Source organism: Manis javanica, chromosome 10, assembly GCF_040802235.1.
Source record: "Manis javanica isolate MJ-LG chromosome 10, MJ_LKY, whole genome shotgun sequence".
In the NCBI taxonomy this organism is placed as follows: domain Eukaryota; kingdom Metazoa; phylum Chordata; class Mammalia; order Pholidota; family Manidae; genus Manis; species Manis javanica.
In genome coordinates, this window is record NC_133165.1 from 22,696,580 (window position 1) to 22,978,316 (window position 281,737).

The 281,737-nt window shown below is 39.2% G+C and overlaps 4 protein-coding genes, 1 long non-coding RNA gene and 1 other non-coding gene across 37 annotated transcripts; 3 read left to right on the forward strand and 3 right to left on the reverse strand.

The window, feature by feature from the left end:
- Positions 1-49,912: 49,912 nt before the first annotated feature.
- Positions 49,913-198,567, reverse strand: LOC118973223 (uncharacterized). Of its 29 annotated transcripts, none has more exons than XR_012122039.1 (7): positions 197,806-198,215; positions 186,869-186,907; positions 186,708-186,749; positions 185,782-186,005; positions 184,748-184,781; positions 166,245-166,321; positions 157,397-162,786 (listed from the first exon to the last, which is right to left on the reverse strand). XR_012122039.1 is itself a non-coding variant. In XM_073214856.1 (5 exons), exons 1-4 carry the CDS (start codon positions 198,127-198,129, stop codon positions 184,749-184,751), a joined length of 438 nt encoding a protein of 145 aa, XP_073070957.1. In that variant the 5' UTR covers positions 198,130-198,215; the 3' UTR covers positions 49,913-50,090; position 184,748. The 29 variants fall into 29 exon arrangements, 10 of the variants coding, with proteins under 10 accessions (XP_073070957.1, XP_073070956.1, XP_073070959.1 ...); XR_012122041.1 differs by lacking the exon at positions 157,397-162,786 and adding an exon at positions 162,794-164,814; XR_012122040.1 differs by lacking the exon at positions 157,397-162,786 and adding an exon at positions 165,009-165,741.
- On the forward strand, positions 59,417-59,550 carry LOC118967092 (U11 spliceosomal RNA). The gene has a single exon (XR_005053897.2). It is a non-coding gene; the product is annotated as a U11 spliceosomal RNA (small nuclear RNA).
- Positions 198,568-206,351: 7,784 nt separating the features above from the next.
- Positions 206,352-220,161, forward strand: LOC140843842 (nuclear envelope pore membrane protein POM 121-like). Its single transcript, XM_073214254.1, is given in 14 exon segments — positions 206,352-207,749; positions 209,143-209,352; positions 209,674-209,814; positions 211,454-211,534; positions 213,098-213,269; positions 216,254-216,339; positions 216,940-217,010; positions 217,495-217,610; positions 217,738-217,840; positions 218,959-219,050; positions 219,052-219,411; positions 219,414-219,723; positions 219,726-219,764; positions 219,767-220,161. Coding segments are annotated over 14 exon segments (2,373 nt in total). The 5' UTR covers positions 206,352-207,552.
- A 24,281-nt stretch (positions 220,162-244,442) lies between these two features.
- LOC140844002 (nuclear envelope pore membrane protein POM 121-like) lies at positions 244,443-252,839 on the forward strand. Of its 2 annotated transcripts, XM_073214862.1 has the most exons (5): positions 244,443-244,579; positions 246,912-247,238; positions 248,989-249,315; positions 251,067-251,393; positions 252,544-252,839. In XM_073214862.1, the coding sequence occupies exons 4-5, from the start codon at positions 251,201-251,203 to the stop codon at positions 252,780-252,782; spliced, it is 432 nt and encodes a 143-aa protein (XP_073070963.1). In that variant the 5' UTR covers positions 244,443-244,579; positions 246,912-247,238; positions 248,989-249,315; positions 251,067-251,200; the 3' UTR covers positions 252,783-252,839. The 2 variants fall into 2 exon arrangements, with proteins under 2 accessions (XP_073070963.1, XP_073070962.1); XM_073214861.1 differs by lacking the exon at positions 244,443-244,579 and having other exon boundaries at positions 246,706-247,238.
- A 142-nt stretch (positions 252,840-252,981) lies between these two features.
- LOC140843066 (eukaryotic peptide chain release factor GTP-binding subunit ERF3A-like) lies at positions 252,982-268,058 on the reverse strand. Of its 3 annotated transcripts, XM_073214863.1 has the most exons (3): positions 264,133-266,180; positions 261,343-261,570; positions 252,982-260,803 (listed from the first exon to the last, which is right to left on the reverse strand). In XM_073214863.1, the coding sequence occupies exons 1-3, from the start codon at positions 264,134-264,136 to the stop codon at positions 260,730-260,732; spliced, it is 306 nt and encodes a 101-aa protein (XP_073070964.1). In that variant the 5' UTR covers positions 264,137-266,180; the 3' UTR covers positions 252,982-260,729. The 3 variants fall into 3 exon arrangements, 1 of the variants encoding a protein (XP_073070964.1); XR_012122059.1 differs by lacking the exon at positions 264,133-266,180 and adding an exon at positions 267,888-268,058 and having other exon boundaries at positions 252,982-261,567; XR_012122058.1 differs by lacking the exon at positions 264,133-266,180 and adding an exon at positions 267,888-268,058 and having other exon boundaries at positions 252,982-261,570.
- Positions 268,059-275,543: 7,485 nt separating this feature from the next.
- On the reverse strand, positions 275,544-278,763 carry LOC140843718 (uncharacterized). The gene is made up of 3 exons (XR_012121716.1): positions 278,429-278,763; positions 278,014-278,078; positions 275,544-277,052 (listed from the first exon to the last, which is right to left on the reverse strand). It is a non-coding gene; the product is annotated as an uncharacterized lncRNA (long non-coding RNA).
- Positions 278,764-281,737: the final 2,974 nt, after the last annotated feature.

Below are 281,737 nucleotides of genomic sequence, written 5' to 3' on the forward strand. Positions count from 1 at the left end.
TAATCATGGATTGTTTCTAGTTTTTAAACTCAGTCTGTTTATCAGAAGATGCTTTTTTACATACAATTTTAAGCCACAAGGACTGATTTTTTTTCCAGATTCCTTGATATATAATTGACTTATAATATTGAGTAAGTTTAAGGTGTACAATGTGTACACCTTGATACACAAAAAGTGTTGTGAAGTGATTAACTCAAAAAGTAATGGCCTCACATAGTTATTATTATTTTTTCCTGTGATGAGAACATTAAAGTTCTATTCTCACGGCAACTTCAAGTAGAAAATACGGTATTGTTAATTAGATCCCACTTACTCATCTTGTAAATGAAAATTTGAACCTTTGACCAACATCTTCCCATTTCTCTCACCCCTCAACCCCCACCCCAGCTCCCTGCAACCACTAATCTACTCTCTATTTCTATGAGTTCAACTTTTCTGAATATGATTTTTTAATCTGGCAAAAGATTATTTAGAGATTAGAGATAGATTTGTTTGAAAATTTCTTAGACTTTTTGATGTTTTAATATGTTTAAATACTTCTGATTTACTTTATTTTAGATATAAACATTAATTTGGAAAATCAATTATATGGAAGAAATATCAGACTTACTAAAAGTTATTCTTAATACAGGATAGGTACATAAGTTTCCATAATAATATTCAATGTAAAATTGCTAGGTTAGAGATTTTTTAATCTATATAACATTATTTTATTATAAATAATGCCTTATCTTAGCAAAATATATTTAAAAATATATTAAATTTCCTCCAGATATCTTCTTTGCTTTATTAGTATTCATAACATATTCTTTTTTCCCCATTTATTTCAGGTCTCATTATATTTAAATCATCATAAATCCTCAATTAGTGAAAAATTTCATTCCAAAGGTTTTACTGAATTTTTTAAAAGTATTGGTCTATTTTACTTTAGAAATTAAACTGTAAACTGTTTTACTACACGATAAAGAGAGCTAACAAAGTTAGAACAGTCTACTCAGTAATTTTAAAATAAATTTATATTCATGTCCTCATTCCCACTCTGGAATGTAGTTACATCTCCCTGTTTCTCAGGCGCAGCCCCACTCTGCCCACTGAGGAAATGTAGAAATAGACGCTCAACTAGGTGAAGGAACTTCATGCCAAAAATCACACATGCTCAAAATCACACAGCTATTCTGTCTTCAAAATCTGCTTTATGGTGAAACAAATTGGATTTCTTCTTGATTTGGGAAATTTAGTGAGAAAATAGATAATTCATTTCATTGTAGATGTAGGATAGAGACCCTTGGAGCCTAGAGGCCATTCATTTTTCTCTGCCACATGGTCCTCTGCACAGCGTGGGAATTTGATTTCTTCAACCTAAGAGCATCTGTTGCTGCTACTTATCTTTTACCTCTATGTCATCATTTAAATGCCCCCCCTCCCCTGATTAGGTCCGACCCACCCAAGATAAACTTTCTGTTTAAACACAAATTCAACTGAATAGAACCCTTATTTATATCTGAAAATTCCCTTTATCTTTTTCACAGAAAGTAACCTAATTACTAGAGTGATCTTGGAGTATTTGTAGGTCTCACCCATGATTTAAGGGAAGGGTTATAAAATGGAGTCCTGCTACAATTTCATCACAGTTAATATTGTGGGTTGTCTTCTCCTTACCTATCTCAGCTGTTTCCCTGATGTAGCAGTCATACAGTTTAGGGACACTACTTGTCTCCTAGTGTAAGCCCTGATTAGAATAAGCAAATGCCTTTTAAACATTTTTAATGTTATAATAAATGCATAAACATGTTGCACTGCAATCTATTGCAGGTAGAGACACACATATTAAATGTCTAAACCAAAACATTATTATTTTTGTATTATTTTGTATTATTATCACTGTAGTATTTTCTATTCTGTACTAGTTTAGTCTAATTTATTCCACTCCACAGTTAAATGTTAGTTGTACTTCAACAAATTGATATCAGAAACTAATTCATGTGTTACCATGTGAAGTGGAAGAACCCTGGAATAAGCCAATCATGTGACTCTATTCCCTTTCTAGAGACTGTTGTAACAAAGCTAAACATTTTACCCCTCGAAACAAAAGCAGACTAAAAGTTCAGAGGGAATGAGTCCTCCACTAGGATAATTAGTGCGGAAATTGGGGCATATAAAAGCAAAGAAATCAGCCAGAATCTGAAATAAATGAGAAGGTGTGTAAAAACATTTGCAAATATAATGGAACACACGTTACAAATTATTTTGTTATCTCACTATAGATGCCCTGATGGTGTCCCTATTCATTCTATACATTGCTCTCGACTGAGTAAAAGGAATATTGTGCCTAAAGCCTCATGTCATTTCATTTGTTTTATACCACCATGGTTAGGAATATAATGGGAGACTTGGAGGCTGGTGTCATAGTTCTATGTGCACAATGGCAGTACCAGTTGTCTGAATTCAGATTTAGAGTATCAAATTTGTGTGCCATGTGAAGACTAATTGTACAAATGTCAATCTTTTTTTGGTTCATTAAATTATGATACTTAATTAACATCAATGTCAGTGAAAAAAAAAATCTAAAGCTTTCCTAAAAGCTGTTCATATTCAAATATATGTTGATTGATAGAAGCCTATTGTTTCCTAGTGCCTAGTAATGCTTTTCACTGCATATATTACCTGGAGGCTTCACCAAACACGGAGAGAGTTGGAACTCTAATGAAAAAATCAGTCCCCATTTTTAGATGGAAAGCCCAATTTTATGAGCAGAACTAGTGACTCTCCCTATCCATCTATTGAGCATGAATCTACAACTTGATTGATTTTGACACATTCTTTACCAGCCAGTTATTGGTCACAGAATCCCATGAATAAAAATAAGAATCCATTTGTTGGTTGGCATATCAGAACATGTTAGGAAAGCATGTTTTCAATTTATGAAGTATCATATTGACTTCATTGCTAGGTAAAAAGGAATAATAATAAAAACACAACTATATGATTTATTAGTTTAAATAGACTTAGCCGGTATAACTTAAATTAACTCTATAAAATACTTAGCAATTGATGACTAAATAATTAAAACAATTAGGCCAGGAATAGGGCTAGACTTTAAAGAAATCTTACTGTTATCAAGTAAGAGTGTTAATGGAAGGATGAATCTAGTCACATCTTTCTTGAGCCTTATTATTGGTTACATAAAATGCATTATTTCTATGACATTTGTAAGTAAAAGTATGATTCTATGTTCTTTTGCAGAATAGGAAGAAACATGACATGATGAAATATACTGAACAATGCAGATGGTGGATATCTGTGACAAATATTTCAATGCATATATGCAGTATTTGAGTTGGACAGGTTAGAGTAACGACAGCGATCTTATAGCAGGGTAGAGTATAAAGGACAGAGAGACAAATTAAATAAAAATCAAATGCACTCATTAGGAATCACAAAATATATGGCATGTTTTTATTTAGCTTATAAATACATTGTTTATCAATGCCTTCAGCATGTGGCAAACATGAATTATTTCTATCCCTTTACCCCTGAATGCCTTTAAAGTCATCAAAAAGAATAATGCAGCACTGGAGAATAGGCCTAGAAATAGAAAAAGAAATAGAATCACAAACAACAGAATCTATGAGCAAGCAATCCAAGTCCTAATGAGAGAGGAAAACTATAAGAATGGATTCAAATAAAAGCTACAGTTGTAATATAATATTAACCTCCAAACAAAATGTAATTAAGTATACAGGCAAGATGCAGTTCCACAAATAGCTGCTCATAATCACATACAATTGGTGTGCCATTATTTTCTATTAAAAAAAGAGTAAATGAGAATAAAATGCAATATTAAATGTCTGATAGAATTGTTCTCCTAATTAAATCTTCAACTGAATTAGGTAAGCATCTCCCTTTCACATTTTCTTTATGTGTCATGTATAGGCTGTTAAAAATGCTTGGCATCATTACAGTCAAAATAGATGTATTTTTGCCTGTTCTGAACATGAAGTTTGGCAGGAAATGAAGAACTCAAACCACAGCCAAAGTATTGAATCCTTGAACTGCTCATGCTAGCAAGAAAAACCTATGGCCACTTAAGCAAGAAAAATAATTATACTTTTGTAACCTCTTCCCTGTCCAGCACATAATTTATAACAACAGCATCCTGCCACATCAAAAATAATCCTTTACTGGCACTCGACCATAAGCAGTAGTTTAACCTACTGAATATGTATTGCAGGATCCTCACAGACATCCCTTATATTAGTAAATTTTAAAGACATGGTTAAACCCTTCAGCCTTTGTAAAGGGTGGCTCTTTCCTCCAAATTGGTTACATTTCACTGACTGTTACACTTGGGCCTTTTTAAATAAGCTTGAAATCTCTATATTTCCAATCCTAGAAAGTCTCAGTTTTGTGGCTGAGGAAACATATAAAGGAATATGCAGCAGAGCACCTCTGAGTTTTACATTTAAATCCAGGGTCCATTGTCAGTAGCCAAGTATTATTCCATCTCATGACTATTCTAGAACTGCTACAAAAGATTTAGTGGCCTCTATTTAATTTCTAGTGAACATGGTGTTTTTTATTACTTCAAAGTAAAACTATGTCTGGTTGAAAGGTTAGCTGGGTCTACAAATAAATGGTGAAGAAATGAGGCACACCGAGTCTCAGGTGTATGTGGAAGTCCTGGATCATTTGGGAAGCTATTCCTCTCTTGCATAGTTTCCAAGGATTCTAGAAAGAAACAAATAACATAACTCAAGATTTTCCACTAGTATATTAGAATTATAAAAAAGTTAAAAATTTATTAAGCTATGAAACTTTAAAGAGAACTATGTTTTACTCTTATTAAAAAAAATACTTGGGTCTCCTGGTTCTGGCCATAATGGAGTAGCTGGTACTATCCTTATTACAGGAGCCTCATTTCATTGTCATAAACAACTATAAATACTGGAGATATATATAAAGCAATATATATATTCATTTATTTAAAACAATATATATATATATTTACGCATTAGTCAGCAAATGACAGAAGGCTACAATTCTTTAGGAAAAGAAAACAGCACAAAAGTAAGCCACACAATTACCTTGACTTCCTCTAAGAAACCATTTCCCAAGTGGGATAGGGAGTTTAAATTGAGAGCAACTGTCTTACTAGATGGGAAAGCAGAGATTACTATTCAGGTTTTCTAAAGGCAGCTAAATTGGGGAGCAGGGGATAGAAAGAAGGGAGCTACAAAGACTGTCTCAAAATTCTGTGTAAGAACTTCCAACAGATCCTTGGCTAACTGATAAGTTGTACGTATACAAGGCAAGTCTCCGGGAGGCGCAGCAGAACTGAACAGAGCTTTCCAAAGTCGTGAACTGCTATGGAGATAGAGTTCCAGCCCAACCGGAGTGGAATGACCTGGATGAAGGGGTCAAGCTCTTGGAACCAGGGCTACGCCTAAAAGGTAAGGACAGAATTAAAGTATACCTACTCCAGAAGAAGCTTAACACCAAGCCTTGAGGAAATTTAACTGCCTGTTGGAAAACAAAATAATCTTCTTTAGAGGAATATAACATGACCAAGAGCCTTAACAATGGCCATCGTGCAGTACAACACTACTTACAACACTACAACACTACGCATATGAATGAAAAAGAAACCAGTGATAGATATTCAAGTGAGAAGGCTGTCTGTAGTCTCAGATTCAGAAAGGAACTTGACGTCAATGATAACAGAATCAACTTCTGTTTTATATAGGTTTAAGTGTAAGTTACATCTTAAGTAGTTTTTAGTATCTATGAATAATAAAATGTAAATTTTATATTAAATAAAACAGAGAAAAAAGATGAACACAATAGACGAGTAGATGGAGTAATTAAAGAGAATTAAATGCATTAAAAAACAACTGAAGGACACTTTAGAACTGGAAGCACAGTATCTGCAATGAAGAACTCATTTGATAGGTCTCAGTTTTCATCAGAGGTGTCACTACAGTTCAGTGGGGGAAGGAAAGTATTTTAAATAAATGGCACTATAGCAAGTAAATATTTATATGGTAAAAACATGAACCTTGACTCTTATTTCACTCCATAAACAAAAGCCAATTTGAAATGGATCAAAAACCTAAATGCCAAAGTTAGACCAATAAACTCTTGTAAGCAAACATATGAAAATACCTTTGTAGTTTAGAGAATGTAAATATTTTTGAATAATATATAAACAATAGAAAGAGAAAGTATAAATTTGACTATCAAAATAAGAAATTCTGCTCATCCAAAATACCAGTAACATAATAAATTCAAGGGAAATACTGTTAAAAATATTTGCAGAACACGTATCTAACAAAAACTTTTATCCAAAGTAGATAAACAACACATACCAAATGGTTTGAAAAGACAACTATTTTTTTTTTAATTTGCATTTCCCTTATGGGTAACATTGAACATATTTTTTTTTTTTTGAGAGAGCATCTCTCATAATTATTGATAAAATGGTTGTTAAAAACAATAAAAATTCTGTATAGGGAGTCAATGCTCAATGCACAATCATTAATCCACCCCAAGCCTAATTCTCATCAGTCTCCAATCTTCTGAAGCATAACGAACAAGTTCTTACATGGTGAACAAATTCTTACATAGTGAATAAGTTCTTACATGGTGAACAGTACAAGGGCAGTCATCACAGAAACTTTCAGTTTTGATCACTCATTATGAACTATAAACAATCAGGTCAAATATGAATATTGTTTGATTTTTATACTTGATTTATATGTGGATCCCACATTTCTCCCTTTATTATTATTATTATTTTTTTTAATAAATTGCTGAAGTGGTAGGTGGATGCAAGATAAAGGTAGAAAACATAGTTTAGTGTTGTAAGAGAGCAAATGTAGATGATCAGGTGTGTGCCTGTAGACTATGTGTTAATCCAAGCTAGACAAGGGCAATAAAACATCCACGGATGCAGAACATTTCTCTCAAAACAGGGAGTGTGAGGTTCTAAGCCTCACCACTGTTGATCCCCAATTTCTCACCTGATGGCCCCCCTGCGACTGTGCCCGTCTTAGGTTGTTCCTCCCTTGAGGAATCTTACCCGTCTCTGGCTAACCAGTCATCTTCCGGGGCCATACAGGGAAATGTAAAGTTGGTGAGTGAGAGAGAAGCCATATTGTTTGAAAAGGTTAGCTTTTTACTTCTTTGCAGATTTATGCCCTGTGGCTTCTATGCCCAGCATTTGTCTTTAGGAATCTTTATCACTTGGAGGAATCATGATACTCGGTAAATTCGATTATGAGGCACGAATTCTATTTAAGGGTTGTAATTAGGAAGGAAGAAGAAAAGGTATAGAGGTAGCATATGGAAGAAAACATGGGACGATTCATGATTTCTTTGACATATCTTCTTGTAGAGTAACTTAAGCATGTATAGGCTTTAAACTACTAATTAAATTGTGCACACACACTAAGACAACTTTTTTTAATGCACAGAAGATTTTGAATAGACAGAAAAATAAATAAAAAATAAAAATGAATATCTGAATTGCCAATCAGATTATTTCTCATCATCATTCATCATCAGGGAAATGTAAATTAAATTTATAAATTAGAATTAAAATACAATTTAAAACATATTTTCAGACTGGGTCAACTAAACAACTGAAAAATGTCAAAGGTTGGCAATGACGTAGAACCGCATAAACTTTCATACATCACTGGTGGAAACTTCAAAAGTATAAGTAATTTGTAAAATATTTGGAAGCTTTTAATAAACTGATACAGCAATTCCATTATTAGTTACGTACCTAATAAAAATAAGTACATTTTTCCAATTCTTGGTCAGTTTATTCACAATAGAGCACTTACTCAAAACAACCAGGTCAAAACTCGAAAACACTAGATTGGATAAATAAGTTGTATATTTATTCGGTGCAATACTCTTCAAAAATAAAAAGGGTTGGAATATTGGTACACATAATAGCTGGGATAATGAAAGCACTATATTTATTGAAATTTGCCAGGTGGTAGGAATACTTTGTGACTCAACTTATTTTAAAGTAAAAGGCAGGGTAGGGAGGCACCAAACTGAATTAAGGAGACAGAAGTCATAAAAATGAGTATCTTTCACGGGTTAAGAGGAGGAAGGCTGTCTACAATGAGGGGATATTCCAGGGTAATGGAAACATTCCATATTTTGATGTGAAGTATGGTTACATGAATATACACAAAATTCATTAACCTGTATACTTAATATTTATATATTTCAGTGTATGTCAATTATATTTCCATTTTTTAAATCCACTGGATGGCTTCAACTGTTGCCTAGAACCTGAAAGTAATCTGATTTGTGAATTCATGCAGGTGATGAAAAATATCTAATTGAAGCACAGAGGAAGAAAAAGAACAAGAAGAAGAGAAAAATAGAGGGATTTGTAGGACACTGTCAGGTGATGTCATGTATGTTGACCAAGAGAAAAATGGCTGACTTTTCAATGACACTTGACATCTCTAACATGGTAAAGGAAAAAAAAATGCTACCCTATTCTTCTACATATATTTTAAAAATGAAAACGATATATGATGTTTTTAAAAAAGCTAAGTATGTGTCACCAAGAGATCTGCACTACAAAAAACATTCAAGAAAGTTCTCTAGCCTAAAATAACTCTCTAATATAGAAGCATGGATGTGTAAAATGAATTAGCAGCATGGAATGAATGTATGTGAAAATATGAGAGAAAACTAAAACATGAATTTCAATACTTTATGAGGTTTAAAACACATGAAGAAATAAAATATATGACAATAATAGAATAACAAATGAAATTAAACTCTCCTAAGAGTTTTTGCCTTGTTTGGGACACAGCAAAAGTAGAATATATAATACAATTTAAAATACAAATTAAAATATCTGTATAGTAACCCTAAGTTACTATACAATAGTAAGTTACAAATGTTTGTTGTAATTTCAATGTAATTAAAAAGAGAATAAAACTCAAGTGCCTAACAAAAAAACTTCTAATAGAAAACAAAAAATTAATTAATGTGAAATTCTTGATTAACACAAAAGAAAGCAGTAATGAAGGAATAAAGGAACAAAAATACCATTGACACACAAAAAAGTAAAATAGTGACACTAAACTCATCAGTAAGTTTATTAAGTAAGGAAAATTTGAACTAAGCAGTGCTTATGAACATATGACAGAGGTGCAAAACATACTTACAAAGTGTAGCCTTGTGGTAAGTATTCAAAAGTCCAGCTGCTACAGTTTTTAAAAATTAAAGAAGAAACAAGGATTTCTAGTTTCCCTTCCTGTGTTTATTTGCAATGTCTAAAATTTATTGTGTAAGCATGCTACATATATTATCATGAATAACATGTTAATTTGGAAATAGTAGATGGTATTATGAAATACCATTACTCATAGAGGATTAACATATAAATTACTATCCTTATATTAAGAATACTCTGTATTCATCACCTTTTTCCTTCAACATTTTATCACAGTTTAATAATTTCATTAAGTAAGCATTTGTGTACCAGTAACTATTGTATGTCAGCATATTGCTACTGATTAAGCAACATAAACCACCCTGACTCTGGTGTCCCCTAAAGATGGTGTCTTAGTGGGATACTGATATATATCAGAGTCCATGAATACAAACAATACTGTGTGAAATCAATCAATATGGATTTCCAGTTAATGGCCCTGTTAGATTAAACCTATGAAACATACTTGAAAACCCTCCCGTAGTCCTTCAGCAAAATGATGGTTCAGGTCTCCATCTGCTGACTTGACACCCCTCTAGGGCTCTGTGTATTTTTCTTCCTGATTCTTTCATATTCGAGGGTAGAAATTTTTTTTCAAATCATCCCAGAAGGGCAAATTCACAAATTTTGATAATGGCACTTATAAACTTTTGCTGTGTAACGGACAATACTTAATTATTAAATTGTAAAGACAATGATCTTTTTTTGGTCAAAGGAGAGATATTAAGACAATTAAAAGATGATGCAAGCAAAAATTTTTTTTTATTAAGAGAAAGGAATATTATCAGAAAAGAATACCTCCATAGCTGATCATCTGACACCCTTTAAGTGATCAACATTAAGGATATTTAAAGCATGCATTGATCTTTGATTTACCAATAGTTTTATCCCATCAAGGAGTAATCCCCCTTTTCTTTCTTTCTTTCTTTCTTTTCTTTTTTTTTTTTTTAAATTTTTAATTTACACTTACATGAAGAATACTATGTATACTACGCTCTCCCCTTTATCAGGTCCCCCCTAACAACCACATTATGGTTACTGTCCATCAACTTAGCAAAATGTTGTAGAGTCACTACTTGTCCTCTCTGTGTTGTGCAGCCCACACTCCCCTTTCTCCCTCCCCTCCATGCATGCTAATCTTAATACCCTCCTTCTTCTTCCCCCCCCTTATCCCTCCCTGCCCACCCATCCTCCCCAGTTCCTTTCCCTTTGGTACCTGTTAGTCCATTTTTGGGTTCTGTAATTCCGCTGCTGTTTTGTTCCTTCAGTTTTTCCTTTGTTCCTATACTCCTCAGATGAGTGAAATCATTTGGTATTTCTCTTTCTCCACTTGGCTTATTTCACTGAGCATAATACTCTCCAGCTCCATCCATGTTGCTGCAAATGGTTGGATTTTTCCACTTCTTATGGCTGAGTAGTATTCCATTGTGTATATGTACCACATCTTCTTTATCCATTCATCTACCGATGGACATTTAGGTTGCTTTCAATTCTTGGCTATTGTAAATAGTGCTGCGATAAACATAGGGGTGCATCTGTCTTTCTCAAACTTGATGGCTGCGTTCTTAGGGTAAATTCCTAGGAGTGGAATTCCTGGGTCAAATGGTAGGTCTGTTTTGAGCATTTTGATGAATCTCCATACTGCTTTCCACAATGGTTGAACTAATTTACATTCCCACCAGCAGTGTAGGAGGGTTCCCCTTTCTCCACAGCCTCGCCAACATTTGTTGTTGTTTGTCTTTTGGATGGCAGCTATCCTTACTGGTGTGAGGTGATACCTCATTGTAGTTTTAATTTGCATTTCTCTGATAATTAGTGATGTGGAGCATCTTTTCATGTGTCTCTTGGCCATCTGTATTTCTTTTTTAGAGAACTGTCTGTTCAGTTCCTCTGCCCATTTTTTAATTGGGTTATTTGTTTTTTGTTTGTTGAGGCATGTGAGCTCTTTATATATTCTGGATGTCAAGCCTTTATCAGATGTGTCATTTTCAAATATATTCTCCCATACTGTAGGGTTCCTTTTTGTTCTATTGATGGTGTCTTTCACTGTACAGAAGCTTTTCAGCTTAATGTAGTCCCACTTGCTCATTTTTGCTGTTGTTTTCCTTGCCCGGGGAGATATGTTCAAGAAGAGGTCACTCATGTTTATGTCTAAGAGGTTTTTGCCTATGTTTTTTTCCAAGAGTTTAATGGTTTCATGACTTACATTTAGGTCTTTGATCCATTTTGAGTTTACCTTTGTATATGGGGTTAGACAATCATCCAGTTTCATTCTCCTACATATAGCTGTCCAGTTTTGCCAGCACCATCTGTTGAAGAGACTGTCATTTTGCCATTGTAAGTCCATGACTCCTTTATCAAATATTAATTGACCATATATTTTTGGGTTAATGTCTGGAGTCTCTAATCTGTTCCACTGGTCTGTGGCTCTGTTCTTGTGCCAGTACCAAATTGTCTTGATTACTATGGCTTTGTAGTAGAGCTTGAAGTTGGGGAGTGAGATCCCCCCTACTTTATTCTTCTTTTTCAGGATTGCTTTGGCTATTCGGGGTCTTTGGTGTTTCCATATGAATTTTTGAATTATTTGTTCCAATTCATTGAAGAATGTTGCTGGTAATTTGAGAGGGATTGCATCAAATCTGTATATTGCTTTGGGCAGGATGGCCATTTTGACGATATTAATTCTTCCTAGCCATGAGCATGGGATGAGTTTCCATTTATTAGTGTCCCCTTTAATTTCTCTTAAGAGTGACTTGTAGTTTTCAGAGTATAAGTCTTTCACTTCTTTGGTTAGGTTTATTCCTAGGTATTTTATTCTTTTTGATGCAATGGTGAATGGAATTGTTTTCCTCATTTCTCTTTCTATTGATTCATTGTTAGTGTATAGGAAAGCTACAGATTTCTGTGTGTTAATTTTGTATCCTGCAACTTTGCTGTATTCTGATATCAGTTCTAGTAGTTTTGGAGTGGAGTCTTTAGGGTTTTTTATGTACAGTATCATATCATCTGCAAATAGTGACAGTTTAACTTCTTTACCAATCTGGATTCCTTGTATTTCTTTGTTTTGTCTGATTGCCTTGGCTAGGACCTCCAGTACTATGTTAAATAACAGTGGGGAGAGTGGGCATCCCTCTCTGGTTCCCGATCTCAGAGGAAATGCTTTCCGCTTCTTGCTGTTCAGTATAATGCTGGCTGTGGGTTTATCATATATGACCTTTATTATGTTGAGGTACTTGCCCTCTATTCCCATTTTGCTAAGAGTTTTTATCATGAATGGATGTTGAATTTTGTCAAATGCTTTTTCAGCATCTATGGAGATGATAATGTGGTTTTTGTCGTTCTTTTTGTTGATGTGGTGGATGATGTTGATGGATTTTCGAATGTTGTACCATCCTTGCATCCCTGGGATGAATCCCACTTGGTCACGGTGTATGATCCTTTTGATATACTGTTGAATTCTGTTTGCTAATATTTTACTGAGTATTTTTGCATCTACATTCATCAGGGATATTGGTCTGTAATTTTCTTTTTTGGTGGGGTCTTTGCCTGGTTTTGGTATTAGGGTGATGTTGGCTTCATAGAATGAGTTTGGGAGTATTCCCTCTTCTTCTATTTTGTGGAACACTTTAAGGAGAATGGGTATTATGTCTTTTCTGTGTGTCTGATAAAATTCCAAGGTAAATCTGTCCGGCCCCGGGGTTTTGTTCTTGGGTAGTTTTTTGATTACCGTTTCAATTTCTTTGCTCGTAATTGGTTTGTTTAACTTTTGTGTTTCTTCCTTGGTCAGTCTTGGGAGTTTGTATTTTTCTAGGAAGTTGTCCATTTCTTCTAGGTTTTCCAGCTTGTTGGCATATAGGTTTTCATAGTAGTCTTTAATAATTCTTTGTTTTTCTGTGGAGTCTGTGGTGATTTTTCCATTCTCATTTCTGATTATGTTGATTTATGTTGATTCTCTTTTTCTCTTAATAAGTTGGGCTAGAGGCTTATCTATTTTGTTTATTTTCTCAAAGAACCAGCTCTTGGTTTCGTTGATTTTTGCTATTGTTTTATTCTTCTTAATTTTGTTTATTTCCTCCCTGATCTTTATTATGTCCCTCCTTCTGCTGACTTTAGGCCTCATTTGTTCTTCTTTTTCCAGTTTTGATAATTGTGATGTTAGACTATTCATTTGGGATTGTTCTTCCTTCTTCAAGTGTGCCTGGATTGCTATATACTTTCCTCTTAAGACTGCTTTCGCTGCGTCCCACAGAAGTTGGGGCTTAGTGTTGTTGTTGTCATTTGTTTCTATATATTCTTTGATCTCTATTTTGATTTGTTCATTGATCCATTGATTATTTAGTAGCATGTTGTTAAGCCTCCATGTGTTTGTGAGCCTTTTTGTTTTCTTTGTAGAATAGAATTTATTTCTACTTTCATACCTTCGTGGTCTGAAAAATTGGTTGGTAGAATTTCAATATTTTGGAGTTCACTGAGGCTCTTTTTGTGAGCTAGTATGTGGTCTATTCTGGAGAATGTTCCATGTGCACTTGAGAAGAATGTATATCCTGTTGCTTTTGGATGTAGAGTTCTATAGATGTCTATTAGGTCCATCTGTTCTAGGGTGTTGTTCAGTGCCTCTGTGTCCTTACTTATTTTCTGCCCGGTGGATCTATCCTTCGGTGTGAGTGGTGTGTTGACGTCTCCTAAAATGAATGCATTGCAGTCTATTTCCCTCTTTAGTTCTGTTAGTATTTGCTTCACATATGCTGGTGCTCCTGTATTGGGTGCATATATATTTAGAATGGTTATATCCTCTTGTTGGACTGAGCCCTTTATCATTATGTAGTGGCCTTCTTTATCTCTTGTTACTTTCTTTGTTTTGAAGTCTATTTTGTCTGATATTAGTACTGCAACCCCTGCTTTCTTCTCACTGTTGTTTGCCTGAAATATGTTTTTCCATCCCTTGACTTTTAGTCTATGCTTATCTTTGGGTTTAAGGTGAATTTCTTGTAAGCAGCATATAGATGGGTCTTGCTTTTTTATCCATTCTATTACACTGTGTCTTTTGATTGGTGCACTAAGTCCATTTACATTTAGGGTGACTATTGAGAGATATGTACTTATTGCCATTGCAGGCTTTAGATTCGTGGTTACCAAAGGTTCAAGGTTAGCTTCTTTAGTATCTTACTGCCTAACTTAGCTCGCTTATTAAGCTGTTATAAACACTGTCTGGAGATTCTTTTCTTTTCTCCCTTCTTATTCCTCCTCCTCCATTCTTCATATGTTGTGTGTTTTGTTCTGCGCTCTTTTTAGGGGTGCTCCCATTTAGAGCAGTCCCTGTAGGATGCCCTGTAGAGGTGGTTTGTGGGAAGCAAATTCCCTCAGCTTTTGCTTGTCTGGGAATTGTTTAATCCCGCCATCATATTTAAATGATAGTCGTGCTGGATACAGTATCCTTGGTTCAAGGCCCTTCTGTTTCATTGCATTAAGTATATCATGCCATTCTCTTCTGGCCTGTAGGGTTTCTGTCGAGAAGTCTGATGTTAGCCTGATGGGTTTTCCTTTATAGGTGACCTTTTTCTCTCTAGCTGCCTTTAAAACTCTTTCCTTGTCCTTGATCCTTGCCATTTTAATTACTATGTGTCTTGGTGTTGTTCTCCTTGGATCCTTTCTGTTGGGGGTTCTGTGTAATTCCATGGTCTGTTCGATTATTTCCTCCCCCAGTTTGGGGAAGTTTTCAGCAATTATTTCTTCAAAGAGACTTTCTATCCCTTTTCCTCTTTCTTCTTCTTCTGGTACCCCTATAATACGAATATTATTCCTTTTGGTTTGGTCACATAGTTCTCCTAGTGTTGTTTCATTCCTGGAGATCCTTTTATCTCTCTCTATGTCAGCTTCTATACGTTCCTGTTCTCTGGCTTCTATTCCTTCAATGGCCTCTTGCATCTTATGCATTCTGCTTATAAATCCTTCCAGGGATTGTTTCACTTCTGTGGTCTCCTTCCTGACATCTGTGATCTCCCTCCGGACTTCATCCCACTGCTCTTGCTTTTTTCTCTGCATCTCATCCCATTGCTCTTGCATTTTTCTCTGCATCTCTGTCAGCATGTTCATGATTTTTATTTTGAATTCTTTTTCAGGAGGACTGGTTAGGTCTGTCTCCTTCTCAGGTGTTGTCTCTGTGATCTTTGTCTGCCTGTAGTTTTGTCTTTTCATGGTGATAGAGATAGTGTGCAGAGCTGGTACGAGTGACCGCTGGAAGAGCTTCCCTTCTTGTTGGTTTGTGGCCTTCCTCTCCCCCTTCGCAAGGCGCTGGGTTCTTGCTGGTGTGGATGTGTTCTGGATGTTGTCCTGTGTCCTGTGGTGTCTATTTTAGGAATATTTTTCTTTGCTATATTTTCATAACTCTATGTGTTTTTGGGAGGAGATTTCCACTGCTCTACTCACGCCGCCATCTTGGCTCTGCCCCGCTAGTGGCTTTTGTAAGACTGTTTCAAAGCAATGCTTGCTGGAGACCCGAGCTCTAGTCTCTGTAACTCTGGCTTCCAACACGGAGAGCTGTCGCTGTCGGCTTCACCCTTCAAGTAGGACCCGCTCTGGACCCTCCACCGTAGATCTGCGGCAGCGGGAGTCGCTTCTCGTCCAAGATCTCTTAAGTCAAGCTGGGGCAGCGGCTCCAAGTCCGGAGATCTATCCCCGCCCTCCACCAGCACGGAAGAGATTAGAAGGTGCGAGTGGGATGCTAGGAGCCCAGCGGCCGCAAGGAGGTGATCAGGCTAGGGGCGAGGTCAGTGCCGCCAGCACATGCGCGACGGGAGGAAGGCGCAGTGAAGCACAGCATGGGCCCAGAACTTCCTGGGTCCATCAACACCTGGTCTCTGCTGGCCCGCTCGCGGACGGGACGGCGGACCAAAGCACGGAGAGTGCTGCGGAGGTTGGCTCTCCCCACGGCACTTTAGGTGCTACTCTGCAAGCAAAATTTTAAAAAGTAAATTAAGGGAAGCAGGACTTTGCAATGTTTAGAGACAAATCCTTTCTCAGCTTCTAAAATATGAAGAGTTTAGTAAAACATGAACAGCTTCTATTCTGATAGTATGTTACTTCTCATTGCCTCAGAAAAACTATTTTGAATCTACAAAGCTTTTGCCACCATCCTATTCATGGGAAATCTATCACAGTTCTGCAAATCACTCAAATTTTGTAGGAAATTATAATGCTGAAAATGATCACACAAGGCTCCATTTTAGCTTCAGCCTAGTTCTGTTCTTGGTTATCAGAATATGTTGCAGGTGTTTAATCCTGGAATAAATCCACAAAATTTGGTTCTTATTGCCGATGAAGTAGTCATTCCCTTTCAAAAGTCATCAATCTCATATCAATCATATGATTGTATTTTATATACTCTTTATGGTTACTATATATTAAAAATTCTTATTTCCAATTATTTTAAAAGTCAGTATTTTTAATTTTTTTTGCTGAAATTTTAATAATAAAATATGAGTACATTCTAATTCTTAATCAATCTGCCTTGAGCCTGAACCTCATGATTTATTAGGGGATAAAGTAAAGTAGGCAGTTTGAGAGTAAAGAAAAAAATATACTGAATGAAGTTAGAAATTGCTGCAGAAAAAGGTGAATGATGGACTTTGGAAATAAGGCACACATATTTTGTGTAAGTAACAGCTACTCTTGTTGGCCATTGCTTTACATACATTTTCTTTCCTAGAAAGAAATGTATGCTTTTAAATGTTTTTTTTTTTTTGCTGGTAACTACTTCTATCTAAGTTAAAACTTTTTTAAAGAATCATTTGTGGACAAGTATTTTCAAATTGCTTTTTAGCTAAGGCAAATGCAATTTTTAAAATATTAGAAAAATACTTCTCTAAATACTGCAGCATTATAATAACTTATAAAATTGCATAAAAATGAGTTAATTGACCTAATGGGGCACTGGTAAAATTAACCCTTAGAAGTTAGTATTTGAGATGCTAGAAGATATTGAACATAGATTTATTTCAGAGGGAATGTTTGACTACTATTCATGTCATGGTCACTACACAAGTTTTGGACTAACTGTATGCATTAGAATTAGATTGAAATTAGGAACATTTCAGTTTGTTATAATTTATGTGTTCTTACATAGACTCTCAGTTATGCACCATAACCAGATTTCTCATTTTACAATCCAGAGACAAAAATTTGCTAAAATTCCCATATGAGATTGGGGTAAAATCAAGCAAATATAGGAGAGTTTTGTTTCTTCTTCTTTCTCACTCTCTCTAAATACAAAATCTAGCCATTTTCTGATAACTCCTGTGGTTGGTCTTATCAGGAACAGACCTATTTTGAAGTTTCCAACATACTCACTTCTGCTCATAAGACATGTTTTCCTAACTAGTCAAGTAATGTTTTGCAAGAAGAAAATCCTGGTACTGACCTTAGCTCAAAACCACAGAGTCAAGACGATCAAACCTTAGAAGTGAATTCTTGAGATCATGCAGTCAAATAAGAAATATCAGATGTTTTAAAGGATTATATCAGTATAGTACAGTTCTTAACGGGGAGGACTTCATAGACAAACCTCCATTTAGTTCATACTTTTCTATTTGTGACACTTGTACTAGTTTCACACAGCCTTAATACTTAGATTTTTCAACACTAAAATGAGTTTATTACTTTATGAAGGAATTGAGTGCTTTCAAGGAAAATAAAAACATGCAATGGACAAAAATGAAGTAGGGTGGTGTTGGAATATTAAAATGTATATTTCATAATACCCAAGGATAAGTCAAGCAATAGGCCTCAGGGCTACTGAAAAACAAGGACTTGGAAAGACATTGATGATGAACCAAGGATATGCTCTGTGATAGCTCTAAATCTGCCTCATTATTTATTCTCCTTGCAGATAGTTTTTTCTGCCTCACTTACATAAGGTGGATTCACATCATGCTCTAATTTGACACTTAATAGCTTACTGCTAATAGCCATATTGATCATGTAATTTTGAAACTACTTTTTAAATATATATATATATATATGGGGGGTGGCTGTATAAGCAGAAAGATATAGATTAGATAGGTAGATGGATAGATTTATTATGAGGAATTAGCTTAAGTGATTATAGAAGCTGAGAATCCCATTGATCTGCCATCTGCAAACTGAACGCAGGAAAGCTGGTGGCTCAAGTCCAGCCAGAATCTGAAAGCCTGAGAACCAGAGGGGCTGATGGTGTAATCCTAGTTGAGGAACCCGTGAAGACTGATGTCCCAACAAAAGCAGACAGGCAGCAAGTAGAAGCATGAATTCCTCCTTCCACACCGTTTTGTTTTATTCAAGACCCTTGGAACCCCTAAGAGAGAGTCAAGTTGTCACTTAAAATTAACCGTCAGTGCAATTGTTCTGCCACATGTAGCTTCATAAGGCAAATTAAGTTATACTCAGTTGGTAAATTAGGAAGTAATGTCAATAGAATATAGAAGGTGTGAGGTACATATATGGTTTTTCTTGGCCAAGAAAAACCAGAATAGCAGGACTGGAATTATCACCTTGCACAACATTGCTAGAGAGAACCGTGACTCAGGGAAGACAGGATACACAGTGCTTAAGGCAGAAAGTCCTGAGTGTGTATAGAACCAGTCAAAAATAGGTATAGGGACATTCAGAGGTGGGCTGAGGACTGTGCATGGGACACTATCATAATCTGCTGCAGTCATAAATATATTCTTTCTTGGTTCCTTCTAAAACCTTTATATTATTTTTCACATTTAGTACTGCAGTCCATCTTGAATGAAATTTGCATATGGTCTGATATAAATGTCAAAGTTTGTTATTTTCATATACATGTACAGTTTAGGTAGCATAACTTATTGAAAAGATTGAGTTTTCTCCACGGATCTCAGTATCTCCTTTGTCATAAATTTTCTTTATTTCTATAGGCTTATTTCTAAACCCTCTATTCTATTCCATTGTCTATATGTCAATCCTTGTTCCAATTGTACACTGTTTATTTAGTGAGTTGTTATGTTTTCATTTAAAACATAGTTAAAAATTTCCAATTAGCATTCATTCGGAGGTCCCTTGACTATATTTTCCCCTTTGCATTTCCACATAGCTTCTAGAATTATCTTGTCATTTTCCACCCTCTTTGAAAGACCCAACAAGGATTTTTATTACATCAAATATAAAATCTGAGAATTTCCTAACATCTCTACATAAAGTTTTCTACACAAAGTTTCCCCTAACCTACATTAGACTGACAATATTGTAAATGGTATTATTTTTAAAACTAATTCTTAATTGTCTATACTGGTATATGTGACTCCAATTTTTTTATTAACCTCATGTTCAGTCCAGGGAAGTAACTCAGTCCATTAATTCTAACAGCGTGGAAGTGGATTCTTTTGAATTTTCTATAAGAAAAATCATGTTGTCTACACATAAGGAGATTTTTATTTCTGACATCATCAGTAGCATTATTATCACTTAGATTATTGCCCTGGCTCGGACTTCCCAGAAGATGTATTCCCAGGTCCCAGGACGCATCCTTGTTTCTCTCTGGAACCCAGAATCTTTCTTTTCACCACTAAATTTGTTGCTTTTTTAAGAAATAGAAGCCCTGTACCAAAATAAGAAAGTTTTATTTTATTTCTAGTTTTCTGTTTGTTTTTTTAATTATGAATGGGTGTGGGGATGATTATTATAATTCATTTCATTGTTTTGTGTTAACTTAGAAAACTACATCGATTTATTTTAAAAATTTAATCTACCCTGAAGTCCTGGAATAAATATAATATGATTGTTTTTGACATAATGTCTATTTTATTAATTGTTGAATTCTTTTTGATAATATTTTTTTCAACATTTTTGTATCTATTCATGAGAGATGTTGATCTTTTAGGGTTTTGGTATCAAATTATGTTGGACTCATAAAAAGAGCCGGAACATTCCCACTCAAGTTTATGGAAAAAGTGATTTATGATTGGCATATTTTAATTATTTATTTAAATTATTTCAGCTGGAGTTATACCTGGAGGGTTATTTTAATTTGATTCAATTACAATAGGACTAAATAGATTTTTTATTCTATGAATTTTGAACAACTGTATTTTTCTAGGAATTTTGCTTAAATTTTCACATTTTTTTGCATAAAATCCAAATTTTTTTTGTTAATATATCCCCACAATAGCTCTGTGAAACAAATTACCTTAAGGCTTATTGGCCTAAGAACAAAAACACTGTGTTTTGTGCAGTGACTTTGTGTTCAGTGAATACATCAATTCATTAATTTTAATAGTTAAATGTAGATTTGTTTGTATTTTCTGTGTAAAAATGTGTCATCTGCAAATGAGAATTTTGTTTCTGCCTTTCCACTTACCTATTTAATTAATTAATTCACTTATTATATTGACTTTTCTTTTTCTGCATGTCAACCTGGCATATTTTTTATAGTTTAAACTACTTTGGGGGGTCACTCATGCTTCGTGGGCCCAGCTGTATTAGTCTGGGCAGCTTTGCTGATCTTAACTGGACCCTCGCATATATCTGGGGCCTGGGCTGTGTCTTTAAGCCTTCGGCAGCTTTGGTTCACACTGTCTTTCATCTGTTCAGACCAGCTGGGCTAGTTCATCAGGAAAAAGGTGGTGTCCCACAGAGAGAGTGGAATCAGGGAAGACCTCTTGAGACTGAGGCTTAGAACTCAGATGCTATCATTTTCCACCACATTATGTTAGCTAAGAAAAATACAAGACCAGACCCAATTTAAAGGATGTTCAAATAGACAGTCTTTCTATAGGGAGAGATGCAATGTTGCATCAAATAAAACAAAGACAGAGGGAAAAATGGAGATAGAAGGCATTTTGCAATCAATCTGCCACACTCTTACCTTCTTTGTTTTGCCTTTACCAAAACTGTAGTGTTCTCAGTTTTTTTCATAGACATTATTTGTGCCCTTTTTTCTGTTTCTTGGTCAATTTTTGTGTGGGTTTATCAGTCATAAATTTCCTAAAACAAATAGCAAGAATTTGGCTTTGCTGAATTTTTTCTATTTTTATTTTCCTCTTCATTAATTTCTGCCCTTAGCTTTATTGTTTACTTCTTTTGACTTTTTGGAGATTTTAATTATGTGTTCCAACTTTTTACAGAAACTCTTAAATAATTGACTTTTAAATGCTCTTTATTTCTCCAATACATATGCATTTCAAAATATTTTCTGCTTTGCAAAGTTATCTCTTATTTGTCAGATAATGTACTAATGCGAGTCTCTTTGGTTCCAAATGTTTAGAACGGTTATCAATGAATTTTTATTGTTTCTACAAATTTCCATTCTATCAGCAAGAGACTGTACATGTTTTCAGTTCTTTGAAATTTGTTGGGATTTTATTTTAATTTTTATTTTTTTGTGTAACGGATGATCAATTCTTTTCTGTTTTCATGAGTGCTTGAAAAATAGGTAAATTTAATCATTATTGACTGTAGTTTTCTTTGTAGATCATTAAGTCAATTTTGTTGATTATTTTATTCACATACTTTAAACTCATACTGATTTTTGCTGTTTATTTGTCCCCTAAAAAGTATTTTCAAATTTCTATCATGATGGTGGTTTTGCTTATTTCTATTTTACAATCCTATCCATTTTATTTTAAATGATTAGGCATAAACAATTTTGAATAAGAATTGGATATTAGATGATTTTAGGAAATCGTTACTAATTTTCTTAGGTATGATAATAGGATGTTTATGTAGGCGAATATTCTTACTCTTAGAAGGTGCATGATGAGTGATGTAGGGAAAAAGATATCTGACATCTGAAACCTATTATCAAATGTTTTAGGAAATAAGTTTTGCTTTTTATACACATGTAATTTTGCAGTGAAAAATTAGCTATTACTGAATCTAGATGTTAGGTTTATGGGTGTTACAATATAATTCTTTTAATATTTCTGTATGTTTAAGATTCTCATAAATATTTAAGAATGTTGCCAGACTTTAATTATAATACTTGAAAAACAATGAGCATATGATTTAATAAAACCATTTACTATACTATTCCCAAATGGGAAAACCATAGCTATTGATCAGAGAGGATCATTTAGAAGAAACTGTGGCCTGAAAATAGTGATCAAGATACGTTTCGTCAACACAAGCATTGTAAAAGACATTACCAAACTAAGCCCGTTTTTAACAATGGTTCTAACTTAGAAAGGTGTTATGTATGATATAAATTATGTGAAAGAGTAGTTCTGAGCAAGGATTATTAAGGAATTTTTCCAGGCATGGCATGTACTTAACTTGACAAGTGGGTAAGTTTTGGATAAATAGAGAGGAAAAGGGAGGCACAGCAGAATGAAGGAATATTATAAGTAAGTGTGATGAATTAAAGATTAGGGTATGAAGACCATGAGCTGAAACTGCTTACAATTTTTTATTTATTTATTTATTTATCTATCTATCTATTTATTTATTTTTATTTTTTATTTTTTTAATTTTAATTTTAATTTTAATTTTTTATTTTTATTTATTTATTTTTTGAGAGGGCATCTCTCATATTTATTGATCTAATGGTTGTTAACGACAATAAAATTCAGTATAGGGGGGTCAATGCTCAATGTACAAACATTAATCCATCTCAAGCCTAATTCTCGTCAGTCTCCAATCTTCTGAAGCATAACGAACAAGTTCTTACATGGTGAACGAATTCTTACATAGTGAATAAATTCTTAAATGGTGAACAGTACAAGGGCATTCATCACAGAAACTTTCGGTTTTGATCACGCATTATGAACTATAAACAATCAGGTCAAATATGAATATTTGTTTGATTTTTATACTTGATTTATTTGTTGATCCCACATTTCTCCCTTTATTATTATTATTATTTTCATTTTTAATAAAACGCTGAAGTGGTAGGTAGATGCAAGATAAAGGTAGAAAACATAGTTTAGTGCTGTAAGAGGGCAAATGTAGATGATCAGGTGTGTGCCTATGGACTAAGTATTAATCCAAGCTAGACAAGGGCAACAAAACATCCACGGATGCAGAAGATTTCTCTCAAAACGGGGGGTGAGGTTCTGAGCCTCACCTCTGTTGATCCCCAATTTCTCACCTGATGGCCACCCTGCTACTGTGCCTGTCTTAGGTTGTTCCTCCCTTGAGGAATCTTACCCGTCTCTGGCTAACCAGTCATCTTCCGGGGCCATACAGGGAAATGTAAAGTTGGTAAGTGAGAGAGAAGCCATATTGTTTGAAAAGGTTAGCTTTTTACTTCTTTGCAGATTTATGCCCTGTGGCTTCTATGCCCAGCACTTGTCTCGAGGTATCTTTACCACCTGGAGGAATTATGATACTCGGTAAATTCGATATGAGGCACAAATTCTATTTAAGGGTTGTAATTAGGAAGGAAGAAGAAAAGCTATAGAGGTAGCATATGGAAGAAAACATGGGAGGATTGATTATTTCTTTGACATATCTTCTTGTAGAGTACCTTAAGTATGTATAGGTTTTAAACTACTAACTAATTTCCACACACATATTAACATAATAGGAATACGGTGACATAAACAAAGCAAATCTATAATTACCATCCATCTCCAGTGAAGCCAAGAAAACCATTTAGGCACCCTAGGCATTTGTGAAAATTTGTCTATGATATAATGGATATTGTCCAACTGTACTTGAACAGTCTGAGAGAAATCAGACAAATTAAAGCAGCCCATTTCTGGGATCTGTTCACATCCCATATGTTCTTTTAACCGTAGATAGTCTATAGTCATAAGATTTTGGAGTGCTACAACTTGCACCCCTACTTATAATTTTATAAGAAATCTTTGGAGAAAGGTGAGGAGAACACATCCCCTACGCCATGGCTTTATGGGGGGTGTTATTGTACTTCACGGAATCTGGGCTGGAAAATTACGCCAAATAAGCCTGACAAACTTGAAAAAGATGTTTCATTTCTTTGTTAATCTAACTGAATATTTAATGACTCAGGCAAGATGAATGTGTCATTTTCATGATTCAATATTATCTCTTTCCACAAATACCATCCAAATACTGAAACAAACACAGACAAAACATGGATTGTTTGCTGCTTCTTGGTAATAGTACAGTAAGTGGTTTTATTAAATTATATGTTCATTGTTTTTCAAGTTTTATAATTAAAGTCTGGCAAAAATCCTATTAAGTAATGCTTTTTCATTAAAAATATACATTTTACAGGGGTCTTTTAATTTAAAGTACCAAGGACACATTCAACCATTTTTGCTAGGAATCTCTCAAAACCCTGAAAATTCTTTCCATGTGAGATTAAAAGTGCTTATTAAGTAGTAAAATGTATAATTTATAATTACAGTTTATGCATTGAAAACTAATTCTTGCCTCTTTTCCCCACTAGCTCTTTAGAACTTACACAGTTTAAAAAATGATCCTTCACATTTTATCTAGCAAATGTAGTTAGTGATATCTTTTTTGTAGGCTGTAGTAAGACTTAAATGAGATATTTGAATAGAATTAAATGTGTGAACCAGAATAGGCAGTTAATACATAGGAGGTGCTATAATAATCTAAATAATTAACAACAAAGTATACACAAAGAGATGAATTTTAACACTGTTAATGCTGTGCCAAAGATAGCATCATACAGTGTCACTGAATTAAAATCATGCCACCCTCTTATTCCTCTCTTTAGGCATTCTTTCATCTTTATCTTATCAATATTCTTAAGATATCTCTTTTCTCTTCAAATTATTATTCATCAACAAAATTCATTTAGTATTTAGAATGTGAACATTAAAATGCTAAGTTTTATGTGATCCAAAGTGTACTTAAATTCTCTGTTATAACTTGAAGATGTGAATTGGCCTCTAAGAATTCTGAAAGAATTGAAAAATAAATACAGGTTCAGAAATGGCCCAAAATATTAGTTTCTATGGTGATTTGGAGAAGGAGGTAAGTCACTACTCCTACCTTGGGGAGGGGTTAAAGCCTGTAAAAGCTGGGGAAAGGAGGCAATTTTTTATCCAAGGTACCATGGAACAGCAGAGGTTACTGGGAAAGATTCATTTTTCATGGACCAAGGAAAGGATGCAGAAAATAGAAAAGACATGTCCTTCTACATTGTGCTACCTGTTCAAAGTTGAGAGATAAGATATATATGCAGTTTCTTAGTAATTATGAGAATATTTATATCAAAGGGGATGTTAACAGATAATCCTCTGAAGATTGAAAATACATGATTCTTTATACACATGCCTGTGATTCTACTCTGACTTTCTGTCTCATCCCAACATAAATGTTTCAGTAAAATGTCAGTCTCCAAACTATCTTAATAGATTTCTGTTCTTAAAACTCTAAGGGACCACTTTTTTAGAGGAATCTATAAATTTCTTCTTTTATTCTAAGAACTGACATTCTTGTCTTTGAGAATAGGCTAAAGATCCCCATTACCACAAAAACTGTTTTGAATGTCCTTAGACCTGACGAATAGTGCTTATATTAGAAGACCTTCACACTAGGTAAAACAAAAGTGTTCTGTTTATTAATTTGGGGGTCCTTTACCAGAGATTTAGCATAGAGATATTATTAAGGAATAGACCCTTATTATTTGGAATCTTTGTGAATACATTAACAAGGCTAATATTTCATAAAATAAATTCCCTCTGTATTCTACCCCCTACTTGACTTTCTAGTAAATGCAATTTAACTTTTTTCCTATTTTTGATATATTTTTACTAGTTTAGGTATCAATACAATGGGTGATGATCCATTTAGGTTTTATTCTTTATACCCTGAAGATAAAGCTATTAGCAACTTAATTGTTGGTGATTGTAACTGATAAAATGGCTTCAGCTGCATATCATGGAAAATCTGACTCATTTGTCAGCTCATAAATGGTTGTCGAAAGAGGAAAAATGGCAGGGTTAGTACATTTCAGTTTCCCGTTTCTGTCTGTGTGTTTGTGTATCTTAATTTTGCATGTTAGCTTAAACCTCAGGCAGCATTCCTCACGGCAGGTAGCTCCAATTTTCACATTGACTTACTTCAGCATGCAAAGAAAGAGATGAATACTTTTGTCTTAGCATTGCCAGGAAAACTCTAAGATTCACTAACTGGAGTGTTTGGGTCATATATGTACCCTAATGGTAGTCATGCAAAGAGAACACACTGATTAATTTAAGCCAAATATTTCCCATTTTAGGAACTGTGTGTATGATTGAGTATAACCGTGGTTTAGCTGTGTGCTAAAACTTGAATATCTTAATCCAATTAAGATTTTTATTAGTAAAGGGGAAGAGGCGGCATGGATGGTCAAACTGTCTGACCCAATGATCCACTTTTGAAAAAATCTTTTGTCCAGTGTTCTTTCTCAGTGATCAATAGCAGTTTTATTCCATGTTGTGTAAAGGACGTGAGCTGCTGTGTGTTACTGTGGAGAATTATTCCCCTTTACAAATTTTACATGCATATATCTAGTTAAATATCATGATCCTTAGCATCATACTAAAACTCTTGGACTAATTATCTCAAGGGTGATCCATTAGATGATTAAGAACAACAATTAGTTTATTAAGATCTATTGATTATTTGTCTAATTTCTTCACAGTGGTGGTGTTTCTAGTAATTTCATTCATAATGTGGAATCTTACTCATACTTGCTAAAACTGTTTTAAAAGTAATATTTTCTGATCACTCTTCAAATATTCTGAGGTTTGTTTTCCCAGAAAAGTCAGTTAAGTTGAAATGATGAATATGAGATCTGATGTTTCCGCAAAAACAATTTTATGACAAGAAGTTGTGTTGCAAACCAAGGGCTGATGCATTTTTAGTTTCATTTTATTTTAGAAATGGCTACAAATAAACTATGTTAATAACTCTTAAATCAAGTATAAAAAATATATACTTATAAAACAAATATGTTTATTTAATTGGACAACATAGTACCCAAGCACAGAAAATTTTATGAATTCTGTTATAGAATTATAGAACTTTCTTTTAATTTTACTTTAAGCAATGAGAGGTTTAAAGAAAGTATTAATTAAGAACATAGAGTTTAAATCAATCTTTTGAAGCAATTTTGCAGAAGTTTTAAGCTATTTTTAGAAATTTCAAGGATGACTGATGGATTTTGTTTGAACATATATTAGTTGTTTATTTGCTTATTTATTTGGAAGCTGGTTTATGTATGCCTATTTAGATAGCTTCTAATGATCATTGCAATATTGTGTATAGCAAAAATATGCTGAGATTCCTCTATATTTGACATTGTATCTATTTCTTCAGTCATGACTGGGTAACAACTATATTAAACCTCACCTGTTTCAGAAAATTTATATGCACTTAAAGTACAGTGGTAGAACTGTCATTACCAATATTTGATGACCTATTTTAATATTTATGCTTTTATTTTTAGTTTATTTGGAAGCCAGAAATTGCAGAATTTGGAAGGACCACCGCGATATTCTCATCCAGTTGTATATTCACTGGAAATTCCATTCCTTATACCACAGTATGGACAACTCTGTCCATGACAGGTATTGGACAGAAACCCAATTCAGCTAACTGAAGCCAGAAAAGGGATTTTGATCCTCTCACAGAGCTAAGAAAGTCAGGAATGGAGCTGGGCAGAGGCAAGAGTGGACATCAGGAGATCTCTCCATTCAGATTCTCTAAGCATGTGTTCCATTCTTTTCTCCTCTAAATATGCTTCCTCCCTATGATGGTGAAATCTCGTTACTGCCAGCGTCAAGGCTTAGGGTTAGTTCCAGATTCCAGGAAAAGAGGGCCTTTCTCTCTGTCTCCATATGTAAAACATCAGACAGTGAAGCCCAAGTAGACAGGGTCATGAGTGCAGAACTTGGACTCATGAAACGTGACCTATCATAAAAATGTGGCATAAACCAAAGTCATGGTATAATCCTGTGCCCAAGAAGCATAGAGCTGTGTTTGGACTCCATTCATAAAATTTATATTGAGTAGGAGAGAGGAAGTGTAATATGGAATGGGAATGACCGTGACAAGGATGACGAGATGATGGGCAAGTAGAAACAGTAGGTACCCAAATGTCTTTTCATACCTGTGGTGGGCTGCATAATGGCCCTTGACAGGTATCCACACCCTAATCCTTGGAACTGATGAGTGTTACTGATGTCACCACAAAGGACTGCAGATGATGAAGCTGGTAATTTTGACATGGAGAGATCATCCCAGAGGGCCCTAAATGCAACCATAAGAATCTTTATACGAGAGTGGCAGAGAGCAATCTGACACAGAACAGAAGAGGAAAAGGCGCTGCATCAGGGAGACAGAGATGGGGCGATACAACCACAAGCCAAGGAATAACAGCGGCTGTCGGAACCTTACAGTGGCAATGAACGGGTTCTCCTATAGCTTCAAGATGGAGCACCTGCTTGCCCACACCTTGGTTACGGGCCTGGGATTCTGATTCCAGTCTTCAGGGCTCCAAAACGGTGACAGAATAGGTGTGGCAATTGTCACAGCAGCCACAGGAAACTAACTAGTATTCATTGTAACTATTACTCACTGGTGAATCCTATCTAGATGTCTCATAGACAGTAGTTGAATTTGTGTTTCTTTATTCTTGGTTACTGTAGAAGGTTTTCAAAATAATGTTTGTGAATTTTCTTGCTAAGGTTGTATATTCACTGGAAATTGCATTCCTTATACTACAGTATGGACACCTCTGTCCATGTATAGTTTTGTATAATTGTAATCCCTCAGCTTCTTTCCATTATACTGTATTACCTCAAATCCTTTAAGGGAAGAAATATGGATGAAAGGAAAGGCCATGGGTATTTTAATGAAGATAATTAGGTTAAATGCTAGCTTCAGTGTTTTTCATTGTTTGATTTGGTATATAGTAATTGACTTCTTTGATTTCTACATATGTGCACATTAATGGCACAGTTATATAGGAAATCTGTTATACTGTAGGTACTGAAATACTCTTAATTACATTTCTCAACTCACCATCACATTCCCTTCCATACACATGTAGATACACTCCATTTTGTCTACGGTTAATATCTCTTAAATTATTGCACCAAAATAAGTGAATAATATCTAGGCACAATAAACCATATGTGAACTAATTAGCAATTCACTAATTCATTTTTTGCATTATCACACACATACTTTTTTTATTCCAAATTATTTCAAATGACCATGAAACATTATTTTAATTGTGATACTGTAATTTATAAAATATATGTATGTATTTGGCCACTCAGATGATCAAAATATATTTTCCATATATTGGAAATCATTCATGGCTACTGGCTCATAGTTCCCAAAACCCTTGGAATTTCCTAAGTGCTGAGAGTGATAAAGATGACTTACAGAAAGCACCTGAGGATGGGGGCTAGTGGTCAGTGGAGCCAGCCTTGTGATTAGGAGGTTGAAACTTCCAGTCCCATCCTGGAAACTTGGGGAAGGGGAGAGGGGGCTGGAGATTGAGTTCAGCCTCCAGTAGTCGATGATTTAATCAATCATACCTGTGTAGTGAAGCCTCTATAAAAATCCGAAAGGATGGAGTTCAGAGAGCTTCCGAGTTGGTGAACACGTAGAGGTGTTAGGTGACTGGGGTGCCTGGAGAGGGTATGGTAACTCTTTCCCTTTCCCCATCCCCTGCCCTATTCACGTCTTCCATCTGGCTGTTCCTGAGCTATATACTCTTATAACAAACTGGTAATCTAGCAAGTAAAATGTTTCCCTGAGTTCTGTGAGGTGTTCTAGCAAATTAATCAAACACATGGAGGAGGTCCTGGGAACCTCTGATTTATAGCCATTTGGTCCTAAGTATAGATAACATTCTGGACTTTCGACTGGCATATAAAGTTCAAGGAGGAAGTTATGGAAGCCTCTGATCTATAGCCGATTGATCAGAAGTGCAGGTAACAACCTGTGACAGGCATCCAGATGGCCAAGGGAGAGAGTGGGAGTGTCATAGAGGATGAAACCCTTACTGATGCTATCAATGGGTAGATAGTGTCTTAACTGAGTTAAATTCTCACACACCCTGAGAATTACTTGTTGATGTGGGGAAGGCTCCAACACATAAACACATTGGAAATGGGTGCAGGTACCTCTTACCGATATACCCCAAAGCACAATAAAGTAGATGTTAACATTTGTCATTACTGTTTCATGCAAAGACATAAAATTTGGCAGGTACAGTAAATTCCATCCCTACCCACTTCCTCAGTCCCTACAGAGAAATACTCACCTGAAATCAGTATATTTCAATCTGGTATATGTTTTGGTCACTTGGAAGATATATGCACACATTTATACCAATTGTGTTATTGTTTTTGTGGTTTAAAATGTTAAAAGATGGTATAATGTAAATACTACCTTGCAATTTCTTTTTAGAATTCAAAAATATATTTTTAAGATTTGTCTATACAGAATGCGGAATTAGCTCATTTATTTTAATTATTCTTTATTACTCAGCACTTTGTTAAAAGCATATGTTTAAATTGTTCTTTTACATATTCCTCTACAGAGGAATAATTATGTGGCTTCCATTTTGCCCCTATTATAAACAGTCACGCAATTAGCGTGCTTAAATACATTTCCTTGAACAATGATCCCTATGAACCCAGGAATGTAAATTACTAAATAATAAGGGATATGCAATTTTATAACCTTATTACATATTGTCAGATTACTTTCCAAGTGAATTGCACCCCATTGCTCTATTCCAGCAATGCAGGAGAGATTCTTTTCCCTGCAGTTTCATCAACACTTAGTGTTTTCAAATTTCCGAACTATTCCTGATCATACAGTTTTCACGGTATCTCGTAATTTTAATTTGCATTTCCTGGCTATTAGTGAAGTTGGTGAAGTTGACACTATGTTCACATTGACATAGTGTCAATTCGATTATCTTAGTCTATAAATTACCTTTCCATATTTTTTGCTCATTTTGTTTCTGACAAGGGTTATTTTTCCTTTTTCACTTAATACATTTGTAGGAGATTTATATTCCCTAAACATTGAACTTTTATCAAGTATACGTGTTACAAGTATTTTTTCCCCAGGCTTTCCTTTGTTTTTCATTTGGTTGATGGTTGTTTTTGTTTGGATGATTGTTTAACAATATAAAATTTAAAATTCAATGTTATCAAATTTAATTGCTTTATCTGATGTCATAAAGATGTCTTCTATATTATATTGCAGTAATATTAACATTTACATCTTTAATCCACTTGGAATTTAATATATTGGTATGAGTTAGAATCTAATTAAAATTTTTCCCGTATAGATTGCAATTGTATTATATTTAATTTCTTATTTAATTTGGGCAAGATGCCATCTTTACAATTTTGAGTATTCTGATCCATGTTATAATCTCTCCATTTATTTGCCTTTTTTTAATTCCTTCCAATAATATTTTATACTTATTCCCATAGAGAATTTGCATTTCTTTGTTTTCATTAATTCCCAGAAATCTTACACTTTGGGATGATTTTAATGTTATTTTGATTAAGTGGTACTTCCTCATTATTTTATTGTGGTAAAATAATGCTATTGATTTCAGAAATTTTTCTCAGTTCCATCAAACTTGATTAACTATATTGTCCATAAATTATGAATGATTATGGGTGGGTTCCACTTCCATTTCAGTTTTCTATTACTATCTTGTACTAAATGGGATTTTCAGTACAAATGTATAGAGACATCCTGCTTCTAATTTTAAAGGTAATGCCTCCAGAAATCCAACTATAAGTATATTTTCTATGTATATTAGAATCACTGATCTTTATTTTACCAAAAAATGAAAAAAGAAAAGTCAATGCTTAGAAGAATGTATACATAGAATTATTCCACTCTAATGAACTTTGAGAATCTTATGGAAAAATCCATATGGTGTGTGTAAGTGCAAATAGAAAAGAAAACTCAGATAAGAAATGTATTTCTTTTCATGTTTTATTGTGCCACGAGATAATGCAGTCCTGACTCTGGAATCTGATCTGTCACACTGAACTCTATAAAGTGATCGGACACCATTATGACCTGTCGATGAGACCCAGTGGACACAGGGCCATGATTTACCTTCAGTGCGTAGCCATAGATAATTAGGAAAACCCTGGAAAAGAGCAGTTTTGGAAGGATTTGATGAAGAAATGTTATGTTAGATAAATAAAAGGTAAGAATGAACACACCTTTTTAAATAAAATAATATATTTGATGGTTCTCCTATGACCCCAAATTTTATAATCATCTGTTTGGCATTTAACCTTTATATGTACGATTAAGTAAGCAGACCTCATACCTCAGTATTCCCTTGTAAGAGGAGAATATAGTGATATGAGGTAATTGAATTTTGTTCTGACCCTCTTTGGCCTCCGTGCAGAAGCAATTTGTGAATTATTTAGGAAAAAAGGAAAAGGATATTTGCCTCCAGAGAAAAATGCTGGGTGCAAAGAATTCAGTTCAGTGGCGCTGTGTCTTAGAATACATCTGCTTTCCCAGCTTGAAATGAAAATTGAAATGGAAATTTCTATTCATCCTTATGCATTAACAAGATCCCTTCCTTTCACTACCATGCTTCATATGTCCCAAACTAGATCAACAGCAGATCTAAAACTTTACAAATCATGCTGAACCAATAAAAGAAAGTAATTCCATTGTAAATAAATTTGACATGAACATTTGGGATTCTCAAACCAAAACCAAAGCAAATTAAGAGCCGTGTAGATGTTAATCTTAACATTTTTGTTGAGTTATACCTCTTTATATTTATACGACTTTTAAAAAGATCTATAGCTTATAGGCATAAGAATAGAGATGAAATGAGTTTTTAAAAATTGCTTTTTTTCTGGTCTCTTTTCTTTGGTTTTTAAGTACTTTTTTATGGTGTGATTACATAACTTACCATCTGAAAGAGTAAGAAAAAAATGCCGATATTATCATTGAGATTTAAAATAAATCTCAAATATGTCTAAAAACCACTGTTCTCCAAAGATTACAGATACACGGCTTTTTATAGCCATCAACAGTATTGGCATGTATGTGACAGCCGAAGGATCAGAATGAAAATGATTTAATAAAGAAACTCCAAACTAATGTAAAAAATGAAATTGCAGCCAGGCTGTCACCGCCTTAGAGAGTTGAGGGGCCAGCACGAAGCATTTTATTTCTAAAGCTTTGATTGGCCTGCCAACATGCATTTGTTCTGTCACCCTCAGGACCCTTCTGTTAGCACTGAAGTGGCAGGTAGCTCTTGATTGATGAGTGTTTGTGTCCATTTTATTATTTGTTGCATATTTCTTCCCTGACATATTTAACTAAAAAAAAAATTCATTTAACAGCTCTCACAATTAGGTGCGTCAACCCGTATGAGAATTGCATTTTGGTGTGTTTAGGACACTGCAGCAAAAACAAACATACCCACACACACCACGCAGCTCCCTTGGAGGTAAGAAACATAACGCCAACTCCATAACATGATTAATATATTCCTTTTGAAGAAAGGGGGAACAAAGAATTTAATAATAAAAATAACAAATTGTAAAGAAATCAGACTCCACAAAAACATTCTGAAATTGTTTCCATTTCTTTGGTAGTGTGCTATCTTGCTATTTCCTCGTCATAATTTATATTTGCAAAAGGCAAAGGAACCTCAAGACTTTCAATGGCAGCATTTGATTCTCTAAATGTTAGTGAGCGGTGTTTAGACACCACAGTGACTTCATAACCAGCGATAGGTATTCTTATTTCACGAGCTATTATAAGTTTGTACCTTGTTAATGCCATAAGCCAGACATTGCCAGCTCAGGGTACAGGTTGCAGCATATATATTGGCTTCAACCTGGTCTTTATCGTGTTGCTTGGCTGAATAAAATGCATGAGAAATATACTCTTCCTCAATTTCACTGCCCTGTAGTGATGGAACAGTATTTGTGTTAGGATTCTTTATGTTTCAGTTAAAAGGAAAGCAACTTAAACTGGCTTAAATGATACACTTAAAGGGGTGGGTTTTGCTTGTTCTTGGCTTTAATAACCAGAAGATCTGGGGGTTGGGTAGAAATCAGGATTGTCTTGCTTTAGCTGCTCAGGGTGTTGTCGCTCCGTGTGCCTCATTCAGGTTCAGCCACATCTTCAAACAGGCTTCTCTCCTGGTTGCAAAATGACTGCAGGGATTTAAACTTCACATTCTCCCACCCCATTGTCAAGAATTAGACACAAGGCTACCTTCTTTCTCAGAATCCACCAGAAAACTTCATTGTCCTAATTGAGTTAGATGTTCTTTCTTGAGCCAGTATAAAAGAGCATGGTTAACAGTCACCGAATGCGAACAAAACGAATTCAAGTGGATGGTAAGGCTTGTGAGTTAAGAATTAGTGTGTTGATGAGCATAATGAAGGAATTTTTGTGGGAATTGAATTAATTAGTATTTAAAGCCTCCCTGCAGGAAATCATATTTTAAAGAGACACTAGGAATACAGGAAATAAGCAGGATGAACTAAGGAGGGGGAAATTGGGGGTGTGTGTATATGTACTCACTTTTGCTTCCATATCTTTGTGCATACAGCTATAATGTGCTTAAAAATAACTTCCTCAAGTGTTTATTCTAAGCCTTATGCCAGCCTCTTTATAAGTATTACTTCATATCCTACAACAAGCCTGTCTGAAATTAGATATCATCTTTATTTTGTAGATGTGGAAACTGGGTTTCAGAGAGATGCAGTTTCTTTTCTAAATATCATTGGTAGAAAGTGGTGGAGGATCATTTGAATTCATCTCTTCTAATTTCAAGTCCATGGTTGTAACGGCTACATTATTATTGTACTCATGTTTTTTAGTTTATAAGTCAGTCTCTTATTCCTGTGAACTCCCTAAGGGCAGGGGTGCTCTCTGCTTTATTCACTACCATATTCTTAGTGCCTAAAATAAAGCTTGGCTTATAGTAGATGCTGAATTAACATTTAAACATTGTCGAATAAAGGACTAGAAGGTTTTGGCCAGCTTCAGGATTTGATTCTGGACTTGAAATATGGCACCAACTTTCATTTGCTATATGATTTACTATGATGTTCTGTGCCCCCTGTCTTCTCATTTTAAAAATTAGGGCAATTTATAGTACAGATATCATTGTCTTATTTTGGGCTCCTGAGATGACTAAATAAGACCTGTAAATTGGTCAATATGCCATTTGCTGAGAAAACCACTTACTGAATATTAACTATTGTTCTTTGTCGTCACCCTTATCAGAATCTTTTTCATCATCATGATCAGGACAAAGGGGCTTATTTGTGTGTCTTCTGAGGGATGCCATTTTCATGACAAATTTTTGAAGTGTAAGATCATCCTTGATAGCATCAATAGTCTGTATCAATTGGATAAGTACGCCTAAGGAGAATATTTCTCTTACTCCTTAAGAACTTTCCTCATCAGAAGCCATTTAAAATTCTGTCTAATGAGGGCTTTTCCAGTAGCAACACAAAGAACTTAAGGATGCCTTTGATATCCAAATATAATATTTTAAATGCTGACTAGTAGGCCCAGGTAGCTGAGATAAATCGAATTAAATGTGATCTTAACCCAAAGTTTTTTTTCAGGCATTAAAATTTTTCCCTCTTCCCTGGGAAATTCAATTCTATTCACAACTATTTGTTGGATACATTTATATTGTGGACTATCTACACGTATATATATTTAGAACATGTTTGATTTGTTACCTTTGACACTCTGCAATATGGACAAATAAAGCCAAAGATTGGTGCTGAACACTTGAAAATCTATTTTTGCTGAGAGAGTTATGACATATATTTTTGTCATTTAACTTTCATAAAATTCCCAGTGGTACTACATTGGCAGGAAATAAGACTTTAAAAAACGGTGTTTCTATATCAAACAAAAATTTGTTGAGCTATGCTTTAAAGACCAGAACTGAGCTTCAAAGGAAAAACTTTTATTATTGGAAATAAAAATGGTAATCTATAGACAATCTTACACTGGCTGCAAAGAATGCTGTGACATTTCAGACATATGTACAACTTCCAACTCCATAATGAGTATATATATTTTGAGTCTATTTATATACAGTTCATTTGAAGGGCAAAAATGAGAAATTATGAACAAATGGTGGGGGTCCAAAACTGATGTCAGTTCAGTAATAATTTTATGCATTACTTAATACAATAATTGTAATACAGCCCCCCACTGGGATGTCTGAACCTCTTTCTAGAATGTTACATAAAAACTCAGTGCTAAAAGACAATGGGAAAACTAATATAAAATGGAAAGAAGACATTTATTCCCCCCAAAAATCAGACTAGGAAATACTTCAAAGGCTGAAGGGCAGTGTTCACTGACCTGAATTTGCTGATCTGTGGAAGAGCTAAATCTGAGACAACATAGAAAATAGTCTGGACTGAGCATCGTCTACAAAGCTGGCTGGTTAAATGGCTTTGCTGTTATGTCACAAGGCAGAATGTCAAGGGTGACCCTCTGTTCTCAAAAGTGTTCTTTACCTCAAAGGCCCCTCAGAAAATGCCTGTGTGCTTTCTGGCATGAGTGGCCTGGAAAGGACCAAGGTCTCCCAGAGGCCTAAGACCAATCTGGTATCTTGACATCCCTCAAAATGAAGATGACCTTAAGCAATGTGTTGCATTGCCCTTAACACAATCCCAGCTACTGTGGATTTGGAGGGTTCATTTGAGCCTATTTCATGTCGTACTCATAATCCTGAAATTTAGCCGAATTCTATTTATTCTATAAATATTTACTGTCTATCTCCCATGACTGAGATTTTTGCCAGAGTTGGGTGTGCATGACAACAAACACAAACATGGTCTCTACCTTCATGAAACTCACAGTCAAATGGAAAAAGCAGGCATTGCATAAACAACCAAATAGATTAAAATTATAATTATGTTTCATAAGTGCTTTTATGAAAGAAATATGATAAATGAGGAAGATGCCTCTATCTCCTCCCCTCACATGAAGGACCTCTCATGCTGAGATTCTTTGGCAATCTGAAAGATCCCATTTTGAACTGCATATAGAAGATCTTTACTTCTGTATATTTAGTCTGCCTTTTACTGTCCACGTAAACAGTTTTGACTCTCCAAAGTTTACCTCTGAGGATGTGTGATTTGCTTTTTGTTAAAACCTGCTGCTAGTCCTGGCAAATGTCTGCTTTTCCAGAAGAAATAGAATTCAGCGACATCACCAGATAATTCTCTCCTATCTGCATTTATATTTATTCCGAAGTGCTGAAGATGTGGATTATATGTCATATATCTTTACATCCTTCCCAGCACAGAGCTGAATGCTTGTCAATAGGTGGTACTGATAGGTGCTGGCAGGATGTGGAGGAGACATTAAATATTCTATTTTATATGAAATGATGGCTTAAGAAAAGAAACATTAACAAGTATTTAGAGGAAGGGATTTGACTTCATATTCTTGGCATAACTCAGGAAAATCGCATTTGTATAAATGTTAAAATACTTAGAACATTTAAAAGGTGTCTATTAATGCAGTTTCAAGTGCCTGTTGATGACATTTGAATTCACGTGGACTATCACTGCAGAAGAGTTTAAGGAGTTACTGTTGAGATATGCTAATTGGAAAATGACTAGACAAAGAAAACCTTTCCTGTTCTTGTATCATGTAGAACTTGGACTTTTACCATTTTTCAAGCATAGCTTTCATTTCTTGAAATGGAAAATAATGTGCTTAATAATATAAATCTCCTTATACTGAGGCCACCTGGAGAAGTCTTGCTGGTCTGTCTGGATTCCTGATTCTCACTGCTTCAGCTGGAATGCTCTCCAGCTTTCATCTTGTCCGACCCACTCATAAATCTTGAATTTTATCCATGGGCAAATCACAGGCCCCGTGCAATGTTCCAGGCAGTCACCCAAGATCCCCTCATGCTCTGCTGAGCTCTGACTCCCCTCCATTTCCCGCTTACCCTCAGTTTAAGGTACTGCCATCTCAACAGGCTAGTCCTGGCAAATGACTGCTTTTCCAGAAGAAATGGAATCAGCAACGTCACCAGATAATCCTCTCCTATCTGCATTTATATTCATTCCAAAGTGCTGAAGATGTGGATTATATGTCATATATCTTTACGTCCTTCCCAGCACAGAGCTGAATGCTTGTCAATAGGCGGTACTGATAGGTGCTGCTGGGATGTGGAGGGGACATTAAATACTCTATTTTATATGAAATGATGGCTTAAGAAAAGAAAAATTAACAAGTATTTAGAGGAAGGGATTTGACTTCATATTGACCCCACCTGAAGTCACTAGCACCTCTCACATACGGATTGTGTTTCTTTTCTCAAGTCCAACTTGACACACCCACTTAGAGAGCACAATCTAGTTACTATGCGAGGCAAATAAATGCCAGCAGTGACCTCAGCCACGAGAATATGATCTGTGCTTCTCAGCTGTCTGCTGGCCTAACCTCACACCCAGCTCCTGCCAGAAAAAGATTAGCCTATCAATCCTAAATCCTTACCTCACCCCATGGCTTACTGAAATGAATATCCCCTGATTCCTGCTGGCCTTTTGCTGCTTTTGTCTCTTGCCAGCCTGGACATTCCTCAACTGGCTCAGTGAGCAGTCTGCCCTCTGTCCTGCTGCTTGGGGCTCTGACGTGCTGTATCTGCTCCTAGGTCTGTGTTTGCCTTGACGTTGGTATCTCTGAGGTACCTGACTCTTTGCTATGATCTGATTCTCATATTTCTCTCCTGTGGTCCCTCCCTTGACTTTTCCAGGTTTGATGACCAGCTTGTCCATGTTCTCAGCTGATACTTACAGGGCTGGCAGGGCAAAATAATTAGCATTGTTAAATAAGGGTGGGTACTGGGACTTCTGGTGCCTAAAAATTATGATTGGATTTATTAAATTATTATCGTATTTCCTAAGAAACTAAGTGTGCTCTTTAAACCATATGCGTTTAAAGGTATAAAAACTCCTCCTGGTTTAGAGCCAAACTCCATTAGTGGTGATTAATCATGATAAGAGCCCAGATGAAATGAAAACACTGTTTAGACTTCAAGGTGGGGAAACAAATCTCCCCGGATCACCCAGCAGAACTCCTCTGCAGGTATTTTTTTTTTTTTTTTTTTTGAGAGGGCATCTCTCATATTTATTGATCAAATGGTTGTTAACAACAATAAAATTCAGTATAGGGGGGTCAATGCTCAATGTACAATCATTAATCCATCTCAAGCCTAATTCTCGTCAGTCTCCAATCTTCTGAAGCATAACGAACAAGTTCTTACATGGTGAATGAATTCTTACAGAGTGAATAAATTCTTACATGGTGAACAGTACAAGGGCATTCATCACAGAAACTTTCGGTTTTGATCATGCAATATGACCTATAAACCATCAGGTCAAATATGAATATTCATTTGATTTTTGTACTTGATTTATATGTTGATCCCACATTTCTCCTATTATTATTATTATTTTTATTTTTAATAAAATGCTGAAGTGGTAGGTAGATGCAAGATAAAGGTAGAAAACATAGTTTAGTGCTGTAAGAAGGCAAATATAGATGATCAGATGATCAGGTGTGTGCCTACGGACTAAGTATTAATCCAGGCTAGACAAGGGCAGCAAGACATCCACGGATGCAGAAGATTTCTCTCAAAGCAGGGGGGGTGAGGTTCTGAGCCTCACCTCTGTTGATCCCCAAATTCTCACCTGATGGCCCCCCTGCGACTGTGCCTGTCTTAGGTTGTTCCTCCCTTGAGGAATCTTACCCGTCTCTGGCTAACCAGTCATCTTCCGGGGCCATACAGGGAAATGTAAAGTTGGTAAGTGAGAGAGAAGCCATATTGTTTGCAAAGGTTAGCTTTTTACTTCTTTGCAGATTTATGCCCTGTGGCTTCTATGCCCAGCACTTGTCTCGAGGTATCTTTACCACCTGGAGGAATTATGATACTCGGTAAATTCGATATGAGGCACGAATTCTATTTAAGGTTTGTAATTAGGAAGGAAGAAGAAAAGCTATAGATGTAGCATATGAAGGAAACTTGGGAGGATTGATTATTTCTTTGACATATCTTCTTGTATAGTACCTTAAGTATGTATAGGTTTTAAACTACTAACTAATTTGCACACACATATTAACATAATAGGAATACGGTGACATAAACAAAGCAAATCTATAATTACCAGCCATCTCCAGTGAAGCCAAGAAAACCATTTAGGCACCCTAGGCATTTGTGAAAATTTATCTATGATATGATGGATATTGTCCAACTGTACTTGAACCATCAGACAAATTAAAGCAGCCCATTTCTGGGATCTGTTCACATCCCATATGTTCTTTTAACCATAGATAGTCTATAGTCATGAGATTTTGGGGTGCTACAACTTGCACCCCTCCCAACTCCTGGTTGAGTTCCAACAGTACAGATCCAGTCAAATTCGTTGTCTCACTGTATGCACATGCCAGCCTAGACATCTCCCTCCTCCTTCTTATGGCAAGTCCAGGAGACAGTGGGCTGGATGCAGCCACAACCGCAGCATCGTCCGGATCCCTGTGGAGGCTTTTTGATGATCATCCCCCGGCACGAGTCCTCCAGAGAGTGCTGATGCCGGAAGCTCCTCCTCATATCGTATCTTAGTTCATTTTCTGGGTATCCAAGCTAGGCCTTGATCTTCTGCGTAGAAACAAACAGACCCTTTGCCCACACTTTGACATGCCCTCTATACCACTGTGCAGAACTCATTGGAGGTCAGCACACAGTAACTCCTTTTTTTTTTTTTTTTTTTAATTAAGAGAAAGGAATATTATCAGAAAAGAGTACCTCCATAGCTGATCATCTGACACCCTTTAAGTGATCAACATTAAGGATATTTAAAGCATGCGTTGATCTTTGATTTACCAATAGTTTTATCCTGTTAAGGAGTAATCCCCCTTTTCTTTCTTTCTTTCTTTTTTTTTTTTTTAAATTTTTAATCTACACTTACCTGAAGAATACTATGTTTACTATGCTCTCCCCTATATCAGGTCCCCCCTAACAACCACATTACGGTTACTGTCCATCAGCTTAGCAAAATGTGGTAGAGTCACTACTTGTCCTCTCTGTGTTGTGCAGCCCACCCTCCCCTTTCTCCCTCCCCCCCATGCATGCTAATCTTAATACCCCCCTTCTTCTTCCCCCCCCTAATCCCTCCCTGCCCACCCATCCTCCCCAGTTCCTTTCCCTTTGGTACCTGTTAGTCCATTTTTGGGTTCTGTAATTCTGCTGCTATTTTGTTCCTTCAGTTTTTCCTTTGTTCCTATACTCCTCAGATGAGTGAAATCATTTGGTATTTCTCTTTCTCCGCTTGGCTTATTTCACTGAGCATAATACTCTCCAGCTCCATCCATGTTGCTGCAAATGGTTGGATTTTTCCACTTCTTATGGCTGAGTAGTATTCCATTGTGTATATGTACCACATCTTCTTTATCCATTCATCTACAGATGGACATTTAGGTTGCTTCCAATTCTTGGCTATTGTAAATAATGCTGCGATAAACATAGGAGTGCATCTGTCTTTCTCAAACTTGATTGCTGCGTTCTTAGGGTAAATTCCTAGGAGTGGAATTCCTGGGTCAAATGGTAGGTCTGTTTTGAGCATTTTGATGCACCTCCATACTGCTTTCCACAATGGTTGAACTAATTTACATTCCCACCAGCAGTGTAGGAGGGTTCCCCTTTCTCCACAGCCTCGCCAACATTTGTTGTTGTTTGTCTTTTGGATGGCAGCTATCCTTACTGGTGTGAGGTGATACCTCATTGTAGTTTTAATTTGCATTTCTCTGATAATTAGCGATGTGGAGCATCTTTTCATGTGTCTCTTGGCCATCTGTATTTCTTTTTTGGAGAACTGTCTGTTCAGTTCCTCTGCCCATTTTTTAATTGGGTTATTTGTTTTTTGTTTGTTGAGGCGTGTGAGCTCTTTATATATTCTGGACGTCAAGCCTTTATCAGATCTGTCATTTTCAAATATATTCTCCCATACTGTAGGGTTCCTTTTTGTTCTATTGATGGTGTCTTTCGCTGTACAGAAGCTTTTCAGCTTAATGTAGTCCCACTTGCTCATTTTTGCTGTTGTTTTCCTTGCCCGGGGAGATATGTTCAAGAAGAGATCACTCATGTTTATATCTAAGAGGTTTTTGCCTATGTTTTTTTCCAAGAGTTTAATGGTTTCGTGACTTACATTCAGGTCTTTGATCCATTTTGAGTTTACCTTTGTATATGGGGTTAGACAATGGTCCAGTTTCATTCTCCTACATGTAGCTGTCCAGTTTTGCCAGCACCATCTGTTGAAGAGACTGTCATTTTGCCATTGTATGTCCATGGCTCCTTTATCAAATATTAATTGACCATATATGTTTGGGTTAATTTCTGGGGTCTCTAATCTGTTCCACTGGTCTGTGGCTCTGTTCTTGTGCCAGTACCAAATTGTCTTGATTACTATGGCTTTGTAGTAGAGCTTGAAGTTGGGGAGTGAGATCCCCCCTACTTTATTCTTCTTTTTCAGGATTGCTTTGGCTATTCGGGGTCTTTGGTGTTTCCATATGAATTTTTGAATTATTTGTTCCAATTCATTGAAGAATGTTGCTGGTAATTTGAGAGGGATTGCATCAAATTTGTATATTGCTTTCGGCAGGATGGCCATTTTGACGATATTAATTCTTCCTAGCCATGAGCATGGGATGAGTTTCCATTTATTAGTGTCCCCTTTAATTTCTCTTAAGAGTGACTTGTAGTTTTCAGAGTATAAGTCTTTCACTTCCTTGGTTAGGTTTATTCCTAGGTATTTTATTCTTTTTGATGCAATGGTGAATGGAATTGTTTTCCTGATTTCTCTTTCTATTGATTCGTTGTTAGTGTATAGGAAAGCTACAGATTTCTGTGTGTTGATTTTGTATCCTGCAACTTTGCTGTATTCCGATATCAGTTCTAGTAGTTTTGGAGTGGAGTCTTTAGGGTTTTTTATGTACAGTATCATATCATCTGCAAATAGTGACAGTTTAACTTCTTCTTTACCAATCTGGATTCCTTGTATTTCTTTGTTTTGTCTGATTGCCGTGGCTAGGACCTCCAGTACTATGTTAAATAACAGTGGGGAGAGTGGGCATCCCTGTCTGGTTCCCGATCTCAGTGGAAATGCTTTCAGCTTCTCGCTGTTCAGTATAATGCTGGTTGTGGGTTTATCATATATGGCCTTTATTATGTTGAGGTACTTGCCCTCTATTCCCATTTTGCTGAGAGTTTTTATCATGAATGGATGTTGAATTTTGTCAAATGCTTTTTCAGCATCTATGGAGATGATCATGTGGTTTTTGTCTTTCTTTTTGTTGATGTGGTGGATGATGTTGATGGATTTTCGAATGTTGTACCATCCTTGCATCCCTGGGATGAACCCCACTTGGTCATGGTGTATGATCCTTTTGATATACTGTTGAATTCTGTTTGCTAATATTTTATTGAGTATTTTTGTCCTCTGCAGGTATTTTAAGCTAAACAAGAGCACAGGGGTAATGTTTTGAAAATTATTGATGTACTTTTTTATTTTGCCTTTCAGGGTACAAAACCATTGTCTTAGTTTGCCTGTGGCAACAATATGCCTGGGAGAGATTAGGATTTGTTACAAGTCCTAATGCAAAGTGAAAGTGCCCAAAAAATAAAGATGAGAAAAGAATAAAAAAGTATGTTATTTTAAAAAAAGGCTCTTAGGGGTTGAGGTTAGTATTGGCAGTTTCCTCCTCTAAGATCAATTAAACTTTAGCAATTTTAGGAAGAAAGTTGCATTAGATTTATATTCCCCATATTAGCAAATAAAGAACTCATCCCGGAGTAGCCAGTTTCAGGGCTCTCCTGTAACTTGACCTACAGAACATAAACTTGCCCTCTACAAAGTCTCGGCCCATAACTTAACCTACAGAACATAAACTTGCCCTCTATGAAGTCTCAGCCTAGTGGATTTTGGAAAGAAGAGAGAAAGAGAGAGAGAAAGGAAAGTAAGCAACTAGTTGTGGATTCACATTTTCCTTTCTCTGGGATTTGGCCCAGAAGTACATACGTAAATAAACCTAAGTTGTCAACTTTTGCAGATCTTACATTTTTTACATTTCTTTGGCTTTTCCCGTTTCTCTGTTTCAGTAGCTTTCTAACGGGTGTCTTTTCTTCATGACTGTCTGTTCTAATCCTTTCCGTGCATGACTTCTAGATTGAACTTCTTAAATGAGGGGCCTGATCCTATCTATTACCCACTTCTCAAAACCATTCAGTAGTTTATCATTAGCTACTAAATTATATGAAAACCTCCCAGTCCTACATACAGGCTCGCAAAAATATGACTATTTACCTTTACTGTTTTATCGTCCCTTCATCTCTGCAAATGCCCCGTGGAATGGCCGGGAGTACTTTTTCAGTAAGGTGGTGCTGGCTTCTAAGTCCTGGTGCCATTTCTTTTGCCTGGAATGTCATCATTTCTGCTTTACTCTTTCCTCCTCCTCAAGTTCCTTATGTGTAAATTCAGTCTAAACACCACAGTACCTGATCTTTTGTAATGTATACGATAGATGCTTGTAAATATCTGTGAAATTAAATATCCAGTGTGGAAGTGGTATAGGGCTCATATCTGATGAAATCTAAGAGGGAAACGAGTGATTATCCTCTGGGTATAAAGGAGAAAGGCTCACAGGAAAAGTAGAAGTATGTTTTTCTAGAATGGAAAAACAGTAAAAACAAGTTCTGAAGATCCCTCTTGTGACTCTGGGGAGGGCACTGGCAGTGATGCTAGAGAAAAATGTAACAATGTGGATGCCCTGATACTTGCCATGAGCCTCTAAGGTCTGCAATGGTGATGGACCAACAGCGTATACGTACTAGCACCAGGAAGGCAGGGCACAGAGGAGATTTTAATGTAGACATTAAGAAGGCGGTTTCCTTAATTGCTACAACTTTTCTTATCTTCGCAAATTTCAAAAGAACAATTGTTTGCACAATCATCTGCTGTCAGAGAAGTGGAAAAAGACAATTTTCTGTCATTTTCTGTTAGTTACTGATATGATAAATGTGTTTTTGTGGGTGAAGCTTATCAATATATTTCTGTTCTATCAAAATACTGTAAGTGATACAAAGAGGATACAGACTTTATTAGGCTGATGTGCATTGCAAGTATCTAAGGACCAAGTAACTTCCTGAGCTGAAATGAATTTGGAGTTTATTGGCAGGGAGGGAGAGAGAGGAATATGTCTTTAGGTTTGACTGAAGTTAACACTTTTCATGTTTAAATGCTGCAAAATTTACAGTCAAAAGTTGTAAAAAGAATAGTTTTTGCATGGCTTATGGCTGGTCAGTTATTCAGGATTCACAAGGTAGGGAAATAGGTAAGAATCAAAGGCCAGGAAGACACTGAGGACCCTCTGTCAGGCGTGTTTTAATTCTGTTAAGGGGCTAGCAAGGCTTTCAGTCGTGTATCTGAAGGAAAGCCTCCCACCTCTTGATTAGAACAGCAATAAACAGCATTAGATCATTCACCGTTTAGTCATATGGAAAGTCTGTTAGCCAGTGGAATTCTTCTAAGGGTGGTTATCAGCATTTCTTGAGAAAAAAATAATTTGATTAGCCTGTGGAAGTAAAGTGTTGAGACCATAAGTACATACTGATGAAAAAAAATACAATTGCTAAATTATTGCGAAAAGGACACAGAAGTGAGCTTGCAGACACTGTAGAAGAGGAAGGAATGGAGGAAAATAGAATGAGGAGAACATCGAGACTGGTGTCTGAGTGAGGGAAAGGCCAACAGGATTCATAATGGCAGTATGTCCAGGAAGATAATTTCACATATAGAAGTACTGACATTAATTTTCAGGTTGCTGTGGAGTAGAGGGTATAAATGCCTTCCATTGAGTCTTTTATGGAGCCATCAGTTAACTGATCACTTATTTATTTATGTGAGTATTGTCTTTTAGGGTAACTCGGCGAGGCACTGAATTTTAAACCAAAGTTAACACAAAGGTAGCACAGACTGCTCCAAGAATGAGAAGATGAGAAATCAGCTGACATCTGGGATACAGGATTTTTAAAAGTCTGCGTCTTTTGGACCAGTGAGAGAACACACAGAGTTGACAAACACGGAAGTCCTTCTTGCAATTCAAACACGATACCCTCTTCTTTTTGTTGTACAATTTAACACTGCAGACATATTCTTAATTCCATCTCTTTGTCCCTTTCTGTTCTTATTTTGGTGCAAACTAGACCGGACTGAGTAGACCATCAATATGAATCATTTATTCAGTCAAAAATAGTAGGTATTCAGTAAACAATCTCTCATCCACACCCCTGACTCCCTTCAGTAAAAGTTCTTAGACCCCTCTGCTCCTATGATACTCGACATACCTTTGATTATAATATTTATCTTAGTGTTTTACAATAATTTGTTTTCAGTTCTACCTCATACTAGATTATGGGCCTCTCCGACATTATTTACATTTTTATTTACAGCAACTGCATTGCAGAACTAAACTGTTGGTCACTAAACTTTCTTGTGGCCATGAGTAGAAGCCTAATACCCAGAAAACACCAAACATAGCTACATATAATCAGGACTTTTCAGAAAACATGTTGAATGGATGGATGAGTAAATATTTTCTATTCCTAGCCATTCTCTGAACAATAATCTTAGTGCCTGTAATTTACTAGTCTGCCTATGGACTTGATGCATCATTTTGTTTTCTTTTCTTTTGACATCTGCTTTATATAACTTACTTGTGCATTTGTGTGTGAGGCTATGTTTGCATCTCTTCTTTCTCTATTCCTCCCCGAATCCCGCACCCCACCCCACCCCATATTGTAAATTCTTTCATGAGAGGAACTATGTCTTAGTCATTTATTTTCAACTCACCAGAATATCACATTATAACATTAATAATTTTAATTGGATTCTTATCAGAAGCATTCATTTTTCAATAACAAATGTCTCTTTAATTGGTGGAAGGAGAGATTGATTTTGGGTTTTGAACCAGGGAGAAATACCCTTGATTGTACATACAATGTTTTATCCTTTTCTGTTTTCAAGACTTCGTACCATCTTGGGCATATAATGGCACACTCAGAAATACTTTCCAAACCATTAAATTTGATTTCCCAGATGAATAAATTATTTTTGAGTAGTGCTTGAAAACTGAAGGTTTTGACTTATTTGGCATCTGGATTTGTCTGACAGATAATTTAAAGAGTCTCATAATTATAAAATATGATCGTTTATTGAGACAGATGTACACATGGTGCACCTTTTGAAATTAAATAAAAAGTGCCTGAGTCTAACGTCTGTGTTGAAGGCATTCATCACAGCAAGTCTCCCAGAAACTATTTGACACTTTCCTTAACTTCTACTTGAAATAATCTTTCACCATGCTTGCTCTATAAAGGTTAACTATTTGCTTTCAGAGATATATCTTAGATATTTGGTTTTATTTCACAATCCTGAATGTCCTTTACAGCCACGGTTTATTAGGGTAGATTATATATTGTATTAGTATTCATACTAAACTGATATTCAGGTAGTATTCAGACTAAGAGACTGCAATATACAAGAGCTTAAATTCTGAGTTTATTTTCCTTTGTATGTCCAGAATAAGCAGCTGAAGCTGGTTGGGGTGGCTATACTTTTCTATGTCATTCAGGGACCTAGTTTCACTCTTCTTATTTCTCCGTCATCCCCTAGAAAGTTGTTCATGTCCACTTTGTCAAGGCTGGATCATGGTCCACAATGGAACCGAAATAATTGAAAAAAGGAAGTCCAGAGCAAACATCTTTGTTTTTAAGGAGATTACCAGAAGTTACATAAGTTTCTCTCCCATCCTATTAACCAAACTTAGACACAGCACTATGCTTAGCTGCAAGAAAAACTGGGTATAAATATGTAAGCTGGGTGAACAAGTGACTAAGTAAAACCATGAAGATTCTATCATAAAAAGGAAAATGTAGGGGGGACAGATATTGGTGAAGAGTCTGAAGTTCCTCTGGTTACCTTCCATAAGTACCTTCTTCCTCCATGTAGACAATATTCTTTTCTTTCCTAAATGGGTAGCCAAGTGCCTTTAAGTTATTCTATCCATGTAAACATTGAGGCTAAACTGCATGTTGCATTTTCCTCTTTGTCAAGTTTGAACTTGGCCCTTTGCAACCTAGTAACTTATAAACTGATCCAAAAGGGATGTGTCCCTGACAACCAGTACACAGTGGTAGGCTGAGACAGAAGAACCACCATGGTAAGCAAAATAGGAAGAATGGGGACAGTTACTGCTCCATAGACATGACAACAGTTTGGTACGCCATAATTCTAAGGTAGTCATCTGGCACGGGGGTAAATTGCTCCACTGGTCTCTTTTCCTGATCTCTGAGTAGAACTCTCTGATCCACTTCGGAGTCCCCTGCTGCTTCTCTCTCAAGTCGAACTGGGTCCTTTTCTATCCATTACCTTCCTCTGCCACAGCTGAAGTCAGCACTGGCAGTGTGTCCTCCATGAGCACGTGCTTCAGAGACGGTCACTTTGGCGCGCATGTGGCTTCTTTGGCAATACCGTTCCCTCAAAAACTTAATAAGCTTCCAGCCTACTTGCTTGCAATACAACTCATGTACAAGTCACCATATTCAGAATTATTCTATCCATAGTTCTGAAGCCTCCGAGATCTTATTTACTGCATCCCTGCTTGAATCCACCCTCTCACTCTCATTTAAATACTGGTTCATTTAAGATTATCCAAAAATACAATCTTCAAGGAGGGAGTTAATCTGAACTTTGGGGGTATTCCCAGTGTTTGACTAGAAAGTCTTACTGGGAGAATTTAAAGAAAGGCTTTGAAGGACAGACTTAACTTCTGCTGTCTGGAGCACAAAAGCAGTTGACTTCTTGCCCTGTGAGGACATGTACTTTTCAGCAAAGTACATGGAATGCCACAGGCAGAAAGTGTCTCTATTACAAGCTCTCTCTCCTTTATTATCTACTTGTAAACTGGCCTCTTCACTCATAAGCTCCTTTCTTCCAGGGCTTTTCTAAAAGAAGCTAGGAGCCACCATCACTTACCAATATTCTGAATTTTCTAGAGAAAAATCTCAGCAAGTATGCTGTCCACCTTCCAGGTTCTCACAGCTTGTGTCTTAGTTTGGGCAGTTATAGCCAGAAATCATGGACTGGGCTGCTTAAATAACAAACATTTATTTCTAACAGTTCCGGAGGCTGGAAATCCATGATCCAGGGTTCCAAATGGTCTGACTCTGGTGAGAGCTCTCTTTCCAAATTGTAGACAGGTGTCTTCTTGTATCCTCACATGGCAGGGAGGGGTCATCTTTCTCATGCTTCCTCTTGTAAGGGCACTAATTCAATTCATACGGACTCCATCCTCATGAAATCAGTACCTCCCAAGGCCTTACCTCAAATACCACCACACTGGGAAATGATGGCTTCAATATAGGGGGACATGAATATTTAGTCCATAGTAAGTTGCATTTTTTCCTGTTGGTTTTCTTGGAATAAAATAGGTCACTAGCTTCCCAAGATTCAATATCTGTTTCCTCATCCATCTAATTGCTAAATTAATAAATACTTTTAGTATTTATTGTTGTAGCTTCTCTCATCCCTTACCAAATTTTTATGTGAGATAAGGTACAAGATACATCTCTATAATAAGTGAAGCAAAACTACAGTTATTTTAATTAAGACTGAAAGTTGTTTTCCCATATGCTATCCGACCAGAGAGTTCGTGGCTGGTAGAGTTAGTCTGCGACGGAAAATCACTCATGGATGTGAGTTTGCTCACAGGATGATATGCTGGGATGTCCCACCGTCGCCTCGGACATTGTTCTCTTCTGCAGAGAGTGGAGTCAGAGAGAAGAGGAAGTTGAGAGTCAGTGACTTCATCTCCAAGGCGATGACCCTGAAGTTGCTAGTATCACTTGTGCTCACACCCTAATTGACCCCAGACTTAATCGCATGGCCACACACAGCTGCTCTGAAGGATGGGAAATGAGGTCTGCAGCTGGGTGTGCCGGCCTCGTTCAGGCTAAAGATAACAGGGTTTTATTACTTAAAAAAAGAAAGAAAAGAAAAATGAATTCTTGAGGGCAGTTAGCATACGATACTAATTTATAAAGAAAGCTTCATTGGACTCAATTCCAAAGCTTATTATCTATTACTAAAGATTGATTTTGTACTTCTGTGTTTCAGAATTGAAGCATTAGTAACAAATACCTCTTGGTGGTTACTAAGTGGGACATAGGAAAATTTTCCATCTTCTTGGAATGACGTCAAAAGCAATCAAGTAAAGAATTCTTAAAATTTACAGGAAATAGTTCTATCATAGCAATAACAAACACATTTTATCTACTAATTCTTAAAAGCATCCAATTTTTCTAGGAATACAATATCTGCTAGCTGATTTTGACTTTTTTTTTCCTAAGCCATTTATTTTGATCACTGCACATTTTATACTATTTTTTAATATATTCTCTACAAAATTCTCAATTGACTGCAAAAATGATTAACAGTAGGCTCCCCTGCTGTTCAACTCAGTCATTCATGACTTCACCAGATGGTTTTGCTTTTTGGGCCAATGATTTTTTTTTTCATATTTTTCCTCATCCCCTGGATACAGCCAAGATCCAAAATATGACACTCATTTTTAATTTCATAACTAAAATATAAAATATTATGCAGATACACCTTTCATTTTCTGCATATATAAACCTAATGATCAGAATGTTTGCTGTTAGTTGTGGGCAAGGTAATTTTAAAGTGTGCCTATTTTCTTCAATTACTCCACACACTCCTGTTTATTCTTGTTATCTAAAATTTCAACTGCTATTAGTTTTTACATTTTATAATCTTCCCTTTGGTTATCCTATTACTTTTATGGATTTGCTTTATTTAAAGAAGTTTATTTAATGTGTTAGTCAAAGTCTGCTGAGAAAGCACGTCAGCTGTTATTCCTCTAATTATTTCTGATCTGTTTAAATAGTACATAGTCTGAGATACAGTTAAACTAAGACAGAGAAAGTAAACTGCCTGCAAATTTCTTCCATATTGTGATCTAGTTATGTCAGACTATTTCACAGAAAAAACATGAACCTTTTAACTGTTTCATTGGTCAAAAACATTTTAAGAAGTTGTTATCATCTTAGCATATATGGTCTTAGCAAAGATCGTATACTTTAATATTTTACTTTATTAATTGTTAATTTCTTATAATAGCAAAACATTCAAAGATTTTACACTATATTAGGTAAGCCTTTAACCTGAAGTCTTTTGCTCACTAGTGACCTCGAAAAGGTAAGTTTCAGTTATGAATCTGAAAGATTTTTCTGATACAGAAAACAATTTTGAAACTTGGTAAAAGCAAGTTTTCAATTATTTGTATTTTCATCAAAATAGAGAAATTTAGCTTCAGTACAAATGGAAATCACTTAGGTCAACTTTGACAATTTACAGATATAGAATCTGTGACTCCAATAGTTTAGATACCTTGTTTAGAGTCCCACCCTCAGCTGGGGTAAGGGAAGTCCGTACAGATTCATGGTCCTTGTGCATCCAATATCCATGCAGTGGTTTTTTTTTTTTCCTTTGCCACATCTTTAGTTTCAAAATGTGAATTTTAGTTGCCTACATTGAATAATTGTCAGTAATCCCTATTATCTAGAGGTTAAATATATGAAATATGTATCATTCTCAAGCAACAGAAAATATTTGCTTTCATTAATCACTAATTTGCAAGAAAAGTTACTCTAAATGTGAGTTTGAAATGATTGCCTTGATTTTATCATCCAAAAAATAAGATTGATTTAAATGGCTATTTGGAAAAAGCAACTTTTACATGCTATTTTTTTAAAGTAAGTTTTCTTTGCTTTTTTAGTCACTGGTCTTATGCCTCCATATGCCTTTTCAATAAAGGGAGCAGACCAGAACTTACTACATACATTCCAGAATATATTTTCTTTAAAGGCAAGGATCTTGTGCATCTTGTACTATCATATATTTAGTGCATAACTAGGGATCTGACACAAAGTAGATAATGAATAATTGTGAATAATGAATACACACATACATATGTACACGTATTTATGAATGTGTTTATATATATGCATAGGTGCACATATAATAGTACACACACATACGTTATTTTTATAATGACCTATAAAATCTGTTGGTCTATTTAAAAAGTCATTAATTGCCTTCTGTTAAAATCATTGGTGACATTTATACAGTCTTAAAGTGGGAAGGGTTACTTGGAAAAGTGTGAAGGGAAGGAGAATAAGGTGTTGTGGTGAGAAGGAAAACGGCATAGACTGATCATGTGACTGCCAATAATTTGCTGTTGCTACATCATAAAATGCCAGCAATAAGAGGTAAGAGAAAAGGCTGGAGATCTTATAGGAAGCAGTTTACAAGCATTCTACCATCCAACGTAGCAGAGTTTTAGATGAAAGTTTTCCTTGATTCAGTCTCTCAATGTGTGTGTGTTTGTGTGTGCGTGTGTGTGCATTATAATATAAACATACACACACACACACACACACACACACACATATACATAAAGATACTGAGGTCTTACTCTATGCTGGGCACTGCTTGTGGTGTTTTGGCCAACAGAGCCAACATGATCCTTGCATAGAACTCATTATTATCTAATGTTTGGTTTGCTTTAGCAAAATGTTTTATATACACAAATTAGTTCTGTGATCCAGTTATTGTTTTTAATTCTTTTGAGTTCTTATAAGTATTTCCTGCAAGAACTGGGGGAAAATTCAGAATTTTGTGAAAATTAAGGATTGGTTCAGAGAAGGCTCCCTGTTTCCTTTGTGTGCCTTGCTCTCTCCAATGCCGGTAGGAAGGCTGGAAAGCTTTCACACTGACTGTCAGATAGTCTATCACTGGAGGTCTTCTGGACCAAAGACAGGCTGAGGCTGCTGTTACGGACTGAACTGTGTGCCACTCAGATTTTACATGTCGACATCCTAATCTCCAGTACCTCAGAATGGGACTATATTTAGGCATACAGTCTGTAAATAGCCAATTAAATTTAAAGATGGTCGTTGACATGGCCCTAACCCAGTATGACTGGTGCCCAAGAGAAGAAGAGATTAGAGCAGACACAGGCTCAGCAGGGATCATATGAGGGCGTAATGAGAAGACAGCCAGCCTCATGCTGAGGGATTGGCCTTGGAAGAAATACCTCCACAGACACTTTGATCTTGCACTTTTAGCCTCCAGAACTGTGAGAAAGTAAATTTCTCTCGTTTAAACTACCCAGCCTATGGCACTTTGTTATGGAAGCCTTAGCAAACCAATACAGCTTCCAAGGACACTGACATGGCATCTCTGTGCTGAATCCCAGTATGATCTCAGAGAACTGGGTTCTAAGAAGGCCAACGTCTCCCAATTTTTTTTCTTTTAATCTACAGCAGCCACAAAATGTTTCTCATAATGTGATGTCAATAGAGAGCAACTTCATAATGGGGCTTTAATTACTGTGGGTTAATTTAAAGCTCACTCATTAGCTTCAGCATCAGAAAGTTTTATGACATTAGGGTTTATCAGATTCGTCATGCTGTTTGGGTCTGGCCAGTTCTTTCTTGGGGGCATGTTCTGTGTATTGTAAGATGCTTAGCAGCATCCCTGGCCTTTACCCTCTAGATATCAGTGGCACTCCTCCAGTTTGGGAACAAAAAATGTTTCCAGAAATTGCTAAATGTCACCTTCTAGGCAGGATCACCCTTGCATGAGAGTCAGTGCTTCGGCCCGACTATCTAGACAGCGCTCTTTACCCATGTTCATTGGATGAGATTATTGGAAGAAGGTCACCGAAGTGCAACTGCATGAAAGAATCACTTCCCCTGTCTGCATGTAAACTAGTTTTGCCGATACCAAGGGTTCACTTTCTTTTTTTCTGACACTTTATTATTTGTTGAAAAATAGTCTAATTACAGTTCTTCTCCTCTCAGAGTCATAGTTCTAATTATTAGTCACATTGACCTTTTCTGTTAAATAAAAAGAAACAAATGTTACATCATAAACCATAAAAGCACTGGCATTAAATGCTAGTTGCAAAGAAGTCCATTCATTATATGCTCCCAAATTAGAATGGAACATCTTTGCAAGGACTTCATTTGAATATGTTAGAGATTCTCCCTATAAGATTTCTTTATTTTTAATGGAGGAGACAGCAGGATTTCATGACCAAAAGACTCTTTATGAAAAACTTAAATCAAACTTTATTTATTGCTTAATAAGTAGACTCCTGTGGAATTGGCATGCATACTCAAATCCTTTCTGACTTAAAATCTGTAAAAGTCAAATCATTCAAGTCATTTTGTGGAGTGGAGTGCACAGTGTAGACAGTTTTCTGACCACACTCATCAAGGCTGTGTCTGTGTTGTATTAGAGAGCTTGTGAACTGAAGGGGCTGAATGTCAGCCTGTTTCCTTAGTTTGATATTTGAATATTTTTGATGTGTCATATCTGGCTGCGGTGTTTCCTTGATGAAGGAGCTCAAATGTAAACTCTATTTCTTTGCTGGCCAAATAGGTTTGTGTAGTAAAACAACTATTACTTTATTTTAATTACTTTTCAAGAAACTCCTCTAGAATCCTTGTAGAGATTGTCTCCGATTGAAGATGAGTGATGCTCACATTGACTCTTCTGTGCATCTTCACATTGAATGATTTTCATTATTAAAATATATACATTTTCATTTAGGTGTTTTCAATATAGGCTTTCAAGATCTGGGTTCAAAATAATTGATGATGGAAAAACCGTACTCTTTTTATGGAATAAAAGCGAATTCAGAAATCCAGAGGGAAATTTGAATGATTATCAGAATATAACAAGTTTGAGTTTAAAGTCTGCAAAGTTTGTGAAGAGTGTGTTAGTGAATCAACTCTCATTCGGTGAGCAAATATTATGTCTGTGATCAGTAATTCCAGTGTCGAGTTAGTTTGAAACGACATAGAACACATGGTCCATAACAGAATCATTCTTTCTTGCAGATGAAATCAATCCAGCTGATTGGTTCCCAGTGTTTTCAAGAATAGTATACCCTTTAAAAAAAATGACAAATTCAATTTCCCATTATATTTATTCATGCATTTAGCAACGCATATTCCTTAAGTTATTACAGTGAACTAGGTAGTCTTGTAGGTTTGGGATATAGTAGTGGACAAAAAAGTTCCTGCCCTCATGGAGTTTGCATGCTGCTGGAAGAAAAAGTGAATAAACAAAAAGAAAAAAAAATTTATTCAGTATTGTTATAGGTCCTCTATAAAATATTAAAGCAATGTAAGAGTGGTAGTGAGTACCTGGGTGTATGGTGGTCAGGGAAGATGTTTGTCTTAGTTTGGTTTGGTTCCGTCTGTCAAGAACAGCCTGGAATGGGCATCCTTGTTTAAAAGATTTATTGGAGGGAACGGGAGGCGTTCTCAGGAGAAGGGAGTGAGGCAAGCAGGGCAGAGCTGGGTGAAAAGCTCAGGAAGACCGTGATCTTGAGGGGAGGGTGCAGGCAGGCCTCAGGAAGCTCTGGAGCACATTGTCCCACAGATCTGGTTGTCCCCTGATGTAGGGTGTGGGCTCTGTAGCCTGTGTCAGCTGATGGCTGACCGACGTGGGAGGGCATGGCCTAGGGGAAAGGGTCTGTTCCATTCCATTTGGCTGGGGTCTGTTATCTGGTTAAAGAAGGGGTAACTGGGGGCTCTCATGCAGCCAACACTAGCAGCAGCTGGGGATGGATGCACCAGCCTGATAAAGGGATCTGAGTGCCACATATCTAAGAAGAAAAAAGATCACATGGGAGAAAGATAACTAAATCAGTCCCTGGAGAGAGAACAATGACTGCAGAGACCCTAGGGTGGAATTTTGCCAAAGACCCTGAAACTAGACCTTGTTGGCATGAGGAATAACACCATGTCCAGTACAACTAGAATCACATGACCGAGGAAGGCTGGGAAGTTATGAGGAATTTAGAGGTGAGAACAGATCATGTGGGAACTTGTAGACCATTGAGTCAGATGGGAAGTCTGGAGTTTTCTGAACAAAATGCATGATCTGGATTTAGTGTTTAAATGGTCACTTTAGTTGCTTTAGGGAAGACTAGACTCTAGAGAATGAGGATGGAAACTGCAGCATCAATACCTGCCCTTTAGCATCCCTTTATTGAGCAACCACATGCTATAAAGAAGCTATTGTGAATTTATTAATGATTTTACATGTGATAATTATAATTGCATTCTTACAGATTTGTAGGTAATATGTATAAGCAGAGGTGGTATTCAAAATACTTAGGAAGCAGAATTACAGAGGTTCCAACCACAGTAGAAAAGTTGCATTTTAGTCCAATGTGTAGACAAGACACAGTATTTCTTTGTTCATTTATAGCCATTGCTTGGTAAACAGATTGTAGATTCCTTGGTAATATAATCTCTTGCCTTCTCAAATGCTCAAAGTTTTAATACAAAATGGTAATTTTTGGTCTCTTCTGAGAAAAGGGAACTCACCTTGGGTCAAGTGGGGTTCCCATATTCTATGATGAGAAATAGAGCTTGTTGAAAATGCCAGATATAGAATACATAGGAAGGCCTTAAATTAGAATGTAAAGGTTTTTATAATCCAGCAGGTAGGGATCTACAAATTGAAATCTGAGAGCTGAGCCTAAGGACCCATTTCCCTCTTAGGTCCTTTCTTTGTGGAAGCTGTGCTCCTGTAGACCTGCATGTAATATGTTAACTACTTGTTTCTTCTGTCTATTATGTAAGATTTCGTTCTTTCCAAGAATGGGGATCACATCTGTTTTTTTTATTGTTGTTGCATATTCAGAGTAGAGCACAGTGCCTAGCATTCCATACACACAGTCTGGATACCTGAGGATTGCACTAATAGGATACCAAATTAGATGACGGGATTGACGATGTAAAATGTGGATTTGGTTTGAAGACAAATGTTCTATGGGTCAAATCGGGAAAAGAGCCTACTCCTCTAAACAACAATAGCTCATTGAAATAAACCAGGGGGAGAAAGACAAATACCATATGATTTCACTTATTTGTGGAATATAAATACAAAGCAAACCAGAAGGAACAAAACAGCAGTAGACTGATAGACACTGAGAAGGGACTGGTGCTTTCCATGGGGAGGGGTTACAGAAGGTGGGTGGGTGTGGAGGGTGAGGGGTGTAAAGGGGCACAAAATTCTCAATTGTAATGTAGGCTGGTCACGGGGATAGTACCGCATGGAGAATATAGCCGATGATTCTGTAACATCTTCCTATGTTGACAGGTAGTAGCTGTAGTACTGGATTTAATAATATGGGTAACTGTTGAATCACTGTGTTGTATACTTGAAACTAATTTAAAGTTGTATAACAATAAAAAAAAAGGCAAATCTTTTCCCATTCCAGTAAATAACACTACTGTTTACTAGACTGCCCATGGAAGGAAAGGTGGTATTTTTTATTTACCTGACCTATCCACTTCCAATTCATCAGCAAGTCATGTTGAATCAGCCTTCAAAATACACAAGCCTGACCTTTCTTGCTAATTCTGCCTCTAAATCCTAATCCAAGTCATCCTTATGTTATGCCCCAAATTTCATCTAACTAGTCTTCCTTGACCCAGTCTTTTTGCCCTAGAATCTGTGCTCTACAAAGTAACTACGGTAACCTTTCAAAATGAAAACTTAGTTTGACTCAGTTATCCTGTAAAAGCTCTCCAAAAGCTTCTCTCATCATACTTAGAACAAAAATATCTAATATCCTAATGATTGATGGCTTTGTAATCTTTATACTTATAACCTCACCAAGTTCGCCTTCAACTCTTCTCCCTTTTATGAATTCTGTTCTGTGCACACTGCCCTGCTCACTGTTTCCTGAGAAGCCCAGTCTTGTTTCTGCCTCGGAGTTTGCATTCCTTGCTGCTTAGGGTGTTTTTCCTCCGTGAAGTTGCATTGCTCATGTTAATAAGATTTCTACTTTGAGTGCCTTTCATCACAGAAGCCTTTCCTGTCCACTCTCCCTGCAATAGCAACCAAACATTGCTTCCTATACCCTTTCCTTGCTTTATTTCTTCTTCATATTCCCAACAGATTTTGTATCATGTATTTTTTTGTCTAATGGGGGAGTAATGTCACTTACTTCCCATTAGAATGAAAGTCCACTAAGAGGAAAAATTTTGATTCTTTTATTTAGAGTTTAATCGTCAGAGTCTAGAATAGTGCTTGTTAACTGTCATACTCCAAAATATTTGCTTTCACTGTTAGCCTATTAGGGCTTAAAACTTCACAGATTCTTTCAATGCTCCATCCTGAGGAACAGTAATCTGGTTTTCTCTGAGGGCTATTTCTGTCCTTTAAGACCCTAACTTCTATGTAACTGTTTTCTGTGTGTGTTTCTGTGTGGCTAGGGTGAGCATGTGTGTGTGTGTTGTTTAAAGCTGTTTATTTCCCCACAGGTGCATCTACAGTCAGTTTAGAAATATATATCCTGAGTAGTCTCTAAAGAATGCAAGTTACTTTCAATCCTCCAACCATTGAATAATGCACACCATTGGTAAAAGAAGAGTCATACACCACTGTGCATGTTAGTACAGAGTAGCTGTGTCAACTGCTACATGACAGTCAGTTGAAGGACAGACTAAGGGAAGCTGAGTTACACATTTCAGGGATAGAGTTTGCTGGGTACCACATTAAATATTTTATGTTACAGAAACTGCTTTGTCTAGTTTTCCTAATTCTATAATTTACTTATAGTAACTGAGCGTGAACAGGAAAGGGGATAGACTGCAATGGGTTAAAGACAACACATATTGCTTCCAAATGATTAGAGTGTCTCAAACAGAATTTTATATTAGTTTCAGTCTCTTTATTATATCCATAGGCACCTACATTCTTTTCATTAAAGAGCCTAGAGAGTCTAAATATAAATGTTCATTTCAGAATTTACAAAAAATATACATGATAGCTTCATCAAACATTTTTCTTTATTTCCATTTTTTTATTGTTAGAGGGATATCATGATTAGTAATGCATTTTATTATATTTCTTGGAACAAAGTTTAGGAGTTATTAGTAATAATATCCTATTTGAAATTTGTGGAATGTTTCCTTTTCGACCAACTTAAAGAGATTAAGGTATTGTTCTTTTAAAAAATCATTGACTGAAAAAGGGCTTCTGTCGTGAGTGGCACACGTGGGGCAGCTCATATGCTCTTCGTGCGGAATCGACATCAAGAGATTTCGGAAGCATAATTTTTTGGTACTTGGGCAGCTAGTGATCGTTGGTCCTGGCGCCCCTGCTTAAAAAAAAAATCATTGACTGTACAAAAGATGTCAAATATTTCATAACAAAATAATTATAATTTACTTGCACAGAAGTAAAAAAATTATGAAAAATAATGCTCTGCTTTTTGTAGACTGTATTAGACAATGGATGAAGAAAGCTTAATAATGACCTCTTTTGTTTGTGATGGAATCTCTTTATTTATTATAAACAGTTTTATTGAGGGAGAGTTCACATACCATGCAATTTACCCATTTAAAATATATAATTTAATGATTTTTAGTATATTCACAGAGTTGTACAACCAGGAATCATCAATTCTAGAATATTTTCTTCCTTCCCCCAAATACTCTATTGTACAAATCATTCAGCATCCACCGGCTGCCTGCTGTTTTGCTCAACCACCCCCAACCTTCCTTAGCAACCACTAATCTGCTCTTTGCCTGTTCTACATGGTTCATGTAAATGGAGTCATGAATCTGTGGTCTTTGTGACTCAATTCTTTCAGTTAATATAATGTTTTCATGGTTCATTCATAATCATATCGTGAATCGGTACTTTGTTCCTTTTCATTGACAAATAATACTCTATTGTATGGATGTACGGCACTTGATTTATTTAACTACTGATGGGCATTTGTGTTACCCCTAGTTTTCATGAATATGCTGCTGTGAACATTCATGTACAAGTTTTTGGGTGAACATGTTTACATGTTTCTGGAGTATATAGCAAAGGGATTAGTGGGTCCTGTGGTCATTCTGTCTGAAGCTAATGATGTTTTCATATGCTTTTTGCCCTATTTTTATTTCAGTGCTAGCTTTTCTGCCTTGCAATATGCTTTCACCTATTGCTATTGTATTATTTCTATCCTTCAGTAATCTTGGAAACCACATATTTAAATTTGTTATAAGTATGTATAAACTAAAATGATTGTGAGCCTATATGGACTTGTTGCATAGACTTTCCCAGATATTTATAGCCTGCCCAGAGACCAGTTTTGCTTATATTTCACTTAACTCTTTCCAGACAGATTTCTAAATATTGAGACTTCATGTCATTATTTGTATGATTTAATTACAGATTTGAAAAATTTATTGGTAATCTCTTTATATAAATTTAAGCAGTTTATCCTGGATTTTCTCCACTTATATGTGCAGTTCTCTAATAACAAAACAATAAGTCTAAGAGGGAAGCTATTTCATACTGATAAAGATGATTGCACACATTAGAGGAATAGAGTTACACTTACTTTAAAAGAGTTGGCTGAATCAAGTTAATAACACCTTTGAGTTACTTAGACTTGATTTTAACAATGAAGTTATAAAATGAAAATATGATTCAAGCTACTGGGTTCATGAGGGCAGGAGTTGCTGATTTTCTCGATGACATTTAATTATAACTAATATCTGGAGCTTGGAGGAGGTACATTTATCTTTAATTAGAGATGCTTCTAATGACTCTGCTGTCATTTTCTGAAAGGAATATATGGGGTAGTTCAGGCTCTTAGCAACAAATATGTGCTTCTAATCTGTATATATATGAGATTTGACTTTTGCCATTTGAAAAGATATTTTAGATGTGGTACACATACACAATGGAATATTATTCAGCTATAAAAAAGAAGAAACCCTGCCCTTTGCAACAACATGGATGGACCTAGAGGGTACATGCTAAGCAAAATAAGCCAGGTGAAGAAGGACAAATACCATATGATTCCACTTATTTGTAGAATATAAACACAAAACAAAAATGATCAAAATAGCAGTAGACTCATAGACACTGAGAAGTGACTGGTGATTACCATGGGGAGGGGTTGCCTTGGGTATGTGGGGAGGGTGAGTGGGTTTTAAAAGGGTACAAAAGTTCTCAATCATGTAAATACAAGTTGCTCATAGGGATGGTAGTATAGCATGGAGAAAATAGCCAAAGATTCTGTAACATTTTCCTATGTTGCTAGGTAGTAACCACACTAGTGGGGGGTGAGGATTTAATAGTATGGGTAACTGTTGAACAAGTGTGTTGTATATTTGAAACCAGTATAAGACTGTATATCAACAATAGTTCAATAATAAAAAATAAATTTTAATATAATCATAATCATGGGTAAAAATTCCTTTCTTACCATATTTGATTCATATAATTCAAGTATTTTAAAACGTTTCCTCTTGTGTACAGTACAAGGACTATGTTGTATGTTAGCTTTTTGTTAATTTTATTTAGTTATTCTCAGCAATAAGGGCCAATTCTTATGTCTTCCATTGGTGCTATGGAGCGTTATGACCCAGGTTTCAAAACTTCATCAATCTTCTCACTCATTCATGAGGACAAATGTATACAAAGAAAATTTTACTACAGAGACTAAAATTATAAAACATTTTTTCCCCAGAGTAACAGGCAAAATTTGTGCCAACAATTTTTTTCGTAATAAAAATTTTTACTTGATTTCTTTCCCTCCTGTCCTTAAAGGCTACCACCACTGAAGACATCCTCACAGACTTGGCTGATTGGCTTAGATGCATTCTTATGACACAGCTCCCCAAACCCAGTAATTAAACACAATTTAGCCTTGCAATATAGGTTATCCCTAATGTTTTCTTTGATTTTTATATGCTGTGGTGACTGTTCATGGTGGGAAGCTAAAAACATGCATCTGGTTAGATTGCGGGCTTTTATAAATTCAACCTGACTTGGCCCGTTGTGGCAAGCTAAGATGAATTTTTGTACAGTATCTGTTGGTATAACTCTGATTTCACCCATTGTTATTCTTTTTCTATAGATTTTTCATTCAGAGAATGGTGGAAGTATAGTTGTGGGAATGAACATACCAGATTTTGCAAGGTTGGGTGTTGCTGAGCAACAACAACAACTAGCTCTTTAGAGTTTCTTCATGTCTTGTGAAGAGGCATTGGTGACATTTGTTCTAGATATTTTTTTCCAAGGAAATTTATGTAGCAACCAGCCTTGGAAGACAAAGATTGTATTTCCTTCTGGAGGAGAGGACTGCCTTTTTTTTCTTTCCTATACAAGATTATATAATGTCTTTCTCTGGGCAAAGATTGGGCAGATTTGCTAGGGTCCCCTTTCAAAGATTATGGTTTCTGAAGCCCTGAGTTTCTGAGCTGCTACACATGAGTAACGTCTACCTGCATTGCTGCTCCTCATCCCTGTGGGACATGGGGGCAAAGGAACACAATGCAAACATGAAGCTGATGCTGCCTGCTGTTTGCTGTGGGTAATAAAGTCCTCTCTTTCTGACCCAGGAATCTTATATCTTCTGCCAGCATCTGTGTAACTGTGGCAGGCTGTGTAAATCTCACACCCTTCACAGTTCTTGGAAACCATGTGAGTTTTGAGGCTTTGTGCAGTCCTTCTCCAACAGGGTTCTGTGGGAGAATTAAACCCTTGTGCCCAATATATTTATTGTATGCAATGAACTATCTTTTCTCGTATGCATGTGGAATGGTATTATGTAAAATCGGAAAATTGAGAAAACAGTCAATCAAGTTACCTTCTACAGGGCTTAATTTTCTCATGGAATCCAGTTGAGGACAGTCATATATCCCAAAGGTAAATGTTTGACTTCACATCTTCTCTATTTGGCACTGTGAACATCTTTGGGCAGCACAAGATTGGAGATGGTTATTCAGATGGTAATAAGAAATATGATATTTTTCTTGTTGAGTCTGGCTAAAGGTTTATCAGTTTGTTTTTATCCTTTTCAAGAACCAGCTCTTATATTTCCTTCCTTGTCCTGACTTCGAGATTTCTTTGTTCTTTTTCTAGTTTGTTTATGTGTAGGGTTAGATAGTTTATTTGACATTTCTTTTGTTTCTTGAGGTAAGCTTGTATCATTATAAACTTCCCTTTTAGGAGTACTTTTGCTGCATCCCAAAGATTTTGAACTATTGTTTTTCTATTTTCATTATCCTCCAAGTATTTTTTTATTTCTTCTTTGATTTCATTGCTGATCCATTAATTATTTAGTAGCATGGTGTTCAGTCTCCTCATGTCTGTGTTTTTGCTTTGTTTTTCTAGTTTATTTCTTGTGATTCGTTTCCAGTTTCAGACTGTTGTGGTCAGAAAAGATGCTTGGTATGATTTCAATCTTAAATTTATTGAAACTTGTTTTGTAGCCTAACACGTGATCTATCCTGGAGAATGTTCTGTGTGCACTTGGAAAGACTGTGTATTCTGCTGTTTTGGGGTGTAATGTTCTGCACATACCTGTTAAGTCCATTTGGTCTAATGTGTCATTCAAAGCTACTGTTTTGTTATTGGTTTTCTGTCTGGATGATCTCCCCATTGATTTAAGGGGGGTGCTAAACCCCCAGTTTTTGTATTACTGTCAATTTCTTTCTTTTTCATCTATTAATATTTGTCTTATAAAGGTGCTCCTCTGTTAGGTGTATAGATATTTATAATTATTATATCTTCATGCTGGATTGAGCCCTTAATTATTGTTTAAGATAAATGTTTTGACCCTTCATTATTTCAGGAAAATTCATGCCCTGGTAGAATCACACTTTAAAATTCAAACAAGAGCACATTGCAGTCTTTCGTTTTCATGAAACATTTTGGAATTATCTATTTCAAAAGGGTTTTCTCTTTGAAAATATAAAAGGCTGATTATTCCTTTTATTAATGAACCTAGATACATTAGGATTCTGACACCAAGGATAGACTGAAATTTTATTGGTTTAGATTTTGAATTTACATACAATGCCCTCAAGTAAGGGGAGGAAATATATTGAGCCACTGAACTACCCCTAAGAATGAGGACAAAGTTATGATGATGTTCTTTAAACAGTGGGATCAAATTCAGGGAAGGAAACTTGTTTTCTGTTCATTCTGAATATTCATAAAGTACCAAATACAACCTTAACTTTCTTCTTTCTATTTGTTAGTAGTCAAGAGATAATTTTTCTACTTCTCCCTTTTTGGAAGCTTCATTTTTTCTTCCCATATCACTTTTTGGTTAATTTATAATAAGCTTAGCTGAACTAAGTAAACATTTCAATAACTTTCAGCTAAACCTTGATGCCATAGTCAATTAACTGCGTGACTTATACAAGACCATAAACTGAAAACCAACTTGGACATATATCATCATTCTAACATCCTCTTTGTTTATTTTAATAATTGCTACCTTGCAGAGAATTTGGTTGTTAAAGGGGAAGGAGGAAGAAAAGTTTATAGATAACATACTTATAAACTCTACATAAATGACATAAGCAGTAAAAAAGGAAAAGACAATTACACTTGGATACAGAAAACATAAATATTAAAACCAACTCCATGACCGGGAGGCTGTGTGAACCTGAGCAACTCACTTAAACTTACTGGCCCCCAAAGTCTTCATCTGTGAAGTAATTTACTCTTGGGGTTATTCTTAGTATTAAATAAGAAGGTACATGTAAACAAACACCCTTTTAGAAAAGTATGGCTTTCACTCTAAAGAGGATATTAGTTTGAATTAATGCAGTTTTATCTTACCATTTTCTTATCTTTTTCATCAAAAAAGATCTCACAAATACTGCAGTAGGTTGATTAAAATCTCTAATTTGGACAAGGAAGGTTTCTAGGAAAATATGGACAATAGTCATGCTGATCTTATGGAGAAATATTCTTAAGATATTTTGTTTTCCTCCATAAGTGTATTTTGTTAGTCTCTTATTAGGCTGAAACTTCCTTGAGAATAGAGATATATCTTTAGTAATCTGACTTTATATGGCATGCTGAGAAATTTGTATAGAATTATGGAAACAGATCACTAACAACAAGGCATTATAGTGCCATTGAGAAATAATACCAGGGAAATTCATTATGGAAAATTATGTTAGATAAACATATTTTAATTAGGCATTAACTTTTAGACTGATAATAGCAGAAACACACTTAGATTAAATGAAATACAAGAGTATCTCATAATATCTTAAAGAACTATCACAGACTGAAAAGCAAGATGTTTTGTTGGCCTGATGATCAGGGTGAGTAACTGGAAGTCCAAGAGTAACCAAGGCGAGTATTCTTTCCATGTCCCTCTGTCTCCTATTTTTAACTTTTTGTGTATAGGTCTATTTCCTCTTTTTGTACAAAGGGGATATGTGACCTCACAACAGGTGTTATTTGTAATTCAGGTTGACAGCAGTGGAATATAAACATGAGCAACTTTTTCCTGAATGCATCACCTCAGACAAGGGAAACAATAAAAAATGAACAAATGGAGCTACATCATGTTAAAAACTTCTGTACAGCAAAGAACACCATCAGCATATCAAAAAGGCATCCTACAGTATGGAAGAATATATTTGTAAATGGCATGTCCAACAAGGAGTTAAAATCTAACATATATAAAGAACTCACATGCCTCAACACCCCAAAACCAAATAACCATATTAAAAATGGGTGGAAGATATGAACAGACACTTCTCCATAAGAAGAAATTCAGATGGCCAACAGGCCCATGAAAAGACGTTCCACATCACTAATTATCAGGGAAATGCAAATTAAAACCACAATGAGATATTAACTCACACCAGTTAGGATGGCCAACATAGAAAAGACTAGGAACAACAAATGCTGGTGAGGATGCAGAGAAACTGAAATCCTCCTACGCTGCTGGTGGGAATGTAAACCATGTGGAAAGCACTATGGAGGTTCCTCAAAAAACTAAAAATAGAAATACCATTTAACCCAGCAACTCCATTCCTAGGGATTTACCCAAAGAAAACAACTCAGATTCAAAAAGACATATGTACCCCTGTGTTTATCACAGTCCTATTTACAGTAGCCAAGATATGGAAGCAACCTAAGTGTCCATCAGTAAATGAATGGATAAAGAGGCATACATCACACAATGGAACACTATTAAGCCATAAGAAAGTCACAAATCCTACCATTTGCAACAACATAGATGGAGCTAGAGGGTATTATGCTCAGTGAAATAAGTCAGGGAGAGAAAGACAAATGCCAAATGATATTCCTCATTTGTAGAGTATAACAACGAAGCAAAACTGAAGGAACAAAATAGCAGCAGACTCACTCCAAGAAGGGACTTGTGGTTGGTTACCAAAGGGTAGGGGTGGGGAGGGCGGGTGGGGAGGGAGGGATAAGGGGATTTTGGGGTATCATGATTGGCACACATAGTGTGCGTGGGGTAACAGGGAAGACAGTGTAGCCCAGAGAAGACAATTAGGGACTCTATCGCATCTTACTACACCGATGGACAGTGACTCCAATGAGGTATTGGGGGGGGGGGGACTTGATAATAAAGGTGAATGTGATAACCACATTGTTTTTCTTGTGAAACCTTCATGAGAGTGTATATCAATGATACCTTAATAAAAAAATAAAAACAACAACAACCTCTGTTGGCGAATGCCTCTTACCTCTCTCTTCCGCATTTTGCAGCCATAGCTCTGACATCATAAGGAAAGGGAAGGACAGTCCCCTCATCCAGAAAATGTACACCAAAGTCAATTTTTGATTTCTGATAGAATAAATCTATTTATTTCAGGGAAATAATTTTTCCATGGCTTCTGTTAGGCAAGAGTAAATATTGTTGTTTGTTGTTGGCCTTCAGAGGTACAAAACATAATGGTATTTGCGCTTTGTAAATGTTTAATCCTTACCACTTCCATGAATTTTATTTCCTTCTTGCAAAAGCAAATAATACTTAGTTCTGTGATTGCTTGAATAATATTCTCCTCATCTTAATTAATCTACGTAACCCTGCACATTGCAAATTTAGATTTTTGGGTTCTTAAGTGGAATATATAAATTTAAAAAATCAGGAAAAAACAAACAAAAGTGAGTGCTCCACACTGATTTATGTCACTGGTTTATCAATTTTATTTTTTCTTCTGCTTCTATATCCAACTCTTTATCTTGCTAACTCTTTATCTTGCTTATATCTAACAACATTCCTTTATGTTTATCAAAATAAAATATGCACATATTAAAAATAAATCAAATATTTCAAAGGGCTTACATGTCAGTTGGTGATAAATGCTGTGGGGGAAAAAAATGAAGAATAATGGGGTTGGTTTGTAGTGCCAGAAGTTGGGGTGGGTTTGATCAGTTTAATCTAAATATTAAAAATCAATTAATATAAACTTTGCTTAATATAGCAGATTGAACAGAAACTTAATCTTCCCTCTCTTTGTTCTGAATGCATGGAAGGGTGAACATGCCCCTGCTCATGTGTACAAGGGGTCATCAGTTAAACATGTGCTCAAAAACAAGAGAAGTATGTCCATAGGACAAAGAAGAAAGGAACTCAGTAGTTTAAAGTACAAGGGGTCTGTATGGTCAATAGGAAGTAAAAATATGACTCAGGAATTGAAAGAACCTCAAAGCCTGGTCAGAAATAAGAGTAAGAATAAAAAATAAGAGCAGAGGTAGAGGTTTGTATTGTGCACACCTGGGATTTGGGGAGGAATCAGAGGCAGCAGTCCAGGACGGGGAGCTTAGCCTGTGTCTGCACGGAACTACCACCCACTGTGTCGTTACCAGTTCCACTGAAGCGAGGGACCCAGGCACATGGGAACCACAGAACAGAAAAGACTTGCATGAAGAAGTCCCACATGATGAGCATTTTGACAAAATGCGAAGCACACCAAAAAGCTAACCATTATGTGAAGGTCTTCAGAGACACTAAATAGGATCATCAAAGCTTGCAAAAATAAACAGTGAAACTATATAAAAGGCATTAAAGGAAATATGTATACAGTTCTTAAAGAAATAAAATGTCCCTGCAGTACTAACAAGGAGTTACAAAACAAGGACAGGCAGATGCATGAAATAATGAATTATATAAATTTTGAAAAGGAAAAATATTCTCTTTTGGGGAGAAGATCACTCGGGGAGATGAAGAGTAAGCCCGTCAATTGAAGAGAAATGGTGTATTTAAAGATACAGCAAAGCCAACCACAGGAACAGCATAAAGAGATGCAGAAACGAGAAGTTAAGAAACGGAAGATAGACTGATAAGCTCTAATATACACTTCATAGGCATTTTAAACAGGTAACTTTTAGGGGGAAAAAAAGAGAAAATAGTTGAAGAAATCATTGTTTCCAGAAACAAAAAAACATACAACTCTTCAGATTGAAAATATTCACTGAGCTGAGCAGGATAAATTTAAAAATGCGCACACTGAGAGAAAACAAGGATAACTGTATACCATCAATGATAATGAGAAAATCTTAAACAAGGGAATATTTAGCTTACTTATAAAGGAAGATTAAGTTGACAGAAGCCTTATCCACAAAAATACCTGCATGAAAACAAAGAGCTGGAGGAAAATGACTGTCAACCTGGAATTCAGTTCCCAATTAAGCCATCACCCAGTAGTGACAGTCAATAAAGATACACAAAGACTAAAAGCATTTATTTCCTGCAGACCATAACTGAAGAACTGCCAGAAGGGTTACTACAGTATGAGGGAAATGCATGTAGCAACAGTATAAAAATACATTAATAAAAAAGTCAAGCCTAAATATTTCCTGTAGGAGGAAAGGCAGTAATATATGAACAGTTTGAGATAGAAATTGCAGACTCTAGTTAACAATCGAATGTTCAGACAAAGGTTAAATTGTGTTAAGGTCCGTGCCTTTTTTGGGTAGGGAGGCAGGAGATAATCACTAATTTTAGGTATTGTTTACAAACTCTGTGAAGAGAAGTATGTTGTAATGTTAAGAACTAATTAAAAGAATAGAAATTACATTTTTTAAAACTGTTAAAAATGATAACAACTCAAGAAAAGAAGGATAAGTGTGATAGATTATTAGAAATAGCTTGAAATATAATCGCAGTAAGTGTAAAACTCACGTCTTCAAAACTCACGTCTTACAAGACTCTCAGAGCAACTCACATGATTGCATACTATTCAGCAGTTGAATGAATTTGATGTGTATCCCTCTGGATGAATCTCAAGAACACTGGTGAGAGAGAAAAAGGAAGTGTCCTTATTTTCCAACGTGATGCCATTATGCAAAGAACTCACACACACAAGAATGCTTTATGCAGTCTGTGTGGCTACAACTCCTGTTTCTTGTCATGCCCATTAGCACATGGACGACTGGTGAATAAGAAAATAATGCGGATGTTGCATTAATGAATAAGTGGTTTTTCCTTTAACAAATTAATATTTTGTCCTACCTTCTGACAGTGGCTGAGTCCAAGTATAGTCAAAGCCCTCTAGCTGGACAGGAATTTAGTGCAGTATTTTACCTGATACCATTTTACTCCACGTTCTTCTCTCGGCCTGATTTTCTCAGTCACATCTTCCTCATTTCTTTGCCCAGTTCCTATTTCTTTTTAAAGCACCATCTCCAGGTAGCCCCCTAAAGCACATGCAGTGCACATTTTCTGAATTCTCAATATCAAAATACATCTATATTCTATTTTGAATAAATTTTCTGCTACCACACAGAAGAATGTAGCAGGAAGACATGCGAACTCTCCTGGAAAGACTATATTCTTGGATTCCATTCATCCTCTATGGAAATTTTCCGTTCTATTACTACAGTGCAGCATATGGCATCTAGAATTTACAAAAAGGCCCACACTCTCTTTTGTTGTACTGCAGGGCAGGTCAGGATATGAACTGTATATGTTCAGTTGATGACAGATGAAGTCTCATGGAGTAAAATTGCCTAAGTATAATTTTCCCAGTAATTGTTATTCATCCTAGACATTATGTTCTGTTTGCCTTCAAGTTGTAGCCACTCCTTTAAGACAGATCACCATTTCCCAGAAGACCTACCGAAAGACCTTATCTTCATCTAGGCACTTGCAAACTCCAGGGCTATCATAGAAAGTAAGGGCCCTTTCTTTTGGAGCCTAAGCTTACTCTTTGGCTTCAAGCAAACATTTTTCCTTGAAGTTACTTGGGTTAACCTCAGCCACTATTCTCTGTACTTGCCTCATGATAACTTATTATTCTGCTTCTGATATTAGCACTCATGTGTTCTAAGTTCCTATCAAGTTCATTCCATTTACTCCTCAGTAAGTTGTTTAGACAATTACTTATTCTTAGCCTGATATTAGGATAGCTATTGAATTAATGAGGCTTCAGATATGTTGCAGAAATGAATATCCCAGAAAAGGCAGTGGCTTATGACAAAAAAGGTTTATTTCTCCTTCCTGCTCCACGTCCTTTCTGGGTTAGTGGCAGTTCTACTCCAAGGCTGTGCTGCACACATTGTCTTTACCCTGGACCCAAAATAAAAGAGGAGCCTTGATCTGAGACATTGTGACTTCATGTTTGAGGAAAAATTGAATATAATAGAACCTTGCAATTGCTGTTAAAATTTCTTCTTGAGATGGACCATATCACTTGTGATTTCATTCTCATTTCACTGGCCAAGCCAAGTCACAATACTTGGTGTCCAAAGTTGGTAATGGATGATTCACACAGAGGGAGCAAGCCACAAATATTTTGAATGATTCAGTTCTTTTCAGCTATTGACAATTCTATGGCTGCATTTCTGTTCAATTTCTCTTATTCAACCAATATTTCAGTAACATGTGAGTCACCTATGCCTTTCCTGTCTTCTCACCTGTCTTCTCATTTCAGTAACCCAAAAAGTCCTTCTAACTGACCTTCTGAGTTATTTTCGTATATGCTTCCTCTTCTTGAACTTTAGCACCCCGACCTGGTCAGGCCCATGTCATCTCTGTCTTAGACAATCACTCTCATCTCTCAGCTGGCCCTCCTTCCATCAGTCCTGTGCCCCTTCACGTCCATGTTCCCTGCGCCCGCACACCGATCGTGACATCTCCTGCTGAATGAGCCCTTGGGGTTTATGGGGACGTTCACGACGGGAGCCCTATTTCCTGGGTAGTCTTCTTGCTTCTCACTCTATGAACAGCCTCCTGCGCTGCCTCCCCACCATTTATTCATCTGTATAACTCCTACTCATTTTTGGAGACATTTCCAGCATCCATTGGAGAACCCTTTTTAAGCTCCCATGCTCTCAGGGGTCCTGTAATGTACTGTGCTGCATGTATATTTGTGATTTTTTTTATATCCCCGTCTTCCTCACTGAATTATAAACTCTGTATAGTCAAGATCTAATTTTTACTCAGCTTAATGGACAGCAATTGCATCTTAATAATCTTTGTGCTCTTGCACTTAAAGTACCTGCACATAGTAGATGCCTAAAAATTTTGCTTCATAAATAAATGATCATAAGCCAAAAAAAGATATTCCCTTTTTCAAATACGAAAAAGCTATAATTTTAGAGGAAGGACTTATTTTTTACCTGGATTGAACCAGGTATAATAAACATAGTGACTTCTTTCTCTAGGTTTTGGAAATGGAGAAGTGAGATATATAACAGCATTAGTAGTTTCTTTGGTATTTTCCCTAGTAAACAAAGGTATAACCCACAGATTTAAATATATTCCATACAGATTTGTCTATATGTGGAAATTCTGCATAAAATTTGTTTACTAATGTCCTAAGCATCTCTCTTGGTGCTCAAGAATCAAATACGTAATATGTCATGGTTAAAATACTCTTAACACAGACATAATCACAGGAGCCAGTGGTGAGAAAATAGTTGTAAAGTTACAGATAATGTAGAATCTGTCTCTGGTGTACAAACTGCATCTTATGTCTGTTCTTCTATTCAAAAGTATACAGAAAACGGCAAGGACAGGTCTTCCAAAAATGTTGTACTGTTCCAATTCTGAACAGTAAGCATTCTTACATAGATGGCTTTCCTGTTTTCTCTGGAGAAAGCATTTTCCTAGCAGTTATGTTGCACAATTATTTCGTTATCTGGCATGTATCAAAACTTAAGAACAAAGACAAAAGTTTAAAAGTATTACAAAAATGTCCAATTGGAAGTACATAAACCTTTTATATAAATTTACATTTTGAAAGTATTAGTAATATACCAAAGATGAAAAGAATCCTTAAATTACAGTATATGTATTATTGTGGCTAAAATATTAGTTTGGGTCAGATTTAATAGAAATAAATAAAAGATATGACTTCATGGGCAAAAATATTCTTATTTTTGTCAGTTATTTGTCTCTTTATCTGTACTAGTATATCTTTAACGATGCTCAGTTCCTCTGTACAACAGCAAGTAGACTGGGATACACGACTAACAGTCCAGAGACATTATTTCATTTACTTAATAAAAATTTGTTCAGCTTCTACTATATGGTAGGCTTTGTTATAAATGATGGTGATACAGCAGTGAGTGAGTAAAGTCTCTGTCCTATGGCTTATATTCTAGCGGAGGGAATCATACAATAACAACATAACATTTGTCAGACTGTGATAGGTGGTGTAAAGAAAAATAAAAGGGTAAGAAGATAGTGGTGGGCAGACTTCTCTGAAAGGCAGACATTTACACATACATGTGAATGAAGTGAGGAATGAGTCATAGTGGTACTGGGGAGCGGAGCTTTCAAGGTTGAAGGCACAGGGTACAGGATGGTCCTGCAATAGGAGCCTGCTTTGTGGTTCTTGTGTGGCTTGCAAATGCAAAGAAGGTAGAAGGAGTCAGGTCTTGAGGGTTTTGTAGACCGTGACAAGGACTTTAGATTTTATTCTGAGCGGCATAGGTAAGCGATGGAAAGATTTGAGAAAAAAAATCTTTGCAAAGGCATGCCATGGGCACTTGTGTAGAAAATACACTATCACGAGACGTTTGTATTGGTCCACACAGGCTAAGAAATAGAACTTTATCAGCATTCCAGAAATCTTTCACATGGCCCCTTTCTGCACTCAAAAAGTGGTCAAACTTTTAAATTCCTTTAATAAATTAAAGTTAACTTTTATTGATTCAATACCTGAGTATTTTTAAGGAATTAGGTAAAAGAGCAGCATATGAAACTGGCCTAGATAACATTTAAAAATTGTAACTAAAACAAATAAAAATTAATTTTATTGACACAATACCTGAGTATTTTTAAGGAATTAGGTAAAAGAGTGGCATATGAGACTGGCCTGAATAACACTTAAACGTTTCTATTATAGTTGGTGGTGTTGACTAAAACTAGAAGTTATATCAAAACATCTAAATGTTAAAGAGTATTTTCACATGGGAGATTTTTACATATGTAGTACACATTATGGAGTATATTATTCCTAATAATCGTATGGTAGTTTCTCCACTGCATAATATCTTTCAGACCCTCATTCTGGTTTAAGTATCTAATTGGATTTCTCCTCATGAAGCTTATAAAGTACAAATAAAGGTGTGTATTTGTTCTGAGTGAGTAATGGGCAATTTGATTTTCGTATGCAGTGTATTGTGTTCCTTATAATGTCAGTCATTATTCTATTTGATGTGTATAGCATTCTCAGATTGATATGTTTAAAATTAATGAGGCATTTGTCCTCCCTGTGAAGAAACTAATAAGGAAATTTTATCCCAATGAATTATGTAGACAGAATTAGAACAAATCAATTTTATTTTAGAGTAGATATTTTCTCAATTTAAAGGCATCCTAACTATTACTATGAATTGATGTGATGTTTTGGAAAAAAAAAAACGGTGGGTAATTTCAGATCACAACCAAATAAATATGCTGAGAATGTTAGCAGCAAGATTTCATTCCTGTATCTTAAATTTAACAACAGTTTTCCTCCCAGTTTTTTCCTCCAAATGGATAATTCACTGAACGTTTTTACACTTACTGAGTGTCTTCTATGTGCCAGACTAGGTGAATATTCATTCAAAGGTCAGTAAGTATCTAGTTTGTTCTCAAGTCATAATTTATCCAAGAAAAATGTTGTATATACAGCTAAGAGGTGTTATAGCTAGTAAGGTTTGCCGCTAGCCAGTATAGCAACTTTGTGTGAGTTAGAAGGAACCCCACTTCTTCTGTGTTGGGTAAACTAGAACAGGCTCTTTCTTTTGGCAAAGATAGTCCTATCACTAGGTGTGTCAGAAAACTGATGGCATCTTTCAGCATAAAAAATGGTGCCCTCTGCTTCTCCCTCCGCTTTCCCCCCCCACCCTGGATGACGCAGCCCTGTGCCAGAACACAGGCTTGGCAAGCAGACTACTGGTTGGATCTATGCTGTCATTCTCTGCCCTGGGTACAACTGTAGATGACAGCCCTGTCATCAGTGGTTCTCACAGTGGAAACCCTAAACAGGCAATTATGCTAGGTAGTATTTTGGGAAGATTCTCCACATGTTAGGATATTTGAGTAATAAACATGAGAACTAGGAGGTAATTTCTGAACACCGTTGAAGAGAGAGGAAATTTCAGTAAGAAGGTAAAAGATGGAAACATGCCATTTTCACATTTTGAATAGTGGTAAGAAATTTGATAGGGCTGGAGTAAAAGATTCATAGTTGGGAGTGATAGGAATTATGCCTGGAAATAGTCTTCTGCTGATTATGAAGAGCTTAGAATGTACTGATAAACTTGGACTAAACAAAGGAGTTTTGGATTGTTTTTGGAGAAAAATTAGGTATTGATAGAAAGAATTGATAATTGAGTTATCAAAACATTCCATTTAGCACCACATATAAATAAAATAGAATTAAGACAGTGTAGCTGATAACTGATAACTGCTTTGACTTGCAATATGGCATACAGGGCCACTGTCTTTTTTATGGTGAAGATTGGAACATGTCATGAAGTTTAAATAACACCATTTAAAGTGTGAATCCATTGACTAATTTCAAGTTTTCATAAGGATATTTCTCTAAAAAGGTCTACTTTATTATCATTGTCAAAGTAAGATGTATAATAAAAAAATAAGCAGGTTATATGAATGAAAAATATGTGAATATAAAACCAATACATTATAAAATCCTATAAAACCTTGAGAAAATGTCACCATTAGATGGGCTAGTACATACTTAACTGAAGTTGCTGCACATATATGTTGGCTACATAATAGTTCTCATGCCAGTTTAGTCTACATAGATACTTCTTAAAGAAAGATTATTTACTTATACTAGAAAAGGGTTGACTTTTGATAGTTACGGTAACTTTATAATCACAGAACAATTTGATTTTTCTTAAATTCTTCTGTTAGTACCATGCTATTTTACTTTTGATTGTTCTAGTACATCTTCCACATTTTCAACTCAAATTCTTAAAGTTTATTTTAAAATATGTGTTAAAGGTGAAAACATTGTGGGCTCAGATCGAAGTAGAACTAACTCATCGAGTATGTGATCCCACTCAAAATTTTCATCCGAAAAAACGTCCTCAAAAATAATAATGATAAATGATCTTAAGATATTTGTATTCCCCAGTATTCCAATATGAGTACTCATTCATTCTTTGTTGTCTTCTTTTCCTCTGTTTTCTGACTTTCAAAATAAATTCACTGTAAGGGAAGACCTTGGGATGATATTTTTCCCAATTACTTATTGTGCATCAAGCAGAATACTGAACATGTAGATCATTAAAGAAAGGTTTTAATTAATTTTGTCATAAAAATAAATATTTTAAAAAATGCAATTGAATAATATGGGAAAATTGGAGGCTTTCCTAAATCTTTCTCACCTCTGGGTATGTTCACTATTAGCTTTGGGGTGTATTCCTTCATGTAATTTGCTATATATGCTATATGTATATACATATACAAATAAAAGAGGAAGATTTGATTAGCTTTAAGATTGTTACTGCTCAAGTATTCATTAATACTGATGTCTATAATAGACCCTGAAGCTCGACAGGGTTTTGTCTTGATTTGCAGGTTCAGAAACCATAGATATTTCCTAAATTAAGTCACATTGTATTCTGGATATGTTTCAGGCAAATTTTTGAGGTTCATTTAATCTGAGGTTCCTTGTGCTTAAAATTCTGAGATTATCAGCATATGTTTTGTTCTGTGAGTGATGAAACATTTGATTTAAATAAATTAATCTGTTGAAAAATTAGAAGGTAAATTGGAGAAGTATGAAATGGAGCCAAGGTGGTAGATTAAGAGATGTGTCTAAGGACAGGAAAAGTTCTCTAACAACACAGCCAAATTGTGTATATCATTCATTTCTGCTCAGACTGTACACAGATAGTTTTTGCTGAGAGTAAGTCTGGAGATCTAATAACAGTCTACTACAGATATCCCCCACTTCTCAAAAAGTTTGCATTAGACTACTTCACTTTGTCACTTTTACAAAAGACCTACATTAACGACCTGTTTTTACTAACTGAAATCTGAGGAGCATTTTCACTCTTACTAAAACAAATGTGACTGTACTAATGTAGGTTTTGCTAAAAGCAAAGTGATATATATGCAATTGGGAAAGAAGTCGAACACTCTTTGCTTTACATCATTTCCTCTTAAGAAAATTTTCACAGGAATGTTCTACTTTTGGATAGCAGGGGAAACCTGTAGCCCACAGTGGTCATGATCCAGGCCCTCTTTTCATCTCAAATGCATATTTTAAAAGATAATGAATTTGGCTAGATTCTTAGTTATTATCCAGTATAGAGTGCTTCCGTTAGAGCCCTTTTGCCACTCAGCCTCCTAGATCTCTGCACTTCCTCTGAATGCTGTTTTTGGGATGGGATCCATCATTGATCCAATCAACCATGTCCCTAGTCAAGGACCATTGTAGCACATTGTATAGTGAATGTGGCATAATGAAATTCTCAAAATACATCTGGGATATGGGAGCATTTTAGGGACTTTTGGATAGGGGCAGCATAATTAATAGGCTCTATTTGTGGCCTTGCATTAGAAGATATTAACATGAGAGTGCAGATAATGCGGCCTCTTGATAAATTGAGTCACTGGCCCAACATCTTGCCCCCTCCAATATCCACGCTTTTTGCTATTTTATTTTTTAGGTAAAAGTCAATGTTTTAATAGATAACATTAGCATAATCATCTTTATATCAATGCAGTAATAAAATATAATGTTTATATAGAGGAAGGGACCTACAATGGGAAAAAATGCCAAAGGCTCATGAAAGTCAACATTTGGCCCTGTCATAAGCAGACGTCTGGGCTCAGGTAACCACGCTTTTATGCAGGCATATGGGGCACAAGTGGGTGCTCAAACTTCCTTCAGCCCCAGATCTCTCCCGATCATCTTCAGGACCCATTTCAACTGCTTTATTGCCCTTGCACAGTCACTCAGAATTTGATGCCAAAGGCAGTGTGCTTCTCTGGGGAAGCAAGCCCAAAGCCTTTTATCAGATTCTTAGAGGAACCCTAACCGAGATAGCATACCTGCTCAGCATCGCCATGTTGAAGTGAGAGACTCCATCATGACATAGGTGGTGCAGGAGATGATGTGGCATGACTCAGGGAGGCTCTGTGATGATGCCAGAGACACTTAGTGGCATAGAGTTGTGCCCTGATGATACAGAGAGGCTCTGTATGATGCTAGAAGTCTCATGGTAATGCAAAGAGATGCAGTGATGACATAAAAGGACTGTGGTCACCCAAAAGGTGCATAATGACTTGGAGAACTTTGCCACACGGGGCTTGCTTTCCACTTTCCTGCTGGGTCTCCAGACGGTGGGATTTGGATATTTGGATTATTTGGATACAGCCCCAACCTCTCAAGACTTGGCTCAAGGCTCTCTATGATCTAATCCACTGATGCCTTCTCTTTTGTGCTTAGGTACTCCTCCCCACAGAGGAGTTTTGAAAAACTAATGTACCTTTGAAAAGCTATGTACCTGCTCACACACTTAAGTTGACATCTAAAACATGTTTTCTCATAAGTATAAATAGTTGCAAAGGAGGAAATTTCCTGCTGTTGTCAAAGCTATTTTTGCCTGTGCAGTATAAATAAAATTGACCATTTTGAGATGTAAGGTTCAGTGACATTAAGTGCATTCACAGTGTTGTGCAACCATAACCACCTTTCATCTTCCGTACTGCCCTTTGTTATCTGACCTCACAGATCCTTCCTGTAAAGTGCACCTCACCTCCTGACTTTGGGCCTGTACCATGATTTCCTTTGGCTAACAGCAAGCAGGCAGAAGTGGTAATGTGCTGGTTCCCAGACTAGGACTTGAAGGCATCGCATGTTTGTTTGCCCTCTTGCACCTGTGCTGTGGATGTGAAGAGAACAGTATCAAGGACAATGAGAGATGTGAAGTGGATCTGAATCTGACCTTCAGTTTACAGCCGCCCAACTAAGCCCAGGCTAAGTTAGCTGAGCACCAACTGATGTACTGGTGAATGGACAAAGAAATATTTTCTTTTATATAACACAGAAACTTTTGGGGTTGTTATACAGCAATCTACCGCTTATACAGGCCTAAGCTTGGTGTGTGCAGTGCAGAGGGAGAGAACAGTGAACACCATGCTGGTTCTTGAGGCACTTTCAATCCCTGGGTTCCCAGACATCGTATCTCTGGTACATTGTTCTGTTTCTCTGGCTGTTAACCTCAGTTTTCATTCTTGGCATTGAAATGCCACAGTGATTAATTTTTGTAGGTTTTTCAGACTAACCTATTCATGCAAGAGACTCCACTTGGTCATATTTCATTATCTTTTTTTGAAAAAAATTGAGTTCATAAATATATTCTCCTTAGGATTTTTGCATCTATGTTCCTCAGATATGCTGGTCTGTAATTTTCCATTCTCATGCTAGTAAGATTTGAAATTAGTATTATAGCTAATCTTATAAAATGAATGGAAAATTATCTCTGTTTTCTGAAGAAGTTTGTGTAAAAAGAGTTACATTTCTTCCTGAAAGATTTGAAAGAATTCACCAGTAAAGCTAAGTGGTCCCAGAGTTTCATTTTTGAGCAAGGTTTTATTCATGTATTCATTTTTTTTAACAGGCCTAAAACTAATCAGAATGTCTATTCTTATGCCAGGCATAATACTTTACAATTCTCCTTTTTTTCAAAAGCATCAAACTTATTGTTATACATTTGCTCAAAATATTTTATCTTTTAAACGATTAAGGGTCTATGGTGGTTACATTTTTTTATTCCTGAAATTGGTAATTTGTATTTTCTTTCTTTTTGCTTTGATCAGCTTTTGCTAGGGATCATCAATTTCCTTATTCATTTCAAAGAAATTATTTTTGGATCTGTTGTGTCTATTATATATCTGCATTCTATTTTATTGACTTCTGTTCTTATATGATTATTTTCTTTGAGCTCCTTTGTCTTTAATTTGCTAATCTCTCCTAACTTCTTGAAATGAAAGTCATAAGTAATTTATTTTCAGATTGTCCTATGATGTCCTGAAAGTGATGTTTTTTGGGTTTGTCTGTGTTTGTGTTCTGGCCATTGCAGAATGAGCCTTCCCCCGCCGGGATCTACCGTCTTCCCTCCCAGCGCTCGTCCTTTCTACACAATGTGCCCGTCTCAGTGACTGACAACACCAGTCACCTTCCTGTAAAAATCCAGAAACCTGTAAGCATCCTTGAATCATTCTGTTTTTTCTTCAGTTGCCACAACACATTAATTATGCAAACTAGTCTCTTCTAACTCCTAAATGTATCATTAATCCATTCACTTCTGTTTCTCCTCCTAAATATCCCTCATATCCATTCACTTTTCTTTAATTCTGTTTTACCAAAATTATTGAAATAGATTTGAATCTGTTTTCTCCACTTCCAGTTTTTCCTCCCTTTTATCTCTTTTAGGTATGATATGCTAGAGTGATTGTTTCTAATTTAAAAAAAATGGTCCTTCAATGGATTTTACTTTCTTTTAGTATATTAAAATAGAAATGAAGTCAAAATCTCTTCTATACGCTCTGAAGTTCTTGCATGACTTTGTTTCTTCCTGCTTTACCAGTCTCCTCGCTTGCCATGCTTTCATTTATTGTCTGTTCTTCAGGTAGAATACCCTTCACTCTTCAAATATGCTACCACTCTGCTTCATGAATCTTGTCACTCACACAGCCACGGTCTATATTAACGTGTTTTTCTTACATTTGTGAAGGGCAAAACCGAAAATCACTTTTTAAAAAAGCCCTTCTTTGATTCTCCAAACCTAGAACAGGTACTGCAGAATATGTTCTCAAATAATTTAATGTTTCTTCTGCCTAACACTTTTCCAAATTATCAATAAGGATTTGATGTAAAATTTTTCTACCTTTTCTAAAATGTGCATTTGATGAAAGAAGCAATCACATTTGAATTGTTACTCATTACGTTCCTAGTTTGCAGGCACAGCTTTGAACATAATATTATCCAATAGGTATCAAAGTTTTGATATTACTGGACCTATCAGAATCTTGCCTGTTCTGATGGACAAAAGATTTTGGAAAAGGAATGAAAATGTAAGTGAAATGATTCTGAAAGATTTATCAGGGGACATTCTTTGTATTATATTATATATAATATAAATACTATAGTGTTTATTATAATCACTGCATTATAATAAATATAATATTTGTATACAATATAAATAACATTGTCACCATAGTCACTTAAACTTGAGTTTAAGCAAAGGACTTCCCTAATTTCCTCTTCTCAGTATCTTAGTTGTCATTTACAGTTTCTGTATGCTCATTATTCGCAAACCCTCCTTCTAGACCAGCTTCCTGATTTTCCCCTACATTCCACCGCTCTCATTTTGAGGCTTGGGGGTATAAACTGATCTCAATATACAGAAATTTATTGTATACTTTATACACAATAAATATTATTATACAAATATAATTTGTGTCATAAATTGCAATACACATCTACTATAATCATCACATTGTTATAATTTATATTATACTTACAATATAAATTGTTATATAATCATTGTATTATAAATACTAATTGAATAAGCATTGATAATAGATAAGTATAGTGAAAAGTAATGCCCAAATACTGACATTGAGTATTCATGATATACTTGGCACTCTTTTAAGTATATTACATATGTCACCTCATTTACCTACAGTAACCCCACAAGATAGTGACCAATTTTATAAATGAGAACACTGAGGCTCAGAACTGTATCAAGGCTACAATTACCAGTAATCATCAGAGGTGGTGTTTGAATTCCATATACCTTGCTCCACAGCCTCACTATTAATCACTAGGCTATATGCCCTTGAAGCACATGTTCCCCCTTAGGATCACAAATAGAAATACAAATCAATTGGTGGTTCACTGTTTTTTCTTTTCATTTTTCACGTTTATCAAATCTAGTAAAATGGCACCCTCTCTCCATGATTATGGTTTAGTTCCTGACGTTTAAAAATACTTAATTCTGTTGAAAGTATAGAGTTAAAAGTCAAAAATACATCTTGATTTAACCCAAAGATACTCTGAAAGAGCCAGCACTCTTATTGCAAGTGTGTTAAACAACACAGGGAGAATTTTAAGTTTACATTTGGAGAGATATCTAGGCTTCAGACATGCCTGACTAGAAGCACTCAGGTGATGTCATTAGGACTCAATCGCTCTTTCTCTTTTGTGTTTTTATGGAAGCTCCTCCATATGGTGGCAAGATGGTTTCCAAAATGGTTTGCCTACAGCCCACTACCTTAGCAATCAGAAGGAAGGAACAACCACATCTTTTCCAATGATTCAAGCAAAAGGTTCTTACTGCTCTTACTTGGGTCACCTGTCCATCTGTAAACCAATCACTGTAGTTATGGTAATGAAGTAGTTTGATTGCATACATATGAATCATATGTACATCATCGGAATCATAGGTGAGATCAGTTTATACCCCCAAACCCCAAAATGAGAGCGGTGGAATGTAGGGGAAAATCAGGAAGCTGTTCTAGAATGAGGATTTGTGAATAATGGGCATACAGAAACTGTAAATGACAACTAAAGATACTGAGAAGAGGAAATTAGGGAAGTCCTTTGCTTAAACTCAAGTTTAAGTGACTGTGGCGACAATGCTATTTATAAGCTTAGAAATGGTAGTCCTAAAGAGAGCGAAGGTGACTGTCTCACACTGCAGTTTAACTCATGGCATTGATTACCTCTTGGAACCTAAAACTCTTTTTCAATAAATATAGTTATCTCCACTGAATACCAGTAATCCCTTCCTGAAAATCAGATTTTCTACATGCAAACACTAAGCAAGAGCCTCTTTCTCATTATTGTTAGGTGGAAAAAACAATGCATTTCATAAAAACTCCCACTGACAAATTTTCTAAAATGTAACTAAAAAATAGAGAAATGCCCATAAGTAAAAGATTATCACCTACAATGTAAGAAACTTAAAATATGATGTTCTAACTACCAGATAGAAGTTTAAAAGTACTTTATACATGACATACATGATGCTATCCCCTCCATTGGCACTTTTCCAAAATTTCACTTGATTCTGACCATCTAATACTTCTATTTTGAATGTAACTGAAGATTTTTCCTCAGTTTTTGTTAAGAATATTGTATTGAGTTTTGGGGACGAGAATTCACAATTTTTTTTTCCCATCATATAAACGTTGGCTGAAGATGTTGCTTTCAGAGATGATTACCTTCTATGAAATTTGGTTTGCAGGGTTGTGTGTGTGTGTGTTCTGTATATTATAATATTTGACATTTAAAAAAATCCTTCCTGGCTGAGGAGATATTGGCCCTCCTGGGGCTAGCTAATAACCAATGAATAAATGAAACAGCCCTGTGTTTGTACCCTGAATTACTTCTTTACTTCTCACACACCAAGCCAATACCTCCCCTGTCATAAATCATCCCAGGGCCAGGTACCAGGAAACTAACCACCACTCCTTTAGCCCACATCCTGCCAGGATCACTCAAACTAGCTAATCCTAAACTTCTGCCCTGTCTTTCCCATGGAAACCCCAATAAAGACTGTACTACACTTCCCCTCATTCCTGTCTCCTGCTTCCTGACCACCCTAGTGATTTCCCCGCTGACCCTGTGGCATGTGGTGACTCTCTAGTCTGGGACCTATGAGTATAGTAACTTCCCACCAAGCCTTGTTCTCGTCTCCTGCTGTGGTGGTACTGACTTTATCATACCATATGCAGCATGGACATTTTTCAAACATAGGTATAGAGACACGAAGAAGCACTTTGCTAAGCACATGTTACCTGGAGAGATTTCTGCAGGGTTCTTATAAGTGTGCTTGTTTTGGAAACTTGAGAGGAGCCATTGTAGGAAAAAGACATGGCAACATAGAATAATGTATAGATACTGGCTGTATACTACTTGAGGCTTGAGATAATGCTTGGCAAAAACAGTGACAAAATATATATAACTCAAATACTAAAGTTTCAGAGTAAAAAAATGGACAGTATCTACTTTTTTCACAACTCTCCTAAACAATGTATAATACTTTGAAAATGAGCAGCCCTTGTTTAAGCCAAAATGTTAGAATAAGCAATTTAAGTATGGAGGGAAAGCAACTCGATATGTAAAAGTTTATCATATTAGGGTAAAAGTAAGAAAGTGTTACCAAAAACTACTAAAAAAAAAACTTTTTGTATTTATGAGCAATTGCACTTCTGCAATCCTTACGTGAGGAAAAGTGGTCATAGCCTGGCAAACTTGTCAGAAGGTAGCTGTGAAAAACAGTAGTGAAATGTTCAGATGGGAGCAGGTAGCTGAGTGAAGAAAGCAAAAAACCACACTTTAAACCACTTTAATAATAAAATAAGCAATTTTTTTTTACTGATACGTCTTTTTTTCACCTCAAGTGTCTCACTAAGGAAAGAGAGACACTTATAAGGTCTAACAGAAAGCATGAGAGGAGAATAATTACTTTTTTAGTATGCTGTGAGGAAAGAAGATGAGGTTTATTGTCACACAAGCCTGCACTTTTTTAATTTCCAGAGACCCAGGAAAGAAATTTTTAGGGAGATGATGATGGCAATGTCATAAGTTCTATGAGACTTGGTCTCTTCATTGGTAAAATTATGTAATATCCCAGACATCATAGGGCTGCTGTGAATTTTAAATTAGATTTAAATTGGACAGCCTATGACTTTTATTAACATCAGCTCTACCATATCTTACTTATTTTAAAAATTAACTGTAAGCAGTCTTTACTTAACAACCAAAGAGATAAGGAGCTAAATTACTGTTCACACCCGTAGTTTGAAGGCTCTTCTCTTGCCGTTTTAGGTTTGTTTGTGTTTTCTATATCCATAGAAGGTAGGGGGAAAAATTACAAACCTTTTTTCTAGACTTTCCTGAGAAATGAGTCCGTGCTTGGAGGATGTCACTGTTCACCCAGAGACATCCTCTGAAGTTGTTCTGGGATCGTAGGCAATTTCTCGATTGACAGGCTAATAAATTCAGCTTTAGATAGAGATTATTTTAGTGATCTCAGTTCATTCGTCAACCATAGCACTTTAGTATACATTTAGGACAACTCCATAATTGATAATCACATGAATATCTGAATATACTTCAGTTTTAGGCTCTGTGGGTAAAATTGCAATATTTCCAGAATCTCTCACCTGGCCTTAGTGCATCTCCATATCAGTAGGTTTTTCCAAGGGGTGGGTAGAAATAGTCCATCTCCGTATCAGTATGTAATTACATTGGTGAGAGAGGGCACGTCTGGACCAGAGAGGCTGAGAGGGTCTCTTCTCTTGCAATCGGGTGGAGAGAGATATGGGACCATTGCCCCAGGGTTCTCCCCCTGGAGTTACAGGCTCTCTGAATGGTAACGTTCTAATTCTGTAAGGGGACTGTTAGAATCCAACAAGTGAATTTCATATATTCCGCCCACCCTCTAAATTCAGTGAGAATTGCTTTATTGCTTTATTCTCTACCTTAGGACAGATAGACAAGAGCATTTTATTTTATACGTGTCTGACTTCATTTGGCATTAGTGTAATCTCCAAGTTTCCACTTTATTTGGTCATCCATAAAATTGTTTATTCTGTGCTTTTTAACTAGAAACTTTGGAATTTTGGAGATTCTGAAGTTGTCTTTGCCCCCTGTTTTCTAGGATTTAGCAGCTTCCATATACCCAGTTCCTCTGTGATACATGGTTCCTGGCTCACAGTTCCTAAAACCCTTGGAATTTCCTGTGATAGGAACTGTAAAGGGCCTTTTTATTATGTTAATAATGTGACCTTCGGAAAGCCCTTTGGTAACTTAAAGACAGAGGGGATGGTTTCCAAGGGGACCAGCCTTGTGATTAGTGTTGAACTTCAGGGAGAGGAGAGGGGCTGGAGATGGATGGCCAATAATTTAATCAATCTTGCCTACGTAGTGAACCCTCCATAAACACCGACAAGGACAGGCAGAGTTCAAATGCTCCTGGGTTGATGACACGTGGTGACTTGGGGAGAGTCTCAGGCTTAGAGAGAACTTGGAAGCCCTGTGCCCCTTCCCCATATCTTGCCCTTTGTATCTCTTCCACCACACTGTGCCTGACTTACATCCTTTTATATAGTAAACTGGTAATCTTATCTGGAGATGGGCTGTTGGCCTAGTTTTGAGAAAGAATTAAAAAACAGATGCAGAAAAGCCACTGGACATTAAGAGTTTATTTGGAGATTTAGAGTTGAAAGAAGGTACATGCCCAGGGATTTGGGGCACAGGCAGACCCAGAGGGGGTCATGCAGGGAACAATAAGGAGCCTTTTTTATATGAAGGGAGATGCATATTCATTAAACAGGCATGACTTCAAAAGGAACAGGTGGATATTCCTGTAGTCTGGGCTTGCTCCACCTTCACATGGAGGAGGGGGAAATATTTTTACCATATTTGGTTCTCCTTGGAGCTGTCATGGTGTAGGGAGGAATGAATTTTACGATGTTAGTGAATGTTTATGTATTTGGAGGTGAAGTCAGGGCTATCTTCTTCTCCATGTTGGAACCAGCCAGGTTTGGTGGTCTGTTCCCACACTGGAGCAGCTTCTATAGAAGGTGTCGAATGTAAGCAAGTATCTGACTAAATTCCCCCTCCCCTCTCCCTGCTTTTGTCTGGCTATCTACCTACTCTAACAATCTAGTGAGGAAACAGAGTCTCTGAGTTCTGTGAGCCAGTCTAGCAAATTAACTGAACCCAAGGAGGGGGTCTTGGGAATGTCTGATTTATAGCCATTTGGTTAGAAGTATAGGTTAACTGCCCAGGCTTGCAACTGGCTTCTGAAGTGGGGGAGAAGGGGTACTGACCCCTTAACCTATAGAACCTAATGCCATCTTTGGGTGGATAGTGTTAGAATTGAATTGTATTTTCAGACACTGTGTATCATCTAAGAATTGTTCATTGGTATGAGAATCCCTCTGTAACTCCAGGGGGAAAATCCCAGGGCAAAATACCTTTGAAACTGAAATCAGTCAAAGGGAGAAATAAAGTTAAGAAACCCGTTTATTTCTTACAAGCAGTTGTCCCATATCTCTCTTGACCAGGCTGTAGCGGAAGAGAGCTCCACACAACCTCTCTGGTCCAGATAAGCCCTTGCATGCCCTTGTAATTACCTATTGATACGTGGGTGGACCACTCCTCTGCACCCCTTGAAATGCCTATTGATATGCAGATGCACTAAAGCCAGGCAAGAGATTCTGGAAATATTACAATCTTACCCACACCCCCTTACACCCACCACACCCATAAGCCCGTACACTCATACTGTAAACCAGGAACTGAAAAGAGCCTCCTCATTATTTGGTTTCCGTTTGTACCTTCTGAACTGCCAGGATTCCTCATGGTGTTGCTATATCCAAGGCTAAACTCTGAAACAGAGACCCCTAATGCAAATGCTTTACCTCTTAGTGGAGAACACACTTCAGTGATCACAGGAAAGTACGGCAAAGGGAGCACTCAGTACATAAAGAAAAGCTGATAGTGAGGTCACATAGCCGTATCTTAACAGCAGCCTTTTGTAGAAACTGCTTCCAGGAACCAAGAGCAGAGTGGAATTCAGACTGAGAGAGAACTCCAGGCTGGTTGCCCCTAAATCATCTGCCCATTGACTTATTCTGTCAATAACTTATAATTTACCCCAATAAAGATTTTTTCCTCAGATAAAGTTAAGTAAATGTCATAATGTTCTTCCTCTCTTTTGTTTTTTTCTTCTCTCTCTCTCTCTCTCTCTCTCTCTCTCTCTCTCTCTGCTTCTTGGTTCAATTTTTTTTTATACAAGCAGGCCAACTCCTTAACAACTAACAGTAGGTTTCTAATACGAGATTTGGAAAGGGACGTGAACCAATGGTAAAGAGAGTGAAAGGGGAGAAAGAAAACAGAAATTCAGTAGCTCCCCTCACTAACTGACCTTCTCTTTTGGCAGTAACTCACAGCAATGCTCAGAAAATGTATATGGGTAGGAAGTTTAATTTTCTTTAGAATAAATACAAAATTACATCTCACACAGATCTGGTAATTTTTTTTTCTACTTGTGGCCTGCAGATAAAATAACACATTGTAGTTGTAGAGATGTTTCATTTGAAGAAGATGAACAAGGATCTGTACCTAGAAGTCTTTTCCGTAATCCATAATGAAAGTATTCAGTTTCCTAAGGTTGTTTTTATTCTTTCATCTCACCAAAAGACAACATCCTTATTTAGTTTTTTCAGGTTTCCTGGTAGGAGATTTAAAGCTTTATGTGAGCAAGTCAATACTTTCCTTTGAACGTCTTACTGGTAAGCCTTCCTTTATGAGACACATGATTAGGCCTGAATTTCAACAAAAAAAGATTCATCAAACCCATCTTTGGGTTTCTTTCATTTGAAACACTGAGATTTTATATAACATTGGTGTAGTAAAGGTTTTTCTTCTTCATAAAAGTCACCTGGATGTAATGTAACTTCTCTGGATTCTTTCAGTTTACTTTTGTAAAAAAAGGTACTTGCCTAATGAAAAGAAAAAAATACCCTGAATTCTGTTCTAATGATTTAACTTTTATCAACTCTCTTGGTCTTTTACAAATATTCTAAGATAAATTAATTGTTGAGTCATTAATATAAAAAAATGCTTAACCTCTGGTAGGCTAAATGAATATTTAAATTAAACATTTTAATACAAAAAAATAAAATTATCTATCTTGGCTAATTCGTTTAAATTCAACTTAACTTTTGGTTAGGTTCATTACTTGTGAGATGCAGATAATAGTCTCACAGTCTGTGGACTGTCATTACATTGGTGTAACTCCGGGGGAGTCGGGTGGCTCTCCACCCCTGTTAACACCTATTGATACAGAGGTGGATTAAGTCCAGGTGAGAGATTCTGGAAATAATGCAATTTTATTCACAATTGGTTTCAACTATTTCTTTTCAAGATTATGGCATAGGTTTTCTTTATTTTTCATGAACAAAAACTATGCACTACATACACACTATGCATGTATTTAGTATATCATTTGTTTCTGCAGAAAATATTTAATACTTCTTTGAGGTTTCATCATTTCCCTTTTTTTGACTGCTCCTGGTTCAGCAAATTTTAGTAAATCTTGGGGGTCAATATGTTACTTGGTCATGTTTCACTGTACAACAGGACCATGAGCTTTCTCCTCACCAAGCTTGCTTTTCTTTGTATGTACCTCTGTAAGTTTGGGTATTTGCGTATACTAATGTGACAGTGTTTGTCCGAGAGGTCATGGAGGGGATGTGAGGACAGGTTGACCGGTGAGCTGGACACAGGCAATCAGACGCTTCCTTGGCACCTCCCCTGTTCTTGGAATGTGTGTTCTGCCCAGCATCCCCATGGCCAGAGCTATTACAGTGAAAAAAACACGAGATAGTAATGATGCCGGGGTTCTTGTTCATGTAGCCGAAGAATGAGCTTCACAAACACTCAAGGTAGGAGAGCAAGGTACAGGCTTTTATTTAGAGATAAAGGAAAGGACAGAGCTCCTAGCTCATGCCAGGAGGGGACAAGAGAGTCCCTAGTGGTGCATTGTCTAGGGGGTTTTATAGGCAGTTGAGGATTTTTTGAGAACATGAAAAAACTTAGGGGTGGGGACTTGTTAAGTGGTCCCTGAATATTAAAATTTAACTTAACTGTAAGGAATTTCCTACCTTGATATCTCTCTGGGACACCAGCGCCTTGGTCTGGGTACACATCAAAAGGCTGCCTGCCCAGCCCCCAAGGTGGGCTGAGGTATTGTCTACTTGCTAAAGAATCTTGCCTCTTGAACTTCCTGGGTGTTAAAACACAATCTTTTCTTTAATATGGAATTCTTCCTGCCTTTAACCATGCCGTCTACAGCTGGGTCTGCAGGCTAAGTTAGTTGCTCAGTTTGCAGAATCACCTCCTTAGATATGAAGGAGGAAAGACAGCACATAGGCCTGGGCCTTTTAGTATGCTGAAGTGAATCTTACACTGGGTTAGAAATGATTAGCATAATAAAACATGTGCTACTCTTCTTTATCTGGGGAACATTAACTGATTTCACTTAAGAATGATTCTAGAGCTTAATGTTTACAATAGAGTTTTAGCAGGGGGGTTTCTTTGCATGTAGTTTCTCTGACTGCAAATATCCCGCCCTGCGCCCTCCGGAGGCCCTCACCCTACTCTGACTACATCCATGGTCCCTGTCTCAGTAACATGCTGTTTAAACCATCTGTACTGTACATGTGACTTACTGCTATTAGAGCCTCTGTATAAACTTTGAAGATTCTGGTGGGCAGATTTGGAGATCTACTTGTTTGTCTTGCAGCCACTGAAGACAAGCCTCATGTGCAAGTTCCTGTAAGTCTGGGGAGAGGAAATCCTGGGGCAAAATACCTCTAAAACCGAAATCAGTCAAAGGGAGAAATAAAGTTCAAAATCTGTTTATTGCTTACAAACTGCAGTCCTGGCCTTTCTCTCTTTCCTGCTCCAGCAGAAGCAAAACTGGCCCTCCCCTCACCTCTCTGGTACAGATAAGCCCCCCTTGCCCAGGTAATTACCCATTCATATGGAGATGGACTTCTCTCCACTCCTAAGGAATGATGCAAATGCACTAAAGCCATACTTCTTTCCACCTCTGACCGCCTATTGATATGCAGATGTATTAAAGCCAGGCAAGATCTTCTGGAAATGTTACAATTTTACCCACAGTTCCCTTGCTTATTAAAACTGACACCTACCAATCTGGAGTGATCTGCCTCTCTCTTTGATCTCTCCTTGCCCTCTGTGTACAGAGGCCAATTTCAGATTTCACCCGGCAAACTCAGTTTTTTTTCTCAGTATTTCTCAGTATTTGCTCACTTACATAGATAGTAAGCAAATCTGAACCTAATCAATACTGGAGAATGAGATAAATCTTTTTTGATGACTGGCTAAAGTTAATGATAACAACTCATTAATTAAAATGTTATATAAAGGGTACTCAATAAGTGAAGGGCCCCCACCAGTAAGATGGCAAACTTCCGGCTTCTCTTCGGGGTCCTCGGTTCCCGCCAGCGCCACCTGAAGCCCAATCACCTCTCGCCCCCCTCCCAATCCCAGCACCTAGCCAACAGCCACCAGCCCCGTAGAAGTAACACCACAATCACCCTATGCCCCTTCCTATATAACCCAGCACCTTTCCCTAATAAAGCGGAACTCTCCGGTGAATTGCTGCTGTGTGTCGCTCCTTTCCTTTCAATAAGGATGATCATAAATAATATGACAGGAGAAAAATACAAAAGTTTAATATGGAGATACTAAGAAGTTAAGACTCAAATGTGGTTTATTTATGTTTCATTAACATCCAATAAGGCAGTCTCTGTTGAAAGGGGTTTTCTTTTTTTATGTCATTAAAATTAATTTTATTGTCAAGAAGTCTTTGATATGACCACTGAGAGAATTCCTTCTTCTGTGACCTATTCATGAAAGCTACTGACAATTTTCTTTTGTATTGTTCCATCCCAGTTTCTCATAGAGAATTTCAGTGTACTGCTTATTTAAAAAATAATTTATTTTTTAATGAACTCTTTAAAGAATTACTTACTTATAGAAAAATTGTGGAGATAATAAAGAGAGTTACATTACAACACACCCCAGTTTTCCTAATTGTTAGCATCTTGCTTCCATATGGTACATGTTACAGTTAATGCACAGATATTAATACAGTATTATTAAGGTCGTACCTTATTCAGATTGCCTTACTTTTTACCTAACATCCTCTTGATGTTCCAATATCCTATCCAAGATGCCATATTGCATTTGGTTGTCATGTCTCCTTAATCTCTTCTTGACAGTTACAGGCTCTTAAGACATTTTTCAATTCTTTCTTTTTAAAAAAATGTTTTAATGACCTTGATAGTTTAATGACTAGTGGTTGGATATTCTGTAGAATGTCCTTAATTTGAGTTTGTGATATTTTTCTCATAATTTCTCTAGGGTTTATGTCTTCTTGAGAGGAAGACCATAGAGCTAAAACTGCATTGTCATCCCATTATATCCAGGATACATATTATCTGTGTGACTTACCACTGTTGGTATCACCCTTGGTCAGTTGGCTAAGGCAGTGTTTGCCAAGGTTCTCTCTAAGGTTGCTCCTTCTCCCCAGCCCCTTTTCAATGTCTCCTCTTTGGGTAGAAGTCGCTGTGTGCAGCACATGCTTAGAATGGGGATTTATGCTCCACCTCCTGGAGGGTGCAATGTGCACATAAATTATTTGGAATTCTTCTGCACTAAGATTTATCTCTCCTCCCTTGTTTGTCTTGATTATATCAGTTGTTTCTATCAGTCTGAAATCATGTGTATCATTTTATACTTCAGTTATTGAATACTACTTAATTTAATCTGTTAGCAGATTGTTTTCAGCTTTGGCCATTGGGAGCTCTTTCCGTGGGCTCCTGTGTCTCTCTGACATACCCCCGTCATTGTGTGTGTGTGGTTTTTTTTTTTTTTTTGACACTCCCTTTCTGGCCCTATCAGTTGTTGCGGGCCCACCTGGTGTATCTGTTGCTCTAGTCCTGACTTCCGCTGCTGTCCAGGGAGCCCTGGTGCCTTGTTCTGAAGAATGATATTAGAAACCATGCTCTACCTGCTACTCAGAGTATGATCATTGCTAGTGGTTGTAGTTGTTTCTAGGCCTTTCAGCTGAAATAGCACAGAAATATATGTGTGTGTACTAATGCTTTATATATGTATATCTACAAATATTTAAGTGTAACTATATGTCTCATACTCGTGGTATCTCCAACACCAATCCATTACCACATACATCCTTTTAGCCTCTTCCCCTTTATCTGTAAGATAGTCATCAAGCAGTGAGAAACCTGGCTCTAACACCTGCCATCTATTTGCTTAACCACTCAATACCAGGAAACAGGTATGGCAGTAACAGAATGGTTAATGTCTGCTACACTGGGAAATGACTTTATTGAGTATAGCTTAGTACTTATGTACTGTTTCCTTTGCCATTAGTTGTACAGACTCCACTTTTCAGCACCTTGAACTCCACTCCCTAGTTGGAGATTTTTTTCATACATTGGTAATACAAGTAAATTGTTTTGGCACATTCTGCATTCCATCCTTGGATCCTCCAACCTCCTAAATTATGTTTCTAAAAATTTCCATGTATTTTTTGTTTTGATAAAAACATAATGTTATGTGACAAAAAATAAAGATTGTGATTTAGAACAGCATGGCAAAAACCTCTTCCCCAAATCACATAAAACATGAAAGTACAGCAAATACAACTAAACCTGAAAATGACCTGCTGAGCTGAGTACCTACATCTGGAGAAGAAGAGAAGACCCTACAGAAAAGGGTGAAGTGGCACAGCTGTGATCCGGCAGGACCCAAATCCTCTCCCCACCCCAGCCCATGGGCGCAAGGGAGAGGCAGGAGCAGGGAGGGATCTGAAGCCCAGGACTACTGAACACCTGGCCCTGGAGATCTGCTCCAGGAACACGAACCCACATTACACAGTCCCTGGTGATTGGTGGGGCACCACAGAGAAAGGTGTGAAGAGCAGGCATGCTCTACCAAAAAAAGCAAAGTGGGCAGTTTGAAAGACTTCCCAGCAGCAAGAGGGCCAAGGATCACACAGTGCACTCTGCCTGGAGAAAGGTCGGCTGGACAGTACTTCCCCAGCCCGCCCTCACTCCAAAATGTTGGGAGCCCTCAGGAGGTTTAGATGCTCCACCCCCCTCACTGGCAGCACAGCCCCGAGGCTCCCGACTGCAGCATACATCCTGCTGACCTGCAGTGGAACCATCCGTTACTCCTGGGGAGGCAGAGGGGGGACCCCAGCTATCTTAACCCTATTTTGGGCCCGCCACCAGGGAACAAGCCCTGGGAGCTCTTTCTTCCTGGCATGCATTTGTCCTGCTAGCCAGCAGTCCCTGCCATAGCAGCAGGCCAGATGGAGGGTGGCTCTGCCCACAGCAATTCCAGCAATGCCGCGTGAAGTCTCCTCCCTGCACAAGTGGCTCACTTGACCAGAATGTGGAGGCAGATGTTGCAGCCAAGGAAACACAGGGAGACCCTTTGAGCTTTCTTGGCCCTGTTTTGGCCACAGAATTACTGTGGGAGCCAGTCCTGGGAACTCCATCCTAATGGCAGGCACCTGTTCCACTCACCTGCAGCCCCTGCCATTGCTGCAGGCCAGGTGTGGGCAGCTCTGCCCACAGCAACTTCACTGGTGCAGCTCTGAGTATTCTTCCTGCATGGGAGATCAGCAGAAGGCCCACACAGCCCGCATGAAACCAGATCACTACAAGCCAGACAGAAAGGTGCCCTGCCCACTGCATGTGACAGCTGGGGATCCTACCCAGGAAATTGAGCTTGTGGGCACTAGAGGGTGCCTTCTTCATAAAGCTCTTACTCCATAGGAAACACTGAATAAATGAAGAGTCAGAGGAATTTGGTCCAAACAAAACTACGAGAGCAGAAAGAGGGCTGAGTGAAACTGAAGTCACCAATCTTCTTGATGAAGGCTTCAAAGTAAAAGTCATGCACCTGCTCACAGACCTACAGAAAAATATTCAAGATCTCAGGGAGAACCTCCATGAAAAAGATACAAGACTTCCAAAAATTCAGTCAGAACTGAAGAATACTGTATCTGAAATGAAAAATGCAATGGAGGAAATTAATAGCAGGCTTACAAAGGTTGAAGAAGTTGTAAGTGATTTGGAAATTCGAGAGCAAGAAGACAATGAAGCCAGAAAACAGAGAGAGAAAAGGATGTGTAGGAATGAAAGAATAATAAGAGCTGTAATATAGAAACCCCACCAGGCTATCAGCAGAATTTTCAGCAGAAGCTTTACAAACCAGAAGGGAATGGCATGATAGGTTTAATGTATTGGAACAGAAGGGCCTCCAACCAAGAATACTCTACCTGGCAAGTTTATCACTTAAATTTGAAGCAATGATTAAACAATTTTCAGATAAAGAAAGGTTGAAGAAATTCACTACCACTAAGGATATATTCACTAAGAGACTGACTGCTCTGGGTGGAAATGTCCCTAAGGCTAAATAGCTGTTGCCAGAGAAAATAAACTCACAGTAAAGGTAGTAGACCAATTGATTACGAAGCAAGTACAAAATTAAATCAAACACTCACAAAGTCAGTCAAGGGATACACAGGAAGTGCATAATATGGCACTAATACATAAAGTGTGCATGAGAAAGAGGAAGAAGAGGGGGGGAAGTACTTTTAGATTGTGTTTGAAATAGAGTAATCAGTGATCTAAGATAGATAGTTAGATAGAAAGGTAGCTGCCCTTGAACCTTTGTAACCACAAATATAAAGCCTACAATGCCAATGAATACATATCTATTGATAATCACCTTAAATGTAAATGACTGAGTGTACCAGTCAAAGGCACGAGTGGTGGAATGGATACAAACAACAAGACCCATCTATATGCTGCCTACAAAAGACTCATTTCAGACCCAAAGACATATACAGACTAAAAGTGAAGGGACAGAAACAGATGTTCCATGTGAATAATAGGGAGAAAAAGCAGGAGCAGCATTACTTATATCAGACAAAATAGATTTCAAAACAAAGAAAGTAACAAGAGACAAAGAAGGGCATTGCATAATAATAAAGGGGTCAGTCCAACAAGAAGATATAACCATTATAAATGTATGTGCAGCGAAGTAGAAGCACCTAAATATGTAAAACAAATACTAACAGACTTAAAGGGGGAAACAGACTGCACAAATTCATTTTAGGAGACTTTAAGACACCACTCACACCAACAGACAGATAAAACAGACAGAAAATGAGTAAGGAAACTAAGGCACTGAGCAATACATTAGAAAAGATGGAACTAAGAGTTATATACAGAATATTCCACCCAGAAGCAGCAGGATACACATTCGTCTCAAGTGTACATGGAACATTGTCCAGAATAAATCATATACTCGGCCACAAAAAAGAGCCTCAGGAAATTGAAAAAGACTGAAATTGTATCAAGCAGCTTCTCATACCACAATGGTACAAAACTAGAACTAAATTACAAAAAGAAAACAAAAAAGCCTACAAACTCATGGAGGCATAAAAACATGCTCATAAATAATCAGTGGATCAGTGACCAAACTAAAACAGAGATGAAGCAATATATGGAGACAAATGAAACAATTTAACAGCCCAAAACCTGTGGGGTGCAGTGAATGCGGTTCTAAGAGGAAAGTACATAGCAATACAGGCCTACCTTAAGAAACAAGAATAATCCCAAATAAATAGTTTAAACTCACAATTAAAGAAACAAGAAAAAGAACAAATGATGCCAAAAGTCAGTAGAAGGAGGGACATAATAAAGATTAGAGCAGAAATAAATAAAATTGAGAAGAATAAAACAATAGAAACAATCAATGAAACCAGGATCTGGTTCTTTGAGAAGATAAACAAAATACATAAACCCCTAGCCAGACTTATCAGAACGAAAGAGAGAGTACATACATAAATAGAATCAGAAATGTAAAAGGAACAACAACAATTGTCATAACAGAAATACAAAGAATTATTAGAGAATACTATTAAATATTATATTCAATAAATTGGACAACCTAGAAGAAATGGACAAATTTCTAGAAAAATACAACCTTCCAAGACTAACCCATGAAGAAACAAAAAATCTGAACAGATCAATTTCCAGCAATGAAATTAAATTGGTAATCAAAAAACTACCCAAGAACAAAACCTCTGTACCAGATGGCTTCATTGCTGAATTTCATCAAAAATTTAAAGCAGAGCTAATTCCCATACTTCTCAAAAAATTCCAGAAAATGGAAGAGGAGGGAATACTTCCAAATTTATCCTATAAGGCCAGCATCACTCTAATACCAAAATCAGCAGAGGCAAAAATCCTCAACAAAATATTAGTAAACCAAATTTGAAATTACATCAAAAAGGTCATCCATCATGATTAAGTGGGATTCATTCCAGGGATGCAAGGATGGTACAATATTCATAAGTTATTCTGTATGACATACACACCAACAAAAAGCAGGACAAATTCACATGATCATCTCAATAGATGCTGAAAAAGCAATTGATACATTTCAACATCCATTCATGATAAGAACTCTTAACAAGATTGGTATAGAGGGCAAGTACCTCAACATAATAAAGGCCATATATGATAAATCCACAACCAACATCATACTTAACAGCAAAAAGCTGAGAGCTTTTCCTCTAAGATAGGGAACAAGGCAAGGATGCCAACTCTCCCCACTTTTCTTCAACATAGTACTGGAAGTCCTAGCCATGGCAATCAGACAACACAAAGAAATAAAAGTCATCCAAACTGGTAAAGAAGATGTTAAAATGTCCCTGTTTGCAGATGACATAATATTATACATAGAAAATCCTAAAGCTCCACCAAAAAACTGTTAGAACTAATAACTGAATTCAGCAAGTTAGCAGAATACAATATTAATACACAGAAATATGTTGTATTCCTATATACTAACAACAAATTAGCAGGAAGAGAAACCAGGTAAACAACTCCATTTATGAGTATATCAAAAAGAATAAAATACCAGGAATAAACCTAACTAATGAGGTGAAAGACCTTTACTCTGAGAACTACAAGACACTCATGAGAGAAATTAAAGAAGACACCAATAAATGGAAATCTATCCCATGCTCAGGGATAGGAAGAATTCATATTGTCAAAATGGCCATCCTGCCTAAAGCAATCTATAGATTCAAAGCAATCCCCATCAAAATACCAACAGCATTCTTCAAATAACTAGAACAAATAGTTCTAAAATTCATATGGAACCGCAAAACGTCCCAAGGAGCCAAAGCAATCATGAGAAGAAAGAACAAATCTAGGGTGAATATGCTCCCTGACTTCAAGCTGTATTACAGTGCCACAGTAATCAAAACAATTTGGTACTGGCACAAGAACAGACCCATAGATCTATGGAACAGAATAGAGAGCCCAGATAAAAACCCACATATATATGGCCAATTAATATACAATTGGCCTATGAGTACACAATGGGGAAAAGGCAGCCTCTTCAACAAATGGTGTTGGTGAAACTGGACAGCTACATGTAAGAGAGTGAAACAATTATTGTCTAACTCCATACACAAAGGTAAACTTTAAATGGATCAAAGACTAGAATGTAAGTCATGAGACTATAAAACTCATAGAAGAAAACATAGGCACAATTCTCTTGAATGTAAACATGAGCAACTTTTTTCTGAACATATCTCCTCCAACAAGGGAAACAAAAGCAAAAATGAACAAATAGGACTACATCAAACTAAAAAGCTTCTGTACAGCAAAGGACACTATCAGAAGAACAAAAAGGCATACAGTATGGGAGAATATATTCATAAAGTACTTATCTGATAAGGGGTTAATATCCAAAATATATAAAGAAGTCATATGTCTCAATACCCCAAAAACAGATAACCCAATTAAGAAATGGGTAGAGGGCTTGAACAGATACTTCTCCAAAGAAGAATTACAGATGGCCAATAGGCACATGAAAATATGCTCCACATCACTAATCATCAGGGAAATGCAAATCAAAACCACAAGGAGATATCATCTGACACCAATTAGGATGGCCCCTTTCCAAAAGATAAGAAACAACAAATGGCAAAAATGTGGAGAAAAGGTAACCCTCCTACGCTGTTGGTGGGAATGTAAATTGGTTCAGCCACTGTGGATAGCAATATGGAGTTTCCTCAAAAAACTAAAAATAGAAATACCATTTGACCCAGGAATTCTACTCCTAGGAATTTACCCAAAGAAAACAAGATCCCTGATTCAAAAAGACAGATGCACCCCTAGGTCTATCACTGCACTATTTACAATAGCCAAGATGTGGAAGCAGCCAAAGTGTCCATCAGTAGATGAATGGATAAAGAAGATGTGGTACATGTACACAATGGAATATTAGCCATAAAAAGAAAAATCCTACCATTTACAACAACATGGATGGATCTAGAGGGTAGGTATTATGCTCAGTGAAATAAGTCAGGCAAAGAAAGACAAATACCAAATGATATCAGTCATTTGTGAAGTATAAAAACAAAGCAAAACAGAAGAAACAAAAAAAGCAGTAGACTCATAGATGCTGAGAAGGGACTCGTGGTTACCAACAGAAAAGGGTTGGTGAGGGTGGGTGGAAGGGAGAAGGGAATTAAGTGGGACTGTAATTTGCAATTGCAACATAGGTAGGTCACTGGGATGGCAGCACAGCACAGAGAATACAGTTAATGACTCTCTAACATCTTAGTTTGTTGATAGTGACCACAATGGAGGGGGTGAGGTCTTTATGATATGGGTGAATGTTGAATCACTGTTTTGTTATGTGAAACCATTATAAGATTGTATGTCAATTATACTTTAATAAAAAAAACCATGTCATGTATCCCTAACTACAGCATTGTACAGAATACTTTCACGCTGCTAAAAATCTTGTGCCTCACTGTTTCAGCTCAACTCCCTTCCCTGTGCATCCCTGGAAAACTGCTAATTCTTTTTACTGTTCTATAGTTTAATTTTACCTTTTACAGAATATCATTTAATTAGAATCATCGAGTAGTGTCATCGAAGAGACTCTGAATTTGTAAACTAGAGCAGATCTTCAGGTTGGATGACAGTCTGTGACTGCTGTGACACGCTAGGGCACTGTTCTGAATCAAACTAGTAAAAGACAAAGAATTGTGAAGCACCGGACAGAGACTGCATCTTTTAAAATCATTTAAGTCCCTAAACCCAGAAATGTCCTTAATAATTTGGGTAATAAAAGTCAATAAATTACATTTCACTTTTTATGTTATTTTCATTTATGTTGCTATGTCTTGCATCTGAAAGGATCATTACACTGGCTTGAAGTTGAAATTCACAAGTACAGATGTTCCAAATCAGATGCATTAATTTGTCCTTTAGTAGCTTTTCATACGGTCAGCTAAGTAGCATCTTCCTAGAGGATGTATAGCAGCTGGGATTTATGTACTCTAGGATTAATGCTTCTTCTAAATCACACTGGGCAGATTGATTGTACATGAGACAGATGGTACGGGAGTGTTTGTGACTCCTTTGCCTTCAAATATTTCCTCTTTCTCCACCCCTTTACGTAAACTAATAAAGGCCAGTTTAGAGATACTACTGAAACTTTTGTTGACTGTTTCACTGAAAATACCTCAGTGGTGGAACAGCTAGAACAGACCTGAAGGGAAAAAGTGTTTCATCAGCTAAGTTCTCAGTAAGGCAGAAATCATACTATTTTTACCAATTTCCTTTGTCCTCAGAAAGGGTAAACCTGCTGAGAAGCATCTATGAAGACAATGTACCTAAATCTTCTCCTTGTTACTTCCTGTGATATCTGGAAATCTTTAGAAAATGCTTCCACAAAAAGTCCTTCCTTGCACAGATACAATAGGAAAGAATTGAGAGAATCTGATTATTTCCTTTTGTCATAGCTGCTCATGTGACCTGTAGAGGAATAAATATCTTGGAATAACAAACCTGGATATAAGATTTCATTGAGAAAAGTTTCATACACAGTTAAAATATAATTCCCATACTCTTCTTTTATGGTCAAATTCTTCTATGAATGACAACTCTGCTCGAGCATATTATTGATAAGAGCCTGAGTCGTTAAAGCTCATGCCGTCCTATTATGGATGTGTGGACAAAATTCTTAATTGCATTTGTAATCCTCATAAGAATAATTTTACCATGTTTTTTCATGAGTTGGGATAAAATGTATTATTTTAATTTACTCTCTAAACTACAAAATGAAATGACTAAACCATCTATTGTTTAAAGCTATGGTTTCACGTTTATATTTAAGATAACCTTTAAGGAAACTGTCATATACTTCTCTTTTAGTAAAAAAAAAAAAAAGGTAAAAAGTCATTTACTTTTTGAAAAACAATTTAGGATTCATCCTTTAACTTATCACCTTAAAACAAAAGCCTTGTTCTTCATTGGAAAGCCTTTCTTCCTTGATAGAAATGTAATTTTAGTTTATCTACACTGACATTTGAATTTGTATGCATTCATTAAACATTCATATTGTATAAATAATGCGATCTGTATTTTAACAAAGGCAGCTTTCATGGATGAATAACTTCACTTGGCATTATGACAGCTATTGAGAACTGGAAATTTCTGCATTAAAAATATACTGTCTGAAAATATCTTTATCAAAAGAAAGAATCAAATAGAATAACTTTTTAAAAGAGTAGTTTTTAAATGTTTTTGGAAATTCAACAATTTCAAGTTTCTAAATATACCATATTTTATAACTCCTCTGGGAGAGTAGGTTAATTAGAAAGATGTCATATCCTTGACCAGAATATTCTGTTTTCTATACATTTATAATATCTGTACTCTCCTTTTCTCCTAGACCAACTTCCTTTATGTTCTGAAAAGACCTTTGTCCTTCTGTACAGCAAAGGACATTATCAGAAGAACAAAAAGGCATAACCCTGACCTTCTGTTTTTACAACAATTCATGGTACAATTCTCCTGACCTTTCCTTCTGTAGTTCATTGTTCAGCATGCTTAATTTACTTGTTTTCTTGACCAGTGACCATCACACACATTTCACCCTGGACCTGGGCATATTGTGTGAAAACCTTTATTCACTTGTCACATGAGTGCTCAAATGCACTCTTTGAACCACATCAGCATGTGAGAGAATACATACCAGAGTACCTGTTAGTTTAGACTGTTGTATTGTTCTCTGAAAGTCTACAACCTAGCACAATAACTGGCACATAGTAGGCACACAAAAACATTTGCTGAATGATAATGTGTTCTTTGTGTGTGTAAAGAGAAAACTCAGGAGAGGTAACCATAGGTGGTACAGCAGGACTGTATATAAAAAAGAACATGGGTGAAAAGAGAAGTTAAAAGGAGAAAGAACAGTAGGACCATAGAAAATAGCAAAGTGGATCCTACTATATGCTTTTCCCACAAGGAAGGCAAGTATAAGCAAGGAAATGTACAGTGATTAAGGGAAGATTTATTGAATAGCTGCTGTGCCAGGCATTTTTAGAATGTCCACCTATTCATCATTAACTTGACAGGTACTTATTGAGTACCTACTGTATGCCAGACAGTGCTTTGGGTTCTTGAAATCCGTCACTAAACAGAAGAGAGAAAGACTCCTGCCTCCATTTTAGGATATATTAAATGTTATTTTAATAATCATAATAAATAAAGAAATGATATACAATTAGAAAGGTGAAAAGAGCTATGGGGAAAAAAATTAAATCTGTAAGCAGGATAAGAAAAATCAACTGTACTGAGGGTGAGGTCTGGGTAGAGGGATGGGTGGGAGCTAGTGAAGCGTATGTCTGCAGGAAGATCAGCCTGTGTAATGGGAGCACGTAAAGCAAAGAGCCTTAGGAAAGAGCTCTCCTGGGTCGGGGGGGGGGGGCACAGCAAGGGGGCCAGAGGGGCTGGAGCAGAGGAGCAAGATGAGCAGCCAGAGATGCCGTCGGACTTAGGGGTGACGCACAGCGTGGAGAACAGATGATGAGCCTTGTGAGGTAGGTGGCTTTTCCTCTGAAGGGTTAGAGCAGAGGGCTAGTTTGTCTTTCATCTTAAAAAATTATCTTATTCAGTCCTTATAAAAACCCCGTGAAGCAACGTTTCAATAAGAATTATTTTAGATGCAGGTAAACCAACCGGAATTGGATTTCATATTAGGCGTTTATTTTTCCTCCTGAAACAGTGGGTCTGGAGGGAGGTGTTTCTGAGGATGGCTTAGTGAATTAATGATGCTTAACTCTGTGGGCATCACTATGAGCTTGTCATTTTCCTGGTCTTCCTGTCATACATGCTTTTAAGGTGGTTGCTCTAATTCTAGTAATCCCATCTTCACACAACTGTCCTTCAAGACAGGACGAGAGAAAGCTTGTCACTCTTGATCTTGCTCTCCTTTTCATTTTTATCAGGGAGTGAAGTCTTTTCCAGAAATCTCAAGTATCTATCCAGTGAGGCTCCTTTGGACAAAACTGGGTCATACCACTTATCAAAAAGTAAACCAATTACTAACTGGCAAATGGGAAAAGGATTACTGTCAATCAAGGTATGTTCTCTGGAATAAAACTGCTACTTGGTATCTGCATAAAATTAAAGTTGTGTTAATCAAGAATAAGGAGAAATGGCTGTTGAGTAGGCAAGTGATTGTGTCTTCCAGAGGCAGTAGATTTTATCATCTGTATTTATGGGTAAAGATAAAGATTCAGCTACAAAGGGCAGAGCAAGGATTGAACCCCAGGTCTGACTAGTTACAAATGTATGATTTTTCTTTTTTGCTGGTCCATCCATAATATGCCACAGTGCCATGTGGGATTGTTGTGGAGGGAAATGCTATTAACTCACTGCTGTCACATGAACATTTTAATGCTTGCTGACAAGAGAGGCATATCTTCTTTTTCAAACAGACCCATTTGTAAAGCCAAATATTAAGGGGTTGTGGGTAAGAAGAATCTGTCACAGTGGTCTAGCTGCAAACCACAGAACCCTCTTTAGCTAGTTTAAGCAGAAATAGAATTAAAAAAATTATGACTGATTACAGAATCCATGGAGGCTACACCATCTGAAATATTATTCAAGTCATTTTAATAGCCTTTTGGCAGGTACACTGTCTTTGTATCCCAGTCCAAAAAATTGGGTGATTGTTGGACATCTCCACAAGGATACCTACCACTTCTATGAAATCTTTCACTGGACACATGGCTTTTCAAGTTTATTTTGTCCAGGGATAGTCTCCTAAGGGGTGTCTTGTTTGCAGAGAGAAGGACACATGCCTGTGTGCTATCTGCTAAGGGAGGTGGGAAACAAAATCTTGTGGTAGAAATTGTGAAAATTGGTGTTTTTTTTCTTCCTTTAATGTTTGGTAGAATATATCAGTGAAACCAGCTGGTACTGGTTACTTTTTTTTTGAAGTTTTGAACTATGAAATAAATATCTTTAATACATATGGACTGTTCAGATTACCTATTCTGCCTTGTGTGAGTTACGATAATTTCTGCCTTTCAAGGAACTGGTCCAATTCATCTAAGCTGTCAAATTTGTGGATTAAAACTGTTGTAGTGTTCGTTTGTTACTCTTTTAATATCCATATTATCAATAATGATGACCTGTCTTTCATTTCTAACACTGGTAATTTGTAACTTCTTTTTTTTCTTGGTTTGCCTAGCTAGATGTTTAAAAGGACCAATTTTTAATATCATGTTTCTCTATCATATTCTTGTCTTCAATTTCATTCATTTCTCCCCCAAATTTATTATTTATTTTCTTCTACTTGGTTTGGGCTTTAAATTACTCTTCTTTCTCGAGTCTCCCATCGTAGGAGCTTAGGTGGTTATTGATTTTAGCTCTTTGTTCTTTTGCAATGATAGAAATTTCCCTCTATGCACTGTTTGCACTGCATCCCACAAATTGTGATGTTATATTTTCAGTTTTCTTTAGTTCAAAATATTTTTGTTTCCTTTGAGACTTATTTTTGACCGTGTGTTAATTTGTTTAATTCCCAAATAATTTCAGATTTTTCCACTATCTTTATGTTACTGATTTGTAGTTTAATTAATTAAACATGATTTACATGGTTTCTATGCTTTTGGAATTGTTGAAGCATGCTTTAGGTTCCAGAATGTGATGTATCCTGGAGAATATTCCATGCAAGTTTGTTAAGAATGTGTACTTTGTTATAACTGGGTGGAGCTGTCTATAAATATCAATGATAAATTTGATAATGGTGTTGTTCATATCAACTATGTTCTTAACGAATTTTAGCCTGATTCACATATCAGTTACTGAAAAGAGGGGTTTTCAAGTCTCCAAATGTACTAGTAGACTTGTCTACTTTTTCTTTGAGTTTTATATGATTTTTAACTCATATATTTTGATACTTTGTTAGGTGCATGAATGTCAGTCATTTTGTAATGTGCCACTTTCTCCCTGATAACTTTCCTTTGTTTTGAGTTTTCTGAAATTAATATAGATACTCTAACTTTCATTTGTTAATATTAGCTTGGTATCTCTTTATCTTTTAATTAGTATAGTCAGACCACATTTAAAGTAATTATTGACATAGTTGAATTAATATCTGCATTTTTGTAACTTTATATTCATCACGTTTTTTATCTTTTTTTTCTTTTATCCTTTCCCCTTCTTCAGCTTTCTCTCTTCTTGAGTACTTTGTTTCCATTTTCTCTCCTTTTATACCATATCAATTATACTTCATTAACAATTTATTTTTGCCGTTTGTCTTAGAGATTGTCATATACTTTTGTAACTGTTTCACGTCTACCTTCAGATAACACTATATGCTTCACATACGCTGCAGGTTCCTGTAACAGAGTATTCCCAATTCACTGCTATCATTCATTTCATTTATCCATGTTAAAATACTTTGTCATTATCACTTAGACTGTTATTTTTTTAGATTAATTAAGAATGAGAAAACTATATAGAGTTTATGTAGTTATAAAACTAGTTACCAGCATACCTTCTTTTATTGCACTTCACTTTATTATGCTTTGCAGATAGTGTATATTTTACAAACTGAAGGTCTGTGCAACCCTGTGTTGGGCAAGCCTGTCAGTGCCATTGTTCCAACAGCATTTGCTCACTTCATGTCTGTGTCCATTTTGTTAATTCTCACAATATTTAAAAATTTTTCATTGCTATTATGTTTGTTATAGTGATGTGTGATCAGTGATTGTAACTCAGTGAAAGCTCAGATAATGGTTAGCATCTATTAGCTGTAAAGTATTTTAAAATTAAGGTATTGCATTGTTACTTTAAATATCAGCTATTGCACATTTAAGAGACTACAGTGTAGTGTAAACATAACTTTTACATGTACTGGGAAACCAAAAAATTCTTTTGACTTTGACTCTCTTTATTGAGATATTTGCTTCATTGTGGTGGTCTGTAATATGTCTCAATATGTTGGAGTTACTCCTGTATCATACCAGAGTTCTCTTAGTGTGTTGATAAGATACGGAGAAGGGGGAGCATTCTATAATTTTATACCAATCTTAGCTTTTTAATTGTCCTGTTTTCCCTACAATGTGACTTCACAAGTGTTTTTAGTTTTTTTTTCTCTTTAGGTAAGTGTGGCAGGAGTGGAGAGATGCCTTTCTCTGAGCTCTGAAGAGTCTGGGGATGTCTTTGCCCCTGATAGTAGGCCTTGATTATGGAGAAAACTATGGGCCTATCTCACAGTGTTAGATCTGCAATGGATCTGTCTTGGTTCTTTACACTGAGATGGACTTTCTGGAGGTGAATCCCATGTATGTGAGACCTCTCCCAGGTCTAGTCCCCAGGAGATTTTCATTTTTCACTCTGGTCTACATTACTTCTCCCAGTGCAGCAAAATCACTGTCAAGTTTTCCTACCAGTTTAGGGTCCAGTGGCTTCTGTTCCAGGTGAACTGATCTTGACTGTCTCTTACTGAATTTGCCTATGTCTTCAGATTTTGCCATGGTGGTTTAATCTGTAACACATAGTCTCTAATAGTTTAAGAGTCAAACAGATTTTCAGTTTGTTCGGCTTTGTCTTGTAAGGCATGAAGTGATGACTTACCGGCTGGCTACTGGGATCAGATCGTTTAAAGTCTGTTGTCTAATGTCCTCTCGATGGCATTTAAAAGAGCAAAGACAAGGTTTTTACACTGACTTTTTTTTTTCTAGACTTCCAGTATTCACCAGATGCCTACCACCCTGTTCCTTTCATTGATATGTCCTTTCCTTAGTTAAATTTGGCTATAGTCAGTTTGGTGGTAGACAAATCCTGGCAGCTGTTTTTCCAAGGAGAACATTTCTTTCTAATCAGGGTTATTATGTGAGTTATTGTTTTAATGGTAATACATAATCTTATCACTTTATTACTAAATTTAGATTATTTCCCAGAGGATACTGTATTTTGATTCTACCTCACATGCCATTTTCCATATTGGGCCCTCTATCTTCAGAATCTTCTGGGAGAAAAAGTAGAGAAACTCAAAGTCAATTGATTTGACTTTGGTTAGGGAAGTACTCTGATTAGGGAAGTATGCTGCAGCTCTTCATTTAATGAGGTTTGAAGGTTGTCTTAAATTCCACTTATTCATTCTCCCTTTTCTACTCTAGTATATAGGGGAATGTGACCCAAGAGTGGACAGTTAGGTGCCACAAAATAAGTTGCCTAGTAAGAGGCAACAGGGTCAGAGCTTTTCACCCTAAAGGAAATACTTTTTGACAGTTTTGTTTATAAAAGAAGTCAATAATTCTAACAGGATTTATAGTAATATTGTTGGCATTTTCATAGTATGGATAGTATTACTGAAATATGTAAATATAAGAAGTCTATTTTAATAAGCTCTTTTTAAAGGTATGAATGTGCCCTTTTGATGGGAAGAATAAAAATAAAAGATAATTAGGCTGACTGCTGTGAAAGAACTCACATTTCTACCCTGGGCTAGAGGGAAACATTCTGCCTGAGTTACACAGCTTGATTTATCCAAGAAAATTGCATTTATAGTAGTCCTAGCACAAGGAAGCATAGGAAATAATGTCATGACCTTAAATAAGAATCTAAATCTAATAGGAGCCTATTATAATGTAGAATATGATTTAGAAGATGCATTTTAATAGCACTTATTAAATTTAGCATATAAGAAAATCTGTACTTGGAGTATGTTGTTGGAGCTCTTGAAAACAGGTAGAGGACTTTGACTTCTAAATCATAGTATTAACATTAGAAGATATATTAGTTTTTTGATTTCCCTGGATTCTTGCCTCACTGCACAATCTCTGTCCATGGGTTAAGCTTCAAGTAAGACATGAAACCAGTCAAAACTATGGATGATTAAGCATCACATTGAATTTGTGGGTGGCTCTACTCTGGCCATGATAACTGAACTGCCTGTAGCCAGAATCCTGTTCTGTTTACCAGTCTCTTCTGATTAAGGACTTGCCTTGTCCTCTGGAGTCACAGCTCCATTTATATTTTCTAGTATCTGACTTGCTGTCATGACACATCAAATTTCCAAGGGATTGGATTCCTGCTCACACATTTTGTCCCATCTTCTGTTGATGCTTCTGAACTTCCACTGTTCTCTTGTCATCTTTGCTTAGATGGAAAGCCTGGTTCTAGGGTTCATTTTTGTTTGCTTTCAACACTCAGTTGGGAGTTATGATTACACCTGGACCCTAATTTTTGAGAAGTCTTCATCATAAGAAATTAAAAACTGACTTTTAAATTGGAAGGTGAATTCTGGAATTTGAAGTTTGAATTGATCTTTAGTGTGACTGTTTTGGGAAACAAACAAATGACACTTCCTGCAATAAAGCAAATAAAGAAAAGACACATGTTTGTGGTTCTCTAAGTTTTATAAATAAAAGTTAAATATCCTCTATTGAAACAGGTGTTTGAGGCTGGAAGTGCCCAGTGGTTTAATCTATACTATGTATGTTTTATAGAGAAATTATTAACTGTTGCAGTTTTAGTAGTTTCTCCTTTAAAGAGTGTTTCTTCTGGAAATTAGTGTGGGTTTATAGTGCCTTATGACTTTATTACTTATTTTTGCTCTTGAGAAGATAAGTTGCCTGCATTTTTACCATATTGCTCACTGTGATTTGGAAACAGAAATGGCCAAGACTAAGGGAAATCTAGTTCTGTCCCTCTCTTTAACTTTGAATGAAAGGAGAAACTGAAGAGGAACTGGTTGTCACTTAGTCATCTTAACATAAATTATCTTATCAATTCCCTAGATGTAGACTAACTATCAAAAATGCCTTGGTATCTGGCTGTTAAACAATGTATGATTTGGTTGTCCCAGTGGAACCATAGGAAAGATAGTCCCTTTGCACAGAGGATCTGCTTTACCCTTAAGAAAGTGGCTACTTCTGATGTCAGTCCTCCTGGGAAAAGATTGCTTCCAGGATTATGTTGCAGAATAGGGAGGGGTTAGTGAAGGAGAGAAGCTAACGTGGTCAGGAGGTAATCACAGCTACTGTCACCATTGTGGGAGGTTTGCACCCAGGAGCAGTGGGTGGTTATAAAAGCAATATTATTTTTTGTATATATTACAGAGAGAGTAGGAGAGATTTTCAGGGTATTTAATTATGGGGAAATGGTGGTGGTAGAGGTGGTAGTGGTGGTTCTGGACATTCTGGAAATCAAGACTGTGGGGTCTGACTCAATATAATTTGAATACTTCATGAAAATAAGACATTCCTTTGTAATCAGAGCAAATGATGCCTGGAAATTTGAACTTTACACAATCCTTTTCGGCATTAACGGTCTTGTTTTAGTCTGAGTTCTAGGCTATGCCTCAATGTCAGAATCCATCTTACGCCTGCTTATAAGCTATAACTTCTAATTTATCAAATGAAGTTTGATATTTTTACTTTAGGTATCAAATAAAGTTTCTGGATTTTTTAAAAATTCTAATTATCTAATGAAGTTTAAGGACTTTCTTTACATTGCTCCTTGAGTTCATTCACAAATTTGAGAATCCAGTGTAACTTTGGTTCACATAACAATGTGCTGAAAGACTTTCTCCTCTGTGAAATCTTTTATGGCCCCACTTAGGGAAAAATTATTTTATCTTTTGATGGTCCATGCTATTTTTCCTGACTCCGTTATAAGAGAGCCCATATTACTGTTTCTTTTTTGCATATTCTATGGATCCTGTAGTGACACCTTTTTCTGAAAACTATAATTTCCTGTTTGTTTACTCAGCAAATATTAATTACTTTCTGCGCCCTTTTTCTCCTTCCCCTAGCACTCAGCGCAACACAGAACACACACACAGTCAGTGCTCAGGAAGTGGGGGCAAAAAGCTGGCAAAAGCGAATATTTTCATTTTCTCAAGCTCCTTGGCATGGCTTCCTTCAGTATGTCCTTAATGGTCAGAATGGAAAACTGACATAACGGTTTCTTTTTTTCATAATTAAAAAAAAAAGTCCACACCTTGAAACCATCATTTGGATATTGTCATTTCTAAGTAAATAATGAGATATTTTTTAATATGGGATAAAACTCTTCACTGATTAGAGAAAGCTAGTCTGCTAATAGTTATGAGTCAGAAGCAGAACATATTTATCTACTCCTTTCACAGAGATCCCAAATAACAAAAGTTGCTGGTGATGCTTAGGAATATTAAAAAAAGGAATTAAAATGCATCTAACGAGCTATCCCTTCAGTGGCTGACGGCTGGTTTGGGTGAGACACTGATGAACTACTCAGGGCTCACAAATACTGTTGACATTGCAGGAACATTCCATTTTTTACAGAAGAAATATAGGTACAATAAAAATAACCACCAATATTGCAGAGGAGATGGAAGAAAATGTAATATGAAAACAAAATAGGAGTTTTCAAAACTGTGTGAATTTGTCACAAATTTTGAGTTTCTCATGTTTAACTGAAGTTGCATCTAGGCTTTCCACAATTTTACCTTCTTCTGCAAAGTACTAATTGAACAATTTATGGATCGAAATAGAAACCTTGTACAATTATGTGTTTAACAAGTAATTAATTTGATATTTCCTGTTGACCTCTTTACTCCAAGCTTTGTTATCTATATAAACTTGAAGTATTTTATTGCTTATTTTATTTTTAACAATGTCTCCTCTAGAATAAATTAAGGATAAACAACATGGAATGTTTTTAAACTTAAAATTGTTCTCAAGCTTTATGTACTATGAGATTATGGTTATATGAGCTTTTAAGCATTATTTCTCTTTAGAACAACTATTATCTGTGTGCTGGTTGTGATAGAAGGTATTTACAGAAAACCTTCAGTCATTGGAAGCCCCAATATGTGGGGAAATCGTGGATGAATGTTTGAAACAATTATAAAGAATGAAGGTATTATATTTCCTCTGAAAACCATCTACGATGATATCAATGAATGGAGTCAGCATAATTATTTAGATGAGATATTTATAGTGGGGACAGATACAGTGTGGGGTTAATTTCTAGAGCCTCCCATCTGGCCTTAGCGTGTCATATATACCACTGCTTCCTGCAGCCTCCAGGGCAAGGGGTGGAGAGAGGCTGTTCTCTCCTTCCATCCACTGCACAGCTGGTCTGGTGTCTGCCCTTAGAGTTCCTCCCAGAAGGGTGGAGAGGTGAGTGGGCGCTGTGGCCGCCAGGGCTGCAGGAGAGACTGGAGCGCACCGAGCCGGCTTTAGCTAGATGGATGGGGGAGGAAGGAGAGAGCGAACGAACGTAGCTGGGCCCCCTTGTAAACAGTAAAAGGGTTTCTCCCAGCCTTGCCTTTCACTTGAATGATTTCAGTCGCACAGGTTTATTCACCCCAGTCCAGGAACACGCTCCCCCGTGGAGCTACATATAGCATACAGAAAATAATTTGCAGTAGAAGAAAATAGCATTGTAAAAGCAGAGAGCCTACAAGACAGAGAAGGCAAGTAGATTCTTCCTATTTGTAGAGGGCAACATAAAAACTCCTAATAGGCAGGATCCATAATAGAGCTGCCATCTCTTCCACTGGGTTAATTGCATTTTGTTGAATAGATGAACTCCAGAATCACCAAAATGGGTAGCTTCATGTACCCAAGGATCTCTGAATCTGTTCAAAGCAGGCTGGGGGGCTGGGGGGACAGGGAGGAACAATATTAACATATTAAAGAGTCACAATTCTTTTTTTTTTTCTTCTGAGTTTATTAACTGGAAAACACAAAAGTAAGGTGCTGGGACTTGCTCCTGTGGGCCTGTGAGAGCCGTTTGCACAGGTCTTCACAGCTGTACATTTAATGATGCGATGCTGTAATTAGCCATGGTGGGGATATTTACATGACAAAAAATGACAAATGCTACCCATCAGAGTTTTTGTTTCTTGTTTTTTAAGAGTTGGTTTACCAGAACACCACTGCAAAAGATAGAGAAACAATTAGAACCTTGAAATTAAAGTCAATAATTTATTATATCTCTTATCCATTTTCTGAACTCATTCTCTCCTCTCCACCAGGTTTCCTTCTGCCTGTTTGGATAAAATGCACCCACCTCCGTCTGACATATATACAAATCATGCATCCAGCCCTGTGTTATTTCCCCCAGTGCTTTAAACACTTGGAAACAGTCCATGTTTTCCTGCCTCCTTGAACTTTAGCATATGATGATCTCTCTGTCTAGGAGAGCTTCCTCCCATGTTTGCTTCTCACGAAATCCTACTCATTCTTGAAACTCAGCTATGGGATCTGTCACTCCATTGGGAAACCTCTTCTTGACCTCCCCCATCACTACCATGAACTGAATGAAGGATTCTGCTTTATAATCCATTGTAGTGTCTGATTACCGTTATTATAGCAGAGTTATGTCACAGAGTCTGTATTAGTATTCTGTTGCTATTATAACAAATTACCAAAATTTAGTGGCTTGAAATGACATGAATTTCTTCTTACAGATCTGGATGTCAGATATTTGAAGTGAGTCATAGCGGGCTAAAATCAGGGTGTCGGGAGGGCTCTGTTCCTTTCTTGAGGATCTAGGGGAGCCTCACGTTCTCATTTGTAGAAGCTGCCCATATCTTTCATTCTTGGGCATCTTTTCATCTTCAAAGCCAACAATGGCTCTTAGGTCTTTCTTGCATCCCATCACTTCTGCCTCTCTCTTGTAAGGACATTTGTGGTTACATTTGGCCCATCTGGATAATCCAGGAAAATCTTCCTATTTTAGACTAAAATGATTAGCAACTTTAATTACATCTGTCACTGTAACTTACCTTTGTAATATAACATAATATCATAAATTCTGGGGATTGGAACATGGACCTTTTCGGAAGGCCATTTTTCTGCCCAACACAGTCATAAATTTTATTGAACTTGCATGTATACAGCCACAGCTTCCAGCCCTGCATAAATGTTCAATGCAAAATTTTTCATTAAATTAGTATTCACAAAGTCATCAAGGTTTTCATAGAATCGTGCAAGTTTAAAATTAGAAACAACCGTAAAGATCAGTTATTTTCTTGAGCCATAGTAGAGGTTCTAAAGGTTTATTGATTATGTATCCTTTCGTAAGTTTTTGTTCTTACCCTTATAAAACTCCCATTCTTCCTCTGCTGTATAAAAAGTTATTGAATACATAGCAAATGATGACAACATATTTAGAAGTCCTCAACCTTAATAAAAACCCACTGGACAAATCTTCTTAAACCCCTGTTTACACGTTTCCATGAACTGCAAGTAAATTTCAAGAATCTGTTAACCATTCTGTATAGTTTTCCAGCATTCATCAAAAGTGTAGCATTCTCTAAACAGAAATCTGACCTAGAGCATAGCCTAAACAGTTATTTACAATTAATTTTAGTGTCTTGCTAACACATAAGTAAATATGCCATGTTTGAGTTCACAGAAAAAAATCTGTCTTTAAGTCCCTACTTTTTAAGTAAAAAATCAAAAGACTTTTTTTTTACAACGAGACATGGATTAGCAATTTAATTCAAGCTGATATCCCAAAGCTAGTCAGAAGGCTACCATAAAATAAAGAAACTTTAAAGAAATATTTTGCCCAGTGGTCCAGAGATATATAATATAATATATAATATACAATATATGATATATATCTGTATATGTCTAAATGTATCTAATGTTCTCATAATATATACTATATCTGTATATGTCTAAATGTATCTAACATTCTCATCATTGAATACATTTTTACTTGACAAAAAATTACCACTTAACTCCACAGCCCTCCATAGCTTCTTTGATTTTGTGGAATTGGAGAAGCTGATTGCAGGTTGAATGCATGGATTAATGTAATTGAACATCAGTCTTACTATTCAAAAGACTTCTTACACAATGTTTTAACACTGTGTTACCTAATACAAGTCTACTGGTTTCAGTAATGACCACAGTATGGTTCTGGAAAGGCAAATTAAAAGAGGACATAAAAATTCAAAGGAAGTCAGTCAACACTGTTTACAAAGACATGGGATTCTTATATTGGCAAAATCAGTTTATTCTTAACAAAGCTAGATGAATAGTCAGCCACTGGATAATTTCTGGACTTTTTTATATCTTGTCAAGTTTAAAGTAACTTGAGATCATGTTGGATTTCTTTGAATATATGTAGTAGACCCCACCCCCACCCCAACCGTCCTAAGTATTAGGATTGAGAAAAGCTCTCTCTGTATGATAGGACTTGTCTCTCTCTTTTTTTGCAAATAATCTTTTGTTTGTTTCTCCAGGTTATTGTCTTCAAATTGTTCGTATTAACCACAAAATGGTCAAGCACTCACTCTTGTTTCTATAATCTTCCCAGTTCTGGTACATAGTTCCTAACTGTATAGGTTTGTCCTTTACTTCTTTGGTTTTCATGCCTGTAGAATTGCTGGGTAACTATAAGCAAAACTGTAAACTTCTTGATCACAGCATAATGAACCAGGGAATCATGAATGTTAAAGTCAGGGAAAGTTATTGAACTGTGAGCTTCAATTTCATAAAAAAGAATGTAAAATAATAATCACAGTTCTAGCACCCACTAGTGATCAAAAAATATCTATTATAATTTCCTTTCTAGAATGATTGAAAAGTACAATAGTGACACTTTTCAAACACAGGAACAAGGATGGGTCCATGAGGAAAAGTCAAGTGTTAACTGTAAAAGGCAAGGGTGCATATGAATATTCATGAGTGCTTTCACTGACTACTTACAGTTAGGAAGAGAATACCCTGAAGACAAAGGATAATGGTAATGGCATAAACAGAAGTCCCCAACTGTTTCATCCCATAATGATTTACACAAAGGAAATTTGGGATAATTAGTGATTAACCTACCATCAGCCATCACAGAAGATGATAATTTTTTATTCTGGTTATAACTATTAAGTATGATTACAGAAGATGATTTTATAAAAAATTCATTTTTCTTATGGAATTAGTTCCTTTATTTCCTGAACCGAAACCTGTAAAATGAATAGCAGTTTATTTCTGTGATTACTTTCTCTGTAACAGAAAGGGGGCATATGGTCAATTTTAGATTGATTACATAGAATTGTTTTTATAGTTCAATTACATTTTTGGGTGAATACCAAGTCATGCATAGCTTAAAGTTAAAGATAAAATTCATGTTCCCCATGTTTTAAGGCACAGATTTTTTTCTCAGTCTGATTAAAATATCCTATTTATTGAGCACCTACTGTGAGTAAGAAACTGCCCTAGATGGTTTATATTCATAATTTCATTTACTGTTCATGGCAGGGCTCCTAAATGTATGATGCTATGCATTGACCTTTTCCAAGTCACACACCCAGAAGATGGAGTTGATGTCCCAGTGCTATGCCTTCTGACTCCTAGTAGAGGCTCCTGCAGGGCCTCACTGACTATTTTAGCCCGAGGCCCTCCATTATTTGGAAAGAAGCTATCAAAATCTCCTTAAGGTGGAATTATGCTGTTAAGTGGTTAAGCTGGAACATTTCCCAGAATTTCCTTCTCTACACAGTTTGGGTCAGGGTTAACCACAAGAGGAAATGCGCAAAATTTGGAAGGCAGAAGCAAAGCAGTATCCACTGTGCTCTGAAGATGCTGAGCGCCAAGCATGGCCAAAGCCCACCAAGCTGTGCTGACAGGCTAGTTTGCCTTGTGGGACAGCCGTCAGGCCCTCAGCTTTTGTGAGTCCTGGGCCAGGGAAGGGAGCAGATCTGTGGTGTAGGCACCAACTTTTCTGCTTATCACCCAGATCCAGAAAGCAGGAGTGTGGGGAAAGACAGATGTAGTCTCTGTTTGCTCATGTGGGTCGCAGTGTTTCTTGAGCATGCCAAATTTTTCTGGCTTTCCCCTGGTTTGTGTCAACTTTTCTCCACGTCATGCTAACCTACGGTGGTCTTAGGGCCACTTCCTGGCTTGAAAGAAACAACCTTCTGTAGAGTTCTCCACCGGCCCCCATATACTGGGCAAAGTTTAATGTTGATAAGAAATCACTTACTCTGCATCATACCTAGTGGTTCAGCCTCCCTGATGCAACCATGACTATCATGCCTGTAAAATGTCTGGCAATGATCATGTAGACAGATTATTTCTGAAATAATCAACTGAATCTCTCTGAAACAAAGTATATCTCCATTACATTACAAGTTACACAGTAATTGTTTCCCTTCCTTAAAAGTGATTTATTTCAAAAGCTAAAGCAATCTAATGCTCATTCTATCAAACAACTGCATTGAACATATTAGAGTCACAGTATAATTTACATACTTGTATTTACATTCATGAAGCCAAAATACCAGTTTGTATTATTCATTAGCTCTTGACTATGAATCTTCTATAAGTCTTCTAAATTAATTTGCATAGGATCAATTCTAAACTTTGCTATTGACTGTGTTGTGCTTTGTTATTAATTACGGTGATTGGCTTCTAATTGCTCCATCTACTTATGCCCCTACTCAGCTTCTGCATTACTGACAATTACCCTGCCTTTAACACTACAAGAAATGTACTAAGTCTACATTTAAACTTACTTTAAACTCTAAAGTCAGGTTAAAGTAAATATTTAAATTCTATGTGCTGGGTCATGTCTTATTTTTTGCCCTCCAGATTAACCAGAAATAGCTGAATTTAGTATTTCATTTGAAATTTTTGGATTCTCCATGAACATGGATCTATGTAATGTCAGATAAGAATAAGAATCTCCTAGTATCTGAAAAGAATTAAGAAATAGTGCTAGGTACTAAAATGCAACTAATATGCACTTCTCTTTTCCTTATTTTTACCCTTTGTTTACATTTCTTGAGTCTCCATATTTGTGAAGAAGCTAAGACATGTAACTTTGACAACAGAGCCCCATTAACCTGGTGTTAATAAGAACTGGTAAAGGAATCAGAAACTGAACAGCTTCATTATGTGTCCTCAGTGTTTAAAAGCCTTCTCCATGCATTAATTTAATACTCATAAGAAATGTGTGGGTTAAGCAGTATTAGCCTTATTTCAAAAATGAGGAAATTGAAACTTAGTGATTTTAATGACAAAATCACAGAGCAAAGAAATGATTGAGTTAAGATTTGAATTTTGTCTCATCCATTTTTGAATATATTTTTTGTTTTTTTTATTAAGGTATCATTGATATATAATCTTATGCTCAAGTTTGCATGAGCAATATTGTGGTTACTACACTCCCCCCTATTATCAAGTCCCCACCACATATCCCATTACAGTCACTTTCCATCAGCATAGTAAGATGCTATAGAGTCACTACTTCAATTTTTGACTATGTTTTTTTATTCAATTTTTTTAATGGAAAGCCAATGATATACTGGTTCTCAAATTTTAGAATATATTGGAATCACCTGGGGAGCTTGTTGAAACACAAATTGTTTCCAATTTCAGAGTTTCTGATTCAGTAGATCTATAATAGGATACAAGAAATTGCCTTTCTAATATGTTTTCAGTTGATAATTTTACTGCTGACTTAAGAACCACACTCAGAATCTTTGCTATTGGTGAACAGACTGTTGGTTACTATAAGGGAGAGGGGTTAAGGGAATGGGTGACATAGGTGAGGGGGATAAAGAGAGGTACAAACTTGAAATCATAAATTAGTCACAGGAATGGAAGTGTAGCATAAAGAATATAACCAAATTGTAATATGAGCATTTAGTAATGTTTGCTATTATCTAATGACCTTGTTCTACATCTGAAACCAAGATTATATTGTATATTAACTACATTGCAATTAAAAAAGATACAAAAAATAGACTATAATGGAGAACTTTACTTTAAAAAAATTTCAAAACACATGCAAATAAACAGTTGATATAATATATATTTTAATATACTTTGTTTTTTAGAACCATTTTAGATTTACAGAAATATTGAGAATACAGTACAGAGTACCATATACCACACACCAACTTCAATTATTGAAAGTTTATATTAGCATGATGCATTGTTATAATTAATAAACCAATAGTATGCATTATTTTTAACTATGGTTCACAGTTTATATTTAGATATTTTTAGTTCTTAGCTACTATCTTTCTTGGTCCTAGAAAGCACATTTGTTTTTGAATACTTCCTTACTTTATGTTTTTGTTTTTTGAACATTTCCTTGCTTTCTGGCACTACAAGTTGCTCCAGATTCATCTTGTATTCTTTCTTTCTTCAGTCCTAGAATCAGACATTCCTCCATGGATCCCTGGTTGCTTTTTCTAGAGAATGGTATTAGAGACCAAGAACTGGGGGTAGAACAATTCTGCTGCCTTGTTTCTCTTAGATTAGATCATCTGACAAAAAAAAGAATACTATGCCAATAACTGTGTTTATGTATATGTTAGCTTAGACTGCCATAACAAAATACTACAGCTTGGGCAGCTGGAAAACTGAAACTCATTTCTCACAGTTCTGGAGGATAGAATTTGAGAACAATGCTCTGACTTGGTCAGGTTTTGGTGAAGGCTGTCTTCCTAGTTTGCCAATGGCCACCTTCTCACTATAGCCTCACATGGCCTTTATTAAGTGGGTTCACACAGACATTTCTCTTTGTCTTTTCAGAAGGCCACAAATCCCATCACTAGGGAGCTTCTCTCATGATCTAATCTACCCTAGCTACTTGCCAAAGGCCCCGTTTTCAAATATTGCCAAACTGGGGTTAGCACTTAAGGATAATAATTTGGGGGGTGCCATCCATGGCAGCTGCAAAGCATAGAGGCTTACATCTGTGTGCTCGGCCACTGGGTTCTGGCAGTGGAGACAGGCCCAGCAGCCAGGAAGCAGGAAACAGCACTTTCCTACTCCCAGGGGCTGAGCAGCTACAAAGAGTGGAGCTTCTGGGCACTAGAGGGCGCCACCTACAAATATAAAATGTCAAGGGAACCTGGTTCAAACCAGACTCCCACAAACACCAGAAAAAGGGTCAAGTGAAACAGAACTCATCGATCTTCCTGAAAGAGATTTCAAAATAAAAATCATAAACATGCTCATGGAGGTAAGAAAAATATTCAAGAACTTAGAGAAGAATTCTGCTCAGAGATCCATTCATTATGGAATACAGTATCAGAAATTAAACATACAATGGAGGGATTTAAAAACAGATTAGATATAGTGGAGGAGATGGTAAATGGAATAGAAATTCGAGAGGAGGAGTACAAATAAGCTGAGGAACACAGAGAGAAAAAAAGGATCTCGAGGAATGAAAGAATATTGAGAGAACCATGCGACCAATCCAAACAGAGAAATATTTGCATTTTAGGAGTACCAGAAGAAGAAGAGAGAAAAAGGGATAGAAAGTGTCTTTGAGGAGGTAATTGCTGAAAACTTCCCCAATCGGGGGAAGGAGATGGTGTCTCAGGCCATGGAGGTGCACAGATCTCCAAATACTAGGGACAAAAGGAAGACAACATCAAGACATATAATAATTAAAATGGCAAAGATCAAGGATCAGGACAGACTATAAAAAGCATCCAGAGACAGAAAAAAGATCACATACAAAGGAAAACTCATCAGGCTATCATCAGACTTCTCAACAGAAATCTTACAGGCTGGAAGGGAGTGGCATGATATATTTAATGCAATGAAGCAGAAGGGCCTGGAACCAAGAATACCGTACCTGGCAAGATTATCATTTAAATTTGAAGGACGAATTAAACAATTTCTAGGTAAGCAAAAGTTGAGAGAATTTACCTCCCACAAACCATTTCCACAGTGTATTTTGGAGGGACTGCTATAGATGGAACTGTTCCTAAGGCTAAATAGCTGTCACCAGAGGAAATAAAACCACAGTTAAGAAAGTAGAACAATTAATTGCTAAGCAGATGCAAAATTAAATAAACTACCCCCAAAGTCAGTCAAGGGATAGACGAAGAGTACAGAATATGACACCTAATATATAAATAATGGAGGAGGAAGAAAAAGGTGGGGGGGGAAACCCTTTAGATGGTGTTTGTAATAGCGATGTAATAGTGAGTTAAATTGGACTGTTAGATAGTAAGTAAGTTACCCCTAAACCTTTGGTAACCATGAATCTAAAGCCTGCAATGGCAATAAGTACATACATATCGATAACCACCTGAAATGTAAAAGGTCTGAATACACCAATCAAAAGACAGACAGTCACTGAATGGATAAAAACACAAGACCTGTCTATATGCTGCCTACAAGAGACTCACTTCAAACCCAAAGACATACACAGACTGAGAGTAAAGAGATGGAAAAAGATATTTCATGCAGCTAATAGGGAGAAAAAAACAGGTCCTTCAGTACTTGTAGCAGACTAAATAGAGTTCAAAACAAAGAAAGTAACGAGACAAAGAAGGTCATTACATAATGATAAAGGGGTCAGTCCAAGAGGAGGATATACCCATTATAAGTACATATGCACCCAACACAGGATCACCTACATGTGTGAAACAAATACTAACAGAATTAAAGGGGGAAATAGAATGCAATGCATTCATTTTAGGAGATTTCAACATGGTACTCACTCCAAAGGACAGATCAACCAGACAGAAAATAAGTAAAGAGACAGAGGCACTGAACAACACATTAGAAAAGATGGACCTAACAGACATTTACAGAACACTCCACCCAAAAGCAGCAGGGTACACATTCTTCTCAAGTGCACATGGAACATTTTCACAAATAGGTCCATAAACTATGGAAAATTTTCACAAATAGGTCATAAACAAAAAGAACCTCAATAAATTCAAAAAGATTGAAATTGTACCAACCAGCTTCTCATACCACAAAGGTATGAAACTAAAAATAAATTATATGAAGTAAATGAAAAATACAACAAACACGTGGAGGCTTAATTATATGCTTTCTAAATAACAAATGGATCAATGACCAAATAACTACAGAGATCAAGCAATATATGGAGACAAATGACAACAATAATGCAACACTGCAAAATCTGTGGGACCCAGCAAAGGCCGTGCTAAGAGGGAAGTATTTTGCAATACAGGCATACCTCAGGAAAGAAGAACAATCTCATATGAAGAGTCTAAACTCATAACTAGCAAAACTAGAAAAAGAAGGACAAATGAGCCCAAAGTCAGTAGAAGGAGGGACATAATAAGGACTAGAGCAGAAATAAATAAAATCATGAAGAATAAAACAATAGAAAGAATCAATGGAAGCAAGAGCTGGTTCTCTGAGAAAATTAACATAATAGATAAACCCTAGCCAGACTTATCAAGAAAAAAAAGAGAGTCTACTCACATAAACAGAATCAGAAATGAGAAAAGAGAAATCATGATGAACACCACAGAAATACAAAGAATTATTAGAGAATACTATGAAAATTTTTATTCTTATAAACTGGATAACCTAGAAGAAATGGACATTTTCTAGAAAAATACACCTTCCAAGGCTGACACAGGAAGAAACAAAATCTGAATAGACCAATTACCATCAACAAAACTGAATTGATAATCAAAAACTACCCAAGAACAAAATACCTGGACCAGATAGCTTCACTGCTGAATTTTATCGTTTAGTGATGACCTAATACCCATCCTCCTTGAAGTTTTCAAAAAAGTAGAAGAGGAGGGAATACTACCAAACTCATTCCACGAGGCCAGCATCACCCTAATACCAAAATCAGGAAAACACCCCACAAAAAAAGAAATTAAGAGACCAATATGACTGATGAACATAGATGCAAAAATCCTGAGCACAATATTAGCAAATTGAATGCAAAAAAACGTTTGAAAGATCATACACCATGATGAAGGAGGATTTACTCCAGGGGTGCAAGGATGGTACAACATTAGAAAATCCATCAACATCATCCACCACATCAACAACAAAAAAAATCCCACATGATCATTTCTATAGATGCTGAAAGAGCATTTGACAAAATTCAACATCCATTCATAATAAAAACTCTCAACAAAATGGTTATAAAGGGCAAGTACCTCAACATAATAAAGGCCACATATGACAAACCCACATCCAACATCATACCTAACAGCAGTTGAGTATGAGGAGGAAGCTGAAAGCTTATCCTTTAAGATCAGGAACAAGATAAGGATGCCCATTCTCCCCACTTTTATTCAACATAGTACTGGAGGTCCTAGCCACGGCACTCAGACAACACATAGAAATAAAAGGCATCCAGATTGTCAAGGAAGAAGTTAAACTGTCCCTGTTTGTAGATGACATGATAGTGTACATAAAAAACCCTACAGATTCCACTCCAAAACTATTAGATCTAATAAGTGAATTCAGAAAAGTTGCAGGATACAACATTAATACACAGAAATCTGTTGCATTCCTATACACTAGTGATGAAATAGCAGAAAGAGGAATCAGGGAAACAATTCCATTCACAATTGTATCAAAAAGAATAAAATACCTAGGAATAAACTGAACCAAGGAAGTGAAAGACCTATACCCTGAAAACTAAAAGACAATCATGAGAGAAATTCAAGAAGATACCAGTAAATGGAAACAACATCCTGTGCTCTTGGATAGAAAGAATTAATATTGTCAAAATGGTCATAGTGCCTAAAGCAATCTACAGAGTCTATGCAATCCCTCTCAAAATACCAATAGAATTCTTCAATGAACTAGAGCAAATAGTTCTAAACTACATATGGAATCACAAGAGACCCCGAATAGCCAAAGCAATCCTGAGAAGGAAGAATGAAGCGGTGGGGGGTGGGGGACAGGGATTACGCTCCCTGACTTCAAGCTCTACTCCAAAGCCACAGTAATCAAGACAATTTGGTGCTGGCACAAGAACAGACCCATAGACCATTGGAACAGACTAGAGAGTCCCAATATAAATGGAAGCATATATGGTCAATTAATATATGATAAAGGAGCCATGGACATACAGTGGGGAAATGACAGTCTCTTCAACAGCTGGTGTTGACAAAACTGGACAGCTACATGCAAGAGAATGAAACTGGATTATTGTCTAACCCCATACACAAAAGTAAACTCAAAATGGATCAAAGATCTGAATGTATGTTTTGAAACCATAAAACTCTTAGAAGACAACATAGGCAAAACTCTCTTGAATGTTAACATGAGCAACTTTTCCTGAACGCCTCTCTTCAGGCAGGGGAACACAAACAGCAATGAACAAATGGGACTATATCAAGCTAAAAAACTTTTGTACAGCAAAAGGACACTGTCAGCAGAACAAAAAGGCATCCTATAGTATGGGAGAATGTATTTGTAAATGACATATCCAACAAGGGGTTAACATCCAAAATATATAAAGAACTCATACACCTCAACAATGGAAAAGCAAATAAACCTACTAAAAAATGGGCAGAGGATATGAATGGACACTTCTCCTAAGAAGAAATTCACATGGCCAACAGGCACAGGAAAAGATGCTTCACATTGCTAATTATCAGGGAAATGGAAATTAAAATCACAATGAGATATCACCTCACATCAGTTAGGATGGCCAGCATTGTAAAGATGAGCAACAACAAATGCTGGCGAGGATGTGCAGAAAGGGGAACCCTCATACACTGCTGGTTGAATGTAAACTAGTTTATCAATTGTGGAAAGTAATGTAGAAGTTCCTCAAAATCTGAAAGTAAAAATACCATTTGACCCAGGAATTCCACTCCTAGGAATTTACCCAAAGAAAACAATTTCTCAGATTCAAAAAGACATGTGTGCCCCTATGTTTATCATGGCATATACTTATATTTACAGTAGTATATGCTGTATATTGTAAATATATGTCCCTGTATTTACAATAGCCAAGATATGGAAGCAACCTAACTGTCCATCAGTAGATAAATGGATAAAGAAGATGTGATACATATACACAATGGAATACTTTACATCCATAAGAAAGAAGCAAATCCTACCATTTGCCACAGCATGGCTGGAGCCGGAGCATATGATGCTCAATGAAATAAGCCAGGCAGAGAATGACAAGTACCAAATGTATTCCTTTTTTTGTGGAGCATAACAATAAAACAAAACTGAAGGGACAAAACAGCAGCAGACTCACAAATTCCAAGAGGGACTAGTGGTTACCAAAGGGGAGGGGTGGGAGAGGGAGTGGTAGGAGATTGAGGGGTATTATGATTAGTACACATGGTATGGGGTGGGGGCAAGGGGAAGACAGTGTAGCACAGAGAAGACATGTAGTGACTCTGTAGCATCTTACTACACTGATGGACAGTGGCTGCAATGGGGTAGGGGAGGCAACTCGATAATAAGGGTGAATGTAGTAACCACATTGTTTTTCATGTGAAACTTTCGTAAGAGTGTATATCAATAATACCTTAAAAAAAACTCGAGGTTGGATACAAACAGTCCACATAATTCCCCATGTGTGGGAATGGATACCAAAGATATGGGATAATGGTGGAAGGACCATGAAGTTGATCAGACTGAATTTATTGATATGGGCACATGAAGCAAAGATTCTGTATTTATTGTTAAAGTTCAGGGAGTCAGAGGAGCTCTGACAGTTTATTTGGTTGGTTAGTTGGACTTGGACTAAAAGATGTCTCACCTTGGGTCAATTAGAAACTCCATACCCACCTTGGTTTAATGTAGGTGAAGGGATTCAGAAGGTTAGGGAGATTGGAATGTTAGAATAGATTTGTCATTTTAAGAACCATTCATCCACACTGGGAGTGTCAAGAATATACTTTTATACATACTTTCCACCAATACTATGAGAAATAAATTTGTTGGGGTTGGAGGCGGGGCTCTGGCATCTGTGAAGAACTCTGTGATTGCTCTTCTTTACAGGGCAGACCTTAGAGTGGGAAATGCAGTCACTGAATTGGGAAGCCTAAAGGCAGTGGGGGTAAGCGGATCCCAGGCTGGCAGGCACCAAGTGGCCACCCGCAACCACCAGCAGCAGGATGGCCGTGGTTCCTGTAGGGGGCAGCAGCGTCCAAGCAGCAATCAGAATAGTCTGAACTGTGCAGACTTAAACGGCATTGACTAGTTGAACATGGTGTTCCTAGAATTAAAATAGATAGGAAGACTACTAAACTTTTACTTAGTCTGTATAAGCAGAAAAATCCTAGGCCAAATGAACAAAAGTCTAACATGAAACATAAAAACAGAGTCACGGCCCCTCAATCGATTCCCAAACTTGATCCAATTTACAGACCCAGAACCCTCTGAATGAAAGGAAAGCTGGGTCCCCTTGAGGAAGGGGAACACTACAAAAATTTTATTGCGAATCCTGCTCTCAGTCTTCACCAAAGGGATTATGACCTGTGGAATAGATACTTAGTAAAATACATTAGCCAAATGTGTAATAGCAAGATATTTATCAATTGATGATTTGATGGACTTAGTAAGTTCATTCAAGTTGTAGTAAGCCACTGTGAGGCTCCATTCATTCTTTTCAGGTTGAACAACAGGCAAAATTGAGCTGCCAAATGGGAAAGCAGTATGAGAACGAGTCATTAAATAGGCCATATCTGTAATAAGTTTGAATCCTTGAAGGTCAAGTTTTAATTTATATTGGGACACATTAACTATTTACTGGGTATCTTGAGCTTCCAACACCCATAAAAATGTCTTCAATATTCAGGCTATAAAGGGTAGATAATTAATTCAAGCTCTCATCTCTGACATCCTACAAGAAACTAAAATTAGTGCCCCAGGACCATTCCCAAAGACAGTGTAGACTGCAAAGAGAGCTAGAAAACTCTACTTAGTAAATTAAAATCATATTTGGAGTTAATAATGGAATCAGTACCCTATCTCATTGATTAAATCAGACAACTTTGAAAATAAACATTAGGCAACAAAAGACTGCCACAACATTATGTTGGCAGATTGGTCTTGTTACTCCTGGTTTGGGTGATTTCACTGGTTTGCTCTCTGGAGGCCCAAGTCCTTCAAATAAACCTTGTTTCAACCAAGCATAGCAAATGTGGCGGTCATGCAGATGAGTATGGCTAATGCAAGCCCTTCAGCCCGAAGACCTTGCTGGCTTTTCCGTCACCAGCGGAACTGACAACAGAGACAAACAACCCATAATGATTATCTAAATTGGGGGTCTGACTGCAAGCTGATGGTAGAGGTTCAGTCACAGCCACAGGTATTTTACTTAGCAAACAGTCTGTACCTATTAACAGCATATGCCCAAATCAGTCCATATAACTCAAAACCTGTTTTCAACACAACCCCTGTCATCTGTTATCTAGGCAAAGCCTTGGAATGTTGAGAGATTTTAGCTTCCACCAACCTTAAGTGGATTTTCAGTTGTGTTGGTAGGGTTCCAATGCTTTAGTCTAATTATTAGAGTGTCACAGATTGAAGTGTCACAGATTACAGCAGTGACACATCACTTTTGTTAGCAGTACAACCATAAAACCCCTTGAATTAAAAGCTATTTGTGAATCAAGCCCCCAGGCCTAATGTTGCCTTCAAATTCCAAATGTATCTCAGCCTTGTTAGACCATTAAGTCACAAAATTGGGATCCACATCAGCCTTAGTGCATATCTACTTGGGAAGAGTACCCCAGTCCCATATCCCCAAAGACCCTACCCTGGCCCTGGAACTCACCACTAGGGATGACTTTACCCCAGCCCCAGTCATCACTACTGGAGATGACCTGGCCCCCTGACCTGGAGATAACTTTACCCAGAACACGTGGACCACTGACCCACCAACATCCATGGACTTCCTCTTCTAAGGTCTGGCCAATTGAACAAAGGGTATTTATTACGTTTCTTCCTTCAGTATAGGGTTTCTATTACATTTCGTGAACTCACTCTTTGCTTATCCCATGATCTGCTATACTCCTTATTCTCTGCCAAAACGTACACCTTTACACTTCTGTGCCTAAAGGAAGATTAGAGTGGGCACCACTATCTGTGCTACTGTATATATATATAAAACTACTGCTTTCCCCAGGAGCAACTACCTCATTTAAAGGTCTACACCTCAACCCTCTGCAAGAGGATCTCTCATTCTCCAGCACCCGCTCATGTTCCACCCCTCCAGCTCTCCACCGTGACCTCCCACCATGTCTCTGACCCTGACCATCACAACTCTCCCTTCCCTTTGGCTACAAAAAATGCCATTAACCTTTACATATACCTTACTGAACTGTCAGGTGATGCAGCCCAACAATAACTGCTGGACCTGCCACTTTGACATGAGATATTATTGATGAAAAACGTACCTGATACCTTTATGAACTTTACAACTACATCAAGATATTGTTAGAGACCCTAGAAATTGCAGACCTGTTTTCTTGGCTATTGCAATATAAATGAATAACTTGTTTTTGGGCTAGTGTATAAAGGACTCCTTATGCTTCCACTTGCTTTTTTCCTTTTTTCTCTCATAATAAAATGCTTCTTATTCTGTTTAGGGCATCTTGCACCTACTTTCTGGAAGCCTAGTCTGTTACTCAGGTCACTCAAATACTTGAAATAATTGAGCTCAAAAGTTATGTCAAGATTCAAGGGGTGAATTTGAATACAGATTTTTTTAAAAATGCTATCTTGACCCACTCTTGAGTTCCTGGCTAGAGGCCAGTTTTCCTTCTTGAGCAGGTGATCAAATCCATAACCCAGCCACTTCATGGGGCTCACATATTCTGGGGCCACTAGTCACCTTCAGTAATTGCTCAGAGGACCAGGTACCAGACAACTAGGAGTAGCAGGAATGCCCTCGGCCTAAAATTATTCGAATTGGCCACTCCACAGAGATCTTGGGAAACCTAGCCAACCCCATCCTGGTTGCCATATATAAACTGCCACCTGTACAGCTACAGCTCGCTGTCACCCTGTCCCTGGGTACAAACCCCAGTTTGACCCTAGCTGGCAGCCTTCTCTTGTTTGGAACTCTAAGTAATAAGAGTTTGGCCTTTCATCTATGTGAGTGTCATTGTGTTGTGCCCTGCCATCAAAAGAATCTTTACATCTTTTTTTAAATTTTTTATTAAGGTATGATTGATATACACTCTTATGAAGGTTTTACATGAAAAAACAATGTGGTTACTACATTTACCCATATTATCAAGTCCCCACCCATAACCCAATGCAGTCACTGTCCATCAGTGCAGCAAGATGCCACAGATCCACTGTGTGCCTTCTCTGTGCTACACTGTTCTCCCCGTGATACCCCACACCATGTGTACTAAACATAATACCTCTCAATCCCCTTCTCCCTCCCTCCCCACCCGACCTCCCACACCCCTCCCTTTGGTAACCACTAGTTCCTTCTTGGAGTTTCTGAGTCTGCTGCTATTTTGTTCCTTCAGTTTTGCTTCATTGTTATACTCCACAGAAGAGGGAAATCATTTGGCATTTGTCTTTCTCTGCCTGGCTTATTTCACAGAGCATAATGTCCTCCAGCTCCATCCATGTTGTTGCAAATGGTAGGATTTGTTTCTTTCTTATGGCCCAATAGTATTCCATTGTGTATATGTACCACATCTTCTTTACCCATTCATCTACTGATGGACACTTAGGTTGTTTCCATATATTGGCTATTGTAAATAGTGCTGCGATAAACATAGGGGTGCATATGTCTTTTAGAATCTGAGAAGTTGTATTCTTTGGGTAAATTCCAAGGAGTGGGATTCCAGGGTCAAATGGTATTTCTATTTTTAGTTTTTTGAGGAACCTCCATATTGCTTTCCACAATGGTTCAACTAGCTTACATTCCACCAGCAGTGTAGGAGGGTTCGCCTTTCTCCACATCCTCGCTAGCATTTTTTGTTCTTAGTCTTTTTGATGCTGGCCATCCTTACTGGTGTAAGGTAATATCACATTGTGGTTTTAATTTGCATTTCCCTAATGGTTAGTGATGTGGAGCATCTTTTCATGTATCTGTTTGCCATCTGAATTTTTTCTTTGGAGAACTGTCTCTTCATTCCTCTGCCCATTTGTTAATTGGGTTATTTGCTTTTTGGGTGTTGAGGCATGTAAGTTCCTTATATATTTTGGATGTTAACCCCTTGTGGGATATGTCATTTACAAATATATTCTCCCATACTGTAGGATGCCTTTTTGTTCTGTTGATGGTGTCGTTTGCCATACAGAAACTTTTTAGTTTGATGTAGTCCCATGAATTCATTTTTGCTTTTGTTTCACTTGCTCTAGGAGATGCGTTCAGGAAGAAGTTGCTCATGCTTATATTCAGGAGACGTTTCCCTATGTTGCCTTCTAAGTGTTTTATGGTTTCATGACTTACATTCAAGTCTTTAATCCATTTTGAGTTTACTTTTGGGTATGGGGTTAAACAATACTCCAGTTTCATTCTTCTGCATGCAGCTGTCCAGATTTGCCAACACCAGCTGTTGAAGAGACTGTCACTTCCCCATTGTGTATCCATGGCTCCTTTATCGTATATTAATTGATCATATATGCTTGGGTTTATATCAGGGCTCTCTAGTCTGTTCCATTGGTCTATGAGTCTGTTTTGTGCCAGTACCAAATTATCTTGATTACTGTAGCTTTAGAGTAGAGCTTGAAGTCAGGGAGCATAATGCCCCCAGCTTCATTCTTCCTTCTCAGAATTGCTTTGGCTATTCGAGGTCTTTTGTGGTTCCTTATTAATTTCAGAACAATTTTCTCTTGTTCCTTGAAGAATGCTGTTGGTATTTTGATAGAAATTGCATTGAATCTATAGATTGCTTTAGGCAGGATGGCCATTTTGACAATATTAATTCTTCCTATCCATGAGCATGGAATGAGTCTCCATTTATTGGTATATTCTTTAATTTCTCTTAAGAGTGTCTTGTAGTTTTCAGGGTATAGGTCTTTCACTTCCTTGGTTAGGTTTATTCCTAGGTATTTTATTCTTTTTGATGCAACTGTGAATGGAATTGTTTTCCTGATTTCTCTCTCTGCTAGTTCATTGTTCGTGTATAGGAATGCCAAAGATTTCTGTGTATTAATTTTGTATCCTGCAAGTTTGCTGAATTCAGATATTAGATCTAGTAGTTTTGGTATGGATTCTTTGGGGTTTTCTACGTACAATATCATCTCATCTGCAAACAGGGACAGTTTAAGTTCTTCCTTGACAATCTGGATACCTTTAATTTCTTTGTTTTGTCTAATTGCTGTGGCTAGGACCTCCAGTACTGTGTTGAATAGAAGTGGGGAAAGTGGGCATCCTTGTCCTGTTCCCTATCTTAAAGGAAAAGCTTTCAGCGTCTCACTGTTAATTATGACTTTGGCTGTGGGTTTGTCAAATATGGCCTTTATTATGTTGAGGTCCTTGCCCTCATACCCATTTTGCTGAGTTTTTATCATGAATGGATGTTGAATTTTGTCACATGATTTTTCAGCATCTATGGATATGATCATGTGTTTTTTGCCTTCTTTTTGTTAATGTGGTGGATCATGATGGATTTTCTAATGTTGTACCATCCTTGCATCCCTGGGATGAATCCCACTTATCATGATGGATGATCTTTTTGATGTATTTTTGAACTTGGTTTGCTAATATTTTGTTGAGAATTTTTGCGTCTATGTTCATTAGGGATATTGGTCTCTAATTTTCTTTTTTTTGTGGTGTCTTTGCCTGGTTTTGGTATTAGAGTGATGCTGGTCTCATAGAATGAGTTTGGAAGTATGCTCTCTTCTTCTATTCTTTGGAAAACTTTAAGGAGGATGGGTGTTAGGTCTTAACTAAATGTTTGATAAAATTCAGTGGTGAAGCCATCTGGTCCAGGTGTTTTGTTCTTAGGTAGTTTCTGGATTAGCAGTTTAACTTTGCTGCCAGTAATTGATGTGTTCAGATTTTCTGTTTCTTCCTTGGTCAGCCTTGGAAGGTTGTATTTTTCTATAAAGTTGACCATTTCTTCTAGGTTATCCAGTTTGTTAGCATAAAATTTTTCATAGTATTCTCCAATTTTCTTTGTAATTCTGTGGTGTCCATAGTGATTTTCTTTTCTCATTTCTGATTCTGTTTATAAGTGTATAGACACTCTTTTTTTCTTGATGAGTCTGGCTAGGGGTTTATCTATTTTGTTTATTTTCACAAAGAACCAGCTCTTGCTTTAATTGATTCTTTCTATAGTTTTATTCTTCTTGATTTTATTTATTTCTGCTCTAATCCTTATTATGTCCCTCCTTCTACTGACTTTAGCCTCATTTGTTCTTCTTTTTCTAGTTTCATTAATTCTGAATTTAGACTGCTTTTATGGGATTGTTCTTCTTTCCTGAGGTAGGCCTGTATTGCAATATACTTTCCTCTTAGCACAGCCTTGGCTGCATCCCACAGATTTTGCGGTGTTGAATTATTGTTGTCATTTGTCTTCATATATTGATTGATGTGTGTTTTTATTTGGTCATTGATCCATGGGTTATTTAGGAGCATGTTGTGAAGCCTCCAGGTGTTTGTGGGATTTTCCATTTTCTTTGTGTAATTTATTTCTAGTTTCATACCTCTGTGGTATGAGAAACTGGTTGGTACAATTTCAATATTTTTGAATTTACTGAGGCACTTTTTGTGGCCTAGCATATGATCTATTCTTGAGAATGTGCCATGTGTACGTGAGAAGAATGTGTATTCTGCTGCTTTTGGGTGCAGAGTTCTGTAGATGTCTCTTAGGTCCATCTGTTCTAATGTGTTGTTCAGGGCCTCTGTATCGTTACTTATTTTCTGTGTGGTTGATCTGTCCTTCAGAGTGAGTGGCATGTTGAAGTCTCCTAGAAACAATGCACTGCATTCTATTTCCCCTTTTAATTCAGTTAGTATTTGTTTCACATACATAGGTACTCCTGTGTTGGGAGCATAAATATTTATAATGGTTATATCTTCTTGTTGGATTGACCCCTTTATCATTATGTAATGTCCTTCTTTGTCTCTTGCGACTTTCTCTGTTTTAAAGTCTATTTTGTCTGATACAAGTACTGCAGTTCCTGCTTTTTTCTCTCTATTAGTTGCTTGAAATATCTTTTTCCATCCCTTCACTTTTAGTCTGTGTATGTGTTTGTGTTTAAAGTGAGTCTCTTGTAGGCAGCATATAGATTGCTCTTGTTTTTTTATCCATTCAGTGACTCTATGTCTTTTGATGGGTGCATTCAGTCCATTTACATTTAGGGTGATTATCGAAAGGTGTGTACTTATTGCCATTGCGGACTTTAGATTCGTGGTTACCAAACCTTCATGGTTAACTTCCTTATTATCTAAGAGTCTAACTTAACTCACTTAATATGCTATTACAAACACAATCTAACGGTTCTTTTCTTTTTCTCCTCCTATTTCTTCCTCCTCCATTCTTTATATATTAGGTATCATATTCTGTACTCTTTGTGTATCCCTTGATTGAGTTTGGGGATAGTTAATTTAATTTTGCATTTGCTTAGTAATTAGTTGTTCTACTTTCTTTACTGTGGTTTTATTACCTCTGGTGACAGCTATTCAACCTTACGAACACTTCCATCTATAGCAGTCCCTCCAAAATAGACTGTAGAGATGTTTTGTGGGGGTAAATTCCCTCAGCTTTTGCTTATCTGGAAATTGTTTAATCCCTCCTTCTAATTTAAATGATAATCTTACCAGATAAAGTAATCTTGGTTCCAGGCCCTTCTGCTTCATGGCATTAAATACATCATGCCACTCCATTCTGGCCTGTAAGGTTTCTGCTGAGAAGTCTGATGTTAACCAGATGAGCTTTCCTTTGTATATGATCTTATTTCTCTCTGGCTGCTTTAGTAGTCTGTCTTTATCCTTGATCTTTGTCATTTTAAATACTATATGTGTTGGTAATGTCTTCCTTGGGTCCCTTGTGTTGGGAGATCTGTGGATCTCCATGGCCTGAGAGACTATCTCCTTCCCCAGATTGGGGATGTCTTCAGCAATTACCTCCTCAAAGACACTTTCTATCCCTTTTTCTCTCTCTTCTTCTTCTGGTACCCCTATAATACAAGTATCATTCCATTTGGATTGGTCACACAGTTCTCTCAATATTCTTTCATTCTTAGAAATCCTTTGTTCTCTCTGTGCCTCATCTTTGTAGTCTTCTTCTCTAGTTTCCATTTCATTTATTGACTCCTCCACCTCATCCAATCTGTTTTTAATACCCTCTATTCTGCTTTTCAACAATCGGATCTCCCACTGAAATTCATTCCTGAGTTCTTGGATGTCTTTCTGTACCTCCATGAGCATGTTAATGATTTTTATTTTAACTCCCTTTCAGGAAGAGTCATGTGGTCCATGTCATCTCTCTCAGGGGTTATATTAATTTTGCTCTGTACCAGATTCGTTTGTCATTTCATAGTTGTATATGGTGCCATCTAGTGTCCAGAAGCTCTACTCTTGGGAGCTACTCAGCCCCTGAAGCAATGTCGCAGGTCACAGGGGAGTGGTGTTGGTGCCTGGCGGGAGCGGGGGGAAGATCTGTTTCCTGCTTCCCAGCTGCTGTGCCTGTCTCCACTGCCTGAACCAGTGGGCCGAGCACACTGATATAAACTTTTGTTGCAGAGCAACTGCATATGGATCCCTGCTTTCCACAAGCAGCTGGAATCTCAGTCTCTTCAGGAATTCTGCCCGTCTTAGCTTTCCAACCCTGTAATCGTGAGACTATCATGAAAGTACCATGAAAGGTAGGTTTGTGCTCCCAGAGCAGCTCTCCGGAGTTAGATAGTCAGCAGTTCCAGGCCTCCACTCCCTCCCCGCTCTGTTTCTCTTCCTCCTGCTGGTGAGCTGGGGTAGGGGAATGGCTTGGGTCCTGCTGGGCCACAGCTTTGGTACATTACCCTGTTCCACGATGTCTGCTCTTTTCTCCAGGTGTATGCAGTCTGGTGCAGTCCTGTTTCCTGTTGCTCTCCCAGGGTCAGTTGTATTAATTATAATTTTGTATTACATGAAGTTTTAGGAGGAAGTCTCTCTCTCACCTCTCACACTGCCATCTTTAATCCCACAAATCGAATCTTAACATTTTATTAAAAAAAAAAAACTTGTAGGGTTCCAGACCAGCTCCACAATATGACACTTTAAACCTGCATGCCTATAATAACTACACCAGAGTTGCTAGTTTTTTTAGTGACCTCCATGTCCACTTTTCTGCTGGTGCCAACAGAGAAGCAAAGGGAGTTTCAGGAAACTTATCACCAGTGTGAATTATAAGCCTCCAATAAAACTAGAGACAACAGTAGTGATTGAAAGATCCATTCAGGAAGTGTATAAATACAAAAGTTCTGATCTCCCACAAAATTTTAGGCAATGGTTATCAACTCTGGCAGCCAACTGAATCACCAGGGGAGATTTTACTAAATACCGTGCTGAGGCCCCAACCTGGAGACTCTGATTAGATCCAGGTATTCACATTCGTGAGGGTTTCTCAAGTGATTCAAACATGATGAAGTAAAGGAATCATTAATGAGATAGAAGAAGCTAACCCTGGGCAACAGAGATGCAAATTTAAATGGGTGCTATATTAAAGAAGATCAGAGAACAACAAGCAATAAAAAGTAGCTGATAATCATTAAAGGTTAATGTGTGATTATCTCTGTATCATAATTGATTGTTCAATTGGTTGTTCAATGATAATGGACATCCTTCTGTCATATAGTGTCACTGCTTGGTATTGTCTACCTAGAACATTCTTTTATTCCCCAATATTCCTTGTATTTAGGGCCTGTGTCTTGATCTTACTAAGGGAATGTCACCAAAAATGATGTGCACCACTCTTAGGCCAAGGTAATTAAGGAGAAGTTTGTATTGTCTCCAACCACTTTCTCTGGCTAGTTGTCAGCATGCAGAGTAACCTTCATTCATGTTAAATGTGACATTGTGTTATCCTATGTCCATGTCAGGACACTAGCCCCCACCTCCAACTTAGAATACCTGAACTAGATTGTTATATTCACAAGAAATGTAGTTCCACTGTATCAAGCCACTGATATTTCATATGTGTTTATTACCACAAATAACACTTTAATCTACAAAATTTTAATGATGGGGTGCTGCAGTCTAAAGTGTGTGGTCATGGCTGAGTGGTTGGGTGGTTTTCAATAAAGAAAAATATATAAAGCTGAGTAGAAGTTAGGACGTTAGGACTGCCTAATGATGCTGTGGGAAAGCCGTTTCCTTTACTAACTTCGAAGGCAGCCACATGCCTAATGAACCTAAAGACTGTGGAGAAATTGTTATGAAGAACCAGCATGTCATAGCCTGTGTTGGCTATTACTCGGTTGTCTTTAGCAAGATATTACAAGAAAGATACGAGCTTAGGCAAGAATTGGTTCATTTTCAAACAAAAACAAATTATGTGGTTGTAGATGAAACATTAATATTTTTACATCATTAATTTACAAGCTTAATATTGCAGATTTTTTAAAATAATCATTTCATCTATGGTAGAACAAAATAAAAGATATGGGACTCAAATAATAAAATAATACTTTCATAATGCTTTCTCTTAGTTTCTTTCATATTTTAACTCATCAATATACATGGTTTAAAAGGATTATGGTGAGAGTAATCTATACCTATAATGGGAAAACTATGCAAATGAAAGTTATGGCAAAACATACTGCCCTTAGCACTCTTTTTTTATAATTCAAAAGGGAAATAACTGTCATGGAGTGTGGAAAAGAGTATTTGTTGGTTTTTGTGAACCATCTCTTTTTGCACAGAGCTTTGCAATTTATAAAGTAATTTTATTATCTCATTTTGTATTTTAATCCAGTGCATGAAAGAGAGAGGACAGGAGTAACACTAATAGGAAGAAGAGTTTTATGCTAGGATTGAACATGAGCTTTGATATCGCACTGTCTGCTTCCTAATCCTCAATCTTCTACCTCTGTGACTTCAAATAAATTACTTAACCTCTCTTGAGTATTCTCAACTGTAAAATGTGGATACTTAATATGACCTCAGAGGTGGTTGTAAGGATTAAATGACCTATATACACAAACATTTAGAAGAAAGCCTGACCCAGGGAAAAGACTCAAAATGTATTAATTATTATCAGCTATTATTTTCAGCATAGTAGAATTATGACCTGAATAAATTAATTTACTAAAGATCACATAAATGAATAAATGTATGCATATAGAGTAGTCTCAGAATATCTAGACTTCTCATTTAGGATTTTCTTTCTTCTGTATAATCACCTGCATTTTGGATGAATTAATATAAAACTTACTAATTTTATAACTACAAGTTGTTTAAACTAAGAGATTTACATATCATATGGAGAAATATTACTTTTGCTTACCGGTGTATCTGCTTCTCCTAATTTCCTGGGCATATGGAAACTTACTTCCTAGCATTTTTTTATAACTGGCCATGTGAGAGGTTTTAGATAATGGGCCAACAGCAGAAGGGATGTGTGAATTTAAGAGTTGGCCTGTGATTTTCTGGGTTTTATTTCCCTACCACAGAAATAGAGGATATATATATTGGGATGGAGTGCTTAGTATAGAAACAGCCCAGATTGCTTAGCTACTTTATGGAGACCAGTTACCCTGAAGTGTCACCCACTCAGCCAACTTAATGTGCATGAAATAAATTTTATTTAGGTTGATATTTAAATTTGGAGGTTGTTTATAATATAATCAAATTGATCTTACCTAATGCATTATATTTTCGTTAAGCTCTTTTAATATTGACTAACTTAGATCTTTGTTCAGCTCAGAAATATTTTCCTGTATTTTCTTTCTTTGATAATTATTTTCACTTTGCTTTTTCTCCAGTGTAGGTAGAGAATAAAATTATGCTTAGATTCCTTGTTCTGGATTCCTGCCATCTTTTAGCTCATTTATTTATTAAATTTTCACTTAACACTATTTTAACATTTGTTTGATTTCTGAAGTTTGTATTGTTAATTTCTTGTCTGCTGCATTATATTACATAGTATATATCTTTCATATATCCATTCCCCTAAGGTTGGACACTAACTACTCACTGCCTTGCTAAGGCCTCCTCCTATGTGTCTCCTATGGACTAGTGGAAGAATTCTCAGTTGTGTTTATATAGAAATGTGTTTCTTGGTTTATATGCATGTTAAATTTCACTGAGGTATGGCCAGAATTCTCATGAAAATACTTTTCCCCGTTGATAGAGTTGCCAGTAATTCATGAAGGCTCCATTTGCTCATATTTGCTAAACTCACCTCTACTTTTGAAATATTCCCCACTGTAATGTATGTAAAGCAAGTTATCATATGTTTTATTTTTCATTTCTATGCAGGAGTTGGTCAGATCTCTATATACTTGTTAGACATCTGCTTGCTGTTCTGTAAATTGACATTTCATACCTTTTGTCCTTCTCTTTTTCTTGTTGATTTGAAAGCACACATTGTGTATTGGGTTTACACATTGCAGCTGTCTTCTCCCAGTTGACGTGTGTTCATTCATTTAAAAGAGTTTTTAATTTTAATTTAATTTCTAGGAGCACTTCTTGATTTATTTTCTCTTCTAATTTTACTGGTACGATTTTCAAAGTATTTTCTCAGATACTTTGATCATGGTTTATAATTTGGCAATTATTTTCTTAAACTTGAACAATCATTTTGGGGATTTTTATTATATCTTCTCCATATTTTTAGATATAGTATCTTCTTTAACTCAGCTGAAAATACTAATTGGAAATCTTCTAAAAATTTATTGTTTCCAGAAATTTTTTATAAATAAGGCATTTTATTTTATTTTAAAGGATAAACCACCAGTTTGGTTATTAGTCTCATTACATACTTCTGATTAATTTTATTTTTAAAATGCTATACATAAATAATGAAACTGTGTTTTAAAACTTTAAGGTAAAATATCCCACTTTGTAGGCTCTGTTCTTCCTATCTTTTCCTGTTCCTTTATATGTAAATCCCACTTGCTCCTTAGTCATTTTCTTCCATCAGGGGGCTTCTTTAATTCTCCTAATGTGCCTTCGGTGCCTGTCTCTTCTTGTTACATAGCTTCCTGAATCTACTCTTGCTATAACGTCTTTTTCATTCTGACTAGCCATTTACTTACCTACTTCTACTGTTAGACATATAAGCTCTTTGAAGAAAAAAACTGACTTTATCTTCCCCTCAAAACTTATCTTATTGCTGGACATACACTTGGTTCCCAGCAAAAATTTGTTGAATAAAAAATAATTCAACAATTTTTTATTGGATGGCTATAGACATACAAGCTTCAAAATGGCTTTTGATTTGTACTGATTCAAGTCTGTTTTCTTTCTTATTTGGTCAGCTAAGACAGAATCAAGTTGTTCATTGTGAATTTCTTTCTAGACATATAGAAATCAGATTTAGGAACAAAATATTCCAAATAGAGTAACATAAGTGCTCTTAATGAAACTCTTTTCAGAAACATACACATTGTTGTACACACACACACCAGGTAGCAGCCTTTTGTGACAATCTTTCTATATGTCTTAATTATTGATTTATTTATTGTTGAAATCTCTTTGATGTAATAGTTTTTTTTTTACTTCCCTTAGAGAAAGGCATAAAATCTATGAGGCTATACAATGGTGTGTAGAAGAGGATTCCCTCAATAGAAATGCTTCCTAATATTTTAAGTACACATATAAGTCTTACTAAAATATTTAAGGAAATTTAAAAAACGAAAACAAAAGTAAATAAGCAAAGTGGGACCCTAGAATTTGTGTTGCAAAGGTTTCCATCTCTTTAAAAACTATTCTTTTGAAGCTAAGTCTACAAATGGTTATGTTTCTTTAATCTTTTGAGGTTAAAATAATGACTTGGATATTTTAGAAGAAGTTCCTTTAAAGTCAGTTAAATATATCTGATTTGAAAATATGCAGCATATAATGCTGTGGGCATAAACCCATGACAGGAATACTCATAGTTCAAAGGGGTCCCTTAGGGAAAGATTGTAGTATTGGTAAAGACACTTGGGAGAGATACATCTCTGATATCAAAGAACAATTTTCTAGTATGAAAAGGAAGGAACTAATTGAAAAAATATGTACTTAGGACTGAAGGACAATCTTTGTTAGCATAACCATATTTAGAGTAACAGATAACTGGAAAATGATTTTCAAGTAGGTTTGTACTACAACTTAGACTAGAAGTATGTTCATTGGTGAGCTGAGTTTGACTATTTCTCACAAAGAGATGATGCTACCCTCCATACACTTTAAGTGAGCAATTGCCCAATTTCCCCATTTTCAGGAAATCTAGTTTTACCGTATAATCATATATGTGAATGCTGTTTTTTGCTTAGTCTTAATGTGATTTCGGGCCAATGAAATATTCCATTTGAACCTCCTGACATGAGGTAGCCTGAGACAATGGAAACAACCCTAGAATTGAAGTCAGAATATTTGTCTAATTCTTCATTAGATCCTTATTGGACCCTCCAATTATCAGACCCATAGTTAATCACTTATCTCTATTAACCCCAGCTTTTTCATGTGAAATGATATCAGAATCACTGCCTGGCCTTATCAAAGGATGTAACATTGTTGGAAGTTTTAAACTGTAAAAATATTTTTAAAATATTATTATCAATAAGAAATTGTCAAATATTAATTTGACTAAGTTTTTCTTTTATTTTAGTTAACTACATTGACTATTTCTCTGGTACTATATATATATAGAGAGAGAGAGAGAGAGTGGGAGAGAGAAAGAGAGCTTACTTAATTGTGGGAATGGAGTGTGGAAATCAGTAAGTAATAAAGCATGCTAATTCTGCTGAGAAGTTGTAAATATATCTGCTATTATCAACATGGGGTACATTGTCAATCTGAAAGTAGTGTTTGATTCCACTAGATTTACTAATTTACTGAACCCTTGAGGAAAGTCAGCTTAATGACATGTACATTTAGCTATACTAATGGGTTCTTGTTTTGGTTTTTGTTATCGTGGAGGGTGTTTTGGGTCAAAAAGAAACATTAAAAAGGCAACTATTGCCCCTTTATCACCAGTATTTCATAAAATCAAAATAATCTGAGCATCTTCCTCTTCTCTCAAACAGGAATATCAACCTCAAGTGAACAGGGAGCGTCTGGATGAGAAGGCACAGTGTACTTGAGAGGATGAGGGAAGGAAGACCATATGACTCGGAGAGAATAGTTAATTTTAAGGGACATTTGTGGCACAGGAAGATTGAGTTTTGTAGCATGAAGAGAGCAGGTATCAAAAAAGAGAAAAGTTCCCTACTATTACAGTGATGAGGGATTCTTTTTAAGATAGGGAGCAAAGTGGGTGAGACGTAAATTGATTTCAGCAGTTTATAATCCGGTTTCTAACTGTGACTGGCAGGACAATTTAGATTCTACACAGATAGGATTCCAGAAATCCAGCATAGATGCAGGAGTTTGATTACGCTGGTCTTTTGGTTAAACTGGGGGGACTTTCTTCACCTCATTTCCTCTAAAAAAATCTTTTCCAAATAAGATTACATTGAATAGCTGTTTCTCTTGCAATATACTAAACTTCATTTTTTATTTAATGCATAACTAATATATAATTATAACCTGCCAGAGATAGTTAGATATTTTATCATTAGTTGGAGCAGTTACCTCGTCTGTTAAAAAGAGTACTGAAATGGAAATCAGGAAATTTGTTTTCCACTCTTAATTGCTAATTGGTTGGCTTTATGTAAGTTATTTGATCTTTCCAGAATAGAATTTTCATAATATATGCACACCATGCTTCACAGTAGAGGTTTTTCATAATTTATTGTTGAAATGAACCGAGTCAGATCAAGAAGCTCTGAAAGTTGGACTTGATTTTTGAAGTTCCCGCTGTCTCTAAAGTTCTATGATGATTCATTTAATCTGGACCTGTGGTTTGCTTTCCCTCCACTATATACCAAGTTCTACTTGCATCTTTCATTTGTGTATTAACAACAGGCTGGCCAGTTAGTTTTTCTTATCACTTGGAGTGATAGTTGTGTCAGAACATTTGTCATAAATTTTTACTGCTTTTATGACTTTGTCTTTCCTACTGCTTATAGACACACACGAATTTGGGGCTTTCCAAGATAGTTCAGAAATATGAACCACCTAGTGTGTGTGTCTTGGGGGCACTGACACATTTTCTGACTCAGCTCCATTTAGAACTTGTTCTTTTACATTTCCTAAAAATACATATATGTAGAAGTACACACATACATGAGTACACACATACATATTTATATGTATCTCTCTGTGTGTATAATATATGTTAATAGAATGTGTTTTCATCTCTATGAATATTTACATATAAATAAATATATTTCCTTTCCTAAAATGCAACTTCTCCAATATCCTCATTTTACATATGAATATCCTTAGGCAAATGAAAATTAAAGGATCTTTCTAAAGTCATATAGCTTATTACTAGGAGAGTATAACTTATTTACAGAAACCAACCTGCATGCTTTTATGAAGTACCATTTTATTTTTAAAGAAAGTCTGTTTATGTTGCAAATTTAAATAGTTATAGAAAAAAGGGCTAGCCAGAACATTAATTTTGTTTAATCATAGCAGCATACATTTTATTTTGGGTTATATGAATAGATCAGAGATGAAACATCATATCAATTAGCTATTGCTACCTAATGAACCACCTCAAACCTCGGTGGCTTAAAACAACACACACTTATTTAATCATGATTCTGTGGTTTGGCAGTTTTGTCTGGGCTGAGCTAAGTAGTCCTTTTGGTTTTGACTGAGCTCATTCATGCATCTGTGGTCAGCTGACAATTGACTGGAGGCTGGCTGATTTGAAATGACCTCCAGGTAGGATGATTTGAATGTGCTTCATGTATTTGCATATCCTCCTAGACTTGTTCACAGGGTAGGCAAAGGAACCTAAGAGTAAGAGGGGAAGCACACAAAATCTTTAATGGGCCAGGTTCAAAACTGTCCTGTTACTTCTGCTAAGTTTTATTGATCAAAGTGGGTCATAAGGCCAGCCCAGATTTAAGGGGTGGAGAAACATGGCAAAGGAGTTTTGCAATTAAGAGTTTGCAACTCAAAGGGATAAGGAATCATGGTCATTTTTGCAATTTGGTATGAACAGCCTTTTTGTAAAAACCAATGTATATAATAACACAACTAATTAATAGCCTTTGTCTGGAGGAAGGATTGGGCAAATTATGACTGTGGGCCAAATTTGCCCCACTGTTTTTGTAAATAAAGTTTTATTGGAACACAAACATGCACATTCATTCTCATATTGTCTATGAATGCTTTTGTACTACAATGACAGATTTGTATAGTTGTGACACAGACCACATAGCCCACCAAGCTTAAAATATTTATTATGCTACCTTTTCTATGAAATATTTATTGATCTTTGGTAAGTTCATTTGTTCAAGTTTCTTCAATAAATAAATTCAATTAAAAACGTTAATAATTTATTATGCAATATAAAAAACAAATTCTGAGATTCTATTAACTAAATTTGCTTTATAAACAATAAGATGGAAACTTAATAAATGGTACATTCTAAATAAAAATCCTGGCTAGTTCTACAGCATGGTACAATTAGTCCATTGACATAAAAAGTCTATGGTGGCATCAGAAGAAAAAATAAATTGGTTTTAGAAAAACATGGGATTGATGAATCAAAAAAGAAAATAAGATGTTGAGGTAGGCTTATCAAATAAACCAATACACAGGTTTCTGCAGTTCTAGCTGAATATTTTTTTATGCTTACGATTAGTATGAGTCCAGCTTAAATTAGTTATAAAGATATGTTATGATGGAATAATAGAAGACTAAAATTATTAGGCTAGAGGTCATTGGCCAATAGTATCCCATCAAGTAGATTTTTTTTTTTTGCCTTTTGCAATGGGACAAATTTTCCTTCATATGATAACAGATAGATTTGATTAATTCTTATCATGATATAGCAATGTGTGAACATTCCATTTTCAGAAAATAATTTGTACAATTTACATCAAAGGGATTCAGTGAAAGCATTTTTTTTCAGTTTTTGCATTTGACTATGTCATGAAACTTTTGCTTTACATAAGTGCTTATTACTTTGAATTACTGCTGTCAGAGACTGAGAGAGCCCGTCTTCCAGGAATCTCATTAAGAAAGGAAAAATAATTGGGGAATCCTCATAGTTCATCATTTTGAGTTAAAAGGAAAGATAAATAAGTTCTGGGGATGTAATATACAGCATGGTGATTATAGTTAACAATACTGTATTGTATATTTTAAAAGTTGCTAAGAGAGTACATGTTGAAAGTTCTTATATGAAAAAACTAGCTACGTGAAGTGATGGATGTTGAGTAAACTTACTGGGATAATTATTTCACAATATATACATACAGCAGTTCCTCAACTTATGATGGGGTTACATCCCAATAAACCCACTGCAAATTGAATGTATCTTAAGTAGAAAATACTTTAATACACCTGACCTGCTGAGCATCATAGCCTGGCTTTCCTTAAATGTTCTCAAAACACTTACATTAGACTACAACTGGCAAAATCATCTAACACAAAGCCTATTTTGTAATAAAGTATTGCATATCTCATGTAATTTATTATACTGGAAGTGAAGAACAAAATGGTTGTATGAGTACAGATGGTTGCATGTATCGGTTGCTTATCATTGCAATTACTTGGCTGACTGGGAGCTCTGGTCCACTGATGCGCCCAGCTTCATGACAGGGTATTGTGCACTATATCAATAGCTGGGGGAAATATCAAACTTCAAAATCCGAAGTACAGTCTCAACTGAATATCTGTTGCTTTTGCACCACTGTAAAGCTGAGAAATCCTAAGTCAAATGATAATAAGTTGGGGACCATCTGTATATCAAGTCATTATGTGTACACTTTAATACAAAATTGTATACCAGATATATCCCAATAAAACTGGGGGAAAAAAGATTTATTCCTCTCCAAGAAAAGGAGGTGGGAGATTACCTTATGGGAGAAACCAGGCCATGTTCTTGAAATTTGATCATGGATCCGTTTTCTGTTTCCTCCTCTAATACATGGAGACTCCCTGCTACTTAGAAGCAAGAATTAGTTCAAGAACAAGTGTCTCACTTGCAGAACGCTGAAGAAACAGTGTCAAATTTCACAAATTATATATTAAGTAGAAAGTAGAAGAATTTTATCACATACTTTCTCTTTATCCATTGAGATGAAAAAAAGTATTATTCTATATAAATCTATTAATATGGTGGATGACACGTGAGAATATTCTAGTATTATTAATCCACCATTGAGTATTGAGGTAAACCTGATGTGGTCATAGTGTATTATTTTGTTTATCAGCTCTAGTGCCCTAGGATTTTGTTTAGGATTTTTGCATGTATACACACAGGTAAGGTGAATCTATTCACCTTAAAAATCTCTTTCTCTTTTATAATGTCTGTGCCAAATTTATGTCATTATTCTAGTCTGCATGGAATGAATTGGGCATATTATCTTTTTTCTCTCTTCTCTGGAAGAGATTTCAAAAGTTTGTTTCTTGAGTTTCTTAAAGTTTAGTAAAATTTGCCTTTAAAACCATATAAGCTTGCCATTTTCTTTATACAACGATTTCCCACTGTGACTAAAATTCTTAATAGAAAACCATTAATGATGTGTAATTTTTTTAGTTATATTTTAGTAGATTGTAGGAATTTCCAGTTACTCCAAGCTTCCAAGATTTTACCATAAAGTCCTTGTTGCATTGTTTTTAAATAGAGTGCTGAGATATGCCACCTAGATTTCCCTTCAGGACTAAAGAATTTGTCTAAGGTGCTTCTCTACTTGTTTAAGGTGTGGCTTTGTGACAACCATTAGCAATCAGCCCATTTCAGAATTGACTCAGCAGAGAAGAGATGCTTCAACCAAAGTAACATGCCCTTTATGGGGCAGCCTGAATCCCCTGACTGATTAGCTTGTGGATGTAAAGGCCTCTTATCTGAGCTGGTGACCTAGAGGACAATCCCAGCTTCAAGTCTCACTATAGGTACCTGAGGCCTTATTGAAGCTGCATAGAAGCCCAGCTTCTCATTTAGCCCAATTCTGCTTCATTATCTTCCCTTCCACATGATAATCCTAAGAACACTCCCTAATATATCCCCCAGAGACTAAGCACCATCTCCAAGTTTACTCCCCACTGTGCCCAACCTAGAAATTTGGTACCAGAAATGATCCAAGAAACAAGATGCTAAAATGACATTTTTAAGCCAGATGACCTGCTTGTTATCTATCTGGCATTAAGCACCTTGTCACTGGAGGCTAGTTACCTAGTAGTTTGAGGAATGATGGGATATTCCTGCCTCTTATACTTCTTACCAGTAAAAATGAAACACAGTGACTGGCAACCCTCTTAGTCATCTGGAGGCAGTATGTTCCACATGTGGAAATAATGTGCCAGCCTTATATTGGGGCACAAGAAAGGCTTACAACTCTGGGAGAGATCAGACAGAAAGAGCTTGGCAGCAGTCCAGACCACAGTACACCCTGTGGCATTAGAGGTATAATGGTGGGAAAAGGCCTTCTAAGGAGTTTTTGGAAAGCCATATGGAACAGTCATAAACAACAAAAAAAATGGTTCTAGTGTAATCCACAGCAGAAAATTATATGCCTTTTAAGTAATAAGCTCCTAGTGTGTTACCAGGCCTTGGGAGAAATGGGGTGTCTGCCCATGGGGCACACAATAACCATGAAGCCTTAAGACATCAAAAGCAAGACTTGGAAATTTTAAAAGAAAACAAAGGTGAGTATCTGATTTGGAGTCAGGAAGAATTCCTAAGATGCAAATAGGAAAAATATCTGTAAGATTGACATATTTAACTATTTTAATGTAAGGTGTTTTGTTCCTAAAGAGACATTTTGAAGAAAGTGAAAAGTTACAAATTGTGAGAACATGTTTGCAACATAAAACCAATGGTAGATTATTATTGAGATTATATAAAAATCCATAAGGAAAGGCAACAATCCAAAAGAAAAATGAGCAAAACATGAAAAATTCATTTTACAGATGAGAAAACCTATTTGGCCCCAAATCAAAATAGAGTCAAACCTCATTAGTGAACACGGAAATGGAAAACAGTTGAAAGATGACATGTGATTGCAAACAACAAGTCTGACAATACTAAATTTTGGAGAAAATGGGGAGTAAGCATTTCTTTATCCACCGCTGATGGGAAAGTAAATTTATACAGCCGTCTTTGAAAACAGTTTGGTATTGTCTTATAAACTGACCATTCATATTCCCTACAACCTAGCAAATCTTTTCCTAGGTATATGCAAGATGGACTTTTGTACATGCTCATGGAGAGATGTACAAACATGTAGTTTTTAGTAGAAAAAATTGGGAAAAACTCAAATATTCATCATCAAAAATATGGATACATATATTATAATATAGTCATGAAATGGAATAAGTTATGATTATATAAATGAAGTCAAAGGAAAGAATTTTAGCATCACAGTTTTCAGCAGAAAATAGGAAGTCTCAGATTTCAACCGTAATGATACATATTCCATAATTTAAAATAAATCCGGACTTAACAATTTATTCTGAGAAGTGTTTTATTTAGAGTTACATGTATATCTGATAAAATGAGAAAAATAATAAGCAAGGAATAAGAAGAAATCTGGAATATTGGAGAGGAGGTAGGGTGTAATGGAGGAAAGGAACTCGTGGGTAGTGTTACTTCTTTTTAGATGTTCGTTTCTTTGCTTGGGTGGTGGGTTCACAGATACTCATTATATTCACATATATTGAAAATAAATCAGTCAATTATTTTAGTTTTTTTCTTGCTGTGTAATAAATTGCTACAAACCTAGCGGCTTATATAATCCACCATTTGTTAGCTTACAGTTATTTCAATTAGAAGTTTGACCTAGTGTGGCTACTCTCTCCTCAGAGTATCTATCGCAAGGCTAAAATCATGCATCATCTAGGCTGAATTCATGTGTCTAGGCTGTAGGGAAAAATGTCCTTCCAAGATCTTTTGTGCTGTTGGCAGCATTCAGTTCTGTGTGGCTGTAGGACTGGCTTCTTCATTTCCCTGCTAGCTGTCAGTTGAGGGCCTTCTCAGTTCCTAGAGACTGCCTGCTGTCCTCAGCTCTTCAGGCTGTCAAAGAAACGCTGAATACCTCTCAGGCTTTGAATCTTTTCCTTTTCTGCAACTGAATGGAAAAATGCTCTGATTTTTAAAGGGTTCATATACTTTCTTCAGGCCCACGTGGATAATCACCCTATGTCAAGGTCAACTGTGCCGTCACACAACCTAATCACAGGAGTAAAAATCCACGACATTCACAGTCTGACAGATTATGCAGGGCATGTACTTCAGATGGGGGGAGTCTCAGGGGCCATTTCAGAATTCTGCCTTCCACATCAATAATCCCATAAAGTAGACTGATGAGAAAGCAATAATTACTATTATGGACAACACAGGTCCATTCTAAGAGAAAGTGAACAAACAAACAAATAAATAAGGCTTGTATCTATAATCTGATTGATGTCTGAACCTTTCTGTTAGTACTTTACTAAGTTTTGAAGTTTAAGATTCTCTTAAGGATGAAAAAGTCTCCTCCGAACTTTGGCCAACACTTCCTAAATAAAAATGAGCTTTGATCTAAACCATTAACTTCGCTAGGCAGGTGGACTAAGTCTGTGAAATCTGCGACTGTAGCAGATGTAACCCGTGTAGCAGAATGTGGCTTCCTCTAAACTATTATGACTGTAGTACTGTAGAGATCATTTTCTCAGTGCTTTTTACCTTTTAAAGTATGTTTTAATTTATCAAGGGCATGGGATGTGGAAATAAAATAATTCTAATTCATCATTACATCATGGTGCTGAGGAGCTTGACTTCCTAAATTCAAATCCTGATTCTGTCACTTATTTGGGTGACCTTGGACAAGTCATTTAACCTCTTTATGTCTAAGATTCTTTATCTACAAAACGGCAACAATGTCTTAGTTTCTAGAGTATAACCTAGATATTCACAGAAAGAATGTGACACATCATATAGACTTTATAAATATGACTTATAATTATGCTCATAATCATTTCACTATGTAGGTTTATTTAAAAGTATCCTATACACATGACACCAGTGCTTTAGTTATTGATTCCATCAGGCCTTCAAAAAATACCAAACAAAACATAGCTTCCTCAGTGTGTTATAATGTTAACCATATTAGGTGTTCCATTAACATATTGTAGTATTCTCATGCTGTTGTATATGCCATTTTTAATTTTGATTCTCTGTGGCCAAAAATTCCTTCCTTTTTCCATTTCTTCAAATGGCTTAAATGTCCTCAGTTGCTATCTGATATTCTTTAAGTAAATTCACTGAGGTTTTGCCAAGCCCCTTCTGAGTTTTATATATGTTTCCTGGGGATTTTTCATTAATGTCATATACTGTGAACTGACCGGCTATTTGTTGTGATCTGGCTCACTTTCCTATCGATGGCTTATTCTATATTAAAAGGGATGAGCAAATTGAGCCTGTGAAACATTTTTGTTTTGCTTGCTTTTTATACCTCCTTTCTATGAAGGAAAATTTTAGTATACTTCTCATTTTAGTTTTATAAGATATTTTGATAAAATGCTGCAGTACTTTATAATCAAACACGAGAGAGGTAGAACACGTCACCACTGAAGAAGTCAGCATTTCCTACAAATCTCTGCGCCTTGGTTTTTAAAGGTTTCATGAACCCGGAGTGGCAGCGTTCCCTTTGCTTAGTTATAACACAATGATGTGTTTCTTTTTCTGTCAGGAACTGGCGGTATGACAAACTCAAGGGAGTAAATGGTGAAACGAGAATTAGAGAAGCCAAGCCAATTTCCTGTATGAAATTACATGCCCTATGCTCAATATCTAGGTCAAAAAACATGATTTAAGAAAATCATGAAAAGAAAAAATGTATCTCAAATTTATGCATCTCAAAATTATGAATTCTCATAAAATTAACTGAGAAAATAGAAAATAGAAAACACGAATTTCTGGAGTTCTTTCTTTTTTGAGATGAATATTGAAGTTTCAATTCTAGGACTTAAGAAGTAGAAAGCAAGCAAGTTACCGTTTATTTATAGACATTTGCTTAGAATTTAGTGCTGGAGGTGGAGTTTACTGTTGTATGGGGTACCCAGCCTCTGGCATGTGGATGTACATGCTGACAGACACACAAGATGAGGGTCAGTTGGGCTCAAGGGAGACCTCAGTGCTGGAAAAAAGTAGAACTCTGCCATTTGTATTAAGGGCTTAGTGTGGAGAGGATGTTGTTAACATGGGTTGTGAGATACGTAAGTGATGGGAGACAGAAAGGAAGGATAGAGCCTCTTGGAGGCTTTACAGGGTGGAATTTACTTTGTCACTATGTTAAGCAGCACTAAGTGGAGTACGCATTGGTGGACACACTAGTCTTTGCAAAGAGGGAACTTCCATTACATAAGCTGGTAGAGTTAACAAGTAATGACTAACCCCAACCATTTCGGAGTAGATAAACTGGTTATCCCATTCCTTTTGATGCTTTCCCACTTTTTGATGCCAAATGATGCAAGCTGAAAAAATGAGGGGAATGAATCTGTGACTAGGTTTTCTTTCATTGCATCTTTAAATTAATCCCAGCCCAGAAAACTAGAATAGAAAAAAAAAGTCATTCCTTGGTTGTTAGATTAAAATGTGTGTTTTGTTGTGAACTTGGTAAAACACTGAAAAGTTGTCATGCCTTAAAAATTTTGGGGACAAACCTCTAGGGCTATGCTCTCCAATAGAAGTGTAATGAGAGTAGCAAAGTGATCCACATGTTTATTTGAAATTTTCTAGGAGTCCCATTAAAAAAGTAAGAACAGACAAAAATAATGTTTATATTTTATTTATCTCAGTGTATACAAAATATCATTTGAGAAGATAACATAAATTATTACTGAGACATTTTACTTTCATATTTTATACTAAGTTCTGGAATCTTGTGTGCATTTTACCCTTGCCACACATCTCAGTTTGGACAAGCTCATTCCAAGTGGTCAAGACCACATGTGGTAAGTGACCACTGTACTGACAGTTTATCTCTGGGGGATAACCAGCCCATTTTCTATGTAACATCCATGACTAAGAGAAAAAGAGATTTTGCCACTGTTACTGCTAATCAGTTAACTGGCTTAGGCAAAGCTAAGTGTCTTTTTTCCTGTACTGCATGGCTAATACAACCCACTAGATGAACTGAAAAGATACTGTACTTTCCTCAACATATATTTCAACTGATAGAGTAAAAATATATTTTTGAAGATGTGAATTATTTAACTCAGGATGTGCAGAAAATATGGCAACTGCTTTTGGAAGACACAAAGATATTTTATTTATAGGCAACTAAACACAAAATACCATATCATGAAGAGTTTTTTAGTGATAGATTTTAAATATAATATTAAAGGATGTTTTAATGAAATCTGAAAATAATAATTCTGTCTGCTTCATTCCCTCACTTTTACCGAGATGCTACATGACAGATTTAATTGTGTGTTATTGAAAAGTGTTGTCTTTGTCTAGGGGATTTACCAGGCAAGACTCTGAGTGGTAAGGTACAGAAATTATTTCCTTTGAACTTACTAAATAAAGAAGGTGGGGCATTATTCACCACGTGATCCAGGTGTTCTGGAATGCGTGGGATGCTAGTGTTAGTATTGGCACTTCATACCTCCTATGATGGCTGGGGAAATTTGTCTGCCTGTTTAAAGAGATAGATACTCAACTAGAAGCTCTTTTTAGCCCCGCCTGCTTATTTAATGTGTCGTGTGAAGTCACTATGCAAAGAGCCAGGCATTTTACTTTATCTAGACTGTCAGATTCTTCATGACAATAATCCTTTATTTCAGGAGTCTGCAGCTGTGGAAAGGCACATTTAAACAAACTACAAAACCTTTACAATGTAGATATAAAACAGTGCTGTCCTATAGTAGATGAGGGTGGGTCAGATTTATATACATTGGATAAAAGCAACACTGGAAACTAAACACTTATAAACTGCATAAAGTAAATAACTGTCTGTAATTAGCTGTGCTAATTTTTAGCTCAGAATTAGGATGATAGTATTCTGTATTTCATATTCTTTACCCAGCTTTACAAAAATATTTTAAAGGGATTTTGCATAAGCTTCCATGAGTTGTCCTTGTTTGTTTTTCTTGTATAAAGGAAGTATATTTTGGATTATGTTTTGTATTATTTGGCATATATTTCTATCTGGATTGTTTTTTTCATGTTTGGAGAGTTAGGGAAAGCTAAAACATTTTGAAGGGCAGATGGCAGCTGGTTACTAAATTTTGCTTGCTGTATACTAAGTCCAAAGAAACACTGCAAGTGGATCAGATTGTAAGAAGTGGATTGGCCCTCATGTAGAATATTTGAAAAATTAGTTATTGCTTCTATTCTTTAATTTTCTATCCATTCCCAAACACCTTTCTGTTTAATAACCTAAAACTACTGTCATATGAATATACTGGAAAATAGTACTTAGAGTTCAATGTCAGGCTCCAGCTCCATTTTATTTTTTACAACACTCTTCACCACAAAGCTAGACCCTTGGCACCTAAACACCCAGCTTTGACCCTATTAAAAGGGCTAAAACTCATTTAAATCAGTAGATCCTTGTAGCTCTACCTTTAATTCCCTGTTTCAGGAATTTTGTTTGGTTCTGTAGATCTGCACCGACCTCTGCATTGTGCTAATGACCTGAATTATACTAGCAAAGATAAACAACCTCAATCCCCAGTGATATAGCAGCTTTTGTTAAAATTTATTGACAAGATGTTTTGGTGAATTTAAGGTGGAACATCAATTTTCTTCTATTTCATAATTACCCAGTGGGAGAAGTTCTATAAAAGAGAAATCTCATTTTCTCCAATTTTTATAATGTTCTACTATTTTCCTAACTTTAATGAAGGTGTTAGAATATATAAAACAAGATTCCTAAACATTCCTCAAATCCTCATCCTGTGGTCTACAGCCTTAGAGTTCTGCTTTCCTGTCCCCTGTACATATTTTCCCTGTCACAGAATGTAACTATCAGAGATTGAGGAGGGAGTACTGATTGTGTGTGCCTCATTTTTCTTCTGTATAATAGTGTCTGATATACTGTAAGGAAGGTAGTGTTGTCTCAAGTTTACATGCAGAGAATGTTACATCTTCAGAGGTTAGTAACTTGCCACAGGTATCACAAATAGTAAATGTGTGAATCTGACCACTTCTCACCATCTCTGTCACTCTCACCTCATTTGTCATCTCTATCTTGGATTGTTGCAGCAGGCTTCTTAACAGAAGCCAGGATAATGCTTTAAAATGTAAGCTAGATAAAATAATTTTTTCTGCTTAAATCCCTTCATTGACCTATCATCTCATTAATAGCCAAAAGCCAAAATCTTAAAACAGTCTTCATGAACCTTGTCCCTCACGCCTCTCTAATTTCATAGCCTACCACTCTCAAATTGCTAGCAACTATCCTGAGGCTACTTAAGGCCTGAGAGTGGAGCCAGTATGAATACACAGAGTCAAGAAATTACAAAGACTTAAACTTGGTGGCAGAGTTTGCTAGTTGTCAATTGTTATATAATATATCATCTAAAGACTAAATGGCTTAAAGCAACAATAACTGTTCATTACTTCTCACAGTTTAGTGGGTAAGGAGTCAATGAGCAGCTTGGCTGGGATGTTTTGATGAGGGGGTCTCATGCACTTGCAGTTTCAGTCATATATTGACTGGTGTTGCAGGCATCTGAAGGCTTGACTGAGGCTGTAGTGGATTTACTTGGAAGTTTGATTACTTACATGGGGGGTCAGTTGGTGCTTCTTGCTGTCCAGAGGTCACCATTTACTACTAGATGGTCTTCTCCACAAGACTGCTTGAGCTTTCTTACAACATGGTGGTGGCAAGCTTCCCTGAGAGTGAATGGTCCAGAAGGCCAGTGTGGAAGGCTCTGTGTCCTTTACACACTGCCTTGGAACTTCCACCTAGCTATTTCTGTATAGTTCTACTGATCACATACGTAAGCCCTCATTCATTGTGGGAGGTCATGAATAATAGGCTAAAATCACTGATAACCATCTTTGCAGCTGGCTACCACACATAAGTTGAGTCTTGGATAAAACTGTGTATGAAACTTTACAGAACTATTCCTCTTCACCTAGGTTGGGTTGATTCTTACGTCAGTTTTGACACATGGCATCCATCTGGTACTTGGAATCCCAACTGATTCTATTAAAAGTTTAAGAGCTTTTAATCACAAGAATAACTTAATCAAATTATACGTCTTCAACTATAAAATAGGACACAACTAATAATCATTAGATGACCTTGTGGATGGTCATATTTATTTTGCCTAAACTATGAAAATGGATATAGCATGACTTATAATAATTAAAATGTTATTAGGCTTTTAGTTTATCTGAGCTTTTGAAAGGATATTTGGAGTTATAGTCCCTTAGGTCACATGATGGCAAATGTTGGAATGCAACTTTATGGCCAACTTATATTAGTTTTTTATTAGGGTGTGAAGCTTTTGAAGTAGTTCTTAAGAATGCTTATTCTTATGCAAATATTTCTTGTCAGCTTGGAATGTAGGCTTGATATTTTTTCATTTCTTTGCTGCTTTATGTTAGGTGTTATGTTATAAACTAATTATTCTACTGTCATGAACATGTGGGACTTGTCTCTACTATGTTCAACATTGTTCTATTGTTTTAAGACAAAGAAGATGATTTTTAGGGACTTTTTAGCAAAATATACACTATTTCTGTAAAGCTGTGTCTATTCTTTAATTAATGCCCTTTTTTTACACATCAAAGAGAATATTATAAACCTCATGAAGCAGATGTAAAATGCAAAAGGAAAAAAAAGATTACTTAATATTTTAAGTTTTTAATTTTTTAATATATTAATATTATTATTTTTAAGGAACTTTTTTTCATCCTGTCCACAACTAAATAAACTACACTGTTAATTCCTCTTGCATGAACACTCAGGTACTGAAATTTAAATCAACTAAATAGAAGACTATTTTATAAGTATTAATTTTAAGAATGTGATACAATTTTAAGATTCTTTTGCAGATCATTGAAGTCTCTCACCCATATTATAATAAAGTAATAACTGAAACTTTTAAGAAAATGGAATGAACCTTTAAATGATCCTCTATTCCATTTTATTTTATTTTTAATTGTCCTCAAACCTTTATTGTTGGTATACTCCTTTACGCATTTGATTTGCTTGCTTTTGTCAATGCAATTAAAATTTTGGCAAATTTGTAAAAGAGGCTAAGAAATTGCTGTGAACAGGAAGGCAGACATAAACCAGAAATAGCCATTTTGGTAAATTTGATAGCAGAAGAGCCATAATCTTCCAAGCTTTTGTTGGAAAAAAAATGGGTTTGAGAATGTAAGGGTGTGTCTAGCCAGCTCTAAACGAAGATTACATGAGACAAAGAAGCTGGAAGCCATCATTACCACTCTTTCCACTTAGCAGCAAATACTTTGGGAGTAAATAAACAGGGACATATGTCTGTGAAAGGTAGGGTATAAATGAGCACTTCCTAGAATTTCATGTAGGAAGAAACAGCAGGGCGGGGAAAGTGTTGTCTAGCACAATTTAGAGATATCCTGTGTAAAACAATAATTTTGTTATGACAGCCCTTAGCCAGATTCTGACCTGGTGAGTTTTCTGCCTGTATTCATAGTCCTTTCTTGTGGTACAAGCTTCTCTACATCCTACTGCTAGTCCCAGGTCAATGGTACTTCTTGTGACGTGATTCCCCATTTGGAGTTGAAATGAAATGATACCACTTTGACCCAGAGCAAGATGAGGGAGTGAGTCAGCCAATCAGACAGTTCTCATGAGTCCCCATCCACAAAGGACCGTGTAAAATTAATAGGGTGCTGAGACACGGCTGGTAATGTAATGGGACGAATAAAATTGTATTTACGAAACCTCCTCTAAGGGACGATGACCTTGCATCTTCTGTGAACTGCCTTCTGGGAAGGATGATTCCAGTATCCACTGGGCTTTCGTTTGGACGAGAGGGATCTGAAAGCTTTGAGCTGTTACCAAACGTCTTAGAGTAAAAATGTGAAGCAAACTCTTGCATTTCTCCCTTCTCCCACACATACTCAAAACCTCCCATTAAAAAATATTAAAAATAAATTTGAGACTTTCAGTTTAAAGTTTTTCCAAATTTCAGCCTGCTTCCAGGGCTCTCCTTTGTAGTCCAATCTTGTCTGATTTCATGGTTCAGTGCTGACTTGATTCTCCATCTCTGGCACTTAATGTCTTCTTTGTTTCCTTGTTTCATGCTGTCTTCTCAGCCCTCACCAGTAATGTACCGTGCATTCTCACTAAATTTCAACTTAGATGACATTTTCTACAGAATGTTTTTCTTGAACCTCCTTGACTTGGTTAGTTGCCTCTGCTATCTGATCCCCCACTTAACCCTTGGCACATTGTACTTCTTATCAAAATCCTTTTTATCTTGTGGGAGTAAATTCTAGTTTCATTGTCTGACTTGCGTCCTGAGTCATATATCCTGTGAGGGTCTGTTTATCATGTCTACTTTGTTCACTATTTTATTTCCAATTATTAGCATGGCAACTCTAATACATTTTTGTCAGATGAATGAATAACTGATTCCAAAGAATAGGACCTCTTAAGTCTTCCTGGAATGAACCTTTAGATTTGATATTTTGGAAATTCACAGACTGTTCCATTGCTTATTGCTTCTCACATGTGGCTGCTATGGAAACATGGACCCGGACTGCCAATTTTAAGAGTGTTAACTCTGCCCTGAGGAGTCTCGCCTGTACTTCCTTTAAGATTGACAGCTATAGGTCTTCCCTTTTTCTGTACCATGTGAACGATGACATTTAAATGGCCATGATCAGGTGAGGGCCTGAACTTTATGGAAAACCCCTTAAATTATATACGAAAGAATGCTATTTCCTGATTATGGTGAATTTCTGCCACTACCCTAACCAGAAGAAGTCCCTCAGCTTCATGTGAGGTACTGCAGTTCACCAGGACACTACCCTAAGGTTTGGGGCTCTTGTGTGGTGTAACCCTTTTGTGTATGTTCCTCAAGAACCTATCGCAATGGTAGGCATCTGGGCAAGGACTAGAGATCTTGGATTGTCGCTGTATCTTTCAATTTCTCTCTTGCCATAATGATAGGACTAATAATAACCAGACCACAAGGAATAATACAGATTAAAACAAAAACCAAAAAGCCAGGGGTGACAAATTTAAGCTAGGGCAAACATGAAAATGTGAATGTCCAAGATTATGGCTATCATGGTTTGAACTAGGGAAAGGCCAGGGACAGGCAGGGATACTCATGGAAAGACCTGATGGTTATACAGATCTCATTCCACAGGGTGACAGGAGTTGGAAGGTGCTTCGCTGAAAGATGAATATTTATCTCTTACCCATCTTTCAGATAGGACACTATCTAAGAACTATGGGGGCTTTTAGAGAAAAGTCTTTGTTTTTTTTCATTTAAAGAGGTAAGGCAAAATTTTGGTAAATGTGTTATTGTGCTGGGTCTTAGAGAACGATGGTGATGGTGGTGGTGATGATGACTGCTAACAATTAATAAGTATTTATTAGGTGCCAGGGATTTTATGGAGTGGTTTATATGATTTGTCTAATTTAATTATAAGACCGACTCTCTGATGAAGGATTGTTACTGTGCTCATTTACAAGTAAGTAAACTGAGTAACAGTGCTTAAGTTAGTAATCTAAAACAAGTGACAGGACCAGGACCAGGACTTTAAACTAGAATGTCAGATTCCAGAGAACCCTCTCAGGTTACACATGTCATGTAAAGGGCATCCTGAAGAAAGAACATCACGACGAGAGACAAGAGAGTTATCCACTCAGGCTGTGAACAGAGATCGTGTGAGTTTGACAGAATCGTAAGGAAGAGAGACCAGTGGCAGATGAGATTGGAAATGTAAGTAGGGCCAGTTGCAGAGGACTTGATCATACTAAACAATTTGTACTTTTTGTTTTGGGTGTAGAAATGAAAGAAATGCTCCAAAGGGAAAACACGAATTGAGGTATTAACAGTGCCACTTGTATTACCCTGCCTCCTGGTCCTCTGACAGGCATCTATCCATTATAAACAAAGAGAAACCTTTCATTTTCAGAAGTCATTATGAGAATCAGCATTGCTTTTCTTAATGTTTCAAAAATAGGGTGAACTTCAGAATAAAAAACAGGAGGTACAAAGTTCAAAGATGGTTAGGGCTATCATAGCAGTTACTCCCCAGGAACTGATAAGGTGAAATTTCTCTAAACACTTAGAAAAAAAACTGTGGCCAACTTTGAAATGGGCAAAAAGATCCTTTAGTATCTTTTCAAAAAAATGTTAGCCATTGTCTGGTGGGTCCTTCTGGAGTTATCAGATAGTATATGGACCTGTGCCTTTAATTGTCTTTGAGATGTTTTACACCTTTATAAATTGTAGAAATTAATAGTAATGCAAATGATTCCTGTCTGTAGAAATGCAGTTCAATTTTTTTCTGATGGAGATGCAACTTTTTATTGCCTTATATGTATATTGAACATTGTTCCATTTGATGAACCCATTTCACTTTCTTTATTGCATATGTGTCTGTTCTTTAATTTCTCCTGTGAATCATTTGCTTTTTGTTTTTACTTCTTACTGCTTCCCTTGTTATAACATGATACATTTTATTTGTGTACATTTTATATTTGCATGTCATAATTTTTCCCTTAAAAATTCTTTAACATTTGTAATTATTACATTTGTAGATCAATGTTGAAAATTTGATTACTCTTTATACTACAAATCTTGCAATTGCTGTTATTACTGGCCTATTTATCCATGATGAATATCAGTAAAACATTAAAATTAAATTGAAAATAATGACAATATTAGTAATAATTAATGTTCATTATTTTATTTCCAGGGGCATTTTCATTCATTATCACATTTAATTTTTACAAAATATAATGGAGTAAAAATTGTTATTAACACCATTTTACACACAAAAATAATAATGCTTAGAGTTTAATAAATTTCATAATACCATGTAACAAGTAAAAGTTTTATGCTTTAACAACTAGACCACATCTTTGAAACTATTAAGACCTTAATCCACAAGACCCACTCTCGTAGCAGTGCCACTGTTAATGAAACATAGTCCAACAATGAAATACAAATCTAAAACAGCTCATTATATCTTCTTGATTTACTCAATGTATTGTGGGTAAAATGGCAATATTTTCCCCCTGGAGTTACAATACACACAAACTTACCACAATAAGCCAAGGTATCTTTTTTATTCTACTATTCATCAGAATTATTTCAACTATAAGAGATAGCCAAACGAACTTCAATTAAAAAACAAAGTGAAAGGAAGTTTTATTCATTACAATGAAAAGTCAGTGAGGTGAACTAGCCCACATATGGTATGGCTGATTGAAAGAGCTAATACAATGTTTTTTGGGTTTTCTCTCCATCTCTTACCTTAGTTTTTCTGCTTGGCTTCATCTTCTTCTTTAAAGGATTAAATCTACACCCTCAGGAGAGAGGGCTGTCTGCAGCTCAAGCTTTAAAATTTATAATTCCAGAAAAGGAAAAGGCATGTTTGTTGCCAGCTCTAGCAGAACAGTGCAAAGGAGGCTTTTGGAAGTGTGTTCCGCTGTACTAGATTACCAGATCCACACCTGTTACGTTTCTAGTTTATCCAACTTCCTGGAGTCACGTCCTTCCCTAAGCATTAGCCTACAGGGGTGGGTGCAGGGAGTCTCTTGTTCTTCTATCCTGCCATTCTCTCCGACTTTCTTTTAATTCTGCTTGACGACATTTCAAATAACCAGTCTAATGGCAGTAGAAAATTCAATGAAGAGTAAGACGAAAGAAAAACATGATGGCAAAACCCATGCAAATGAACATATGAGGACCCATCCTACTTTCTTGTCTATGTAGGGGAATACTTTGAGATTCTATGTTTCCTTTATAATTTACATCTAGGAGAAGAAGTTTCAAAGGAACCATAGTACTGGCTGAAAAGAATGAGAGGAGACATGTAGGAGATGGTTTGGATTTGAGAGGTAGCAGCAGTAAGAGCTATGTTGACAAATCAAGGTCCTGCTTTTTGATTTGATATTAATCTCCTTGAATCAATTCATCTTATTTTTTAAACACTTTTTTAAATGATTTTACCTTTACCTATATTCCCAACATCAGAAGCATATCCAAAGTGCTTTGATGTAGGTTGAGTTAATTAGCTTTAGTTCAGTGATGTCATAGTATGTTAATTAACACCTCCCTATCCATCTAGCTCACACCCTTAAGTATTAATAAATATTTTATCATTTGTGGTTTCCTGACATAAATTGTCTGAGTTGAATGATGTGAATCTTAGTATTTGTAATTCTCTGGGCTTAAAATATGGTGAATGTAAGCTATTTCCCCTACAGGGGACCATTAAAGGCTTTGAGTCAAGTAATTGATGTGATCAGTGAGATATTTAAGCAGAGTAATCTTGTGTTTGTGAGAAGAATGGTCTGGAGAAGAGGAAGCTGGATGATAGGAAAACTGGTTAGGAGACCATGTCAGTAACAGGTAAGAGGTCATGTTATTTGCACTCATTTTTGCAGGGACACTGAAAAAGAAGGTATCAATATCAGAGATGTATTCGAGGTAAACTTGACAGGGCTGGACAAATAGTGAACTGGGGTTTAGGCAGCAAGTAAGACAGAGATAACTTTCAAATACTGATGTTTGATGACCAAGATTGACGGTGGCTTCTTTCCTCTTGACATGAAACACAACTCCCTCTCTCAGTCTTTATAAAATATGAAATACAGGTATTAAGCAACATTCTCTAGAAGAGTTAAAATTGGGCACTTCTTTGTGTAAAATTTTCATGATTTTCTATTACTTAGGAAAAAGATTGTGTCTTACTTTCTGATGGTAAATCTGTGGCCAGGAGTCAAAAACACATACAAAGCATTCATGCAAATAGAAACAGCATGAATTAACAGCAGGAGAACTTTATGAACTAATCCTAGGGCTTGGCATAATAAATTTTTTTTTAATAATGTCAAAAACTTATGTCAAAAAAAAAATCCAAATTTACTATTTGGATTTGAGTGCACAAACTTTGGAGGTCTTATGATTAACTATGATGGATTATCTGCAAAGATGGCTGCAAACAATTCCTTTTATTGCCACGTAATATTCTTCCCATCTAGCAAGGGAGTCCATTCCTGTCCTCTTGAGTCCAGGCTGGCCATGACTTCCCTTGACAAAAAGAATATAGTAGACATGACATAGTATGACTTTTGGCACTCACGTTAAGAGACATTACAGTTTCCATATTTATTTTTTGGAAACCAGCCTTTGTGTGAAGAACCCCAAGGTATCCTGTGTGGAGCCTGTGTGGAGAGAGATAAGCCCTAGGGAATGAGAGCTCACAAGGAAGGCCCCTGAAGAATGACAAGGCTGCTTCAATCAAAAGCTAGTACGGAGCCCCCCAAGGTGAGTAGGTGAGACCATATTGAATGGACCAGCAAGAGCAGAACTATCTAAGCTAGCAATACATGGAGCAGAGATGACCCTTGCAGCCTCTTGCATGTTCTTTGTCAGAGGAGCAGATAACTTGTATTTTTAGTTGGCCGTTTTGAACCTTGAGTTGTAAGCCTTGTCTTAAGGATGTGTTTTTCTAGCAAAAAGCTAGGACTAGCTTGTTTTCCTAAAGTCATGGGGCATTATTTTAGCCTTAAGCTGCAATTAAAGAGAAATCAAGCTGTATTTGTTTAGGCCACTGTCAGTTTGGAGTTTCTACATCATAGTGCTGACAAAGACTCTCCTGACAAGACTTTAGTTAGACTCCTCTGAGCTCTCTTCTCAGCTTTGGCCTCTGGGTCTGTCCCATCCTTGCCACACCTGCATTGCCTACTCTTTGCAAGAATTCTGCTAAATCAGTTAGCAAGAATCCCCCCACTGCTGATAGGAGATGAACCCTGGTATCTGATCAAGTTCCTCATGCCCATCTTTGATGTGTAAATCCTTGACCTACCTTCAGCAAGAACCCTGTTTTCACCTAGCAGACTCCCCTTACCACTGATGTTCCCACTTAATAATTTCTATCTACTGACTCCCTCACTCTTTTCCTTGGTCATGAATCCTCTATCTTTGTTGTATTTAGAACTGAGCAGATCACTCTCTTCTATTACAATAGTCTTGGCTGCAGTTGCAATAGTCCTGAATAAAGTCTTCTTTATCATTTTAACATGTGTAAGAATAATTTTTTTCTTTAATACTACTAAACCTAATATTCTCTGATTTGGGGCCTTCCTTAGAAAATAATGTCAAGCCCTCAGTGATGATCGGGCATCTTGACTAAGTTTAGAAGAGATTTTTTTCTTTTCTATTGTCCGTTTTTATTATCTGCATTAATGGAACCCATAAGCCTTTGGAACCCCATCAATAGGAAATATCTGATTCTTTTTACTGAAGAGGTAGGGAACATGATGCAGGATACACTTTTCTAGTAAATGAGTTTCTATTTTAAGAACTAGCTGTTCAAGAGAGTGTGTTTTGATTGGCCTGGCACCTATTGTGGAGCTTACTTGAAGCTGAAAAATGTACAGTGAAAATAAATTTGTATCTCAGACAAATTTGGGATATCTATTTACTTTTATTAATTTCTGTACTGAGTCAACCCATTAGTTTAGTTCCAGAAATTTCCCCTCCAACATAATCATCAGATAAAAACCAAATTGTTTGGTTTTGGCTCTAAGCCATGTTTTTATAGAATTCACTGAACATTTCGAGATTTCCTTTGTGTTATCTCTCTTCTCTCTTTGGTTTTCCTAGCTTTTGATAGATACAGTCTTTTATTTGATCTGAGAAAAATAAAGAGCATGGACTCTGGTCACAATAAACCTTGCAGGGTACGTATTTAGGAGAATTACAGGGAAATAGTGCTTCTGGGTCAATGGAAGGAAAATACAAAATCAATTTTAAATAGGAAGGTTCTATGTCAGTTAATATAAATATCCTTGAAATGTCAGAGGTTCTATTGGGAAATTTTACACTTTTTAGAAGAAATTGTGATTTTTAGTGCCAGAAATATTCTATCAATATCCTAATTTTTCAATAAAGCATAGACTCATACATAACATGTACACATGAATATATACTATAATAGATTAAGTGAAAGATTTAGGTCACCCTTTGGACAAGATAAATATTATTGTGGATATCACTAATTATAGCATGAGATAAAAGAATTCAGGGGGAAAAAAGTCCAGTTGTAGATACACATTGGAATCAAACCCCATGGAGGTGGTGATTATTAAAAAAATGAAATTATTGTTTTCCAACTTTAGAGGCAAAAATTAAAACTGATAAGTGCAGACAAAATTTATCATGAATGGACTTGCTTTTTTCTATGATTGCTATTTGCTTTAGGCAATCTTTCTAGAAGAACACAGAATATTTGCAAGATAGGGAAAAAAATCTATTTCAAAGTGACTTACAGAGTAGAAAACTAGGTGAAAAGATCATGGGGTAGCAACTGGAGACTGCATGGTGGCCTTGTAGTGAGGAACTGGGTCATTGCTGATGTTGCCCTTATCATTAATTTCATACTGGTTTGCAATGAAATTTTTTTTAAAAATCTGGTTTCCAGTCATGTTAAAGAACTGGAGCAATCATCCAGCTAAAACTGTTTCTACAAATGTATTACTAGCTTGAGCTTTCTGGATAGTTCAAATCTTATTCTCTTTGCATATGTAGATCATTATTTTCCTGTTATTGAGGTGAGACATGGGAAAGCTATTTTTTAGCTTTGTTTTAAGTATGTCTGATGTATGGCAAGTGGCTCTTTATAGAATAATTATTCTTTACAACTGGTTCTTAGGCAAAATGCTAAGTCCCTGCTCCATTTGCTGTTGTGTGGGACCTGCCCATTCCGTGTTATCCTGGAGGCTTTGTTCACTTCTGGGAGCTTGTTGGTCCCCGGTCCCTGAACATATGCTGTCATAAGAATGCGCGCTCTGTGTTTAATTGCACTTACCTTTGTGTAATTCGCCACACACACAAGGCAATTCTTTCCCAAATACAAATTATGAAATGAATGTCTTATGGATATATATGATGAAAACAAATCCTTGGGATGTGCACTTTTATTTTGAATTAATTAATTAAGAGCAAAATCCTGAAGAAAGCAGCAAATAGAGAACTGGCAACTTTGTGGGCTGTGCTATCATCACTAGTTGGTTCCTCCGGGAATTAACAGCTAGCAGCAAAAATCCACTCTGTGAATATATTATGAATCATTATTTATTCCATTTAAACAGAATCAAAGTAAAGAAAATATATCAAATGCATATCTAATTATGATTGTTTATCATCTTCTGTCTTGACCTACGTCTTCATGTTAACCCATTCACCCTAGCAGAGAGGAAACAGGAGACAGACTTGTTTCATCCAGGTCTCCTTCGACATCATTTATCTCAGTTTCATTACTGACAGGGAATCTGTGTTCTCTTTCCTTTTCCTTAATTCTTGAATTCACCTTCAGAAATTATACCGGGAAGTGGTTGGGGAATTTCTTAGCCTCCTTTTTTATTCTCTGCCAATGTATGTGGGGAGAAGAAGTCTTCCCACTGTTACCAAACTTTATAAATTTCTTGAAATCAGGCAAAGTGTTCCACTACATGATGACTCTATTATGATTACTAATTGTTTTTAAAGGACCCACACACATTGCATTAATTGCCTTTTCCATGATATATTAAAGGTCACTCAGAAGAATATCTAAAACGATATTTCCATTTCAGTTTTTAAATATTTCAAAGTTAAAGTCACTTCAGAACGTAAAACAGTTTAAGGATTCCTACCAGAAGCCAACAGTGTGTTTTAAGTTGTAGGGATGTGATTGCAAAATCTAGCAGGTGGTGATATTTCATTCTTTGGATCTTTGAGGGTCATGTGTTTAGTTAGAATCTCCCTTCTTCATGTGGTACTCCTGAAAACTTTAAAATTATTTCCTTTTCCCCCCTAACATTGCAAAAGTAGTGCTGAGTATAAGAAAAAACACCTTTACCATCACATTTACCCATTTAATGTATTTGTATTTCACCTCCTTCTTTCCTATTAAATTATTAAAGTGCTGCTTAAATCATTGCCCCCACCTTTTCTTTGGATCCCATTCCTTGCCCCTTATTTTTCCAGGACACTGTTTCTGCTATATCTCTGTTTTCCAGCTCCCACTCTAGTTCCATGCTGCTCTTTATAGCAGAACTCCTCAGAACTTTATAGCAGAACTCCTCATTACCTGCCTCTGCATCTTTTGTTTACGTTTCCTCCTGAATCTGTTTCAGGTGGACTTTCCTCAACCAACTCCACTGAAACAGATCTTTTCATTGCCATCTGTAAGTCTGAATTGCCAAATCCAGTGGCCATATCACCTCACAGCAGTCAAGCAATGGTATTCAGCCCATTTGATCCATTTTTCTTTTTAAAACACTTTCCTCAGATGTCTTGCAGGACATTATTCTTTCATTTTTCTTCTTATATAACTGGATACTCCTTCTTAGTCTCCTTTGCTCTTACCTCTCTACTCCCTAAATATTTATGTGGTCAGCCCTTAGACCACTTTTTGGTCTATTTATATAAGCTTTGTCAGGTGACCTCATCCTATTTCATGTCCTTAAATACTATGTGTACATTGACAGATCTCAATTTGTATTTCCAGCGCTGATCTTTTTCCTGAAGTTTACATTGACGTGCCTGATTTGTTATATTTATATTTAGGTGTTTGAAGTAGTACCCTTAAGTTTTCCAGTGTCAAACTCATGGTTTCTATGTTCCAAATTTGCTCCTTCCATGATGCTACCCTTCAGTACATGACAACAGAATTCTACCAACTTGGAGTTATCTGTATCTTCTCTCCTATTATAATCCAACCTAATCTAATTCTGAAATACCTTTAAAATAATACTCCAAAGCCAACCACTTTTCATCTCCTCCACTGTCACCATACTATAAGCTGCTACAGTTTATCACCTGTATTACTGCCATAACCTAATTCATACCCCTGTATCTATTTGTGGTGTTATAAAAAAATTTAGAAAAAAGGACAAAGAAAGTAAGGTATATATTCTGTGGGTATCAATTAGATTTAAATAAATCTAAGGTATTTTTTCTTTTCAGCAGATTGGAGTTTGGTTTTCAGTTTTTGTTGAAACTATACAGAAAAGGAACTCCAGAAATCTACACAGGGAACTCCTTGAGTCTTTGAGTACTGAACTGTGCAAGTCAAGAGTAAGATTCCACAGGACCTTGAAAAGAATGAAAAATAGGGAAGAACCACCATGAGAGATCTTGAAACTGAATACTTACCAGGGCTGGAACAAGGCTAAGAGACCAGTGAGTCTGGTCAATCAGAATGAAGAGATCATGTTAGGAACTCAGGAAATTCCATAGAGAACTCAGGTATGACAAAGAAGTAGAGCTAAACATACAGTGGTAAACATGTTGGTAAATATAAAAGAATTTATTATATTTTCATTTAAAATAATTTCCTTAAAAATTTTAAATGTATTTTCCTTTAAAGCAAAATCAGAGCAATGTGTATGGGGTTTGTAATATAGGGAGGAGTAAAATTCATGACCGTAATAGCAAAAATAATGAGATTAGAGACTGTGATAAATTAAAGATACATATTTGCTAATAGAATACCTATTTAGAGATAATTAAGTGAAAGCTGAAGAAAGATATAATTTAATACCCCAAATTTTCAATCCAAATGATTGAAGGAAACAAAAAGAAAACAAAATAAAGAACCTATGAGATAAATAGAAAACTGACTGTAAAGGTACATAGACTTAATGCCACCTATATCAATAATTATATTAAATGTAAATACACCAAAAAATGACAATTGTAAGGCAGTGACCCCCAGAAAGGATAAAACAAGGCAATTCTCAACTGTATACTTTCTGTAAGAAACACACTTTAATTATACACAGATAATTTAAAAGTAAAGGGATAAGAAAGTATATACCATGTAAACTCTAGGAATAAGAAAGCCAAAGTTCCTATATTAATATCAAACAAAGTTGACATTAATATAAGAAATATTACCAAAGATAAAGGTGGTATTTCTCAATGACAAAATAATAAACTAATCAAAAAACATAATAAGCCTAAAAGTGTAGGCCCAAAATGTGAAAGATTTAAAACAGATGAAGCAAACACTTGCAAACCTGAAAGGAGAAATAGATAAAGCCACAAGTAAAGCTGGTAATTTCATATGTCTGTGTTAGTAATAGAAAAAGTAGAGAGAAAATCAGGAAGTAAGTACAATACTTAAATGACACTATTACCCAATTTAACATAATTAACATTTATAGAATTGTGCATCCAGCCACTGCAGAATACAATTACTTTCAATTATACATGGAATGTTAACCAAGACAGACCATATGCTTGTCCATAAAAGTCTCAATAAATCTAAAAGAATGGAAATCACTCAGTATATTCTCTAACAACACAAAATAAAATAGGAATAAAAAAAATATATCTGGAAAACCCCAAATATTTAGAAAGTTTACAGAATACTTCTAAACAACTCATGAGTCAAAGAGGAAATTACAAGGGAAATTAGAAGCTATTTGAAACTGAATGAAAAAGAAAATACAACCTATTAAAATTTGGGGGTTGCAGCAAAAGCAATATTTTGAGGAAAATTTGTGCTTTGGATACTTACTTTAGGAGAGAAGTTTGAAATCAGTGTCTAAGCTTCTGAGTTTGTACCTTAAGAAGCTCAAAAAATAGTAAATTTACCTAAGGAAGTAGAAGGAAGGAAACAATAAAAATAAGAATAGAAATAAAAAGAATAGAAAACTATGGAAGATGGAGATAACCAATACAGTAATCAGCAATCAACTTGAATGACAACACTCAAGTCTCCTCAAATTAATAGTCACAAACATCCAGCATATTAATTATATGCATGTATCACTAAGCTTTCTCTGATTTCGTTTATATGTCATTTGGTTTGAAAGGTCATTACTTTGACAGAAAGTGTTCCAGGAAAGGAGATGTTATTTTTATAATTCCCAGATTAGATCTACTGTCTAAAGACCTTATTAGGCTGAGACAGTTGGTTAGAATTGTGAACCTGTAAAATAAATAGTTTTTGGCTTTGATACCTATAAAGGAAAATAGTTTTGCTAGAAATGTGTAGGCTGAATCTATCTGGGTTTTTAGAAATAGGATAGAACTTAACATAAGTATTCATTTACTCTACATGGAGGTGAGTACTGCCAAATGATGGCAAGAGCCGAGCCAGTCAGGGTCTCTGGCAGTTTAGCACACTGTGGAGCTTTATGGAAACACAGATGCTTGTCTAAACCCAACCTGGCCCCCAAGGGTGTTGCTTTACCAAGCCCTCCAGGCGATTCCTAGGAAGCTAAACTATAAGAAGCACCAACTTAGAACATCTCAATTATGGTAGTTATTATTGTCTGCTAGACTTTTAACCAAGTAGTCTAGTATGCATAAACCTCAGGAATCTATTAGATTTCTAACAGAAAGTCAACGGAAGTTTCAACAACCCTTCTCTGTCTTCGGACTTTGAGACAGGACAAGTGAATATTAAGATAGATTTGATTGGGAAGAATTTATGTTCTGTGGTTCAAATGAGATGTCCTAAGAGCAGGTTTCTTTATTCTCTTAGAAACATGTTAAACAATGCACTAATGCAATCCCTCCCCCCACCCCCCTTTTTTCTTTCCTGTTTCTTTCTGCTTTCTCTTCCGTATCTCCTGTTTATGGAGGACCACCACCACCTGATGACAAAATGCTACTTGCTTTTTAATCCAAATATAATGGATAATCTAGGAATCAAAAAAATCCTTTCCCATAGCATTATAGTATCAGTCAATATTATAAGTTTTAAACCGAAAGGCATATAAACAAAATCAGGGAAAGCTCGGAGATGCATAAATTTCACATACTGTGTATTAATATGCTGGACATTTGTGACTATTGCTTTGGGGGTCTTGAGTGTTGCTATTCAAGTTGATTCCTACTTTCATTAAGATGCCATTACATTTTTTAAACAGTTTGGGCATTTGGGAACCATGTGGAAATCACATATTCTGCACAAAAAGCTCCCTTTACAGCTCATTTATTTTTATATCTGAAGTCCCTTGCTTTTGATGCGTGTTTTATTTACGCTGATGAGATTTGTTTAGTGTGCAGTAAGTGACAGAGGGGAGAGGAAGAGTCCTAGGTCGCCCTTTCTAACCTTTCACATTCTTGTCAGACTTAATGTTAAAAGCTGTATTTCTTACCCTTGCAGAGGAAAATCAAAAATGTCGTGTGTCTGCCAGCCACACTGAAAGTAAACTAGTTATGCAGCAAAACTCTTTTCAAAATATAATTTCACTGTATAATATCATTTGAATTTGCATCCTGCAAAAGAGTGATTATCAGTTGTATGGAATTTAGTAGTGTTAGCTTTAAACTGGGAAAATGCAGCAAAACTATAATTCTATGATCACTCAGAACAGTATATACTGATAGAACTTCCCTGCACTCCTGCTCAACTGTCATTCACTCACCCTTTGCATAGAAAATGGGAATGACTGATTCCTCTGGGAAACAAAACTTACATGTTTTGTACTACAAGGAAAATAATAATAACAATGTTTCTCTCTTTATAAGGCCCTCTTCTTCTGAATGAGGTGAAGTGGTTTATGCATAGGATCTGCAGAATCCTCCCAGGATCTCAGAGAGGAAAGGAGCAAGTTCTGTGTACTTCTGTCTTAAATATCTAGAACACAGATACAAAACAGCAAGCAGAGCTACCAAGAAAATAGTTGATTTTTTAAAATCCAAGTCTAGTATACTGTTTGTGTTATTTCTAATTGAATGTGAGGAAATGTGCATTAAGCTGGAAGGTTATAAAACTAAATTATATATGTTACATGGATAGAACTGAGAGTGTTTCTGTATTAGGAAAACTAGAAAACTGACCCCGGTTCTTGGCACAGAGAAGGTGTTCAGATTTATAGAACAATGTGCAGGAATACTAAACATATGGTCAGGGCCCCACAATCAGTTGTTACAGACCCAGAGCGCCTATTTAGTTTCCTCCTTTAAGAAACCACCTTGTTCAGAAATTAACTCCATGAAGTGAATCTTTAAAGAAGGTACATAATTGCAAATGCCAAACCATTTTTATAATTATTTTTATTCAAAGGAGTAAAGGGAAATGTGCATCAGGCAGGTAGATGAGCTCTTTTGAAATTACAGTGAAACATAGCAGGCAACACGGTAACTACCTCTGACAACTGCATAGGCAGGTATACTTTACATTATATGCTTTGAGATCTTGAAAACTGATGTTTTTTCCCAATTTAATGATATTTTCTAGTGATTTCAATTCATTTCAAATGTCTTATATTTGTGGGAATTGAAGGTCTAGTCTTATAAATTAGTTTGACATTTTTTGCTGTGAACATTTTTCACTAGTTATTGATTTAGAAATAAATATCTGTTTTGCTGAAGTGACTCTGTGCTTCTCCTGTTATTTATATTTTAATAATATTTACTAGCTTTGAAATATAGTAAAATATGGGCTAAAAGCAAAAACAGCCTATTATATCCCATACAAAGAACATCATTTTAACATGACAGTAAATGTGTGTGATTAAAAATTCAAAAAGTATGGAAAGCTTTAATATGAAAGGTGCTATCTTCCCTTGAAAACAGTTTGGTGGTTCCTCAAAAATTAGAAATTGAACTACTGTAAGATCCAGCAATGCCACTTCTGGGGATATATCCAAAGGAAATGAAATCACTTTCTCATAGATCTGTACCCCCATGTACATTGCAGCATTATTTGTAATAGCCCAGTACCAGAAACAACCTGAGACCATCAATGGGGGAATGGATACATATACTTACTCTTTAACTGATTTGTGTGTTCATTTTAAAAATATTTCTTCCATTTATTAGATTATCATTTTCTTTGAGTTTCATAAGGTGAAAGTTCAGTTCATTGAATTTGAACCTTTCTTCTTAGTTGATTTATGAAACTAAATTTTCTTAACACTGTTTTTGCTGAATTCCACACATTTTATTTTTTTGGCCTTTTCATTTAGATTCAGCAAAAATGTTTTCTGATTTCCTTGGTGAATTCAGCTTTGATACATGACACAGCTTGAACTATATTGTTTAATATACTATTTTAGGGACTTTCTAATTAGTTTGTATTTATTGATTTTTAATTTAATTATGTTGTAGTCTGAGAATATATTCTTGTAAAAGTTCTATCCTTAAAAATTTCCTAGGGACTGTTGTGTCTATGCAAAAAAAAAATGTTTACTTGGCAGGTTTTTGGTGTATATTCTATATCAATCAGATCATGTTTACTGTTACTATTGTTCAAGTATTTTATGTCCTTATTTATTATCTATTTTATCAGTTTTGCAAGAAGACTTTTAGAGTAATTGATTGTAATTGTGGATATATGTATTTCTCTTTTCAGTTCTATTTTTATTTTTAAGCTCTGTTATTTGATTAAGTATTTAGGATTGATATGTTTTCTTGATGAATTAACACCATTATGAGTTGTCCCTTTTTATCTCTGCTAATACTCTTTTTCTTGAAGCATGTTTACCTTAGATTAATACAGCCTCTCTAGCTTTCTTGTTCTTGGAAAGTGCATGATGGACATTTTCCTTCTTCTCACTTTCAACTTATATCTGATTTTTTATATATGGGCAATTTATAGTCTGGTCTTATTTTATAGCCAGTGTGACAATATCTGCCTTCTAATTAGTGTGTTTAGACTTTTTACATGGAATTTGATAATTACTAGGTGAGATTTCATTGTGTCATTTTGTTTTCTGTTTATCCCATCTATTCTTAATTACATTTTTTCCTTTTTTACTGCCATTATAGTTGGTTTTATGTTTCAGCTTGGCTAGGCCATAGTCCTCAGTTACTCTACCCTTCACACCACTGACCAATGTGCTGCTGTCTGGGTATTTGTAGATGTGGTTAACATTTACAGCTAGTTGACTGTAGGTAAAGGGGATTATCCATAATAACTGAATAGCCTTCATAATCAGTTGAATAAGAATGAAAACAAGAAAAGAAAAAAAAAAGGTTTCCCTGAAGAATAAACACCCCCCTGTGGACTGGAGCATCTCTTCCTGCCTGAGAATTTCCTGCATGTCATCCTGTCCTACAAAATTAAAACTTACCTACTTAGCCTCCACAATGGCATAAACCAATTTCATGACATAAATTCCTATCCCTGTCTGTATGTGTATCTGCTTATGTATACACACACATACATATACACACACCACATACACATACATATATATATATGTATAAATTGTTTCTTTCATAGAAACCTGGCACACATTTTCCTTCTAAGAGCATCTCTAAAGGAACAGAATCTTAAGGATGTTTTCTGAATTGGTTCTGGGTTTATTTTTTTATTTTACTTCTATTTTTTATTTTCATATTGTTAATGTACAATTACTTGAACAACATTATGGTCACTATACTCCCCCCATTATCAAGTACCCACCACATACCTAATTACAGTGACTGTCCATCAGCGTAGTAAGATGCAATAGAATCATTATTTGTCTTCTCTGTGTATACTGCCTTTCCCGTTTCCCCCCACCTCTGCATTATGTGTGCTAATCATAATGCCCCGTTTTCTCCCTTATCCCTCCCTTCCCACCCATCCTCCCCAGTCCCTTTCCCTTTGGTAACTTTTAGTCCATTCTTTGGTTCTGTAAGTCTGCTGCTGTTCTGTTCCTTCAGTTTTTTCTTTGTTATTATATGCCACAGATGAGTGAAATCATTTGATACTTGTCTTTCTCCGCCTGGCTTATTTCACTGAGCATAATACCCTCTAGTTCCGTCCATGTTGTTGCAAATGGTAGGATCTGTTATCTTCTTATGGCTGAATAATATTACATTGTGCATATTTAGCACATCTTCTTTATCCTTCTTTAAGTGATGGACACTTAGGTTGCTTCCATTTCTTGGCTCTTGTTAAGTAGGGCTGTGATAAACATAGGGGTGCATATGTCTTTTTCAAACTGGGCTGCTGCATTCTTAGGGTAAATTCCTAGGAGGGGAATTCCTGGGTCAAATGGTATTTCCATTTTGAGTTTTTTGAGGAACTTCCATTCTGCTTTCCACATGGTTGAACTAGTTTACATTCCCACCAGCAGTGTAGGAGAGGGTTCCCCTTTTTCCACATCCTTGCCAACATTTGTTGTTTGTCTTTTGGATGGTGGCCATCCTAACTGGTGTGAAGTGATATCTCATTGTGCTTTTAATTTGCATTTCTCTGATGATTAGTGATGTGGATCATCTTTTCATATGTCTGTTGGCCATCTGAATTTCTTCTTTGGAGAAATGTCTGTCTGTTCAGCTCCCCTGCCCAGGTTGGCTTATTTGCTTTTTATTTGTGGAGGTGCATGAACTCTTTATATAATTTGGATGTTAACCCCTTTTCAGATATGTCATTTATGAATATATTCTCCCATACTGTAGGGTGTTTTTGTTCTACTGATGGTATCCTTTGCTGTACAGAAGCTTTTTATTTTGATATAGTCCCACTTGTTCATTTTTCTTTTGTTTCTCTTGCCTGGGGAGATATATTCATGAAGAAGTTGCTCAAGTTTATGTCCAAGAGATTTTTGCCTATGTTTTTTTCTAAGAGTTTTATGTTTCATGACTTACACTCAGGTCTTTGATCCATTTTGAGTTTACTTTTGTGTATGGGGTTAGACAATGATCCAGTTTCATTCTCTTACATGTAGCTGTCCAGTTTTGCCACCAGTTGTTGAAGAGGCTGGCATTTCCCCATTGTGTATCCATGGCTTCTTTATTGTATATTAATGACCATATATGGTTGGGTTTATATCTGGTCTCACTAGTCGGTTCCATTGGTCTGTGGGTCTGTTCTTGTGCCAGTACCAAACTGTCTTGGTTACTGTGGCTTTGTAGTAGAGCGTGAAGTCAGGGAGCATAATTCCCCCTGCTTTATTGTTCCTTCTCAGGATTGCTTTGGCTATTTGGGGTCTTTTGTTGTTCCATATGAATTTTAGAACTATTTGCTCTCATTCATTAAAGAATGCTGTAGGTATTTTGATAGGGATTGCATTGAATCTGTATATTGCTTTGGGCAGGATGGACATTTTGACAATATTAATTCTTCCTAGCCAAGAGCATGGGATGAATTTCCATTTATTAGTGTCCTCTTTAGTTTTTCTTAAGAGTGTCCCATAGTTTTCAGAGTATCACTCTTTCACTTCCTTAGTTAGGTTTATTCCTAGGTATTTTACTCTTTTTGATGCAATTGTCAATGGAATTGTTTTCCTGATTTCTATTTCTGCTAGCTCATCGTTAGTATGTAGGAATGCTACAGATTTCTGTGTATTAATTTTGTATCCCACAAATTTGCTGAATTCAGATATTAGATCTAGTAGATTTGGAGTGGATTCTTTAGGGATTTTTATGTACAATATCATGTCATCTGCAAACAGGGACAGTTTGACTGCTTTCTTGCCAATCTGGGTACCTTTTATTTTTTTGTGTTGTCTGTTTGCCATGGCTTGGACCTCCAGAACTATGTTGAATAAAAGTGGGGAGAGTGGGCATCCTTGTCTTGTTCCTGATCTTAAAGGAAAATCTTTCAGTTTCCTGCTGTTAAGTATAATGTTAGCTGTGGGTATGTCATATATGGCCTTTATTATGTTGAGGTACTTGCCCTCTATACCCATTTGTTGAGTTTTTATCATGAATGAATGTTGAATTTTGTCGAATGCGTTTTCAGCACCTATGTATATGATCATGTAGTTTTTGTCCCTCTTTTTGCCGATGTAGTGGTTGATGGTAATGGATTTTCGAATGTTGTGCCATCCTTGCATCAGTGGGATGAATCCCAATTGATCATGATGGATGATCTTTTTGATGTATTTTTGAATTTGGTTTGCTAATATTTTGTTGAGTATTTTTGTATCTATGTTCATCAGGGATACTGATCTGTAATTTTCTTTTTTTGTGGTATCTTTGCCTGGTTTTGGTATTAGGGTGATGTTGGCCTCATAGAATGAGTTTGGGAGTATTCCCTTCTCTTCTACTTCTTGGAAAACTTTAAGGAGGATGGGTATTAGGTCTTCACTAATTATTTGTTAAAAGCAGCAGTAAAATCATCTGGTCCAGGCGTTTTGTTCTTAGGGAGTTTTTTGATTGCCAAATCAATTTCTTTGCTGGTAATTGGTCTATTCAGATTTTCTTTTTCTTTCTGGGTCACCCTTGGGAGGTTGTATTTTTCTGGAAAGTTGTCCATTTCCTCTAGGTTATCCAAGTTACTACGATATAATTTTTCATAGTATTCTCTCATAATTCTTTGTATTTCTGTGGTGTCCATACTGATTTTTCTTTCTCAGTTCTGATTCTTTTCATGTGTGTAGACTGTCTTTTTTTCTTGATAATTCTGGCTAGGGGTTCATCTATTTTGTTTATTTTCTCAAAGAACCAGCTCTTGGTTTCATTGCTCTTTTTCTATAGCTTCATTCTTCTCAATTTTATTTATTTCTTCTCTGCTCTTTATGTCCCTCCTTCTGCTGACTTTGGCCTCATTTGTTCTTCTTTTTCCAGTTTCAATAATTGTGAATTTAGTCTGTTCATTTGGGATTGTTCTTCTTTCCTGAGGTAGGCCTGTACTGCAGTATATTTCCCTCTTAGCATGGCCTTGGATGCATCCCACAGATTTTGCAGTGTTGAATTATTGTTGTCACTTGTCTCCATATATTGCTTGATCTCTGTTTTTATTTGGTCATTGATACATTGATTATTTAGGAGCATGTTAGTTAACCTCGTGTTCATAGGCTTTTCCATTTTCTTTGTGTAATTTACTTCTAGTTTCATTCCTTTGTTATCTGAGAAGCAGGTTGGTACAATTTCAGTCTTTTTGAATTTACTGTGGCTCTTTTTGTGACCTAGTGTATGATCTATTCTTGAAAATGCTCCATGTGCACTTGAGAAGAATGTGTATCCTGTTCCTTTTGGATGGAGTGTTTTGTAGATGTAGATTAGGTCCATCTGTTCTAATAGGATGTTCAGTGCCTGTCTCTCTTCACTTATTTTCTGTTTGGTTGATCTGTCCTTTGGAGAGAGTGGTGTGTTGAAGTCTCCTAAAATGAACTCATTGTATTCTATTTCCCCCTTTAATTCTGTTAGTATTTGTTTCACGTATGTAGTTGATCCTGTGTTGGGTGCACAGGTATTTATAATAGTTATATCCTCTTGTTGGACTAACCCATTTATCATTATGTAATGTCTTTTCTCTCTTGCTACTCTCTTGGTTTTGAAGTCTATTTTGTCTGATACAAGCACTGCAACTCCTGCTTTTTTCTCACTATTAGTTGCATGAAATATTTTTTTTCCATCCCTTTACTTTCAGTCTGTGTATGTCTTTTGTTTTGAAGTGAGTTTCTTGTAGGCAGCATATAGACTGGTCTTGTTTTTTTTATCCATTCAGTGACTCTATGTCTTTTGATTGGTGCATTCAGACCATTCACATTTAGTGTGATTATCAATAGGTATGTACTTGTTGCCATTGCAAGCTTTAGATTCTTGGTTACCAAAGGTTCAAGGGTAATTCCCTTACTATCTAATAGTCTAATTATACTCACTTCATGTGCTATTACAAACACAATCTATAGGTTTTTTTTCCCTCCTTTCTCTTCCTCCTCCACTCTTTGTGTGTTATGAATCATATTCGTTACTCTGTCTATTCCTTGGGTGACATCTATTTAGCTTTAAGAATACTTCCATCTATAGGAGTCCCTCCAAAGTGCATTGTAGAGGTGGTTTGTGGGGGGTAAATACTCTCAGCTTTTTCTTATCTAAAAATTGTGTAATCCTTCCTTCAAGTGATAACCTTGCCGTGTATAGTATACTTGGTTCAAGGCCCTTCTTTCTGCTTCATTGCTTTAAATATATCATGCCACTGCCTTCTGGCCTGTAAGGTTTCTGTTCAGAAGTCTGATGATAGCCTGATGAGTTTTCCTTTGTATCTGATCTTTTTTCTCTCTCTAGCTGTTTTTAAAAGTCTGTCTTTATCCTTGATCTTTGCCATTTTAATTATTGTATGTCTTGATGTTGTCTTCCTTGGGTCCCTTGTGTTGGGAGATCTCTCCACCTCCATGGCTTGAGAGACTATCTCCTTCCCCACATTGGGGAAGTTTTCAGCAATTACCTCTTCAATGATGCTTGCTATCCCTTTTTCTCTCACTTCTTCTTCTGGTACCCTTATAATATGAATATTATTCTGTTTGGATTGGTCACACAGTTCTCTCAATTCTTAGAGATTCTTTTTTTTCTCTGTGCCTCAGCTTCTTTGTATTCCTCTTCTCTAATTTCTATTCCATTTACCGTCTCTTCTGCTACATCTTGTCTGCTTTTTAAATCCCTCCATTGTATGTTTCATTTCAAATATGGAATTTCTTAATGATTGAATCTCTGACTTAAAGTCATTCCTGAGTTCTTCAATATTTTTCTGTACCTCCATAAGCATGTTTATGATTTTTATTTTGAACTCTCTTTCAGACAGATTGGTGAGTTTAGTTTCATTTGACCCTTTTTCTGGGGTTTGTGAGATTTTGGTCTGAACCATGTTCTTTTGACATTTCATATTTCTGTGTAGTGCCCACTAGTGCCCAGAAGCTCCAGTCTCTGGAGCTGCTCAGCCCCTAGAGTGAGGTTGATGGTCATAGGGGAGTGGAGCTGGTGCCTGGGGGGAGGAGAGATCTGTTTCCTGATTCCTGTCTGCAGTGCCTGTCTCCAGTGTCAGAGCCAGTGGGCCAAGCACACAGGTGTAAGCCTCTGTACTTTGCATCTCTAGCTGTTGTAGGCAGGGCCTCACTGTGGTGGCCTGATGCTAGCACAGTGACTGCAGCTTTGGGAACTGGTGCCTGTAGGCTAGGAGGAAGGTGCAGGAGGCAGCGTGTCACAGTGGGTGGGGGCCTCGGAGCTGAGTAAGCAGCCAGGGGTTGGGGCACCTGAAGCTCCTCAAAGTTCCCAATCTGCTGGGCAGAGGGTGCCCAGATGACCTTGTCCAGCTCTCCCCTCACCTGCGCAGTAAGCTCCATGCAACCCCCACCCATTCAGCAGCCCTCTTGCTGCTAGGAAGCCTCTCAGACCGCCTGCCTTTCCTCTAACACAGAGCGGCTGGCTGTGGATCCCCATCCTCCACAAGCGGCTGGATTCTCAGTCTCTCAAGCACTCCACCTGTCTGAGCTCCCCAACGTCCAGACCACAGGGTGTAGGTTTCTGCTCCCAAAGCAGCCCTCCAGTTCCAGGTTTTCAACAGTTCTAGGCTTCCACCCCCTCCCTGCCTCCGTTTCTCTTCTTCCTGCCAGTGAGCTGGAGTGGGGGAAGGGCTCGGGGCCGCTGGATTAAGACTTTCGTTAGTTACCTGGTTTCTGCTCTGTTCATGAGGTCTGTGTGCAGTCTGGTTCAGCCTTTTTTCTTGTTGCTGTTTTAGGGTTAGTTGTATCGACTAACTACATGTTTATACTGTTTGTAGTTTTGGGAGGAGTTCTCCGTCTTACCTCTCGCTGCCATCTTGAATCTCCATTGGTTCTGGGTTTTTTAATTTGGTTATCTAATACAATTAGATTCAAAGGCACTAAAGACTGTTTCCAGTGGTAAAGAAGACACTGGTAATCTAGGATATGATGTGACAATAGGTGAGTAAAATATCATCATTGGGGACTACTAATTAGACACTGTATGGACTGAATATTTGTGTCCTCCAAAAATTCATATGTTGAAACCTAATCCCAGCTGTGATGGTATTTGGAGGGTGGGGACTTTGGGAAGAAATTAGGTCATGAGGGTGGAGCCCTCATGAATGGGATTACTGCCCCTAGAAGAAGGTGCCAGACCATTGGCTTACTCTCCTCATCCCAGACTTTTAGCCTCCAGAACTGTGAGAAATAAAGTTCTGTTGTTTATAAGCCACTTCATCTGTTTCTTTGTTATAACAGCCCAACAAAGAATAATGTGCATAGAAGACAAGTTGGCCATGTGTTCAAAGTTAAAAGCAGCATTTATATATTTAAACTCTTTATGTGAAAGTGATAGCATTTAATACATATAAGGTCAGTGTCTGAGAATAATAGGTCAGTTATGCTAAACATAAAATATTGAAAAGTGGAAGTTAAGTATATTAGTTCATGTTAGTTATATTATTTTCATTATTTCTATTTTATTAATTTACCTTTTCTTGTATTTATTCTTCTTATTTATATTCAGCCTGCTGCTTCTGCTATGTATAATACATTTTTCAAGCTGAATTTGCAATTTCTTCATGGTGTTTAATTACAAGTTTTACCGCAACTTCTCCTCCAGGTTGAAATACCCTCAAGGCATATTCTCAAAACGAGTGACAAATAATGTGTTGATATGTAGCATGTGATGTTTCAGTGTGTATATAATATGTTACCGCAGGTTTTAAAGGTAAAGTTTGGATAAACATGTGCAGAATGATCCAACCATCTTCTCTGGTTCCCATGAGCTCTGTGACATATCTTTTGGTGAAATAATCTCTTAGGACCCTCTCTTCCAATTATAAAATATATTTATTCTAAATTTTCATATTTTAAGAGAAGTCTAAATGGCAAAAATAAATATAGCATGGCTGGTAACTATTCATTGATCTGCTTTATTTACCACAATTCCAGCTTCATATATAATATGTAGTTTTTATATTGAAGCTTTACACTAAGATTAGTCTCTACATTTTCTGAACAGTGGAAATAGAAGAGGGGTTTAATATGACAGCTGTTGATTTAGTATGCTCTAACGGGGTGTGAATTTTCTTCTTGACTGTGTGCTTCATACTTTGGAAAGCACTGAGCATTTGCCTGAGGCCTGTAAGGATCACACTTTTGGTTCAAAATGCCATAATATGTATTGTGCAATTCTTTGTGCTTGATTTAAAATAAAAGAAAATCCTGTGGAAGTTTCCCTCATTAATCTACCCACTTTGATTCAACAGATTTCTCAGAGCTATGAAATGATTTGGTGACATAAGTAAGCCTAATGGCCATCAATACTTGAAACCGGAGGGTAATTTATTTTGACTGATCTCGTTATTCTAAAGCATGAATAACCAAGGACAGAACTTCTCAAAATTAAACTTCCTTGTTAGTCCCACTTATAACATTTCTCTGTTTCTTATTCCAGTATTACCATGAAGAATTCACCATTATCTTTATAGTTTTAATAAGGAAGAAATGTTTATTTAGGATTAATGTGACATTTTAAAAATCAGCAAAGCTATCTGCTGTTTCTTTCACAAATACAAAGTTTTCACCTAGTAACGATTCACCATCTCTTCTGCAATGTAGGATTTTCATCTCGTGCATGTGAAGCAAATCTGTATCTCTAAATCTCAGATTTTCATCTTTCTTTCATAAATCATATCTAATTTTCCTTTGTCTTCTGGACATAGATTCCTTATTGGGCACACACCTCAAAACTACTTCTTTCTCCTTAATTTGTGTCTATAAGCTCAATATTTTCCCAATCATCAAGACTTTAAAACTGAGTTAATTCTTCCTTCTCACCTTCCTCTTGCTGGTTTCACTGTCCTGTGCATTCTGATTGCTTCTTAAATCTAAGCTGTGACGTTTGATGTCTCCTGCTGACTTTCATTACTTTATACTTGGTCTATTTAAATAATGTATTTTTTCCTTGTGATCCAACTTTAATATTACTGCTTAATTGTTTTCAGCAATGTTCAGTTTGTTACCATGCTCCTGCTTGAAAAGTGTCCATTCCTTCCCACTGCCTCCTAAGGTGCATCAGGTCAGGCAGGATCCTTGGGACTCTTTCTGCTTCCCGGGTTAGTCTTTTGTAGAAGTTTCAGAGAGGGGACGCCTATGCAGCTCCTGTTAGTTAACCTTGTCTTCTCACCACCCAAAGTTATGTCTGGAGACTGTTTGCATAAATCTGGGCTCTGAAGATAACAGGGCTAACACAACACAGAAGAAACAATACAGGGAGTGGCAATGGCTGATTGCCCACATCTCTGAAGTGAGGCGGTCATGCAGATGGCCGAGATGCCTCATTGGAACATGGGATTTTACCCAGAGAGTAATCACAATGATTTTTAAAAACCGAATTAGAGATAAGGAATAACTGCTTAGCTAGTCACTAAAACAAGCATTCTCTTTATGCAAGAGTGATATCAAAAATCTTTTACTGCTGAGGAATCTCATTTATCCCAACTGGGCTCCTTAGGACTTGAGTGTCTGAACACAGGAAGGGAAAGATAACTTGTGGTGGTGGCAGCTCTCTAACCTTTGAACAGAATCATAACTGGTAAGAAAAAGCCAATTTAATGCATTACTATTCTGAAATTATCTTGTGAACTGAGATAAAGATCTAATACAATACAACTTTAAGATTTATATAGGGTTCTCCATAATATAGCCTACTCATTTTCCAGGGTCACTGCCCATAATTTCTTTACAAATGCACTACATTCCAGCTTTGCTTAATCATGTGCCCAAACTCTACTTACTGCCTGGCCAGGTTGTCCTCGGCGGTCGGTAGGCTATTTAATAGGGGAAGGACAACCTCTCCATCAGATACCAGTTTAACAATGCATTTCAAGTTCACAAAATCAACAAAACATGTTTTGGGAAGATAAGATGGGACTATTTGTGTCCGTTCTCAGAAGACACTATGGAACTTAATGCCCTCCTTTCATTGCCCATTGGCTATAATCAGTATCCTTCCAACTCCACTCATCTGGTTCCAATGTAACTTATAAGATTAGGTCCAAATCTAGTTTTTTAATCTTCACCATAATTTAGAGATTTCTAAACTATTTTAATCATGTTCTGTAGCATTTGAATCTATCAGGGCTTTCTTCCAGCTCTTTTCATATGATACAACATAGCTCCTTAAAACAAGAGCTGTTTGATTCTAATTTATATTTCTTCCAGGGCATCTTGCCCATAGTAGGTTTTCAATAAGCATTTACTGAGTTGAATGTTGCACAGATTTGTAACTATATCTAGTACATTACATTTTTAGTAAGCAAAAAAAGGGAAAAATAAGGAGGTTCTTTATAAGATAAAAACATGATAAAATTCAAGATATATGTAATTTGGACTAGGATTTATGAAAATGACTTTGTAAAACTTTTCTCTACATTTTTAAAAAAAGAGATAATAGTCATTATATTAAATATGACAGCTGCAAAAACATATCTTAATGAAAAATTAGGTGTGTTTTCTGTCTAAGGGCAAAAATAGAATACCAGAATATATTTATAAGCAATTTATTGAAAAAAAAATAAGTGATTTATATTCTTATGTAAATATTACGAATCACTATTATATTTTCACTAAGATTTATAGGTGAAATTTTTGAAGAACTTTAGTTTTAAAAATACTAAAGTACAAGTAAGTTTCCCTCTGGAAAATACAATGAATATTTTGTGAAAAAGACAATTACATTGAAAAATTGAAATGTGCAGAATGCAAACATGTTACTTTGGTACCCAAATGATGATATAAGATAAATGTTGAAAATGCTGAAAGTAGTCAATTGATTTGGATAAATGAAACTCACAAAGCATTATAATTATATGTTAATAGTGTTGAAGAAAACTTCAGGAAAATCTGTATAAACTTATGAAATATGTTCATTTCAATACTCATGATATCTGACAAACCAAATTGGCAATCTACCTGTTGCTAAAATCAAGATGATTTTCTTTGCTATAACATTGAAATACAATCAAACTTGATAATTTACTCTGACCCACAGTTTACTGCATAATAGAAATAAAAATTCCAGCTTGTGGAATTGGACAGAAGGGATTTATGCCTCCCTCAGTGCCAACCCAGTTACTCAGAGATGCAGGATCTATGAGATCTACTGAACAATGCCATACAAGATAGGATGTAGCTTTCACTGTCTCCTCACATTCATCCTGTAGGATTATAAAGGCGGAATTTAATAATGTGAACCAAGATGGGGGAAGAAAAAGGTCCCTTTTTCGCATAATAACTAATTGGACATATTTTATTAGAAGCTCATTCTTGCCATCTGTGCGTCTTCTGCTCTCTGCATGACTTCCCCACTCTTCTGCCCACAGCCCACTCCTCCAAGAATGGGTCTTAAAGCAGCTGAGTAACTGAAAACCTGTGCTAGAGTCTAAGATGAAAAAGAGGCAGAAGCAGTAGAAGAAAAACTAGAAACTACCCTTAAGGGAAGTGTGGATTTCCTAGTGACAGGAATTGAAAATGTCCTCTAGCTGACATCAAAGGATATGTTAAAGAAAGGCATGGCAGAAGGGGAATCTAATAGGGTAGAGGAGCCACACATAAAGTCTCATCCTCCTATAGAGTCCATATGATCTACTTCTAAATCTCCAAAAATGCCACCAAATAAACTGTCAGTGACCTATCCTTTGATCTAAGCCAAGCTTATCTTACTGCAATACAGGAGACTTAAACTTGCCACCTTGGTATGTTTCTTGGTAGTGCTTCTGAAGAATATGTGTGTGGATGGTGTTGGATTGTCAAGGCTATAGATTTATAAGGTTTTGGTATCTGGTATTAGACAAGTGCAAGTTCATTCATATAGCAACTTCATTATATTGTGTGAAGTTTACAGCAGAATTGTTTAGGATTGGTGGACACAGTGAAGTAAGTGTTTGATGAGTATTTTGATAGGCAGGAGTTTTGCCCAGTTGAGATATATTGCCCTAGTAAAGGGGGCTGTTTACCCTAAGGAGAAATCTGTCGTTCTGAGGGAGAGCTTTCTGAGCAGTATGTTGTTCAGAAAAATCTTTTTTTAGGAAGTTCCTGAATTAAACAATCAAGTTAATCACAGATTTATCTGCTTGTTTTAGAATGTCTTTGAGTAGTAAGGTCTTATTAATACCAGTTTCTGAAATAGTTCTTGATTCTATTAAGCTGTGTGAGTACAGGCAAGGTATTTTAAACATGAATTTGAAAATTCCTCTCAAACCTTAAGTTAAGGCCTATGTTAGACATTATTTTCTACTCTCTCTGTATGTGTAGACATGTATAAGAATTTTTTAACAATAAATAAATCACGAGATACTAATATAATTTCTCAAAGAAGCATATTTTCAATATATAATTTTACATTTTGTATCTTGAAATGAGAATTTTATATAATGGTATGTATGTATGTGTGTGTGTGCATGTATATATATATACATGTATATAAAAAATGAGAATTAGACAAATTTCAAACTAGAAAAGTATTCTCATCTTCATCTTTAATGCAAATAGGTAAAAAATTTAAATATGTAACTACTTCAGTTATTAGGGAAATACAATGAACTAAATAGAGGAAAAAGTTGACATAAAAAACTAAAAGCAAAAAATTATAAAAGGCATCATAATGAGTAAAATTTAGCCCAATCAGAAAATACAAAAAGTACATATTCAAATTCAGTGAGATGCCTTTGTTTAAAAATTACCAAAGATTCAAACATAAGAGTGTCCAGTGATATTTACAAATTTTGAATTGAGACATTTATCCATTGTTTGTGTGACTGTATTTTGTTGCAACTGTTCTAGAGTGCTATTTGGCTATTTTGACCAAATGCATTAAGCATATATTCCATTTCTAGGAATACTCCCCTACAAAACAATCAGAGATGTATATCAGATTTGTGTTGAACAAAGGTCATTATAGAAGTGTCTGTGTATGAGTAGGGTTCCAGCCATCATAGCACATTCTAAGAAGCAGAATAGAGGAGTGAATGAAGAGGAAGGGTAAGGAATATGCACCAGTTTTCCCTTGCAGTTGCAGGAAGAGTTCTCTTACATCTTACTGTGTAGCCCTTTGTCACGTTACATGAGAGGCTGGGAAATGTTTTCGTTTTAGTCAGCTGTGTGTCCTGCTGAAAATCAGCAATTCTATTGTAATGTGAGAAGGGGAGTCTCTTTTGCATTGTTTTACTGAGCAAATTAACTCCCAATTTGTCTCAGTCTCTCCAATCTACTCTATTCTCTCCTTAGAATAACTAAAAGGCTCATTAAAATTTCTTCCAAACAAAGTTACTATTTTCTTTAAAAATAACAAGCTACTATCCTACAATTTAGATGACTATAGTCAACTTGTTAAAAATAACATTCTTTTTTATTTAAAGATACATGTTAAAAACTTGAATTATACAATATTCTGTTTTATATTAAATTGTAAACACATGTGGATATAATTCAGGAAATAAAACAAAAGGCTAACAATCATTTTTTGTATAGTAGGATAAAATGATTTTTGCATAGTATGTACATATTAATTGTTTATATAGTAGGATAACTGGCCTTATACTTAATACATTTTTTACATGTTTTTAAAATAGACACAGTAAAAAACCAGGAGAGAAATATCAATTTCCACATATAATGCCAAGAAATAAACTTATTAATTTGTCATTTATCTTACAAAATGTATTTAGTTATTTTATATTCCCTGTACCAAACTTTGTATACAAACAACCATGGTCTCTCCCTACAAGGTACTTAAACTCCACTGGGAAATGCAGAAACACCCAGGTAAAATTCCACTAGAATGGCTGGGATACACTGGGTAGACATATGCATAGATTGGTATTAATTACAGTTCTAAGCGGATTCATTCTCCCCAAACTGTGGGGATCAGAAAAATATTTGCTCTGAGTCTAAATGTTGAAAAGAAGGGTAGGAGACAAGAAGGTGCCTGTGTGAAGTTGTAAAGGTATAGTTTAAAAAGTTATCCTATTGCAAGAGCTGCATATATACTTACATAACTATTGGAGTGCATGTGTGGGTGCATGAATGTGTATGTGTGCATACACACAAGAGCAAGCATGTATGTGTGAAATAGAGTAAGACTTGGGAGGCTTTCAGAGGGCCAGGAGAGCATGATAGATCATCTCAAGAAGTCTGAATTTGTTGTGAAAGGTTTGTGTAGAGAGTGAAAGATTCCAAGCAGGTAAGTGCTGCCATAAGATTTGCATTTTAGCAAGTGTCTCATCTGATGCCCCTTTGATATGCAGTCCATCTATGGATAACATTAAAACTATACAGGAAAAAAAGCCACACTCAGAGGGGGGGGCATGCCCAAAACATTCCATTAAATTCACTCTATTATTTAACAGAAAATACTTACATTATTCGTCCTCCAATGGTTGACTTGCCAGCATCTAAAAGTAATCAACAATGTGTAAACCAGGTGTAAAAGACAAAAACCCCAAATAGCAACAATTAAATACACCAAATCATTTAGCTGATATAATTACATCTTGCAACAGCCACTGAAATGATAGGAATTTGGGGCACACGCTCTGGCTAGTTACCTTCTTCTTCGTAAAATGAAGCTGCTAAGATCCCCTGCAGTTCAACAATGACTGAGAACTGCTTTACTGATAAAGAAATGAATTTTTGGACAGATTCCTCCCTGACCGTTAGCTTAGAGCACATCAACCACAGAATATAAATCACCCCAGCAGAGCCTCAGTGGACAGCAAGAGCAGAGCAGGACTGAGAGCTCCATTTAGGTGGCCAGCCTGCCTTTCACTCTTAGCAGATACAGGTGTGCTTTTACAAATTTCAAAAGGGTCCTGGCTACTGAAAAAGAAGAGGGGAAGCCAGAGATCAAGAGAAGAAAAAAGGACACATAATCCTGTATTTTCCTTTCACAATTTTGGGAGTAAGTCAGACAGAGAACACCTGAATAAATAAAGTAGGGTGTTTTGTGCTAAACCAGCAACCTGACTAGCATGCAGAACTCACTCCAATTAATTTCTTACATTACGCAAAATCAAACTACTTAGTAAAGTCAATCCTATAAAGTTAACAGAGTAACTGAAGCTCACACACAAAAAATAGGCACATTTTCTAGAATGTTAATAAATGTCATAATATGCTGAGCCATCATCAGTGGTCTAGAGACCAATTATGCATCATACAAATATACTGTAGCTTATTTTCTTCCAGCTTCTATTCCATTATATAACTGTTAATTGGCCCAACCTTCAAGAACAAAGTGCTGGCAATTTTTTGCCAGCTAAAAAATCAAGTTAAAAGTCAAGACATTTAGATCAATTCCAGTTTCACTAAACATCTCCAAGCAGCCAAGTAAGATGTTCTGTTTGTTGTACACAGTAACTCTGGTCATTTCTTATTGCTGTGAACGCAACTTACCTACATGCCTAATGAATGCTACATTTACAAGTTCCTTCTTAGGAGCACCTGGTGGTGCAACCACAGATTTGGGTTTTGGTATCTCCTCTTCCTCCTCCATCATCTCCTGGGCACTTTCCTCTGGGGCCTGCCACCTCCCAAGCAGCCACCCACTGGCTCTGCTTCACTGATTCCTTCTTTGTGCTCCCATGATTCTTCTGGAGACATTTCTGTCTCCCCATTTTCTACAGAAATAAGGTATTTTAACTCAGTATTCTGGTAAAAAATTTAGAGTCTATACTTTAAAACACAGATGCTTTTAAACAACAAATAGAACTTTGCATATTTAGTTCCAGTTTCCAATGTCTAGTGACACATAGGAAAGTATCTTTCACAACAGAAATGGATAATAGCTTTCAAGCTGGCCTCACTGCTGACACCAGAGCTGACTCAGAGACTACGAGAGATTTCTATTTTTATAAAGCTTCATTTCATAAGGACAAACAAAATGTGAACAGCGGATGTATCGTTTGTAACAACCCAGTAACTCCATCATCAAAATGCCCTGACAGTGGAAAAAAAGGGAAAGTTTAAAACCAGAACACAGGATTTAGGGGCTCTTTTCTTTTCCCTCTACAAGTAATATCTTTGGTATCAAATTTTTGTAAATATAAAACCCTTAAAAATAAGAAAGTTACACAAAGGAAGGATTTCTCACAAAGTAAATGGAACAAGTATAACTATTTAAACTGACTAGCATTCTTCCACCCAATTCCTCTATATTGACAACTACTAAATTTATCATGGCATGGTTAATCCAAACACAAAGATTCAATGTCAGTGTTAAATGTAGGCATTACAATAATCATAACACTTACATGTGCACCTTAAATCTTGAGTGAAAGAGTTTCATAATATTATATTAATATGGTCAGAAATTTTCTTACCAACAGGTTCTGAAACTTCCATGCTAACAACTGAATTTGAACCTAGACAAGAAATTGAGATATAATATATATTTACAAAACAATATTTAGCTTTATACACTACAGGCAACTTAAATGTTTTCTCAATTAGATATTCAAAGAGTCATATTATAGATGCTTACCTTCACATGATTGTTCCTCTTGAGAAGGTTCCACAGGTGCTATTTAATAGAAATAAGTTCTATTAAAAATTGAAGCTATACATCTATTTTATTTATGTTCTAAAATACACTAAAAACCTAAGTTCAATAACCCAACAAAATCTCAATAATCCAGAACTAACTAATGGCAACTAACTCAGGTTTTCAAACTATAAGTCTGTTTAACCTACGTGTAAAAATCTACCAATCACAGCCAACTTTGAATCCTTTTAGTAACTGAAATGTACTTATAAAAGTATGCTTATTCTCATATTTTGCTTCAAAAACTTTTCTGTCATATATTTAAAGAGTATTCAGCAGCATACACAGATTAGATTAATGATTTTGCTCAACAAAGACACATTACTTCTCTAGTTTCTCTTGGTAGCTGTAGTCAAAGAAGGCTATGATTAGCCCTTTTAAAATTCTATAATCATACATGTTTTACCATCAAGATCCTTGAATAAATTCTATTTGATACCAATAAAGTAAAAAGGACATTCGTATAAAGTCCCTGAAATATGAATGGGCCCTTGCAACATCTCAGAAAAGATGATTAAAATGACACTGGCTTTGTCTCTCTACTAGAATTCTAAGATCAAGCAACAATCCAGTTTCCACAATTGTCACACTGAAATCTATTTGATATCACTGAAAGAGATGTATGAGAAATATATACTGACACTTAAAGGTTTAAATTTCTTTTTATATCTGAAAGCCTAATGATACTCTGGTATGAAAGTGCCCTTGCTTTAAAGAATCTCCAAGATGCAGAAAAGACACTGAACAATTTGAAGTCACATAAATCCTGCACGCCAATAAACACTGAATTCATAATCTGCGAAAGTTATATTTAAAATCACTCCCCTGGAGTGTTAAGACCTGTAAGTCAAGAAAAGTTTTCAGCCCAATCTTCTATAACATGCAGTAGTGAAGAAAGGAGTATCTTGCCCCTGAAAGGTAAAGGGCAACCAACATCTCTTGAGAAGTGACATACTTAGTGTCACTGCTGCAGATGATCCCATACAGTGGTATTTGGATGACCTTAAAATGGAAAGACACCTCAGCCAGCAACACCAGCATGGCTCCCACCGCGGCACAGTGCAGCTGGAGAGGCAAAGCACAGAGGTAACAGGGGCAACACCGGACAGGTGCAGGAAGGTAGAGTGAATGGTCTAAGACACCCCAACCTATGCGATTAGCAGGATGTTAACAGAAATGGAAAAAGCATTTGAACTAGGTTTGGAAGGAACAGTAATTCTACTTCACAAAAGATTTTTTTTTCACTTCCTATTTCAAAGAAAAGTTTAAAGGTATAGTAAGGAAAAATTACTCAACTTCCAGAGAAAGTCAGGCAGTGCTCGGAGATCAGGCTGACGTGCCAACCTCAGGATGGAGGAGGCGCAGACACTGGTGCTGAGAGGCCAGCACTGGGCTGACTCCTGGCTTTAAAGCCTAGAGTGCCACGTACAAGTGGTGAGAGGCAATTATTTCACTGAATCATGGAAATGACATGCCAGCTGCCTGACAGGATTGCTCAGAGCACTGAATGAGAGTATGCATTTGTTTAGTTGCAATTAAAGAACTCCTCGCACCTAGGAGATATTCAGCAAGTGACTCCCCACTCCCTAATATGTAATGAGCCGTCAGTTCAATTCTATCAACTAACATATACTGCACATCTATTATGGGCCAGACAGGGATAGAAACACTCACAAATCCACACAGTGCTGGAGGCAGGGTTGGAGGTTGTGGCAAGTTACCCTAAATCCACTTAAATTTTTATTGCGCCCTCCTGTGCTGATTGCTATCTTATTTAACCACCCCTCCAACCCTATGAAGTAAGCGGTAACTTAGCTAACATTCTGACGTATTAGAATGGGCTTCTCCAAGTTACACAAACGCCACCTTGCCCTTCCTCACACAGCCCCTGCTGAAAATCCCTTAGTAAAAGTAAACCAAGTAAGTGATGACACCGGATGGTCAAGCATTGTAAGGCAAGGAAGACTGAGACAATCAGTATGGGGGGCTCTCCATCACTTATAAGACATGCCAAACTGCAAATGGGCTTTATAAGACCCAACAGTACACACACCTCAACACCTGGTTCTACAACCAACTCTTAGATTTACAAATACACAATACATGCCTCAGGCTGTAAGGCACCTCTCAGGACAGTGACATCAGTCATAAGACTATCTCTATGGCTGCATAATGCAGCATAATAAAAATCTATTCATGGTTTTATTTTTCAAAACACCCTACATTTGTAACACATTTGTCTTCAGTTTGTACAGCTTACAGAGGCAGAGACAGGGTCAAGTACAAACAGCAATTAAGTTATTAATATACACATAATGATGACATTAAAGGGCCTCAAAATCAGAAGCTGACAATAGTTACCCCAGGATGGAAGAAAAAAAGCTTATCTTTGCATTCAGACCATGGATCACATTACAATTCAAATAGCAATGGTGGCAACATCTGCGAACTGATGACTTTGGAACAATGAACCAGAAAAATCACAGCTACAGCAACATGTTCTTTACACTGAAACTTGTCAGTGTATTTGTACCCAGTCTCTTCTCTCACACACATACGCATTCACACACATCTCCAACCCTTTCTCATTCTACTCCTATTATTCATAATATACATCACATCCAGATTTACTGGCTACTAATGCGCATAGGCTTGTAATTCTACCAGGTCCAAAGTCACTTTTTCATGGCTGGCAAATATACCCATTGGGGCTTGATTACCAAGTCCTGCACGCTTCGTATCTGCTAGTCAAGGAGAAGTTAGTAAACCTCCCAAGGAGTGAAAGCAGTTTCATACTTTCTAATGGCATCTCCATGTGCAGAAGATACATCCTCATCAGGAGCACACCCTCATCAAGTATTCAAAAAAGAACAATTGTAATTAGGTGGGAAAGTTTATCAGAAGTGTTCTAGTTAATAAAACTGCCATACCTCAAACTAAAAGAAACTAATGCTATTGTTTATGATAAAGGAAGATTAATGAACTGGCTATGATACAAGGTATATTACCAAAAATTTTAAAACAAGTGAAAGATTTTACCAAAAGACAGTCAGGCAACAGAACTGCCTATGGTTTAACACAAATGATAATGTGAATCCTAAAACTGTTACTTAAAATTTGATAATGGTGCAATAAGCCAGACACAAAAGATCACGTGTACAATTCCATTCACATGAAATATTCACAATAGGTAAATTTATACACTCAGAAAGTAAATAGTTGATTGCCAAAAGCTGGGAAAAGGGGAGTGTTAAATGACTGCTTAAAGAGGATGATTTCCTTTGGAGGCGATGAGAATGTAGTAAGCTGCACAACGCTGTGTATGTACCAAATGCCACTGAACTGTCCAATTTCAAATGGCTAATTTCATGTCATATGGATTTCACCTCAATTTTTAAAAACAATTTTTTTTTAAAGATTTGATTATGGATCAAAGGTCTTTAACACAGAGACTCTTACTTGGCCAGTTCATGGGTACAGTGAAGGCCACACTAGTGGTGGGCTGTGAAAGCCAGGTTTCAATTCAAGTTATATTTTAAATATAACGTCTGGCCAACTCTTAAGGTGCTTAATCCACATAGTCCATAAATCAGCAATTTAAATGTGTACTGCTTTAGATATATAAAACTAATCTTTCATCTCTTTTCACACAAAACAACAATATGTAAAAGTCATCCTACTTAAATTTCTTAGTCCTGGCAGCTAAATGGTGTTCACTATTAATAAATAAAAACTTCAGTGTTGTTGCAAACGTCACAGTGTCTTACACTACACTGAAGTAAGAAACTGTGTGACAAAATTCTGTCCAATACAAGCTTCTGCAATCATGGAAAAGTTCTGTTTCTGTGCAGTGATATGACCGTCACTTAGCCACATGTGGCTATTAAGCACTTGAAAGGAGGCTGTGACCAAGGAACTGACTTTTAAATTGAAACATTTAGTTTTAATTTAAAGAGCCGTTATGTGCAAGTTCTAGATCCTCTTAATGATTATACTCAGTTGTACAAAACCTTCCACTTTTATCCCACCCCCCACACACCCCATTACCCAGCTTAGGATAGTTCTTCTGAGATACTCTAGGGTGGGATCCTTCTTGCAGCTGTAAGCACACCTACACACAGATCTCAGTTCTGGTTCCCTAAGACATTAGAAACTTCCAGAATGACTGTGGTTTTCTGAAACACAGAGCCTTTTCCCACCTCCTGTAAAGTCTCCACAGGCTGAAATGGTGTACATACCTAGTAAGTATGTAATTCATTGGGCCTGGACTGCAGCCGTTTCTTTTGGTTTTCATAGGTCACTAGTTCCTTATAGTCTTATCACTTCAGTTTTCTCACCATCTGTAGCAGTCCACCTATATATTTACTGCATTTCCTTCAGGGTTCAATAGACTAAAAACAACTTTGTATGTGTCAGTTTTCCAAGAAGGGGTTAGAGAAACAATACTGAAGAGATGCTCAAGTACAATTTGCGTAAGGAACTAAAAATTCTCTAGCAGCCAGATGACCATACACTCCCAACCAAATCCGCCTGCCTGAGGTATTTCTCTCCCACAGACAATACTGAGAACCAGTAAAGGCAGACATCACAGCCAAATGCCCACACAACACATGAAATGTCCATGGTTTTGCCTTAACTACCTATGCTCTCAAAATAAAAAGGTACAATGCTATAGCGGTGAACAGAGCTGTTTCAAATGATCTCACATTATTTCCTAAAATGTAGGAAGAAGTAATTTCAAAGTAGAGCATTGCCTACTTATCACAATGTCACCCTGCTACTACTGAGACAGAACAGGGAGGCGGTGCCATAGGCCACAATCTCATGGACTCAGTTTCTGAAAAAGTGTCTCAGCCAAAAAGACCTTTTCATAGCAAATAAGAGGGAGAAGACTACCTGTGTTATTACTACTAGAATAAGCTTTGAAATCAGATGTAGAGTCTATCCCTGGCTCCTCCACTTACTAGGAGATGTCAGCTCATTTATTTAGCTTTTCTGAGCCTTATTTTCTTATCTACAAAAGGGCTCAACATAACCTCAAGAGATTGTTGTGAAGATAAAAGCATATGAAGCAGGTAACTGCTCAATAAGTTTATTATTACAAGCTTTTCAAAGCCCCATATTAACAAAACTTTTGAAGAATAAACACAAGAAAGGCAAATTCTAGGGCCTCTCTCAGGAAATCCATGCTGGTTGGTGGTCAAGATGTTAGCCCCAGGGATGCCCTTCTCCCCTGTCAACAGCACAGTGTAATGGAAAGGGCACTAAGCTAGCAGTTGGCAAACAAATTCCAGACTCCACTGTCACTGAATCAGTCACTGAGTAACTGTACGCTTCAGTTTCTTTCTCTGACAAACCTGTACTACACTGCCAGGGTCACTTTCAGCCCTAACATTCTACGAACTATTCATTCACTAAAAGCAATGACACACATCCACCTGAGTGGGCTTTCTGCAGAGTAACTAAGATCCACTATGTTTTTCAAACAGCCCTAAAACATAGGTTTATTTATAATTTATACCCCATTTACTTCAAAAATACTGTAGGTGAACTTAAAATACTTTGCAGACAACCAACCACCCAAAGGAGCTGGACACACCACTGAGTAGTACAGTAGCCCACTGTGCTTCTATAGAAACGGTCAACCCAGAAGCTGCCCCAACGACATTCTAAGGCATGCACTTTCTGCTTGTTTCAAGGCGAGTGGCTTACAATTACCGGGATGGAATGTGGTTTGGATTGGGTGTAACCACTCTTAGGTTAGGCTGGTGAAAGATGCTCAAGAAATCCTTACTGTTTCTCTCACCTAGAAAGCAGAATTATGATGGGGAACTGGCTCCACCTGGAGTACTGTGACAACTACATTTCCTAAAACAAAGTCACTTAGAAAAAAATACACCTACAGCATAGCCTGCTTTGTTATAAACCACTGAAAACAAGGACACCACTTTTAAGAAGCTTTGGTATGAATCCACAAATGACAGCTTAAAAAGAAGCCTAAGGATGTCAGAATAATCAAGAACTTTCACCTAGTGGCCATATTCTTGCTTCCCAATAATTTAAGAACTGTGAATTTAATGATGAAATTCTTAATTAACATGCCCAATAGACATACCAGTAAAGAAAAGCTGCTCCAAAGAGCGTCTATTCTCAATCAAAATTTCATAATGGCAGTAACTCACTGTTAGGTATGAGCACCAAGCAGTGTAAAAAGGTAACTGATGCTCTACTCCAGCAATTTCCTAGCAAGCTGAAATAAAATACCGAAACACAAGAAACGTAAATTTTATGTGAATTATATCTGAACTTAAAAAACACTTATGGTATTAACAAAGAACAGTACCAGAAAATGTATCTCTAGGTTTATGATTAGGATAAGATTGAAATGAGTTACAAAGGGCACCTATGAACAACTCCTCTGCTCAGCTTTGAAACCCTCTCAACCATGTTATGTCTTCCAGTAGAGTAAATTGGGGGTCTGACCTCTTTCTAGACTCCAGGACCACGATTAATTCATCTTGTGGTGTCACTTCAAGTGCCCAGCACAGTATCCTGCGTTCTGTAAACACAAAAATGTTTGTTCATTAATTGCTATACATCATTCTGAGCACAAACTAGACTTACATCTCAAAAAATTCCATTCTAATACTGCCAACTCACCACAAAAGACTATCGAATCCTTTTCATTCCTTTCTCTTCGACTAGAAAAACATTAATATTTTAACACTTTAAGACATTTCCTCCCCAGCAAACAAAAACAAAACAAGGCTTAAAATTTGTCATCTTCTCTACTTCCCTAACTCGCCCTCAGAAATTTTAATCACTACCTTTTCTTGCAGTACAATTCCAGAGAAGGTGAAAAACAAGGGACAGAACAAAGCCATGTACAAAAACCTGCAGTAAATAAAAGCTGCTCCAAAGAGGGTCTGTTCTCAATCAAAATTTCTTACCAGTTCAAATAGCTGTTCACAAGGAAAGCACTGGTTCATGTAATGCCTTCACTTACTCCCTAAATCCTCACGCTGGAGCCATAGCAAGCATGTAAAGTCAGGAAATAAGAGCCCAAATCTAATAATTGGTTAAGTCAAGGTAAGAAATAACTAGCTAGAAAATGAGGTAGGAAAAGAAATAACACTCCTGGAACAATATTTTCCCCTCACCTTCTCTGCCTACTTTACTTACTGTCCCACTGAAGACTTTGTTACTGCAGGGATTTCAGTCTCATGGGAAAGGGAAAATCCAGTCAAGAACATCATCTATCTTCTGTCTAAACTTATCTCTCAGTCAACAGGTATCACTTAAAATCATAATAAAGCCCAAGAGCCCTTCTGAACAAAACAATTACATAAGATTCTGCACTCTACTCTGGTGACCCTGAAGAAGTCACTTTTGAGACTACTCAGTGATTAGCAAGCATCCACCACGTACTTGTGACGGCTGCATTAACTTTGTGCATATACTAAAAACCACTACAGTGAATTCTGTGATGTGTGAGTTATATCTCTGTCACTAAAAAAGGCACATTCCTTCCCCACTAAAAGACACCCATCAAAAACCAAGTATGTTCTACGAAACAGAACATTTCTCTTTAAAATTCAGGTTCCATAATACAATGTGCTATGTTTTGGAGACAGTTCCACCTCTGAGAACTGCTGGTTTTATTCTATATTCATTTTTACTGGCAGAGTTCTGAGAGATGTTAAGGGTGCGATGGTGGAAAGGACACCACACCATTACTACAGAAGCCTGGATGCTCTACAAGTCCAAGTGCTATGCTCTGAAATGTTTGTGTCCCCCCCAAAATTCATATGTTGAAATTCTAATGTCCCAAGTATTGGACTTAGGTGGGGTTTTTTGGAGGCCATAAGTCATAACAGCAGAGCCCTGACGAATGCATTTCACAAACAGCTCCTTTATAAAAGAGGCCCCCGGGAGCTCCCTTGCCCCTTCCGCCATGTGAGAACAAGAAGCCAGCAATCTGATCTGAGAGAGGGAAGGAGGCCCTCATCAGACCAGGCTGGCACCCTGATCGTGGTCTTCCAGCCTCCTGAGCTGTGAGGGATAAATTTTGTTGTTTACAGGCTACCTAGTCTGTGGTACTACACAGCAGCCCAAATGGACTAAGACACCAAGTAATCCTGAATTAAATCGCTAAACTTACTTCTCATTCAACAATAAAAAAGAATGAACTGTGTGCAAATTGAAACTCAAAATAAGTAAAATAAGTACATTCTAGCGTAGAAAATGTTTGTTCTCTTACGCACAACCCTTGTCTTCCACATTTTCATTCATTTCAGGACTTCTACTTTAAAGAGCATCACGTAGTCAATTTACTTGGATCCGCAGAGAATTGAACTTCAATGAATTACACGTGGTTACATTTAATTTGTATTCTACTGAATCATTCCGTTGGAAACCTGTATTACTTTTTCAGAGAGCTAAGATCAACACTGAATCCCAAGTTTTGACTTGGGATGGCTGGAAACAGGCATAACCACCCAGCAGCCTTCTGACACTGTGCAAAAACATTTACGGCAACTGGCTGCTCAAGGAACCACCTGAAAAACCCAACTAGCCTGTTTTCAGGAGAAATGACAGATATTCACCCTGGACAGGAACAGTTAGGAAGTCATTCAGTGTTCTACCTCTAGACTTCCTCCTTCAAGAGCTCTTCCTCCTATCCAGCTTAAAAACAGGGACCCACAACAAATCTCAACAAGGGCTTAACAACCAAAGAAAACATGCTCCCCTTCTGTTTATTTCCTCACTATAAAAAAACTTGAAACTTTTATGGCTCCCCCTTTGTAAATTTCTAAGGGCAAGTTTCAATTTTTTCCTCTGCTTCTTCCACGCATAGTTGTCTGCTATGATGGTGGTACTTTATGGACCTATATGGGCTCAAACATGCAATCCAACAGTCCCACATCTCTCTGGACCTCAATTTAGAAACCATTCTTTTCCAATAGACAACCCTAAGGAGGACACTTTTAAAAATATGAACTGGCATTTTGTAGAAGCAGTTGACAAAGTCAGTAACACCAAAACAGTTTGATAAAACTGAAAAAAACTGACCACCAAGTAACAAAGTACTTTTCTTATAATCGCTTTCTTACATATTTTTACATCTCCACTTCTAACAGTGTCACAGAGAAAAGGAGTAAGAATAAACCAGCAAGTTGGCACATGCCAGTAAGAGGAAAGACAGCTCTCCTACCTAAGAGGTAAAGACTCGTCACCCAACAATGCCTACTCCAGATCACTGCTCTGAGGATGGCTGTCCCTTCCTGACTCACTGGCTGATGGGTGGACAAGCTGGAAATGGAGTTCCAAGTCTAGCCAGAGTGGTGCTGGTGGCTCCAGAGTGAGGAGGGACGTCCAAAAAAGAAACAAGAAAATGGCTGGATAAAAGGAATCTGCATGATAAGGTATGGGGAACCGCGCACTTTTAGGGGCTGGTAAGTGAACTTTATTTAAGTAGGCCAAACTGCTTGATCTAAGCAAAGAAATAAAAACTAAGTTTCCTTGCTCAAAGGCAAAACATCAAGAAAATCAAACAACCAAATTCAAAGTGTGCTCATATATGTACTTACTTCACAGAAGTACTTCTCCAAGCTCTCTGCCTCTAATACAGAAACTGTAGCAAGTTTCTGAAGAAGCTAAACTCCCAGAGACTTTTATGATGTCCATTTATCTAGGAAATACAACATGGAACTTCAAAGAGAAATCAACAGTCTATTCTCACAAATTGCCAAGAACATCTGAGATCTGGTTCTCCAATACCCTGGCTCACCAAGGTACATTCCTTTCTCTCTTGAAGCCAATATTGACAGTTCGTAAAATAAGCACTCTTTTATACAGGGGAGAATAGTTAACTTCACTCACTTGACATTCCCACAACATCAGTACCTGAAAGCATGTCATCCTATCACTTAAGCAGCCCCGAAATACAGAAAGCTTTTCAAAGACCAAACCTGACTTGAAAACACACAAAACAGTCTACTAGCTATGGTCAGAATGGCACGTGACAACTATTAAGCTATACTACCAAGTATCTGAACAGGCTAATTACTGACACGTGAACATAAAGAGTGACTTACAATACCACGCAGCCTGAATAAGCTATCCGATTTTGACGAAATTAAAATTCTAAACGTGTCACTAAGAAGACAAGTCCCACTTAAGAAAAAGAGAACACACATCAATGTAGTTTCCTATACACATTACAGGAGGAACTCTTACTTTTGACACTGTTAACTTTACAAGCTTACACAATGCTTTACAAAACTAAAACATCTGTGAAGTGATGGCCAACAGTTTCTGCCGGATCACAAGACTGCAATGCATCTTGGGATTCCTTCAGGACACTTCCGTGCCAGATACCCAAAACGTTATTACAGTTTCAATCATAGAAACTGGAGCAAGAAACGCTCTCTCTAGGTATAAGGTGAAGGGAAAACTCGGGCGCTCGTCCTCCCAGCTCCTCGGGTCTGGCTCGCTCAACGCCCACCCACCTCCTGGTTCCAGTTGTCCCACGTCTGGGCCTCGTGGCACTGATGGCCGCGGTCCCCTCTCCGTCCCATACGGTTCTCAGTTCTAGTGGGTAGCTGCGGCCCCCGAGGAAGGGACGAGCCCCAGATCCCTCCCCGACACCCGGCTACGGCTCCTCCAGGCCCTCCGCCGCGCCTGGGCCGCCCCACCCTGGGCCGCCCCACCCAGGGCTGCCCGCGCCCGGCGTCGCTGTTAGCGCCCCACGTGACGCCAGGCCCCGAGGCCGCGCGTCCCCCGCCCTGCGAGGCGAGCCGCAGACCCGTCCCCCCACCCCACTAAGCTGGGCTCCGGCCTCCCGCTCGGCTGCTCCTGCGTCCCGGCCCCTTTACCAGAAGGGCCTCCCGCGCCACTGCTGGCTCCGTGGTGGTTGGCACTGGCGATGGCTGGGCCGGGCCACGCAGGAAGGACGGCACGAACTCGGCGGCGTGGACGTTGGGGACGAAGGGTTTGGCGCTGACGTGGAGCTGACGGCTGAAGGCCGCGCTGTGGTGCTCACGCTGGGCCTCTGCGGCTACCGCCGCCAAAGGCCTCCGGCGCCGCCGCACGGGCCCGACCCGGGGGCTTCCATGTCCGCCTGTTCCCAGCAGTCGGGCACTGAGTCTGCTCCCTCGGCTGCTGCCCCCGCCGCCGCCGTTGCCACTGCCCGGATCCATGATCGGGGGGCGGGGGGCGGGCGTGTGTGTGGTGAAGAGAGGGCGGGAAATGGAGGCGGGGACGACGGGCCGCGGAGGAGCAGGCCGTGCTGACCCGGGGAAGTGGGAGGCAGAAGGGCTGGGGGCTAGCAACAGAGTCCCCGGCGTCACCGCCGCAGCAGCTCCAGTCCCTACTACGCACTCGCGACAACCGCGACGGCGGCGGCGGCGGCTCAACCCTCCTCGTGTGTGCGAGCCGATGTCCTTCCACCCAACCCAGGCACCTCTGACTGCCTCACCGGCCACCCCACGAACGCGCAGATTGACTCCTCGCCGCCTCCCGTACCTTCGCCTCAGTAGTTCTCAGCCCCGTTCGTCCCCGCTTCCGGCTAGGAAGCACGGACGGAACTACGAGTGCCGACAGCGCCCGCGCGTCCCCGATGCGGTTTCCCGGGGGGCCGATGGGAGTCGGAGTTCCGTGGCCCGGAGCAACCGGAAAAGGCTCCGGTTCCCGGCAGGCAGCGCGAAGACGCGAGACCTGGTCGCCCTGGCGGCCCCACCTGTCACCGGGTGGGGCAGCGGCAGGGGTGAGTCTTGGCGTGACTCCGTGCTGGGCCTCCGATCCAGAGCCTTTCAGCCCTCGGGGGCGGTCCACTCTGTCCTGTGAGGCTCAGGATGAGGGAAAACCGACAGCAGTTCTACGGGGGGATAAAGCTTTCAACCCCTGGACACCTGTTGAAGAGACTGTCATTTCCCCATTGTATGTCCATGGCTCATTCATCATATATTAATTGACCATATATGTTTGGGTTAATGTCTGGAGTCTCTATTCTATTCCACTGGTCTGTGGCTCTGTTTTTGTGCCATTACCAAACTGTCTTGATTACTGTGGCTTTGTAGTAGAGCTTGAAGTTGGGGAACGAGATCCCCCCCGCCCCCCACTTTATTCTTCCTTCTCAGGATTGCTTTGGCTATTCGGGGTCTTTGGTGTTTCCATATGAATTTTTGAACTATTTGTTCCAGTTCGTTGAAAACATCTTAGCCATTTTTAAATGTACAATTGAGTGGTATTCAGTATATTCACGTTGTTGAGCAGCCATCACCACCATCCGCCTCTGAATTCTCCATCTTTCCAGATTGAAACTCTATGCCCATTAAACCCTCACTCCCCAATCTTCCCTCCTGCCAGCCCCTGGCAACCACCATTCTGCTTTCTGACTCTATGAATTTGATTACTTTAGGAATCTCAATACAAGAAAAATCATACAGTATTTATCTTTTTGGGACTGGCTTCTTTCACTTAGCATAATATCCTCAAGATTGATCTACAAGACACACTGAAGCATGTTATCAGAATTTCCTTCCTTCTTAACGTTAAACAGTATTCCATTGTACGGACAGACGGCATTGTGTGTTTACCCATTGCACATATTCTTTTATTTAATTCTCACCACAGCCACAAGAGTCAGGTATCTATACTGGACACATAGTATCTCCTGCTCAGATGACCTCAGTGCCCTTGTCCTGGGCCTTCAGCCACTCCCCCTACCTGGATCTGGGTCTGGCTCCCCTTATAATTTTCAGACCTGGATGAAACCCCACTATCACACATGGTTGCCAAAGCGGTAGCAGGAGGCACACGGATTCAGGGCCGCGGTCTCCTAGAGGGAAACAGTACATAGGAGGAAGCTGGGCAAAGTCCCTATCTTTCTTTCCTCGTGGTCCTATGGGCCGTTCAGAGGCACATCTTCCCCTCTATTGGTTTCCTGTGGGGGCTGTAACAAACTGCCACAGATGGAGTGACTTAAAACAACAGGAACTTACTCTCCCATTGTTCTGGAGGTCTTCAGTCTTAAATCAAGGGGCTGTACCCCCTCTGAAGCCTCTAGGGGAGAAATCTTCCTTGCCTCTTCCAGCTTCTGGTGGTCCCAGACATTCCTCAGCTGTGGCTGCATCGCTCCAATCTCTGCCTCTATCTTGACGTGGCCTCTTCTCTGTGTGTCTGTCCACATTGTCCTCTTCTTTCTCTTAGGAAAACACCAGTCATTAAACTTAAGGCCTGCTCTAAATACAGAATGATTTTTAGACTGAGATCATCCACTATTTACATTTGCAAGGACCCTATTTCCAGGTGGACAAGAATTCTGGGGGACACTGTTCCATCAGTTATACAGCCCACCTGAACAAGTGCTGCATGGGGAACAGGCAGCACCTGCTTTGTCCCTCCCCAGCTCATCCTGCCTCAGTAGCTGCTGAGGTAACTCACTGCATTAGTGTTCTAGGGCTGCCGGAATCAAAGCCATAGACCATGGGGCCGAGACAACTGACATTTGTTTCTCACAGTTCTGTAGGCTGCAAGCCCAAGCCTAAGGGGTTCCAGGTTTGGGTCTCCTGAGGCCTCTCTCCTTGGCTTGCAGATGGCTGCCTTCTCACTGCCTTCTCACTGGCCCTTTCCTCTGGGCATGCCCATCCCTTACATGGGCATCTCTTCTTATATGGACAGCATTCAGGTTGGATTAGGCACACCCTAATGTCCTCATTTTAACTGAACCACCTTTTGAATGACCTCATCTCCAAATACTGTCACAATCTGACCTATGGGGTCTGGGGTTAGGACTTGAATATATGAATTTCAGGTGGGGTGGGAAACAACTCAGCCCACAATACTCATTGTTTGCATTACCTCACATCGTCCTTGCTGAGTGCTTCCTGGAAGACCCCAAACTAACATCAGACTCTCTTCCCCCAAACCCACACGTACCTCTTTCATTCTGTATATTAGCACCATGCCTTTTCCTTAATAGCACTTCCACAATTGTATGTACTTAATTTATTACATTTTTTTTCTGTTTCCCCGACCTGATGGAAAACTGCATTAGGGTAAGAACCACATATAAAATGAATTCACTGTTATGCCTTGATGCCTGGCATAGTGCCGAGTATGGAGTGGGCATGTGACCAATATTTATGGAATGGGAGGATATTTTTTTGCCTCTCAAATCATCTAATAATACAGATACCACTGTCTGCATGCTCTGTGTCTTGCGATTGTTGGTGGCAGTCAATGATTTGAAAGGAAGAAATCAAACTTCCCTGAAAAGACATGGTGAACCTTAAAACTGCAAATAATCAGGACACCCTGGAAATCAGAGTGAAGCCACTTTGAAAAACTCTTAACACCTGACAGACAGTGACACTTCGGACAGTGCTGATGAGACAGGGGCCTTGGGTGTAGTCAGAGTAGGGTGAGATCCTCTGGAAAAAGTAAGGCAGGATATTTACAGTCAAGGAAATGTAACAATATAAAGGATATCAGACTAGGAATATAGACATCTTCAGTGAGATCAGTTAAAGGTCAAAAGGCTAGGAGCAACTTGGCCTGGAATGTCTGAGTGTTCCGCAAGGGTACCTCAGCATAACCCGTGACTTCACTGTAAACAGCCCTAGCAAACAGACAACAACCCAGCCCACCTTGGGGGCAGGGCACATGGTACAAGTCTGCACCCCTAGCCCTTTACCCACATTCCTGAAAATCCTCAATGAACTATAAATCCCCTAGACAACGCACCACCCTGGGCTCTCTTGTCCCCTCCTGGTGTGAGGCAGGAGCTCTTTCCTTTCACTTTATTTCTCAATAAAAGCCTCTCCCTGGCTCTCCTACCTTGGGTGTTTGCTAAGTTCATTCTTCAACTTTGCAAACAAGAACCCTGACTTCACTAAGAGAAAGCAGGAGTTCAGAGGAGCTGATTTTCAAAGGGAATCTTCGTGGGAAACTAGCAGAGGACCCGGAGGGCTGGCTCCAGTCAAATTAGCCTTTTCATGCCTACAAGCAAACAAGGCTTCTGAGGGACATTGAGAAATCTAAGTTAGAGGGAGAGAAGAGAGGGAGAACATCTTTGCCTCGGAATCTGCCATTGCAGGACTCACTCAGCAGGGTTTCCTAGCTTTGTATTTCTTTACATTCTGGCTCTGAGCTGTTTTATCACCTTTAGCCCAAGGCCAACTTCCCCACACTCTGGTTTAAGTGAAAGAAGAAATGAAACTGTCTGCAGCTTATGGGTGAGCTAAAGAGCCAATGTACCTGGCTTGGTGTTTGCTCTTCCTTTGTGTTGTTAATTTTGTGTTCTTTTAGGTTTCTTCCATTTTGGACTGCAATACACAATAAAGGGCTTGTTCAGTAATATTAAGTCTCATAAAGAAGTTTCTGGTGGCAGTGAAGAGGCAGTACTGCACAGTGATTAATCCATGGATTTGGACGCTATATTGGTCAAGATAGATGAGGTCATGGTGCAGTAGCAAACACCACCCAAATTCCATTCATGCAATTTGGTGGTCGTAGGCTGCTCAGGCTGCTAGAACAAAATATCAGAGGCTGAGTGGTTTAAACAACAGAAACTTATTTCTGACAGTTTTGGAGGCTAGGAAGTCCAAGGTCAAGTGGCCAGCAGATTTGGTGGCTGCTGAGAGCTCTCTTCTTAGCTTTCAGTGGCCAACTCTTTAATGTGTCCTTCCCATGGCATGATAGCATTCAGGAGAATAAGTTCTCTGGTGTCTTTTCTTATAAGCCCACAAATCCTTCATGAACGTGTATCAACTTAATCACATCCCAAAGGCCACACCTCCAAATATCATCACAATGCATTTTGAGGGGACACAAACATTCAGCCTGTAACAGTGCTCCTCCTTGGTCACCTGGGGCTATGCTCCGATCATTCTCCCATTGCAACCCAGGCCCACAGAGCCATAACCACCTGGGACACTGCCATTCAGCAGAGCAGAGGGAAAGAGAATGCTTTCAGCTACGCACTGGCCTCTGCCTTCAAGAGGCACATGTCCCTTCTGTTAACATTTCCTTGATCAAAAGCAAGTCACAACAGTGGAATTCAGTCAGAGCAGAAGAATGAAAAAAGGGGTAGATAGCTTCAGGGACATATAGGATAACATCAAACAGACTAATAATATTTGCATTATAGGGCTCCTAGAAGGAGAAAGACAGAGAAAGGGGCAGAAATCTTATTTGATGAAATAATGGTTGAAAGCTTCCCTAACATGGTGAAGGAAACAGACCTGAAGATCCAGGAATCCAAAAGAGTTCCCAAAAAGGTGAACCTAAAGAGATCCACACCAGGACACATTAATTAAAATCTCAAAATTTAAAGACAAGAGGAGAATATTAAAAGCATCAGGAGAAGAGCAACTGGTTATACACAAGGGAACCCTCAAAAGACTATCAAGATTTCTCAGTGCAATTTTGTAGGCCAGGTGGAAGTGACATGATATATTCAAAGTGCTGAAAGAAAAAAAATTTCAAGCAAGGATATTCCACTCAATAAAGTTATCATTCAGAATTGAAGGAGAGAAAGATTTTTTTCCAGACAAGCAAAAACTAACAGAGTTTATCATGCTAAACTGCCTTATAAGAAATACTAAAGGGATCTCTTTAAACTGAACAGAACGGGCAATAATTACTAACAGGGATGCATATGAAAAATACATTTCACTGGAAAAGTAAGTATATAGTAGAGGTAGTCGATTTTAACTACTTATAAAGCTACTATGAAGGTTAAAAGACAAAAGTAATAAAAATAATTATCACAATTATTAGTTAAAGGATACACAAGATACAAAGACATAAACAGTGACATGAAAAATATAAAATGTTGGGGGAAGGAGAGTAAAAATGTTTTAGAATGGGACCAAACTCGAGTTGTTATCAACTTAAGATAGGTGGTTATAAAGGCAAGTTGTTACATGTAAGCCTCATGGTAACCACGAAGCAAAAAACTATAGTAAAGACACAAAAGAGAAAGAGAAAGGAATATAAGCGTACAACTAAAGAAACTCATCAAACCACAAAAGAAGAGAGCAAGATGGTGTTGGCAAAACTGGACAGCTACATGTAAGGGAATGAAACTGGATCATTGTCTAACCCCACACATAAAAGTAAACTTGAAATGGATCAAAGACCTGAATGTAAGTCATGAAACCATAAAACTCTTAGAAAAAAACACAGGCAAAACCTCTTGGACATAAACATGAACAACTCCTTCAAGAACATATCTCCCTGGGCAGGGGAAAGGAAAGCAAAAAGGAACAAACGGAACTGTATCAAGCTGCAAAGCCTCTCTACAGCAAAGGACACCATCAATAGAACAAAAAGGCATCCTACACTATGGGAGGATATATTTATAAACAACATATCCAACAAGGGGCTGACATCCAAAATACATAAAGAGCTTATGCACCTCAACAAACAAAAAGCAAATAATCCAATTAAAAAATGAGCAGAGGGTCTGAACAGACACTTCTCCAAAGAAGAAAAACAGATGGCCAACAGGCCCATGAAAAGATGATCCACATCGCTAGCCATTAGAGAAATGCAAATTAAAACCACAATGAGATACCACTTCACACCAGTAAGGATTGCCACCATCCAAAAGACAAACAGCAACACATGCTGGCAAGGATGTGGAGAAAGGGGAACCCTCCTACACTGCTGGTGTGAATGTAAACTAGTTCAACCATTGAGGAAAGCAGTATGGAGGTTCCTCAAAAAACTTAGAACTACCATTTGACCCTGGATTTCCTCAGCTGGGAATTTACCGAAAGAAAACAAGATCAAAGGTTCAAAAAGACATATGCACCCCTATATTTACTGCAGCACTATTCACAACAGCCAATATATGGAAGCAACTTAAGTGTCCATCAGTAGATGAATGGATAGAGAAGAGGTGGCACATATACAAAATGGAACACTATTCAGCCATAAGACGAAACAAATCCTACCATTTGCAACAACATGGATGGAGCTACAGGGTATTGTGTTCAGTGAAATAAGCCAGGTGGAGAAAGACAAGTACCAAATGACTTCCCTCATTTGTGGAGTATTAACTGAAAGCAAATGTGAAGGAACAAAACAGCAGCGGATTCACAGACTCCAAGAAGCGACTAGCGGTTACCAAAGGGGAGGGGTGTGGCAGGGAGCAGGGAATTCAAGGGAAATCTGAATGGTGCACCTGGTGTGTGTGGGCTCACGGGGAAACAATGTAGCTCAGAGAAGCCAAGTACGGACTCTGTGGCATCCTGCTACCACTGATGGACAGCGGCGGCAATGGGTTATGAGGGGGACTCGATTCTATGGGTGAATATAGCACCCACATTATTTCTCTTAGGAAACCTTCAGAAAGAAAAAAGAAAAAAAGAAACAGAAACTTCACATTATACCAATTGAATTTTATAAAAGACTTCAATGCTTTCCTTTCCTGTTCCTTTTTCTTTTTCGCTGTCTCGCCAACGGGTGTCCTGCTGATTACCTGGTGCCCGCGGCGGCCGCGTTGGCCGAGCTGGCTGAGAGGGGGGGCCACCGCTGCCTGGGGGAGCCTGAGCCGCGAGCCCCGAGCTGCCTGCCATTCGCGCGCCGTCTCCTGGCAACTAGGGAGCGCGCGCCGCCAGCGCACAATGCTCGCCCGCCTCTAGCCCAGGCGCGCAAGCGAAGGCAGGCAGTCTAGCGGTGAGAGCCGCGGAAGCCGCTCCGCCGCCGTAAAGAGCTCGCTGATCTTCCCAAATGGGAGGGGTTTTGAGCAAGCTCTGCCCCCCGCAGCCCGCCCCCGTTCCGGAGGCCAGGAGCCGGCGCCCGGCCTTCCTCGGAAGCCCCGCCCGCCCCGCAAGCCCCGCCCCGCCGGCTCCCTCAGCCCGCCGGGATCGCATTCCCCCGTCAGTATCCACTCGTTTCCTCGGGTCCCCTCGGAGGCCTCATCGCCGGTAAGACACGCTGACCCTCCCCAGACCCAGGAGGACTTGACTTTGAAAGTTTTTTTTCTCAAGTCCTAAGTGGGTTCTGTGCCCTTTTCACCTCTTCAAACACCTTGGTGCGCGTCCACCTGCCTCCCTTTAGCCTTTGCTATGAGATGTGCTGCCAGAACTGTTCCCTTCTTTCAGTTCCTTTTTTTGGGTCATTTTTCTATTCCTTTTATTTTTAATTTTTAACTTTTTTTGGTATCATTAGGGTACAGTTACATGAGCAACACGGTGGTTACTAGACTCCCCCCATTATCAAGTGCCCCCCGTTATACCCCGTTACAGTCACTGTCCATCAGCGTGGGGAGATGCTGTAGACTTACTACTTGTCTCCTCTGTGTGCTATACTGCCCTCCCCGTGCTCCCCGCCTACATCATGTATGCTGACCCTAATGCCCCTTATTCCCCTCTCCCTCCTTTCCCACCCACCCTTCCCAGTCCCTTTCCCTTTGGTATTTGTTAGTCCAATCGGGTTCTGTGAGTCGGCTGCTGTTTTGTGCCTTCAGTTTTTTCTGTTCTTATGCTCCACAGATGAGTGAAATCATTTGATACTGTCTTTCTCTGCCTATCATATTTCACTGAGCATAATACCCTCTAGCCTCATCCACGTTGTTGCAAATCTTTCTTTCAGTTCTTAAAGCTCTGAACTTTAATACAGTATGAGTTTAGCAGAATACCTGGTAAATCATTTAAAATATCCCTGCTTCAGGTGAGAATACCATCTGTCTGTTTATTGCAGCACTATTTACAACAACCAAGGTATGGAAGCAACCTAAGTGGCCCTCAGTAGATGAATGGATAGAGAAGAGGTTGCACATATACAAAATGTTACACTATTCAGCCATAAGAAGGAAACATCCTACCATGTGCAACAACATGGGTGGAGCTAGAGGGTATTATCCTCAGGGAAATAAGCCAGGTGGAGAAAGACAAGTACCAAATGATTTCCCTCATTTGTGGAGTTTTAAATCAAAGCAAATCTAAATCTGAAGGAACAAAACAGCAGCAGACTCACAGACTCCAAGAAGCGACTAGCGGTTACCAAAGGGGAGGGGTATGGCAGGGAGAAGAGGATTCAGGGGTATTATGATTGGTGCACCTGGTGTGTGTGGGCTCACAGGGAAACAATGTAGCTCAGAGAGGCCAAGTACGGACTCCGTGGCATCCTGCTATGCTGATGGACAGCGGCGGCAATGGGTTATGGGGGACACTCGATTCTATGGGTGAATATAGCACCCACATTGTTTCTCTTGGGAAGCCTTCAGAAAGAAAAAAAGAAAAAAAGAAACAGAAACTTCACATTATACCAATTGAATTTTATAAAAGACTTCAATGCTTTCCTTTCCTGTTCCTTTTTCTTTTTCGCTGTGTCGCTAACGGGTGTCCTGCTGATTACCTGGTGCCCGCGGCGGCCGCGTTGGCCAAGCTGGCTGAGAGGGGGGGCCACCGCTGCCTGGGGGAGCCTGAGCCGCGAGCCCCGAGCTGCCTGCCATTCGCGCGCCGTCTCCTGGCAACTAGGGAGCGCGCGCCGCCAGCGCACAATGCTCGCCCGCCTCTAGCCCAGGCGCGCAAGCGAAGGCAGGCAGTCTAGCGGTGAGAGCCGCGGAAGCCGCTCCGCCGCCGTAAAGAGCTCGCTGATCTTCCCAAATGGGAGGGGTTTTGAGCAAGCTCTGCCCCCCGCAGCCCGCCCCCGTTCCGGAGGCCAGGAGCCGGCGCCCGGCCTTCCTCGGAAGCCCCGCCCGCCCCGCAAGCCCCGCCCCGCCGGCTCCCTCAGCCCGCCGGGATCGCATTCCCCCGTCAGTATCCACTCGTTTCCTCGGGTCCCCTCGGAGGCCTCATCGCCGGTAAGACACGCTGACCCTCCCCAGACCCAGGAGGACTTGACTTTGAAAGTTTTTTTTCTCAAGTCCTAAGTGGGTTCTGTGCCCTTTTCACCTCTTCAAACACCTTGGTGCGCGTCCACCTGCCTCCCTTTAGCCTTTGCTATGAGATGTGCTGCCAGAACTGTTCCCTTCTTTCAGTTCCTTTTTTTGGGTCATTTTTCTATTCCTTTTATTTTTAATTTTTAACTTTTTTTGGTATCATTAGGGTACAGTTACATGAGCAACACGGTGGTTTCTAGATTCCCCCCATTTTCAAGTGCCCCCCTCCTTATACCCCGTTACAGTCACTGTCCATCAGCGTAGGGAGATGCTGTAGACTCACTATTTGTCTCCTCTGTGTGCTATACTGCCCTCCCCGTGCTCCCCGCCTACATCATGTATGCTGACCCTAATGCCCCTTATTCCCCTTCTCCCTCCCTTCCCACCCACCCTTCCCAGTCCCTTTCCCTTTGGTATTTGTTAGTCCAATCTCGGATTCTGTGAGTCGGCTGCTGTTTTGTGCCTTCAGTTTTTTCTGTTCTTATGCTCCACAGATGAGTGAAATCATTTGATACTTGTCTTTCTCTGCCTATCATATTTCACTGAGCATAATACCCTCTAGCCCCATCCACGTTGTTGCAAATCTTTCTTTCAGTTCTTAAAGATCTGAACGTTAATGCAGAATGGGTTTAGCAGAATAATTGGTAAATCACTTAAAATATCCCTGCTTCAGGTAAGAATATCTTCTGTCTGTAAAGTATAGGAATCTGATAGGTTTTGTTACTTTTCTGTCTTTGGACCAATAAATTGTATCAGCTGACCTCAAAGAGGTGTACCCAGGAAACCTCCTGAATGGATATAACTTGGCTGATAAAGATGATTAGATTAAAAAGACTTTTATTTTCATTTAGTCCCAGTTGAGTTATAACAACAAAATTGAAAACTTCAGTGACAACACTAGATTCTTGATAAGTACATTTATTAGAAAAGGTGAACATTCAGGTTTTTAAAATGTTTGACTTTGGGTGTACATTTCTGATGACTTAGCATAAGAGATTGAAGGATTCCTGTAAAATTTGTCCCTGCACGTCCTTATGCACACTTTTCTTCCACTGTAGTTTGACTTGTGTGGGCTGTTTTTCAATTTCCCCCTGAAAGTTGTTGAATCCATTGCAGGGACAGCTGTTAAGTACCTGCCACTTTCTGCCCTTAGGTGGAATGGGGAAAGTTGCCATAAAAATGCTGTGTTTTGTATCGCTTAGAGGCTTAAGCTCTCTGGAAAATAACTGAACCCACATGGTTCTTAAGGAATTTAAACTTTCTGTCATTCTTCTAAGCTGCCTTGATTCCATAATGTGTCTCCCATTCTCCACAGGGTCTGTGGGACTTCACCACACCACTTTGGCATAACACGTCCAAGACGATACCCAATCCAGCAGCGCTGGTATTCCTGTGAGCTTCCCACGCTGTGCTGGAATGGCCGTCACAGGAAGCGTGTGCTGTCTCGTGGTAGTTCCAGAGTGGTGTGCAGGCCTTCGACAGTGAGGATCGCTCCTCCCGGGAGCAACCTGACTCGTCTTCCAATGTAAGCATTGCTGGAGGAAAAGACTCCCAGTGTGTCCACTTTATTCTCCTGCAGTTGTTCATCTGAGAGAATAACTGTAACCCAAAGGAAAGGAAGAAGCTCCTTATGTGAGGGAGAAATCTGAAGTTCCAGTTATTGAGCAGTTTTTTATTTTCTAGGTTTTTCCCAAGACTGTAGCTTAACAGCTAAGGGCCATTTGTGTGAGTGTATAAATTACCCTTTCGCTTGTTGGATAGCTTCTGATTTCTAGCGCCTGAAGTTCATGCTATGGAGCATCATAATCAGAATATCTTAATGCAAGAATCCTGTTTTCTGTTACAGAGCAGCGCAGATCCCTAAGGCCCCAGACCCGTGGTCAAAGGAGGCTGTTCTGCTTGCCCTCGAACGTTGGAAGAGGAAGAAAAGGACAGTGGAGGAGGAGGAAGACCAAACATCTGCTGCTGGTCAGGAGGACAAAAGAAGGTAACATGCCCTGCAGAGTACTCAACGTGCCTCTCACGGGGGCTCCTGGGATTTGTTGAAAGAGAGATCACTCCCCAAAAGAATCAGAGGCCACTTCCTGTATGTGAACAGCAGGTCCTCTTCTTTGGCTTTCATGGAAGAGCTTGGTAACAAGCGCTTTAATACTATGCCTTTCGTTAGGCACAGGTTACATACATTTTGTAATATACCTTTTCCGTAAGTACTAGAGAAAAGCCGACAGTTACTGGCCACATCAGCTTCATACTTTTGATATAAATGTGTTAAATTTTATTTTGAGAGAATGCTGAAAGTCTTCCCCTTGTGGTGGTCAGTTATTTGGGTGATCATCAGCTTAGGTGTCATGTTTGTGCTGAAGGAAATACTTAGCAAAGAACAATGAAGACTGGAGTATGGTAGCTTTATGAGTAATGAGAATAAAACCAGTTTCATTATTTGATTTTTGAAAATGTAATGAAAATAGAGGAAGCAGTCTGTTTCCTCGATGGAAAGAGAGGAAGTTGAAGGCCCTGAGTAAGCTGCAGAACTGCTTGTGGCTTTCCAAGGAGTCAGTTAAGAATTTTCTTGTAACTCAACAAATTCCAAGACCCATCATGTGCCGGAGCCTACTCCAGGTACTGTGGATAGAGCAGTGAGCAAGACAAAGGTCTCCTGGGACTTGGGCAATCAATGAAACAGGGTAATTATAGATTGTAAGTATATAAAGATTTTTAAAAAGCAGTGCTATAAGAGGGTCATGAGAAAGGGGGAGCTCTCTATATAAGGTGGTCAAGGAAACATGCTCTGAGGAGACAGTGGGCCCTACATTTGAGAAATAGAACCATTGTCCTCATCAGTTACACCAGGTTAGCCATAACCTGCAGGTTCACAGCTGGCCATCTTTGATAGAGTAGATGGCGACATTAGGTAAGGAAATACTAATAAATGCAAGTGTGTTCATTGGAAGATTGATTGGAAGTAACGTTGGAAGATCAGGTAATGAATACTAGGGATATGCTTTACAAGTGAGCAGTCTGAGCTCATGTCAGCCAACTAAGCAGGAGTGGCAGAGAGAGATGGTGTGGTGGAGGTCAGAGAGAAAATAACTATTCTTATGGTCAAAACAAGTTTCTCATGTTCTCTGGGTTGGTAATTTGTCTAGACCCCAGTGAGCCTATAACTGAGGGCTCTGTGTTGTCTTTCCCATAATTGGAATGAGCAGTGATTATGTGCACCATGCGCAGGCCCTTATCTGTGACCTGTGAAGTTCTTCTCTTACAGACTCAACTAAGTGAGAGCACTGGGGGATGTGTGTAGGTGGGTCGCTAAAGTGTTTTTTTGTCTTTAGTTTACAGATGGTAGGATATTAAATTTGTGATTGCAGTGCTCTGGTGAGAAGTTAGCAAATAATCAGTATACCTGAATAGTTCAAAAGGTCTTGATGCATTTTTATACTTTTCTGATTAGATTAGAACAGTCCTAGAATAAATTGACCTTCCTGAATCTTTGAGATCTGAGGCAACCTTTTCTTGTCTAGCATGAACCTATGTTCTGTAGAAAGAGTAAAAGATCCCAGGAATATGAGAGTATGCTTTAAAGGAGAGGTCTTATCATCTAACTGAGGGTTTGTGATTTGTCACAGGTGCCATGACAGCAGTGGGAGTGGCCATTCAGCTTTTAAGCCCGAGGTGGCCAACGGAGTCCCTGCTGCTTTTGTGCCTGAGTAAGTGAGAATCCATCTGGGTGAGGTTTCCTGTTTGGGAAAGGGTCATTATCAGACTTACTGACCTGTAAGTTTTCCTCTTTGAAGTCAGAGAGGAACATTTTGAGTAACTTGCCACAATAACTATTTTGTCTAATTCCTTTTACTATTTTTTCTTTAATATGCATAAAATATGCTAAGGCTAAGAGGGTTTGTAGATACACTGAATAACCAAGTATGTAACAAAAAAATCACAAGGTTTGTGCAATGGATAGAATGCAGCAGTACAAAATTTAAGAAAAATGTGAGATTTCTGCCTTTTAGCTTAATTATATTTGAGGAAGAACTGGCTGGGAGGGAAAGAGGCTGGAAATGTGCGTGAAAAGGCTTGGGTAAGTTATGTTATTAAATTCAGTCAGCGCTATGATACGGCTGCCAAAAAAGCTTAACATGCTCCTCCCCTGGGGTGATAGCAGAACAAAGACTAGGAGGAGGCCGGTCAGTGGTGGTCCTAATGCCTTAGTCCTGCTGTCCGCGGAGGGCTGCTGGTTGGCTGTGCTGCCCTGCAAGGGGCCGCAGACACAAACCGAAATTCACTGCGAGAGAGTGAAGCAACTCAAGATGTCACGGGGTGGTGGTGGGTGAGGGGGTTCTAAAGGTACATAAGCACTAGCTCAGAGGAGAAAAACCTCAGGGGTGTAAAGAAATACACCCCTGGTGGGAGTGTATTTCTGGAGGGAGGGAAGGATAATGGCCTGCAAAAATCTGAAGGACTATCACATGAAAGGAGGACAATTGGCTTGGCTCCAGATGGGATCCATAGGCGAAGTAAGTGAAAGAGAAAGTATGTTTGCATCTAGTGCAGGGATAAACTGCTCTGTGGTTGACATTCATCAGCCAGGAGACAGTGAGCTGTCTGTGCTGTCACAATGGTTGGATGACTATTTCACAGGAAAGATGTTTAGGGAATTTCTGTTTCAGTTTGAATCTTAGAAAAAGTGGTTGGTTCCTCCTAAACTTTTTTTTAACACCTTTATTGAGGTATAATTGACATAAATAAACTGTGCCTCTTTGAAGTGTACCATTTGATCAATTTTGACATGTATCCTTATCAGAATTATTATCCTATAAATTTTCCTCTTTGAAATCAGAGAGGAACATTTTGAGTAACTTGCCACAATAACTATTTTGTCTAAATTTCACTCCCACGGAACCATCACCACAGTCAAGATAATGAACATCACCATCACTGCCAGAAGTTTCCCCGTGCCCCTTGGTGAAGCCTTAAAATCTCCCTCTCATCCTGTCCCTGTTGCCAGGCATCCATTGGTTCCCATTCTGTCACTATAGATTTGTGTGCGTTTCCTAGAGTATATATAAATAGAATCATACTTTTAATTTTTTAAATACTGAGCTTTCCCTTTCCGACTTTGTGAGACATGTTTAGCTGAATTAACAGTAAAATTAACAACATTATCCTTTTCCATTGCGTTAGAACAGTTTTGTGACCGTGGATGAAGCCTTAAAAAATGTTGGTGCCTTTCAGTAGCACATCTGTGTTTTCCCCTTTTATTTCCCTGTTAGGCCTGGGCCTCTGAAGAGAGGCCTCAGTTCACAGAGCTCAGATGGCGAGCTGTGTAAGAAAACCTGCACCTCTGCTGTGAGCTGCTCGAAGGGCACGTGCGCATGTGGCATCCGTATGTCCAGCCGCAATGCCATTACCAGTTCCTACACTTCTACTGGAGGCATCTCTCAGGTACACACACCTGGTGGTGTGGCAGAAGTGGGTTCTTTGCATTTATTAGTTGATTATGCAGTGTTTACTAGCCACCTTCTGTCAGATGCTGAGATCACCTCTAAGCTAACAGCAGTTACCAACCCTTGAATGATCGCTATGGACCAGTGGAACAAACTAGAAAGCCCAGAATGCCTATGTGGAAACCTGACACAAGACAGAGCCATTATTATAGATAAATAGACAGAGGATGAATAATTCAAAATATGGTACTAATTTGATTAAAAAGGTAGAATGAGTCTGAATTGCACTGGGTCATAAATTCATCCTCTAGGCACTGGGAATTTAATGAAAGTTTTAAAAATAAGTGGTTATAATTATTTTTAGAAAGGATGTAGTGTAGACTGGAGAACAGATCAACTTTTGCTACCAGAATGACTTGGGTTCAAATCTTGGCTTTGGCACTTAGTAGCTATAGACTCTTGGGCAGGTAAATGACTTAAACTCTCTTTTTCTCATCTCTAAACGATTGTTATAAAGATTGAAGGTAATGTTTGAAAAGCACCCATTACAGTGCTTGTCAGTAAGCAGGCACCCAATATATAGGAGCTGGAAAAAAAGTAACACATGCATGAAGGAGGTTTTTGAGAGGAGAAAGAATTTGACATAAGTTTTCATCCATACAGAAGGCTCTTAGAGTAATATAAATGACACATTAATGATAAATGACAAATAGAAGAGATGAAGGCCCTGGCTAAGCAGTTATGACAATGTGGAGCATAAGAGTACGAAGCTGTACCTGGATCTATTCTGCACTAGGCCCTCTGCTGAGCACTGTACACACATTTCCTCAATCAGTGATCCCAACAGACCTGACATACATAGTCATTGCCCCTTCTTACAATTTTATATCAAATGTCATACATACACAAAGGAAGGAAAAATATCATAATGAACCTCCATGTGGCTCCAGCAGTTAACAGTGTTTGGTCAGTCCTGATCCATCAACACCCCCACCCCAAATTGGTTTTCCTCTTGTGTTTTTAAGTACAAACACGTTGTTTCCCCTATTGGTACTTCAGTGTACTTTTAAAACTTTTTGAACATTAATAACCACAATGCCTCTATTCCTCTGAATTATAATGACTTAATGTTAGTTATCATCGCTCCAATTTGCCCTTCTTACCCTCCCTCTCTTATTACAGTTACTTTGAATCAGGGACCAAAAATCAACTCATTGTGTTTGGTTCACATGTCTCTTAGACCCTTTTTTTAAAGTATTAAAGCATTAAAGGTATTTAATTAATATATGTAACAAAAAAATCTGAAGGTAAGGTTGTACACTTATGGAAATAATGATTTTGACCTACTTCATAAGATAGTTGTGAGGCAGTACATGTAAAGTGTTCATGCGTCTACACTGTCCATAGTAAGCGTTCAAGAAGTGCCACCAAAACAAGTACTGAAATTTACATTTCAGGGGACTTAATTCACACTCAGAGCTTCAGACTTAGCATTATACAAGGTTGTATCTTACGGCCTAACAAGCAGACAGGGTAAAAATAATCAACTTTTTAACAGGCCTGGGCGGAGCGATGATGCTCGGAGCTCCGCACCAGGGGCAGGGCGCCGGGACGCCGGGGGTGGGCGGGGCGAGGGACGCACCCACCGCCTGTGGGTCCCCTGGGGACGGGGTCCGCGTTCCCAGGGCCCGCTACACAGCCGCGCCGGAAACCACCGCCGCGTCACGGGCAACTGCGGGGTCGACCGCGGGAGGCGCGCGTGCACTGGGGCCTCTGCCTCCCCGGGCACGCTGCTGAGGCCGGGCAGCCGGCCTGGCAAACTCCTGCGGTGGCAGAACCCCTCCGCGGTCCTGGGGCGCGCCAGACACACCCCCGGGGTTCGCGGGCCCCGCCAGGATGCCGGCTATCCCGGCTGCCGTGCCCCGGCTCCCAGCGCCTCAGCCCGTCCGAGGAGCCGCAGGCGGCAGGTCGCCGGCCTCACAGCGCGGCCTCCCCGGGCGCTCCGAGCCCGCGCGGCCGGCGCCCCCTGGCGGCTTCCAGCTGTCAGGCTTCCCACGCGGGTATCCCCGCCGCTGCTGCCACCGCCGCCGCCGCAGGCGCGGAGCACACGGGCTGGGGCGGTGTCCGCGCGCGCCCTCCCCCGCAGCAGGGACGTCAGGCCTCTCTTAGACTCGATCAACGGTACTACTACTACGCTTTTTCTTAACTTTTGAAAAGTCTGAGTCATTATGTTCTATAGAATTTACTACATTCTGGATTTTGTTTTCGTCATGGTGCCATTTTGACAATTACTCTATCCCTATTTTCCCTGTAAATGGGCAGTTGGCTCCTGAGGCTTGATGAGTTTCGAGGTCAGTGATTTGGGCAGAGGTGCTGCTGTGCACTTCTGATCGCATCACATTGGGAGCACGTGCTGTGTGGTTGCCTCCCACTGGGCTCAGGTGTCAGTCTGATCCTTCACTTTATTGTTCCTATGAGCTTTTCACCTGATGATTTTAGTGGCGATTTTTTGCCTTTGTCTATGTCCATTGTGGCAAAATGGTGATGTTCTAATTCTGTCCTTCCCTCTGCATTTGTTAACTGAAGGTCTGTGTAATTCTAGATAGAAGAACAAACCCTATCTATAGGAGTGGCAGGATAATAAGCAGGCACTGTTGTCATAGTTAACTCCAAAGGTGACCAGTATGATTCTTGCTGTGTTATCTTTATGAACTGATGATATTTTATAAACATTTCATGATCCTCAGTATAGTGTAGCTGCTCTTTCTGATGCAACTTTTCCAACTTTGGCCAATGACAACCCTTTCAAAAAGTCGCAATTGACTCACTTTTCAGAAGCCCCACTTCAGAAAGAAATGTTTTTTTAGTCACTTGAAAAGGAGACATTATATACAGTGATGGATTAGAGCCACCGAATTATGTTGAAGGTCAGATCCTATGTTATTCCCAAGGTCAGTCACGTGACTTGTGTTTGGCTTTTAGCTCTGGAAGAGGCGTCCCAGTGCCTCACCCATCTCCAGCCCAGCCTCCCGTTCACAGACACCAGAGAGTCCAGAAAAGAAAATGAGGTAATCGGTGATTTGCTGTGTGGATTAATGAGAGGGTGGGAAAGGAGGGAAATTTACTTGGCTCTTAGGCTTTCTGAGACTCCGATTTGGAGAATCAAAATAGTTCACATCTAAAGGGCAGAGATGGTGCCGCCCTGAATCGCTTTTGTCTCTTGCAGTCGTCACATAGTGTGACCACACCGGCCTCTGCTTCCCCTCATGCTGCAGTGTGAGGGGCTGGGGCGTAAGAGGAAGGGCTTGCATGGGACAGAGTGAACAGAGTGACTGATGGGGGTGGGCAGCAGGCTTCACATTCTAGACCCCAGCTGACCCCCTAGGTGCCCAACTAGAATGCCACTTTCTTAGAGATAGAGGTGTGACTAGGACTCTCAGAAACTTGGCAGGTTGTATGTAAGGTTCTGAAGATTGTTTTCTGCTTGTTTTAAGACAAAGGTGTCTCTATGGCTTCTGTGAACTGCCTCTCTTCATTTCTTTAGGAATTTTCTTTGCTTCTTTTTGTTGTCTTCTTTTTGTTCTAGACTTTGGTCAGTTGGTAGTTAGGAGGGTGTAAAAAGTTATCCAGTGCTTTTCTAAACTTAACTGTGCCTCTTCCTCCTACAGAGAAGAGGACGGTCCTCAGGGATCTGACTCTTCTGCTCCGCCAGTAAACAAGGAGTCCCAGGGAGAACAGGGTAAGTTGATGAACGCGTGGCATGTGTTGGCAGTAGTGTATGGAGGGCGCATGGACCACAACCCACTGGCAACATGTACTGAGCCTTGATTTGTGTGGGGCTTGGTAGTTACAGAGAGAGAGATGTTCCTGTCCTTCGGGGTTTTTGGTCTGGTAAGGGAGAAAGGTTGCCCAGACTTGTATAGCATAACCCAGGCCAGCTGGGGGGTTTGGGGTAAGGTAAGCCTAGGTGGGGGAATCTGAGCAGACCAGGCAATTTCTGTCCAGTAAACAACAATGTGCACATATTTGGCGCAATGACCACTTCACGTTGTCTTGACTGTTAGAAATAATCTTGCCAACACCATCCAAGTGCCCAAACCATAGAAGATAGAATCTCAGAGACACCTAGTGAAAGTTCAGTATTAAAAACTAGGCTGGATAGACATACCTCTCCATTTCAGGAAGAGAGCAGGAAGAAAGTAAGTCTGATACTTTATTTGCAGATACAACCACATGTAGGGAGCAGAACTGGGATTCTCCACCTACACCCAGCAGCTCCCAGACACGCAGACGCGAGTTTCCCCTGGTGCCCTCCAGGCGAGGGATCCCACTGATCTTGGTATGATCTGTCCACCCACCCCTGCCCACCCCAGTCTGGCTCCCCTGCATCTCAGGAATGGAAGGGTCGGTACAAGTTTCTTTCACTTCCTTCTGACTGGGTTGGCTTCTCCTTTTTCTCTTGGTAGCCTCCAGCTCCCTCGATCAGCGGCTCGATCATGGTCAAAGAGTATTACCAGGAGAAGCAAGCTCAGTCACAGTGGCTGAAGAGGATCTTCGAGGATAAGACTGGTAAGGAATATGGGTTAATTTCACACTCCAGAGACAGTTCGCAGAGTCATATTTGTTGACTCCTGAATCCCTGGCCCAGCAAGGCTTCTAGAGCACCAAATACCATCACGTTTGAGATACCATAGTTGACATTTTCTGTTCTTCTTCCTAGAATCTGCTGCAGTGGCAATGTTTGTGGGGGAGGCATTGTGTATTTTCCTCTGTTCTTGTCCCCGCCATGACAAAGAATTGAAGGGCAGAGACACAGTAGTGCAACAGAGTAAAAGTTTTATTTAAAGTTACTTAGCCAGAAAGAAGTGCAGGTGACCTCAGAGAGGGAGGAGTGCCCTGAAAGGGTGGAGAGCAAGACTTTAAGATTAAAAGGTCACACACTTAGAAAGTGTGGGTGACTTCAGAGAGGGAAGTGCCCTGAAAGGTTGGGAAGAGTTGAAGTTATGCACTTAGGAAGTGCAGGTGACCTCAGAGAGAGGAGTGCAGCAGCCTGAAAGAGGGAGTTTAAAGTTAAAAGATTACGCACTTAGAAAGTGCGGGTGACCTCACATAGGAGCACAGTGAAAGGTTGAGGGTTCCCCCTTTCAAGGATTTTTCAGGAATGTGACAGAGGGCTAGTGTGTGGGCTTAAGTGGTCTCCAGTATCTTTGATGAGACATTAAGTTACTCATCAGTCCTCTAGGTAATTCTGCAGAATTAGCTAATCAAGACTGTCTGCATTTCCTCCAAGGTGGGCAGAGTTATTTGTTTGCTAAAGAGTATGTTAAGAATCTTTCTTCTGAAACTTCCTAGTTTTTTTTTTAAATACAATTTTGGCTTTAAGGTGGGATCTCCCTGTCTTTACTTTGCTGTTTATAGGTGGGCCTTTTAGCAGGCTAGAGTGAATCATACAATGATCTAATGGATACAATGAAGACATGGGCTGTGCTCAGATACTTTTATCTGGGAAATATTCAAACCTTCAAGGCCAAGTTTCTCTTGACCTTTTGAGCTTTAACTGATTAACTCACTAACTCTGAATCTTTTCTGGATTTCTAAATTTAACTGGTTAACCGAGTCCTTTCTAGGGGGCTTTGCTGGCCCTGTACTCTTTCCACCCCACTCATATGTATTTCCCTGCCTAACAGCCACACCCATGGCCCTTTCACCCCTGCAGACACCTGGGCTTCTGGGCCCTCTTGGCTCTTCACAGCCAGGGTCCCTCCCCGGCCCTCCTCTCAGATTCCAGGTTCACAGCCCCTTTCTCGGGGCTGACCCCTGCCTCTCTCACAATACCAGCCAGTGATGCCACCAACTCACCTCCAGCCTCTCAGGCTGAGACATCTGCCAAACCCCAGGCCCCGCCTGCCCCAGGCCCCACCCTGAAGCCCAGTGTTCTCTTTGGAATGCTGAGCAGCCCACCTGCTAACCCTTCTGCCTTGGCAGCTCCTGCTGTGTCTTCAGCACGTCCCATGTTCAAGCCCATCTTTGTGGCTCCACCTAAAAGTGGGAAGGAGGGTCCTGTGCCATGCAGCCATTCCCAAGTCACAACGGAGGCATCTTCCAGCTCTGCCCACACCCCGGCTACCAGCAGCCTCCCCTCACTTTCAGTCCTGTTTTTAGCAGCACAGGGCTACCTACATCTTTGCCCTTGTCAACTCCTTCCTCCTTCAGTCAGACAACTACTTCAGGCACTAGCACGAATACCCCTCTGTTCCCTGGCCCGGCCAGTGTCAGTGTCCCCTCAGCAGCGGCTTGGGGGACCACCACCAGCACAGCCGCAGACTCTGCCCGGAAGCCTGTCTTTGGCTTTGGTGTGAGCAGTGTGACCAGCACTGCGAGCAGCATGACCAGCCCCACTGCTTCCACTGCCCAGCCTGTCCTCCTTGGGTCCCCCCTTGCCTCTGCTGCCAGCTCTGCCCAGCCATGGGCTCCATACTCCAGTTTGGCAGGCGCTGGCCACGCCTGCTCCAACAACAGCCATCACCTTCAGCCACTCCCTGCCTGGCGCCATCCAGACAGCTGCTGGCAGCAGCACCGCCAGTTTCGGTGGCTTCAGTGGCACCCTCACGACCTCCGCCCCCATCGCCCCGAGCCAGCCTGCACTGACATTAAGCAGCACCCCAGCCTTCAACATTCCCTTTGGTTCTGGCACCAGGCCCCCCATCCCATCCTATCCCGGAGTCACCCCACAGCACACGTTCGGAGCCACTGAGAGACAGCAAATGTGGACTGCCAGCCAGCACTGGCCCCCAGCTTCAGCAGCTCCTTTCCTTTTGGAAGCTCAGCATCCCTGGCCCCACCCCAGCCAGCCTTTGGCAGCACCATGTGGTCAGGTTTTCGTGGATTGAAACCCGCAGCCTCTCTTTTTGGCACCATCTCCAGCACCCAGTCAGCCTTTGGCAGCACCACAGCTGTTTCCTCCAATTTTTTTTATTTTGTGGCATTATTAATCTACAATTATTTGAGGAACATTATGTTTACTAGACTCCCCCCTTCACCAAGTCCCCCCCACATACCCCATTAGTCACTGTTCATCAGCGTACTAAGATGCTGCAAAATCACTACTTGTCTACTATGTGTTGCACAGCACTCCCCATGCCCTCCCCAAATTATACATGTTAATCATAAGGCTCCCTTTCTTCTTCCACCCCTTCTCCCTCCCTTTCCACCTATCTTCCCCAGTCCCTTTCTATTTGGTAATTGTGAGTCCTTTCTTGGGTTCTGTGATTCTGCTGCTGTTTTATTCCTTCTGTTTTTCCTTTGTTCTTATATTCCAGAGATGAGTGAAATCATCTGGTACTTGTCTTTCTCCATCTGGCTTATTTCACTGACCATAATACCCTCTAGCTCCATCCATGTTGATGAAAATGGTAGGATTTGTTTTCTTCTTATGGCTGATTAATATTCCATTGTGTATATGTATCACATCATCTTTATCCATTCATTTACTGATGGACACTTAGGTTCCTTCCATTTCTTGGCTATTGTAAATAGTGCGATAAACATAGGGGTGCATCTGTCTTTTTAAAATTGGGCTGCTGCATTCTTAGGGTAAATTCCTAGAGGTGGTATTCCTGGGTCAAATGGTATTTCTATTTTGAATTTTTTGAGGAACCTCCATACTGCTTTCCATAGTGATTGAACTAAATTACATTCCCACCAGCAGGGGAGGAGGGTTCCCCTTTCTCCACATCCTTGCCAGCATTTGTTGTTGTTTGTCTTTTCGATGGTGGCAATCTTTACTTGTGTGAGGTGATATCTCATTGCAGTTTTAATCTGCAATTCTCTGATGACTAGCGATGTGGAGCATCTTTTCATGTGTCTGTTGGCCATCTGAATTTCTTCTTTGGAGAACTCTCTGTTCAGCTCCTCTGCCCATTTTTTAATTGGATTATTTGCATTTTGTTTCTTGAGGTGTGTGAGCTCTTTATGCATTGTTGATGTCAACCCTTTATTGGATCTGTCATTTATGAATATATTCATTATGAATATATTCTGCAGGATGCCTTTTTGTTCTATTGATGGTGTCCTTCCCTGTACAGAAGCTTTTCAGCTTGACATAGTCCTATATGTTCATTTTTGCTGTTGTTTCCCTTGCTGGGGGAGATATGTTCATGAAGAAGTCACTCATGTTTATGTCCAAGAGATTTTTGCTTATGTTTGTTCTAAGAGTTTTATGGTTTTGTGGCTTACATTCAGGTCTTTGATCCATTTCGAATATACTTTTGTGTATAGGGTTAGACAGTGATCCTCATTTCCTTCTCTTTTGCAGCCACCACCTCGGAGTTTGAAGCTACGACCCAGACCACCAGCAGCGGTGGCAGCACAACCTCATCCCATGTCACATCTGGGGTGTCAGCAGGCCCTGCTGTCAGCGGGGACTTTGGGATGAGTGTGTCAGACCCCCACAGCAGCTCCACCACTGGGGTATTCAACTTTGTGGTAGGATGGAGTGGGAGAACTGGTGACACGGCCCCTTTCTGGGGATGCCTGAGTCAGAACTCCCTTGGTGCAGCTGGCCAGAGCACACTGTTTGCCATCTACGTGGCCAGGACACCTCAGGACACATCTGTGCTTGCAGGTGAGATTTGGAATGGGCTCGGTCTGCTGAGCCAGGTGCTGTTTTAAGTACCAACATAGTCTGCACTCTTGGAGGTCTACGCTGTACTGAAGAGACAGATGTTATCTGTAAACAGTGTCAGGTAGCAGTGTAACTCATGACCGGAGGAGCTATGTAGGTAGGCAGTGGGAGCCTTTCTGAGACAATAGTAAACTGAGGCCATGGCCACAGTTCCAGAGTTGGGAGCAGGGACAGGGGCTGGGGGTGAGGGCCTTCCAGGCACAGGATCAAAGGCCCAAACTCAGAGACGAGCTTATGTTTTAATGAGCAGAGAAGAGCCAGGTGTGGCTATAGCTTTAGAAAGGAAAGTGGTATAAAATGACGTTAAGAGACAGGCAGTAAGGAAGATCATTCACGGCCTTTTAAAATGTTTTTATTCTTTGGTATTAATCTACAATTACATGAAGAACATTATGTTTACTAGGCTTCCCCCTTCAACAAGTCCCCCCCACGGACCCTATTATATTCAATGCCCATTAGTGTAGTAAGATGCTGTACAATTACCATGTGTATTCTCTGTATTGCCCAGCCCTCCATCTGCACCCGCCCACATTATATATGCAATTTGTAGTGCCCCCTTTCTTTTTCCTGCCTTTATCCCTCCCTTCTCACCCCCCCTGCTCAGTTCCTTTCCCTTTAGACTATTTCAATAGGTAGTCCAATCTTAGGTTCTGTGATTCTGCTGCTGTTTTGTTCCTCCAGTTTTTCATTGCTCTTATACTCCACATATGAGTGAAATCATTCGGTACTTACCTTTCTCCGCCTGGCTTATTTCACTGAGCATAATACCCTCCAGCTTCATCCCTGTTGTTGCAAATGGTAGGATTTGTTTTCTTCTTTTGACTGAATAATATTCCATTGTGTATATGTACCACATCTTCTTTATCCACTCATCTCCTGATGGACATTTAGGTTGCTTCAATTTCTAGGCTATTTTAAATAGTGCTGAGATAAACATACGGGTGCATCTGTCTTTTTCAAACTGGGCTGCTGCATCACTTAGGGGAAATTCCTACAAGAGGGATTCCTGGGTCAAATGGGATTTCTATATTGATCTTTTTAACGAAGCTCCATACTGCTTTCACAATGGTTGAACTAATTTACATTCCTCCCAACAGTGTAGCAGGGTTCCCCTCTCTCCACAACCTTGCCAACATCAGTTGTGGTTTGTCGTTTGGATGGTGGCGATCCTTACTGGTGTGTGGTGATATCTCATTGTGGTTTTAATTAGCATTTCTCTGATGACAGGCGATGTGGTGCATCTTTTCATGTGTCTGTTGGGCACCTGAATTTCTTCTCTGGCCAACTGCCTGTTCAGCTCCCCTGCCCACATTTTTATAGCAATATTTCCTTTTTGTTTGTTGAGGTGTTTTAGCTCTTTATATATTCTGGATGTCAACCCTTTATCAGATCTGTGATTTAGGAATATATTCTCCCATACTGGAGGATGCCCTTTTGTTCTGTTGATGGTGCCCTTTACTGTAGAGTAGCTTTTAAGCTTGATATAGTCCCATTTGTTCATTTTTGCTTTTCTTCCCTGGAGAGATATGTTCACGAAGATGTCGCTCATGTTTATGGCCAAGACACTTTCGCCTGTCCTTCTCTAAGAGTTTTATGGTTTCATGGCTTCCATTCAGGGGTTCGACCAATTTTGAACTTACTTTTGTGTATGGGGTTAGACAGTGATCCATGTTTCCTCCTTTTTTGCAGCCATCAACTCCGGCATTGGAGCAGTGACCCAGAACACCAGCTGTGGGACCCGTGGTACATCAGGGTTTGGCAGCACCATCCCAGCGCCCTTGACATCCAGGGTGTCAGCAGGCCCCACTGGCAGTGGAGGCTTTGGGACGAGCGTGGCTGCCCCCCACAGCAGCTCCACCACTGGGGCACTTGGCACTGCCTCAGGACGGAGTGGGAGAACTGTACTCAAGAACCATTTCTGGGGAGCCTTGGATCCAAGCTCCCTGGGTGCGGCTGGCGAGAGCACACCATCTGCCATCCAAGTCGCCAGCACGCCTCAGAACACGCCTGGGTTTTCAGGTGAGGTTTGGAATGGGCTCAGTCTGCAGTGCCAGGCGCTGTCTTAAGTGCTGACACAGTCTCCGCTTTCGGAGCTGTATGCTGTGGTGAAGATTTAGATGTTATCACAGAAGTTATCTGTAAACAGCGTCAGGTAGCAGTGTAAGCCATAAACGGAGAAGCTATTTAGGTAGTCAGCGGCAGCCTTTCTGAGACAATAGCAAATTGTTGCCATGGCCGCAGTTCCAGAGTTGGGAGCAGGGACAGAGGCGGGGGTGTGAGGACGTTGCAGGCACAGGAGCAAAGGGCCGAAGGCAGAGAAGAGCTTATGTTTTCATGAGCAGAGAAGAGCCAGGTGTGGCTAGCGGTTATAAAGGAAAGTGGAATAAAATGACATTAAGAGACACGCAGAAAGGAAGATCATTCACGGCCTTTAAAAATTTTTATTTTTTTGGTATCTATCTACAATTACCTTAGGAACGTTATGTTTATGTGGCTCCCCTCTTCACCACGTACCCTGCACAAACCCCATTAGAATCACTGTCCATCAGCTTAGTAACATACTGTAGAATCACTACTCATCTTCTCTGTGTAGCCTAGCCCTCCCCGTGCCCCACCACATTATACATGCTAATCATAATGTCCCCTTTCTTTTTCCCTGCCCTTATCCCTCCCTTCCCACCCATCTTCCTCAGTCCCTTTCTCTTTGGTAACTGTTAGTCCATTTTTGGGTTCTGTGATTCTGCTCCTGTTTATTTCCTTCAGTTTTTCCTTTGCTCTTATACTCCAGAGATGAGTGAAACCATTTGGTACTTGTCTTTCTCCGCCTCGCTTATTTCACTGAGCGTAATACCCTCTAGCTCCAAGCATGTTGTTGCAAATGGTAAGATTTGTTTTCTTCTTATGGCTGAATTATATTCCATTGTGCATACATTCATCTACTGATGGACACGTAGGTTGTTTAAATTTCTTGGCTGTTGTCAATAGTGCTGCGATAAACATAGGGGTACATCTGTCTTTTACAAAACGGGCTGCTCTATTCTTCGGGTCAATTCCCAGGAGTGGTGTTGCTGGGTCAAATGGTATTCCTACTTTGAGCTTTTTGAGGAACCTCCGTATTGCTTTCCACAATGGTTGAACGAATTTACGTTCCCACCAACAGTGTAGGAGGGTTCCCCTCTCTCCACAACCTTGCCAACATCTGTTGTGTTTTGTCGTTTGGATGGTGGCGATCCTTACTGGTGTGTGGTGATATCTCATTGTGGTTTTAATTAGCATTTCTCTGATGACAGGCGATGTGGTGCATCTTTTCATGTGTCTGTTGGGCACCTGAATTTCTTCTCTGGCCAACTGCCTGTTCAGCTCCCCTGCCCACATTTTTATTGCAATATTTCCTTTCTGTTTGTTGAGGTGTTTTAGCTCTTTATATATTCTGGATGTCAACCCTTTATCAGATCTGTGATTTAGGAATATATTCTCCCATACTGGAGGATGCCCTTTTGTTCTGTTGATGGTGCCCTTTACTGTAGAGTAGCTTTTAAGCTTGATATAGTCCCATTTGTTCATTTTTGCTTTTCTTCCCTGGAGAGATATGTTCACGAAGATGTCGCTCATGTTTATGGCCAAGACACTTTCGCCTGTCCTTCTCTAAGAGTTTTATGGTTTCGTGGCTTCCATTCAGGGGTTCGACCAATTCTGAACTTACTTTTGTGTATGGGGTTAGACAGTTATCCATGTTTCGCCCTTTTTTGCAGCCATCAAGTCCGGCTTTGGAGCAGTGACCCAGAACACCAGCTGTGGGACCCGTGGTACATCAGGGTTTGGCAGCACCATCCCAGCGCCCTTGACATCCAGGGTGTCAGCAGGCCCCACTGGCAGTGGAGGCTTTGGGACAAGCGTGGCTGCCCCCCACAGCAGCTCCACCACTGGGGCACTTGGCACTGCCTCAGGTCGGAGTGGGAGAACTGGACTCAAGAACCCTTTCTGGGGTGCCTTGGATCCAAGCTCCCTGGGTGCGGCTGGCGAGAGCACACCATCTGCCGTCCATGTCGCCAGCACGCCTCAGAACACGCCCGGGTTTTCAGGTGAGGTTTGGAATGGGCTCAGTCTGCAGTGCCAGGCGCTGTCTTAAGTGCTGACACAATCTCCGCATTCGGAGCTGTATGCTGTGGTGAAGATTTAGATGTTATCACAGAAGTTATCTGTAAAGAGCGGCAGGTAGCAGTGTAAGCCATAAACGGAGAAGCTATTTAGGTAGTCAGCGGCAGCCTGTCTTAGACAATAGGAAACTGTTGCCATGGCCGCAGTTCCAGAGTTGGGAGCAGGGACAGAGGCGGAGGTGTGAGGACGTTGCAGGCACAGGAGCAAAGGGCCGAAGGCAGTGAAGAGCTTATGTTTTCATGAGCAGAGAAGAGCCAGGTGTGGCTAGCGGTTATAAAGGAAAGTGGAATAAAATGACATTAAGAGACACGCAGAAAGGAAGATCATTCACGGCCTTTAAAAAATTTTTTTTTTTTTGGTATCTATCTACAATTACCTTAGGAACGTTATGTTTATGTGGCTCCCCTCTTCACCACGTACCCCGCACAAACCCCATTAGAGTCACTGTCCATCAGCTTAGTAACATACTGTAGAATCACTACTCGTCTTCTCTGTGTAGCCTAGCCCTCCCCGTGCCCCACCACATTATACATGCTAATCATAATGCCCCCTTTCTTTTTCCCTGCCCTTATCCCTCCCTTCCCACCCATCTTCCTCAGTCCCTTTCTCTTTGGTAACTGTTAGTCCATTCTTGGGTTCTGTGATTCTGCTCCTGTTTATTTCCTTCAGTTTTTCCTTTGCTCTTATACTCCAGAGATGAGTGAAACCATTTGGTACTTGTCTTTCTCCGCCTCGCTTATTTCACTGAGCGTAATACCCTCTAGCTCCAAGCATGTTGTTGCAAATGGTAGGATTCGTTTTCTTCTTATGGCTGAATTATATTCCATTGTGCATACATTCATCTACTGATGGACACGTAGGTTGTTTCCATTTCTTGGCTGTTGTCAATAGTGCTGCGATAAACATAGGGGTACATCTGTCTTTTACAAAACGGGCTGCTCTATTCTTCGGGTCAATTCCCAGGAGTGGTGTTGCTGGGTCAAATGGTATTCCTACTTTGAGCTTTTTGAGGAACCTCCGTATTGCTTTCCACAATGGTTGAACGAATTTACGTTCCCACCAACAGTGTAGGAGGGTTCCCCTTTCTCCACAACCTTGCCAACATCTGTTGTGGTTTGTCGTTTGGATGGTGGCGATCCTTACTGGTGTGTGGTCATATCTCATTGTGGTTTTAATTAGCATTTCTCTGATGACAGGCGATGTGGTGCATCTTTTCATGTGTCTGTTGGGCACCTGAATTTCTTCTCTGGCCAACTGCCTGTTCAGCTCCCCTGCCCACATTTTTATTGCAATATTTCCTTTTTGTTTGTTGAGGTGTTTTAGCTCTTTATATATTCTGGATGTCAACCCTTTATCAGATCTGTCATTTAGGAATATATTCTCCCATACTGGAGGATGCCTTTTTGTTCTGTTGATGGTGCCCTTTACTGTAGAGTAGCTTTTAAGCTTGATATAGTCCCATTTGTTCATTTTTGCTTTTCTTCCCTGGAGAGATATGTTCACGAAGATGTCGCTCATGTTTATGGCCAAGACACTTTCCCCTGTCCTTCTCTAAGAGTTTTATGGTTTCGTGGCTTCCATTCAGGGGTTCGACCAATTTTGAACTTACTTTTGTGTATGGGGTTAGACAGTGATCCATGTTTCCCCCTTTTTTGCAGCCATCAAGTCCGGCTTTGGAGCAGTGACCCAGAACACCAGCTGTGGGACCCGTGGTACATCAGGGTTTGGCAGCACCATCCCAGCGCCCTTGACATCCAGGGTGTCAGCAGGCCCCACTGGCAGTGGAGGCTTTGGGACGAGCGTGGCTGCCCCCCACAGCAGCTTCACCACTGGGGCACTTGGCACTGCCTCAGGACGGAGTGGGAGAACTGGACTCAAGAACCCTTTCTGGGGTGCCTTGGATCCAAGCTCCCTGGGTGCGGCTGGCGAGAGCACACCATCTGCCGTCCATGTCGCCAGCACGCCTCAGAACACGCCCGGGTTTTCAGGTGAGGTTTGGAATGGGCTCAGTCTGCAGTGCCAGGCACTGTCTTAAGTGCTGACACAATCTCCGCATTCGGAGCTGTATGCTGTGGTGAAGATTTAGATGTTATCACAGAAGTTATCTTTAAAGAGCGTCAGGTAGCAGTGTAAGCCATAAACGGAGAAGCTATTTAGGTAGTCAGCGGCAGCTTTTCTGAGACAATATCAAACTGTTGCCATGGCCGCAGTTCCAGAGTTGGGAGCAGGGACAGCGGCGGGGGTGTGAGGACTTTGCCGGCACAGGAGCAAAGGCCCGAAGGCAGAGAAGAGCTTATGTTTTCATGAGCAGAGAAGAGCCAGGTGTGGCTAGCGGTTATAAAGGAAAGTGGAATAAAATGACATTAAGAGACACGCAGAAAGGAAGATCATTCACGGCCTTTAAAAAATTTTTTTTTTTTTTGGTATCTATCTACAATTACCTTAGGAACGTTATGTTTATGTGGCTCCCCTCTTCACCACGTACCCCGCACAAACCCCATTAGAGTCACTGTCCATCAGCTTAGTAACATACTGTAGAATCACTACTCGTCTTCTCTGTGTAGCCTAGCCCTCCCCGTGCCCCACCACATTATACATGCTAATCATAATGCCTCCTTTCTTTTTCCCTGCCCTTATCCCTCCCTTCCCACCCATCTTCCTCAGTCCCTTTCTCTTTGGTAACTGTTAGTCCATTCTTGGGTTCTGTGATTCTGCTCCTGTTTATTTCCTTCAGTTTTTCCTTTGCTCTTATACTCCAGAGATGAGTGAAACCATTTGGTACTTGTCTTTCTCCGCCTCGCTTATTTCACTGAGCGTAATACCCTCTAGCTCCAAGCATGTTGTTGCAAATGGTAAGATTTGTGTTCTTCTTATGGCTGAATTATATTCCATTGTGCATACATTCATCTACTGATGGACACGTAGGTTGTTTCCATTTCTTGGCTGTTGTCAATAGTGTTGCGATAAACATAGGGGTACATCTGTCTTTTACAAAACGGGCTGCTCTATTCTTCGGGTCATTTCCCAGGAGTGGTGTTGCTGGGTCAAATGGTATTCCTACTTTGAGCTTTTTGAGGAACCTCCGTATTGCTTTCCACAATGGTTGAACGAATTTACGTACCCACCAACAGTGTAGGAGGGTTCCCCTCTCTCCACAACCTTGCCAACATCTGTTGTGGTTTGTCGTTTGGATGGTGGCGATCCTTACTGGTGTGTGGTCATATCTCATTGTGGTTTTAATTAGCATTTCTCTGATGACAGGCGATGTGGTGCATCTTTTCATGTGTCTGTTGGGCACCTGAATTTCTTCTCTGGCCAACTGCCTGTTCAGCTCCCCTGCCCACATTTTTATTGCAATATTTCCTTTTTGTTTGTTGAGGTGTTTTAGCTCTTTATATATTCTGGATGTCAACCCTTTATCAGATCTGTCATTTAGGAATATATTCTCCCATACTGGAGGATGCCCTTTTGTTCTGTTGATGGTGCCCTTTACTGTAGAGTAGCTTTTAAGCTTGATATAGTCCCATTTGTTCATTTTTGCTTTTCTTCCCTGGAGAGATATGTTCACGAAGATGTCGCTCATGTTTATGGCCAAGACACTTTCCCCTGTCCTTCTCTAAGAGTTTTATGGTTTCATGGCTTCCATTCAGGGGTTCAACCAATTTTGAACTTACTTTTCTGTATGTGGTTAGACAGTGATCCATGTTTCCCCCTTTTTTGCAGCCATCAAGTCCGGCTTTGGAGCAGTGACCCAGAACACCAGCTGTGGGACCCGTGGTACTTCAGGGTTTGGCAGCACCATCCCAGCGCCCTTGACATCCAGGGTGTCAGCAGGCCCCACTGGCAGTGGAGGCTTTGGGACGAGCATGGCTGCCCCCCACAGCAGCTCCACCACTGGGGCACTTGGCACTGCCTCAGGACGGAGTGGGAGAACTGGACTCAAGAACCCTTTCTGGGGTGCCTTGGATCCAAGCTCCCTGGGTGCGGCTGGCGAGAGCACACCATCTGCCGTCCATGTCGCCAGCACGCCTCAGAACACGCCCGGGTTTTCAGGTGAGGTTTGGAATGGGCTCTGTCTGCAGTGGCAGGCGCTGTCTTAAGTGCAGACACAATCTCCGCATTCGGAGCTGTATGCTGTGGTGAAGATTTAGATGTTACCACAGAAGTTATCTGTAAACAGCATCAGGTAGCAGTGTAAGCCATAAACGGAGAAGCTATTTAGGTAGTCAGCGACAGCCTGTCTTAGACAATAGGAAACTGTTGCCATGGCCGCAGTTCCAGAGTTGGGAGCAGGGACAGAGGCGGGGGTGTGAGGACGTTGCAGGCACAGGAGCAAAGGCCCGAAGGCAGAGAAGAGCTTATGTTTTCATGAGCAGAGAAGAGCCAGGTGTGGCTAGCGGTTATAAAGGAAAGTGGAATAAAATGACATTAAGAGACACGCAGAAAGGAAGATCATTCACGGCCTTTAAAAAAATTTTTTTTTTTGGTATCTATCTACAATTACCTTAGGAACGTTATGTTTATGTGGCTTCCCTCTTCACCAAGTACCCCGCACAAACCCCATTAGAGTCACTGTCCATCAGCTTAGTAACATACTGTAGAATCACTACTCGTCTTCTCTGTGTAGCCTAGCCCTCCCCGTGCCCCACCACATTATACATGCTAATCATAATGCCCCCTTTCTTTTTCCCTGCCCTTATCCCTCCCTTCCCACCCATCTTCCTCAGTCCCTTTCTCTTTGGTAACTGTTAGTCCATTCTTGGGTTCTGTGATTCTGTTCCTGTTTATTTCCTTCAGTTTTTCCTTTGCTCTTATACCTCAGAGATGAGTGAAACCATTTGGTACTTGTCTTTCTCCGCCTCGCTTATTTCACTGAGCGTAATACCCTCTAGCTCCAAGCATGTTTTTGCAAATGGTAAGATTTGTGTTCTTCTTATGGCTGAATTATATTCCATTGTGCATACATTCATCTACTGATGGACACGTAGGTTGTTTCCATTTCTTGGCTGTTGTCAATAGTGCTGCGATAAACATAGGGGTACATCTGTCTTTTACAAAACGGGCTGCTCTATTCTTCGGGTCAATTCCCAGGAGTGGTGTTGCTGGGTCAAATGGTATTCCTACTTTGAGCTTTTTGAGGAACCTCCTTATTGCTTTCCACAATGGTTGAACGAATTTACGTTCCCACCAACAGTGTAGGAGGGTTCCCCTCTCTCCACAACCTTGACAACATCTGTTGTGTTTTGTCGTTTGGATGGTGGCGATCCTTACTGGTGTGTGGTGATATCTCATTGTGGTTTTAATTAGCATTTCTCTGATGACAGGCGATGTGGTGCATCTTTTCCTGTGTCTGTTGGGCACCTGATTTTCCTCTCTGCCCAACTGCCTGTTCAGCTCCCCTGCCCACATTTTTATTGCAATATTTCCTTTTTGTTTGTTGAGGTGTTTTAGCTCTTTATATATTGTGGATGTCAACCCTTTATCATATCTGTCATTTAGGAATATATTCTCCCATACTGGAGGATGCCCTTTTGTTCTGTTGATGGTGCCCTTTACTGTAGAGTAGCTTTTAAGCTTGATATAGTCCCATTTGTTCATTTTTGCTTTTCTCCCCTGGAGAGATATGTTCACGAAGATGTCGCTCATGTTTATGGCCAAGACACTTTCCCCTGTCCTTCTCTAAGAGTTTTATGGTTTCGTGGCTTCCATTCAGGGGTTCGACCAATTTTGAACTTACTTTTGTGTATGGGGTTAGACAGTGATCCATGTTTCCCCCTTTTTTGCAGCCATCAAGTCCGGCTTTGGAGCAGTGACCCAGAACACCAGCTGTGGGACCCGTGGTACATCAGGGTTTGGCAGCACCATCCCAGCGCCCTTGACATCCAGGGTGTCAGCAGGCCCCACTGGCAGTGGAGGCTTTGGGACGAGCGTGGCTGCCCCCCACAGCAGCTCCACCACTGGGGCACTTGGCACTGCCTCAGGACGGAGTGGGAGAACTGGACTCAAGAACCCTTTCTGGGGTGCCTTGGATCCAAGCTCCCTGGGTGCGGCTGGCGAGAGCACACCATCTGCCGTCCATGTCGCCAGCACGCCTCAGAACACGCCCGGGTTTTCAGGTGAGGTTTGGAATGGGCTCAGTCTGCAGTGCTAGGCGCTGTCTTAAGTGCTGACACAATCTCCGCATTCGGAGCTGTATGCTGTGGTGAAGATTTAGATGTTATCACAGAAGTTATCTGTAAACAGCGTCAGGTAGCAGTGTAAGCCATAAACGGAGAAGCTATTTAGGTAGTCAGCGGCAGCCTTTCTGAGACAATAGCAAACTGTTGCCATGGCCGCCGTTCCAGAGTTGGGAGCAGGGACAGAGGCGAGGGTGTGAGGACGTTGCAGGCACAGGAGCAAAGGCCCGAAGGCAGAGAAGAGCTTATGTTTTCATGAGCAGAGAAGAGCCAGGTGTGGCTAGCGGTTATAAAGGAAAGTGGAATAAAATGACATTAAGAGACACGCAGAAAGGAAGATCAATTACGGCCTTTAAAAAATTTTCTTTTTTTGGTATCTATCTACAATTACCTTAGGAACGTTATGTTTATGTGGCTCCCCTCTTCACCATGTACCCCGCACAAACCCCATTAGAGTCACAGTCCATCAGCTTAGTAACATACTGTAGAATCACTACTCGTCTTCTCTGTGTAGCCTAGCCTTCCCCGTGCCCCACCACATTACACATGCTAATCATAATGCCCCCTTTCTTTTTCCCTGCCCTTATCCCTCCCTTCCCACCCATCTTCCTCAGTCCCTTTCTCTTTGGTAACTGTTAGTCCATTCTTGGGTTCTGTGATTCTGCTCCTGTTTATTTCCTTCAGTTTTTCCTTTGCTCTTATACTCCAGAGATGAGTGAAACCATTTGTTACTTGTCTTTCTTCGCCTCGCTTATTTCACTGAGCGTAATACCCTCTAGCTCCAAGCATGTTGTTGCAAATGGTAAGATTTGTGTTCTTCTTATGGCTGAATTATATTCCATTGTGCATACATTCATCTACTGATGGACACGTAGGTTGTTTTCATTTCTTGGGTGTTGTCAATAGTGCTGCGATAAACATAGGGGTACATCTGTCTTTTACAAAACGGGCTGCTCTATTCTTCGGGTCATTTCCCAGGAGTGGTGTTACTGGGTCAAATGGTATTCCTACTTTGAGCTTTTTGAGGAACCTCCGTATTGCTTTCCACAATTGTTGAACGAATTTACGTTCCCACCAACAGTGTAGGAGGGTTCCCCTCTCTCCACAACCTTGCCAACATCTGTTGTGGTTTGTCGTTTGGATGGTGGCGATCCTTACTGGTGTGTGGTGATATCTCATTGTGGTTTTAATTAGCATTTCTCTGATGACAGGCGATGTGGTGCATCTTTTCATGTGTCTGTTGGGCACCTGAATTTCTTCTCTGGCCAACTGCCTGTTCAGCTCCCCTGCCCACATTTTTATTGCAATATTTCCTTTTTGTTTGTTGAGGTGTTTTAGCTCTTCATATATTCTGGATGTCAACCCTTTATCAGATCTGTCATTTAGGAATATATTCTCCCATACTGGAGGATGCCCTTTTGTTCTGTTGATGGTGCCCTTTACTGTAGAGTAGCTTTTAAGCTTAATATAGTCCCATTTGTTCATTTTTGCTTTTCTTCCCTGGAGAGATATGTTCACGAAGATGTCGCTCATGTTTATGGCCAAGACACTTTCCCCTGTCCTTCTCTAAGAGTTTTATGGTTTCGTGGCTTCCATTCAGGGGTTCGACCAATTTAGAACTTACTTTTGTGTATGGGGTTAGACAGTGATCCATGTTTCCCCCTTTTTTGCAGCCATCAAGTCCGGCTTTGGAGCAGTGACCCAGAACACCAGCTGTGGGACCCGTGGTACATCAGGGTTTGGCAGCACCATCCCAGCGCCCTTGACATCCAGGGTGTCAGCAGGCCCCACTGGCAGTGGAGGCTTTGGGACGAGCGTGGCTGCCCCCCACAGCAGCTCCACCACTGGGGCACTTGGCACTGCCTCAGGACGGAGTGGGAGAACTGGACTCAAGAACCCTTTCTGGGGTGCCTTGGATCCAAGCTCCCTGGGTGCGGCTGGCGAGAGCACACCATCTGCCGTCCATGTCGCCAGCACGCCTCAGAACACGCCCGGGTTTTCAGGTGAGGTTTGGAATGGGCTCAGTCTGCAGTGCTAGGCGCTGTCTTAAGTGCTGACACAATCTCCGCATTCGGAGCTGTATGCTGTGGTGAAGATTTAGATGTTATCACAGAAGTTATCTGTAAACAGCGTCAGGTAGCAGTGTAAGCCATAAACGGAGAAGCTATTTAGGTAGTCAGCGGCAGCCTTTCTGAGACAATAGCAAACTGTTGCCATGGCCGCAGTTCCAGAGTTGGGAGCAGGGACAGAGGCGAGGGTGTGAGGACGTTGCAGGCACAGGAGCAAAGGCCCGAAGGCAGAGAAGAGCTTATGTTTTCATGAGCAGAGAAGAGCCAGGTGTGGCTAGCGGTTATAAAGGAAAGTGGAATAAAATGACATTAAGAGACACGCAGAAAGGTAGATCAATTACGGCCTTTAAAAAATTTTCTTTTTTTGGTATCTATCTACAATTACCTTAGGAACGTTATGTTTATGTGGCTCCCCTCTTCACCATGTACCCCGCACAAACCCCATTAGAGTCACTGTCCATCAGCTTAGTAACATACTGTAGAATCACTACTCATCTTCTCTGTGTAGCCTAGCCTTCCCCGTGCCCCACCACATTACACATGCTAATCATAATGCCCCCTTTCTTTTTCCCTGCCCTTATCCCTCCCTTCCCACCCATCTTCCTCAGTCCCTTTCTCTTTGGTAACTGTTAGTCCATTCTTGGGTTCTGTGATTCTGCTCCTGTTTATTTCCTTCAGTTTTTCCTTTGCTCTTATACTCCAGAGATGAGTGAAACCATTTGTTACTTGTCTTTCTTCGCCTCGCTTATTTCACTGAGCGTAATACCCTCTAGCTCCAAGCATGTTGTTGCAAATGGTAAGATTTGTGTTCTTCTTATGGCTGAATTATATTCCATTGTGCATACATTCATCTACTGATGGACACGTAGGTTGTTTTCATTTCTTGGGTGTTGTCAATAGTGCTGCGATAAACATAGGGGTACATCTGTCTTTTACAAAACGGGCTGCTCTATTCTTCGGGTCATTTCCCAGGAGTGGTGTTACTGGGTCAAATGGTATTCCTACTTTGAGCTTTTTGAGGAACCTCCGTATTGCTTTCCACAATTGTTGAACGAATTTACGTTCCCACCAACAGTGTAGGAGGGTTCCCCTCTCTCCACAACCTTGCCAACATCTGTTGTGGTTTGTCGTTTGGATGGTGGCGATCCTTACTGGTGTGTGGTGATATCTCATTGTGGTTTTAATTAGCATTTCTCTGATGACAGGCGATGTGGTGCATCTTTTCATGTGTCTGTTGGGCACCTGAATTTCTTCTCTGGCCAACTGCCTGTTCAGCTCCCCTGCCCACATTTTTATTGCAATATTTCCTTTTTGTTTGTTGAGGTGTTTTAGCTCTTCATATATTCTGGATGTCAACCCTTTATCAGATCTGTCATTTAGGAATATATTCTCCCATACTGGAGGATGCCCTTTTGTTCTGTTGATGGTGCCCTTTACTGTAGAGTAGCTTTTAAGCTTAATATAGTCCCATTTGTTCATTTTTGCTTTTCTTCCCTGGAGAGATATGTTCACGAAGATGTCGCTCATGTTTATGGCCAAGACACTTTCCCCTGTCCTTCTCTAAGAGTTTTATGGTTTCGTGGCTTCCATTCAGGGGTTCGACCAATTTTGAACTTACTTTTGTGTATGGGGTTAGACAGTGATCCATGTTTCGCCCTTTTTTGCAGCCATCAAGTCCGGCTTTGGAGCAGTGACCCAGAACACCAGCTGTGGGACCCGTGGTACATCAGGGTTTGGCAGCACCATCCCAGCGCCCTTGACATCCAGGGTGTCAGCAGGCCCCACTGGCAGTGGAGGCTTTGGGACGAGCGTGGCTGCCCCCCACAGCAGCTCCACCACTGGGGCACTTGGCACTGCCTCAGGACGGAGTGGGAGAACTGGACTCAAGAACCCTTTCTGGGGTGCCTTGGATCCAAGCTCCCTGGGTGCGGCTGGCGAGAGCACACCATCTGCCGTCCATGTCGCCAGCACCCCTCAGATCAGCGCGGGGTTTGGAGGTGAGGTTTGGAAGGGGCTCAGTCTGCAGGGCCAGGCGGCGTCTTAAGTGCTGACACAGCCTCCGCATTCGGAGCTGTATGCTGTGGTGAAGATTTAGATGTTATCACAGAAGTTATCTGTAAACAGCGGCAGGTAGCAGTGTAAGCCATAAACGGAGAAGCTATTTAGGTAGTCAGCGTCAGCCTGTCTTAGACAATAGGAAACTGTTGCCATGGCCGCAGTTCCAGAGTTGGGAGCAGGGACAGAGGAGGGGGGTGTGAGGACGTTGCAGGCACAGGAGCAAAGGCCCGAAGGCAGAGAAGAGCTTATGTTTTCATGAGCAGAGAAGAGCCCCTCCAGGTGTGGCTAGCGGTTATAAAGGAAAGTGGAATAAAATGACATTAAGAGACACGCAGAAAGGAAGATCATTCACTGCCTTTAAAAAAAATTTCTTTTTTTGGTATCTATCTACAATTACCTTAGGAACGTTATGTTTATGTGGCTCCCCTCTTCACCACGTACCCCGCACAAACCCCATTAGAGTCACTGTCCATCAGCTTAGTAACATACTGTAGAATCACTACTCGTCTTCTCTGTGTAGCCTAGCCCTCCCCGTGCCCCACCACATTATACATGCTAATCATAATGCCCCCTTTCTTTTTCCCTGCCCTTATCCCTCCCTTCCCACCCATCTTCCTCAGTCCCTTTCTCTTTGGTAACTGTTAGTCCATTCTTGGGTTCTGTGATTCTGCTCCTGTTTATTTCCTTCAGTTTTTCCTTTGCTCTTATACTCCAGAGATGAGTGAAACCATTTGGTACTTGTCTTTCTCCGCCTCGCTTATTTCACTGAGCGTAATACCCTCTAGCTCCAAGCATTTTGTTGCAAATGGTAAGATTTGTGTTCTTCTTATGGCTGAATTATATTCCATTGTGCATACATTCATCTACTGATGGACACGTAGGTTGTTTCCATTTCTTGGCTGTTGTCAATAGTGCTGCGATAAACATAGGGGTACATCTGTCTTTTACAAAACGGGCTGCTCTATTCTTCGGGTCATTTCCCAGGAGTGGTGTTGCTGGGTCAAATGGTATTCCTACTTTGAGCTTTTTGAGGAACCTCCGTATTGCTTTCCACAATGGTTGAACGAATTTACGTTCCCACCGACAGTGTAGGAGGGTTCCCCTCTCTCCACAACCTTGCCAACATCTGTTGTGGTTTGTCGTTTGGATGGTGGGCGATCCTTACTGGTGTGTGGTCATATCTCATTGTGGTTTTAATTAGCATTTCTCTGATGACAGGCGATGTGGTGCATCTTTTCATGTGTCTGTTGGGCACCTGAATTTCTTCTCTGGCCAACTGCCTGTTCAGCTCCCCTGCCCACATTTTTATTGCAATATTTCCTTTTTGTTTGTTGAGGTGTTTTAGCTCTTTATATATTCTGGATGTCAACCCTTTATCAGATCTGTCATTTAGGAATATATTCTCCCATACTGGAGGATGCCCTTTTGTTCTGTTGATGGTGCCCTTTACTGTAGAGTAGCTTTTAAGCTTGATATAGTCCCATTTGTTCATTTTTGCTTTTCTTCCTTGGAGAGATATGTTCACGAATATGTCGCTCATGTTTATGGCCAAGACACTTTCCCCTGTCCTTCTCTAAGAGTTTTATGGTTTCGTGGCTTCCATTCAGGGGTTCGACCAATTTTGAACTTACTTTTGTGTATGGGGTTAGACAGTGATCCATGTTTCGCCCTTTTTTGCAGCCATCAAGTCCGGCTTTGGAGCAGTGACCCAGAACACCAGCTGTGGGACCCGTGGTACATCAGGGTTTGGCAGCACCATCCCAGCGCCCTTGACATCCAGGGTGTCAGCAGGCCCCACTGGCAGTGGAGGCTTTGGGACGAGCGTGGCTGCCCCCCACAGCAGCTCCACCACTGGGGCACTTGGCACTGCCTCAGGACGGAGTGGGAGAACTGGACTCAAGAACCCTTTCTGGGGTGCCTTGGATCCAAGCTCCCTGGGTGCGGCTGGCGAGAGCACACCATCTGCCGTCCATGTCGCCAGCACGCCTCAGAACACGCCCGGGTTTTCAGGTGAGGTTTGGAATGGGCTCAGTCTGCAGTGCCAGGCGCTGTCTTAAGTGCTGACACAATCTCCGCATTCGGAGCTGTATGCTGTGGTGAAGATTTAGATGTTATCACAGAAGTTATCTGTAAACAGCGTCAGGTAGCAGTGTAAGGCATAAACGGAGAAGCTATTTAGGTAGTCAGCGGCAGCCTTTCTGAGACAATAGCAAACTGTTGCCATGGCCGCAGTTCCAGAGTTGGGAGCAGGGACAGAGGTGGGGGTGTGAGTACGTTGCAGGCACAGGAGCAAAGGCCCGAACGCAGAGAAGAGCTTATGTTTTCATGAGCAGAGAATAGCCAGGTGTGGCTAGCGGTTATAATGGAAAGTGGAATAAAATGACATTAAGAGACACGCAGAAAGGAAGATCATTCACGGCCTTTAAAAAGTTTTTTTTTTTTGGTATCTATCTACAATTACCTTAGGAACGTTATGTTTATTTGGCTCCCCTCTTCACCAAGTACCCCGCACAAACCCCATTAGAGTCACTGTACATCAGCTTAGTAGCATACTGTAGAATCACTACTCGTCTTCTATGTGTAGCCTAGCCCTGCCCGTGCCGCACCACATTATACATGCTAATCATAATGCCCCCTTTCTTTTTCCCTGCCCTTATCCCTCCCTTCCCACCCATCTTCCTCAGTCCCTTTCTCTTTGGTAACTGTTAGTCCATTCTTGGGTTCTGTGATTCTGCTCCTGTTTATTTCCTTCAGTTTTTCCTTTGCTCTTATACTCCAGAGATGAGTGAAACCATTTGGTACTTGTCTTTCTCCGCCTCGCTTATTTCACTGAGCGTAATACCCTCTACCTCCAAGCATGTTGTTGCAAATGGTAAGATTTGTGTTCTTCTTATGGCTGAATTATATTCCATTGTGCATACATTCATCTACTGATGGACACGTAGGTTGTTGTCAATAGTTCTGCGATAAACATAGGGGTACATCTGTCTTTTACAAAACGGGCTACTCTCTTCTTCGGGTCAATTCCCACGAGTGGTGTTTCTGGGTCAAATGGTATTCCTACTTTGAGCTTTTTGAGGAACCTCCGTATTGCTTTCCACAATGGTTGAACGAATTTACGTTCCCACCAACAGTGTAGGAGGGTTCCCCTCTCTCCACAACCTTGCCAACATCCGTTGTGTTTTGTCGTTTGGATGGTGGCGATCCTTACTGGTGTGTGGTGATATCTCATTGTGGTTTTAATTAGCATTTCTCTGATGACAGGCGATGTGGTGCATCTTTTCATGTGTCTGTTGGGCACCTGAATTTCTTCTCTGGCCAACTGCCTGTTCAGCTCCCCTGCCCACATTTTTATTGCAATATTTCCTTTTTGTTTGTTGAGGTGTTTTAGCTCTTTATATATTGTGGATGTCAACCCTTTATCAGATCTGTCATTTAGGAATATATTCTCCCATACTGGAGGATGCCCTTTTGTTCTGTTGATGGTGCCCTTTACTGTAGAGTAGCTTTTAAGCTTGATATAGTCCAATTTGTTCATTTTTGCTTTTCTTCCCTGGAGAGATATGTTCACGAAGATGTCGCTCATGTTTATGGCCAAGACACTTTCCCCTGTCCTTCTCTAAGAGTTTTATGGTTTCGTGGCTTCCATTCAGGGGTTTGACCAATTTTGAACTTACTTTTGTGTATGGGGTTAGACAGTGATCCATGTTTCCCCCTTTTTTGCAGCCATCAAGTCCGGTTTTGGAGCAGTGACCCAGAACACCAGCTGTGGGACCCGTGGTACATCAGGGTTTGGCAGCACCATCCCAGCGCCCTTGACATCCAGGGTGTCAGCAGGCCCCACTGGCAGTGGAGGCTTTGGGACGAGCGTGGCTGCCCCCCACAGCAGCTCCACCACTGGGGCACTTGGCACTGCCTCAGGACGGAGTGGGAGAACTGGACTCAAGAACCCTTTCTGGGGTGCCTTGAATCCAAGCTCCCTGGGTGCGGCTGGCGAGAGCACACCATCTGCCATCCATGTCGCCAGCACGCCTCAGAACACGCCCGGGTTTTCAGGTGAGGTTTGGAATGGGCTCAGTCTGCAGTGCCAGGCGCTGTCTTAAGTGCTGACACAGTCTCCGCATTCGGAACTATATTCTGTGGTGAAGATTTAGATGTTATCACAGAAGTTATCTGTAAACAGCGTCAGGTAGCAGTGTAAGCCATAAACGGAGAAGCTATTTAGGTAGTCAGCGGCAGCCTGTCTTAGACAATAGGAAACTGTTGCCATGGCCGCAGTTCCAGAGTTGGGAGCAGGGACAGAGGCGGGGGTGTGAGGACGTTGCAGGCACAGGAGCAAAGGCCCGAAGGCAGAGAAGAGCTTATGTTTTCATGAGCAGAGAAGAGCCAGGTGTGGCTAGCGGTTATAAAGGAAAGTGGAATAAAATGACATTAAGAGACACGCAGAAAGGAAGATCATTCACGGCCTTTAAAAAAAATTTTTTTTTTGGTATCTATCTACAATTACCTTAGGAATGTTATGTTTATGTGGCTCCCCTCTTCACCAAGTACCCCGCACAAACCCCATTAGAGTCACTGTCCATCAGCTTAGTAACATACTGTAGAATCACTACTCGTCTTCTCTGTGTAGCCAGCCCTCCCCGTGCCCCACCACATTATACATGCTAATCATAATGCCCCCTTTCTTTTTCCCTGCCCTTATCCCTCCCTTCCCACCCATCTTCCTCAGTCCCTTTCTCTTTGGTAACTGTTAGTCCATTCTTGGGTTCTGTGATTCTGCTCCTGTTTATTTCCTTCAGTTTTTCCTTTGCTCTTATACTCCAGAGATGAGTGAAACCATTTGGTACTTGTCTTTCTCCGCCTCGCTTATTTCACTGAGCGTAATACCCTCTAGCTCCAAGCATGTTGTTGCAAATGGTAAGATTTGTGTTCTTCTTATGGCTGAATTATATTCCATTGTGCATACATTCATCTACTGATGGACACGTAGGTTGTTTCCATTTCTTGGCTGTTGTCAATAGTGCTGCGATAAACATAGGGGTACATCTGTCTTTTACAAAACGGGCTGCTCTATTCTTCGGGTCAATTCCCAGGAGTGGTGTTGCTGGGTCAAATGGTATTCCTACTTTGAGCTTTTTGAGGAACCTCCGTATTGCTTTCCACAATGGTTGAACGAATTTACGTTCCCACCAACAGTGTAGGAGGGTTCCCCTCTCTCCACAACCTTGTCAACATCTGTTGTGTTTTGTCGTTTGGATGGTGGCGATCCTTACTGGTGTGTGGTGATATCTCATTGTGGTTTTAATTAGCATTTCTCTGATGACAGGCGATGTGGTGCATCTTTTCATGTGTCTGTTGGGCACCTGAATTTCTTCTCTGGCCAACTGCCTGTTCAGCTCCCCTGCCCACATTTTTATTGCAATATTTCCTTTTTGTTTGTTGAGGTGTTTTAGCTCTTTATATATTCTGGATGTCAACCCTTTATCAGATCTGTCATTTAGGAATATATTCTCCCATACTGGAGGATGCCCTTTTGTTCTGTTGATGGTGCCCTTTACTGTAGAGTAGCTTTTAAGCTTGATATAGTCCCATTTGTTCATTTTTGCTTTTCTTCCCTGGAGAGATATGTTCACGAAGATGTCGCTCATGTTTATGGCCAAGACACTTTCCCCTGTCCTTCTCTAAGAGTTTTATGGTTTCATGGCTTCCATTCAGGGGTTCGACCAATTTTGAACTTACTTTTGTGTATGGGGTTAGACAGTGATCCATGTTTCCCCCTTTTTTGCAGCCATCAAGTCCGGCTTTGGAGCAGTGACCCAGAACACCAGCTGTGGGACCCGTGGTACATCAGGGTTTGGCAGCACCATCCCAGCGCCCTTGACATCCAGGGTGTCAGCAGGCCCCACTGGCAGTGGAGGCTTTGGGACGAGCGTGGCTGCCCCCCACAGCAGCTCCACCACTTTGGCACTTGGCACTGCCTCAGGACGGAGTGGGAGAACTGGACTCAAGAACCCTTTCTGGGGAGCCTTGGATCCAAGCTCCCTGGGTGCGGCTGGCGAGAGCACACCATCTGCCATCCATGTCGCCAGCACGCCTCAGAACACGCCCGGGTTTTCAGGTGAGGTTTGGAATGGGCTCAGTCTGCAGTGCCAGGCGCTGTCTTAAGTGCTGACACAGTCTCCGCTTTCGGAGCTGTATGCTGTGGTGAAGATTTAGATGTTATCACAGAAGTTATCTGTAAACAGCGTCAGGTAGCAGTGTAAGCCATAAACGGAGAAGCTATTTAGGTAGTCAGCGGCAGCCTTTCTGAGACAATAGCAAACTGTTGCCATGGCCGCAGTTCCAGAGTTGGGAGCAGGGACAGAGGCGGGGGTGTGAGGACGTTGCAGGCACAGGAGCAAAGGCCCGAAGGCAGAGAAGAGCTTATGTTTTCATGAGCAGAGAAGAGCCAGGTGTGGCTAGCGGTTATAAAGGAAAGTGGAATAAAATGACATTAAGAGACACGCAGAAAGGAAGATCATTCACGGCCTTTAAAAAATTTTTTTTTTTTGGTATCTATCTACAATTACCTTAGGAATGTTATGTTTATTTGGCTCCCCTCTTCACCAAGTACCCCGCACAAACCCCATTAGAGTCACTGTCCATCAGCTTAGTAGCATACTGTAGAATCACTACTCGTATTCTATGTGTAGCCTAGCCCTCCCCGTGCCGCACCACATTATACATGCTAATCATAATGCCCCCTTTCTTTTTCCCTGCCCTTATCCCTCCCATCCCAGCCATCTTCCTCAGTCCCTTTCTCTTTGGTAACTGTTAGTCCATTCTTGGGTTCTGTGATTCTGCTCCTGTTTATTTCCTTCAGTTTTTCCTTTGCTCTTATACTCCAGAGATGAGTGAAACCATTCGGTACTTGTCTTTCTCCGCCTCGCTTATTTCACTGAGCGTAATACCCTCTAGCTCCAAGCATGTTGTTGCAAATGGTAAGATTTGTTTTCTTCTTATGGCTGAATTATATTCCATTGTGCATACATTCATCTACTGATGGACACGTAGGTTGTTTCCATTTCTTGGCTGTTTTCAATAGTGCTGCGATAAACATAGGGGTACATCTGTCTTTTACAAAACGGGCTGCTCTCTTCTTCGGGTCAATTCCCAGGAGTGGTGTTTCTGTGTCAAATGGTATTCCTACTTTGAGCTTTTTGAGGAACCTCCGTATTGCTTTCCACAATGGTTGAACGAATTTACGTTCCCACCAACAGTGTAGGAGGGTTCCCCTCTCTCCACAACCTTGTCAACATCCGTTGTGGTTTGTCGTTTGGATGGTGGCGATCCTTACTGGTGTGTGGTGATATCTCATTGTGGTTTTAATTAGCATTTCTCTGATGACAGGCGATGTGGTGCATCTTTTCATGTGTCTGTTGGGCACCTGAATTTCTTCTCTGGCCGTTCAGCTCCCCTGCCCACATTTTTATTGCAATATTTCCTTTTTGTTTGTTGAGGTGTTTTAGCTCTTTATATATTCTGGATGTCAACCCTTTATCAGATCTGTCATTTAGGAATATATTCTCCCATACTGGAGGATGCCCTTTTGTTCTGTTGATGGTGCCCTTTACTGTAGAGTAGCTTTTAAGCTTGATATAGTCCCATTTGTTCATTTTTGCTTTTCTTCCCTGGAGAGATATGTTCACGAAGATGTCGCTCATGTTTATGGCCAAGACACTTTCGCCTGTCCTTCTCTAAGAGTTTTATGGTTTCATGGCTTCCATTCAGGGGTTCGACCAATTTTGAATTTACTTTTGTGTATGGGGTTAGACAGTGATCCATGTTTCCCCCTTTTTTGCAGCCATCAAGTCCGGCTTTGGAGCAGTGACCCAGAACACCAGCTGTGGGACCCGTAGTACATCAGGGTTTGGCAGCACCATCCCAGCGCCCTTGACATCCAGGGTGTCAGCAGGCCCCACTGGCAGTGGAGGCTTTGGGACGAGCATGGCTGCCCCCCACAGCAGCTCCACCGCTGGGGCACTTGGCACTGGACTCAAGAGAACTGGACTCAAGAACCCTTTCTGGGGAGCCTTGGATCCAAGCTCCCTGGGTGCGGCTGGTCAGAGCACAACCTCTCCCGTCCACATGGCCCAGTCACCTCAGAACACATCTGGGATTGCAGGTGCGGTTTGGAATGGGCTGTGTGTGGAGTGCCAGTTTCTGTTTTAAGTGCTGAGAGTGTCTCCGCTTTTGGAGCTGTATGCTCTTCTGCACAGTTAGATGTTTTTATATAGTTTATCTCTAAAGAGCTTCAGGTGTCAGTGTACCTCATCACCAGAGGAGCTCTTTTTGGTAGTTAGTCGCAGCCTTTATGAAACAGTAGCGAACTGAGACAATGGCCGCAATTCCAGAGTTGGGAGTTGAAACATCGGCTGGGGTTGAGGACTTCGTCGGCACAGCAGCAAAGGCGCGACGGCAGAGACGAGTTCATATTTTCATGAGCAGAGAAGTGCCAGTGTGGCTAGAGGTTTAAAAAGGAAAGTGAGATAAAATGACATTAAGTGACAAGCAGAAAGGAAGATCATTCGTGGCCTTTTAAATTGTTTTTTTTTTTTAACAATCTACAATTACCTTAAGAACATTATGTTTATTTGGCTCCCCCCTTCACCAAGTACCTCGCACAGACCCCATTAGAGTTACTGTCCATCAGCATAGTAACATACTGTAGAATCACTACTTCTATGCATAGCCTAGCCCTTCCCGTGCCCTCCCCACATTATATATGCTAATCATAATGTCCTGTTTCTTTTTCCCTGCCCTAATCCCTCCCTTCCCATCCATCCTCCTCAGTCCCTTTCACTTTGTAACTCTTAGTACATTCTTGGGTTCTGTGATTGTGCTTCTGTTTTGTTCCTTCAGTTTTTCCTTTGCTCTTATGCTCCAGAGATGAGTGAAATCATTTGGTACTTGTCTTTCTCCGCCTTGCTTATTTCACTGAGCATAATACCCTCTAGCTCCATCCATGTTGTTGCAAATGGTAGAATTTGTTTTCTTCTTATAGGTGAATTATATTCCATTGTGCATATGTATCAAATCTTTCTTATCCATTCGTCTACTGATGGACACTTAGTTTGTTTCCATTTCATGGCTGTTGTCAATAGTGCTGCAATAACTATAGTGGTGCATCTGTCTTTTTTCAAACTGGACAGCTGTATTCTTAGCATAAATTAGTTGGTTTGGAATTCCTGGGTCAAATGGTATTTCTATTTTGAGCTTTTTGAGTAACCTCCATATTGCTTTTCACAAAAGTTAAATGAATTTACATTCCCAACAAAAGTGTAGAAGGATTTCCCTTTCTCCACAACCTCTCCTACATTTGTTGTTGTTTGTGTTTTGGATGGCGGCGATCCTTACTGGTGTGAGGCGATATCTTATTGTGGTCGTATGACGTGGTACAGCCATGCCAAGTCGAGCAGGTCCTGAAGTGCGGAAGGGGGGGCAAAGAAAGGAAAGAAAGACAGAAAGTGCTGGGAGGGCTGACGCTCCCGTGTGTCGCCAGCAAAACTTTATTGAAGGTCCAGGGTTTATATAATGCAGTGGGGTTACATGATTCCAGGACATAGCATTATCCAATAGACAATCAAGCAGAGTATTGACATCAGCGGTAGCCAGGCAAAGGTAGGCTCAGCAGGGGTCCAGTTAGTTGCTCATGGAATGCGTAAGCAGTATGTTCTTTGTTCTCCATTAACCGCCACATCAGCAAGTGGGGGAAGGGCATAGCCAGAAGCAGGGGCGCTGTTTCCACACATCTTCCAGGTCTCCCTATTTTCAGAGTGAGGAGTCTTGGCTCACCTTCAAAGACAAGATATGTTTTTGTGGACAGGTAACTTCCAAGGACTGCACCAGTTGTTCTCAAGCTTGTGCTTTCCCGTCCTGCATTCAGATGTGGGGGAAGGTGCTTTCCCATTCTGCCTACAAACATGTGAGAAGACAAAGTAAAGAACACCATCAGTCCCCAGCAGTCTTAATTGGCCTTTCTCTGATGATAAGCAATATGATGCATGATTTCATGTGTCTATTGGCCATCTGAATTTCTTCTTTCGAGAACTGTCTGTTTAGCTCCTGTGCCCATTTTTTAATTGGAATATTTGCTTTTTGTTTGTTAAGCTGTTAGCTCATTATATATTTTGGATGTCAACCCTTAACCAGATCTGTCATTTATGAATATATTCTCCCATACTCTAGGATGTCCTTTTGTTCTGTTGATGGTGTTCTTTACTTTTCAGAAGCTTTTAACCTTGATATAGTCCCATTTGTTCATTTTTGCTTTTGTTTCCGTTGCCTGAGGAGATACATTCAAGAAGATGATGCGGATGTTTATGTCTAAGAGATTTTTGCTGTCTTTGTCTAAACGTTTTATACTTTCATGGCTTACATTCAGGTCTTTGATCCATTTCAAATTTACTTTTGTCTATGGGTTTAGACAATGATCCATGTTTCCTCCTATTTTGCAGCAATCACCTCGGCCTTTGCAGCTATGACCCTGACCACCAGCAGCGGGACCAGTATGTCAGTGTTCAGCGGCACTACCTTATCACCATTTACATCCAGGGTGTCAGCAGGTCCCGCTGGCAGTGGAGGTTTTGTGATCAGTGTGGCTGCGGCCCACAGTAGCTCCACCACTGGGTCATTCGGACTTGGGTCACGACGGAGTAAGACAACTGTTCTCAAGAACCCTTTCTGGGGAAGGTTGAATCCAAACTCCCTGGGTGCAGCTCGCCAGAGCACACTCTCGACTTGCCACGTGACCAGGACACCTCAGGACACGTCTGAGATTGCAGGTGAGATTTGGAATGGGCTCAGTCCGCAGTGCAAGGCGCTATTTTAAGTGCTGACCCAGTCTCTGCTTTGGTAGCTGTATGCTGTGGTGAAGATTTAGATGTTATCACAGAAGTTATTCATAAACAGTACCAGGTAGCAGTGTAACACATGACTGGAGGAGCTATGTAGGTAGACAGCAGCAGCCATTTAGAGACAGTAGAAAACTGAGGCCATCACCGCAGTTCCAGAGTTGGGAGCAGGGAAAGCGGCTGGGGGTGAGGATATTACAGGCACAAGAGCAAAGGACTGAAGGCAGAGACGAGCTTATGTTTTCATGAGCAGAGAAGAGACCAGTGTGGCTAGAGGTTAACAAAGGAAAGTGGGATAAAATGACATTAAGCGATAGGCAGAAAGGAAGATCATTCACGGCCTGTAAAATTTTTTTTCTTTTTTTGGTATCTATCTACAATTACCGGAAAAACAGTATGTTTACTTGGTTCCCCCATTCACCAAGTACCCCGCACAAACCCCATTAGTGTCCCTGTCCGTCAGCCTAATATGATGCTGTACAATCACTCCTTGTCTTCTCTGTGTAGCCTAGCCCTCCCCATTCACCCCATTATGTATGTGAATCATAATGCCCCCTTTCTTTGTCTCTGCCCTTATCCCTCCCTTCCCACCCATCCTCCTCCTCAGTCCCTTTCCCTTTGGTAACTGTTAGTCCATTCTTGGGTTCTGTGATTCTGCTGCTGTTTTTTCCTTCAGTTTTTCCTTTGCTCTTATACTCTAGAGATGAGTGAAATCATTTGGTACTTGTCTTTCTCTGCTTGGCTTATTTCACTGAGCATATTACCCTCCAGCTCCATCTATGTTGTTTTAAATGGTAGAATTTTTCTTCTTATGGCTGAATTATATTCCATTGTGCATATGTATCACATCTTTTTTATCCATTCATCTACTGGTAGACACGTACATTTTTTCCTTTTCTTGGCTGTTGTAAACACTACTGCGATAAACATAGGGGTGCATCTTTCTTTTTCAAACTGGGCTGCTGTATTCTTAGGGTAAATTCCTTGGAGTGATATTCCTGGGTCAACTGGTATTTCCTTTTTGAGCTTTGAGGTACCTCCATATTGCTTTCCACAACGGTAGAACAAACTTACATTCCCACCAACAGTGTAGGAGGGTTCTCCTTTCTCCACAAACTGACCAACATTTCTTGTTGCTTGTCTTTTGGATGGTAGCTTTCCTTACTGGTGTGAGGTGATATCTCATTGTGGTTTTAATTTACATTTCTCTGATGAGAAGCAATGTGGCCCATCTTTTCATGTGTCTATTGGCCATCTGAATTTCTTCTTTGGAAACTGTTCAGCTCCCCTGCCCATTTTTTGATTGGATTATTTGCTTTTTGTTTGTTGAGGTGTGTTAGCTCTTTATATATTTTGGATGTCAACCCTTTATCGGATCTGTCATTTATGAATATATTCTCCAATACTGTAGGATGCCCTTTTCTTCTGTTGATGGTGTCCTTTACTGCACAGAAGCTTTAAAGCTTCATACAGTCTCATTTGTTCATTTTCGCTTTCCTTTCCCTTGCCTGGGAAGATATGTTCATGAAGAAGCCGCTCATGTTTGTGTCCAAGAGATTTTTTCCTGTTGTTTTCTAAGTGTTTTCTGGTTTCATGACATACATTCAGGTCTTTGATCCATTTCAAATTTACTTTTGTCCGTGGGGATAGACAATGATCCATGTTTTCTCCTTTTTTGCAGCCATTACTTCGGCCTTTGCAGCTATGACCCTGACCACCAGCAGTGGGACCTGTAGCTCCATGTTTGGCAGCAACACCTCATCACCATTCCCGTCTGGGTTGTGAGCAGGTCCCACTGGCAGAGGGGGCTTTAGGATGAGCATGGCTGCCCCCCACAGCAACTCCACCACTGGGGCACTTGGATCTGCATCAGGACGGAGTGGGAGAACTGGTCTCAAGAACCCTTTCTGGGGAGGGTTGAATCCGAACTTCCTGTGTGTAGCTGGCCAGAGCACACCACTTCCCTTCCACGTGGCCAGCACACATCAGAACACGTCTGGGATTGCAGGTGAGATTTGCAATTGTCTCGGTCTGCAGTGCAAGGCACTGTTTTAAGTGCTGACCCAGTCTCTGCTTTGGGAGCTGTATGCTGTGGTGAAGATTTAGATGTTGTGACAGAAGTTATTCATAAACAGCAGCAGGTAGCAGTGTAACTCATGACTGGTGGAGCTATTTAGGTAGACAGTGGCCGCCTTTCTGAGACAATAGCAAACCGAGGCCATGGCCGCAGTACCAGAGTTGGGAGCAAGGACAGCGGCTGGGGGTGAGGACGTTGCAGGCACAAGAGCAAAGACCCGAAGGCAGAGATTAGCTTATGTTTTCATGAGCAGAGAAGAGGCCAGTGTGGCTAGAGGTTTACAAAGGAAAGTGGGATAAAATGACATTAAGAGACAGGCAGAAAGGAAGATCATTCATGGCCTTTAAAATTTTTTTTTCTTTCTAGGTATCTATCTACAATTACCTGAAAAACACTAAGTTTACTTGGTTCCCCCCTTCACCAAGTACCCTGCACAAACCGCATTAGTGTCCCTGTCTGTCAGCCTAGTAAGATGCTGTACAATCACTCCTTGTCTTCTCTGTGTAGCCTAGCCCTCTCCATTCACCCCCACATTATGTATGCTAATCATAATGCCCCCTTTCTTTTTCTCTGCCCTTATCCCTCCCTTCCCACCCATCCTCCTCCTCAGTCCCTTTCCCTTTGGTAACTGTTAGTCCATTCTTGGGTTCTGTGATTCTGCTCTGTTTTTTCCTTCAGTTTTTCCTTTGCTCTTATACTCCAGAGATGAGTGAAATCATTTGGTACTTGTCTTTCTCTGCTTGGCTTATTTCACTGAGCATATTACCCTCCAGCTCCATCTATGTTGTTTCAAATGGTAGGATTTTTCTTCTTATGGCTGAATTATATTCCATTGTGCATATGTATCACATCTTTTTTATCCATTCATCTACTGGTAGACATGTACGTTTTTTCCTTTTCTTGGCTGTTGTAAACACTACTGCGATAAACATAGGGGTGCATCTTTCTTTTTCAAACTGGGCTGCTGTATTCTTAGGGTAAATTCCTTGGAGTGATATTCCTGGGTCAAATGGTATTTCCTTTTTGAGCTTTTTGAGGTACCTCCATATTGCTTTCCACAATGGTAGAACAAATTTACATTCCCACCAACAGTGTAGGAGGGTTGTCCTTTCTCCACAACCTCGCCAACATTTCTTGTTGCTTGTCTTTTGGATGGTAGCTTTCCTTACTAGTGTGAGGTGATATCTCATTGTGGTTTTAATTTACATTTCTCTGATGAGAAGCAATGTGGCCCATCTTTTCATGTGTCTATTGGCCATCTGAATTTCTTCTTTGGAAACTGTTCAGCTCCCCTGCCCATTTTTTGATTGGATTATTTGCTTTTTGTTTGTTGAGGTGTGTTAGCTCTTTATATATTTTGGATGTCAACCCTTTATCAGATCTGTCATTTATGAATATATTCTCCCATACTGTAGGATGCCCTTTTCTTCTGTTGATGGTGTCCTTTACTGTACAGAAGCTTTAAAGCTTCATATGGTCCCATTTGTTCATTTCACTTTCCTTTCCCTTGCCTGGGAAGATATGTTCATGAAGAACTCGCTCATATTTGTGTCCAAGAGATTTTTTCCTGTTGTTTTCTAAGTGTTTTATGGTTTCATGACTTACATTCAGGTCTGATCCATTTCAAATTTACTTTTGTCTGTGGGGTTAGACAATGATCCATGTTTCCTCCTTTTTTGCAGCCATCACCTCGGCCTTTGCAGCTATGACCCTGACCACCAGCAGTGGGACCTGTAGCTCCATTTTTGGCGGCAACACCTCATCACCCTTCACGTCTGGGTTGTGAGCAAGTCCCACTGGCAGTGGGGGCTTTAGGATGAGCATGGCTGCCCCCCACAGCAATTCCACCACTGGGGCACTTGGATCTGCATCAGGACGGAGTGGGAGAACTGGTCTCAAGAACCCTTTCTGGGGAGGGTTGAATCCGAACTCCCTGTGTGTAGCTGGCCAGAGCACACCACTTCCCTTCCACGTGGCCAGCACACATCAGAACACGTCTGGGATTGCAGGTGAGATTTGCAATTGTCTCGGTCTGCAGTGCAAGGCACTGTTTTAAGTGCTGACCCAGTCTCTGCTTTGGGAGCTGTATGCTGTGGTGAAGATTTAGATGTTGTGACAGAAGTTATTCATAAACAGCAGCAGGTAGCAGTGTAACTCATGACCGGTGGAGCTATTTAGGTAGCACTGGCCACCTTTCTGAGACAATAGCAAACCGAGGCCATGGCCGTAGTACCAGAGTTGGGAGCAGGGACAGCGGCTGGGGGTAAGGACGTTACAGGCACAAGAGCAAAGGCCCGAAGGCAGAGATTAGCTTATGTCTTCATGAGCAGAGAAGAGGCTCGTGTGGCTAGAGGTTTACAAAGGAAAGTGGGATAAAATGACATTATGAGACAGGCAGAAAGGAAGATCATTCATGGCCTTTAAATTTTTTTTTCTTTTTAGGTATCTATCTACAATTACCTGACAAACACTAAGTTTACTTAGTTCCCCCCTTCACCAAGTACCCTGCATAAACCCTATTAGTGTCCCTGTCCGTCAGCCTAGTAAGATACTGTACAATCACTCCTTGTCTTCTCTGTGTAGCCTAGCCCTCCCCATTCACCCCCACATTATGTATGTTAATCATAATGCCCCCTTTCTTTTTCTCTGCCCTTATCCCTCCCTTCCCACCCATCCTCCTCCTCAGTCCCTTTCCCTTTGGTAACTGTTAGTCCATTCTTGGGTTCTGTGATTCTGCTGCTGTTTTGTTCCTTCAGTTTTTCCTTTGTTCTTATAGTCCAGAGATGAGTGAAATCATTTGGTACTTGTCTTTCTCCCCCTGGCTTATTTCACTGAGCATATTACCGTCCAGCTCCATCCATGTTGTTGCAAATTGTAGGACTAGTTTTCTTTCTATGGCTAAATTAGATTCCATTGTGCATATGTATCACATCTTTTTTATCCATTCATGTACTGATGGACACTTAGGTTCCTTCCATTTCTTGGCTATTGTAAATAATGCTGTGAGAAACATAGGGGTTCATTTTTCTTTTTCAGGTTTTTGCCTGTTTTTTTTAAGAGTTTTATGGTTTCATGACTTACATTCAGGTCTTTTATCCATTTTGTATGTACTTTTGTGTATGTGTTAGACTGTGATCCATGTTTCCTCCTTTTTTGCAGCCACCACCTCGGGCTTTGGAGCTATGACCCAGACCACCAGCAGTGGGACCAGTAGTTCAGTGTTTGGCAGCACTACCTCATCGCCCTTCACGTCTGGGGTGTCAGCGGGCCCTGCTCACAGTGGGGGCTTTGGGATTAGCATGGGTACCCCCCACAACAGCTCCACCACTGGGGCGTTCGGCTTTGGGGAGGACAGAGTGGGAGCCCTGGAGGCACGACCTCTTTCTGGGGCGGATTGAGTAAGAACTCCCTGGGTGCAGCTGGCCAGAGCACACCCATTCCCTTCCATGTGGCCAGCATGCCTCAGAACACGTCTGTGTTTGCACATTAGATTTGGAATGGGCTCGGTGCCGGAGTCCACCTCCAGCTGAGGTGTGGGTCACGAAGGAAAGGACAGCGTCGGCGAGTGCGATCAATGAGGAGACGAAACACCCAATGAAAGTTCTAACATCAAGAGGCAGGGTCTTTATTTTTGTATCTTTTTACAGTTTACATAATTTTGAACATTTTTTAAAATTATGAATAATACAATCCTTTTTCTGTCAGTTTACATAATTTCAGCTTATTACCCTTAAGGAAATATCACCATTTCTTCTAATAGTAGCCATTTAACATTTAATTTTTACTTTCCCCTAGTCTATTGTGATTAGTAATTCATGTAAGCTACGTGCTAGGTGTTAAACAGAAAATGGCGTAAGACAGTGTGTCAGTTAAGCATGTGGGGTATGATTTTTATTTTAAGCATGTAAGATTATATAGACTTTGAGATATGTGTCTAAGGTATGTGTCTAAGGCTATATAAAGTTTAAGCAGGTTATATAAAATGCAAGCTGTATGCCTTTTGGTTATTAAGTGTAACTATATTATTAATTAAATGCTATCCGACATGTGGGTTGAGGCTTACATCTAAAATCTAGGGCTGGTACTCCTGTCACCCATTCCTTAACATTCCTATGAATACAATAAAAACACCTTATTCTTTTATAATATTCATTCCACAATTTCAGATGTTTACACCTTTCCTCCTGCATCTACAGGCACCAGGGCCTTGCAGTCAGTCCTCTTTATCCTTTATATAATAACATTAAATCTGCTCTTACTACCTTACTATTAATATAGTAGTATTTTATAAATTTATCATAAACTTTTATATATGGGATATTTATAAATATAAATTTTATTTTGCTCATAAATTCTTTCTATGAGGGGGTTACCAGAGGTGTCTTTTAATATTATAAGCAACATAAGGGGGGCTCTGGGCAGTGGAGACTATTAATCTTTATTACTTTGCTGTTTCATATAAGTTTCTTAGGAGAATGGGTTTTTCCATGGCCTACGTTCCAATAACTCCTTCTCTGCCAATATTCTAAAGAAATCCCGGTTAGTCATGTTTGAATTGTTACAAAGGGGAAGACAAACTGCATCTAGGTTTAAGAGAGGCCTGGGCTGTTCTGCCTCACTTATTTGTGGCAGTATGCCTGGAACAATTGGTCCCGTAACAGTGCTTTCATTTCCAGAATTGCTGCTTTGATCAATATTTTGGGTTATGTTATTTACTAAAGATGAATAATCTTAAGTACATAAGATTTCCCATATATGAGCCCAATCACCAACATCATAACTGCAAAAATAAGTGCAGGAATTAGCAGGGGCCAGCTATGAGGTTTCCTGTTTTCAGGATTCCTCCTCATGCCTGGACCTTGTCAAACACTGCACCAGCTCGGTCTACAGTGCCAGGTGCTGTTTTAAGTGCCGACACAGTCTCCGCTCTAGGAGCTGTAAGCTGTGGTGAAGAGAGAGATGTTATCACAGATGTTATCTGTAAACAGTTTCAGGTAGCGGTATAACTGATGACCGGAGGAGCTATTTACGTAGTCAGCAGCAGCCTTTCTGAGACAATAGAAAACAGAGGCCATGGCCATAGTTCCAGAGTTGGGAGCAGGGACAGCGGGTGGGGGTGAGGATGTTGCAGGCACAGGAGCAAAGGCCCAAAGGCAGACACAAGCCTAATGTTTTCATGAGCAGAGAAGAGCCAGCTGTGGTCAGAAGCTTAAAAAGGAAAGTGGGATAAAATGACATTAAAAGACAGCAGAAAGGAAGATCTTTCATGACCTTTTAAAATGTTTTTCTTACAGTACTAATGGAAGTCACTATAGAATTTCAGGCAGAAGGAAGTGATTTTATTTGCCATGTGGAAGATGCATGATGAGTACTTTGGGCCCTGGTAGCTTCCATTTTCCTCACTGAATGTAAGAGCTCCTTGGTGTGGGTTAGGGGGAGATGTATACCAAGGAGGGCCTCTCAGTAGTCATTTTGGAGAGGGGGAGAAAACGCCGTGTGAGAGCTGTGCCGGGCAGTTCTGACGTCTGGGAAATTGTGGTTAGGAATTTGAAGCAAGGCTGGTCAGCACAGTTGTGTCTGCCCAGCAACATTCAGTCTTGAGGTATGGACCTAAAATCAGTGGATAGAGAGTAAACCCAACCTGGTTAAATGGCACAGGGAGCAGGAGGGGCAGGGGGCTGACTACAGGCCCTGATGAGGCAGAGGATCTGGAGTGGGTGCGGTTGGCACGGGAGCAGGGACAGCACTGTGTTCGCAGCTGAGATCTGGGGGCAAGAGCAGTTGCTGGTTGCGATAAGGTGTGACCCCCAGAGGTTGGGTGTGGGGGAAGATTACAGGCAAGGTCAGCACCTCGAGGGGCACCCTCCCCACCTCAGGCCTAGACAGATACAGTTACATGTGAGAGGATCTTCCCAGAGAGCCGCTGTGGAGGGTAGCCCAGCACTGGGCAGGAGCCTCCATGAGGGCAAGCATGTGCAGGAGACCGAGTTCAACTGGGCCTGTGGGAGGATGGGGGCTGACTGTGGGGTGGGGCTAAGGTGAAGTAGAGGAGAGGTGGCAGGCAAATGGGGAGGAGACATAACATTAGTCCTGAGAGAAGAGAGGTCCCCTCAGTGTCCCCCTCAGCTGCATTGTGGTGCCCAAGGCAGTGCAAAGGTTCTCCTCAGGTGCCCAAAGGACAGCTCAGGCTGTACTGCAGTGGGGGGTGGGGGGGTGGGCAGGCTCACCTGGAGCACAGAGGTTAGGACACAGTCACCTTGTGTGCGTCCTTACCAAAGGGTGAGTGGGATAGCGGTGTGGGCTAAGGGATCCTGTGGGGATGCGTTTGCAAGCAGGCCTCCCCCCAGTCCATTACCACCTGCTTGACACCTTTTGCTTTTGGGCCTAGTTTCCAGTTCTTTGCAGTCTCTCCATTCTAGGCACATTCACACCCACCTTTGGTCAGAACACCCCTGGAGTAGGTGCATCGGGCAGCAGCCTCTCCTCTGTGGTGTCCCCAGCACCTGCCCAGGGCTTTGCTGGACATGGAACCTTTGGTAAGCTGCAAGTCTCTCTAGGCAGGGTGACCTGCATATTCCTTGAAGATGGGATAGGGTTGTTGGGGAAGCACTGTCTATTTTCCTTGGTCCTTGTCCCCACCGCAAAAAAGAATCAAAAGGCAGAGACACAGTAGTGAAGCAGAGGAAAAGTTTTATTTAAAGTTACTTACAGAAAAAGTGCATGCAACTTCAGAGAGAGACAGCACCCTGAAAGGTTGAAAAGAAAGTTTAAAGTGAAAAGGTTATGCACTTAGGAAGTGCAGGCAACCTCAGGGAGAGGAGTGCCCTGAGAGCTTGGGGGTTCCCCCTTTTAAGGATTCTTCAGGAATGTGACTAAGGGCTGGGGTTGCAGACCTGTTAGGTGGTCTCTGAATAATACTTAGAACTAACTTAACACAAGCAACTTCCTGCTGTGATTTCTCCCTGGGAGCCAGAGCCTTCTTGGTCTGGGAGCATATCAAACAAGACTGCTTCCCCTGCCCCCGAGGGTGGGCTGAGTTATTGTCTGTTTGCTAAAGAGTAAGTTAAGAATCTTCTCAACTTCCTGGGTATTAAAACACAATCTTATTTTTAAGATGAAATCCTTCCTGCCTGTGACTATGTTGTTTATGCTGGGCTTACTTGCCATTATTAATTGCCCAGAATGCAAACTACTTGATTAGGGCCAAAGGAGAAAAAAAAAAAAACAGCATGTAGGTTAAGTCAAAAAAATAAGCTGGGCCTGCATGATTAACACAATAAAGCCATGGGCTATGCTGACATATCCTCCTTTCTCTGGGGAATATTCAAACATTCCAGGCCAAGTTGCTCCAGGCTTTTTGAGTTTTAACTGATCCACTCTGGGTCATTTTTAGTGGGCTTTTTCCTGGCCTTATTCTCTTTCCATCCCACTCATATCTATTTTCATGCCTAACAGGGTGTGGTCCCTTCCTCTCTGGGAAAAAAACAGGCTAATAAGCACAAGAAAGATGTGACCTCACTGGCAGTCAGGTGCCACTGAGGAGCCATTTCTGGCAGAATTTCTCCCAAGCCACTGGAAAGCCAGGTGGCCTCCTGCATCCCAAGGAACCCAGCCTGGGAAGCCCTGTTGAAGCACCCAGTGTTCTGTTGGCCTGGCCCTCCACAGGGTATGGCACCCAGAGAAGCAGTCTCTGGTAGTAGCCTCCCTGATGAAGTCCTTTTCCATTGGTGTAGGATCAGGGACCGAAGAATTCCAACAGAAAACACAAGCGATAAGCACATTGGCAAGAGGTAGCCTACATCCCTTGCCCCCATCCTGGACCCCTTACCTGGATAGGGAGTTCGAAATAAAAATCATCAACATTCTAATGGAGGTATGGAAAGACATTCAAGAACTCAGGAATGAATTCAGGTCAGAGATCCAACCGTTGAAGAGCACAATGGAGGGTACTAAAAGCAGGTTGGATATGGTGGAGGAGACAATGAATGAAATAGAAACTAGAGAAGAGGAATACAAAGAAGCTGAGGCACAGAGAGAAAAAAGAATCTCTAAGAATGAAAGAATATTGAGAGAACTGTGTGACCAATCCAAGCAGAACAATATTCGCATTATAGGGATACCAGAAAAAGAGAGAGACAAAGGGATAGAAAGTGTCTTTGAGGAGGTAGTTGCTGAAAACTTGCCCAATCTGGGGAAGGAGATAGTCTCTCAGGCCATGGAGATCCACAGATCTCCCAACACAAGGGACCCAAGGAAGACAACACCAAGACACATAGTAATTAAAATGGGAACGATCAAGGATAAGGACAGACTGTTAAAAGCAGTCAGAGGCAGAAATAAGATCACATACAAAGGACCCATCAGGCTAACATCAGACTTCTCAGCAGAAACCTTACAGGCCAGAAGGGAGTGGCATGATGTATTTAATGCTATGAAGCAGAAGGGCCTGGAACCAAGATTACTTTATACAGCAAGATTATCATTTAAATTTGAAGGAGGGATTAAACAATTTCCAGATAAGCAAAAGCTGAGAGTTTACCTCCCACAAACCATCTCTGCAGTCTATTTTGGAGGGACTGCTATAGATGAAAGTGTTCCTAGGGTTGGATAGCTGTCACCAGAGGTAGTAAAACCACGGTAGGGAGGGTGGAGCAGCTGATAGCTAGGCAAATGCAAAATTAAAATGACTATCCCCAATGTCAATCAAGGGATAGACAAAAAGTACAGAATTTGATACCTAATATATAAAGAATGAAGGAGGAAGAAAAAGGAGGAGAAATAGAAAAGAACTTTTAGATTGTGTTTGTAACAGCATACTAAGTGAGTTAAGTTAGACTCTTAGATAGTAAGGAAACTAACCTGGAACCTTTGATAACCACAATCTAAAGCCAGGGTATTATGCTCAGTGAAATAAGCCAAGCGGAGAAAGACAAATACCAAATGATTTCACTCATCTGTGGATTATAAGAACAAAGGAAAAACTGAAGGAACAAAACAGCAGCAGAATCACAGAACCCAAGAACGGACTAACAGTTACCAAAGGGAAAGAGACTGGGGAGAATGGAAGGGTAGGGAGGGTTAAGGGCGGGGAAGAGGGGGTATTATGATTAGCATGTATAATGTGAGGGGTGGGGGAAAGGGGAGGGCTGTGCAACACAGAGAAGACAAGTAGTGATTCTACAACATCTTACTATGCTGATGGACAGTGACTGTAACGGGGTTTGTGGGGGGACTTGGGGTAGCGGAGAGCCTAGTAAACATAATGTTCTTCATGTAATTGTAGATTAATGATAACAAAACAAAAAAGAAATGGGTCTAATTTAGGAGGGATTAAAAATGAAAGGCCTTATCCTACAGTAGGGGAGAATATATTTGTAAATGACCCATCTGATAAAGTGTTAACATCCAAAATATATGAACTCATGTGCCTCAATACCCAAAAAACAATAACCCAATTAAAAATTGGGGGGGGGGACATGAACAGACACTTCTCCAAAGTAGAAATACAAAGGACCAACAGGCACATGCAAAGATCCACATCACTAATCATAGGGGAAATGCAAATTAAAACCACACTGAGTATCACCTCACACCAGCCAGGATGGTCACTATCTGAAGACAAGAAATAACAAATGCTGGTGAGGATGTGGAGAAAGGAGAACCCTCCTACACTTTGGTGGGAATGTAAATTGGTGCAAGTGCTGTGGAAAACAGTATGGAGGTTCCTCAAAAAACTGAAAATAGAAATACCATTTGACCCAGTAATTTACCCCCCCCCCCAAAAAAACAAAATCCCTGATTTGGAAAGACATATGCACCCCTATGTTTATTGCTGCACTATTTGCAATAACCAAGGTACAGAAGCAACCTAAGTGTCCATCAATAAAATAAAAGATAGATAAATTTAAATAGAATAAAGGATAGATAAATTTATCTATAGGATAAAGAAGATGTAGTACAAATACATAATGAAATATTATTCAGCCATAGAAAGAAAAGAAATACTGCCATTTCCAACAACATGGATGGATCTCGAAGGTATTATGCTCAGGGAAACAAGCCAAAGACAAATACTGTATGATTTCACTTATTTGTGGAATATAAAAACAAAGCAAAACAGAAGGAATAAAACAGCAGTAGACTCAGACACTGAGAAGTCACTAGTGGTTACCAAGCTAGTGGGGAAAGAGGCTGAGGGGGATAAAAGGACACAATAATTCACAATCACAATATAATTTGGTCAGAATAGTACAGCATGGAGAACATAGTCAATGATTCTGTAACATTTTTCTACATTGATCGACAGTAATCACACTACAGGGGGTAAGGATTTAATCATATGCAAAACTGTGGAACCACTGTGTTGTATATTTGAAACTAAAAGACTGTATATCAGTTATACTTCAATTAAAAAAAAAAAGAAAAGCCTTTTAATTAAAAAGATTTTTCAGTATTAGAATACATTACTAAAGGTCAACCATGGTGTTTCCATATCTTCTAATCTTAGCATGTTAGCCAACCACCTATCTTTGATTATAAATTTAAGGAGTTGATGGATTAGAAAAAAACTTTCCCCCATGCACCTAATTCAAGAACTGCTTTTCATTACTCCCAAGAAAATTATACTCAAAGCAGACTGACATTTCCTATGATCTAGGATTCTGTATTAGTTTTTATTAAAAAATCTAAAACACAGCTTTCATATATCCATTTATGTTCCTGGTGGTGATGACAGAAGATTTTAGAGAAGACCTAAATTCCATCAGAAAATACTAACAATGATCACCCTGCAAAAATTACTTAACATCAGCTTTCCCTACAAGTAATGTCATTTTATTATTAATTTTTCTTAAGTTGGGTAACCTGTTTTATCTTCTTTGTGTGAATGTTTGCAGTGCCCAAAATATTCCATTAAATTCACTCTATTATTTAACAGAAAATACTTACATTATTTGTACTTACTTACAATACTTGCCAGCATCTAAAAGTAATCATCAACAATGTGTAAACCAGGTGTAAAAGACAAAAACCCCAAATAGCAACAATTAAATACACCAACAACTGAAGGCATCATTTAGCTGATATAATTACATCTTGCAACAGCCACTGAAATGATAGGAATTTGGGGCACACGCTCTGGCTAGTTACCTTCTTCTTCGTAAAATGAAGCTGCTAAGATCCCCTGCAGTTCAACAATGACTGAGAACTGCTTTACTGATAAAGAAATGAATTTTTGGACAGATTCCTCCCTGACCGTTAGCTTAGAGCACAGCAACCACAGAATATAAATCACCCCAGCAGAGCCTCAGTGGACAGCAAGAGCAGAGCAGGACTGAGAGCTCCATTTAGGTGGCCAGCCTGCCTTTCACTCTTAGCAGATACAGGTGTGCTTTTACAAATTTCAAAAGGGTCCTCGCTACTGAAAAAGAAGAGGGGAAGCCAGAGATCAAGAGAAGAAAAAAGGACACATAATCCTGTATTTTCCTTTCACAATTTTGGGAGTAAGTCAGACAGAGAACACCTGAATAAATAAAATAGGGTTTTGTTTTGTGCTAAACCAGCAACCTGACTAGCATGCAGAACTCACTCCAATTAATTTCTCACATTATGCAAAATCAAACTACTTAGTAAAGTCAATCCTATAAAGTTAATAGAATAACTGAAGTTCACACACAAAAAATAGGCACATTTTCTAGAATGTTAATAAATGTCATAATATGCTGAGCCATCATCAGTGGTCTAGAGACCAATTATGCATCATACAAATATCCTGTAGCTTATTTTCTTCCAGCTTCTATTCCATTATACAACTGTTAATCGGCCCAACCTTCAAGTTAAAAGTCAAGACATTTAGATCAATTCCAGTTTCACTAAACATCTCCAAGTAGCCAAGTAAGATGTTCTGTTTGTTGTACACAGTAACTCTGGTCATTTCTTATTGCTGTGAACGCAACTTACCTACATGCCCGATGAATACTACATTTACATGTTCCTTCTTAGGAGCACCTGGTGGTGTAACCACAGATTTGGGTTTTGGTATCTCCTCTTCCTCCTCCATCAACTCCTGGGCACTTTCCTCTGGGGGCCTTCCACCTCCCAAGGAGCCACCCACTGGCTCTGCTTCACTGATTTCTTCTTTGTGTTCCCATGATTCTTCTGGGGACATTTCTGTCTCCCCATTTTCTACTTAAATAAGGTATTTTAACTCAGTATTCTGGTAAAAAATTTAGAGTCTATACTTTAAAACACAGATGCTTTTAAACAACAAATAGAACTTTGCATATTTAGTTCCAGTTTCCAATGTCTAGTGACACATAGGAAAGTAGCATACACAGATTAGATTAATGATTTTGCTCAACAAAGACACATTACTTCTCTAGTTTCTCTTGGTAGCTGTAGTCAAAGAAGGCTATGATTAGCCCTTTTAAAATTCTATAATCATACATGTTTTACCATCAAGATCCTTGAATAAATTCTATTTGATACCAATAAAGTAAAAAGGACATTCGTATAAAGTCCCTGAAATGTGAATGGGCCCTTGCAACATCTCAGAAAAGATGATTAAAATGACACTGGCTTTGTCTCTCTACTAGAATTCTAAGATCTAGCAACAATCCACTTTCCACAATTGTCACACTGAAAATCTACTTATGATATCACTGAAAGAGATGTATGAGAAATATATACTGACACTTAAATGTTTAAGTTTCTTTTTATATCTGAAAGCCTAATGATACTCTGGTATGAAAGTGCCCTTGCTTTAAAGAATCTCCAAGATGCAAAAAAGACACAACAATTTGAAGTCACATAAATCCTGCACACCAATAAACACTGAATTGATAATCTGCCAAAGTTATATTTAAAATCACTTCCCTGGAGTGTTAAGACATGTAAGCTAAAGTTTTCAGCCCAATCTTCTATAACATGCAGTAGTGAAGAAAGGAGTTTCTTGCCCCTGAAAGGTAAAGGGCAACCAAGATCTCTTGAGAAGTGACATGCTTAGTGTCACTGCTGCAGATGATCCCATACAGTGGCATTTGGATGACCTTAGAATGGAAAGACACCTCAGCCAGCAACACCAGCATGGCTCCCACCGCGGCACAGTGCAGCTGGAGAGGAGAGGCTAAGCACAGAGGTAACAGGGGCAACACCGGACAGGTGCAGGAAGGTAGAGTGAACGGTCTAAGACACCCCAACCTATGCGATTAGCAGGATGTTAACAGAAATGGAAAAAGGATTTGAACTAGGTTTGGAAGGAACAGTAATTGTACTTCACAAAAATTTTTTTTTCACTTCCTATTTCAAAGAAAAGTTTACGGGTATAGTAAGGAAAAATTACTCAACTTCCAGAGAAAGTCAGGCAGTGCTAGGTGATCAGGCTGACATGCCAACCTCAGGATGGAGGAAGCGCAGACACTGGTGCTGAGAGGCCAGCACTGGGCTGACTCCTGGCTTTAAAGCCTAGAGTGCCACGTACAAGTGGTGAGAGGCAATTATTTCACTGAATCATGGAAATGACATGCCAGCTGCCTGACAGGATTGCTCAGAGCACTGAATGAGAGTATGCATTTGTTTAGTTGCAATTAAAGAACTCCTCGCACCTAGGAGATATTCAACAAGTGACTCCCCACTCCCTAATATGAAATGAGCCGTCAGTTCAATTCTATCAACTAACATATACTGCACATCTATTATGGGCCAGACAGGGATAGAAACACTCACAAATCCACACAGTGCTGGAGGCAGGGTTGGAGGTTGTGGCAAGTTACCCTAAATCCACTTAAATTTTTATTGCGCCCTCATGTGCTGATTGCTATCTTATTTAACCACCCCCCCAACCCTATGAAGTAAGCGGTAACTTACCTAACACTCTGACATATTAGAATGGGCTTCTCCAAGTTACACAAATGCCACCTTGCCCTTCCTCACACAGCCCCTGCTGAAAATCCCTTAGTAAAAGTAAACCAAGTAAGTGACGACACCGGATGGTCAAGCATTGTAAGGCAAGGAAGACTGAGACAATCAGTATGGGGGGCTCTCTCATCACTTATAAGACATCCCAAACTGCAAATGGGCTTTATAAGACCCAACAGTACACACACCTCAACACCTGGTTCTACAACCAACTCTTAGATTTACAAATACACAATACATGCCTAAAGCTGTAAGGCACCTCTCAGGACAGTGACATCAGTCATAAGACTACCTCTATGGATGCATAATGCAGCATAATAAAAATCTGTTCATGGTTTTTTCAAAACACCCTACATTTATAACACATTTGTCTTCAGTTTGTACAGCTTACAGAGGCAGAGACAGGGTCAAGTACAACCAGCAATTAAGTTATTAATATACACATAATGATGACATTAAAGGGCCTCAAAAATCAGAAGCTGACAATAGTTACCCCAGGATGGAAGAAAAAAAGCTTATCCTTGCATTCAAACCACGGATCACATTACAATTCAAATAGCAATGGTGGCAACATCTGCGAACTGATGTTTTTTGAACAATGAACCAGAAAAATCACAGATACAGCAACATGTTCTTTACACTGAAACTTGTCAGTGTATTTGTACCCAGTCTCTTCTCTCACACACATACGCATTCACACACATCTCCAACCCTTTCTCATTCTACTCCTATTATTCATAATATACATCACATCCAGATTTACTGGCTACTAATGCGCATAGGCTTGTAATTCTACCAGGTCCAAAGTCACTTATTCATGGCTGGCAAACATACCCATTGGGGCTTGATTTCCAAGTCCTGCACGCTTCGTATCTGCTAGTCACGGAGAAGTTAGTAAACCTCCCAAGGAATGAAAGCAGTTTCATATTTTCTAATGGCATCTCCATGTGCAGAAGACACATCCTCATCAGGAGCACACCCTCATTCAAAAAAGAACAATTCTAATTAGGTGGGAAAGTTTATCAGAAGTGTTCTAGTTAATAAAACTGCCATACCTCATATTAAAAGAAACTAATGCTATTCTTTATGATAAGGGAAGATTAATGAACTGGCTATGATACAAGGTATATTACCTAAAATTTTAAAACAAGTGAAAGATTTTACCAAAAGACAGTCAGGCAACAGAACTGCCTATGGTTTAACACAAATGATAATGTGAATCCTGAAACTGTTACTTAAAATTTGATAATGGTGCAATAAGCCAGACACAAAAGATCACATGTGCAATTCCATTCACATGAAATATTCAGAATAGGTAAATTCATACACATAGAAATTAGATTGGTGGTTGCCAAAAGTTGGGAAAAGGGGAGTGTTAAATGACTGCTTAAAGAGTATGATTTCCTTTGGAGGCGATGAGAATGTTTGAAACCTTGAGGTAGTAAGCTGCACAACGCTGTGAATGTACCAAATGCCACTGAACTGTTCACTTTCAAGTGGCTAATTTCATGTCATATGGATTTCACCTCAATTTATGGATCACCTTGATTATGGATCAAAGGACTTTAACACAGAGACTCTTACTTGGCCAGTTCATGGGTACAGTGAAGGCCACACTAGTGGTGGGCTGTGAAAGCCAGGTTTCAATTCAAGTTATATTTTAAATATAACGTCTGGCCAACTCTTAAGGTGCTTAATCCACATAGTCCATAAATCAGCAATTTAAGTGTGTACTGCTTTAGATATATAAAACTAATCTTTCATCTCTTTACACACAAAACAACAATATGTAAAAGTCATCCTACTCAAATTTCTTAGTCCTGTTAGCTAAATGGTGTTCACTATTAATGAATAAAAACTGCAGTGCCCATCGCAAACGTCACAAGTGTCTCACACTACACTGAAGTAAGAAACTGTGTGACAAAATTCTGTCCAACACAAACTTCTGCAATGATGGAAATGTTCTGTTTCTGTGCAGTGATATGACCGTCACTTAGCCACATGTGGCTATTAGGCACTTGAAAGGTGGCTGTGACCAAGGAACTGACTTTTAAATTGAAACATTTAGTTTTACTTAAAGAGCCATAAGTGCACAGTTCTAGATCCTCTTAAGGATTCTCCTCAATTGTAACACAAAACCTTCCACTTTTATCCCACCCCCCACACACCCCATTACCCAGCTTAGGATGGTTCTTCTGAGCTTCCTCTAGGGTAGGACACTTCTTGCACACAGATCTCAGTTCTGGTTCCCTAAGACATTAGAAACTTCCAGAATGACTGTGGTTTTCTGAAACACAGAGCCTTTTCCCACCTCCTGTAAAGTCTCCACAGGCTGAAACGGTGTACATACCGAGTAAGTATGTAATTCATTGGGCCTGGACTGCAGCCGTTTCTTTTGGTTTTCATAGGTCACTAGTTCCTTATAGTCTTATCACTTCAGTTTTCTCACCATCTGTAGCAGTCCACCTATATATTTACTGCATTTCCTTCAGGGTTCAATAGACTAAAAACAACTTTGTATGTGTCAGTTTTCCAAGAAGGGGTTAGAGAAACAATACTGAAGAGATGCTCAAGTACAATTTGCGTAAGGAACTAAAAATTCTCTAGCAGCCAGATGACCATACACTCCCAACCAAATCCGCCTGCCTGAGGTATTTCTCTCCCACAGACAATACTGAGAACCAGTAAAGGCAGACATCACAGCCAAATGCCCACACAACACATGAAATGTCCATGGTTTTGCCTTAACTACCTATGCTCTCAAAATAAAAAGGTACAATGCTATAGCGGTGAACAGAGCTGTTTCAAATGATCTCACATTATTTCCTAAAATGTAGGAAGAAGTAATTTCAAAGTAGAGCATTGCTTACTTATCACAATGTCACCCTGCTACTACTGAGACAGAACAGGGAGGCAGTGCCATAGGCCACAATCTCATGGACTCAGTTTCTGAAAAAGTGTCTCAGCCAAAAAGACCTTTTCATAGCAAATAAGAGGGAGAAGACTACCTGTGTTATTACTACTAGAATAAGCTTTGAAATCAGATGTAGAGTCTATCCCTGGCTCCTCCACTTACTAGGAGATGTCAGCTCATTTATTTAGCTTTTCTGAGCCTTATTTTCTTATCTACAAAAGGACTCAACATAACCTCAAGAGATTGTTGTGAAGATAAAAGCATATGAAGCAGGTAACTGCTCAATAAGTTTATTATTACAAGCTTTTCAAAGCCCCATATTAACAAAACTTTTGAAGAATAAACACAAGAAAGGCAAATTCTAGGGCCTCTCTCAGGAAATCCATGCTGGTTGGTGGTCAAGATGTTAGCCCCAGGGATGCCCTTCTCCCCAGTCAACAGCACAGTGTAATGGAAAGGGCACTAAGCTAGCAGTTGGCAAACAAATTCCAGACTCCACTGTCACTGAATCAGTCACTGAGTATCTGTACGCTTCAGTTTCCTTCTCTGACAAGACTGTACTACTGCCAGGGTCACTTTCAGCCCTAACATTCTACGAACTATTCATTCACTAAAAGCAATGACACACATCCACCTGAGTGGGCTTTCTGTAGGGTAACTGAGATCCAATATGTTTTTCAAACAACCGTAAAACATAGGTTTATTTATAACTTATACCCCATTTACTTCAAAAATACTGTAGGTGAACTTAAAATACTTTGCAGACAACCAACCATCCAAAGGAGCTGGACACACCACTGAGCAGTACAGTGGCCCACTGTGCTTCTATAGAAACGGTCAACCCAGAAGCTGCCCCAACGACATTCTAAGGCATGCACTTTCTGCTTGTTTCAAGGCGAGTGGCTTACAATTACCGGGCTGGAATGTGGTTTGGATTGGGTGTAACCACTCTTTGGTTAGGCTGGTGAAAGATGCTCAAGAAATCCTTACTGTTTCTCTCACCTAGAAAGCAGAATTAAGATGGGGAACTGGCTCCACTTGGAGTACTGTGACAACTAGATTTCCTAAAACAAAGTCACTTAGAAAAAAATACACCTACAGCATAGCCTGCTTTGTTATAAACCATTGAAAACAAGGACACCACTTTTAAGAAGCTTTGGTATGAATCCACAAATGACAGCTTAAAAAGAAGCCTAAGGATGTCAGAATAATCAAGAACTTTCACCTAGTGGCCATATTCTTGCTTCCCAATAATTTAAGAACTGTGAATTTAATGATGAAATTCTTAATTAACATGCCCAATAGACATACCAGTAAAGAAAAGCTGCTCCAAAGAGCGTCTATTCTCAATCAAAATTTCATAATGGCAGTAACTCACTGTTAGGTATGAGCACCAAGCAGTGTAAAAAGGTAACTGATGCTCTACTCCAGCAATTTCCTAGCAAGCTGAAATAAAATACCGAAACACAAGAAACGTAAATTTTATGTGAATTATATCTGAACTTAAAAAACACTTATGGTATTAACAAAGAACAGTACCAGAAAATGTATCTCTAGGTTTATGATTAGGACAAGATTGAAATGAGTTACAAAACCTATGAACGACTCCTCTGCTCAGCTTTGAAACCCTCTCAACCATGTTATGTCTTCCAGTAGAGTAAATTGGGGGTCTGACCTCTTTCTAGACTCCAGGACCACGATTAATTCATCTTGTGGTGTCACTTCAAGTGCCCAGCACAGTATCCTGCGTTCTGTAAACACAAAAATGTTTGTTCATTAATTGCTATACATCATTCTGAGCACAAACTAGACTTACATCTCAAAAAATTCCATTCTAATACTGCCAACTCACCACAAAAGACTATCGAATCCTTTTCATTCCTTTCTCTTCGACTAGAAAAACTTTAATATTTTAACACTTTAAGACATTTCCTCCCCAGCAAACAAAAACAAAACAAGGCTTAAAATTTGTCATCTTCTCTACTTCCCTAACTCGCCCTCAGAAATTTTAATCACTATCATTTCTTGCAGTACAATTCCAGAGAAGGTGAAAAACAAGGGACAGAACAAAGCCATGTTCAAAACCTGCAGTAAATAAAAGCTGCTCCAAAGAGGGTCTATTCTCAATCAAAGTTTTTTACCAGTTCAAATCGCTGCTCACAAGGAAAGCACTGGTTCATGTAATGCCTTCACTTACTCCCTAAATCCTCACGCTGGAGCCATAGCAAGCATGTAAAGTCAGGAAATAGGAGCCCAAATCTAATAATTGGTTAAGTCAAGGTAAGAAATAACTAGCTAGAAAATGAGGAGGAAAAAGAAATAAAACTCCTGGAACAATATTTTCCCCTCACCTTCTCTGCCTACTTTACTTACTGTCCCACTGAAGACTTTGTTACTGCAGGGATTTCAGTCTCATGGGAAAGGGAAAATCCAGTCAAGAACGTCATCTATCTTCTGTCTAAACTTATCTCTCAGTCAACAGGTATCATTTAAAATCATAATAAAGCCCAAGAGCCCTTCTGAACAAAACAATTATGTAAGATTCTGCACTCTACTCTGGTGACCGTGAGGTCACCTTTGAGACTACTCAGTGATTAACAAGCATCCACCACGTTCTAGTGACGGCTGCATTAACTTTGTGCATATACTAAGAACCACTGAATCATACACTTAATGGTGAATTCTGTGATATGTGAATTATATGTCTGTCACTAAAAAAAGAAGAAAATCCCTTCCCCATAAAAAGACATCCATCAAAAACCAAGTACTATGAAACAACATTTCTCTTTAAAATTCAGATTCCATAATACAATGTGCTACGTTTTGGAAATAGTTCCTCCTCTGAGGACTGCTGGTTTTATTCTATACTCACTTTTTAGTGGCAGAGTTCTGAGAGATGCTAAGGGTGGGATGGTGGAAAGGACACCACACCATTACTAGAGAAGCCTGGATGTTCTACAAGTCCAAGTTCTATGCTCTAAAACTTTTGTGTCCCCCTCAAAAATTCATGTGTTGAAATTCTAATGCCCCATGTATTGGACTTAGGTGGGGTTTTTTGGGGGCTGTAAGTCATAACAGCAGAGCCCCCACATATGCATTTCACAAACAGCTCCTTTATAAAAGGCCCCCGGGAGCTCCCTTGCCCCATCTGCCATGTGAGAACAAGAAGCCAGCAATCTGACCTGAGAGAGGAAAGGAGGCCCTCATCTGACCAGGCTGGCACCCTGATCACGGTCTTCCAGCCTCCTGAGCTGTGACAGATAAATTTTGTTGTTTACAAGCTACCCAGTCTGTGGTACTGTACTACACAGCAGCCCAAATGGACTAAGACACCAAGTAATCCTAAATTATATCACTAAACTTACTTCTCCTTCAACAATAAAAAAGAATGAACTGTGTGCAAATTGAAACTCAAAATAAGTACATTCTAGCATAGAAAATGTTTGTTCTCTTACACACAACCCTTGTCTTCCACATTTTCATTCATTTCAGGACCTCTACTTTAAAGAGTATCACGTAGTCAATTTACTTGGATCCACAGAGAATTGAACTTAAATTACACTTTTTTACACTTAATTTGTATTCTACTTAATCATTCTGTTGGAAACCTGTATTACTTTTTCAGAGAGCTAAGATCAACACTGAATCCCAAGTTTTTACTTGGGAGGCTGGAAACAGGCATAACCAGGCTGCAAAAACTTTTATGGTGACTGGTTGCTCAAGGAACCACCAGAAAAATCCAACTAGCGTGTTTTCAGGAGACACAACAGATATTCACCCTGGACAGGAACAGTTAGGAAGTCATTCAGTGTTCTACCTCTAGACTTCCTCCTTCAAGAGCTCTTCCTCCTAATCAGCTTAAAAACAGGGACCCACAACAAATCTCAACAAGGGCTTAACAACCAAAGAAAAGATGCTCCCCTTCCGTTCATTTCCTCACTATAAAAAAACTTGCAACTTTTATGGCTCCCCCTTTGTCAATTTCTAAGCGCTAGTTCCAATTTTTTTCTCTGCTTCTTCCACGCATAGTTCTCTGCTATGATGGTGGTACTTTATGGTCCTGAATGGGTTCAAACATGCAATCCAACAGTCCCACATCTCTCTGGACCTGAATTTAGAAACCATTCTTTTCCAAATAGACAACCCTAAAGAGGACACTTTTAAAAATATGAACTGGCATTTTGTAGAAGCAGTTGACAAAGTCAGGATCACCAAAATAGTTTGATAAAACTGAAAAAAACTGACCACCAAGTAACAAAGAAAGTACTTTTCTTATAACCACTTCCTTACATATTTTTACATCTCCACTTCTAACAGTGTCACAGAGAGAAGGATTAAGAAGAAACCAGCAAGTTGGCACATGCCAGTAAGAGGAAAGACAGCTCTCCTACCTAACAGGTAAAGCCTAGTCACCCAACAATGCCTACTCCAGATCACTGCTCTGAGGATGGCTGTCCCTTCCTGGCTGATGGGTGGACAAGCTGGAAATGGAGTTCCAAGTCTAGCCGGTGGCTCCAGAGTGAGGAGGGACGTCCAAAAAAGAAACAAGAAAATGGCTGGATAAAAGGAATCTGCATGATAAGGTATGGGGAACCGCGCACTTTTAGGGGCTGGTAAGTGAACTTTATTTAAGTAGGCCAAACTGCTTGATCTAAGCAAAGAAATAAAAACTAAGTTTCCTTGTTCAAAGGCAAAACATCAAGAAAATCAAACAACCAAATTAAAAGTGTGCTCACATATGTACTTACTTCACAGAAGTACTTCTCCAAACTCTCTGCCTCTAATACAGAAACTGTAGCAAGTTTCTGAAGAAGCTAAACTCCCAGAGCACTTTCATGATGTCCATTTATCTAGGAAATACGTGGAACTTCAAAGAGAAATCAACAATCTATTCTCACGAATTGCTAGGAACATCTGTGATCCGGTTCACCAATACCCTGGCTTACCAAGGTACATTCCTTTCTCTCTTTAAGCCAATATTGACAGTTCAGAAAATAAGCACTTTTTTATACAGGGGAGAATAGTTAACTTCACTCATTAGACATTCCCAGAAGATCAGTACCCGAAAGCCTGTCATCCTATCACTTAAGCAGCCCCTAAATACAGAAAGCTTTTTAAAGAACAAAACTGACTTGAAAGCACACAACACATGCTACAAGCTATGGTCAGAATGGCATGTGACAACTATTAAGCTATAATACCAAGTATCTGAACAGACTAATTACTGACACGTGAACATAAAGAGTGACTTACAATACTAAGCAGCCTGAATAAGGTATCCGATTTTGAAACATTTAAAATTCTAAACGCGTCATTAAGGCGAGAAGTCCCACTTAAGAAAAAGTGAAAACAAATCAATGTAGTTTCCTATACACATTACGGGAGGAACTCTTACTTTTGACACTGTGAACTTCACAAGCTTACACAATGCTGAGGACTAAAAGATCTCTGAAGTGATGGCCAACAGTTTCTGCGGGATCACAAGACTGCAATGCATCTTGGGATTCCTTCAGGACACTTCGGTGCCAGATACCCAAAACGTTAATTACAGTTTCAAAAATAGAAGTTGGAGCAAGAGACGCTCTCTCGCCTAGGCATAAGGTGAAGGGAAAACTCCGGCGCTCGTCCTCCCAGCTCCTCGGGTCTGGCTCGCTCAATGCCCACCCACCTCCTGGTTCCAGTTGTCCCACGTCTGGGCCTCGTGGCACTGATGGCCACGGGCCCTGTCTGTCCCATACGGTTCTCAGTTCTGGTGGGTAACTGCGGCCCCCGAGGAGGGGACGAGCCCCAGATCCCTCCCGTGTCACCGACACCCGGCTACGGCTCCTCCAGGCCCTCCGCCGCGCCCGGGCGGCCCCACCCAGGGCTGCCCGCGCCCAGCGCCGCTGTCAGCGCCCCGCGTGCCGCCGGGCTTCGAGGCCGCGCGTCCCCCGCCCTGCGAGGCGAGCCGCAGACCCGTCCCCCCACCCCACCAAGGTGGGCTCCGGCCTCCCGCTCGGCTGCTCCCGCGTCCCGGCCCCTTTACCCGAAGGGCCTCCCGCGCCACTGCCGGCTCCGTGGTGGTTGGCGCCGGCGCCAGCCGGGGGTGGCGACGGCTCGGCCGAGCCACGCAGGAAGGACGGCACGAACTCGGCGGCGTGGACGTTGGGGACGAAGGGTTTGGCGCTGACGTGGAGGTGCCGGCTGAAGGCCGCGCTGAGGTGCTCACGGTGGGCCTCGGCGGCCGCCGCCGCACAGGCCCGACCCGGGGGCTTCCATGTCCGCCTGTTCCCAGCAGTCGGGCGCTGAGTCGCTGCTGCTTCCGTCGCCGCCGCCGCCGCCGGCACTGCCCGGATCCACGATCGGGGGACGGGGGCCGCGCGTGTGATGAAGAGAGGGCGGGAAATGGACGAGGGGGCAACAAGCCGGGGAGAAGGGCTGGGGGCTAGCGACAGAGTCCCCGGAGTCGCTGCGGCAGCAGCTCCAGTCCCCACTCCGCACTCGCGACAACGGCGGCGGCGGCAGCAGCTCAACCCTGCTCGTGTGGGCCAGCCGATGTCCTTCCACCCAACCCAGGCACCTCCAACTGCCTCACCGGCCACCCAACGCCCGGCGCAGATTGACCCCCTCACCGCCTCCCGTACCTTCGCCTCGGTAGTTCTCAGCCCCGTTCGTCCCCGCTTCCGGCTATAAAGCACGGCCAAAGACGGAACTACGAGTTCCGACAGGGCCCGCGCGACCCCGCTGCGGTTTTCCCGGGGGCCGATGGGAGTCGGAGTTCCGTGGTCCGGAGCAACCGGAAGAGGTTCCGGCTCCCGGCAGGCAGAGCAAAGAGGCGGGGACCTGGTCGCCCTCGCGGCTCCGCCTGTCACCGGGTGGGGCAGCGGCAGGGTTGAATCTTGGCGCGGTTCCGTGCGGCGCCTCCGATCCAGAGCCTTTCAGCCCTCGGGGGCGGTCCACTCTGTCCTGTGAGGCACAGGATGAGGGAAAACCGACAGCAGTTCTACGGGGGGGGATAAAGCTTTCAACCCCTGGACATCCCTTCCTTCCCTTTTACCAGCCTCTGAGCGTTCTCTGTCGCACAGTCTCCCTACCTTCATTCTCTTCCCACCTTTCTTCTCCCCGCCTTGAGCAAGATTTTGTCCTACATTAAGACGCCCAACTTAGAGCGTCTCTCATTTCATGTATTCATTTGGTAGAAGAGACAATAAACCGTAAGACATTATAACAACCTACAATGTGGCTAGTAAGGCGCTCGGGTCCAGGCTGAGCGCCAACAGAGGGCATTATTAACTGGAAACCCTTGACGATTCACTGTCTGTTTGACGAGTCTTCCAAACTTTTCCATCCCATCCTCCTCCCGTCCAGGGCTTTGCAAATTAAACAGGATTGCCATATTCCATGACGTACCCAGCTGTACCCAACTATTAGGGTGAGTTTGGTGCGTCTAGCTTCTTTATGCACCATTACATGAAGTGGTTTTCTTTTGAATGAATAGATTTGCTCTAAGTATAACCGCAGTACTTCACTGACTGCATCTCACCGTGACTGGGTTCATTTAGGTAAATATGGGAAAAGCACGAATGAAAGACAAAGATAAATACTTAGACCCAACTGCATGAAGTAGGAAAATAACGTTTCCCTGAGCATCTGTTGTTTTCCTGTAATTCGCTCATGTGGAGTCCAAATCAGATAAAAACATTGTCGAGATTTTTCTGCAAGGAATCTAGACAGAGTGCAACTAACCTTCTAAGAATTACAGAGCAAAGGCTTGGACACATGGAAAAGATGGTTCTTAACTTTATGTTAAGGTCCAGATCTCGATTTAGAGGTGAATTTTATTTTTTAATATCTGTATTTTAAAGATAAAAGGGAATTCAGCTTAATGAGGTAGGTCAAAAATGAAGCTGTCAGGTATGCATTAAAATAAGTCTTACACTAAAGTGGTTTGAAATTGTGTTTAACATTAAACCGGCAATTTTATGGATACTTTAAAAAATACACAACACTTAGGCAACTGTAACTGTAAAGAAACCTCTTTCATAATAGCAAAGCTGACTTTCAGTGTCTCCTCAGGCCTGTGGTCCATAATCCCTGGAATCTGGACATTGATTTTTCCCACCAATAATAGATAATGTATTCCTCTGATTAATACAAAGTTCTGGTTACAGCTTATTAATATAGTTCTCTGAAGACCCAATAGAATCTTTCCTAAGAGTGTCCCACTTTCAAATGATTGTCCTCAGATGTACAGAAACATATTAACAATTGACATAAAAATCAGACCTTCATATATGGGAAACCTGCTTTACTCTTGAATTAGTTAATATTTTTATCTTACATTCACAACAAAAATAAAATACGGTGTGTTTAAAATAAAGCACCTTCTCACTCAAGGTTTGCACCCCATAACCTACTCCTAAGAAAATTTCAACGCAAGCAGTTTACTCAAATAGTGAACCACACTGTAGGATGCCATACCTCAAGATATATCCCCCAAAGGGCTCCATATGATCATGTTGATAGGTTAGTTCTTCACCTCTAATTAAATTAGCAGTGTTTCTTTGTGCCTGGTACTTTTTCTAGGGACTAGGACAGAAACTGCTAAGCCTGCAGATGAGAAAAGCAGTAGATGTCATTAATTTCCCTGTCCCTGAATAGAATAATTATGGATATTCAGGAAAGAATCCACTCCATTGGTTTTCAAATGCTTTGACCTGCCAGGGTTGAGGCACTGCTCCAGCAGGAAAGTGAGAAGCTCTTCTTGATAATTACTGTCGTGCTAAAACTGAGCAACTCGAGGTCAGGGGCTTTTCTTCATCTTCTTTATGTTTCCAATGCCCTATAGAATGCCTTGCATAGAAAACATGCTTAGTAAGTGTTTAATGAATGAACGGGTGAATCAATAGGGAGTTTAGGAGGACACTGCCCTTCTATACTCATCTAGGGCTGTTGAGACACAGGATGATCAACTTTAAGAGAGTTTTTCCAAGGACATCCTGCTATTTTCTGTGAATGTGCACAGGGGGTTAGCTTAACAACAGCTTTACTTTGGAAAGCTATGCTTATTCATGGTCAGAGGCATTTTACGACACATCATTCCCATTGCCAAGTGCAAATTCCACCACCTGGCATTCCTAGTAGTTACTCTTGTTCTATGTGGTTTTCCTCTCCTCCCTTAGCTATTCTACCTTTAAATTTAATCAGGGTCTCAGCATTTGTAACTTTCAGTCAACTGCACAGTATTTTGTTTGTTTTTAAAATCTTTTTATCTTTTTTTTTTAAGCAGAGTAAATGTTTCATGTAAAATTGGTTGCTTAACAAGAGAAAATGTGCAGGCGACCTCAAGGAGGACAGGCGCCTTAAAAGGTTTAAGTTTTATTTGAAGAAAGAAAGTGCACACTCAGAGAAAGGGGAATGTGGGCTACTTCAGGGAGAGAGATACGCTGAAACATTGGGAAAAAGTTAAAAGTGTGGGTGGCCTCAGAGAGAGAAGCCAATCTTTTTTCTCTTTTAAAAAGTCTTTTTCTCTTTTATACTTCTGAACACAAGGCCAAATGAAGGCCACAGCCGTTCCAGGGTTTAGTGGGTGAAAACGCATTCACGTGAATGGACCCTGGTGCAGCAGTCCCGACTCCTGGAAATGTTTTCTATGCCCAAGGGTGAAAAGCTATCCTTTCCAGCATGTTTGCAGTAGCTCCAAACTTGAAACAACCTAAATGTCCCTCAACAGGGAAATGATTAGCTAAGTAATAGTATATCAATATTATGGAATAATATGCAGCTATTAAAGGAGTGAAAGAGACAAGGTGCCAACATAGAAATACATTTATAATATATGGTAAAGCAGGGAAAGAACAATGACGTAGTCGTGGAAGAAACAGTAAATCAATCTCTCTCATACAATCCTATTTCTTTAAAAGTATCTAGTTTTTCCCTCTCTGGAATGCTCTTTCCCTAGATCTTCACCTCTCCAGCTCATGCACATTCAACTCAGACACTGTGCCCTCAGCTCAGAGGCCTCTCCTAGCCACCCTGGCCCTCCACCAACCCATGTCACTCTCTACCTTCTTACCTAGTTTTATTTTTTCACAGCACTTACACAATCTGAAATTTCTACTGGTTCCCATGCTTACTGCCCTTCTCCTCCTACCAGAAAATTAATCCCATCAGACTGTGCATCATTGCCTGGCATGGATAAAGTGCTCAGTAAAGTTTGGGAGAGAAAGAGACACATGCATCATAAACCTTTTAGAAATGTGGACAGTTAAATATTAAACAGTTAATCGAAGGTGTATTAATGGAGTGGGATTGGATGTGGAGAGGAGAGCAGCTGGGAGAAGAAAGTGCAATTTTGTACTTATACTATTATATTTGGGTTTTCCTACAATAAGCAAATTGCTTTTTTCAAAAAGTTTTTAATGAGGTGAAATTTATATAACATAAAATTAACCACTTTAAAGTGAACAAGTCAGTGGTATTTAGTGTAATCACAGTGTTTGTACAGCTACCACCTTCATCTAGTTCCCCAACATTTTCACCGTGGCACAAGGGCGCCCGTAATCATTATATGAATGCTCCCCATTCCCATGGGAACACGCTCCCCTTTCTCCTGTCCTCCTTGTCCCCATATCCACCAATCTCGTTTCTAACTCTAGGATTCACCCATTCCAGTCATTTCATACTAATGGAATCATACAATAGATAAACTTTTGTGTCTGGCTGCCTTCACCAGCATCATATTTTCATGGTTCATCCATGTTGTAACAAGTGTAAGAGCTTCATTCCTTTTTATGGCCAAATAATATTCCATGGATGTACCACTTCTTATTTATCCATTCTTCCGTTGATGAGCAACTTGCTTTTGTAAGTTAAAGGCATTAAAAATAAAAGAAAGGATAAACAGGTAAATCACAGTAAGGCATACAGTCTACTTAATTGTATCAGGGCAATGTCAATTTCTTGGTATTGATAGTGTATTATAGTTACATAAGGTGTTACCATAGGGGAAAGTAGGGTGATGGGGGACCTCTTGTAATATTTTTGCAATTTTGGGGGAGTCTTTAATTATTTCCAAATAAAAAGTTGGAATGTTAAAAATGCTCATACAACAAAAAAGAGAAGTTTCTGAATAAGTAAAGCCCACTTGTAATTAAACTGACTTTAGCCTTGATTCCTATGTCTTTATTGAAGGTTTTTTCTGCCTTCCTTAGTTAAATTTGTTTGGGCCATGGATAGCCCTGGGGAAAGGATCTTTTCACTTTGAGAATTTGTAAATATAGAACAGTATCAGGAATCACAAACACATACCTATGTAGAATCCCCAGATTGTCCATTGTTAACATCTGATCACCTTGTTTTATGTTTTAAGATTAGAAATAAAATAGTCCTAATACATATGTTGCCTCTTTTACTCCCATCCCAGTCAAATTCTACCCTGCCCAACAGGCTATCATGTATGAAATGTGATCCATTTAATGTATTTAGAAACATTCACATATAAAAAATATAAATCAATGAAAATCACCTTATTGTTTTAAAATTCATATATCATACATAACACCTGTTTTCATGCCATGTGTTTCTCTCTTAACTGTATTAGAGTAACTCCATCAATGTTTATACCTCTTCTTTATTCACCCATTTCCCTTTTAGGCTTTTAGGTTATTTCCAAATTTTTGTTATACCCACAGTACTTGTACAAGTGTCTGGATACTGTCAGAAGCAAGTTACAGAAATTTAACTGGATTTAATCAGAAGAAATGTATTATCTTACATAACCATGTTAAAAAACAAAATTCAAGTGAATAAATTTTAAATACCTTGTTGTCGCTATTCAACAATTCATGAATCGGGCAGCATCCAATGGAGCAGATAGAATGGAGCTCTAGGGGGTTAAACCAAAGGAAGGACTTTTATGGGCAGAAGGGAGCAAGAACAAAGCAGTTACACTAGCAACAGGTGGATTGGTGTGGCAAGGTTTATGCCCTCAGGGGATGGCAGGGGTCTATCAGGCAGGGTATACCAGTAGTGTTGACCAGGTGAGCCCTGACTGACTGGTTTCAGATCGTATTTCTGGGGGAGCTGAAACTGTAACTAAGTTTCAGTTTGGTTATGTGGGGCTTAGCATAAATGACTCCATTTTGGACCTAATGTCCTGTTTCTAAAAACCATAAGCCCTTAGATAAGACTGACTTGAGTCCCTTGTATCGGAGCTTAATGACCTCAAGGACTTACACCTTTCCATCTGTCTGCTGCCCTGCATGTTGGCTTCATCCTCAGGCTGGTTCCCAGATGGCTAGAGTCCTAGATGTTAGGTCTGGAGAAGCAAGGGAGTGCATCTCATCCTGCAGCTGTCTTCTAGGATCAGGAAACTTTTCTCAGAAGCCCACCAAGAGCTATCTCCCCCCATGTCATTGGCCTGAATTGAGTCACATACCCAATTTTGAAAAGGAGATCTCTCTCTCCTTATTGTGGTTAAATATACATGACATCATATTGTTTCCTCATTGGCTGTACCATTACACATTCTCACCAGCAACATTATTATCCATTTTGCACAAGTGTTCCAATTTCTCCACATCCTCTCCAGTACTTGTTATTTCCTGTTTTGTTTGTTTTTAGTAATAGTCATCCTAATGGATGTGAAGTGGTATCTCCCTGTGCAAAGGGGATCTCTTGGTGGTTGTACATTAAAATTGCCCCAGGAAATTTTACACCGAACCCACCTCTAGACTCTGATTTAACGGGTATTGGTTAGGACCTAGGCATTGATACATTTGAAATCCACCCCACTGTAGGGCCTCTGATTGAGGCCAAGCTTGAGAACCACTAGCCAGAGACAAATCTTCCAGCAAAAAAGGGATGTTGGGGAATCAATTGCAGTGTTCAATACTACTCAGAAGTAAAATTGCTGAGTCCTCAGTTGGATTTCTGTACTTACTTTGTAGATCCAAGTCCGAATTATTCCTAGAAATTTAGAACCAGAAGTAAGTAGCCTGTTAACCCAGGTAAGCATCAGGGACAGAAAATACACTGCTTGCTGCTTAATTTCCTCACCTAGCAAACTTTGTTTTTGTCTGAATTGGCAGCAAATTAATACATTTCTTTACTTCAGTGGTTCCACTGGTGAGGCTAGACAGAATCCAAGAAACATCTGTAATATGGTTCGCTTTACTTCCCCAACTCGTTTAGTGTATAAGCTTCATCAGGCGGCCTCCCTCTCCCCACCTGCCAGAGCCGTCTTCACTGGAGGGTGCCAGGTCCAGCTCTGGCCCACCTGCAGCAGCTCTGATGTGCATCTGATGGGGTCGGGGAAGTGGTTTATCCCTGAAGCTTTACCGTGCTGGGCTAGCAACTGGTTTTCCTCTGGTCCCTTAAGGGGACTTTTGTTTCTCCATTTCTTGCTGCTTTGCTCCTCACTGGGTCCTTGCAGGATCTCTCTTTAAATAATCTTGAATCTGACTTTGCCTTGGAGACCTGTGTGGGTGGTGCCACCTGTGCTGTTCTGCTTCCTCCTGCCAAGGCCAAGTCAGTGTTTTGCCCCAACCCTCTGCCAGTTTGGCCCCTAAAAGCTTGGTGGTTCAAGACTGTTAGCCTGGCAGATCCTGGGGCAATGCCTCGATCCAAGGAGGGAAGAAGCCCTTGGGGCAGGCAGGGTGCCCGCTGCCACTTTCAGCTACTGCCTGGCCCTCCTTGCCACAGGCCTCACCAGGCTCAGCTGCCTCCCCGGATTGTATGTGTAAACCTTTGTCCTGGTACTTTGTCTCATGCTTGTCTATTGCTCTTTAAATTGAGTTTACAGGAAGTATCAAATGGTGTGAGTGGCAGCATGTTGGTAACGCTGGACTTAACTGTTTCAAGTTTCTGGGGCCTAGAATTCAAAGTGGACAGTAGCACCACTTTACAGCTATTAAATGGTGTTTTGACTTTAAGGGCTGGCAGCCCAAGAGAATGGGGCTGAGGGGACACAAAGACCTCTTCCCTCTGCTGTTTCTCCCACCTACCTGAACTCACTCTAGGCCAGATGGCCCCGAGTATGTGTTAGGAAACCACACTTAAAAATTCTTAAGTTTTTTTCCCTGTAGGGCCTCCAGCCCTTCCCCATTCTTCCATCATTCCAAAACCACACATCCCGGGCCCAGGAGCCATGCTGCCATGCCTAACCTCTTCGGGAGAAGTATGAATGCATGTGTCTTAAGTTAATAAAAGAATATTTAAACATTGTTTAACAAAATAAAATTTTATTTTTGTATTTAAGCTAAATTTCCTTTTAAATTCCTTCAAGCTTGGTTCACTGAGGTGGTTAAGTACAAATGCTACTGACTAGGAATTACCTATATAGTTAAGCTATGCCTGTGTGAAGAGGCTCGAATGCTGTCCCTGGCAGCTTTCCTCACGGACTAGAGCTCCTTCTGGACATACATAGTGTCATTCTTACTTTATAAATAATGTGGTGTAGACGTAGCCAGTCTCCCCCGCCCCCACTGTGTGACAGAGGCAGACTGTTGTGGTGGGGATGACGACTCCCATCCCCACAACCTTCTGTACATGCTTAAGACTGGCACTGAGGAGGGAGGTGAACCTCAAGTCCCAAATACCTGCTCGGGTCTGAGGGGTGGGAGCTGGGCACAGGTCTAGCAATCAAGCTTCTAGTTATACCCTACGTAAGGCAGAGCCTCTTAGTTTAGTGCTCAGAGCTTGTTTACCTCAGTTTCCAGGTAGTGAGACAGGGACCATAGACGTAGTCAGAGTAGGGTAAGGGCCTCCGGAGGAGGCAGGGTGGGATATTTGCAGTCAGAGCAATGTAACTACATGCAAGGAAACACCCCCTACTAAAACTCTATGTTAAACAGTAAGATCTAGAATCATTCTTCAGTGAGATCAGTTAATGCTCCCCAGATAAAGAAGAGTAGCACATGTTTTATGATGCTAATCATTTGTAACCCTGTGTAAGATTCCCTTTCGCACACTAAAAGGCCCAGGCCTATGTGCTGTCTTTCCTCCTTCATATCTAAGGAGGTGATTCTGCAAACTGAGCAACTAACTTAGCTGCAGACCTAGCTGTAGATGGTATGGTAAAGGGCAGGAAGAATTCCATCTTCAAGATAAGATTACATTTTAACAGCCAGGAAGTTCAAGAGGCAAGATTCTTTAGCAAATAGACAATACCTCAGCCCACCTTGGGGACTGGGCAGGCAGCCTTTTGATGTGCTCCCAGACCAAGGCGCCGGCATCCCAGAGAGAAATTAAGGCAGGAAATTCCTTATGTTAATTTTTAATATTCAGGAACCACTTAACAAGTCCACACCCTAAACTCTTTCACATTCCCAAATATCCCCCTAGACAACGCACCACTACAGACTCTCTTGTCCCCTCCTGGCGTGAGTCAGGAGCTCTGTTCTTTCACTTCATCTCTAAATAAAAGCCTGTACCTTGCTCTCCTACCTTGACTGTGAAGCTCACTCTTCGGCTTCATGAACAAGAACCCCAGCATCAGTAGGATGGCTGGTCCAGGAGCTGCCAGGAAAGGTGTTCTGGCCCAGC

Coding starts and splice junctions, on each gene's coding strand:
- LOC118973223 (XM_073214851.1), bottom strand. CDS start 198,129: ATGGATCCGGGCAGTGGCAACGGCGGCGGCGGGGGCAGCAGCCGAGGG. Junction 186,908..197,805: donor TGGCGCGGGAGGCCCTTCTG/GTAAAGGGGCCG, acceptor TCTATTAAATAG/CACCTGTGGAACCTTCTCAA. Junction 186,750..186,868: donor AGAGGAACAATCATGTGAAG/GTAAGCATCTAT, acceptor TTTCTTGTCTAG/GTTCAAATTCAGTTGTTAGC.
- LOC140844002 (XM_073214861.1), top strand. CDS start 246,884: ATGATCCATGTTTCCTCCTATTTTGCAGCAATCACCTCGGCCTTTGCA. Junction 247,239..248,988: donor GGACACGTCTGAGATTGCAG/GTGAGATTTGGA, acceptor CCTTTTTTGCAG/CCATTACTTCGGCCTTTGCA.
- LOC140843066 (XM_073214863.1), bottom strand. Junction 260,804..261,342: donor AGTATTCATCGGGCATGTAG/GTAAGTTGCGTT, acceptor CTTCTTTTTCAG/TAGCGAGGACCCTTTTGAAA.